The sequence below is a fragment of the Catharus ustulatus genome, chromosome 5 (genome assembly GCF_009819885.2).
Source record: "Catharus ustulatus isolate bCatUst1 chromosome 5, bCatUst1.pri.v2, whole genome shotgun sequence".
Lineage (NCBI taxonomy): Eukaryota > Metazoa > Chordata > Aves > Passeriformes > Turdidae > Catharus > Catharus ustulatus.
The window spans coordinates 26,949,090-27,237,447 of NC_046225.1; the positions used below are offsets into that span (position 1 = coordinate 26,949,090).

Here is a 288,358-nt window from a genome sequence, read left to right on the forward strand (position 1 = left end):
ATCTCCTGTATTGCCAAGTGCCAACACAGTGCAGCCAGGAGGAGTGGGGATGAAGAGGACCTGGCATCTACTTGGTGTATGTTTTGGAAGCCTTTATTTTGGACTACCTTGTGGAGATTCTCCTTATGGCATCTGGAAATTTCTGTTCATGTTTCTTCTTCAAAGAAATGTAGTTCACATGCTCTGAGGCCTCTTGGTGATGCTAAGCACCAAATTGTGGCTATCAACAAGAGCATTTGAAAGAACGGACTTCATCCAATGGAGTATTGGTGTGGTTGGACATGATGGGCCTTGATCCCTTACTTGAGGCAAAACTACAGCAATATCAACCTTGTCTGGCTTTTTCTGAGGGAAATTAAGGAAACCTGAAGCCAAAACTTTTTGTTTGGTTTAGGTGGTCTAGCAGACTTGTATTTATTTTAAGCTGCATTTTCACCACTTTGCGAAGCTAAAAGCTGCAGTTTCTCTCATCTGTGTTTTTAAGAGGAATTAACATCTTCACTCAAGGCAGAATGGGATATATCTGACTCTAAATCATACATGACACACAGGAATGTATTTTATATAAAAATATAATAAAATCTGTTAAATTTACCTTCTGTTTCATGTGCTCACTAATTTCCTACGTCACAGTAAACAACTGTAAGTTGGGGACTCCTATTTTCAAATGTTCCACTAATCCTATACCATGGATTCATGTGCTAGGTTTTATGTTCTCTTAATCATCTGGCTTTTTTGATTGTTAGAAGCTGTTAGATGAGCAAAATATCATCCAGACTAGGACAGAATTTACCTAACTGGCCAGCAGTTACTGGATTTATGTGCAGGTAAATAGGTCCTGTGTCATCCACTAGAGGGTGAATTGTATTGTACAAGACCTTATGCCCTTGGCAGCTGGTGGTGCTCTGCTTCAACCCACTAGAGAGGAGCTGGAGGATAAGGCACTGTGTTCCTGCTTCCTTGAAGATTCAGAGATGCTACACAGTTTGCTTGCAAAATCTGGGGAGGTTGCAGCAGCTTAAAGCTGAAGGCTTTAAGCACAGGCCTCTGCAGCACTGTGTGAGTTTCAGGTTTCTCCCATCGGAAAGCTCGGAATCCTTCTTTCCCCTCTAAGTATGTTAAATTCAGTAGACTATGGGTGGGAGAGCAAGGACTGAGCAGGTTTTGTCTGCTTATCTGCAAAAACAAAGCCAGACCTCTGTCCTGTGGAAGAGTAGATTGGAGAGGCATGTGGTCAGGTATTTTTTGGCATCATGGGTCAGTTTTCTGAGCTTGTCAACCTTCTTGCAAACAAGATAGCAGAGCAGCAGTAATTTTGAGAACTTGATAGGATAGAGAGGTTTGCAGTGGCATGCTTTGGTCTCCCATATTGACAATTCCTGATAATTCTTGTAGATTGAAGACACTGATCAGATTTCTTCTTGTCCCTTTCCTGTCCAAATTGTAACATATTCTGAGCTGGAAGGGTAAGCTTTTGATGAATGAAACATACTGGAATTCATTGATCCTGTTCTATAATATCTAACAGCCAGCAGGATGTACTTGGAATTTGAGGTTATTTAAGAGATAAAAAAGGAGTACAACAGCTTTATTACAGTACTACTGGACATGCCATGTTGGCTATAGATGGGAAGGTGGCTATTTTGAAAGAAGAGTAGATGTTTTGTCACATTTGACCGGGTCCAGTGCAAGCAAGGGAGTGTTAGATTTCTTAAAGGACATAATTTTAGCAAGTATTTTTTATGGCTTAGAAAACAGTTTTGTGCTGATTTTCTGACTGAGTCTGTGTTGTATATGTAACACTTGGAGCATTTATGAGCATTCGGTTACGTTGGTAGCTGTGCCATGACCTGAACATATACTCAGCTGGTGTGGTTGTATTTGGCTGTGTGGGTAGAATTTCTGTCAAAGGGCTTGAAGTGAAGAACTGAAGAGACAACAAAGCTGTCACTATGTCAGACCCAGAGGATGTTTGATCTATTGCTGCTGCAAAGAAAACCTTTCAAAACTCATCTGGTTAGAAGACTTTAGAAACAAATAGAGCAAATGGCAGTTACAGTAATTTCACGACTATAAGGTGCACCCTTTTGACTAAAATTTTCCCCCGAACCCGGAAGTGTGCCTTATTGTCCGGTGCGCCTCATGTGATGTACAAAGTTGCGACATTTGCCACCCCAGAAGTGCGAGCCTGCGACAGCCTCTAGCCGAGCAGAGCCTGCCCAGCAGCAGCATCGGGCCAGCGCCGGACCGGGGTGAGCCCGGCGACATCGGGGCGGCAGCCGTGTTGGGGGCGGAAAGCGCAGCGGCACAGCCCAGGCGGGGGGCAAAGCCACCAGCATTGGGGCAGTGGCGGCCCGGCACAGGCCCGCCGGCATCGGGGAGGTGGCTCTGCGGGGCAGGCCCGTCAGCATCACAGAGGCAACCCCGCGGGGCAGGCGCACCAGCATCGGGGTGGTGGCTGCACGCAGGGGAGGAAGAGCGGTGGCGCAGCCTGGACGGGGTTGCAAAACCGCTGACATTGGGGCAGCAGCGGCCCGGCGCAGGTCCACTGGCATCGGGGAGGTGGCCACGCGCGGAGCGGGGCAAGCCGCCGGAATCGGGGCAGCAGCGACACGGGGCGAGCCCGCCGGCATCGGGGTTCCTGGAGCGCCAGGGGACTCCTGGAACGCCCATGCAGCGCGGGGTTCCCGGAGCGCCAGAGGGGTGCGGGACACAAGGGGCGCTAGGGAACTCCCAGAGCAGGGGGCCCCGGGGACACTGCACGGAGTGGCAGCGGACATATCCCTGCCCTGGGGACGCTCTACGGAGCAGTGGCAGGCATATCCCGGCCCCGGGGATGCTGCATGCAGCGACAGCAGGCATAGCCCACCCCGAGGGACGCTGCGCGCAGCAGCGGGCATGACCTGGCCCAGGGGACACTCCACGGTGCAGCGGCGGGCATGCCCTGGCCCAGGGGACGCTGCACACAGCGGCGGTGGGCGTTGCCCAGCCCCGGGGATGCTGCACACAGCAGCGGCGGGGATAGCCCAGACCCGGGGACGCTGCACGAAGCGGCGGCAGGCATATTCCAGCCCCGGGGACGCACTGCGGAGTGGCGGCAGGCATAGCCTAGCCCCAGGGACACTGCACGGAGCAGCGGCGGACATAGCCCGACCCCGGGGAGGCGGCACGCAGCGGCAGTGGGAATACTCCGAGGATGCTGCACGCAGTGGCGGGCATAGCCCGGCCCCAGGGATGGTCCATGGTGCAGGGGCAGACATATCCCAGCACTGGGGACGCTGCACGCAGCAGCAGCGGGCATGCGCAGGCCCGGGGGACGCTGCAGGGGCAGCGGCAGACATAGCCCGGCCCTGGGGATGCTGCACACAGCAGTGGCAGGCATAGCCTGGCCCTGGGGACGCTCCACAGAGCAGTGGCGGGCGTATCCCAGCCCCGGGGATGCTGCACGCAGCAGCAGCAGACATAACCCGACCCCAGGGAGGCGGCACAGAGCGGCGGCAGGCATAGCCCGGCCCCGGGGACGCTGCATGGAGCAGCGGTGGACATAGCCTGGCCCCGGGGAAACTGCATGGAGCGGCGGCTGGCATGCTCTGGCCCCAGTGAGGTGGCACAGAGCGGTGGCAGGCATAGCCTGGCCCTGCCAGGTACAGGCGGGCCCGGGGGCCCATGGCTGCAGGGTTGAGGCAGGACCTCAGCCAGCAACCGCGCAGGAGGAGCTGGGGGCAGATCCTCACTTAAAAAAAAGCGCGCCTTATAGTCCACTGCGCCTTATATGAACTGCAAAGTTGTGAAATTTTGCCGACTTCCGGGGTGTGCGCCTTATAGTCCGGCGCACCTTATGGTCATGAAATTACTGTAATCTGGTTTAATTTTGTTCTGAATTGAACCCTTTCTTAAATCACACTTCTTTTGACAAATATTTTGTTTGCCATTCATTGTTTGTGGCTTTTTCTCAGGTGAAAAACAAATGGTTTCGATAAAGAAAGAGTAAAAGAGATTTTTACCACCCAAAAAAATGCAACTTTCTTTTATATAAGTGTGCATAGGTCTGAGAAATACATAGCATATCTCCCATTCAATTGATTACCTACTGAATTCCTTCATCCCTGCAGTAAACTGGAGCTGTGCTTGATGTGATGTTTGTCCCTTCTGTGCCTAGGCTTTCCACCTTCCAGTTGTGCCACTGGGCAGTTCCTTACTTGAGGAAGGACTTTGCCATCAGCCTGGCATCTTGAGCCTGTTTTAACCACAGATCGTTCTTTACAAATCAGTACAAATAAACAGCAATTGTCACACATCTCTGACCTTCACCAGGTTCTTGGGATCACCTGCAGCCTTTGGAGTTGTGACTTAAACAGTCTGGCACTGTTCTCCAGACCAGTAGATGATCTGCATACCAAAGGGAGCTTGTGATGACAACATTCCTTCCTCATGGACAGACCAGATGGAGGAACTGTGCTAGGATATAGTCTCCTATGCTAGAGTATAATGAAAATGTAAGAAAAAAACTCTTTGCTGTGGGAGTACAGTAATTTCATTATTATAAGCCGCACCATTTTGACTAAAATTTTGATCCCTACTTGGAAATGCGGCTTACACTCAGGAGTGGCTAATATGTGAAAAATTTTCTGAAATTTCCAAACCTGAAAGTGCAAGCTGAGGTGTCGAGCTGAGCACCTGCCAGTAAAACCTGGGATTGCGCAATTGTTACAAATTGGTTACTCTGTGGCGCGGCGGGTGGAGGTGGGCTCTGTGCTGGCAGCGCAGGGGGGAGAGGTGGGGGGCTTCATGCTGCCGGCCCCTCGGCCCGAGGGGAAGGCAGGAAGCTCCCTCCTGCTGGCCCCACGGCCCGGGGAAGAGGTGGGGAACTCCATGCTGCGGGAGGCATGGGCTCTGTGCCTCCCTCCCGCTACCGCCGTGGGTGCAAGTGGGCTCTGTGCCTCCCTCCCGCTGCTGCCGCAGGTGAAGACGGGCTCTGTGCCTCCCTTCTGCCAGCACCGCGGGGCAGCACCGGGCCGGGGCGAGCGATCCTGTGATCATTATTAATTCGTTACTTTGTTGCACGCGGGTCCTCTCTACAATCGAAAATGCGACTAATATTCCGGTGTGGCTTATACATGGACAAAGACCTAAATGTTGCCGGCACCCAGACATGGGGCTTATAATCAGGTGCAGCTTGTAATCTTGAAATTACCGTACCTGAACTTTGAACAAAGTTGTCAGGAGAAGTTATGGAGTCTCCATCCTTGGAGATACTCAAAACACAATTGGATATAATCCTTAGCACTCTCATCCAGCTATGCTTGTTTTGAGCAGAGATTCTGGGCTAGATGATCTCCAGAGTTCCCTTTCAGCTTCAGCTGCTCTGTGATTCTGTTCTCTCCAAGTGCTTTAGCAGCTTCAGGAAAAGACACATGGCCAAGGGTTTGGTACTGTCTCGGGTGACCTGACTGCACCCCTCAACAGTGTCTGTGACAGCCATGCACTCTGGTAAGCCAGCCTGAAGGAGCCTGATACCAGGTCCTTTTCATGCTTGATGCTTAGATGCCATAGCAGTGCTATTGTCCCAAACTTGCCTGGCATTGTTGCTTTTGAATAATCAATGGAAACAGCAGGGCATGGAAGGGAAAACTATCCATTCTGTGCCACCGAAGTAGAAAGCAAGTTACCCGAGAGAGAGCTCAGACAGAAGGTCTCACAGGAAGGCAGCGAACCAACTGGGGCCCTCATTTGGTACTCTGCATGTTTCTATCAGAATGGTACTCTGCATGTTTCTATCAGAATGACTGATCTCCTGAGCTGTGGCTAAAAATACAGGTAGAGTCAAAACAGCTGCAGGATGGAGGTCTTGGACATGATTTTCATTATGTCAAATTTGGTCTATGAAGCCTTGAAGCCTAATGAAGTGTATGATAAATCAGATGCAAGAATTCCATGTAGGATCTTGCATGCTGCTGCAGAGTAAACTGGAGCAGGTAATATCTGTGGTAGAAAGCATGTTAAACTCTGGCTTCTGCCAGGCAACTTAGCTGCTAACAAATAATGTGAGATCAAATCCAAGCTGCCTATTTTCTGGGGATGTAGAGATGTACAAAGAGCCTTGTTTTGCAAGTGCTGCCGTCTGCAGAGATCTGTTCAAATGCTCCTAGCAAGTCCCTCTAGCACTTCAGATGTGTGAAGCAATGCTGCTCTTTCTTTGTTCAATTGGAGCTGTGCCTGTAAAATATTTATTTGTATTTTAAAGTTCTCTGTTTCTTTATGGGCCTGGTCTAAGTCATGTGAAGATCTGTCTCTTTGGAGATGCCGTGTGCCTTAACAGGGAGAGGAGGGTTCATGCACTGTATGTAGAGAGCAGCTTGTTAGCTTGACAGAAGAAAATGCAGGCTGGCCTGTTTCACTGCACTAAGCAGCAGCTCTGTCTGAGCAGCTGCAGAGGACAGGCACATGTGTGCCACCTTTTTGCCTCAAACAAGGTGTCAGGCTATAATTTTTTTTTTTAATGACACTGGCACTGGGGGACTTCTGTTCTTGAAGGGTGTTGCTGGTATTCTGGGCTGGCCTCCCTGGCTGCAACTCAGACAGGTGTAGCAGTTTCTGTTACAAAGACCTGGAAAGAGGGACTGTCTGGAAACCAACCAGGGCAGGATCTAGCATACTTCAGAGCTTGAGGCCATTGCTGTAGCATCACAGAGTCTCCACACATTCAGTATCTCAAAGCTGCATGGGCATGTAATGCAATCTTGCCCCAAGTGACTTTTCAAGGCTCAAGATAAAGCCCCTGGCCTCTCTCCCAGCCTTCACATTGGCTCTGGAGAATAATTCTATTTTTAATGGATTTTTCTGCTTTTGTTTTTCTACTTATCAGTTATTAACTGCCATCAGTTATTAAAAGCCATGGCTGGTATTTCATGCAGTATAGGAAAGCATGGGATAATATACTGGTGACCTTTTTTGGTCGAAAGAATACCATATCCACAGCTGAAATAAAAAAGTATAATGAAATGCAGCTCACTTCTGCTGATTTTTGATGGCCAAATGCAAGATATTTTTGTGTTTTTCAGGAGGGGGAGGCCTGAAGCCATAACTCAGCTGTCCAGGTGCACTGGAAAAAGGAGTGGACTTGTCCAAGGGAAGGATTTCCTTGCAGAGTACCAGTTTGGTCTTGTTAGATGCTCACAGAGAATCACAGAGTAATTTAGATTGCGAGGGGTGTGCAGAGGTCATCTTGTCAAGCCCCCTGCTCAGAGCAACTCTAATTAATTCAAATTGTTTAACATTCAGGCAGTTTAAACAGAGTTTCTGTCAGTTCTGTTGACCATCACTGACAGGAACACTCACTTATCAATTTAAAAGCAATGATTGATTGCTGTCTTTGGTCTGAAATTCATGGCCTGGCTTGTATAACTGGTAGACAGCTATGCAAAGCATCTTTGCTTGTGAATTCCTAAGATGTTATTACTACAGGACTGGCCAGTAGTCTTCTCTAAAGGTGTTCTTTGTCTCTAGAGCCTGTGACCCTGTGTAAGTGTGCAAACACAAACCCAGGTATTCTGTTACTATCATTCTTAGGCAAGCAGTCTGTCTGACCGGCTGGGCTGACTTTGCAGGGTTAAACAGAGAGAATGGTCATTACACCTTTTTACACTTTCATTCACAAAATCTTGTGCACCCACATTCTTGGATTTCCACCCCACGCTTTGATAGCTAGTTTCCATACTGCTTCCCTAGTATTAACCAAAAAAGGTTACTAATTGCCCAGCTTGTCAAATGACACCGTAATACCAAGCAATTTACAAATTGATAACTTATTGTAAGGAAAATTATTTGTTAATTATTGGCTTTTCTTGGTCTGTCTGTACCATTGCTTGTGGGGCAGAGGAAGGTGTAAATTGCTTTGCATCATCTCAAAGATTGAAATGTATTTCCTTATTTCACACTGTTTTGCAGGATAGTTCATTTTAATGTTTAATTAATTTGCAAACGAAGGAAACAAACTTAAAGTTTTATTAGTCAGGTTGGAAAATATTATTGATTGTAAGGAAAAGAAATAATTTTTTAGGAATGTCTTTGTTATTCATACCCTGGAGTAACAATAGGAATAGTCTGTCCTTAGTGTGATCTGATAGTTACCAGAAGTCCATTCATCAATTTTTGTCCAGTTCCTTTTCTCTGGCACTTCTTCCGGAAAACATTTGGAATTCTAATTCTAATTTCATTCTTGTTTCAGGGCTCAAGATTTCAGGTAAATGATGTCTCAATATCTAGCTGTTTGCTAAAACCTGCTTCTTCTGTAATATGTTTTTTACCTGATCCAGGTGGTCAGAGTTTGCCAATGAACTTCTGCACAGATCAGGGAGAATTCTCCACATCTCACCGGGTAAGCACTTCAAGGGCCACTTTTTCTCAGCCTAAAAATGAAAACAAAAACAAAAGCAAAACCAACAAACCAACAAACAGAAAACCAGGGGGGAAAAAAAGAGGAAAAAAAGCCAACAAGGAATTCTAAGGTATTTTCTTGACTGCTGCATTGAATTGTTTTGTAATCAATCTCCATCACTCCATCAAGTGTTTCAGTTCCTGTGGGGATGTGTGTGTTTCTGGGCGGAGCAGGAAATCCTTTGTGCACAATCTTTTTCGAGTTTTACTAATTTTGAAAAAGAAAATAACAGGGTGGGTGTTGGGGAATGGAAGGTACAGCCCAGGGAGGATATTAGTACTTAACAGGTACCTGTGTATTCAGTCAGCAAAGCCTCTGGTAAGGCAGGCAACTGTGTCAATGCCCTTTCAACAGGGAGCTCAGAGAAGGCAAAAAAAGCCCAATTGATTTGATCAAAGCAAATGAAGAAATCAGTGTTACAGAAACAGCAAATGCTGTTCAGCAGTGATCAGCTTTTCCCACTGTCCTCAAAATGGTCTGCCCAGACACTCCTACAATTGCATTGAAATGCCTGTGAATGGAAAACTTTGGGGAATGATGGAAAACTACGTGGTATGTTTAGGTAAAATTTTCCTCTTGCCTTTTTTTTTTCCTCCCCTCCCTTTATGCTGAGGCTGTTTCTGGAAAATAGTGAATGTTCCAAATTGACAAAAATGACTGAAATCTTAAGACTTCATGGGAAAACCAAATGCTTCAAGCTTTTTGGCAAAATGCAAGTGCATCAAACAGCAGAAAACAAATTTGCTTTCTTGTAATTCTACTCTTTTGTTTTGTGATTTTCAATGTAAATGCATATTTTCTCACTGGTGAATTTCCATTTTTCTCCTTTTCAGCTGGCTCTGAAGAATCACATTTGTGCTGGGAGAAGGGAATTCCAAGGAGATTGGTGGCCCTTTTCACAGAGTAAGCATTTTCCACAGGCGGGGTTATGCCAACCATTAAATGACTAACATGTAATTAAGAGGCTAGATACTTATAGTTGTCTTGTCCCTGATGCCCAGGGAGTTCAGGATAGCTGTGGATGAGTGAGCACAAAGGTAGATCAGGCTTGACTGACCAAGCCATTTTTGTCCATATTTGTTTTTGTGCTGGCTCTCTCAGAAGACAAGTGACAGCGTTGTGAACAGTGTGGTGCCTCTCCGTTGTGAGTTTTACAGTGAGCATGTGGTAGAAGGTGCAGCCACTCAGGACAAAGCCTGCCATAGAGATAAAAGCTGGACAGAAAGGGAGTCCTGGAAAAGGGAAATCTCACGCACTTCCTGTTTCGCTGCAGTGAAGAACAAGTCTTCTTGCTTGGGCCGGTTAATCTGCTCACTCCATCTCTGCCTGGGGAGCTCTTTGATGCGGAGCTGATCGGAAGGTTACAGTCTCCTTATCAACTCCATGCTTACTTCTGTTTGTTTTTATTCTGAAGTTCGTTCCCTCATTTTGCAATAACCCACAGGGTGCTGGGTGTTGCGCCAGCCGTGCATCAATGAAGGATCTTCATTCAACAGCTTTCCCTTCCCGTCACACCAGTCAATGTGACTCCTGCATTTTCCAGAACCATTCTCTGCACAGTCCAGACTTTAGTCAAGCCTTCATTGGCGGGCAGAAAGGCTACCAAGCCTACCGGGACCTACCATGGGATCTTCAAAAGTAGGTGGCATGTTTTAACCTAGCAAGTTTAATTTGGAGGTGTAATGGTGGTAAAGGGTACTGTCTATGGGAAAGCTTTAGGGCTTCAAAGACATAGATCCAGAGAAGATATCTGTTTTTTCTCCTACCTTTGGTGCTCAATGCTCTATCTGCCTCTTTCATCCTTTTAGACTGGGGTACATCATTTATCTGTTTAAAATATGCAACCTGAAAAGGGATGATAAACAGAGGGAAAAGTGAACCAGAAATTGCAGGATGAAAGGGTGATTTTGGAGGTTGTGGTCTGGATGAAAAGAGTAACACGGATGAAGTAAGAAATGCAGAAGGAAATCCTTCTCGAGCATGACCAGGAGCACAATGATTTGCTGTTTGTTTAGAAAGATGATGTCAGGTTTACACTTACCTTTTCTTCCTTCTGATCATCTTATTCTGCCTGCAGCAGGCTTTTATTGCAGCAGCGCAGAAACCAAGAAGCTCTTTTGTGTCACAATCAAGTGCTAGTAATGTGATTTTTGAAAAACATGGCGTTTAGTCAGCTGTAACTGCAATATTATTTCCCCCAAATCCTGCAAAAAATCCTGGTTAAATTAGGGGTGTCACCACAGCTACATAAGGGGAGCACTATAGGTGTTCATCATTCTGGTTTTAACTCTTGTATTTTAACAAAAAAGCCATGATTTCTATGGAGAAATGAGTAGGTGGCTTGCATCAGAAAGTATTTAATGCAGACAGAGATGCTGGATATCCTTAATTTTGTTTTACCACAACAATATTTCAGACATCACTGGAAAATTCAGAGTAGTTTTACAAAAACAAGTCTTCCAACTACTATTGTCTCTTGGGTCAGAACAGAAATTGGGTTCTAGATGTACAGAAAACCTATTGGAATTTGTAATTTCTATTTAACTCACTGGATTCTGGATTCATGTGGAAATAGAGGAATGCTTGGTTTCCCATGAATTTGAGTTTGTTTTTTGTTGTTGTCTAAGCAGTTAATGAAGATTAAAAGCATGGCCTCAGGAACAAAATTCAAAATAAATTGAATTATTTACATCCTAATGATTTGGCTGGATGGTTGAATTTTTGGGTCTGATTGTTAAAGATTACAACATTAATCTTCTTTCTATGTTACTTTAGGCAAATGGTTGTGGATGATTGCAAGACACTACTTATTTTTTCTATCCTCAGTATTTTTAAAAACTGGGTTTTTAGAATAATTTCAGGGCATGCTGAAATAGAAACATTGCTTCTGGATGGACAAAACTTATTCTTCCTGCCCACTGAACTGTTGTTCTCATTTTGTGGAAACAGTATCATTTTAGTCAACAGTCCTGACTTTGCCAGGACAGGATGAAGTTCATCTTTGTGTTCTGTGCTGCTTAGTAGTACCCTGCTCAATACTGAAAGATTTTCTGCCCTGTTTAATTTCCATAACTAACTTAAAAGATATGCTACTCTAAGTATCAGGTAAAGAAGAAATCCCCATCACTTGTGATTACCAGTTTGTGTTTGTTACATAAACAGGGAAAACTAAAAGAGAGTTCTCTATCCAACAGAATTGAAAAGCCCTTTTTTTCCTAGTTGGATATAAATCTACTTGCCATGTCCTTGCAATATCAACAGTGGTGTAAATAATTTTGATGAGTGTGCTAGAGGGTAGTTAAATAACCTTTGAGTACAGTTTGGTTGCTTCCTTCTTAGGAAAGGATTTAATTGTTTAAATGGTTGTTTAAATTATTATAAAACCTAAAGTACATTAGGGGAAATGTGTTAGATAGTTAAATATTTACATGTTTAGGATGGGATGGAAACTGCCTAGTCTTAATCAAGGCCCCTGTGTTGCCTGTTAAATGTCCAGAGTTTCTCTGCTGGGCAGGGATGTGGATCTGAGTGTAGAGCTGTAAGCTTTGCTGTTTGAGCTCATCCCCTTCTGCCTTAGTCCCTTATAAAAGTGGAGTTTCATTATTTGCTTTATCCAATTCCAAGATGCCTTTTTTCAAAGCATTTCAAGCTAAGATGGAATGTGTTCCCTGTAAAATCCTTCAGGAAGCAAACCTGCTAAGGAAAACTGGCTGGAGTAGACAGCCTTGCTGGTCTTGTCCTGCTGTTGTGCTGTGTCCTGCACTCTGGGAAGCAGGTGCAGTGTCCTATCTGCAGATTCCTTGTGAAGATCTCGTGCCTTGGCAGGGTGAGGTACAGAGTAGCTGGTGTTGTATATGGCAGCCTAAAAGTGAATATGCAGGTGGAAATGCAGTGCCACTTGCACCAATTTGTCATGCAGTAGGTGGGCAAAATGAATGCAAATTACAGACTGCTGAGGTGTAGCAGGAAATAGATACCAGCCGTGGTGCAAGAACACTCATGTGCCACTGGCATTAGTGGGAGTTTACCTTGATTATTGCAGGAGGCAGATGTGGTTCCTGCATGGTGCTGAAGAGAAATCTATTCCGCTGTTTGTCCCAGAACAGATCCTGAATTCCTAGTGAAATACTTTTGCTTCTGGTACACACCACACCTGATTTGACTAAGATGGAATTGGAACCATTGATGTTTCCTTGTTGATTTCCCTCAGTTTCTGGCCATTTTAGACAGGAAAACTAGAATGAGACAAGACCTCCTCCCGAGCCTTAAAATCTTGCCATCTTCATGCCCTGAGTAAGCCCCAGAGTAACCCCAGCACCTTTTCTGGCGTCTGCTGTTCCTTTTGGAGGGTATTTCAGAAGTGTTTCCCTTTATTGTTTTTTTCCCCATGCAGTTTTATGATTGGGCTTTTTGGGTCAGCATAAGCTTTGCAAGTCAAGGCATTCTGCTTCCACCACATACTCCTTCCATGTTTATGTTTTTTATTACATACAGATCCTCCTTTTGAATGAAACCAAACTAACACAAAGCTTGGGAGCACTTAGTTTGACACACTTCTGATAGAAAACAATCTGAAAGCTTCATGTAGTCTGTGGACAGATTTGGTAATAACAGGGGGACAGATTTTATACAGAATTGAACAATTTTACGCAGAATTGAAATTATCCAATTTCTCTGCCACTGGAGAGTTTCCTGGGTTTCAGTATCCGCTCTTTAGGGAGTTTTTTCTAATTTCAGCAGCATTTTTCCCACAAAGAAATTTGTCCATCTCTGTTCAGTGAAAATACATTGCTAGATTACAGATCACTGTTTATCTACCCAGCCTAGTAACTGCTTATTATATATTGTGGTTTAACCTCAAACAGCAGCTAAGCGCCATGCAGCCACTCACACCCCACACATAGCACCCCTCATCTCAGTGAGATGGGTAAGATATTTAGGGAAAAAAAGGTAAAAACCAAGAGGCTAAGACAAGAGCAGTCTAATAATAATAATAATAATAATAATAATAATAATAATAATAATAGAGAAGCAGGGGAAAAAATCCCAAGAAGGACAACTGATGTGCATTACAATTGCTCACCCACTGACCAATGCCCAGCCCATGCTACAGCAGGGAATGGCCCCTTCCAGCCAACTTTCCCCCCCATTTACATACTGAACATGATGCTCTGTGGTATGGAATATCCCCGTGGCCAGTTCAGGTCATCTGTCCTGGCCATGCTCCATCTCAGCTCCTTTTGCATCTACTCACTGCCAGAGTATGGGAAACTGAGAAGTCATTGACTGGTAGTGAGCACTACTGAGCAACAGCTCAGTATCACTGTGTTACCCACATTATTCTCACACTAAGCCTAAACCACAGCTCTGTACCATCTACTAAGAAGAAAATTAGCTGTATCCCAGTCAAAACCAGGACATAAAGTATAAAGCTCAGAAATATGTATTGTTATCCAGAGAAGGTAGATGCTTTGGGTCAGATTATGAGTTGACAAACTGTCACAGATGCACACCAGCAGAAGAGCTGTATCACACTTGCAGAACTCCTTGGGAGTGATGTTAAGTATAGTTTTCATATACCAGTAAAGAGATTTATTACAGTAAGGAAATTGAAGCCATCACTGTCCTATTTGTCCTTCTATTACATTGTAATGTAATATTACAACTACTACTATAGTGATTTTTATATTTTTTTTTTCCTCAAATACTATATGTTTCCTAAAACAGTGGAGAAATTTTGTCAATCTAAGCATGCCTCTCTTATCGGAAGGACCAAAAGCAAAGGACATGTAATAGCCCACAAGACATCATCTCTAGGTGACTGTTTTGGGTTTGGCTTTTCATCAGTCTCTCCTGTCAGCACCTTTCTTGAGCAGCCACTGCCAGTGGGTACATACCAAAGCAGAGTCTGTGCTCTTTCCTGGTGCATGCTGACTTAGCTGGACACTGCCTCTCATACAAAGCTCACTGCAGGTAATGGCGGTCTTTCACTGGTGTCCAAGCATGCTTCCAGCCCTGGTAAGGAAAAACTCTGAGGTTTTTCCTCTGAAGCAGACAGTTTGACTCATAGATGGATGGCAGTTTTAATTCTGCTTCTTTGCAAGAAGTGAATCTAAATTTCAGTAGGTAAAATACACTAATGTCTTCTGTAAACTAAGAGTTTCAGGCTGCAATGAGGCAAGTGCATTTATGATTTATTTTATGCAATGTTTATAGTTTGTTTATTAAACAGCTTAAAAACGCAAGTTAGGATATTAGACAATATTTTTAATTTTCCTTAGAGACTAACCTTTTTCTTTTGATACTCGTTGGTTACTAAAAGTTGGACATAATTATCTAGGTCCTTCTTATGCCTTCTTAAATGCATAGTGGGAGGGACCCCTCTGGCTCTGTATTCATTGGTGTGAGCTCCTTGTTGAGGAAAAGGTTCCTGAAAGACTTCTTTTTGTATGATGTGAAGGAACAAAAACAGGACAAAGAAATAAAATCATTATGTCAGTGCAAACAATTCTATGTCAGTTTTTGTTGTTCCTCTTTGCCAGCAAATATTTCACTCCTCTTCCTCACTGGAAAAATCTTAATCTGGTCTTCTTCTGGCACTCTTCTATCAGGAGATGAAATCTAGTCCTTGTTTGCAGTGCATTTAAGGTTACTACACTGGCATGGTTCCCTGGGAAAGTGCAGAGTTTCTTGGGAAGAGGGAAGGGCCACTTAAGCTGCAAGCAGAAAGCCCTTGTCAGAAAGCCCTCTAAGGTTGGTGGGGAACTTTCATTTTCATTTCATTTGGTTGAGGCATAAAATTTCAACTTCTACTCTGGAGGACTTCAGTGACCTTCCCAGATGGAGTGTTTTTAATCTTAACATGCATTTCTAGGCTTCAGTCCCTGTTCCCTTGCTTTGAGCACATAGCTCCCAAGGAATAAGCAAAGACTGCTTGACTCTTGGTCTGGGAGAAATAAATTCACAGCACTGAACTTTTATCTACTCTCTCCAGAGTGTTCAAGCCCTGGCAGGTCATCTCCTGGATCTCAGTTGTTTCAGTTCTGGCATAGTTATTTCTCTTGTGTGTACTGAATCTCTGTAAGTACTGTTCAAGTTTACACAGTGGGATGTGTCAGATAAAATAATTAATTTTTGAGGAATGAACCTTAGAAGGTACAGTAAAGCAGTAATAAAGTTCAAAGTTAATGGGAATTTTAAAAAATCAGTTCCATAATCTTTGTGAGTTTGTCTCATAGATATCTTTGAAAACCTGGATTAGAAATCCTCTTAGTCTTCAGCATGTCTATTCAAGATTTTATCCAGATGGTACAGCCTAATCAAGGATATTTTGCTCAAAAACACCTTTTGTTCTGAAAACCAATTTTCATTTTTAAAAGAAATTAGGAGTGGAGGATAAAATTTTCCAGTTGATTCTTGTTTATATATATAAAAGGAAGCGTGAAAGTTTAAAATGTATCAAGAAAAAAGACATTCAGGTCCCAAACAGCACCTCCTTCCACCGTTAAGTGACTTTCTAAGATGAATTTGTCAAATAGCTTCTTGTTTGAGGAAATTCAGTTTAGAAGCTGATGCTGAGACCCCTCTGCATCTCTTTCAAATTATGTTCTCAAACAGGTTTCATGGGTTAGGTGAAAGACGTGTGTGAGTAGAATTACACATGTGAGTAACTGTTATGGACTCGGGCTTCTATTTCTTAATGATAAAATAGAACTTGAAATCGAAGAAATAAAGAATAAGAGTTACAAAAAAAATTTACACTTTATACAAGGGAATGCTGAAAAGATTTCAAATTTATAGTACTCTATTTAACTGTGTCCCAGCCATGTAACTTCTGATCTGAAACTGCTTTTTCGCTGATATGATAGGCAGTAATTTCTTCAGGCTTATATACTGTGGTGCAGAGGTGGCATTCAGCCTTTCAAATGAGCTTCTCCAACCCAGCATTTTGGTTTGAGGTTATGCCAGGATCTTTATAGCTGAAAGACCTTCTGAGTGTTTTGCTTCTGTGCAGCCTAATCAAGACAACTGCTTTTTTAATGACAGTATCTACAAGAAGACCAGGTTGCCTTAAGTTAAATGCATTTTTGTGTTTGTTTTATTGGCTTTTCTTGTAACTCAGTCTCATTTCCAAGCATAATAGACACATTTGCAAAGCATATAAGCCATGCAAAAGTCTATTGCCTGAAGTAAGGGGAAACCCAACAAACCATAAAACAACAAATGCTCATCGAACTCACCACTGACTTTATGATTTCACCTAAAAGCTGCAGCTTAGAAATATTCTTGTCAGTGAGGTGGAGCCCTCACTATTTATACTTCCATACTTCTCATTTCTCCAGTTAATGTTTTAAGGCAATTTTCATACAGAAATAATTTCAGAAATAGTTTTGGAGGTGCTCATCTCTGAACTGTTAACAGGACAATTTAATTTCAGTCTTTTTTGTTTGTTTGTTTGTTTGTTTGTTTGTTTGGCATTTTGGGGGTGGGATTTTTTGCTATGTAGTCACATGAGTTTTGTCACAAACTTGATGAGCGGTCAATGGCTGTTATACAGCATAGCAGGAGAGAAGGAAACAGTAAATAGGACATGCAGAACAAGTCAGAACAGGTCCAAGTGACAAATTATCACAACTATTTTCATTCAATCACATATCATGATATTTGGCCTGAGTCAGTTGTTTTCCAAGCCGAAGTAATAAGATTGTAATTGTAAGGCATCACAATGGAATTAGAATGAAATATCATGATCTGCTTTGGTATTCATGAGCTGTACACAGTTGCTTGCTGTCCCTTTACTGCACACAGCTGCAGAGGTCACTTGCAATTATTTCAACTTATTTGAATGTATTTAAACTTCACTCGTGAGATGTGTGTTCTGAAAGTGAGCTGTATGTATTTTGTATGTGGGAACTCACTGAGGCGCCTCACACCCTTGGGAGAGGATCCCCGCAGCTTGCTTTTCTGGAGTAGGCTGTACCTTAACCTGCAGGTGTGCATGTCTGCATGAGTGAGGTGTCTGAAATAGAATGAAGAACTCTTTACCAAAAATAGTGACTTCTTTTTCTGTGTTTTGTAATGACTGATAATTTAATAGAAAAATGGCTTTAAGATTCTTAAGGAGTCTTTGAGTTTATAGACAAAAACAGAACTTGCTGTAACCAACTTCTTTTCCTTGAGTTTTTTTTTAATAATATTGACCGTCCATTGACTTTCCATTACTTAATTTGGATTAGTACCCATGTATTTAAGAGCACAGTGGAGAGAAGAATCTGGTGAGGTTCCTACTCACATGTCCTTGCCCTTCCCTGTCATTCTACCACTTCTGCAAATACTGCTTAAAGCAATACTTGCCTTTTTGTTTAGATTCAGTCTGAATAAGACATGAAACACAGGCTGGCCCTCTGGTATCTCTTTCTCTTTTTTGTTCTTCTCTGTTTGGAAGGCTGAAATGGACTGAGCAGCTAAAATAATGTATAGATATGTACTATATTAAGCATGGGGTGCTTTTTACCAATTTTACTGCACAAAGTAGTTTTGGAAGCAAAGGTGCCAGTGTCTGATAACTGATTTGCTTAACCAACTGAAAACTGGATATATTGCTGTGTGAAACTTCACTTAGCTGAAAAAAAAGTTTTATTCTTGCAAATTTCTAGCCTGGAGTCACGCAACAATCTTAGTGGGACTCCTATTTGATTTGACCCTAAAAATACCTAAAACCCTCAAACCTGTCTGTCTTCTTTGGCTTCTAGCACATCCTAACACCTATTTCAGAACAGTCTTGTGTTATGGTTTCATTTTCAAGGGTGTTGGGTGAGAAGTCAATTAATATTACTGGGAAGAATCAACTAATGTCGAGGGAGAAAACTTTAGCCTAATATTTTGAGGGGAGAGATGGGGGCCTTAAATAGAAAAGGATATCTTAAAAATCTCCTTTTGTTCTTATTTTTCCCCAGAATTCATCAGTCAGCCATCAAAATAAGACATCTTGAGCCCTGGAAAATTGTTATAATCGTTATTGGAACAGCATTGGCAACAGCTATCACCATTGGTCTCCTAGTTTATTTTCTGGCATATGGTAAGTTTTGTATAATGTATCACTGTTCCTATGCTTAGTGAATTTCCTCTGTGCCTGTTGTGCCAGATGAATTTCCTCTGTGCCTGTTGTGCCAGATGATGCTGGGGGTTTTCACCAGTCTGTCTAAAGTTTATTTGGGGAAAAAACACTGGCTTCTCTAGAGCTCTCTTTCCTTCCTCATTTAGCATCTTTGCAGATCTCCTAGGAACATTTCCTGCTGTGCAGGATGATTTAGGGCTGTGGTTTCTGTTGGTTTTCATTTACTTTCACTCGTTTCACAGTGTCTGGTCTACCTTACATGAGTGGCAAAAAGAGCCTTCTGCATGTCTCTTTGGGGTGTTTCTCTGTTCCCTTTCCCTGATCACTAGCAGCTTCCTGCCAGGGCTTGGTGTCGAGTGGACAGGCCAGGAAGGAAGGTAACTAAGCAGCAAGGTGGAGCTTGTGATTCTGTGTGAGCCTCAAGTGCTGTTGGTTGACCAGAAATGTAACTGCTGGGAAAACTTGGATTAGATCACCTAACTGAATCAAGTGCTTGCTCCTAGATTTTGGAAGCTGTATTTGAATGGGTTGGATACAAGTGAAGGCTCATCCATTCCCTAGATTTCATGATACCAGTCAGTGCCAGGTGTTTCTCTAAAGTTCATTCATCTTGGTACTTTGAGTATTGCCTGTTCCTCTTCTTTCCCTTACAGATCAGAAGCTGTTCTATTACAGTGCCAATGTAAAAATCACCAACATCCGGTACAATAATGAATTTTCCAGACAGTCCTCAGGAAGGTTTAGAGACCTGAGCGAGAGGGTTGAGAGACTGGTAAGTTTGGACCATTGTGCCTTTCCATTAAGGACTGTATGATAATACAAGAGTCATTAATGTGAACAGCACACTTGAAGACCACAGGTCTGGTGTACCCTCAGTCCCTCCATGGAAGGACCTGGGAAATGGGTAGCAGGAGAGGCATGATTATACCTGGCAGACCAGGCGCTTGCCATTCAGCATCTTCTAGCCTGTCATTTCTGCAGTGGTGAAGTAGATATTTAAAATAATCGCGGCTTCTTCCTATATCACTGATCACAGAATCAAAGAATACTCTCATCAGAAAGGGTCTCGCAAGGACCATCAACTCCAGCTCTTAAGTGAAATGACCACATAGTGATTGAACCCACAACCTTGGTGTTTTTAGCTGCAGGCTCTAATCAGATGAGCTAATCTCATCATTTGTGTGCGTTCTCTTTTCATGCCCTGAGCCTGGCTCTGTGATTTATGTCGCATTGTCTCTAAGGAAAGCATTCTTTTACACCCTCTCCTTTACAGGGTGGGGACCTCTACCTGTTGGGCTGTTACTGTGTGTTGAGAAAACAACACACAAGCCCTTTTCCTGTGCCTTTGGTATGTTTTGTTGGGAAACCCTTCCACAAATAGCAGAGGTTGCTGAGTGGCTCTCAGTCATACAGTAGCTATTGAAATAAATAGACACATTGCAATTTCCTTTCTTGTTTTCTCTTTGAGACACTACCCCAGAGACGCTAATTACAGAGTTCATCTCTATACAACAGTAAGCATGTGATTGTGCTTGTATCTTTTTGTGTTTCATTCATCAGAATCCGATGCATATCTCTTACCTCATGTTTGTCAACCGTGCACAGATACCCAGTTAATAGGACAATGCTTTGCTCCCCACTTTAATTTAATTTAGGGCAATATTCACTTGTCCACAACAAAATATGAGCTGTGCTGGACATTGCTCTTGAGAAGTAGGCTGCTGTGTAGGGACTTGGCAGTGCTAGCATCTCTTCACTGCTCCACTGCTGAGGGCTTCAGTGATCTTAGTCAAGCTGTCCTCTTCTCTGTATATCTCTGTTCTCCTTCTGCCCTCTTTGTCTACTGGGACCCATACCAGATTTCCCAGGATGTGTTTCTGGCACATATCTGTATGTACAGAGTCTTACACAAGCCGCATTTCCTTACGTACTACCAATTTACAACTATTACCTAATAATTGCAGACTTTTCACCTTGTGATGTAGGACCTTGGAGGGGGAATGTTCTCCCTGACCTAAAAGACACTTGGTGTTGCTGAGGGGGAAGGAAGGCAAAGACTGAGAAGAGTCTGAGGAATAACACTTCACTTAGTAGAGCTGTATCCCTTCCTCCCACTCGATTCCTTCTTAATGTTTTTTTTTTTTTAAAACATGTGCCTCCTTTGGCAAGGAAACACTTATTTTAGCTAAGGAGTTTTTTCAGAAAGTGTCCAATGCAGTCAGATTTCCTCTGAACGTGGCTAGCAGTTTAGATACTTGAATAGAAGCCAATGCTTTAGAAACCCCATCTCCTCTTTGGGTGTTGAGCAGTTCTGACAGTAGTGACAGTAAATACCAGCACAGGTTGAACAGTGAGAACCATTGTATCAGTGCATGTTAACTGTACCTGATAAGCAACACCATAACAAACATACACGGAACTGTGTTGTCCTTCCTTCATTCCTGTAACTTTTCTTCAGACCTGTCCTTACTTCAGTCATTAAATTCTATGTTCCTCTCTCAAATTTTATGAATACTTTGCTTCTATAAAAGGGCCCTGTCATAAGTTTGACTTTTTGTGGTTTTAGGTCCGGATGTTCCATTTAATAAGGATGTATGAGATTGAGAATTGTCCGTAACTTTTTTGAAAGCAACTAAGTAATGAAACAGTGTGTTCCTTGTAAGTCTGATTTTATAACAGCAAAACTCACCTTGTGATGACAAAAATCAAAGCAATCTTTCCAGACACACATATCCTCTTGATATCTTGACAGATAGCTGTCTCAGAACATTTGCATTTTTATTCTCAGCATCTTCACAGCAACTCTATGATAAGAGGAGGAGACAGTTGAGTTCTTTATCACATTTTCTAATTTGTCTTGATTTACCAAAACCCTTTGCAGTCTTTTCCTGGCTGATGTCAGGCTTCGGATGTCCAAGCTTTCCCATTGTCATAGTAGTAACGATACCTTAAGCTCATGTTGTGAAACAATGAGTCAATGCAGATAAATGCAATGTCTTTCTCAACACTTGGTGCAAAGTGAACAGAAGTGAATCATCTCAGATAATCAGAAGCATTCAAATTACCTGAGTTAATGCAACTCCCTGCCAAGTGTTCCTTTTTCTGACTCCTTCCTGATGAAGCTCTCCTTCGTTTGTCTCCAGAAAGACCCAGAAAGGAACTTTTTTCAGAGCTGGTGTTTCACCAGGAAAAACGTTTTTGCTTCCATATGAAAGTCATATCTGACTTCCTTGGGACCTGCAGCAAATGCCTGATGTTTGCTTTGGTTTTCAGATTTGAATAGTAACACCCATTGTATGAACAACATTCCTGACTCTTATCTCATTGAAGGTGGGAGGGAATGCAGCCAGATCATGCCAGAGAGCTGATGAAGCTGGTGCACTAGTCAACATCTCAGGGCTGACTGGAAAGTCTGGAAAATGTCTTTTGGGGTGGAGCTGGGGGACCTGAGGAACTGATGATGAAAGATCTTTGCTCCTTGACTGGCTTCTTGTAAGTGTCTCTGAATGTTCCCTTTGTGCTCTCTTGAAAAATCAGACCTGACTGAATGCCACTAGGGAAAGAGAGATACCAGCTCACCGGAGCCTCCTTGTTTTTCTAGTTGGACCAGTCCCTCTTCCCTTGCCAAGCTAAAATGCTCTGTGCCAGACCATCCCCCTACTGGATAAAAACGGTACAGTCACAACCTTATGGCTTCCTCTCCACTATTTTATAGTGGGTTCACTTATTGTGTGGCTCACCTGCACAGCTTTTACCCACTGTTTTTCTCCAACTCCTTCACCAGACTTGGATTTCTTTTTCTTCTCCCACAAAATGTATTAATTATTTTGGATTTCCCAAGAATGCCTTGGAGATGCTAACTACCTTCTTACTAACAGCATGCTGGGAGAGACTTCCAAGGCCCAGCTTTAAGCTTTGCTTCTTCAGCCTCTCTGGCATGTCAAAGAGTGTAGGGAGCTGTGACAATCAGATAGACCTGGGTGACTGGGATGATCCCAGTTGCCTACTCTGGGCAGCTGCAGTATCTGCCCTGTGTGCAGGGAGAAGGGCGGAAGGGTGTTGTGTCTTGTGTAGAAAGTAATCTTTGACCCCAAGGGAAGGAGATTTGCAGTCAGGAGAGCTTGAAATTAATATCTCAGTCTCAGTGGAAGTTGTCTCAGCTGAAGACTGAAAAGTTTCTAGCTGTGAGAGAGAGGTGGATATCAAGCAGCCACAGCAGGTGTCCTCTTCAGTACATAGCTGGTTGCTCAATAGAAACAGACATCAGCCTTTACTCTGCCCACCAGGGGTTTGTAAAATGTACCTGTTGGCTCTTTATTGCCACTACAATAAATTTCTGATACTTCCTTCTAGAAGTGGTGGGCTTTCCCCTCTTCGAGAAGAGCCTATGCAATGCTTCTCGCTTCTCCTTTGTCAGGCACTTTATCTCCCTGTCTCCTTCTCTAGCCAGAGCTCTTCCCAGCCCTGCTGTGTGGCTGCTTCTCCCTGTGTGAGTCCATGTATCTCTGTGGAATCTTATGCTGACCACTGTACCCTTTCCCAGCTTGTGAGGCTTTGTCCTGTCATTCCCTACTCACTCCTGCTCCCATGCTCTGGTAAGCTAGGCTGTGAGCTGGGTGGATGGATGTTCCTTAAGTAAGAGGATAGCATGGCTCACTGCTTGGCTGGTTGGGTGGCTGGGGAAGAGCTGAGGTGTCTGTTTTCCCTCCTGGAGTGCCTTGAACCATGGAATGGACTGACATGGGTTTCCTCTTCTGTCTCATAATCCAGAAGACACCTAGATTACCCCCTTGTCCTTCCACCATCTGAAACCAACATAGATCTAATTGGTTGGATCTGGGCAGATGAATTGGGAATTATATTAAAACAATACCTGGACACTTCCCCGGTAAAACAACTGCCTATCCAAATATTTCTGTTGAATTAATGGAATTTCATCAAGTAATTTTCAGCTCAGAACTCAGCATCAGGACATCTCTTTTAGAAACAGACATCTTGCTTCAGCTACTTCAAGTGATGAGAGAATCTTCTATATCCTTAAGCACAAGTTTTAGAGGAAAGTTTTTAATTAATACAGCTCTTGAAGTTTGTCTTGCCTGATAGCGCTGAATTAGTGTGGGTTTAGTTTAATGTCTCTACCAGGAATTGTAGAGGCACTTGAGATTCCACAGAAAAATGTGGCACAACAGTTCTGATAATGGTGCCTTGTTCTCAGTAGGTTAAAGGGCTCACTGCTGAGTCCCTGTACTGGAACTGGTGAGGAAGGAGGCAGTTTTCTCCCTTGGCAGATGATGATTTTAGAGGTTATTTATACACATCTCTCACTATGAATTGGATGGAGAAGAAATAGAGGAGCAACCAGGTGTCTTGCACCTCCTTCCCTTCCCCCCAGCTCTGACACCTCATAACCCTATTTGGTGGAAAAGTTAGCCTTCAACAAGATATTTGTAACTGAAAGGCTTTCTGCTTTATACCCAGGGATAAGCTTGCATCATCCCATTATCAGGAGATATCTTGTATCCTTTCAGATGTGAACAGATTGTGCACTTCTGCAAGGCCAAAGGATCACCCAAAGTTCTGATTTAGGGTTTCCATCTCAGCTGAACTTCAAGGAAGCCTATCTGAAAACACTAAGAACATCAGTGAGTGAGCAGATGAGGCTGCTGTTTTACGGCACTTGGCCTTTTAGAGTCACACATAACTCAAGTCTTCCTGGGGAGCAGAAGTGTGTGTATTTGGGAGAGAGAGGGTGGTGAAATACAAATCCCTTCACAGCACATAGCTGCAAAGGCAGGTGAAACTGTGCATGAGGTGTGTTTGTCACACCTTCCATGTGGGTGTTTAGATAAAGCTCAAAAGTCTGTGGCTTGCTCCATCAGTGGGTCGGGAGGTTAATTCAGTAGGAGCAGATCCCCAAGGCAGCAGCTTTTTGAAACACTCCTAAAGAACATTTGTTCTGGGAGACCAGACTGTGAGGATCCTTTTAGAGATGATAAGTAAACATGCCCCAAGAAAAGGGAGTATGCTGAACTTCAAGGGAGTCTGACATAACTCTTATTTTTACAGCAAATGCAAAAAGTGCAGGTATCTACAAGTATCATGTAGCTTCATTTGCCGTGTGTGCAAAATCTGCACTTATTTCCCCCTTTTAGCCCTTAAAACAAAAGAAAATTTAATATAAATTAGCCAAATCAGAAATTATGGTATCTGCAGCAGTCAGATCTTTATATGGACTTTTCAGAGTCTTGCAGCACCCTGACCAAACTGAGTAAGAATGTTCTGGCTGTAATAAATTTCAAAAGAGATTTGGTTATGTTTACGGATAAAGATTTCAAGATATAAAAGTTTCTTTGTAAACTCAAGCATTCCTAGGCTTTATATGTGCTCCCTCAAGTACAGTAATTTCACGATTATAAGCCACACTCTTTTGACTAAAATTTTGGTCCCAACCTGGAAATGTGGCTTACACTTCGGAGCGGCCAATATATGAACAAAGTTCTGAAATTTCCCAACCTGGAAGTGTGAGCCACGGTGCCGAGCCAAGCTCGCGAATTAAGCACCTGCCAGTAAAAACCGCTGATCGTGTGATTGTTACAAATTGGTTACTCTGTTGTGGGGTGAGGTAAGTGGGCTGGGCTCTCTCACACCAGCACCGTGGGTGCGAGCGGGCTCCATCCCTGCCTCCTGCCACCGCCGTGGGTGCGAGCAGGCTCCGTCCCTCCCTCCTGCTGCCGCTGCGGGTGCAAGCGGGCTCCCGCCAGCACGGCGGGGCAGCGCCGGGCCAGGGCAAGTGAGCACAGCAGTGGCGGTGCAGGCGGTGGGCGGGGTGAGTGAGACTGGCGGCGGTGGCAACAGCAGCCAGCTGGCTGGCCCCGCTGAGCGGCGGCAGCGGCGGTGGCCAGCCCCAAGCGGCCTCGCCAAGCGGCGGTGCCGAGCTGGCCCACCTGGCCCCATCGGCAGCCCCGAGCTGGCCGAGTCTGCCCGGCCCCAAGCTGAGCCAGTAAACCCCATGATCCTGCAATTCCGTTACTAATTCGTTACTTTGTTGCACGCGGGTTCTCACTGCAAATGAAAGTGCGGTTTATAATCTGGTGCAGTTTATATATGGCCAACGAATGAAAAGTTGTTGACACCTGATGTGTGGGCTTGCAATCGGGTGCGGCTTATAATCGTGTATACTGTAATTATATAGTACCAATATGAGGTGGAAAGAGCAGAATTTATTGAAAAATTTCTTGTTTGTCATTAAAGTAATTTTATTTACAAATGCATCTGTAGTAAAAAAGTCTTTAAAGCTTTTTAAATTTAGTTTTTTAGAGACTTAAAATAATAGTCCTCCTCTTTTTTTCTTCTGAAAAAACAGTATTGTAGAATTGGGAAAAAATCTTTATCTAGGTAAAAAAAGTTATTTAAGGAATATTTTGAGAAGAAAAATACCAAAATAAATTTATGGGATTTGATAACTTCTGCTTTATAAGCTTAATTTTAAGGGAATAATTCTCACAAATAAGAATCATTGCCGTTGACTAGCATGGTACAATCAGGATGCCCTCTATGGGTGGCTGGGGCTGGAAACAAAGCAGAAAGGATTTTCCACGGTAATTCAGCCAAGAGGGAAACAGCATTATCAGTGACCAAGATGACAACAACATGGCAACATGTTTATTTAGGTCTGGAATTAGAGGTTGACAGCACACTTGACTGTCAGTATGTATACATACAGGTGTGGCCCTAAAGAGATAGGTGAAATGCTGTACTCTGAGAGAGGAAATAACCCACAGAAAACACCTGCATCTCACTTGTAATGCTGTTTTTAGAAGTTCCTATTGAAATTAAAAGAAGACCATTGGCATGGGTGTATATTGCATAGATTTAAAAAATGGCATGCTTTCTTGCTTTTTAATTTTGTTTCTAGTTTTTCCTGTTTCCATGGATCACATGGAAAGAGAAAAAACTAGCACAGGAAAAAGTAGCACAGGAAACGAAATATTGAAGAAGACATGAAACACTTTTAAATGCTGGTGTGAGTTGATGCAGTGTGGCACATGAAGCTGTGGCTTAGTGTTTTTCATCACCTCTAAGAGCTCAAACTTTAGAGCTCTACCTAAATTTCACAAATTTTCAGGATGAAATTACTTATTAGTTAGTTATCAAAAATGTGCCTAATATCCACCTTTTTTTCCCATGTAAATTCAGTGATCCTTCAACTTGTTTCATTCTTTGACTTACTAATGCAATACAATTTTCTCAAGTAATAGGCATGCAAGTTGATTTTTCTTTTTAATTTGTTTTCTTGGTTCATCAAAGCAGAAGTTGTAATATGCATGAACAAATCCAGAAAAGTTATGATACCTCACCCCAATAAACAGGTAATCCTAGTACTGATCCAGTGTGCATCATGACAAGCTCTAAAATGTGCACAATGAGAATGGATATGAACCTGAGGTGGAGAAAGGAATTAAAAATTATGTACAGCACAGCTATCAATAATGCGTGTGATTAAGGGTAGAACCTTATCTTAATTATAGACTCACAATCTAGAATTGCTGCATTGTTTGCAAGTAATTATATCAATGAAGTGGTTCAAGATGCAAACCAGTGATCAAAATCTGGTTGGTCGAGACAGTGTCAGCTTAGATCCTGGTGTTGTCCAGAGGGAGAATCCAAATTCAATACTGAAGTTGTGTTGTTGGTGAAATTTGGGCAATTGTAAGCTGAATACATAATTAACCATTGCCTTAGATTTCACAAAACTGTTATTTTCCTAAGAGTAATTTGCTCTTGTATTTCAGCTCCTTACCTCTAAGTATTGTTTAAAAAAAAACCCAGATTGTGCATAGTAATTTTCCTGGGAAAGTGTGTTATTTTGGGAAGAAGAAAAACCCCAACCACAAAGCCCTTCTCTGGATATTGAGATGTTTTTTCTCACCAAACCTGATTTTCTCTCCAGAAGTTGGAAAATCCCCAAGTGGACAAAATTTTAATAGCAGTGTGAAAGTTTTAGAAAGCTAATTATGGATAATTGAAAGCAGGGAGTAGGAATGAGAATAGTTAGATGACCTTAATTCCAGCTGTCACTAATACACATAACTATAATGAAACACTCATGTCATTACATACCTTTGAAATTGGTTGCACCAAGCATAAACACAGTACTTTAAATCCTGACATTATCCCATGTATTAGTCCTCTTAATTTCATTTATCCGAAAGACCAATCTTTTTAGGAACTACTGTACAAGGATAATTATTCCTCTTTTGCAGATATGGCCTCTGGGAGCCATCCAGCTGAGCTCCTTATTTCAGTGCAGTCAGGCAGTGCTTACTCATGCCTCAGCTTTAGCAGCCCTGTTAACTGAAACTCTGTGAGGAGTTTGTGATGCCATTTGCTGATGTTTGGGATCATGCAGCTCTTGCCCGCTGTGAGACCTGCTGTCTTTGCGCGTGTGGTTTCTGATGGGAAGGTTTCTAATCCTGTGGTTTGCTGGAGGCATAGGGACCATTGCACTTGCTCTCCTTCAGGTCCGTTTTCTTCACCTTGGGCAAGGACTATGGCTATAGGACTGTGGTAGTAATTGGAATGTCTGTTTCCAAGGAGAGTGTGATGTCCACATCCTGGTTTGGAACAGTGCCACATTCTTTTTTTTGCTGTCCCTGTCACTCTTTCTCCTTATATCCTCTCTCAAACCCTTAGTTGAAGTCATGGCAGTAAAAACGTCAGGTTCTCAAAGGGCCAGCTACTGGATTTGTATTATGGTCTGCTCTAAGGGCCTTAGCATGTTGAGCTGTAAACTGGGGAGAGTCACTGAATCAAGTGGTATGTTGCAATTAATATTTATGGTCAAAAAGTTTAAAAACCACTAATAATAGGCTTTACATCCTTAATAGCTACTGAGGTAAGAGGAAGAACATAGTATGAGGATAGCTGCCAGCAGGCAAAAAAGCAACAAGAGGGATTGTGCTCCCAAGCCTACTGAATGCTTTTGAACATCCCATGCAAGCAACTCAGTGTGTTCAGCAAATATTCCTGAAGATAGCTCTGTCAAACTAGATTTAAGATAACTTTTTGATAAACTTTGTGACCCAGTGTGTGGTTGCAGAGCAGTGTGTGGTGGGAGAAAGTGAGGGCTTGACACAGCCGGCCTTGCTGAGTCACTTCCAGACACAGCCACGCATCTGGGCAAGCCCAGCTCATGTCGGTTCCATACCATTCTGGAGCGATGGGATCCTTGTCATGACCTATTTCCAGAGTCTGGGTGTTTTTTGGGTCTCAGGGAGGAAGGACATATTGTGTGACTCTGAAATCACAAAGATTTTTACATAAAAGAATCACAAAGAGTTCAATAGGTTGCTCACATGCCTTAGAAGGTTGAGCATGGTGCCGCACAAGAAAAAGAATATGATTATGATGTCTGGCATTTTTTTTGAGACAGAATAGGAAAAGAAGTCTTGTTCATCAAAGTATAAAACAACTTCTGGCTACAAGGAATAAGGAAGAATTTCCTTTTTGACTGGGTTTGTACAGGTGGGAATGTTTTGCTCTCTTACTGCATCTTTGGTGCTAGCCACTATTAGTTACTGTATTGGATGGACCAGCACTCAGGAACAAAGTCCAGTTTGTCTAAAAAAGTTGTTCTACATAGAGAGAAGTGTAGTAAAATTATAGACAATATGAAATTAAGATGAGGAAATTAGAAATGTCATTAAGCCAATCTAGCCAGCAATCATTAGCTAAAAGAAAATCTTGTTTGGACAAATGCTAAAATAAAGACTGTCAGAAAAATGCTTCTCATTCGAAAGGAGCAGGGCTTGATACTTGGTTCAGAATGCTCACAAACCTTGCCCACAGCAACAACTGTCACAGTTGAGCTATTGCTAGACAAGGGTGAGGAAAAACAGTGAGATACACTCAAACAGTGGCAAATTTAAGGAATCTGGTCATGACTGTGTCACTTTTGAGGAGCTGTAATCAAAGCAAAATATTTAAAATTAGAGTAAATGCTTCTGCTAAGCAGATCCAGGTCCCACCTAGTCACTGGACAAAATCCTAGCTGCTTTTGCTCCCATAGTTGTTACTCAAGTTGAAAAGAACACTATGAGCAGGCTGGAGAGAAAATGTTTTCTGTTTGGTGTGTGAAAGACTTCACCAAAAAAAGAACTGTGAGAACACAAGGCAGTACATAAATCCATGAAAGTTTTTATCTGAAGGCATCTTCCTACACACTCTCATCTTAAATAAACTCTGTATGAATATAATGATTACTCTTAATAATTCAGATTACTAAAATCATAGTTGAAGGAAAGAAGATATTTGAGTCATATTTTCCAATTGAATTTATCAGCAGGTGAGCAGTAGGCCACATGCAGAGGTTTATCTAGCATTTCTTTCATGATAAAACACAGTAGATTGCAAAAGTAAAAAATGTTAGCTCACATTTGAAGGTGTTAAAGGTCCTGCAAGATTCACTGAAAACAAAACCACCCTTCAGTTATTTTTTTTTTGTCTGTGGGTGATGTAGTGCTACAGCAGCTCTTAAAGGTGGGAAAGTTAGTGACAGTGTAATGGGAAAAGTATCTGCTTTCTCATTCAGATAAGAAAATGTGAAAGAGAATAGAAGTAATACAAATTTGGTATAATTTTAAATTATATACTTCCTGTTCTCCCCATGAAAATAACTAACATGCCTTCTGGATTGAATATTCTGAAAACAGTGCCTGTTGCTGATACCTTAGTTGCATTTGGATTCCATAGATTCTTCTTGTTAAAAGCACTGAGTGTAGTTGTGTTTTGTGAGACACCACTGGAAGTCTGTCTCTGCTGCAGTACATAGTGTTCCTCATCAGACTATATGCAACATCTTGAAAGTGGTCCAGGCCAAGGAGAAAAGGAGAAAGCTAAACATGTTGGGAGTACAAAAAATACAGTCACACAAATTGCAATGATACACAAGAGAATGGGTGATAGAAGTAAGGATCCCTGTATCTGTTGCAGAAGTGCAGGTGGAAAGTGTAGCAAAACCACATCTGAGACAATAACGTAGTTTGAAAATACGACTGTCAAGAGAAGATTAAGAATTTGGGAACGTCAAATAGACGTAACCCTCTCTTGCAAGGGATTGCGAATTCCTGCCATCTTCACTCCCAAGCTGAAAGTCACTCTGCTTTCACTGTACTTGTTAGCAACGCAACAGCCTGAGGTGCATCTCAGCCCAGCTCAAGGCTCTCTTTTGATTGCCAAGCATTCTACAAAGAAGTCGCTGTCCCAAAGATCTCAAAAGTTCTCAAAGACTATGCAGCCAAAGATAGCACATGCCACTGCATGCCACAAAGCTGGCAGTGCTGCTTAGCCACATGCTTCTGCTTACGCAATCACTGGTGAAGCAGTTAACACTGTGACAGAAACAATAACCATCATTTTAAAAAGCAAAGCAAAAGACCATCTTTTTGTCTAAGGGCAACTGCTTCCAATAACCAGGGGAGGTTGTGGTAGAACAGGATGCAGAATTATAGAAAATAAAACGCTTTTTAATTAGGTGCATCATAAAATGCAGCTGGCAATCTGCATTCTATATATCTACAGTAGCTTGTTGCAGTTGAGATGTCTTTTTCCAAATGCCAAACTAATTGCAGATAACTGCCAGTAAGAGCCAGGAAAAATATTGCTAAATGCATTACCATTGAAAATGTTTCTTTTTCCCTTACTAACATATGCTTTAAATCACCTTAAAATAATCATTGTACAATATTCATCTTGAAACTATTCTACTTCAGTATCCCTGTGTAATGCCATAAAGCTTCATCTTGAGACAGCCAAGGCTGGAAAAGGGGGGTTTGTGTTCCTTGGGAGGAAATATGCACAGATTTCATGCTTACATGCTTGTTTCTGTATCTGATATATTTCAACATACTAGTAATTTGAGAACAATTATTTTTTCCTTTCATTTGGAAAACAGAACATCTTGAGACTTGGCTAAAATAGACTGCCTTTAAGGGCTAAATTCTGAAAAAAACCCCAGCTTACATGATGTTGTAAAGCATTTCCATACAGTTTTTCCTGTAATGCATTTGATGTTTACAGGATATGTTCAATTTACTTGGTCTTGTGGTGGGAGGAGTTGCTGCATAACTCACCAGTGACTCTGCTATTTCTCAATCCTTCAGTGATCCTGAGCCCTTCCTGGCAGAATTTCATGCCATGTTATATCACACTGGGCTGTCTCAGAATGATCATGCAATCTTGAGATGACATCTTGACAGGATGTGGTTAAGCAGGAACCAGTAAAGATGGTATTTGGAGATTGATTCCTTAGGAGTCCTAGATTTCCAGTTTCTGATGAGAATTGCTTGACAATTGTCCAAGCATGTGGAAAATCACAAGGGTGATAGGGGAACATGATAATCGAATCATAATTTGAAATTATTGGTGGTTTTGCTATTGACTAAGGGTAAATGCTGTGTCAGAAAGGACCCCTACAAAAAAGGCTGAGTGTACTGCAGAGCACAGCATACTGCATCTGTTCTGTGGGTAGTCCTTAAGAAGCTGTGATTTGGAAGACTGCAGCAGTATGTTCCAAGGATGTTTATGTATTTCTCATTATACCTGGGAGTGGACGAGACAGCACTGGAGTGGCACACTGATGTAGCTGTAGGACATTTAGAAAAATGAGCTTGCTTTTTAATGATGTATCTTAGGTCAAAGATGAAATGGTTAGAAAAGGTCTGTGACAAAAGTTATCTAGAGGCTGGGCTGCATTACGTTTCTTGACTCTGTAAACCGGGAGTTTGTAACTGAATGCTGTTTTCTGAATGCTCCTTCCAGCAGCATGTCTGCTTCCCTCCTTTTTGTTGTTATCTTATTTTTTTTTTTTCAACAGATCGACAAGACCTTTTACAATTCCATTTTAAGGAAAAAATACATCAGTTCACGCTTAATCAGAGTGAGGTATGTGAGATTATAATAAATGCACGCAACAGAGATAAAATTAAATGTACACCAAGCCCAGCTAGATCTAATTCAGAAAAGCGTATTGTGTGTAAAACCAGTGTATAATCCCTGACTGAGCATAATCTGGTACTGAACCCTGCTCTCCTTTGGATCTTAATGCAAAAGATACCCTTCAGTCAGTCCAAATTCCAACAAGTTTGCATTCAGATCTTGAGCAAGCTTTAGTTATTACAGCAGAAATAACTAAAGCTATCTAAAACCAAAAAGGATCTTCAGAACTATTTCTTACACTGTAATGCAGATGTCATTTCTGGCATTGCTGTTGCACGGGGCTTGTCAAGTAAAACCAGGCTGTGCTGGCTCAGAAAGCCCCACTTATCATTGTGGCTCTAAGAATGGGCATAAACTGCCCAGGGAACAGTAGCAGCACAACAGAAGTGTGATAACTGCTTCTTGCTATGCTTCCTGCCTTCAGGAATTTACCACTTGGGAGTTCTTGAAGTGGTTGTGATTTGTTTAGCACCCCTTGGTAGCTATTTTCCAAGGACTTATCTATTGTCTCCTATACTCTTGAAATCCATGCACCGCGGTCCTGTAGGAAGGACGTAGTTTGAAAACAACCTTCTTTGGATCACTCAATGCTCTTGTGCTGAAAGAGATGATAAAAAGTTGATAAGTTGATCACCACTCCCCCTCTCCATGCAATTACTGATGCTGGATCCTCCCATCATATTCCTTTTCTCTCTTGTATTCAATGAGCCACTTTTTTTTTTTTTTTTAATGCTAGACTGTTTCTTATCATCCTGTTCCATACATCTCTCAGGTCTGCTATTCCTGCTTTTTGGACATGAAGGGGTCAGACCCATAATTGAGATTATTGCTGATCAATGTAGAGCTTTTTTTCCTCTTCTACTCTCTATTCAGCTGCCAATAATACATAATGTTCAATTTGATTTTTTTTAACCATTGTTAAGTGCTGAAAATGATCTTTTTATAGAACTGTCTATTTTAGTACTATGATCTTGCTTCTGAGTGACAGTGCCCATCACTTTGCAAACAAACCTTGTATGTCTTCATAATCGTCTTCATAATCATAGACTAAAGCTGCAAGACTAAGAACTAAAGATCTAACCCTTGTGAATGTTTTTCTCCTTGTTCTTACATGGTTTTTGACATCTTGCCTCTTCCTCTACCTTAGTTTAATCCCCAGTTACACAAAAGTCATTATTGGAATGTAGTTTTAAGGATATTTTTTGATACTGACTGGAGTGTTGCAAGCATAGGCAGGGTGATTTAGGGAACTGAGAGGCAAATATGTAGGGATAAGTGATATTTTTCATTACTTCTTGTTCCCAAGGACAGACTGAAGTACTTGTGATCTTTGCTATGTTGGATGCGAGGTTTGTATGCACCACAGCTTGTTTGCTTTTTCAGATATACACTTTTTATGCCTCTTCAAGCACTCAGACTGCAAGTTCTTTTGAGCAGGGACATGGTTGCAAATTTGCTTGGAAAGGACTGTGCGTATCTTTTGGCTCAGTATAAGCAATGCATTAATAATAATGCCCTCTGCTCACTGAGAAAGACAATACTAATCTTGACTAGATGTCCTTGACTCTGGATCTCTGCTATATAAGTGAATCAAGGTGGGCAGTACTTACCTGAGGGTTTCGAGAGGTGTGGTGTGCTTGCAAGAGTTGATATGGTAATTCCAATGCGGCATAGCACAGGAAGAAGAGTGAGGGGAAAGGTGAGGGAACACCTCAGAAATGCAGAGCAACACCCACAGTTGGATCAGATAATATCTGGAAAATAAACGAAGTGGCAATCACATTGAAGTTGGAACAACTGGAAAAAACAGTCTGTTGAAAAGGTCACATATGACTTCTCAGTCTCAATTACGAGATCCATGAGGCAAGGAGTGTGTCTTTCTGCTCACCTATGAACCATTTGGCATACCGTGGTGTGTTTAAAACACATGGCCTTTTCTTTCCCTTCACTGGTGATATCAGCCATGTCTGTTTCAATTTGGTATCTGTTCCTTTCAAAGATTAAAGCCTGATTGCGTGAGTTCTGTATAAGCTGCCTGTCTTCTATTTTCCTTTATGTAATTACAATTTCCAAGACTGTGAGACATAACTAGGAGATCTTCTCTTTTCCTTTCCTATCTAAAGACAGATCAACCTGCTTTCAGCTCTCCCCCTTTATGAAGTAATTGTGATTTCATCTGTTGTGGCTTGTGTCTCATTGCTTCGTGGTTCAGGTGGGAGGAGGCACAAGAGAGAAGGTTCCTGGTGCAACCTCTTACTTTTCCTTTGTGATGACAAGGGACAAGCCATCTGCAAGTACAGAGGCAAGATTTATTATGCCAGATTATTCAGTTTGATGTTTTAGTCTATCATTCCATCTCTTGCGGTATCTGATGCCTTAAGGAAAAAGAAATACTACAAGGCTTTTCTCCCTTTTCTTTCCTCTGATCTCACATTAAAACTGTGGAATTGTGTGTCTCAATATGTGTGCTGCTTGCACTTTTCAATGAGGTGTTAAAAGCCCTTTTTGTGATCATCTCTTTAATAAATATGGGTATGCTGCCAAGTTTCATTTATTGTTGCACAACATGAGGTTATTTAGGAACATTCTCCAGGAGGTTGCTGTGGTGGAATTAGATTGTGTGGTCTCGTTCCATCTCCCAAAAAGGCCCAAGTACCTTTTTGATGGTATTGTAAATTTTTATTCTGTGTATGTACAGGGCTGTTGAAAGATCCATTACCATTGAAAGATCCAGATACCATTACCTCATGTTTCTGAAGTGCTGTTTATCCAGCTTTTCATTATAATCAAATTAGTTCATTCCTTCCTCTCTTCTGTCTCAAGCATGGAGTCAGTGACTGCTTTTCAGACTCTATTATAAAATTGGTCTGGCCATTTGTTCACAGAAAGCATCATGCTGCCTTCTAGCCTATGATGCATTTGACGATTCAGCATTCTTGGATTTTTTTTTGGAAATTCTTTCTCACAAATGTTTGGAAATGCATCTAGTCTTTTATGTTACGTTGCCATTGCTAGAGGAACTAAGATAAAAGCTAAGAAATGCAGAAATGGGCTGAAGGTAACGAGACTCTTTCATTGGTTTGTAGCCCAGATACTGATGGTGTGATGGCAGAGGCTTTGCTCACATTCTGGTTCTCCTCTACGGATTCTAGAGAAGCATTGCAGGAAAGAGTTGAAAAGATCTTACGGAGGGGCCTGAAAAAATACACAGGACCTCTGCGACTAAATGTCCGATCTTCAACCATCTCAAGTAAGTATATTACATTTATTTTTAAAGTAATTATTTCCATTTCCTGATTGATGAGACTTGGTTTTTCCCTTTTGGTTACAGCTTTTGATGTTACTATGTCTGAATGGGTCTTTTGTGCTCCTTAAGTTAGACCAAAATAAGTGGCAAATGCCCCAAAATCTTTCAAAAATATCTTAAATATGGATAAATGGGAGCAGTTACCTTGTGGTTTCCTATTACAGCCTCAGCCTTCCTCCAAACCACAGTTCCAACTTTATGTTACTGTTATGGAGCCTGAAAGTGCAGGAAGAGTACTTGGATGACAAAAGGAAAGAACCAATGCACTGAAAAAATAAATTTGGTGGAGGATCAAAATCCTTGTAAACTCCCCAGAGGAAGGGAAAGAAAGACAATGTTTTCATCTACATGATTTCTCAGCTAGGGATTCTATCCCCTTCTTCACAAAGCAGACATGAATCTGAAGGATATGAACATTAACTGCACTATCTTCTACACTTCAGTTCTGCTACAGAATTTTTGTGCAGGCTTAGAATCTTGTCTCTGTCTTGGCTTCAGTTATATATAGTCAGCAATTTTTCTGGGTGTCAGACTTTTCAAGGAATGGGTTGCTGATTGACAGGTAGGGGACAGACACTTGCTCCATTTGTTTTGCAGAACTGCTTACTCCTAAGTGCAAGGGTGACAGTACGGTAACAGGGTGGGTGCTTGCTGCTTGCTATTCCTCATTAGATTACTTGAACCAGCAGAAATCTGCAGAGGTTAGACAGCTGTATTTAGAGAACAGACAACCTGGGCCAGATTCCATGCCGGATGGATCCAGGCTCCCTCCCATACAGAAATGAGCAGAAGCAACTTCTTGTTCCTCCTCTTGGTGCTTGAACTGGGCACATATTTTGCATCATGGTAATGCAATGAAACTCAAATATGAGCTGTCACACCCTCACTGTTTCTGGATGGGCCAACTATCCTTTCCCTTTGGAATGGCTCAGGATGATAGGTGTCATCCTTCTGGGCAAATCATCACCATTTCCCTGCAGTGTTGTTTATCTGCCAATAGTTCCTGTTCAACAAAGTGCAGGTGTAAATTCTCCCAGATAAACACAGTGTGTGGGCATCAGAGAGATTCCAAATTTTGGTTTCTTGGTAGATTTCTTTAAAAGTTTAGTAAAAGACGACATGACACAATAAAGCAAAAGTTACAACGATCGGGTGCTTGGCATACCACCAAGAGCACACCTTAACTCAGAGAACAATTCGTTAAATGCATCAACTTGTTGCATATTCGTAGATCTTCATGCATAATTCAAAATCACCCCTCCCAAACGGTAAATCAACATTTTTCCCCTTTTTTTTTTCCCTTTGTGGCTCTTTCTTGTCGGTGAAGAACTCCTTGATACTGAGATCAATATATCTTTTTCTTGGGAGTTTTGGTGTTTGTCACCCCTGTCCTTTATCTAGATAGGGATAATCCAAGAAAGTGAAGCATTTCCTAATTATCTTTTTACTATTCTCTGAGATAACTATATGAACAAAAGCTTTTTACATCACCATGTTATAGTCCAAAAAAATATATTTATGACACTACTATTTGTAAGTTTTGCTAATAGCAGAACTAAAAGAAACTATATTCATTTAGCGAAGTTTTTCAACATTATACATATAGCATTCATTTTAATATTTGCGAAAAAGTCAATAATATAATATGTACAGTAATTTCACGATTATAAGCCGCACTGAGTATAAGCTGCACTTCTGGGTTTCAGAAACTTTTTGTTTTTTTGTCCATATATAAGCCGCACCTGATTATAAGCCACATGTTACAATACAGAGTGTGATAAAAGGTATCTGGTTCTATCACCATCTGTTGAGAGTGGGGACAGTGATCCTTATCTCAATGGCAGATATCTGCTAATGGGCCATCCATTGAAACCAGGCAGGGCATTGTTCTTTATCTTTTCACAACCCATCCTTCCTCCAGCCAGTCATTTTCTGCTAATGGCCCATTGATTCCCACTGTGGGACTGATAAAATTACTGCATCCCATTGGAAGTTGCTCCAGCCAGGGGGAAGAACCCAACATTTCTTACCAAGATAAAACAGAGGTTTTGGGACACTAAGGGAGCCCCTTTCTCCACTGGACTCCAGAGGAAAAACCGGATTTCTCCACATCACCACTGGACCTCCAGAGGGAAACTGCACCTTGTACAGGAACACTGCTCCAACTGAGCCACATCTGTCACTGCAGGAGGATGTAGCCACCATTTAATGGGACTGCTACCAACACCCTGCCTGATGGGGTGTCAGGTTGTACTCTGACTTTGTCAGGGTTTGGAGTTTGTTCCTTTGTAGTACTGTATTTCTATTTTGATTTCCCTAGAAAAGAACTGTTATTCCTCATTCCCATATCTTTGCCTGAAAGCCCCTTGATTTCAAAATTATAGTAATTTGGAGGGAGGGGGTTTACATTCTCCATTTCAAAGAGAAGCTCCTGTCTTTCTCAGCAGACACCTGTCATCCAAACTAAAACAGCAACTTTTTGTTCTTTGTCCATATATAAGCCGCACCTGATTATAAGCCGCACTTTGGGTTCGGACCAAAATTTTAGTCAAAATGGTGCGGCTTATAATTGTGAAAATTACTGTACTTATAACATTTACACAGTTGGGCCATGGGTTAGTGAATTTTGAATCTTTCCATTTAATTTGATGTTTTACATAAGAACAAAATTGGGAAAAGAGTACAAAAATTATTGCTAAAAAAGGACTGTGATCTTATCAAGTCAAGCTTTTCTTGGCTGTCCCAGCCTAACCATAAAACACTGACTACACAGGTCAGCTACCCATTACAGACTAGTATTGTGCAAGTGCTATGACTGACACAAAGGAACATAAATAATACCTTGGTGTTTCTATGACATAACAATAAAAGGCTGTCCAAAAAATTATTGGATCTTTCTTTGCTAAGAAGATTTCAGTGGTGATATGAAGCTTAGGCCAGCTCCTGAATGGTGTTGCCATTTCAGGTTGACTCAGGAGAAGAGTATAGAATGGAGAGCTCCTGTGCTTTTAGAGGAGATGCTGGTCTCAATTTATAAAATTTATTCCTCGCACCAGGGAGAAGTGACAATTTTCAACAGGTCCTAAAGGTTCCAGAGAAGAATCTAGATTTTGCATTTTCTGTTTTTCTCTCCTGAAATATCTTGTCCTCCATTAGTATTTAAATCAGGGAAATCTAAGAAGCCCTAGATTTTGTCTATGCTCTGCAGGCAGCTTTCTAAATCTTGCTTCATTGTACCTTTTTGCCAACTGGAATCCTTATTCAGCATAAGGCATTTTCAGAATGACATCTTCATAATGGCTTGTAAAAAATCATTAACCTGTTCTTTGTAACCACCTTATCAAAACATTCTAATTTAGGGGCCACGATATAGCTCAGTTTAGCTAGCATAGCTCACTAGTTGAACAAATCCAGGTCAGGCATTTATTTCTATCACATGCTAGGGGAAGTCTGATAAAGGGAACCTCCTCAAATCTTCCTCCCCCGAAATAATCACCTTGTTGTTCAACACCATGTCTCAACTTGTGCTTCACTCACAAGTATTTGCCTTGAGAATCAGCACCAACAGATTCCTCCAAGCTGGGTGCTACACTTGGGACCTTCAAGTTGCAGTTAAGGGCAGCACTACAACACTAAGGAGTCTGCTACACTGAGGGTAGACTTGCTTTGCCTCTGCATTCCTGAGGATTGGGAATAAAGAGAGGATAATGTCTAAACTCGAAGTATTTTCTTAGTTAATTTTTTTCCTAAAACAGAGAGAAGCTTGTTCATACATATGTGAGAAAATAGAAAATGTGCAAAACTTCAAGGAAAACAAGATAATACTGTCTCTGGTTTGTCTGCCACAAAACTGTAGATGTTCTTTACATAGGACTGCAAAAATACATTTTCGTCAGGGTACCTTCAAATGTATTATTACTGAAGTTCCTGCTTTCTTATTTATTTAGACTTCAGAGTTCCCTGATAAAGGATGGTTAATATCCAGACATTCCCTCTGCTTTTGATAGAAAATAAGAACTGACAGAATTCTTTGCACTTGTGTACAAACCCCACTAGAAGCCCAAATATTTTAAGTGAAGAATTAAGCAAACTAATTCCTACCTTCCCTGAAGAGCAGTGTAAGGGCAATCAAAGTGAGATATCAAAGTGTCAGATGGCTTGGAAACACCCATGTTAGGACTTGCTCTTCCACTGGCACTGAATAGAAGGTGTTGCAGTTTGCCTTCTGTGCAGTTTTGGCAACACAGAGTTCTCCTACAAGGCTGATTTATTTTCCTGAGGGTTTCTTGGTAAGAAGAAGAGTCACCTGACAGTCTGGATCTGTATTAAGTAGGTATGTTGTCAGGTAGGTTGGAAGTATCCCAAAATGTATTTTTGGGAATGTACTTCTGAAATCAGAAAGCAGTTTTCCAGATCACTGGCACTGTCAAAGTGAGTAGGAAGTATTCCCACCTGTTGCACAGCCAAAGGTTTTGACCACGAATAATGAGTCATGAATTGGTTTTGATCAACAAAACAACTGTTATTGTTTCTATTTATCTGGAATCTGGGACTTGCTAATGCTCCTAACAATTACAAAAGTACAGAACCTGGTAGACAGATTGTTACTTTCTTTATTGAGTCTTCTGTGGGAGTCATGCAGATGAGTGTCTGACAGGGTTGATGAGGAATGTTCCATGTCAAATAATGTATGGAGCTGTCTGGATATTTGCACTTTATCAGCCACAACAGCATCTCTGGGGAGTGGAACAGAACATACATCTGTACATTGGGAAACGGTGGAGACCTGATATTCCTTCACTTTGAGGTCACTAGTTTGGCACAGGGTGGTACATTTCAGTAAGAGTCTAGGGAGAATGATTGAAATGAGAGGGACTGAAATGTATTTTAAAGTTAGTATTCTGCAAGGATGTGCTTGTGATAGAGAAATTAAGTTGAAAGTCATCTTGACGTCAGATACATTAATTTAATGATTTTTCTCACTCAAACCTTGTTTTTTCCCTGCCTTGTCTACAAAGGTTGAGAGCAATCTGGGCTGCCTTTGCTGTAGTACAACATTGATTGCAGCCAGGACATGAGTGTAGGTCAGGAAGAAAAGTAATGCTAAAAATCATATCTGTTTGGATACCTGCTCCAAAACTGGTACATAGCAGATCCCTCCTTGGGCTGCAGGACAACTAGATGGAGTTGGAAGTACTCTGAAAGGTATGGACCTATGTCTGCCTCATGGACAGGATTAAGATATTGATAGGGACGGTGGAGGGAGTCATAAATGTGAGGACAGGTAAAGTGAACATCATCAGGAATGGAACAGCTGGGTGACAGGCACAATTAGAGGCACAATGCAGTTGTGTCTCTATCAGGTTACTCTACTTTGTTGAAGGAATGAGAATTGCATCACCTGTATCTAAGCCATGTCTTGCTACTTCTACAAGGGTGCATGAATCTGGGGAGGTAATTACTGTTGAGAGAGCAGTGAAAATATTGGAAGGTTAGTGGAGAGACATTTTAGGATGTATGAACTATGTAACTGCACAAGAACATGGCTTTCCTACTGAACCCAAAGCTCATGTTTTGCCATCTTTCAGGACATTCCTGCAGTTCCTTCTAGGTACAGTTTTTGGAACACAGCTGAATCTGCTGCTCACTTTCCCATTTCCCCTGTACTTCAGACCTTTGTGGTCTTTTCCGTAATTAAAGGGCATTAGAGTAGAGCTATTATCCCCACCTCTGTCTACACTGCAGGACATACAGTCTGTGACATTCCTCTCAACTGCCCAGTTTGGTGACCTAATGAAATTTGCCAGTGATCCTCTTTTCGTCTGCATGTGCAGTTGTTACCCTACATGACACAGGGTGAGGCCCCTGTTTCTGAGAATTTTGTAACTCTCTCTCCTTTCAATAAAGTTGTTATTAAAATGTGGCAAAGGACAGAGGGAAAAATGCTTTTTTCTGATCCCTGGTGCATTTCCCAAAGCTGTGCTTCAAATGCATTTCCAAGAATGTGTTATGAGTATTGAACGACATACTCTTTCTTATTTTTATTTACAATCCTTTCCTCCATTCATATCCCTTTTAAGATAATCTCTACCTTACCTTCTCTGTGTGAAAAAACATCTTAGACAAGCAAGATGAGGAAACTTGATATAGTAGAGGATGAAACACGCAGTTTGCTTTTGAGACTAGAAGTTATGTTTTTACATCTAGAAAATCTATAGGTGTAGAAACCTATAAAGAAAATCAAGTTTCTTTTACAAATCAACACCTGTGAAAAATATGTAAGTGGGTAAAACTGCATCAGATTGTTAAAGCATTTATCATCTTTAATTTTGCCATCTCTGGCTCTTTCTATGCTGAAAATATATAATATCCCCTAATAATTCATTTGCTTGTCTTGCTTGCAGTATGTCAACAGAATGTCTGATACACTTATGTCACAGAGTTCCGTCTGATCTTTTCCTTTTAATGTAAACACTGAACTCTGCGGATAAAATGAAATGAGGCAGCAGACACATGACTGATTCCTCTGATTCAGTGACATTGACATTATTTAGCGTTGTAGCAAAATGAGCACATTTTTCCACAGGAACCTCTGAATCCCTCACAGATAAGATGTCCCATTCAATCTGCAGTTAACTATGAGCATTTCCCTCCATGTTTGCTCAAACATATATGTTGAGGAGTAAAAATGTTCTCTACTGATAATTTATTAACTTTAAATAGTAAATGCAAGTTCATAAAAAATTAAGAATTTAAGTGTATTTTAGAGTTATTTTGGTTAATAAATATGTAAAATAACTGAATTAACAAAATCGCTTGTCCAGTTGGAGAGCAGAGCCCTCTTCTGAGAGATGGAACCCCCAAGCTGCTAATTTCAATAGATTGCTGTGATTTTAGTTTAAGTATTCATTTTATTATTAAACTTAAACAATCTTTAATTCATTAGCAAGCTCCATTTTACAGGTATCTAATGCAGGTTCAAGTCATACCTGTTTACAGTAGAAGCTTGAACACTGTTATCGTAAACATGGCACAAACAACTACTTTTGCAGCCATATGCTATTGGGGCAAGATATGACACTTTAATTGTTACTAAATTATGCCTTTTCTTGGTAGTGCAAACAACAAGGGCAACTAGTAAATGAGCAGGGCAGTGAAATTTTCTCTTGTGCCTTACAAGTGACTGCTTCAAGGCAGGGCTTGCAACACGTTGCTGGCACAATATGAACATCTGTGCTCTTGAACAGGTCAAAATGTGAAGCTGGTGACAAATGAAGGCAAGCCCCTAGCAAGGTAAACCAGTAAGCAGCCTGATTTTCCATGGTATCATGTAACCCAAAGTGCTCCCTGCTTTTGATGGGATCTGCTGTGGGCTCAGCTTATAAAATAGGGTCAGTTAATTCAGTTTTCCAAACACATGCATGTGTTCTGCATTTGGGACCCTACCCTGGTGAATACAGCACTGAATTTTCTAACAGACTTTCACTGGCCTTTTTCCTTCAGCAGAGGATGCGTAGGAGAGTATAGCAGTGGCATAGTAGTGATTTATTTTAAGATATGCTGGCATTCAAAGCTGTACAGATTGGCAGTGTGTGTATGTGGAAGGCTTGTTTCTGCAATTACAGAAGTTGATCCAACTGGAAGCAATGGGAAAATTTTGCCCATGTGAGGTTTGTACGTTTTTCTAGGTGCCTCATAAAAAGGCAAACAGAGATATAGACAGGTGCCTTACAGAGCACCTGTGGCTCACAGCAAAACTCGATGCAGTGGGAACATGCCAATTGAATTGCTTCCGGCACTGCACTTGAACAACCTGGTTGCTCCTTTTGTCTTCTCAATGAGCTTTGCAACATAATGTAAGTGATAATACAGTAAATTCACGAATACAAGCTGCACGGAGTATAAGCCGCATATCCGGTGTGTTGGCAACATTGATGTTTTTGTCAATAAATAAGCCGCACCCGGAATATTAGCCGCACTTTAGTTTGCCGCGAACTTTCACAAAGTCGTCATTTAGTAACACAATCGCGGGATCGCTGGGGCTTACTGGCTTACTGCCGACCTTGGAAACATTGTTTCCAAGTGAAAAAAGACACACCCTTTATTTACAAGCCGAAAAAGACAGGAACAATAGTGTGGTCATTTTGCGAGCATTCCCAATGGATCCGCATTGCCTTTAAACAGCCGCTCAGCCGCGCGGGCAGGCAGCTGAGCTCCAAGCGGAGCCACGTCTCCGTGCTGGCACAGGAGCGGCTGCTGTAGCTCTCACAGCCCCGCGGGGCCAGAGCGGCCGCTCTGGCCCTCGCGGCCCCGCGGGGCGAGCGGCTGCTGTAGCCCTCTCCCTGTGGGCTGAGCGGCTCCCCCAGCCCTCTCCCTGCGAGCCGATCGCCCGCTTCATCCCTCTCCCTGCGGGGCGAGAGGCTCCCCCAGCCCTCTCCCTGCGAGCCCAGCCAGCCCCGCAGCCGCACAAGGCTGAAAACACTTTAAAAAGTACAGAGAAATATCACACACTTTTATCGAACTGCCGAGGTAACTCACCCCGATAACAACCCCCGCCCCTCAGTAACGCCGCCATCCACAGGCAGGCAATAAGCTGTTCTCTGATTGGTTCATCGTCGGAACAACAGGAAACCATGGATTTCAAACTGTTTCGGCTCGGGACTGGACTGGTATGATACTAGGTAAGGGCAGATATCACATTTTTGTTCATAAATTAGCCGCACCCAAATATTAGCCGCACTTCTGGGTTTCCACCAAAATTTTTGTCTAATTACTGCGGCTCGTATTCGTGAAATTACTGTAATTGTCTGCAGGCTTTGTAATTATGAATTATGAGGTAAATGTCTCTCCACCCAGAGAAAAGCTAAAAAACATTTCAGTCAATATTGCACTTAAAGGCAAAAAGTCCTCTTTTATTGTGAATTACATTTGTTGATTTCTTACCAGTTTCCAGATATAAAGTATTGGTATGACTCAAGTGATAAAGTAGTTCTGAAGGCTGTATGAATTTCTAGGAAAACATTGGATGCTCATCACAGTTGAAAGAAACAAGAAGAGCCAGATTTTTCAAAGCAGTTCTGGCCAATAAAAATATACAGGGGAAGTGGCCAAATCCTTAGTAGAGTTTAGCAAACAGTAATGTTTACACCACCGCTGAATCCCTCTGCTGACCTAGCTTTTGCTTTGTGATATTATTCCATTTTGATGCAAGGGTTCCAGGAGACAACCAACCATATTATCGATGGAAATTCACAGAATACAGCTAGTGTTACTGAAATGCAATAGTATGTGGACATTCAGCATTTTCCTCCTTTTTGCATATGAATTGAGAAAGTACTGGTGAGCATTTTTATTTGAAAGAGGACCTTGGAAGTTTTGTCTTGCCCACCAGTGAAATGTAATTATTGTCATCATGTGAACAATTCCTGTTTACAGTGAATAAGACTTCAGTTTCTTCTGTAGTGAATAAGACTGTGTTGCTATATAAATGTCCAATTTAAACTCATTTCCCATCCTTATAAAATAAAGCAGTGGTTGCATGCACACATGCCAGTCCTAGCACTGCCTTTGGTCTATAACATTCCCCTAAGACAAGCTGTACATGTGCTGGAGCTCTGCTTGTTTCCTTTTTTCTATCATAATCTGTTTACTGTCACATTAAGAAATGAGTGAGAACATGTCTGGTACTGGTGAATTGCAAACAGACAATTAACCCTGCATACCTGAAGGAGTGTCAAGCCTGCAAGCAAAACGCATGTGATACAAACCCAACAGGTGACAAGTGTGAGCCAGAGCCCTTTGCATTCAAAAGAGACTCCTCCTGACTTGATGTGGGTTTGGCTCAAAACTAGGATTTTATTCTGTGTTGCAGTGAAGAGAAATGAAGGAAGTGGATAAGGATAAGGATCTACTGGGAAAGCCTATCCAGACACAAAATATGAAGTTGTTGACAGTATAGAATCACTATAAAATTAAAAACTCCATTGAAATTGTGATTTTTAAAAGAATCTGTATTATTTGTAAAATTGTTTTGAATGCTGGAAACTACAGTAAACATACAACATGCACGTTAAAGGAGGGAAAGTATTGTTAGAACCTGCTGTGCCATGCAATAAGTTGCTATGAACTATCTATTTTAGTATTAATAGTGTACCAATAAGATAGGAGAAAGGAGAGTGAGCCACCGCTATTGTGAGCTTCCATTGCTGCAGTGAAATGAGTAGCTTCTGATCTTGAAGAGGGCACAGACAGAGTACAAGATTTTCTCTAGACCTCTCTTGAGTGTAATATGTGGACTGTTGATTTTTTTTTTTTTTTGCAAAATAGGAGCTTCAAAAATTTCTCCCCAACAAAATTTTAGATATTGAGTAATATAAGACCTGTTTTGTCTGTATTCCCCTCCAGAAACAGTGGGGGCCAGCAGGATGGGCAGGATGAGTTCCTGGTCCTCAGACAATACTGACTGCAGAGGAGAGCAACAGTCAGCACTTCAACATAATCACATATGAGCTGCTCTGGTTTCTCTAGCAGCCCCCTCAGCCATGCCTCCTGTGTGCCCTGTACTCAAATAGCTGTCAGGGTATGACCATGAGGATGGGGAGCCTTATCTGTGCTGGCCTGGCCTTACCCTAACTGTTTGTTTGTTTGTTTCAGATGTGGAGCCAGTAAGAGCAGAAGCCATCTTCAATGACAGTAAGTGAGGCTTTTTATAAACATCAGAAATCTCACCTCCAACTTTTAAAATTAGCGTTAAGAGTCCCTGCACACTTTTCCGGGCCCTGAAGAGCCTTTTCTCACCCTTCTGTCTAATGAATGTGACCTGGTACTCTCAGAAATTGGGACTATGTCATTTTCTTTAGCATGTATTGAAAGGAGAGAGGTACCACAAGGAAATGTATAGAAGTTACATCAGCCTGTGATTATAATCAAAATGTTCTGCAATTTGGAATGGCTGACAGCATGAAATTGTTCCTCATGGAAATATATGGAAATGTGACTGGTCTTCTCAACTCATTGTTGTAGGGGTTAGATAGAGGTACCTTGTTTTAGAGATTTATTTTTTTTTAGTTTTCAGAGAAAGAAGTCAGTTTGCTTGGAGATAAAATAGTCATAAAAACTATCTTTGCTTACAAGTTATGTTTCTTGTAACTCTGGAAATGTTTAATGAATTCCTTAGCAATAAGCTGTCAAAAATGGAAGATTAAATTACATCACTTTCTGGGTCTGATGTAGGTGCTGGTGTTCTGAGGCACTGATGGAACTGAGTTTTTTCTCTGTGTTTTGAACATTGACTGCTCAGGTGATTGATAGGATTGTGCAGTTTTAGGACCAGTTTCTGAGGATTACAAAGAGCCTTCAGGAGGGAAAATTATTAGTTCAGACAGTCTTATGAACTATGGTATATTCTGAAGCTTGTCTTTTACACAAAACTTTTGGACAGGTAGATTTAGATTTCACTGATTTTCTTCATTGTGGTTTTAAATTTCAGAGGAGGGCACACTCTGCACTGAGTCCATAAACTTCTCAATGTGGTGTAACCTTCCTTCCTTCTAAATTTATGAACAGCTTTCAGTCTGCTGCAGTATTCCTGCCACTTTTGACCACGAAGTACTGTTAACATAATGTTGTGCAGATCCTAGCAGGAAAGGGAACAGATAACACTCTCTGTGACTCCAGTTTTTCACTTCTGAGGACTTCAAGCGCCCTGGGGCTGACAGCTCTTCAGTGATGAATTACCAGGTTCTGCTTCGGCCCCCTCCCAGGTCACTGTCTGGGAGACAAGCTGTGCAGCAATGGTTTGGATTGTGTGGTCACTATGCAAATATTTCTCATCTCTGTCTCTTTTTCAATGAATTGGGATAGTCCTGTGTGTCAGTTTCCTAATGTCTAGCTGAAATTGGGATCTGGATGAAAACTAGTGAGTCTTGGTCCAGGTAGGATGGATTTGATGCTGTTTGGATGGGAGAAGATGGCTGAAGTAGGTCTGTTCATTGAGGAAGTTTCTAAAGCTATGCAGGAGCTTCAGCTGTTCCTGAGTTTAATAGCTGAATATCCTGAATTTAATAACTGAAACTCTGGACATTTTAATTTCTCTCTGGGTTTGGGTAAAAATGCTTCTTTTGTGTCATGGATGGAGTTATCATACCATGCTGGAGGTATCCATGTCTTTTGTAATCTCTGGTTGGAGTAGTGTGATGCTCTTTGGTTGAAGTGCCTTTCCAGGTCCACTTGTAGACTGTAGTGATCAGTTGCCTGTCTCCAGGTGACATCTTGCTGATGTAATCTGCATGCATGCATGATAAAACCCCACAACTTGAATCATTTCCATTTTAGGTTTTGCCTAATTCATATTTTATCCTAATGAGAAATTACCTGGGACATTAAAGAAGTTGATAATGCCTTTGTCTTGGGTGTGTGGTGAAGGTTTTGATTCCTGAGTCAGGCTACTCAGCTAAGACTGAATGTTTGACTGTCATGGCTTTCCATGACAGTCAGTTGTGCATTCAGGCTTCTTACACATGGGTTGTGCATGAGGAGCTCTGATTTTGGGGGGTGGAGGGCTGGTAGAAAGTATATTTTCTTGTTGACACCAATACATTTTTACAGAACATAGGTAGTGTGTAATTTTATCTTTTCCACAGCCATTCGCAGGATTTACTAAACAGAATAGCTAATACTCTCTTTGTCCTTTCTAACAGTCTGTGGGTTACGGCAGAATAGATCAGTCAAGTCAATGGCAAAATCGTCATCACTGCGAATCGTTGGCGGATTGTCCTCTGCAGAGACCGGGGACTGGCCATGGCAGGCCAGTTTGCAGTACAATAACATCCATCGCTGTGGTGCAACACTCATCAGCAACACATGGCTGGTGTCTGCAGCTCACTGCTTCAGAGAGTAAGTTCCCATCTTAGAATCTGAAGCAGAATTTGCCCCTTCTGTATCAAGTTGTGTGGCTTTTCAGATTTGCACCACACGCCTGACTTTTTCCCAGAGAAACAATTTTGGAAGAGAAAAGTCAGGGTTAAGTAGGCCCATCAGCTGGATGTTTCAATGAGAAAAAGACTGGCCCTTGGAAGCAGAACTGTCAATTTTATAAGTGAAAATCAATAGTTATTTGGTGTACTGACCAAAGAAGTGCAGAAAAGGTAAGGTGAGTGAAATGGTGGAGTATTTGTTTCCTGTTATACTTTACATTTCTTAAATGTATACCTTTGTGTTACAATGGGGTTGCTGCCACTGCAGACTGCTACCAGCAGTTACCGTTCCATGTTCCTGCCCCTCTTTTCAACCATGCACTCCCAGCATTTTCTGTTTAAAGCATGGAAATTGTGAAGCCGCAAGGTATTTTAAGATGGAACAGCTGATTGAACAGATTATGAAATGTACAAAAAGAGTAGGGGAAATGAAGAGTTTACAGCAGAAGAGCTTTTGGATTTGATGACACCCTATACAATGATAGATCAGGGACAAAAAGCAGAGGAGGAGTACAAAACCATGGCTGAGGAGGGAATGCAGAAGTGCCCTCTTCTAGCAGCAGCCCACAGTTCTGCTATGGAAAGTAATGGATGCCATAAGCATCTAGTAGGGAGCCGGCTTGAAGGAGTTTTACAGTAAGGGTACTCTGCAAATTTAAAGTCCCAAACACACATTTATAGCAAAAGACTTACAGCACTCTTACCTTTTTCAGCATGACTCACCCTCAGAAGTGGACTGCTACTTTTGGAGCTCTTTTGAAGCCGCCAAGCTTGAAGCGATCAGTCAAGACAATTATTATCCATGAGAAGTACCTCTACCCAGAACATGACTATGACATTGCACTTGTGCAACTCTCCAAACGAGTTGAGTTCACGAGCAGCATACATCGTGTCTGTCTGCCAGAGCCATCTCAGACTTTTCCCTACAATATTTACGCTGTCATCACAGGCTGGGGAGCTCTCACCAATGATGGTGAGTCCCGAGTCTGCCAGGTGACCTGTATGGTCCATAAACAGTGGCTCTGAGTAAACCAATATCACTTCTGTAGCCACATGTGATATGACAGTAATCCTAATGTTTGCAATAGGTTTGTTTAGTTGTAGGCATCAGTTTCTTGTTCTAAAACTAGAATGATAGAAGATAAAGATAGAACTACAGTCCACTGGAGAAAAAAAAAAGAAGACAGTTCTGTTTTCCCAGCCTTTCCATTTAATATTGTAAATTCTTAAGACAGGTAGTCAGCCATGCACATGTTTATATAGCACCAAAAAAATCTATTTTGCCAGCACTAGAAGCAAGCTACAGATAACTCTGTGAGCTTTCAGGTAAATGTGCAGAATTACCCACGCTCCCACTCTTACCAGGCCACAATAAGAGTAGATTTAGCAATGGAATCAAGATGTCTTCATTTTGTATCATCTGCTCAAATTGCAAGGTAATTTGTGTTCCATGGAACATGGAATTTGTGTTATATGGAACATGTGTAAAATATATGGCTTTAAACTTAAGGCACTATGTACCATGTGATCATTACTTCAGTCTCAACGATACAGTTCCTAAGTGGATCTGTTATTCTGTGTACATTCTCCTTAAGGGCATGACCTAGGCAGATCAACAAGCAAAACCACCACAATAAACCAAGCCAAGCTGGTCCTCTATAAGAGGACATTAAACACTCTTCCTGTATATTAACTACTGCAAAGTAATTATGGTCATAAATGCCCAAATTGTATTTTCTCTCAGGTCCAGCCCCAAATGCTCTTCAGGAGGCAACAGTGAAACTTATTGACTCAGACACTTGCAACAGAGAAGAAGTGTATGATGGGGACATAACACCCAGGATGTTGTGTGCGGGATACTTGGAAGGGGGAGTAGATGCTTGTCAGGTAATTGTGGCTGAAAATTAGAAAAGAAAACTATTTTAATCCTTACTGCTGTATCTGATTGGCCAAATCTTAATGGATAGTGTATTAGTCCTTTAAAAAGGCTCCATTCAAACAGGAATTTAGTTGTAAAATGAAATAGGATTTAATACACATCATTTAGCACTAAGCGCTGTTATACTAATTATGAGCTAAAAATAAAATGTCTCCAGTAGCTAATACCAGACATCTGTGGAGATGAGAAGGAAGAAGGTTAAGAATGTTAAGGTCCTAGCAAAAATGCACTGTCACTCACTAAAATTTAATTCTGGACAGGATCATATCATAACAGATCTGTTACAATGTTATCTTTGGTAATGGGCTTGGCTAAGTGAAAGGGGAATTGTCTGAAACAAAAATAACTATAAGGAAGATAGGTGTAAAAGAATGGGAAGGAAACATGCATGTTGCAGGTTTGTTTGTAAATGTTGCAAGGAAATATTTATGTTCAAAGAAAAATACTTCCATAGTGATAGCTTTAAAAAACGTACAGTAATTTCACTAATACAAGCCGCACCATTTTGACTAAAATTTTGCTCCCACACCGGAAATGTGGCTAACACTCAGGAGCGGCTAATATGTGAATAATTTTCTGACATTTCCAACCCCAGGAGTGCAAACCGAGGTGCTGAGCTGAGCACCGGCCAGTAAAACCCGGGTTTACGCGATTGTTACACATTGGTTACTCTGTTGCACAGCGAGTGGAGCCGGGATGCCTGCTGGCAGCGCAGGAGTGGGAGGGAGACAGGGGAACCCCCTCCTTCCTTCCTCTCCCACAGCCCGGGGGAGGCAGGGGGCTCTCTCCTGCCATCCCCGCGGCTCGGGAGGGAGGCAGGGGGCTCTCTCCTGCCAGCCCTGTGGCTCGGGGGGAGGCGGAGGGCTCCCATCCCCTCCTGCTGCCGCCGCCATGGGTGCCAGCGGGCTCCCATCCCCTCCCGCCACCGCAGGAGCGGGGGGGCTCCATCCCCACCTCCCACCACCGCCGCAGGTGCTGGTGGGCTCCGTGCCCCGCAGCCACCGCGGGGCAGTGCCGGGCCGGGGCGAATGAGCCCAGCGGAGGCAGCGGCCGGCCCCGAGCGGCCCCGCCGAGCAGCAGCCCTGAGTGGGCCAAGCCCTCACAGCCCGAGCTGAGCCGGTAAACCCGCCATGTTGCAATTTTGTTACTATTTGGCAACTTTGTTGCATGCGGATCCTCGCTGCGAACAACAGAGTGGCTTATAATTGGGTGCGGCTTATTTATGGACAAAGAACAAAATGTTTGCCAACACCCGGCAATGCGGCTTATAGTCTGTGCAGCTTGTATTAGTGAAATTACTGTAATTTCTATCTACATTATTTTTAAAGATTGTACTCCTAAAGTGCTGGTTCAATACAGACTCTTCCCTTTATCCCAGTCCTACAGATTTTTGCCCAAAGACAAATTCCCTGCAGAATAAGCCTGGGAAGCTCCTTCCTCTGTTCCTGGCTCAGCACTGAAAAGACCTAAGCAGAAGGGTGCGACTGCTGTTTAGCTCAGTGAAGAATTTTGGTGAAAGTTGGGGAATTTGATCTGTTGTGTGAGGACTGCATCTCAGTCTGTAAGGTTTCTAGTTTAACTATTATGACCGTGTCATGCTATTAACAGCATCAGAATTGAGCCTTGGAAAATGGATAATACCTTAAGAAGATGTCATCTAACTAGAAGACTAAATTCTTGATGAAAGCTCCAAACAAAAAGGTGCTCTAAGCTCCTTTTTGAAACATTATTGCTGAAAGTGACTAAAATTATTTATTTTAAGAATAGAAATTGCTATTAAATCCTGTTAAAAAATGGTTCTTGCTGTCTTGGATTGCTGCCTATACCGGTGTTTCCACACTCTGTATGACGAAGAAGACAAGGCAAGTGGGAAGCAGTGTATCACAAAACAGAACAAAATATTTTTGTTAGATTTTTTTACCAAAACAGAGGTCAGGAGTTCCCCTGGCAAACAGGAACATGGCACAGACTTCTGAACTCAAGTTTCAGAAACACCCTGGATTCTGTACAAATGACTGCTGTTGAAATACTGCTGGTTAACTTTTCTTATAGAGAAGATTATAGAGAGAATAATATAGTATATTAACTATAGTTTAATAACTATAGAATATATAGTTTATGTTTATGGTGAGAATTGTATTTTCTCTTCTGATCAGTTAAATACTTTTCCCCTTCCTCTTTTTCTAGGGGGACTCTGGGGGACCACTGGTAACTCCAGACTCTAGACTGATGTGGTACCTCGTGGGAATAGTGAGCTGGGGAGATGAATGTGCCAAGCCAAATAAACCTGGAGTTTACACACGAGTGACCTATTTCCGTGACTGGATTACCACAAAAACAGGCATCTAATTCCAAAGTAAAAAATGGATTTAACTACATAGACTACATGTAACTCATATTTGTCTTTAATTCTGAAAGGCTCTTTTTTTAGTATATATATTCCTATGTAATTTTGGTTGAAGCGACCTTAGTCCACAGCAAACACTATCTTTGCTGTCAAAGAACCCTAACCCCTTCTGAATTCATGCTAAATGTATGAAATTGTCTGCATCATCTTTGAACTGTGAAACTTTCTCCCTTGCCAGAAATTATGAACTGATATCATTAAAATTACGTTTTAAAGCTCCCAATTTACCTGCTTTATAAATGCAAGCATTTTCCAGGGGGAAAAAAAAAAATTTCCTTCAGCCATAGGCAAGGCATGCAGCTGAATCTTCCTCCTCCAGTGAAGCAAATGCTGTCACAGCTGTGTTTCTAGCAAACTGGATCCTTGATGATTATTTCTGTTAGAGATTATCATCTGCACTGACTCCACCTGAGAACCTGGATGCTCACCTTGCTCTGTGGCCTTGGTAACTAAAAGTTGGATCAGCAGGACTGAGGTTTGGTTCTAGCTAAGGAAAAGTAGGATTTCTGTGCTTGCAGTAGGTTGGAAGGGAAAAGAGGAAAGCTTGATGTTGTTATTGCAAAGTACATTTTTAACAGGAATGTTTTTGTGGATTCTGTGAATTGCTATTTCGTGGATTGCTTGAATTTGCTATTGTGGAAATGCTTCAGCACAAAATTGTGCTGCTACCTCTGTACCCGTTGTCTACTAGATCTTCTCAGTTCAACACACAGTATACTTAAGATGCAGAAACACAAGCTCTACCCAAACTGTTTTTTTTTAAAGTGTGCCCCCATGAACAATCTCCCTAGAAAGAAATATGGCATTTGATTTTGTTCTAAAGGAAAAATAAATATTTGCCACAAATGAACTGGCAACTACCATTTTTGATCAAGAAACAGCATGCTTTTCCACAAGCCAGTGGAAACCATCTCACTGCAAAGAAAGTGATTACTGGTGTTTCACTGATGGATTCATCTCTGCCATGAATGAATATGATCCTGAATAGGAATATGTATGAGGATGAAGAGTAATTTCATATTAAAACACAGTCCCAATAAGAACTTCAGAGTAAATGCAATCCTTAGACATTTATTAAACACGTTTCCTACCTCTGTGCACAACCTCACATGGATTGCTGGTGGAAAGGGGCCCTTTAGTGGCAAGGCCTTCTATACAGGATCCAAAATGTCACTCTAGCACTGTCACCTGTAGTCTTTGAATGGCCACTGGACTGCGTAGGCTCTGAACGCAGGACTCACAGGAGTCTGTACGGGACATGAATGAAACTGCAAGTAAGTCCCACAGCTGCACCTACTACAGCTGAAAATTCTGCTGAAGCATCTTGCCTCCCCCAGTGCTCAGGATGGGATCTCTCGTCAGCCTTCCTACTGTGCAAGCTCTCCAATAATCAGCATCCCTGGGAATGAGATATTTGGCATTTCTTGAAAACTCACACCCTGAATTATAAGTCTACATATGAATGGAAAAACCTATGTTTAAGGCCTGGTGGTGTAGGAGGGGTTGTCTTATTATTTGGTACTTCCAGTCATTCTGTATATCTTTTGAATTTTGGTAAAAGACAAGTTGCCTTATCTCAGAAAGAAATCTACTGAAGATTTTAAATTAGCTTTAGTTTCAAAATACTGGTACCTTTATTCTGATTTTCCATGTCATTGTAAAAAGAAAAGGATCTTGAGACAGTTAGGAGGATAGTTAGATGCAGCAAGTCCATTTCTTTAATTTATTGATGAATTTTGCAATTTATGCACTTTTGAGTTGCTGCTATTTTTCAATTAAGAATTTACTCCAGGCCGGGTTCAGTTACAAAACAGGAACTTAATGGAACTTTGAATTACATAACCTGAACACACTGTTTTCTTCAAGTGCTCAAGTCCCCTTTTTTTAAAGGCATCCTTTGGGGAAAAAAAAAGAAGTTACATCTAGTTTTTTGTGCCTCTTATTGCTTTGAAGGTGAAAATCATGAGAAGTGTCCTTTACAATCAGCTGATACATTGTGATCGAAAATAAACAGTAGCTCACATTCATAAACAGCTAAGGCTTTGTTTTGCACTTAAATCTCTTTTTGCATAGCAAATGGAGGGGCAACAATAAGGAGATGAGGCCCAGATACAGCCCCTAGAAACTGGTTCCTACCTCACACAGCAAATGACATGTAAATGCAATACCTTTAAAATGAGAAAGGCAGTCTTTATTTCAGATTTTCTTGTGAGTGGCTAAATAGGCAAGAGGTGTGTGGGAGAATGTCTACCTTACTCAGGGAGTCCTGAGCCAGCCAGATGCACTTTTCATAAACGTTTTAACAAACTGTCTGGCCTGGGTTTGTCTTATATTCCATGTCAGTGTTTTATTTATGATGACTCTGTTTTCTGCCTTAGAGTAAAAAACTGAGGCTACTGTATGATTAAAGAAAAGGTTTTAAAAAGCCTTTTATTACTGCTGATGTTAAGATTTAGCAAGGATTTAAACAAAATAAAGGCAATACGTTTCATAACATTAAATGTATTTAAAAACAACCGACCTTTTTCTGTCCTTTTTCTTTGCATAATAATAATCAAGCTAAACTTTGAATATGGTACAAAATAGACTAATCTTCCTTATTTTATATAGAACCATTCTAAAACTACAGCTTTCTGTTCATTCCCTGTCCTAGGAATCGTTTTGTTATTAATAATGATTGAACTTTACAGGTGTTTCAGCGAAGACAAGGTAAGACATTTGCTTTTCTAAAATACTCAAAGGTGAATTTCAGTGAACAAATCCAGTGCTATGTAAATCTGAGCATGGATCTGAAGCTTCATTCAAGAATTCACCACCTTGCTTCTGCCCTTGGGAAAAAAACCTATGTGTGACATTGCATCCCTGCAAACTGGCTATGGGGAGCTCTATGCAGCTGGTACCAATTCTCCTGAGAGGTAAATTTAAAGCAAACCTCTGGTTATTCAAATTGAGTTGTCTGGGGCTTTCCCAGTGCTGATTTTCAGCTTGGAGCTGAAGTAGGAAAGAAAGAAGAGGTTGATTGCACAAGGCCTAATCATGTGAGGAGGTCTGGTTGAATGACATCAATCTGTCATCAGGATTCCTTATGTAAGTAGAGCTTCTAGAAAGTCCTGTTCTGTATCTGCTATTCCTGTTAAATTAGATTAGCTGAGAGCCAAAAGTCATTATTTAACCCAATGAATGTTTATCTGGTAACTTGTAGCCTGTGCTGCCGATTCACAGGCATGGAGAAGCTGGCTCTTGCTTTTGGAAATGCATTCATACACATCTCAGTGTGAAATCAGCTTAGGTAATTGGTGCTCTTGTTTGTCTGGATTTATCAACTTTATTAATACGGTTTCTAGGAAGGTGTCACTTACCTTTAAATAGTAAGATCCTTTGGCCCACCCTACTGGGAAACTGGAGTCCTTTTCAATATGCCATCAAAATGCTCCTGCCCTGCATGGGTTTCCAAAAAGAGGAGACAAAGCCTTGCCAGTCATCACCTTGCTCCTGCACGAGCTGGGCGCAAACCATAGCCTATGGCAGGATGTTTGGAAACCCACTGAAAGATGTTGATGCAGATTTATGGTAACTTCTTGAATAGCTTATGTGCTAAACTGAATTGTGTTTGCCTTAGTGTTTTCAAATAACACATTTTTAGGGAAAAAAAATCTACGAGAGTTCTGTCTGCTAATTTGCTTTTTAATTAAATCAATCAGGGAAACAAATATACATCCCCAAATCTCCACTATGAAGTCCTCACTAAGAATATGAAATTGCACCTTTAAACCAGGAAATTAAAGACTAAAAATACCCAAGTGGCTAGGATTTTCCCAACGGATGGAAAGGAGATTTACAGGTATTTCAGCTTCAGCTCCTTTTGAAAATACTGGCTCTAAAGACGTATTCAATACCTGGATACAAAATGAATCTACAGTGGTGCATGGAAATTGAAGTTGCAGAGATCTGAGACACAAATAGGCTCAAGTCTGGAGGTGGTGACGTTCTGCTGGCCACAGCCTCATCCCACTCATTGCTGCAGCAAGTCTGTAAACTGACAGGTCTGCTTCCTATCTCAAAAGCTACAGATGACTTTAACATGATGCAAATATGGAGCTGGGATTTCCTTTACAATTAATTTATTTAACCAAATTTACTAAGATTTTAATGTCATATATAGTTTTCAAGAAGAAGACTAGGGGGAATAGTCAAATTACTCTAGATGTTTTAAATTTTGCAGTCTTAGAAAGGCAGGGGAAAACCTGTATGTTTTTTGATTTGGTACCATCAGCCTAGAGAGTTCCTGAGTACACCTGTTAATTGATGCATTTGGGATCTTGTTTCTTTGGCTTCTGGGGTAAATAGAATCTGTCCATTTTTTTGTGGCATTTTATCTTTGAAGACCCATATTCATTGTTTCACCGAGGGTTAGTATTTGCCTGGTTACTGTGAAAGGGTTATGTGGGAATTAACTGGATGTTGCTGTTTCTCCACTAAGGCAAAAGGCTTGTCAGTATTTGCTATGACTATGCAAAATCTGTTTAATGTGAGATGATTGTATCAAAGTAGACTGGGTCTTGAAAAATGTAATGACCTGGACACAAAGACGGTAGGTAGCAGATTTTAAAAATTATTATTATTTTTCATAATACACATTTGATCACTAAGTGCTTGAAAATAAGAATGGTTAGGTTAACCTTGAAAAAATAAAAAAGGTCATTTTTTAAGGAAAGAAACCACAAATATGATTTAAAAATCACCGACAAGACTAAAAATTATTCAAATGACAAAACCAAAGCGGACTTTTTTTTGATATCTTTAAACTCTTGTCCATTCACCGCCCCCCCACCACCTCTTTTCACTGGAAGTCCTGTTAATTCCGTTCATTAGATACATGCACTGTTATTTGAAATACTTCGTCGAAATAATGAAAGTAATTCTTCTATGTTCTGATTTTTATGTATTATGTGAAAAAGCTACAAAGCAAATACCAGCTTTAGCATCAATTCCTTTACTGGTAAGAGCTGCAGTTGACATCCCGAACGGCTTCCTCCGATTATGCCGTCTCTTGAGCTCGGCCTTTCAGACTTCTAGTGGCCTCTAGTGGTTCTCCGAAATTTGCACACATGTTCTCCAATTATTTCTGCGTGTGTAAACAGCAGTGTAGCAGACAAGAATCTTCACCCTGATCCTGCCAAAATTTGAACGGGCACAGTGTTGTCCAGCTGCTCTTCATCTTTGTTACTAATGAAGTACAAAGGCTGTATGCGCTCTTGGACTGAGGTGTAAATCTTGAGGGTTGATAGAACTCTGTTAAGAGAAATGCCAAAATAATGCATCAGATGCTCACAAAAAGCACAAAACTTGCGTCTTCTTGTCCTTACAAGTTTCCCAAACCCCTGATCAAGATAGCTTGCTTTTTTTTTTTTTTTTTTTTTTGTCTGCAGTGGTAGTTGGTTTGTCTGGTTTTTTTTTGTTGTTGTTTTTGTTGGGTTTTTTTGTTTGTTTGTTTTGAAGTCATAAATATTTTAAAACACAAGGCGATTATTCTATATTCACTGTACGCAAGGACACTTTTGAGTGCTTGAATCCCTCCCGTTATAGACGAGATGTGCTAATGGAATCAAGAATGATGTAAACTCGTCTCACCTACTCCAGTGATCAGTGAAAAGGGAAGGCAGGGTTAAGGAGGAAGGGAGATTAAAATTGGTAATGGGAAGGTGGGCTGTGCTGGGATCTTATTTAAAAGTTTGGGAAATGGGAGAGAAAATACTGATAGGAGGAGGTGTTGGTTTAACGGGGGCGGTGCAGAGTTGGAGGCAGTGCTGTGGCTGCCATGGCTTGCTATCTCCTGCTTAATCGACCGCAAAACAGCACGGACTGCGACAGCTTAACCGACTCCAGCGGGGCATCGCCGCTCAGCCCCTTCCGCTGCCGAGTCGCGGCGGGCCCGCCTCCTCAGGGTGGCACCGGCCCGGTCCGGCCCCTCATGTCGGCGCAGGCGGGGAAGCGCCGCGGCACCGCCACCCCTTTCCTGTCTCTTCCCCCACCGCCGCCGGCTGCGCTCGGGCCTGGATCGCCGCGCCAAGGCCGCCGCGGGGTGAGGAGAGCGGGCGGAGGCAGGGCCGGAGCCGCGGAGGCGGGTGGGGCACGGCGAGCCCGGGGTGGCGCGGCGAGCCCGGGGTGGCGCGGCCGGGTGGGAGGGTGACGGTGCCCAGCGCCGCGGGAGCGCTCCGAGAGCGGCGAGTGGGGGCTGCAGCCGCCGGGCTCTGCCGGTGTCGGGGTGCTTCCGAGGCAGCCCGTGGGCTTTATCGGGGTTCCCCGCTGCAGATCCGAGGTGTCGGTGTTTCCGCATTAGCCCGGCTGGGCAGGAACTGGGTTTGAGCCTCCTCTCCCCTCTCTCCTCGCCTACTGAACAGGGAGCCTGCATCGACTGGGGTCAGCCGCTGGAAGCTCCGGGTAGGTGGGATGAGTCCAGGCCTCCGTGCTATCCCAGCGTGCTGAACAGCTATAGTTAACACTGCTTCAGCCTGTGCTGATTCGGAGGTAAGAACACTGAAAACAGCATATCACTACAGCTCCTGTGCCTTTGCTGCTCTTCAGAGCATCCTAGTCCTTTTTAGTAACATGTAGCTTCTCGTTTTGTCCCTGGGTTATGTCATGTGAACATGTAAGGCTTTAAAAAATGAAGGAAATTACTTAAACAGTTGAATACAAGGCTGATGTTAAAACTAATAGTGTTGGCTTTTAAAAGGAAACAAACAAGTGTATAAACGTTGAGCCTCTAGTAAGAACTAGGACATAATGTTAGAATAACTTTTTTACATGCATTTCTTTGATACAGATTCAGTATCAGTGGAACAAAAATGAGAAATTACTTGGATGCAGAAATACATTAACCGCGTTTGTCCTACAGTCGCATAACCATAGTGTCATTAAATCCTCCTTGAAGAAGGAGATATTTTTCTCTCCCTGATGGGTGCATTGGCAGCATCTCAGTGCTGTTACTATGACTGTAGGATGAGAATGGGGAATTAAAAAGTGTATTGAAAGAGCCACTGTCAAATGAGTCTGTGTGAAACAGGTGGCTGAGTTTCTCTTGCCAGTTGATCACACATCCTAGTTGTTTACAAAAACCATCTGTTTGGGAGGGCATAGAGATTGAGATGGCTGTCAGCAGCCACAGCAGTGGAAGCTGAGCATTTTTATCCAGGAGTGGGTCACCTTCCCCATCTTAGTACTGCAATCTTTTTATGTTGCATAGTCTCAGAGTGCCAGTGCTGTTTGTGGAGGAGCAGAATGGCTGTGGTCTGTTATGAGATGATGCTCACTAGCTTTGAGGGGGACTTCCAGTCTTCTGTCTCAGGCAGTGGCTGAAATGAGGGCCCTGATTTAAGCAGGGACTGCAGCCTGTGACCAAGATGTGGTGTCTTACATTCTGGCTTGTGATCTGGCTCTAGAAAAATGGTCATTGCTTGTCTTCAGCCCATGTGGAGTCAAGGGCATTTGAGATGTGCTGAAGTGGCTGGTGGTGTGGACTCATGGAGCTGCCTCATGCTGACTGCCTTGAGTGCTAGCAGAAGTGTTGGAATTGATGTCCACACTGTGGAAGAGCTTTGTGGATGAGATTTGTGGCCTGTGTCCAGTGTAACTCTGTCCCTTGCTATGCTATTTCAGCGCTTTCTAAAAACCAAAAGGACGAATTTTGGGTCAGAATGTTGCAGTCACCACATTGTGACAGACTGCAGGTGCCATACCTTGGAAATGTTAAAATGCTTGCCAAAGTCACCTGAAGAGTGAATAGGATTTAGAATTCGGGCAGGTTTAAAAGCTGTTTTAGGGTATATCTGTGCTCTTCAAAAACAAGTCCTTAATATGTCTGGGCTTTTAGTTTTCAGTCTTAGGAGAGGGAGAGGGTTTTCAGCTATGTGTAGTTTCCAAGACAGTTTGTAGAAAGCTGAAATAAGATACGTGACCCAGAACATCAGTTCCTATCGCTACTACAAATGTACACACGAGGTCTATTTTGGTCATCCTGTGTTTGGTGACAGTCACCTGCCAGGTTCAGGAAGCACCAATTCCCAGTGTGCATTAGTAAGAAACAAGGTGCCCAGAGGCAGCTTGTTCCTAATCCTGGTGCTTAGTTATCACCAACTTAACAATGAAAACATGCTTGTTAATAGCACAAATGCCTTAATAGCACAAATTATGTTTTTTCTTACAATCCTGTCAAACTGTCTAACTGCAATGTCTTAGTTAAATGTTGCAATAATTCAGATCTTTGGGTGTTGGTTTCTCCAGTTAGCTGAAACACATGTTTCTTAAGGGTTTTCAATTAACATAGAAATAATGCAGCATAAATGCTGATTTCTAGCCATTCAGCATTCTTCTATCTGATCAACCGAAGTTGATTAGCTTGGAACTCTTCATATAAAATGAAGTTGTTCTTTCAGTAAATCTAACTGTGGCAAATATAAGAAGTAAATCTTCAATTTCGTCAGTGGGGAAATTAATGTGTTTTTATTTTGAAAGAATTTGTTGAAGATTTGGGGTTCTTTTCTTCTGGCTGGTGTGTGTTTTCCTTACCCAGGTGCTGTGGTGTTCCACAGGCTTCTTAATGTTCCAAGTGATTCCTTTGTAATGTGACTTTTTTATATTTCAGTTCCTTTAATGAAGAACTGAGTGAGGGCAGAGAGGGGGTGCTGGCTGTGAAATTGCATCTGACATAACCAGCTCATTTCTTTTTGTAACCCTTCTAGTGTAAATAAAACACATTGAATCATGGCAGCAGACTCTATGGAAATTGATGATGCTTTATATAGGTAAGATTGTCTGATTTTTAAGTGTTGCTCCTGACTTTTCAGGAACACTTATAGTTACGTGCAGTAATTTTATAATTTCATTCATCCCTCAGCCTTTGCTTTGCTTCTCAGTCCTCATCATGAATATCTGTTACCCTCTAGACTTCAAGGTGTTGGATTTTGAGGGTTTTTAGTAGATTTAAAAAAAAAGAAGTTATTTCTTTTGGTTTAGTTTTGTTTGAATTTGTTAACTGGGAATGTCTTGAGATCATTTGGCATGGTAGTAGTTCATAAAGTCTCTACTGGGATAAATGTATCCCTGTAAAAGCATGGTGGGATGAAAAGCTTCTTTGTATATCAAAAAATAAATAATTAAAAAAATGTTTGTATGAAGAACAAATAAGGCTTCTTTTTAATTCGGTGCAATTCTTCTGGTGTTGTGTCACTTCTTGGCAGTAGCCTCGGGAAAGTTGTTCTTTTCCTTGGTGAGAAAGGTGATATTTAGAATGGTATAAGTTTAGTTGTACAGTTGGAAGTTAGGACTCCCAGATTTCAAGATCTGACTACAAAAGCTGTGTCACCCTCTGTTTTGAAGATTTCTGATAACAAAGAAATTCTTTTGCATGCTTGTGTTTTCAATTCTTTGCTTATCCTGAAGTTTTGCAATGATTTAAAATTATAACTTTATTTTCTCTAAAACCTGGCACTGACAAGGTCTGTACTAAATGCATTTTGCTTTATACATTGTGAGTGCAAATCTTATGTTTGCTTGATAGGCATTTGAATTTTTAGAAAGCTTTTTAATGACTGGGAATTCTTGACTTGCTTTAATATGCTCTTGATTTTGTTTGTATCTTGTTTTGATCTGAATTTGTCTTTGCTGTAGTCGCCAGAGGTATGTTCTTGGAGACACAGCAATGCAGAAGATGGCTCAGTCCCACGTGTTCCTGAGTGGTATAGGTGGCCTTGGTGTGGAGATTGGTAAGTTAGGTAACATTTATTTAAAAAGACACAAGTGTGTGTAAGCATACTGTTCCATAGTACTTTTAAACCTTAAATTGAAATATAATAAGCATGTCTGAACTATCAGAGTGAATTTATTTGTGCATGATGTATATTACTAACATTGCAGATGCAGGAAAGTTCCTGGACTTAAGTTCTCATTTTACTAGGACAACATTTCAAATTTTACTTTAAAATGTGCTTCCATGTGAGCCAGATTGCTTTACCCAAATCTTGTGTCCTGGGTGAAGGTTTAGGGTAGGTAATCCAAGTTATTCCTTTAGGCATCAGAATCAGTGAATGTTTTATAGGAATAGTTATAGCCCAAATTTTTCCCATATGTGAAATGGGAGGGTGTGTAGGAGAGCATAACTATTTGTTGAAAATGCATAACTGCCCTGATACAAGAGACTCCTCAACAATTTCCCTTAGTCCTCGTGAGCTCCTTATTGTTTTGGCTGGTTCATGCCTATTACTCCTTCGGTTGGCTCTAGTGGTTCTCTGCACCAGACGCCAGTCTAGAGTCATGGGACTTTGCAGTTCATTGTCATTACTATTGCTGTAATCACAATTGTGGGATGAACAGCTGATAAATGACAAATATAGAGAGTCTTTTTAGCGTTTCTTATGTTATTTAGCTTTTGGGGTGCTGTAGAATGCTTGAGCCAAATGTAAAAGAGTAAAAACCTTTAAGCTATGAAGTTCTTAACAATGAAATCCTTTTATTGTTCACCTGAATAACTATCCAGTTACAGATTTACAAGTAATCTGCAATAGTCCCTTTCTCTATTTTTGCTTTGTTTTTGTTTTTTCAGCCAAAAACATCATTCTGGCCGGGGTGAAGGTATGTATAATAATTCTGTTGTTGGGTATTCTTGGGTAAGTGTGAGAAAAAGGAAAACACTACTAGCTAATTAATCTAAAGTTTCTGAATCTATTTTTCAGTAGAAGGGTTGCAAAACATTTGAGAACCTAGGGGTGAAAACTTTCAATAATCTGGATGTTCTAGTGGTACAGTCACATTAATGTCCACTGTACTCTGAAGTAGCTCATAAAATATTTTATCCAGCTGCTGATTAGATATTGAATCCTTTTGTACAAAGTGACTTCTCCTAAATGTAGTGGTCCAAACTACTCAAAATATGTTATCTTATTTTGTCATTTATTAGACCACTTTTGTGTAGGCATTAGAATGGTTAGGCGTTTTACTTTGACAGCTGCTTTTATGCTGCTGAGATTAGTTTTACTAGCAAGCAGCCTTTTAAAACTCTTCTTTCCAATAGAAAAAAAAAATCAAATGAGTCCATTAATTTTCAGATCACAATTCCCCCTGTATGACAGTCTGGCAAAAATCATCCTTGATATTTAAATGCTGTCTGTTATCACTGCAGACTGGGAGGAAAATGCTGAATAAAGTGCATGTTGCAGATGTGTTTTGCTCTCTCAAACAGTAAAAGTTTTCTTGGGAAAGAGGTTGGAAGAGCTTGTTCTTATATGTGCTACAACTAAATCTTCTGCAGTGTTAGTCCTCCAATATTTTATGTGGGGCTTAATCCATATTTTTGGGTGCTGTGAGCTTGTATATTTCTTCCAAAAAATGCTTTTTGACAAATTTTCTTAGGCTCTTACAGTTCATGACACCAAGCACTGCACAAAATGGGATTTGGGGATCAACTTCTTCATCCATGAAGATGATGTTACCAGTCAAAGGAACAGGTTAGTGAAGTCTTTGGAGTGAGAGAGAACTGAGCTTGACAGTTTCATCAGCATCAAAGATAGCAGTTAGTTGTCCAAGAGCTGGTACTACAATCAAATACTTGTTAAATCCTTTCTCTGGAGTTGCTGGCTGCAGTACAGTGCCCGGGTAGATATTAGAGGAAGTCCAGACTGGGACTGAGGTTCTGAATCGCAAATGTCACTGCTTGTAATGCAAATTTAATAGTGGGGGTCAGCATGCATTTCTTCCTTGGGCTTTCTCAGCCACCTGTACAAGACTGGACAACAGCCATAACAGCAGACCATCCATGAGTCCTGTGGGGTATTGGACACAGCAGTTTTCCTCAGACCTGCTAGGAATTGAAGTGTGAAAAATGAGTTGTTGGTTTGCCAGGAGACGTAGTGAGAGTCTCTTAAAGGGCATGTATGAAATTCTGTCTTGAAAATACAATTTTGTAGATATGTAAAAAATTGAAAATACCTTTTCTTTCAGGGCTGAGGCCACGCTTCCTCGTATTGCAGAACTCAATCCATATGTCCATGTAGCAGCATCAACTGTGCCACTAGATGAAACCACAGATCTGTCTTTCCTAAAGCACTACCAGGTATGTCACTCCTAAAGCAGTTGAGCATACAACTTGGATATTTTATGTAAGTACAGTAATTTCACGAATATAAGGCACACCCTTCTGAGGAAAATTTTGGTCCGAACCTGGAGTGCGCCCTGTACTCTGGAGCGCCTTATGTATGCACAAAGTTCGGAAATTTGCCAACCTGGAAGTGCGAGCCCGCCCAGCCCTGGCGGGCAGCGCCGAGCTGAGCCCGGTGGCGGTGGGGGAGCAGCGGTGGCAGGCCGGGGCAAGCTGGCCCAGCCTGGCGGCGGGGGAGCAGCGGCGGCAGGCCGGGGCAAGCCTGCCCCGTGGCAGCAGGGCAGCGCTGAGCCCAGCCCGCCTGGCCCTAGCGGCATCGCCGAGCAGGACCACCTGACCCTGAGCCAGTAAATCCCGCGATTCCATTACTAATCCATTACTTTGTTGCGTGCTGATCCTTACTGCAAAAACAAAGTGCGCCTTATACGCTACTGTGCCTTATATATGGACAAAGTTTGGAAATTTGCCGGCACCTGGAAATTCGCCTTATACTCAGGTGCACCTTATACTCGTGAAATTATTGTAAATAGAATGAAGAACTTTGAAGTATGTTTTGAGATGATGTAAAGAAAATAATAGATCTTATATTTGGACTAATGAAGTGTTGTGTTTGTTTTTGTTCAAGACTGAAACAGTGGGTTTATGTTCCCACCATGTTCTTAGTACACTTACTATGGAATTTGCTTTGACAATAAATAGCTAAGTGAGGTTGCTGTACAAATTTTTTTCTTTGAAGGCGAAAACCGTGACCTTTCTTTGCAACTACATAGCACAGATGTTCAAAATACATTCTGTGTGCTGTATTCAGGCAGCAGAAGCTCAGGCTATATATTTAGATCATGTATGTATGTATGTATATAATGAAATGTAGCTCTGGTGGAGTGAGAGCACTTTCAGTTGTTCAGTCAGCTGTCTCCTGCCTGTGTGCATGGCTCAGCCCGAGTGGGGAACCTTTACTGTGTGGCTTACATACAAGCACACTAAGTTTCTGAATGTCCTAGATACAGCAGGCCTTGTGTAACTGAATGGGTTACAATGCATGTGCCTTGAAACCCAATATTGTCCAAGGCATTAAAGGAATGTGTGTAGAAGTTCTGTGTCTACAATCTATGACCACAAATACTGGAAGCCTATGCAGACTCCTTGGTGTGTGCTCATGAGTATTATTTGTATTTGTTTGCTAGCTTTAATCCTAAAATTCGAAATCTCCATTTTTGCTGAGATTATCCATAACTGTTTTGGTAAATATTCTAACTTGGTTTTGAGTTTCACAGCTGAGGTTAAAACACAAAATCAACCAACCAAACAAAAACCTGAGAATTTGTTGTTCCTGCTCTTACTCATTTTGTTTCCAGAACTTGTGAGGTGGTAACCAATATGCTTTAATGAGAAAACTTACTCAAGACTTTTTCTCTTAAGCGTGGAGGGTAGGAGTCAGGACACCTAAGTAACTTACTCCAGGTACTAAGTTTTCCCATGGCCTGAAGATACTGATTGCTTTCAGTGTCTTAGAAGTATTTCTGTTCTTGTTCACAGTGTGTCATATTGACTGAAGTAAGTCTGTTGCTGCAGAAGAAGATTAATGACTTCTGTCATTCTCAGCAGCCACCTGTTAAGGTAATAAAAAAAATGCAATGCATGAATAATCTCTACAGTGGGCATTCTGGCCCCTTCAGGGTGTTCTTTTCAAAAATGGAGAAAGTTGGTTATGAGGTATATAGTTCAATGCAGATGGCATGTTGACGGAGTAGCAGGAGTTTTGGGAATACAGTGCTGCTACTGGTATTATTTTGATATCATCACAGGTAATTGCAGCTTGGTCCTTAATTAAAAAGCAGCTGTGTTAAAGAAATAATTTTCAGTGTTAACTCAAAGTGGTTCTCAAAATAGGAAGAATGTGCTGAGACTGAAGGACATGCTGAGGCTGAATGTAAGAGAAGTAGAATTGGCAGCATTTCACTGTGTAGGGATGTTGTTACTCCTGTGTTGTGAATGGGCTCAGAAATGCTCCTGCAGGTTTAAGGTCTGTTTTCAGCGCTGTGCTATGTAGTCAGTGACCTGAGTACACAATGGGTTTCCTCTGTAGAATTAAACCTACTGGTGTTCAACAAGGTCCAGTGTGAGGCATCGTATCTTTGGGTTGTGCTGTTTTAGGGATACTCCTGATTTTTACTTTCTCTTGTAGTTCATCAGTGCAGATGTGTATGGAGTATGTTCACGTTTGTTTTGTGACTTTGGTGATGAATTTGAAGTGCTGGATTCAACAGGAGAGGAGCCAAAGGAGATCTTCATTTCAAATATAACACAAGTAAGGGACAAAAGTAATTGTGTTACTTTAACTGTTTTTAAAAGGACTCTTTGAAAAGGAGAGTGCCAGAGTGCTTCATTTGAGCAGTCTGCTCAAGCAATTTTTTATTGCTAAGCAATTTAAAATTGGCGCTATAGAACAAACAAAGTTACTTTGGTTACTTGGTTTTTACCCTTGCCTCCTGGTTGTTACTTGTGATGTAACACACAATACTGATTTTTTTAATTGGAGAGAGAGGGAAAGAAATGGGGGGATGTAGAAAGAAGAGGATGTAACTTTGGTGTGGGAATAGGGTAAGTCTTCTAAGGAAGCCTGAAAATAGGTGTGAAAAGAGCCCTTTTTATAAGAAACTGCAGCACTTAAAGGTGGGCTGCTGGAATAGTCAAGGAGATCAAGGGGGTATTTTGAAAATAAATTGAAATGTTTGTTTTAATCTACCAAAGCAGAGAAAATGAGAAGGAGATATTATTGCTAATACTTCCAGTGCAGAATGTTAGGATGTCCATTTAATCTTGTATTATTGTTTTATAAAGGGAAATTACTTTAGGTCCTTTTTTCAGTTCTAGAAGTCCAGACAGTAAGCTCATTCATCCAGCAGCAAGTTTTTTATCCTATCTCAGTCTAGATATAATAATAACCAGTGTAGGAGGGGTTGTACAGCAGGTTTGGTTTGGTCTGGATTAAAGTTTATGATATAATGATTTGGGTAACCTGTCCCTTAGTGTCTTTAAAAGGGAATGGATGACTTGATTGTTCTCATTGATTACTTAAGGATTACATTGCTAAGTTTCATGACTTGTGCTGATTACCTGCCAAGTCAAAGAATGAATATATATTTGTATATGCATCCTGTGTTTAATAATCTGATACTTAAATTTAGTTGTATCTTCTTCCACTCTGAAGTGTAAAACTGATGAGAATTAAAATTCAGTGCCATTGAGTGACTGTTCTTGTCCTGTAGACAGGGTCAAGGTGGCACTGTGTCCCTAAATCAGAGCAGAATTTTCTCCAGTCAACCCCTTTGCCATTGTTCATTGTCCACAGAGAATGTGGTCCACTGTAATTAAGTTCTATGCCACATAACTGAAATCTTTTTTATACTGGGGACTCAGGAAGGGATGAGAAGAGACTTTACAGGCCAGGCTTGCTTGCAAGTCCTCCAGCCTGAGGTGCAGCTCGAGGTCTTGATGAACTGTGTTCAGACTTCAGTGAGGTCTCTGTGTGCATGTCAGGTTGGCATCGCATCCTGTAACAGGATGAGGTGTTGTCTGAGATTCCTGCAGTGTAAGCTTGTCTGTGACCGGCTGAAGCTGTGTCTCTCCTGTATGCTGTCCAGCTTTTTAAGCTTCCAAACTTACAAGAATGATTTTGGATGTCCTTTCTAAGGATAACACAGAAAGAAAGCATGGAGTAATAAGGACCATACACAAAACTATTTCTAATGCCTCTGAAAATTTCTTTGCACATGGGGACTATTTTTATTTTGGAAAAATTGGATAAATCTGCTACTGTTTCAGAACATAACAATGGATTTGATTGCTGAGAACTAGCAAATGCAGTTTGCTAACATACCGAGAACTGGAAATGGTGAAAATGAGAAAGTTTGTGTTGAAGAAACACTGTTAAATTGAAAATTGTAGGACTGAAAAAGTTGTCATAGGTAATACTCTTACTGTGACAGAAATGAGATGTTAAAAGGATAAGATACTGTGGTTTCAGCAGAGTCAATGTGCCTGAAATACAACGTGACCCCTTTGCACGAGACACTTTCCTCCTTGCTGACTGCTATTTTTTATTTCAGTCAAATCCTGGTATTGTCACTTGCCTTGAAAATCATCCACACAGGCTTGAAACAGGACAGTTCTTAACCTTTCGGGAAGTTAATGGAATGTCATGCTTGAATGGATCCACACACCAAATAACAGGTAAACTGCTGCTTACTCATTTGCAAGGTACTTATCTTCTGGTCTGATTTAGCCATTGCAGTGTTAGTTATCATAGTCAGAGGAGTGCTGGGTTGTGCAGACTTCCAGTGAGCTTGCACAAAAAAAATTGCTTTTTGTTGCAAAGGTCTTCTTGGTGTTGTTTTGATGGCATTTCCACTTAGTAACATCTGCCTGAGCTCATCTTGCTGCTTAAGGAACCAATGGAATTGCTCAGCTCAATATGTGGAATCTAGTTGGCAGCCTCTGAGCTGACTATCATTTTTCTGCTGATGAAACTGGTTTGGTATTTGGAGGGTCCCAAAATGCCTGTTCTTCTGTTGTAGTTTTGGATGCCACTTGGTATGTCACTGTTGGCCTTGTAGCTTTTTTTGGGTGACAATTTAAGTCAGGGATGCATTGACAACATTCTAAGAAAGCTTTTGAGATTATTTTCATGATTCATATCTACTCTGCTTTATTCTACTTCGTGCATGTCTCAAGGCATTCTACTTAGTTCCTTTTGGATGCTGGGGAATTTTCTAGTTCCGAGATCTGAATGTCTGGAGCAGAAGAGAGGGCAAGTGCGTGAGGGTTGTTTGCTGGCTTTTAACTATTCTGTGGTCTGAGAGAGGAAACAGTACCCTTGAAACATGTGCTTGAATCTGTTTCCTCTGAACCCTTGCATTTTGCTAGAACTGATCCTACAGTCAGTGCCATCCTCCTGTTCATGGCTTAGCTTTTGGTTTTAGTTTGCTGCCATGAGGGGCAAGATGGGGCCAAATGCTCCAGCTGCCTTTTTTTGATTGCCTGTAGTTCTTGTCACAGGACTAAAATCCTACTCAGAGAGTTAATACTGGACACTGCTGTGCACAGCCTAAAGAAAATTAAACATGATTTCATTTTTGTTACAGAGCTGTGGTCATCAGAATTCTTGTTAAATCTGCTGCCACTTAAAAAAGCTCATTTCATAACAGATCATGTGAAACCAATACTTTGTCCCTCTGCTAGTTTCTGTTAATCCTGTTAGGAGGATCAGCTTTGCTTATGCTTTCAAAACAAGGTTGCCTGCTGCAAAATTGCAGCACAGAAAGCACTGGCAAATTGCCACTTCTTTGCATACAGAACTGTAGCATCCAATGATACTTTGAAGTATTTGTCACTGTTTATTCTCTTTTCAGTGGTGTCACCTTATTCCTTCAGCATTGGTGATACATCAGGGATGGAGCCTTACCTGCATGGAGGCATAGCTGTGCAAGTGAAGATGCCCAAGATGTGTTACTTTGTAAGTGTGTGCTTGACAGAGCTGGGTTCTCAGGCGTTAATGCTCTGAGCACTGGAAGCAGAGTTCAGCATGTACATGTTTCCTAGAATTATAGAATGTCCTTTTTTTTGGAAGGGGCTCACGAGGATCATGGACTCAAGCTTTTGGGACTTTGCACAGGGCAGCCCCAAAAAATCACACCCATTTAAAGATGAATCTTGCCACTAGGATGTGAAACATCTTTCTAACCATTTTTGATAGAACTTGCAGTTCTATTGTAATCAAAACATAATTATTTTTAGCATCTAATGTGTTGTGAATAATGAAGAGAGCAATGGCTAGTCAGAAATGATACTTATTTCTTAATCTCTATAGGAAGAGTTATTGTTTTGTCAGGTAGCAGTGGCTGTTGTGCTCTTAAGTAATGTGTTGTTTGTCATTGTGTTTTCCAGGAACAACTGGAGAAGCAGATAACAAATCCCATTATGCGTTGTTGCAGATTTTAGCAAGCCTGAGGTAATTAGCATGTGGGGATTTGGGCATAAGTCCTCTCATAGTAAAAATACATGGATTGTTATCTGTAGCTTTATGTTTAGAATAATATAACTTCTACTTTTTACTCTTAATGCTAGGCTTTGTTATTGATGTTTGGCAAAATTCAATGCATTTTAATGTCTAGCTAAAAGAAGATTCACATACTTTCCAATTTCATCTCTGTATTCTTTTCGGGACTCTTCATTTGGACTTAGTTGATGTGGATGCTGAATATGTGTGAAGGGCATTGCATTACTGAGCAATACGTAATAATGTTTTTAAAAACATTAATAAAGGGTATTTCAAATTTGCTTTTTAATGTTATTTTAAAACTTTTTTTGAGCATAGTACTTCAGAGACAGGAAATGAAATGGTAACAGAAGAGTTCAGATAGTTGTTTTTTGTACTTCATTTCTCACTAGTTTGTAACTGATCAACAGCTGTTGCTGTCTCAACAGGCACCTTTACAGATCCATGTTGCCATGCTTGCCTTGAACCACTTCCAGGAGAACTTTGGTCGCAGACCAAACATTGGGTAAAGCAACAGTTCTGTGTTTGCCAAGCCTTGAATCAGACAGATCTCTCCTTTTTGTGTACTGGCTGGCTGTGCAGCATGGTACCTTCCCTGTCTGGTACCTGACAGACCACGTACAAATGGAAAGATGAAAAATGTTACCTGATGTTTGTCTGGGTGTATAACAAGGCTTTCTCAATATAGCAATGACATTTTCTGGGCCCAGATAGGCAGAAGATACTTCTGGAGGAAGGCCTTCTCTATTCTAGTTTCTTCACATCAATCCCAATGTGGGGTTGATATGGAAAAGTTGTTTCAATGATCCTAAATTATCTTGTAGTTCATGGATTTTTTAAAAAAATGATCTGAATGATTTGGGTTTAATTTTCAGTATTCTTAATTCAACTGTAGTTCTTGATGTGTGTAATTTTGTGTTAAATGAGACAAAATTACTTAAAAAGTGTAAATCTTAAGACCGTACTTGCACATGGGCTTTTCCACTGAGACTCCTGTTCTTGAGCTAACTCTAATATTTAGAAGTACATCTTGAATGCTCAATGTTAAGGATAATGTGAGATTGCAAACTTCCTACTGTACCCATTGCTTTTTTCTTCCATTGGTTATGTTTCTAGAAGAACTCTGGAGTGTGTAACTGATCATTATTGTTTCTACCCTGGTGTCTAGATGCCTTCAAGATGCTGAGGAAATGCTGAAAATAGCCATGTCTATAAGTGAAACACTGGAAAACAAAGTGAGTAAGGAATTGTTGTCATTATGAGTAGCTTTTTAATGTGATCATTTACTTGCCTAAAGGTCATGCTTTAGTTGGTGGTCCGTGTTCTGACCTTTGAATCCATCTTTAGATGGATCAACTGGCTGTCTGAAAGCCATATGAGGAAACAGAATGGGATTTCAGCATGGGTTCAACTGAATGTTGACCTGACATGAAGGCTGATCCTGTGGCAATGTGAATCCAGTTTTTAGACAAATACATATGACAAATACAGGGTATATGGTGGATCTGTCTTGACTGAAAAGTTTTTTGCTAGTCAGAGTGAAATAATCTGTCTTTTACTGAAGAATAATAGTCAGTGAAACTATCAAACAGTGACTTGTTCACTGAGGGGGTAAACCTATTCCTGTGTCTTACTTTTCAGCCTCAGGTGAATGGAGATGTGGTGAAATGGCTGTCTAGGACTGCCCAGGGATTTCTACCTCCTTTGGCTGCAGCAGTGGGTGGTGTTGCTAGCCAGGAAGTCCTGAAAGCAGTAACAGGAAAATTTTCCCCATTGCAGCAGTGGGTAAGGCTGTCTTGATTTTTGATGGTTATTTTGACATCTTATGAATGGACATTTGTGTATAAATGCTGTGTGATCAGAGTAACCTGAACAATTTCTATAACATGGAACTAAAAAAAAAAAAAAAATTTAGAACTGTATTTAAAAAAGTAGTATTTTTAGGTGTACAATAAAAGTACAGCCAGTTTTAGTGAACATTTTTGTATTTGAGGTTCAGACAGCACCTTGTTTTTCCACACCAGCAAAAAGAGCATTGGCTTGTCACTGCATGGATGCAAAAGTGTGATATAGTGCAGATACCAGCTTAAGCTACTGTACATAAGAGCAGGGCTTTCAGACTCTCAGAATAAATGTCAGAGTACAATTGGATTAAAAAACATCACAATCTTCACAGTTACCTATGTAGGCTGTCTGAAGTCAAAAACTTGCAGTTCACATGTTTGAGTGAATGTTTTTCCCCCCCTGTGTCCAAGTACTTTTTCCTGTCCACTAAAATTGTGAAGTGAACTGTAAGGTATCAGATGCTGTGTAGTCTTCCACTGACAGTAAAAACGTAGTGCTTCTAAGTTTCTAGACTCTGTTGTTCACACAAAGTAGTTTTAAAATTAAAATAACATTAATGTTTTTCACAGATTTTTATTGGATTTTTTCTTTTTTTCATTTTTTTTTACAGCTATATATAGATGTGTTAGACATTGTAACACCTCTAGAGAAAGTGGGCTCTGAGGAGTTTCTCCCACGGTAAATATAACTACTACAGTCTGCTGGCTTATGTGCTATTCACATGTGAATGTCTAGCAGGCATAGATATCTTTTAAAACTCATTTAGTACTGTTTGCTGGAGGGACAGGTTTGGGGTTAAGAATGTGTGTCCTATTTCAGCATGGGATGAACAGGAATTATAGACTCTGACTTGCTTAGTTCATGTCAAAGTGCAGTTTGGCATCAGTGGTACTACCATGAAGTACCTGACTACCTTGAAGTCTCCTGTTTTTGTCTTCTGTGCCTGCATAGGGGAGATAGATACGATGCCTTGAGAGCTTGTATTGGAGATTCTCTCTGCCAGAAGCTCCATGATTTGAATGTTTTCTTGGTGAGTATGACACACTGTTACATGGTTTGCAAGTGCTTTGTTGCTTACAGCTAATGCCCACTGTCCTCAAAATACATGAGGGCAGCTCTGATATGTGCTACGGCAGAATAAAAGGTCCATGATTGCAGTGGTACTTGTCTTTGTGGTTTCCACTTACATTTCTGATTCTGCAAATATAATGTTCTTTAGGTTGGCTGTGGAGCAATAGGCTGTGAAATGCTGAAAAACTTTGCACTTCTTGGTGTTGGTACTGGGCAAGACAAAGGATTGGTAAGTCGCCTGTTAACCTTACTTCTCATTAGAAGTAACGTGACAGGGAAGAATTAAATAATTAGACCACTAAAATTGTTGAAAGCCTAAGTCTTATTTCCTGTTGATCTCTGCGCAGAGGATACAGTGACCTTGGCATAGAAGGGTGTGCAATTAGAAACAGAATACAATTGGAGCAGTCTTGCTGTATTTTGATTTTAAAACAAAATTTAGTCAGTATAAGGAGAGTTTTTGCCACAGTGGATGCCAATAACAGTGTTTTGTTTTGACAAGTGTCTATAGAAATTTCATCAAAACCATTGTTCAGTGTTACACTTAAATTGTAACTTCACCTGTTGATTTTACCCTTTGTGACTTAGGTTACAATTACAGATCCAGATTTGATAGAGAAATCCAATCTGAACAGACAGTTTCTTTTTCGACCTCATCACATACAGGTAGGCTTTCTTATGGAGTAAATTTTCTGGATTATTGTATTTCCCAGTCCTGTGTCCCCACAGAGAGCTGAACTTGTGAATGTCTGTCCTTCTGTCCAGAAAAAATACTTAAAGGCTATTAATGATATCTAGGATTTTTTTTAAGCAGTGCCTAGAACTCTAATGGCATCCAACTTACCACTAGTATCAGTTGAGTAGAATTGTCTTGTCTAATCTTAATTTGTACTGGTGCTTTTTTGACTAATGAAGTCTCTCGAACTTGACAGTTGGATGAGTACTGTATTGCTAAGAGCCTGCCATGGGTTATTATGTCAGAAATGCTCTACTATGCCATTGAAATTTGGGGAAAATAAAACAAGAAAAAATATATAGTGCTGGCAGAAGTGTTCTTAATAGAGCTCAATAGTGCTGCTGCTGATTGCCAAAGCTGATGTCTTCTGACTTAATTCAGTTTTCACTAAGCTGGTAAATAGTTTTGAAAAAGCCCAACATGTACATTCAGTAAATACATAACACAGGAGCTGTTAGCTCTTTAGAAACAGAGAGATCATCCCCATACTTGCAAACAGAGCACAAAATAAAGAAGGTGGCTTAGATCTTGACAGCAATGTGGAAAACGGTTTCCCCTGCTCAAAACCCAACAGTTGAATTTTCTGCTTCCTGTTTATGTGCAGCAAATCTGGGAACAGATTGCACTTTGGATGGACAGATAAATGGAAAGTGAACCCTGCAAGCTTTTAGAAGCCGCAGGCATGAATGCTGATCCCTAGATAGTTGTGGTATGGCTAGAATGTCGGGTAGAAAGAACTCAGTTTCACAAGCTAAACTGAAATAGATTTTGTGGGAAATACCTTGTAGTAATGTGATTATTCGCAGGTGCTTGATGTCTGTGTTGCACAGACAGAGTTACTGATGGGTTTATTGTCAGACAGTCAGGAGCTCCCTTCTTTTGATGAAATTTTTATGAGAAGCAGCATGTGACCTCAGTTTCAATTACAGTAATTTCACAACTATAAGGCGCACCCTTTTGACTAAAATTTTGGCCCGAACCCGGAAGTGCATCTTATAGTCCGGTGCGCCTTATATATGGACAAAGTTTGGAAATTTGCCAACCCGTAAGTGTGAGCCGCAAGCCGCAGTGGGAGCCGGCAGGGCTGTGGCTGCCAGAGGGAGGCGGGGTCGTGGGGCCGTGGCTGCTGGGTGCAGGCGGGCCCGGGGGCCCGCTGCGCCACTTCTGCCGGGTATAGGCGGGCTCGGGGGCCCGTGGCCACCGGGTGCAGGTGAGCCTGGGGGCCCGCGGCACCACGGCTGCCGGGTATAGGGGGGCCTGTGGCTGCCGGGTGCAGGAGAACCCGCGGCAACGCGGCTGCAGGGTACAGGCGAGCCCGGCGCGGGCCCGCGGTGCTGCTCCTACCGGGTACAGGTGGGCCTGTGGTGCTGCAGCTGCCGGGTGGAGGCAGGGCCTTGGTCAGTAACCGCGTGGGGGGAGCCGGCGGTGGATCCTCGCTGCAGAAAAAAGTGCGCTTTATAGTCCGATGCGCCTTATATATCGGCAATAGCTCGGAAATTTGCCGACGCCCGGAAGTGCGCCTTATAATCCGGTGCACCTTATAGTAGTGAAATTACTGTACTTGATAAACCATTTAAGCACTTTAAAACAAAAAATAAGACTAGATTAATAAGATATTTATCAGTGAGGGAGGCATATGATTAAAAATGTAATTTGTTTTATGTTTTGCATAGTAACATTGAACAGAAAAAATTCACTGATAAGTAAATGAAGTCCATATTTCTGTGTCCCTGATGTTCTCTATCTGCATATTGCTGCTCTCTGTATTTATGTTTTCAGAAACCTAAGAGCTACACTGCAGCAGAAGCAACTCTGAACATCAATCCTTACATAAAGATTGATTCGGATATTAATAAAGTTTGTCCAGCCACTGAGAACACTTACAGTGATGAATTCTACACCAAGCAAGATGTGATTGTGACTGCTTTGGACAATGTTGAAGCCAGGAGATACATTGATAGGTAGGGGGTGGAAGGGAAGCAAGGACAACTGTTAATTTCTGATGAGGATGAGAATACTCTGGCAGTTGTAAAGTTGAATTATTTAAGCATAAAATATGTATTTAAAGTTAAAAGTAGAGATATTGACATTTAGAAGTAATTTCTAATACTTGTAATCTACACATGCTGAGGTGTATGGTCTCTCCTGATCTAACCTGAATAATTCTTATTAATCCCTTTTTTCCTGAGTTTGGTGTAAGCTTTCCACTCTTTTGAAAATGCCTAGAGACAACTCTGGTTGCACTCCAGTAATGTTTGCAAGGCAGGAATGTAAAGATTGTTCTGTGCTCTGATAGACTGTGTCTTTCCATGTCAGTCGTTGTGTAGCAAACCTGCGTCCTCTTATAGACTCTGGAACTATGGGAACAAAAGGACACACAGAAGTTATTGTGCCCCATCTGACAGAGTCCTACAATAGTCATGTAAGTCTTTCAAGACCATCGCTCACCTTCTGTAGCTTGTCCCATGATGCTCTCTTATTCTTTGATCATTTTTATTGTCTTTCTAAAATAACTGGCCTATTTGAGCTGCTGAAGAACAGTACTGTTAGGAAATAATTACAGTAATTTCACTATTATAAGCTGCACCATTTTGACTAAAATTTTGGTGCGAACCCAAAGTGCGGCTTATAATCAGGTGCGGCTTATATACAGACAAAGAACAAAAAGTTGCTGTTTTAGTTTGGAGGACAGGTGTCTGCTGAGAAAGGCAGGAACCTCTCTTTGAAATGGAGAATGTAAACCCCCTCTCTCCAAATTACTGTAATTTTGAAATCAAGGGGCTTTCAAGCAAAGATAGGGGAATTAGGAATAACAGTTCTTTACTAGGGAAATTAAAATAGAAATACAGTACTACAAAGAAACAAATTCCAAGCCCTGACAATGTCAGAGTACAACCTGACACCCCATCAGGCAGGGTGTTGGTAGCAGTCCCATTAAGTGGTGGTTGTAGTCCTCTTGCAGTGACAGATGTGATTCAGTTGGAGCAGTGCTCCTGTAGAAGGTGCAGTTTCCCTCTGAAGGTCCAGTGGTGATGTGGAGAAATCCGGTTTTCCTCTGGAGTCCAGTGGAGAAAGGGGCTTCCTTAGTGTCCCAAAAACTCTGTTTTTATTTTGGTAAGAAATGTTGGGCTCTTTCCCCGTGGCTGGAGCAACTTCCAATGGGATGAAGTAATTTTATCAGTCACACAGTGGGACTCAATGGGCCATTAGCAGAAAATGACTCCCTGGAGGAAGGATGGGTTGTGAAAAGATAAAGAACAATGCCCCACCTGGTTTCAATGAATGGCCCATTAGCAGAATATCTGCTGTTGAGATAAGGATCACTGCCCCCACCCTCAACAGATGGCGATAGAATAGATACCTTTTCTCACACTCTGTATTGTAACGTGCGGCTTACGTATGGACAAAGAACGAAAAGTTTCTGGCACCCGGACGTGCAGCTTATACTCAGTGCAGCTTATAATCGTGAAATTACCGTACTTTGTTTCTGAAGAGAAACTCACAGGAAATAAAATATGAACAGTTCTTTACAAGCATATATAACAGTTCTGTTCGAATAGGAAAGGGGTAAATGAACCTTCAGGCTGTATTCCTGATAGACACTACCTGCTGTATCCCTCTGTTTTAAGTTCTTGTGGAGAAATTCGCTGGTTGAGAGTACCATGAAATAGTGCTGTGTGGACACAGAGAATTTTGAGCATCGTAGTTGTCTTGTTAGGGTCCATAAAAGAAGTCTTTCTGGCCTTGAGTGACAGGGCATGTTTCATGTTGAAAGTGTACGTGAATGCCAGCTGCACATCTTGGAAAAACTGGCTGGCAATTTCACCTGTTGTTTATGTTTTACAGTTCAGTTGTGCTTTCCAGTGTTGAGTTTAAAGAAGAATTGACAATTCTAGCCAATGTTCATAAAAAAGATTTCTAAGCATAAAAAAATGCTTCATATTTTATAACAGCAGCGTTTTTAGCTTATGTAGTGTACTAGTTCTTGGTGCTATTATTAGCAATTAACCTGGATAAGCATGCATTGACATGCAACACTCCTTAATTACAGCGGGATCCACCAGAGGAAGAAATACCTTTTTGCACCTTGAAGTCTTTCCCAGCTGCTATTGAGCATACGATACAGTGGGCAAGAGATAAGGTAATGGATTAACCTTTCTGGCATTCAGCACAACTCCATGTGTGTTTGGAAATGTGGGCATCTGATACACTTACTGCATAATGTCGCATTTGTTCTTTTTATTTTACAGTTTGAAAGTTCATTTTCTCACAAGCCTTCATTGTTTAACAAGTTCTGGCAAACCTATCCATCAGCAGAAGAAGTTTTACAGGTAAGGGAATGTTGCCAGGGTAAAATAGAGGGTTTAAACTGCTTTATGGATTTTGTTTCTATTTAAGGCCAATGAGATTAGTGTTAGTTTCTGACTTTTTTCAGAAAACCTGAAGACTTACTTGGCCGAGTCATTAGTTGATCATATGAACAGTATTTCTGATGTGTCTCATAATTAAAAGCTTCTCCAGCTCATGGGCTTTCTACACGATGTAGAAATACCAGAAAGACTGAGACACTGCTAGTGTGTGATTAGTGTGTGCCACACTGATATGTAACTAGCTGGGGAAAAATAAGACTGAGTTTGAAGTGAGTTCAAGTAGTAAAAAATTAGATTGAAATTATTTACTACTTTTTCTTGTGAGTCTGTAATAGCCTGTGGTCCGAAGGGCTGGTGGAAGTACATGGGGAAAAAGCCCCAGTGGAGAGGAGCGCATAAAGGATATTTCATAAAGTAAACTTGCTGTTTCTTCTTGCCTATGGATTAATAAAAGCATTTACTGTTTGACTGCATTTGAAGGAATCTTGTCTGTTTTAACATTTTCATGTTTCTTTATCTAGAGAATAAAATCAGGAGAGAGCTTGGAAGGCTGTTTTCATGTTATTAAAACTCTTAGTAGAAGACCCCGAAGTTGGACTCAATGTGTAGAACTAGCAAGAGTAAAATTTGAAAAGTATTTTGGCCATAAGGTAGGTAAGACCTATAAATGAGGTAGCAGTAGACTGATGAAAATTTTGGAAAACTTGGAGGTCCTAATAATAAATTGTCCAAGTCTTTGCACTCACGTCCATCTCTTCATAAATAACAAACTATATTTGAAACCTAAAAGTGCTGCATTCCTTTCTACTATAGCACTTCTAGGTCTGGTTTAGCTGCATTCCTTTCTATTATAGCACTCTAGGTCTGGTTTATTAACTCACACTTAGCATTCTGTTCAGTAGTCTCCATGCAGTTTTCTTGGCATTTTTCCAGTGTTTTCCAAAGTATCAGGATTATCAGATGTCTTTTATTAGGCAATGAGTTTTTGTTTCCCACACTAAACTCCCATTACTGAACTCACCTTTGTAACCCTGATTTTCTCAAAGATTCTTCTGAAATAAGAGCCAGTCATTCTGAGAGTCTGGTCCACAGTATCACTTAAAGTATTTTGTAATTTTGTAGGAAAGATGGGATTGGGATGTTGTGGATTAATAAACATTCCTGTGCATACAGAATCCCTGGTGGTAGTTGTCACATTGAGAACAAACTGTGAATGCATATGCAAAAATCCTGAAGTGGCAGTAAGGTGGGGGAGAATACTTTGCTTCTTGGATTAAATGCCTTGCTTGGTCTTTGTACAGATGAGGTGACATTGTCATCTCTATTCTGTGAATGAAATGGGCAAGCACTCTATCTAGTAATACTTGTCTTTAAACTGTCCATCTTGAGAAAGGTGTTTCATCATTTTCTTAGCTCTTTAAATTACAGTAATTTCACGATTATAAGCTGCATCATTTGGACTAAAATTTTGGGTGCAACCCGGAAGTGCAGCTTACACTCAGGAGCAACCACTATATGAACAAAGTTCGGAAATTTCCCAACCCGGAAATGCGAGCCCGCAGCAGCTATGAGCTGAGCTGGAGCCCCACCTGGCCCCAGGTGGTAGGGCAGCAGTGGCGCTCCCCAGCCCCAGGTGGTGGGGCAGCGACCAGGCGGTGGCACCTCCGCCTGCAGGGCCCCTCTAAGCGGCTCCACCAGGCTCGCAGCCCCCAACACCGGCGGGCCTGGGCTCCGTGCTCCTGCCCGCTGCCATGCAGCGCCCGGGGCAGGGCACCAGCCCGACCACCGAGCAGCGGGCCGGTGTGGCGCTCGGGGGGCTCCGCCGCTTGCCAGGAAACTTTCCTGCCTGCAACCCCCACCGCCTCCGACAGCCCAGGGCAGCAGGGCCCCGGTCTGCCTGGCCCCGCTGCCCTCTCCCCCCTGGGTCGTGCCCTCACCTCACCTGGGAGCAGAGCTGGCAGGTTTAATAAAAGTGAGTGATTTTTCTCTGTATTTTTTTTTTAGTTTTTATGCTGCGTTTAAAGGCTACCCCTATCTGTGAAAAATGTTTGCAAATTGAGTACCTGCCAATAAACCCTGCGATCGTGGGGTTACTAATTTGTTACTTTGTTGCACGCGGGTCCTTGCCGCTAACGAAAGTGCGGCTTATAATCCGGTGCGGCTTATATATGGCCAAAGAACGAAAAGTTGCCGACACCCAGAAGTGCGGCTTATAATCAGGTGCAGCTTATAATCGTGAAATTACTGTACTTCAGCTAGACAGTCTTGGTTTAGTGTGGTCATGTCAGTCTATATGACAAAGTACTAAAGCCTCTCTGACTTTTTCTCTAGGCTCTTCAGCTCCTTCATTCATTTCCTCTTGATACACGATTAAAAGATGGAAGTAAGTACAAAGACCCCTTTTTGCCTATTGAAAATTCCTGGCGTATGTCATGTTGTTGCTGCTCCTGGTTCTTTAGGATTACATCTGAAGTCTGTTTTCCTACCAGGTTTGTTTTGGCAGTCACCAAAGAGGCCTCCTTTCCCTGTGAAGTTTGAATTTAATGATCCTTTGTAAGTATGGTACTTTCCCAGATGCATTATATAGAATCCTATAAAACTCAAAGCAGGAAGTGCAAGGCAGTGGCTTTATAGCCCTGGAAGTTGGACTGGAATTGATAGGTGTTAGTGCACAGTCTTATCCTGTGGCAGATTCGGTGAGCTGTCAAATGCTTTCACTGCAGATAATTTAACTTTCACTGACATGGGATTGGAGGGTACTGTTTTTACATCTAAAGTGAAATGGCTTAGAACAGCCCATTTCATGTCTTAAATGGCTGCAGAATTACTGAGTTGTTGCTTTCACACCTCCCTGCCCCCTGTCTGCATCATAAAATGTAGGATGTGCCAAATGACCTACTGAAGGGGACTACTTTTCTTGTTCATCACAATTTGGGTCTGATGTAGATGGCTTGGGTATTACTCAAAATTTTAAAAATTTATGTCGTTGATGGATTAAAAAGCTCTTATCTGCTGTATATCTACAATGGTTTGAGTAACTGGATCACCCTTTTTAGTTTGAGTGGAAACTGATGTCATGGTAAATACTGAATTCTGACATTAAGCTTTTTATCATATTGATGTCATGTGAACAAGTTTAATTGTTTGCTTGACTACAGAGGTTAAGGAGAATACGGTTTTCATTAAATAACTCTCCACTCATCAAAATTTGCTTAATTCTGGGGACAACTTCTGAGTCACTCAAAATGTATTATTTTGTACTGTGTACACTGAAGGATGGAAATTCTGTTTCTCGGTATGCTTGTTCAAGATCTTGAACAGGATTGCAAAGCTTTGGGCAGCTGAATAGAAAAAACAACCAACCAAAAATAATGCTTTTTTCTTTAGGCACTATGGTTTCATCGTGAGCACAGCAAAACTCTTTGCAACAGTATACTGTGTTCCTTTCACAGAAAAGGTAATCCAGACTTTAACAGTGTTCCCTTAACTTAACTTGGTCTTCAGTTTTGGCCAGTTCTTTTCACGAGCTGATTAAAGTGATTCTTACAGTAATCTATGCTTCAGCAATGGCTGTTTGGCAGTTGGTTATATTTATTTTCTTTATTTAAATCCCTAACCTGGAGAAGAAATCAGTAGTGTATTGAATATTTTCAGTAAGCACTGAGCCTTAGGAATTATTATTTTCATGCAATATAACTACTGAACTGAAAGAAAAATCTCTTTAAGGCTTTGTAAAAAACTAAGTTTCTTAGCTATGCCATAGGTTTGTTTGGTTTTTTTTACTGCTTACAGCCTCTGCATTACTTATCCTTTGTTTTTTCTTGTTTGTTTTCTAATTGGACCTTCCTGTAAGTCAGGTTTCCACTTCTGTTCAGTTTTCAAGTAGGCACTTCATACTGCTCTGGTTTACTGTGGCAAATGAATTGTCATTTGGTGTTTTACTTGTGACATTTGGCTGAAACATCATTGAATATCTGTGAGACTTTTTGGGTCTAGTAGTCTTTGAAATCCTATTGTATTTACGATCTCTTTACAAGGTTTTTATTGGGTTGATGTGAATTTAAATTGTTTTTCTTCAAAACCATAACAGGACTTGTCAGAGGAAACCATTTTGGGGATTATTTCATCTGTGAAGGTACCAGAGTTTAGACCTTCAAACAAAGTAAGTCTGATATTTAATTTAAAGAAAAAATATTCCACAAACAGTATCTGACATCTCTAACTACTGCATTGGTACTATTGAGAAATAAACACAAATTACAGTAAATTCACGAATACAAGCCGCACTGAGTATAAGCCGCATCGCCAGGTGTTGGCAAACATTTCGGTTTTTGTCCATAAATAAGCCGCACCCGAGTATAAGCCGCTCTGTGTTCACAGCGAGGACCCGGGTGCAACAAAATTGCCAATTAGTAACAGAATCGCGGCGGGGCGGGGTTTACTGGCTTGGCTCGGGCCATGAGGGCTCGGGGCTGCCGACAGGGCTGGGTGGCCCAGCTTGGCGCTGCCGCTCGGCGGGGATGCTCGGGGCTGGCCGCCACCGCCGCTGGGCTTGGTCACCCCGGCCTGGCGCTGCCCCACGGAGGCAGGGGGGGCACAGAGCCCGCCGGCACCTGCGGCGGCCATGGGAGCCGGGGATGGAGCCTGCCTGCTCCTGCAGCGGTGGCACGTGGGGACGGGAGCCCCCCGAGCCGCGGGGCCAAGCAGAGAGAGTTGCCCGCCTTCCCCCGAGCTGCGGGGCCAGCAGAAAAGAGCTGCCCCTGCCTCCTCCGAGCCGCGGGGCCAAGCGGAGAGAGCTGTCCCTGCCTCCCCTGAGCTGTGGGGCCAAGCGGAGAGAGCTGTCCCTGCCTCCCCCGAGCCGCGGGGCCAGCAGGAGAGAGCTGCCCCGCCTTCCCCACCCCCTGTGCTGCCTGCACAGAGCAGCTCCACCTGCCGCACAACAGAGTATCAATTTGTAACAACCGCGTAAATGCAGGGTTTTACTGGCAGGAGCTCGACTTTGCGGTTTGCACTGACTTGGTTTGCACTCCCACGGTTGAAAATGTCAGAAAATTATTCACATATTGGCCGCACCTGAATATTAGCCGCTTTCACGGTATGAGAGCAAAATTTTGGTCAAAACAGTGCGGCTTGTTTTCATGAAATTACTGTACAATGTGTTTTGTGGAAATAAGAGTGTGTTAAGGTTAGAGGGAACCCCTGAAGACCACCTAGTTCAATCCTCTTGCTTAAGCAGGGGCAGCTAGAGCAGGTCATCAAGGACCTGCTCATCCTAACCACTGGGTTATGAATATCTCTGAGAATAGAGTCTCCACAACCTCTCCCTGCTAACTGTGCCAGTGTTCAACCCTCCTCACAGTTTTGTCTGGGATGTTTTTGTTTGTTTCTTTTTCTTTGAAGTATTTTTGTATGTTTCTTAGGGAATTTTATGTGCTTCAGTCTGTGCCCTCGTGCTGTCACTGGGCACAGTGAAAAGAGTTTAGCTGTGCTCTCTGTACTTCCCCCCCATGAGATACTTGCACGCATTGATAACATCCCACTGACCCTTGTATTTTCCACTATGAGCCACCACAGCTCTCTCAGCTTCTCCTCATATGAGAGATGCTCCTGTCCTTTAATGGTCTTAGAAGCTTGTGGCTCAACTTGGTCCAGTAAATCCATGCTTCTCGTGAGCTGGGGAGGAAAGCCTGCAAGGAAGACAGGAAATTTAGTACACTTGACACTTGTGCTGTATAAAGTTCATGTATTTTATTACTTAAGCACTGCACACACTTGCAGGTTGTACAGACTGATGAAACTGCAAGAAAACCAGATCATATTCCTGTCAGCAGTGAGGATGAAAGAAATGCTGTTTTTCAGCTGGAGAAGTCTATACTATCCAATGAAGTTCTGGAAAGTGAGTAGAGCAAACCAACTTTATAGTTTAGTAATCCTGCATTTGTATTTTCCACTAGTGACATTCAGGTTTTTTGATGAAGCAGTTGTGGAATTCTGCAAGAAGTAGAGCTGATACCTATGTATCAGCTGGCACCTCTGAAGTGCCATGCAGATACCTGTCCTGTTGCTTGACATTACCCTGTCAGACTGATAGGGTATTTCTGAGATTCCTGGAAGTTTTAGGGCTTCCTCGTACACTTGCTTGTACAGTAAATTCACGAATACAAGCTGCACTGAGTATAAGCCACATTGCCGGGTGTTGGCAAACATTTTGGTTTTTTGTCCATAAATTAGCCGCACCTGAGTATAAGCCGCTCTGTTGTTCGCAGCGAGGACCTGCGTGCAACAAAGTTGCCAATTAGTAACAGAACCGCAGCAGGGCGGAGTTTACTGGCTCGGCTTGGGCCATGAGGGCTCGGGGCTGCCAACAGGGCTGGGTGGCCCAGCTTGGCGCTGCCACTTGGCAGGACCGCTCGGGGCTGGCCGCCGCCACTGCTGGGCTCGGTCACCCCGGCCCGGTGCTGCCCCGCGGCGGCAGGGGGGGCACAGAGCCCGCCAGCACCTGTGGCGGCGATGGGAGCCGGGGATGGAGCCTGCCTGCTCCTGCGGCGGCGGCACGCGGGGATGGGAGCCCCCCGAGCTGCAGGGCCAAGCAGAGAGAGAGCCCCTGCTTCCCCCGAGCCACGGGGCCAGCAGGAGAGAGCTGCCCCTGCTTCCCCTGAGCCGCGGGGCCAGCAGGAGAGAGCTACCTCTGCTTCCCCTGAGCCACGGGGCCAGCAGGAGAGAGCCCCTGCCTCCTCCAAGCCGTGGGGCCAGCAGGAGAGAGCTGCCCCTGCCTCCTCCGAGCTGTGGGGCCAGCAGGAGAGAGCTGTCCCTGCTTCCCCCGAGCCGTGGGGCCAGCAGGAGAGAGCTGCCCCGCCTTCCCCACCCCCTGTGCTGCCTGCACGGAGCAGCTCCACCCGCCGCGCAACAGAGTATCAATTTGTAACAACCGCATAAATGCAGGGTTTTACTGGCAGGAGCTCGACTTTGCAGTTTGCACTGACTTGGTTTGCACTCCCAGGGTTGAAAATGTCAGAAAATTATTCACATATTGGCCGCACCTGAATATTAGCCGCATTTCCGGTATGGGAGCAAAATTTTGGTCAAAACGGTGCAGCTTGTATTCGTGAAATTACTGTAATCACAACACTGATGACAGCAAGCGGGCAGCAGGGAGGAATTGAACTCTTAAGGAGGGGTAGGGTGCTGTCTGGATCCCAGATGGACTGCAAGGGATTCTGGCATGAGAAGGCCGAGAGTCACTACTTAGAGCTCTCAATCTGAAATGATCCTAAATTGTAAAGACTGTTAAGAGTCGTTCTCAGCATCTCCTAGATTTAAAATGAGGATGCTCACATCCCATTTTTGTGCCTGGCCACATGAAGAGGTCACTGGGCAACAACTACATGCCAACTTTTTTAGCCCATGAATCTGGGAGAGAGATTATCTTATCCCTAACTCATCTCATGGTGTGTCAACCCAAAACTCTGACTCCAATACTACTGAGTCCATATTCTGAATTTTTTGCAGATAAACTAAGGTTTAAAATGGAATTCTCACAACATGGAGCTTTAGTGAGGTGGGATGTATGAGAAACATCTATAGGAATGTTCAAAATCTATTCTTGGTGGTGCAAAGAAAGTAAAATTACAGAGCTCTGTTGATGTTTATTTCATTATTCACTTTTAGCAAGTGGTATTTCCTTGCATTGGAAAACAAGAAAGGCACCAAGCTCCAGGATGTGAAAATTGTAATTTGTTAAGGTTCTAATTCCTTTAAATTATATTTATGACATCTTCAGTTTTCTAATAATCATTTTTGCTCTCTTTTATTTTCTTTATGAGCAGCTGACTTGCAAATGAAGCCCATCTCCTTTGAGAAAGATGATGATAGCAATGGGCACATAGATTTTGTAACAGCAGCATCAAACCTGCGAGCCAAGATGTACAACATTGAACCAGCAGATCGGTTCAAAACAAAGCGCATTGCAGGGAAGATTATTCCTGCCATTGCAACAGCAACTGCTGCAGTATCAGGGCTGGTGAGATTGATTTTTAAAATGTGTATTTCTTTCTGTTACTGTTTCTTGCCTAAAACTGCTGTTGTCTGGGTATTGACTACTGCTACCCTGACAGAGGCTCATTTAAAGAAATGGATTTATTTCTTATGTACCAATAGGAAAGGTTATGCTTGGTTCTAGATGTGGTTGTTGAGGAATGTAGTGCAGGTAGCTCGGTATGGAGCTGCAATGCCAGCTGAAGATTGAGCTATGGGTGGGAGCCTCAGGCAAGAGGTTGTGAACGAATGCTGACCCTTTGCACAACAACGGGCACGGGGACCTGTGGCCCAGCCCAGTGATTGGACGCTCAGAGACACAGCAGGAGCTGAGCACTGAGCTGGAAGACCCTGTACTGTTGAGCACACAGACTGTGAGGGTACAAAAGCCCAGGTAGTCCTTTGTTCATGGCCCCTACTCCAAGGCATCAGCTTGAGTTGTTATTCTGTTGCTACCATGATAAAATTGCTTAAAGAATCCAGAAGTCTGATAGTCTGCTAAGTGAAACTCAGGGGCTAGCAAGCAAAGAAACCTTGTCTGGCTGTGAGAGTGGGATGAGTAGTGAAGCAGTGGTTGAGAAGCTGCCCACTGTGAAGGGGATTCAGTCCCAGCAGTGAAAGTCTTTGGTGGTGTGAGTGTGGCTGCTGGAGTGGCTCCTGAGTGGTCGAAAAGGGAAGTTTGCTTAACATGGTGAGCCTTGGGTACTTTTATTTTTGATTTGCAGCACAAAAAGATTGGTTGGAATTCAGCATTTTGATTTGTTTTCAGCCATTAATACTGATTTCCATCAGAATGCCACTGCCAAGAGTGGAAAGGATCTGTTCTGTAGCAGTTCACATTCATGTATCTCAACAGAACCTCGTGCTTTGTGGAGATTGCATAAACCAAATTTTGGAAGAGTACAACATTAAGAACAGTTTTGAATATTTTAAGTATTTCCCTTGGCTGCAACAGAATTTATTTCTGTGGCATACTGGGTTGCATTTCTATGTTATTTACTCTGCTGATTGGACAAAGGCTGATCTCATTAACAACTTCCTTGGTAATTGCTGGCCTCTAAACTACACTAGAGTTGATAACACTAAAATGTAATAAGTAAATTCTAATTTACTGCAGGTTGCACTGGAACTCATCAAAGTTGTGGGTGGCTACCCAGCTGAAGCATACAAGAACTGTTTTCTGAACCTAGCCATTCCCATAATGGTCTTTACAGAAACTGCTGAAGTAAGAAGAACAGAAATCAGGTAGGAAGGACAATGGCAGAAGGGCAAGGACAATATTTGGAAAACCTACTAATTGATGCTTAGAACTTGCTGAGCCATTCCAACAAGTGTAAAGGTTGAATAGTTATTAAATCCAGATATCCACTTTAAGGTCTTATGCGCTCACATAGCAGAGCTATGATGGAAACACAGTTTGTGGCCATACTCCAGTTAAGCATTCTGGATATTCAAGGGTATTTTTTTGTTGTTTGAACTTGGAAGATGATGAATTGCTTCATCCTTGCTATCAAATTCTGCTATCCACTTACTGTATCCTGCTAGAGGTGTTAGTGATCCTTGTTATACTGCCACGGGTGTCCCGTAATGAGTTGCCCAAGAATTTCCTGTTTGGAAAATGCAGTCTATATTAATTTGTCCTAATTTTATAAGTAGTGGGTTTAAAGGCTTAGTTTGGTTTTCAGTGGAAGCTGTTACTTGTGAGACTTTAAAAATCTAGAGAAGGTAGATGTGTGGCATAGTTCTTAGGAAACATCCCAGATGTGCTTTTGCATCTTGTTCAATACAAGAGCTATTTTTCAGTAGGTCTGAAAACTCAGTAAACTTCGCTGTCAGATACCACATTTACTTAGAGGTCTTACTGTGTCTTATGCTTAGCAAGGTCAGAGGGCTGGAGAAATGGCAGCAGAGAGGGAAGAGATTTTTGCTCAAGATTAAACAGCACATAGCTAAGGAGACATGGCAGTTCATCAATACACTTTTAAAGGCAATGACTGAGTTCACATTCTAAAGTAACAACCTTTCACTTTTTAAAACAGAAATGGGATATCATTTACCATTTGGGACAGGTGGACAATTTATGGGAAAGAGGATTTTACTCTGTTGGACTTCATAAATGCTGTCAGAGTAAGTTATCTACTGTCTTGGGTTAATAGAAGATAAGAGGAAAGGAGTTTCTTATTTTGGATTGTTTAATTGTGTTTTGTTTTCTTTTTTGTTTCCATCAAGTTACTGTTCAAACCAGAATAATTTTAGTAATAACTAATTTCAGTGGGAATGTCTGTAAGTAAATGCATCCAAGCCTGTTTTCAAATTCCTTGTTAATTCAGTTGGCCCAAATGTATCTTAATAAAACTTTGTCATCATCCATGCATTAGCAGATTTTCTGGTTTGGATCCTATGGATTTGAGTAATCAGCTGTATTAGCAGCAGTAGTATCTGCTGGTTTGGGCAGCTGTTCTAGTCTTTTAACAAGTTTTAATTTGTGAATTCCAGGAGAAATATGGAATTGAACCAACGATGGTTGTCCAAGGAGTCAAAATGCTCTATGTTCCTGTGATGCCAGGCCATATTAAAAGATTAAAGTTGACGTAAGTATAAGTGGAAAATGGATTTTGGGATACATTCAAATTAATGTTCATTGCTTGTATCAAAAGGAGATGTAATACATGCATGACAGCAGTATTTTCTCTCAAAGTGGTTTCTAGCTATTAATACTTTGGGAAAAAAAAGATACTGGAAAGAAAAAAGATAATTTCTTGCTTTATGAAAAGAAAAAAAGAGACAGTGAATTACAGTAATTTCACGATTATAAGCCGCACTGACTATAAGCCGCATCTCCGGGTGTTGGCAATTTTTCATTCTTTGTGCATATATAAGCTGCACCTGATTATAAGCCGCACATTGCAATACAGAGTGTGATAAAAGGTATCTATTCTATCACCATCTGTTGAGGGTGGGGGCAGTGATCCTTATCTCCATGGGAGATGATATCTGCTAATGAGCCATCCATTGAAACCAGGCAGGGCATTGTTCTTTATCTTTTCACAACCCATCCTTCCTACAGTGAGTCATTTTCTGCTAATGGCCTATGGAGTCCCACTGTGTGACTGATAAAATTACTTCATCCCATTGGAAGTTGCTCTAGCCAGGGGAAAGAGCCCAACATTTCTTACCAAAATAAAAACAGAGGTTTTGGTACACTAAGGAAGCCCCTTTCTCCACTGGACTCCAGAGGAAAACCGGATTTCTCCACATCACCACTGGACCTCCGGAGGGAAACTGCACCTTCTACAGGACCACTGCTTCAACTGAATCACATCTGTTACTGCAAGAGGACTGCAACCATCATTTAATGGGACTGCTACCAACACCCTGCCTGATGGGGTGTCAGGTTGTACTCTGACTTTGTCAGGGTTTGGAGTTTGTTTCTTTGTAGTGCTGTATTTCTATTTTAATTTCCCTAGAAAAGAACTGTTATTCCTAATTTCTATATCTTTGCCTGAAAGCCCCTTGATTTCAAAATTACAGTAATTTGGAGAGAGGGGGTTTACATTCTCCATTTCAAAGAGAGGTTCCTGCCTTTCTCAGCAGACACCTGTCCTCCAACTAAAACAGCAACTTTTTGTTCTTTGTCCATATATAAGCCGCACCTGATTATAAGCTGGGTTCGGACCAAAATTTTAGTCAAAATGGTGCGGCTTATAATTGTGAAATTACTGTAACTTCTGTTATGAGCCAAGGAGACTTGCAAAATGCTGCCTTAACTGTTGAATACCAGAAGAAGAAAGCTAAAGAAGTGTGACAGTAATTTTTGGGGGGGAAAGAATGTATCATGGTTCAAGCAGAGCAAGAGTACTAGAACCTTTTGAAACTGGCTTAAAACTAATGCTGATATTTTGCAACTTGGCTCTGAAGGAATAATGTATTGCTTTCATAAGAATTTCTGGAAGTCTGTTCAATTATAGTAATTGCTTGAGATTCTACATCACTTTAGCCCTTTTAAAAATGATGACATTTACAAAGGCTTTGCAATGCTGCTTACAGACAGGAAATTAAGGTATTTCACCCTGGCAGTTTGGCAGGATGTAAAGGCAGGGTATTGGGTTTTGACTGAAGGTCTTTGCAAAATAACAACCAGATCTCACCCAGATTCAGTTCTGCCTTACCTCTGTGGATTGAACTACTTTAGCTCAAAAATCTGTTCCTTACAGCTGCTGTGAAGTATGTGCTAGTCAGTGCTCACAGACTTTGCTGAAGCAAGTAGATGCACTGATCAGTACTATTTCGAAGGCCTGCCAGTATGTATCAGGCAAAAAAGTATGAGCAAGCTACTTCAAACTCTCGGGGAGAAAAGAGGTGCTAAACTGTAGAGTGCCTGGCATGCTAAGATGAGAATTACAGCCCATCTCCAAAAATGTTGCTTATATTCATTCTCTTACAGCTGTATAAATAATTTTGAATAAGCAGGGTATGTAATGAAGTCAAAGTCATGGTATGAAACTGTCTTCTTGAGAATATCAGGATTTTTTTACTAGTTTCAGACTTCAATAGGCTGTGTCTGTCAGGAAAATGGAGTATGATTTGCTGAAGCTCAGGTGGAAGAACAGCTGGAGGAACAGCTTTTGAGGTGCCTTATTCTCTATTTTAATTTGGTCTCTAGTATGCTAGGCCAATACATATTACTGGCAGTGAAATTTCTCCTAGTCTGGCGCTGAATTCCCACTGCCAATCCTCCTAGTACTAGAAGGAAATTTATGAACTGTTCCTCATTTCTTTATAGGATGCAAAAGCTTGTGAAACCATCAGCTGATAAGAAGTATGTGGATTTGACAGTATCATTTGCTCCAGAGACTGATGGAGAGGAAGACTTGCCAGGACCACCAGTGAGATACTACTTTGTTCAGGAAGACAATTGATGGTAGAGACACAAAAGTCACTCATGGACCATTTGTTCTGAAAGGAGTGTGCTAATTTTCAGCTATTAAAGATGGTACTATATATTTCTTTGTGGTGAAGCCTTAATTAAATGGTGAAAATCAGTGGCTTTGCACTGAAGACAAACTGGATTTGTTTCTTCTGCTCCTGTATTCTTCAAGCCTGTTTGCTAAAAGGAGGATTGGTCACTCCATGAGATGGAATGTCCAGTAGAGTCCTTACAGTAAAGGCAAGATTTGTATTGAGGAAAGCAAGAAGAATGGTGAACCTAAGAAATGGTCCCCATGTGCAAATTAGGCAATTTGCATTTGCTTAGAGAAGAGTGCAAAAAATAGGAAAAGCACCATTTTATGGTACTCCTGGTGTTCTAAGAACATCTCAAATTTCATATGGTACTTCATTCTCAAGCAAGGATTTCATTCTTGCTATCTACATGTGAGATTTAATCTATCTGAAAGGCTTAAATGCTTAAACTCCAACTTTAAAGCAGAGGAACTGCTTTCTCGGGTGGCTGGTTAGCGGTGCTGTCATCAGTGCAGTTAACTTGTGTCAGTCTCAACATGGAAGGGGAGGGAGTGTAAATTGTCAAAACTCCCCTAAGTCCAGACATATAGAATTCTTGATTATCTGCACTAAGACTGTTCTTTGTGGAATATTGTAGAATGGAGAAAGTGCAAATCTGTTGGAGAGCCAAATTAGCACTTTCAACAATAAAACTTGGTCTTCAACAAAGAGAAGATGTGGTTGAGCCTTTCTGCCCTCACCAAATTAAAATCACTGTAGCACTTGATGATGTTAAAGGGAGGAAAAACAATTACCTCTGGATTTTTGTCACAGCAAAGTGTTACCTCAGCTGCTCCTTTTGGTACCATTTCCCTACAGCAAATTGTTGTGCTGTACACCTCTCCTCAGAACAAGTCTGAGCCGCACTGAACAGCGAGGATTTTACCCTCTGGTCAGTTACTGGGATATCTAATTATAAAATTTCTGCTTAATTGGAAATCATTATGGGCTAGTTTTGTGGTGAGGTAGAGGTGTGTTACAGAAACATCGTATTTTAACTTGTTTAAACACTGGGTACTTGAGCTAGTGGTTATGTGTTTTCTCCTCATCGTAGTAGAGCAAGGCAAGGTTAGAATAAAATCTTATAAATACATTCTCATGTGTTTCAGCTTTAGAGATGGTTATTGAATATTATGTCCTGCAGAAAAAAATGTCCGTGGCAAAAGCTCTTAACAACTTAGCTGTTTATCCTCAATCATAATTTATTAAGCTTTAGGGATGTCTTCACATTTAATTTAATGATGTCACTAATTAGTGCTAAGGATCACTTAAAGGTTTAGGTTAAGTTGAAAACACTGTCACCTCTCAGAGTTGGAGGCTGGGAAACAAATGAAACTTTGAGTAAGTATACACTTACATTAGTGTTGTGTTAACATCATGCTTATGCTTTTGAAGTAAGCAGCATTTAAAAATATTAAAGTCTCAGCACTGTTCTAGAACACCATATGACTGTCCTCAGGGTTTAAAATAAACTGTCAGATATAATTAATGCAATTTACGAATGCCAACATGTACACCTTTGAGAGCCATGTAAAAAGTCCAGGTCAAGGCTGGCAGGGATTGCAGCCAGAATTTACAGATACGGCTGTATCTTTATGCTGTTCTTACTATGTGTGTCTGTTGGATGAATGGATGGATGCTCTGTGGATGGGTTCTGCTCAGTTAAAAAATCAGTTATGGAAAACCTAAAAATGCACAATGGCTCTAGATATTTATTAGCATACCTTTAAGAAATTTGGATATAAATTAATCTAGGCAAAATCTCACAACTAGTAACTTCAAGAGGACTTTCTGCACAAGAACTTGGTATGTCAAGTGGCTCATTGAAACTGCTGATTGTGCTTTAAACCTTTTTGAATTGATGACAGAGAGTGAAGGTGTTTATATGGAAGATTGTGGAGTGCACTGATTCAGTGTGAATTTGTGTTGGATATAGCCTGTTTCTCAATTTGTTCCTGCTTTTTATCAGAAGTCTCTGCAGATGCTCAGCATCATCACACTAAAAAGGCTATGTCAAACCAGGCAAATGAATTTTCGGATGCTGATCTTACAAATTTCCAATGTTGTCACAGTGACACCAAGCTAGAGGCTTGTAGTGTTACCTGGAATCGGAGAACTGCTTTTTCTCTTATCCTTTTTTTTTTTTTTTTTGTTCATTGCAGTGAAAGCTTGTGTTTGTCTAGGAACGTTTGATGCACAATTCCCGTAGAGCAGCTAAAGCTTGCTGTCTTCCTGCAAAAATGAAGAACTGTCTTTCCACTAGAGCACTTTGAATAGCTTTCTTTCAAAATGTTTTTCTTTGAGAGAGCAGTTGATCTGCAGAAATGAAGTTTTATATCCGTAATGAAGATCCTTCTCACTCAAATGTTTTCTTGAAGAGTTTGCTCATATTTACACCAGCTTTTTCTGAATTTCTATCACTCTTAATGGATGAAGTTAATTAATTTGTGCATGGAAAGCATTAAGCAGCTAAATCAACTTTTCTCTGGTTAGTCAGTGTGTCTTTAATGTTAGGTGTAGTGAGGATTTTGTTTGTTCACAAGACTGCTTTGATGGACCAGGTGGATTTAAGCTTTTATGATCTATACCACAGGTAAGAAGTAGTTGCTTTATTGTTTTCCCACCCTCTTTCTATGAATGGTGACATATGTGATGGTTTGTTAAAAAGGTAAAGCTATTCAAGATAGGAAGAACAACTCTGGCACCAGTTGGGCTTTCACCGCTTCATGGCTTCTCACATTCTGAAATAATACGGGTTTGAGCTAGGCAGAGAGTTCATACATCTGTCAGACTTGTCATCAAATACAAGTAAAGATTTTAAATAAGTTCATGATCTTCATGTTCGTAATTTTTCCTTGTGTCTTTAAAACAGTGTGTGAATGTAGGGAAATAAAAAACCGAGAAGCGTCTCCCGCCCATCCCTTCAGCAAAATGCGGGGAGGAAGTGTGCGGGGGTATCCGTTACTTCTGCGCAGGCGCATCATCCGCGCGCGCTTGAATCAGCTGCCGTGGCTTGCTTGGCGCTGCCGTGGCTTGCTTGGCGCGCTGTGGCCGTCGACCAATGAGACGGGGCCGGGGAGGTGTGGTTGGGGCGCAGCCGCCCACCGGCCAGGTTCGCGCGCTCGGCGGGAAACGCGCGCGGGGTCAAAGGCGGCGGGAGGTGCGCGTGTCGGCTCCGGTCCGGAATGGCGGAGGCCTTGGTGAGAGAGCGGCTGGTCTGTGTGTCTGTGTCTGCCTGCCTGCCTGCCTGGTTTGTTTTGGGCGGCGGCCGGGCCCGTCCGTAGCGCAGAGGCGTGGCCCTCGGTGCGCTCCTGAGAGGAGGAATGGGGCCGATCTTTCATTTCCGCCAGAGGAAAGCGAGGGGCTGGGTTTGGGCTGCCGCACTCACTGCGGGCCCAGGCTGGTGGCAGAGATATTTCTGCTCTGAGAGCTGGTCTGTCGGGAGTCCCGTTCCCCTCAGCGCGCAAGTGTCTGTGACAGACCCCGTTCCCCTCAGTCTGCCTCTGGAGAGTCGACTTCCAAGGGCGAGTGAGCACATCAGGATACTTGTGCAGGCACGCTAGAAACGTACTTAAGTTTTAAAATTCTTCATGTGTAGCGCGACACGACCACAATAATAAATTAACTGTTAAAAGCTGTTTTAGGTCCGTGACAGGAATTTTTAATTTCTTTAATGCGGAAGTTCACTTGCCAGTGCATTGTGCTACACTCTTCTGCGAGGGGAAAGCAGTTTAAGTCCGAGTGCCAGATTGACTGTGCCGGATTTACTGCGGAGTGTGGTTCTGTATAGTTTCTGAAGTGGTGGCTTTTGATTAGTTGTTTTGCCGTGTCACCTTGCTTCTACCACTTTAAACTGATGTTAAAAATTTGAAATTAAATCAATCCATATGGAGTTTAGTTATTTTTGATACCAGAAGTAATATCCAAAGGGGAATCACAAAGTGCAAAGTACTGCCTGTATTGCAAACTTCAGAAAAACGTGCTGAATTCTCTTGTGTTAGAATTAGATAATCTCCACACTGCCTATACTCTTTAAATTTACACGAATCAGGAAGAGGTTATAGTTGTTTTTCAGCTAAACATTTACATTTTTTGAGATGTTTTCTTTTCACGTTTGTGAAGAACTACACTCTGCTTTGCTGTTGAATTTTTCTTGCCCTTTCTTCTCATTTTATCTTGTACAACCATTGCTAGTTCCCAGGTCAGTGGCTTTATTTGATTACGCCAAGAATGTGCTACTGCTTGAATTATTACTGCTCGAGTTGTGGTAAATGCCTGGAGTCCTGTTTGCTGTTTGAATGACTTTGGTTATACTTGGGTTGCAAGCGTATGGAGAGGCACTGTGGCATGCTAAGAAAAAACTACTGCAATAACTCCCACTCTCCCACTATTTCAAACTGTCTTGAGAATCCTTGAGATCTGCTTACTTGTTTTTCTTCATCATGCTTAGTAAAAATTGATTCTTATTTCTTCACAGAATCATTTAAAAAAAGACTACAGAGCAAGATTCTGCCACGGAGAAGGGTAACTTGCATCTAAACACCTATTCTTAGGCTCTGGAAAACTTACGCTGATTTTGATCTGAGAGATAAATGTCAAAACTATGTAATGTACCTTATTAAGCATGATCTTTCCCAAGTTTCTTGTATTTCTTAGTGGTAAGAGGAGCAAGGTTCCCCTTGTTCGGCCAGGGGAGCAAAGCTCCAAGGGTTTCCTTTGTATTCCTTTCCTGATGCAGCAGATTGTGGTGTAGCTGTACCTAAGGGTACCCCTAATTGGGCTGCCATGAGTGGAGAAGCAGTTAATCTGTGCAAACATGTTGTTTCAAGGAGTAGAGAAATGGAACCCACACAGAGTTCCAGCATATTTGGACCTTGCTGGTAAATATTAGGGATGAGTTTGAGCATTTGTGTGCTTTGATATTCTTTACATGTGTATTAGGAGTCTGTGAAGATTTTGTTACTGAAATCCAGTTTTCAATGTGAGTTTCATGAGCTTACCAAATCTACCAAATTAGCTGTTTTCAAAGATCATTATGGAATACTTAATGACTTTTCTAGTGTTATTTTGGTTTTGATCAACACTGTCTGGCTGGTAAGTCACTTACTTCTTCCCTTTTCATGTGTGCTGGTTTGAAGGAATGATCCAATGAGCTGAGCTGTTCACTTGACACCTCAAGCCAGTCCTTGCTGCTGAAATTTTTGTATAAGCACAGAAATAGTTTGTTTTATAGGGTGACTCCCTGTATGGAGGGATAGATGTGCAGCAGCACATTTCATTTCTAGGTCTGCTATGACAGCATCACTATGCAAGCAACATAACTCGAGGTCTGATTTATAAAACAATTATTTATTTCAAGTGAGACTCTAGTCAACTCATTTACGTCAGGGCTGTTGCAGTAGTTGCATGTTTTGTTTTATGTAGAGAGAATTCTTCATTCCTATTATAATCTGTGGCAGTGAGGCTTTTTTTCCCCTGGAGTTCTTACTTAGACAATTTTCTTTGTGGATATCTATGCATGAAAATATTAGGTAAAAATATATTAAAGTTGGAACTAGGGGAAATAATAACCTAAAATATTAAGAAATAAAACATTGCTATTTTAATATTTGGGATAAGAGCATTTGGCTTTTTTAATTGAAAATATTTTTTCTCTCTTGTTTCTAGAAATAAGATTGATCTACGGCAAGGTCAAGATTTAGTGAAACTCATACAAGATTGTTTTGAAAGTAAGCTCTTATTTGGTGTTTTGCTTGATTTGCTGATAAAAGAAAAAAGTGCAGTAATTTCACGACCATAAGGCGCACCTGAAAGCCTAAAATTTTGATCGAAACCCGGAAGTGTGCCTTATAATCTGGTGCGCCTTATATATGGACGAAGTTCGGAAATTTGCCGACAACCCGGAAGTGCAAGCCTAGCCTTGCGGGGCCTCGGGGCTCGAGCAATTCCGTTACTTTGTTGCGCGTGGATCCTCACTGCCAAAAAAAAGTGCGCCTTATAATCCAGTGCACCTTATGTATGGAAAAAGTTTGTAAATTTGCCAACACCTGTAAGTGCACCTTATAATCTGGTGCACCTTATAGTCGTGAAATTACTGTGCTTTCTTACTTGTGTTATATTTAGTGGTAAGTAGATAGAAATAAAAAATAGGGATGAAATGGATGAAAATAGTATTTCTCAGGGATTTTACAAACAACCCCTTACCAACTTTTTAAAACTGTGTCTCAACTGTTTTATAATCTTTCTCAAGCAGCTGATTGCTTTCTTGTTTGGATTTACATGACCTTAATAAGCCTTAGAACTTGTTAAAATAAATGAAACCTGGACAATTCCACGATTCCTATATTTACAGGTTATTTTTCTTTTAGGTTGCAGCAGTGATCTTAGAATAAACTCTCCAAATTGCTCAACCTTTATTTTGAAAAATGAGGAAAGGACGTCAGTGCAGAGCCAAAGGGTAAGTTATGTCAGTGTCATAGTGTAGCACTGGGTACAGGTTCATGTGGGTACAGATTCAATGCTGTAGCATTTAGTTCTGTATGAGCACTTGTAAAAGTATTTAGGTTGTAATTTAATGATCTGTAATAGTTGTTGAAAATGTGGGTTTTTTTCTTAGTTTGTTGTGCTTTAATAGTAAATATTCTGGAATTAGAATTATTTAATAGCTTTTTTTCTGGGTTTTTTATAACCCAAGCTAACTAATGAAAGCTTCTTCAGCTTTTTGTCCAGGGTAATTAAATTTCTCATGGTCTCAGGCTGAAGCAAACTGCCTTTTTACTAGTAGTGGGTATGGCTGTCTTGGACTCCATTGGAGTTGATTGTGGTCACTTTGACAGATGTGTGGACATAGTTCTTAGCTATCAGACAGGAAAATTTAAAGGTGATTCATGTAGAAAAACAGCTGGTTAATTTCTGATAGTTATCTGTACAATAACTTCAAGTATCTGTGACTTTGAAGACTGGAAACAAGTTGAAGGCCTTGCTAGTGTGCTGTCTGGGAGTATGATGCCAGTAATCTAGTTTTTATAATTAATTTTAATGTTTTGATTTTACTTTTTTAAGCAGGATATTCTATTAATGGTGGAGTTTAGAACAGGCAGCCTTACAATGGTGTTTTTTTACTTTAACCTGATGTTAGAATACAATATAATCTCAAAGCAATTCTTGCTAAACCTCAGCCTGTCTTAATAAAGATTAATAACTAAATAGTTTAAACTAATTAATTCTAATGACATTAATAAATAGTTTACCTCAAGATGAGCAGGATGTCTGTTTAAAGCTGCATATAGATTTTTACTGTACACACTGTTTTATCTGTTGTTTAAAATTTACAGTTAATTTTAGAAAGTTTTACACAATAGGAAATTGAAGTGTTTAGGTAACATAGAACTGTGATTCAAATGAGTATGAATTAAGGGAAGGAGATTATATCACGTATATAAATGTATATTCCTGTTAAATACTGTTGCTTTATCAAATATTTTACTTCATCTCATTATGTATTGCCAACTATGACAGCCCAAGCCAGAGTCAACCAGCTCTGTGGAAAGAGCCTGTAAGTCTGTAGATCCCTCACCTGCGTCACTGCTAAAACCTGTCAGCAGCAGAGGTTGGTCACACTATTACTGAATTAAGGTCTTTAGAGTAACTATTTCTTGTGATTTTGTAAGGTTTTAAGTAAAAGAATTAAACCTGTTCTGTGTGTGTGGCAGGACAGTCTTGTGAATCACACGTGAAGCCTACAACACACAATTACGTAGCTGCTTCTGAAAAAGCGGAGTCTCCAGAGTCTAAAAGTGAAAAAAGTACAATAAAATATGTCGAAGCACCGTGCCAGTGTCCTGCTGTGCTTTTGGGCTCTGAGGATAATCGTGGGTCTGCTCGATCACCTTTTCCTGTGGAGGAAGTGGAAAGTTCTCCTGTAGTTAAGTAAGTAGAACCATGTGGTGTCGTACTCCATGTGTGCCCCCCACTTCAGGGTAAATCAGGTTTGGATTGTGAACTCATAAAAAATAATTCCAGGCTTTTTAGAAAATTTCCATATCTGGGTTTAGAAAGGTTAGAATTATTTTTTATTTGTTACTGTGGTGGTAAGTGCAGTACCCACATGAAAGAAGCCTGCCAGAATAGATTTAAACTTTTTTCCAGGAAAGTGCACCAAAATATCAGCTTCTCAGATTGTCTAGACTTCTTCAGTGATTCCTACTGAAAGTGTTGATTTTAAAAGTTAAGAATTTGTTAAAGCAGAAATGAATCTCCTTGCTCTGAATATACAAGTATTTTATACAAAGTAAAACAGTTTCAGTGGTGATTATTATCTCTTCACTGAAAGATTTGAAGCTGAGCTGCTACATGGCCAGTGTCTTGGCCACAGTTCTGCTTTCCTAAAGGGTAGAATCTTTGGGGTAGATCATAAAGATGGACTGACACTTATCCCATTAATGGAATGAGATTGGAAAACCTGTGCACTACAGTCTAGGAAAACTGACTATTTCTGAAGTGCATTCTCCTAGGATTAGGAATTTGTCTTGTTGAACAACCTTTGATCAAGAATCACATGCTGACTCCATGTTGCCTGTGGACACTTGCTGGAAAGTAGTACTGCTGACCTGTGTTCCAGCAAGTTTCCAGAAGGAAGCTTATTCATAAGAAGTGAGATGCTGTCAACAGGAGCATCTGTTCATCCTCAAAATACTTTATTGTGCACTCAGGATGTATAGCAACATGTTTGAATGCCGTTTCTCATTCCTAGGTTATGTTTTGATAACTGGAGTACGCCAGCTGCAGCAGAGAGCTATGGAGAAGTTAAAAATTTGGAAGGACCTCAGCCTGGGAGAGATGAACAGGTTCTTCCTGTGCATGGAACAGAACGTGTTACTGCGTCATCTACCTGGACTGAGAAGACTTTCTCTTCAGCTGTCTTAGCAGCTGTAGCAACAAGACAGAGGTTTGTTTGAAGGCTTAATATGGAATGTATGAGGGATGAATTTTGTAATAATTTTTCCAAAGAATGTTCTGTACTGTGTCAAGGTCTTGGGAGTTACCACTCCCCCACTCCTTGAATGATGTGAATGGTTTTTTCCCTCCATTTTTTAGATATTCAACCTCGCTATCACCTCCATCACCTCGTCCTGTGAAACATCAGGATATAGAAATAGAAGACGAATGTGAATTTTTAATTGATGAATTAAGTGCATCTTCTACTTCTTGGATTTCGATACCTGCTAAGAACAAAAAATCAAAAAGTGATGGCTCTGCAACTCCCATTTCTAAACTTCAGCCCTCTGAAAAGGAGAAGTCGCAGAATAAGAAAGTCAAGAACAGAAAAGTACAGGCTAAAGCATTTACTAAACAGAAACTGGATCATCTGGATGTTGGAACTTTTGACTTCGAAGAAATGTCAGAGTCAGATCCAATCTCTAATAGTGAAGAAAATGTCCTTACGTCTCAAAGCCAAAAGAGTGCTCATACGGGTAAATTATGTAACAGCTCTTCAGACATTTTCTTCCAGGTCCCATTACTGGATTCTTTTCTGGTGGTTTATAAGGGAAGTTATAATGAAGGAGGTGATAGACATCAGTGGATTCCTTTTTGGTGTTTCAGTTGCACAGTTAGTTTTGGGTGAGACAGTGTATTTACTTTTTTCACCATACCTTTTGCCTTTCCTGTTAGGACGTGAAAAATTTAAAAAGGCAGTGTTGCCTTATTTTTATGAGGACTCATAGAAGGTAGGTACCCAACTAGCTTTTGTTCTGTACGTTGAACAGAAAGGGGATTGAGTTAGGAATTGTTTGTGAAGAATTTTGTAGCACAAAACACTGTAAACTGCAAATCAGACTGAATGTAACATTTCTGCCCCCCTTTTTTTTATTAGGAAATACTGGAAGAATACCAAAGTTTTTTGTAGACTGTAGTGAGAGCCTTCTTCTAGACAGCAGTGATAAAACTGGTTTTGTAATACCTTTTTTAAAAATTTCTTTTCCTTCCCCATTTTGATTCATTTGGTTTGTTTTTGTGCACTCAGATGTCAACATATATCTTCAGGCTTAATGAGAAAAGGTATTAATGTCCAAATATTTTGTGTATTGACAGAAAAGACTAAAAAGGGTGCACTTAGACTAGACTCTCCAAACCAGAAAAAGAACACATCCAGGAGACCACAAGCTGAAGAACTGATGTTGTCATGGTCTGGATTGGAAACAGAACCATCTGATGAAGAGCGGTGTAAAACAAGGGTGCTGCCAAGTGAGGATTTGCCTACGCCCTCATCTGGGCATCAGGAAGAGCAGACTGTGTCACTAAAAAAGTCTCTCAGGTCTTCCAGGAATCTGCAGTTGGCTTCTAAAGCTTCTCAGGATTTAGTTAAGAAGAAACAAACTGCCAAACAGAAACTTCCAGAAGTCAAAGTAGCTGAGAGAGGGACAGTAAGTCCAAGGAAGAAGTCTAAAAAATCTGTCCAGCAAAGTAGTAGCAGTAAAAAGGCTCAGTTACAAAGAGAGGGATGTTCTGACAGTGAACCTGGCGAAGAAGAGCTTGAAAGAGAGCCTATAGAATTGAATGAAGTGTGCACCACACCCTTGCATCAGAAATTAGAGACTCCCGTGATTCAGAAGTTGACTAAGTCCAAAAAGCCTAGAAGTGTATTACGCACACCAGAGTCACTTAGTGGTGCAAATAACAGAACTCCTCTAAAAGCACTCCAGCATCCCATGGAGAGTGTGAAGAATCCTGAAAATAAATGGTTGTCTGCCAAGTCTTCAGGGAAGATACCCAATAAGATTCCACATAGAACCAATAAAGCTCTTTCCTCAAGCTCTGAAGACACTGAGTTTCAAACAGATTCTGACAGCTCTTCTGTCCAGGACATGGCAAGGAAAAAACGCAAGTTACCAGATGTGAAAATAAAAAGTAACAAAAGAAAACATAACAGGCAGCATGCACCACTGTAAGCTTTTTGTGTGATTCCTTACAAATGTGTATAACTTTGTAGATAATTAAATACATCTTGTCAACTTCTAAGCAGTTGAAGTATGTGATAGTTTGAGGCTGGTTGAATAGTTAATAGAGAAACCAAGCAGTTTGATGAATATTATTTTCTCAAAGCTGGGTGCCATATTTAGTATCTCCTAAATGAGGAAACTTGTTCTAATTAGAGTGTTTTTGTGAGACTTGCATAGTAGATCCAGTTTAGCACAACCCACTACCCACAGAATAACTTTGTCACTGTCAAGTTTGTTCCTTTTTAAAAATAAATTTAGAAAATACGGCATGTAATTCTTCAGTTATATTTATTTTTGTCAATCTAAAGACTAAGTTCAAGTGGTCTAAAACCTGGTTTATAATCATTGGTCTTTGCATTGCTTTTTAATTTTTTTAATGTCTTTTTTCTAGTTCAGGATGTAAAATTATTGACCTACAGGTTCCTTTCATTAAGTTTACTTATCACCAAATGTAATAATAATTTTTTTTTATTTTCTAGGGATTCATTGCTAGCTGAGAATGTTGAGAGCTGCCAAAGGTAATTGCCTGAGTTGGTTGAAAAATGTTAGCTTAATCCTACTTCTGCCCCACTGAGCCCCCCCTGAGTGAGACTGGGCAGCTGGTACAGCTGCTGTGTTCTGTGCCCTACTGGTGGAACACCAAGAATAACAGGATTGTGATTCGTGCTTGAGGGCTTTAAATACTGTGCTAATACAGTTAATAAAGTGATACAATTTTTCTTCCTGTCATAATAAGCTTCTTGCCTCTGGGGATTTCTTTCCTTTGGGGCTTGCTTCCACATTAGTTTACTTTTAGTTAGTGTACTTTTTGAACAAAAAGACCAGTACTCCTAGAACTAATGACAGCTGCACTAATAAAATTGATGTCAAGTAGGGGTATAGCATTCTATCTGCAATCTCAACTTTGTGTATGTACATAGGCATGTATCTTCCCCTTTCATGAGGTGGTGACTTAATAACAAAACAAAACAGGAGCAGCAGTCTGCATTTATTAAATTCTTATGCAATTGTTCTGCTGAAAATGTTGGTGGCTTTAATTCTAAGGAAACCTACTGCAGACTGACTTGGACAAAATTGTAGTGTAGGTTTGCTAACCTTGGTAATTGAAAGGCATCTTTTGGAGTTAAGGTGGATAACAAATGAACTTCCCTGGCACAGTAAGCACAGCCTCAGATAGGGGAAGAAGGAAGGTCAAGAGTACTGATGCTAAGGCTGTAGGAGAAGTTCTGTTAAAAGTGGCTTGATTGCCAGAGAATCTCTTTTGGAGTTATATTTGTAAATTGTTGCTATTTTATGGGGGAGATTTCATGACAGACTACATATTATAAACTATTTTACTCTCCTTTTAGAGTATGCAAAACAACTCTTTGAAGCACTCCTATAATTATGGTATATGGAAAATTGTTTGTAGGGTAATGCTACAGAGGTGAGGAGAAGGTCTGTTCAGGAATGGAGAAAAAAGAAAAAGTTTACAAAACCTCTTTAGAGAGGAGGTGTAAACACTAATTGTCTGCATGATGACTGGGTAGAGGAGTAGTTCATTAACTTCTGACCTGTGATTTCTAAAGAGTGGTCATTTGATTCAGTTTCTAATTGGTATAGATTTGTTTAAAAGCAAAATAAAACCCAACCCACATGATCTGAAAAAAAACTTCAATCCACTATTCTTGGTAGTGCTGTAATGTTCCTTTGACACTTAATGTGTTCAAGCAGGTGTATTTTTTTTTTCCTTTGCAGTGGGCCTGTTCTAGAAGATTGTGATAAATTTACTACCAGCACTGATTCATCTGAGCAGGATGATACATCTTCAGGTAATGTTCAAGCTTAGTATTTCCTTGCATTTTATGTATAAATTTTTTATAAATGTACCTGACAGTTCAATAATTTATGTTGTATACAGCTTGTCCAGAACAAGAAATGTGGATTTTATTGGCTGTGGTTACATTTCTATCTGAGTGTGTGGTACAGCATGCCAGCTTTATGTTGCTAGCTTTGGGACAACACAGCCCTCCATGGGTTGGCATCATGCCTACCAGGATAAAGTTATTCTTTCCAAAATACTTTGAACAAAATTTTCAGGCTCAATTTGTACCAGTTTGATGTGTTGCTGTGTGATGGTCCAGTATGCAGTCACTTCAGGCAAACCTGAGCCAAATTACAGCATGATTTTGGCCTGTTCACCAAGAATACTTGGGTTTGGGGTTTGGTTTTTTTTTGGGGGGGGAGTGTTGTTTGTTTGTTTTGTTTGCTTTGTTATGTTAGGGAGTTTTTTTGTTAGTTGTTTGCTTTGGTTTTGTGTTTGGGGATTTCTGTGTGGGGAGGGTTATTATTACTTGTTTGGTTTCGAATTTCTCTTTGGTTTTAAATTTCGCTATACAAGTTCCACATGTTGTTGTAATGAACGTGAGCCATGGAGATATGAAGTCTTTTCATTAGAGTTTCAGAGCCAGACGTGAATGTTACCTAGTCCATGCAATACTTTCTTCAGATACCTAGTTTTGTGTGTTCTGGTAAAAAATTTGTTCTAAAATTAGATTTGAATGATATAAATCTGAATGACCTTGCAACTTCATCAATAAAATTATGTGTATAATTTGTAGTTTGTCAATGTTCATTTTATCAAGAGTGATAGGTCGTGGGAGTATTTTCTTGAATATATAGTTTTTCAAGTAATTTTAAAGTTTGCTCTGTTTAAATTGAATTACAGATACTGTTTATCTACACTGGATTTCATGTTTTTCATATATTTTTTATGTTTTTCATATATTTTTTATGTTTTTCATATATTTTTTGTTTTTCATATATTTTTTATGTTTTTCATATATTTTTTATGTTTTTCATATATTTCGTATGTTTTTCATATATTTCATATGTTTATAGCAAAAGGTGTTAGTGGAAGAATTATCCTCAGGACTTCTATTTGTGTTAATTTTGGTTGCTTCTAGTTGGCATATTGAATAAAAGTCAGGAATAATAAATACCTTTGGTGGGATTTTTGAATGTGTTTTCAGATGATCCTGAAGATTTGAATTGCAAATTAAGATGTCTATTGTCAGATGAAATAGCAAGGCATAAAATAGGTAAGAGTACTTTAAAATGTAGTGTAAACATATAAATGCAAATGCATTTTCAACTTGATGTAAACGTTTCTGAAGGAGAGACGGGCAAATGATTTCATCTGTTCATAAGTATTTACGGACAGGTTTTGTTATTTCTTCAAGTATAGCCCTTTTCTTAATTTTAAAGTTAATTTTTAAAACTTACAGTGTTTCTCTTTTTATTGCTCTTTTCAACAATTATGTTTTTAACTGCCACATTTCCATTTTTCATGATAGTGTTAAGGAAACTGGTCTGACCTCCAGGAGTCACTCTGGCAGTCACACTCCCTCCACCACCACAGACTTTTAAGTCCTGGGACTTAAACCCCTTTACAGTGGGTGGCTCCAGTGCCCTAACAGGTGCCCCATTTGATTCCCTACACAGCCAGACAAGGTTTCCTTGCTGGCTTTACCCTGTGTTTCCCATAGCAGGGTCTCAGACCTCTGGTTCCTTTAAGTAATGTTATGGTGTAGCAACTGAATAACAGCTTAAACTGGAACAAAGCACTCTCTGGGCTTTTGTACTCTCACATTCCATGTACTTGATGGTCTGGGGTACTGCTGATCCTTCCAGCTGAGTTCTTGGCTCCTGCTTTGTCCGTGAGTGTCTGGTCACTGGGCTGGGCCACAGGTCCCTGTGCCCGTTGTTCGAAGGGTCAGCACCCGTTCATGACCTTTTGCCTGAGGCTCCCATGCAGAGCTCAGTCTCTGGCTGGCACTGCAGCTGCACACCCAGCTACGTGCACTGAATATATTACTAAAAAACTGAGGCAGGACAAACTTACTGTTCAGTGAGAACAGTAAGAGTTTGAACTGGTTTTACGCAGTAAAACTGGGGGTGCAAATAACCTGCCTTCTGTGGTGCTCTGAGTCTGGATAGGAGGAAACAATGGGCAGTTGTAGTCCCATGCTTGTTTGTTTTATGTTGTGGGTGTTTTTTATTGGCTTCATTATTATTTTATGCACATTTTAGTTGTCTATCTTCAAAAACTTTCAGCAACTGTTTTGTATTTACCATTTTTAACGTTTAAATATTCTTGATTAATTTGCTTTGAGGTCTTAAGGGGCTTTTACCATTTCTTACAAACACTAAAATGTCATACTGTATTCATATATGTCAGCCTACACAACTTGAAAGTTGAGACTATGTGATTTAGTATATTTGAAGATAAATATCTGAGAAATCATGGAAATGTGTGGAGTTTCTTTTTGCAGAAGCGCTGCTCTTCTGGACTTTGGAAACAGGATTTCGGAATCTGGAAGAGAAGGATGCACTTCAGCAGTTTCTATTACCCTCCCCTTCCCATAACTAAGGCGGTGCCTTTTCATGGTTGCTAGTGAAATCCCGCAGGTTCAGGCAGGGTTCTTAGTCTTTGTTGAGGGCTTTGTTTTCACAGGTGTAGCGTGTTTGCTGTCCTTGAGTTCCTAATGTATGTGTATTGGTGGTTCACTAAGACAGATAGAATAAAATCTAATGTCAAGTCAGGGTGATGATTATTTAAGAAAAAGAAGGGTGAAATACTGATGTATGCAAAAGAAGGCATTTGGCAATACTTGAATCCTATTTTCTTGTCATGATAGCAGTGTGATAAAAGTATCAGCTGGGAAGTGCTGACCTGACCCTCTTGTGGTACAGAATAAGAGGAAAGAGTATTTAATATTTTCTGTCTCTGAATTTTTCTTTCATGCTTAATGTGAATGACTTCATTCTTTAAATCAGTAATGCCTTCCAACACACCTAATGTTCGTCGGACTAAAAGGATACGGCTGAGACCTCTGGAATATTGGAGAGGAGAGCGTGTAAATTATGCTGTGGATCCTTCAGGTATTAGTTCCAAAATAACTATTTGCTTCATTCAGATAGAGCAGAAAATAAAACTGTGAGTTGATCTTGTGCTGTGCAAGCTTTGAGATGCTTACTGTTGGATAAGTTTTTTAAAAAAATATTATTTGTGGTCTCCAATTACTTAGTCATCTCTCCATGTAGTTCTCTTCTGACAGTCGTGTGTCAGCTGAAAATAATATCAGCAGAGCATGTTAAATATTTTTGCCTTCGCTGTTGAGGGAAAAACAGAAGAGTTTCTCTGTACTAGTGTATTTTTTTATGTCAGAGATTTTTGTATCATACTGGAAAACAGACAATCTTCTGGATCATTCATTGGAGCATTTCTCCTTGTGTGAGGATTGTTTTTCAGAGCAGATACTGTAACATTTTATAGTTTCAGTGCTAAATACCCTAAGTGAGAAAATAAATCTTGTTCTCAGGAATTTTTTTTACTGACAGTTCAGCCCAGTTTGGTCCTTTCCTAATTAATTAGTTCACTCAAAAATAGTATTTATTTGTGTCCTTAAAAGTGATATTTTGTCTTAAAAATAATTTGCATGTCATGGCTTTCTGAAATGTTTTGACTGTAATTTGATGAAATAATTTTTAAAATGTCTCAAGTTACATTGCACTCCAAAGTACTTCATATTGAAAAACTTTTTTGTTTGTTCAGGGTTTCCAAAGCAATCTGCAAAGTTTCAACAACAAGAAAATGTATTCTCAATTGAAAGACTGGTTGGTTGTGCAAGTTTACATTCTTTTAAATTTACTATGAGTTAGTAGACTTCATTTAACTTCCTTTTGTTTCAGGAGAGCTTGTGATTAGTGGACTAGTGCATCCAGAAACACAATCTCCCAGGAAGAGTGAAAAGAGGAAGAAGGATCATTCCAAGCAGAGCAGAGATGAAACAAGTAGGAACACAGACTTTTTTCCTCTGAGTATGTATAAAAGTATCATTTATCAAATGCTCTACTGCTCTAAGATTTTCCTCCCATAAACACTCAGTTCTCTGTCTGGATGAAAATAATTTTATAACATAAGTTATTAATATGATCTGATGAGGAAAAGCCTGCTCCTACTGGATATATAGCAATGTTGTACGTTCTTGTTGTAAAATTAATCACTTTTCAGTATAAGAAAGGAAGAAATGCTGGACATACCCAGAAGTGTTGTTCCTTTAAAGCAGGGGCTGAAGAAACATAACTGTACTTATTTTGTGTTCAGATCATTATGCTAGTGTGCACAGTTAAGGTATAAAAACTTGTAGCCATTTTACTGATACCTGTAATAATGCATCTAAAAACTCAGCAGAGAGTGTTAATAGGCTTCATGCTGTTGTAGTTTCAGTACAAAACCACAATGTGGTAGGTGAAGAGAGAGCTTTAAGAACAGTGCATAAAATGGTTAAAAGTGGGCAATAAATCTATGTTTCAACAGAGACTCTCTGGGCAGTAAATAATAAATATGTAAGTAGTACTCAGAAAAGAGAATCAAAGTCCAAAAGCCAAAATATTTTTGATGTCCTCTCTGGAATTTGTTTTAATACTAAAGAGCCTTTCTTTATGGGGACTGTCTAGAGCTTTTGTTTGAAGCTGAAACATTTCTCTGTGAAGTTATAGAACTAGTAAAATAAGTGCTAACAAAGATAGAAAATGCCATATGGTTCTAGCACTAAACTTATCAGGACTGACATAATCATCAGAGAAATAAGAAAGAAAACAATCACTGTTGGTACCAATTTCTGATTTTACATGTATTTCATGTAAATTTTATTCCTTACCTCAAAAAGAAGGTGGAAGGACTAGAAAAGGTTTAGGGAAAGCTCATCAAACTGTAGTGAAGGCTTCTCAGCCCTGAAGAGAATGCTATGGAAGGCTCTAAGGAAGAGGTCTGAAAACACCTCTGATATCATGAGTGACATGGAAAAGGGAAATAGAAGTACAGTAATTTCACGAGTATATGGCGCTCCCTTTTGACTAAAATGTTGGTCTGAACCCAGAAGTGCGCCCTGTACCTTGGAGCGCCCTCTATATGGACAAAGTTCAGAAATTTGCCAAACTGGAAGTGCGAGCGTACCCGACCCTGGCGGGGCAGTGCCAAGCTGAGCCCGCCCGGCCCTGGCGGGGCAGCGATGCAGGGCCGGGGCGAGCCTGCCTGGCAGTGGCGGGGCAGCGCTGAGCCCAGCCTGCCCGGCCCCAGCGGCATTGCCAAGTGGGGCCGCCCAGCCCCAGGCCGAGCCACTAAACCCCGCGATTGCGCAATTCCGTTACTATTCCATTACTTTGTTGCACGCTGATTCTCGCTGCAAAAAAAAGTGCACATTATACACCGGTGCGCCTTATCTATGGACAAAGTTTGGAAATTTGCCGGCACCCAGAGGTGTGCCTTATACTCCGGTGCGCCTTATACTTGTGAAATTACTGTAAATGGTCTTGTTGGGGTTTTTTGCTTGTGGTTTTTTAAACACAAGAACTAGAAGATATGGAGGCAAGACAGTGAGAACTGGGTTATTCAGCAGAATAAGGTGGTCATTCTCACTTCTTGCCCAGAATATTGTGCATAAAAACATTTATGTAGTTTCAAGGGCAAGAACCAGATACATTAACAGGAGATGTAACAGGAGAGTTAATAGTTCTAAATAAAGAGCTCCAGGTTAGAGGTGGAAAGTATTCCATTTAAATATCAGCATACTATTATGGCATTTCGGGGAATGGAAGGAGTACCTGCTTTGGGCAACTGATGGGAGACAGGACCCTGGTCTAGATCAATATTTCTTCAAAGTACAGTTTATATTGTAATATAAATCATTTGCAGCCCATCAGAACCAGAACCAGTAGTGACTGTTCATAGTGTAGCTTAAAAGAACTATTGGTTGCTTCAAGTGCCTTTGAACTGTCTTCCAGAAGTGATTGATTTCCTCTGAGACAGACATTCATGCTCAGAGATGGTCTTTTGCTTACATCCTTGAATCTTAGTGATGCACATAAGGCCTGTCAGCCAAGTAAAATTTCTAGCACAAATTCTTAAATGTTATTGATACAATAAAAATTCTCTTCTTATAGCTATAGAGTTACACCTGTTGATGCTTCTTTTTACAGAGATAGTAATGTTGAAACAAAGCTGTTCAAACACTGTAACTATCTTCCTCCCCCTGACTGTATTGCCGGAGGACTATTTAAGCTGCCATGAGTGCCTACAGAGTGCTATAGCTTGCCTTTTGCATGCTTCTTCTATCTGTGTTTAAAGAAATTTCCTGTGCACTGTAGAGCTAAAATTGTCTGCTTAAGAGAATTCTGCAAGAGAGCTTAGGGGTATTTATTCTGCCATGAATATTCTAAAGCATTTCTTTTCTGTTTGAAAAACATAGTGTTGTTATCAATTCTTAGGATATTTCTTTCTCTGCAAAAATCCTTTCAATTAGAGCAATAGTTCTCAGAATTGCAACTTAGTGAGATTCCTGTAATGTTACTTCTGGAGAAAAGGAAAATTGGACACATGCTTGCTTATTTTTTGAATGCTTTCTCTTAAGTGTCCTGATGCCTATCAACAACAGGCTGAGCAAAAACACTTGTTCTTACACTTCATCATGTATTTTATATTCTCTCAGCATCTGTTGGTAGATGTTGTTATCTGTTGGAAGATCTGTTTTTCTCTCAAAACATAGAGTTTAATTTTGAGTAAATACTGTTGTTAATAGCATAGGATAAATAGTTGGCATTTCCCTAGGAAATTCCTTAGAATTTAGAGAGTGTTTGGCTACTACACACAGAAATTATTTAAATTAAAAAGACATTTTCAAAGAATTGTTGTGAATGGTTTCAGAGTATTCAGTCTATTTAGTCACTTAGTAAAGGAAATTTAAGCACTTAATGTGAGACATTAGGATTGTAGGAAAAGTTATGGTTAAATGATTAACCTTTTAAAATCTATATTGATTACTTTTCTGGTTCTGTTTTGGTTTCTTTGTGTCCTCAGATAGAAAAGAGATGCCTGCAAATTTGGACCACAACCTAGCTGATATGTCTAAGCCAGTCATTGTAGTGGACCCAGTAACAAATACGGAAGTGCCTCTAGGTGAGTTGGATGGATGTGAACAAGGGATTTCCTGAATTATTTAGACTTACAAGAAAAATTTCACGCCACATTGGGCATAAAAAGATGAGGTTTTGAAATATTCATTGCTCTTCTGGAGAAAGTTCTGGGGGAGACACAGGAAGTGTCCTGATTTTTCAGCTAAATATTAAGTCTAGATTTTGGAAGTGTTGCACTGAAATTACATGTGTTGTTGCCTTGAGCATGTAACAAGACTAATTATGTGGTAGCATTAATGTTAATCTCCTGGATACTTTTTGTAGATTGTATAAACCCTGCAGGCATTTGCACTTACCTCCTCAAAGATGAAACAATGGAAGTATACAAAGATTTGAATACATCTCTTTTTGCAACTGGTATATTGATTCTGAAACCGTATAAAGAAAAAGGGCGCCAGTTTGTCCACATGAGTACAGTGGTAAGTGTACTTTTTAAAATTTTTAATAAAATGGGCTTTGTAAACAGAGGATCTGTTGGGGCAGCTGGAAATAACATAAGAAGTTGAGAGGTCCCCCCCCACCTGCCAAAACAAAAGTAACATTAATGAAAGGTTTGCTGAAGGTACTTTGCATGTACCTTGCTTTGCTTTGTATTAAATCAGTATGTCCATGTGCTCCTACTTCTGGATCTTGCAGGCAAGATAGAAATATCAGAAAAATAAAGCTGGACCCCATCCCTTTTTGAGCTGTGCATCTTATTTTTGATCAATATGGGGAAAAAGGATTGCAACTCTGCTGGCTGATGTGGGTTTTTATCTTTGTTATGTGTAGTCAAATGTTTTCTTGGATATCTTTCTTAAATGTTGCTGACCTTAGTACCCTTTGGTTTCCATTAAGGTTTTCCGTATTATCCGTGGCAAAGTTATTGTAACGTTACATAAGACATCATATTGCATGAGGGCAGGGGACTCCTTCTATGTTCCAGCAGGTGAGTGCATGTGTCTGAAACCCATTTGTTGGAAGGTGCAGGAGACTAAACTAGCATGCTAGGAATCAAAACCAAACAGAATGGTTGAATAGAGAATAGGCCAGTACAGGTGGATGAAGAATGGAATGGGAAGAAACACTGGACATGCGTTGATGATCTAATGGTTGAATGCAGGGATACGCATACCACTTGTTTATGTGAGTTGGCCTCAAAGTTTTGATGACACTACCAAGTTCTAAGAGTAAGTTTCTCTTGGTGTTCTGGTTCTGTCACTAGCTGGAATGTTGAGGAAGCATCACAGACAGCCTAATGTTACTAGTAATTAATATAATTATTTCTATCACCATATACTTGCTGCTTTTTTCCTGCGTAAAATTATGAAAATCCATTTGGATCAGTTTACCATATTTTGTGCTTGTGTATAGAAGGTTCAAACTATCTTGTTGAATAAGTTGTAACTTCATATGTTTTTTTTGAGAATTTAAAGACCTGATTTTGTCCTTCTGATATAAAAGTGGCATGAATTCCATAAGGCTGTTAATCAGTGGGTTAAGACACTAGTCCGGAGATTGTGTAGTGGTGTTAAAGCATGCTGTTCATGAAGCTGTAGAGAGCTTTTGTACAGTTTTCTTGTGAAGAGTTTTCTTATCTTTAGAAAATGAGGAATTAGCCCATTTTTTCCCTATTAACTTTTCATCACAGTGTCCTGACTGGACAATCGTTGCTCAGTTAATGCTTGGTGCTTTGCAGCTGTTTTTTGGTGTTTCAATCTTAAAAGTCTAGTCGGTCTGCAGAGACAATTTTGTCATTTGCTTTTTGGGAAAGCAGATTGTATAAAATGCAAAAAGTTTTTTATGACCATAAGGATGTACGCTTCATTCTTTCCTGCTTCCTGATGGCAGGTCTCAGTATGACTGGATGGGCAGTGCAATGTTTGTACCAGGTGATCCCTTGTAATTCAACATGTGGCTGTAGATGAGTGTGAGGCTGTTGCTCATTCCCAGTGTTTGGACCTTATTAGATAATTCTATTTTGTGGTCATGTTAGTGTGCAAATCTCAAGTGAAGATCTGCTGATAAGTTTCCATGTGCAGTTTTTATTGATAGTTTCTGTAGGAATAAACTAAAGTAAATTCAGTCAGCTTAAAGTTTTATTGTGGGGTTTGAGAGCTGAGAGCTCATGTCTGTTACATTATTTTCAGTAAAAATCTAAGCAAAAACCGAAGTAAATGACACTAGCTGTATTCCTTATCTCTTTGAAATGCACTGATCTGCCTGTAAGAGTGGCATCCTAGATGAAGAGCTAATATTCCTTCTGTTAAATATATATAAAATAAAATTATACTTGACTGAAGACAGGAGAGGACTTAAAAAATTGCCAGCGGCTCCTAAGGAAAACTTACTCTGTTTTTCTTTGTAGGAAATGAATATAACATACATAATCTTCTGAATGAAGAAAGTGTTATTCTCTTCACACAAGTCAAAAGCAGACGAAGAACTGCGAAGAAGTTTGCTTAAACATCTGGCAAAGTTTTGTATGTTCTGAAGTTCTTTTTATTTACAAAAATGTTTGAGTGCGCCCACCCTAATGTTACAAATAAATACAGAGCAGCTGAAATCAACATAAGGAGAGTTGAGGGAAGAAAAACCAGAAGAATGTTGGTAGTTTGCTGTCAAACTGAAATGACATACTGAAGGACCTTGCTTTGCATCAGTTACTGTTCTTGTGCCATCTCATCATGGCGAGATATGAGTATGAAAATATATGGGTATATTTGTTGTTCCAAATTGTATCGATATACTTAATCTCCCTAAAGATGCTTAGCACTTGAAAAAAATGCTGGCATCTTCAGCTAACATCTGATAGGTAGTCTTAACGACTGCCTGGTACAACCTGCTTAGAATAATCACTGTTTAAATGTTTAAACCTGCTGTTTGCATTCCAGTAATTGTTGTGTAGGAGATGGGCTGCTGTAAGGCTGCTGTGCTGGAGTCCAGCTGCCTTCTCATATGTTAACAGCAGGCATCCCTTACTTGTCTGGCAGCTGGATGATAAGTACCTCCAATCTGAATAGGAATATAGGAGCTCTCAAGCAGGAGCTTATCAGTTGTGTCTTTTGTGTGGAAGTTATGGCCTGATTAGCTCTGAACATTGTTGATAACTTTGCTTTGTGTAACATTGATAGGTCATGGCCAAATGTATTACTTTAATATCTCCTTTTGATTTGCTTGCTGTGTTTCTGGATAATAATGAGGACCTTTGGGAAAACTGTAATTATACTCTGTACTCCAGAAGCCAAGTCTAGACAGCAGATGGTATACACAGCATTTGTCTCCCAAGCTCTTCAAGATTCCTTCTGGCTGAAGATAAGGATAAACTGCATTCTCATATGCTGCTTTCTCTCTCTGGTCATTGCTATCCTTGAAGAGAAGGAGAAAAGGAAAATTGAATTGGAATTGTGAACTACTAAGGATGTGAGGGTTGAACACTAACCTTGTAAACAGTCTTGGCCATGATCTTTATGGTATATCTAGATTATACATTAAAGTAGGAAAGAGGAATTGGCTTTCAGCTATCAACTAACTTCCTGTGTCTGTGAAAGGGTTTGGACACCAAGATTACCATGCCTTTGTGAAAGATCCTTTGGATTGGGGAATTTGAACTGATACTCAAATACTGTCATTCTCTTTCAAGCAGTGATTCCTATGGTTAGTGCATATATAGACTGACAGTGGAAATACTTCGTAGAAGTTGTGTGCTCTCTTTTCATTCATGGCTAAGTCACACGTAAACTCTGAGAAGGTGAAACAGGAACATGCCTATTGCCATTCAGTTCTGTCTTTCAGACTATGCAGAAAGTCCTGCTGGAACCATACCAGCTACCAGATAGGCCCATGTGTTGTCTCACTGCTTGAGGGAATCCCACCCACTAAAATGTTTAGTTTTTAAGTCTTTCAACTCCTCAGGCCTACAGAGATCTGGAACTTCGTCACTTGGAAAAAGCACAGGGCTAAGATTAAAACCAAAGACTCTGCTTCTAACCCAAGGAAGTCTCCCAGCAGGCCATGGATGTGATTGATGGTCTCTGATCCCAGCAGCAAATTGGTTCCAGTTGAAAATCAGAACAAGAAAACTTTTCAGTTGTGTCAATGGCCAGGGAGTTCTGAACAAAAATACCCTGCAAATTCTTTTCTGTGTTACCTGTCTGCAGATTAGGCACGAAAAGGATGGATACTTAAGGGATTAGTGCAGGAAATTTATGTGGATGGACTACAAGGCTCATGGTCCTAAAGGAGAGTGTGGGTGGATGCTGTGGCAGAGCTCTGCAGGCTGCTGCTTGCCAGGGATGCATGTGTTTTCATTTGGTGGGCTGGGATTAGTAGTGATGATATTACCCATGTCATATCAGGCACTGATGTGTCTTTTCCCACTGCAGCTTGGCAGCAAGGTTGTGAGGTGGTTTTCTTTTGAGTCAAGAAAACTAAGTCCTTCAGGATGCCTTCTTAAGCACAATTAATGTGTGCAGACCTTTTCCTGACACAGGCTGGAAAGTGCAGATGTTCAAGTGCAGGTTTCAGGTCAGCATGCCTGTTTGTATTTCCCTGATTCTGTGGCTGGGAGTGTCAAGAGAAGAGGGCAGATTTAATGAAGTATGTCCCTTTTTAGGCTGGCTGGTTTTGTTGCTCTGTGGCTGGTTGTTTTCTTGAGAGAAATGTCCTGTGTAGTTAGTTTGCAGAGAACATTTTGCAGCTGGGCTACATCTGAATATGTTTGTGATTTACTTTTTTTTTAAGAAGCAATATCAGGTTTGCCAAGGGATTTTCTCTGGAATATTGCTCTGGTTTAGCAACAGTTCTATTATTTGTCAGTAGATGGGGCTTCAAGCACAGCTCTTAGTAATTTGCTGGCCTCTGCGCTCATTAGGGTCTGGTTTTTGAAAGGCAGGAAGAGCAATATGTTACAGGTGAAGTTAAATTTAGTTGAATTCTCTTGCAAGGAGATGTAAATCAGTTCTGTTCACCATAGGACTTAATTACTGAACGTTGCTAAGTTCATTCGGTTACATGAATGTTGTACTTGTTGCAGCCACTTGCACAAAATTGTTCTTTAAAACAGTGCATGGCAGGACCTGGGTTGTTCGCTGTTAGTCTGGATTGCATTTCAAATTTTTTTCTTCAACTTGACACTTGTTAGAAATTTTCTGCTGTGTCATTAGCCTAAATACAGAGTGAGGAGGTGCAGGAGAATGTTCTGAATGCCAGGACTCCTATGGCAGCTGAGTTGTGCAGTGTGTCAGTCCATAAGCAGTTGTTAGTCAGAAGCAGTAGCTGATGTTTCACATCTGCCTGGTCTTGTTTTGGTTCCTGCCTCCTACATTTTTGTATACAGCAGGCCAAATAGGATATTGCAAAGAAATAAGCCTTTTCTGAAATGTGAGAAATTAGTGTTCTTCCTGCATATGTGTTATTGTTTTTGCCAGCCTATTTTTCACTCTGCTGGGTAATATCAGTTCCACTGGCTACTGTGGTTTAGCCAGGTGTTTGTGGAGCTAGGCTGAAGTTGGTTAACCAGTGTTACCTGTTGTGAAGTTGGGATCTCTCTCTTGAAAGAGACACGGCCTTTTCTGTTGTCTGTGAGATACACTTACTGTTCGTGGAAGATACATACTGATATCCTAGTGGATATCCCTGTTTCAATATTTTAATTAATTGCTTTTATCAACAGTAATTCAGAGAGCTGGAAACAAAAGCCAATTCACATATTTCATCTTCATGTTAATAGGTTCATGTGTTCTATAGCAGGTACAGTGGAAACATCAGGGGCTTGTTTTAGGAGGCTTAACTGAGAAGTCATGCCACGATAAAAAGTCAGAGTTTTGAAGGCTTTGCCTCCCTTCAGAAAATTACGGGTTAGGAAATTCTTTTGCAAATCTATCTTTTTGTAGTTTCATTTGGTTAGAAAGCTGTTCCTGTGTTACTAAACAAAGCTTTTTGAAACTTAAATTAGCAGAAGAATGATTGCAAAACAGTCAGATGTTGTGCACATCCATATTTGTACAACTTTGTAAACATAAAATAGGAGATTGTGAGCTGAGTAATTACAGACAAAATAAACAGGACCAATAAAACAAACTGTTGAGGCACAGATACAGCTTCTTTTATTTTTCAGGTGCACAACTAAATTGGTCATCTGCAGATAATTTTAAATTGACATTTGGGGAATGCAATAAACCTAAAGAGCTATTTCCTCATTTCATAATAGCTTAAAAGGCATTTTAGTGTGAAGGAATATTTCTTGTATTTCTACTGCTGTATAGACTCTGCATGATGTCTTTTGTAATCAGGATTTACTTTAAGTGGTGATTGATTGCAGGTGATACATTGAAGAGCATGGACCATGCCCATTTACTGGTATTGACAGCTGTTGTTACTGAATATCTTAGTTTTTCTAAGCTAGTACATTTCCTTGGCAGAATCCTGTCGTTTCACAGATGTTCACAAATAGTCAGAAGAGATCTCAAAGGCAAACATTTAGGGTTGCACGGATGAGCTTCAGTTAGGATTTGACAACCAAAGTGAGTCCTGTGGTCCAGTTCTAAGATGAAAACGTTGGTCATCAGTCAGAACATTAGGCTGCAGATTATTAGGAAATGAATATGTTTAAAGGTTTGCCTGCAGAGCTGCTCTGTGTTTTTAAGCCCACTCACAAAGTTGCTGTTCTGATCTGCTTCATTTGAGGTTCTCTGACCAAGTAAAGGTACAACATAAAAGTTTGTAAGTATACAGGTATTTTGCACTCCTTCTGCAGTTCTGTTTGGAGCATTAGAGCAGCAGTGTTTGAAACAATGAGCTAGAAGGGTCAAAGCTTTTACTTTGTCAGCTTGACTGTTGAGATACAAGTCTAAAAGTGTTCACAGAAAAAAATATTAATGTCCAGAATAAAATTTTTGATTTCTCTTTGCAGCTTGATAGGTATGGACTTTTAAATTTTAAAACTGAAGAATTTCAGTACTCTTGACAAATATTTAGGAAGTTTATTAAATGGGTATGATTACTGTTAACACCCATTTGTTCATTTAGCTTATTAAATGTTTCACTGTAATGTTTAAAGATGCCTTTTTCTGTATTTTCAGTAACAATATCTGAAATGAGAATTGATCAAGATCAGTGGTAAAAAGATGCATGGTAATGCTGTGAGAGTGTCTTCTGGAGCCAACATGTCATAAAGAGGGAGGGGAAAGGAGTGGTATGAGAGGTATAAACATAATGAAGAGCTCTATGTTAGTGCTCAAAGATGTTACAGGCTGACTGGCCTTGGTTATGTAAAGCATTTTCAGTGAAGCTCAATAACTTTGAAAAGATTGATATGGGAAAGGTTTTCTGGTGTTGGTGCCACAAGGACACGCTGTGTCTGCTGGTAACTCACACTCCTGGTTTGGAATTCTAGTAGTGAGTGATCTGATCACTTGCATTTAAGAGCATTATGTCATCCTATCTAAAACTACAGGGTTCAGCTAATGAGCATGATGCATAATCCACTGAGGAAGAGGCCTGAATTTAATGGATTTTACTTTTTCTTTGTGTTAGCAACACTTTCATGTTGTAGTACAGTGGTGGTAATTACAAGAATAGAAAGTTAATTACAAAAATGTTTTTACAACCACTGTCTGAACTTGAAATGTTATTGCTGACAAAGAGGGGACTCCCCTAGGATGCAGTAGCTTATATACACTGAAGAAACTGAGCACTTCTCCTATATTTCAGTTAGTGCCAAGTGAGCTCTGAGGCTAATTAATCAAAACGAATTCACAATTAAGCCAGAAAGCAAGACTAATTAAGTAGACAGTTAAGAAAAGTGCTGAAAAAGGGGGGCAACCTTAAGGGGTAAGTACAAGACTCCCAGTACTGGCCCATGAAGGACAATTAAGTGGTAATTGCAGAGGCCTTTTTGCATCCAGCAAATGCTGTCTGCCTTTTATTAGGGCTGATTTTCTTAGTAGAAGCAGTCATTTGCCTGATGAGCAACCAAGCTTTACTACACACTCTTAAGGTAAATCACAGGTTGCTACAGCTAAAAATTAGAACACAACTCCCAGACTTGAATAGTAATATTTCAGATAGTGAAAAAGCACTTTAAATGTTTGCTTTATTTCCCTCTTCATTTTGTGGCATACTGAGTCCATGTTAGCATCCTATTTAACCTTTCAAACAAATTACACTGAGTGAACGATCAGAATTTTGAATAGCTCCATTTTGTTCAATTGCCCCACTGAAGTTCACAGAATCATTACTGTGTCATGAAATTGCTTCTGCTGCTTATGTCCTTATATTGGGTTTGCATGGCCATGTTTTGATAGTGATGAGGAGTGGTTACTGGGATGCCTTCTGTGAGAAGCCAGTAGCGGCTTCCCTGTGTCTGACAGAGCCAATGCCAGACAGCTCCAGTGCCAACCTGCCACTGGCCAAGGCCCAGCCCACCAAAGGTGGTGGTAATGACTTCGTGGTAACATTTAAGAATGAAAAAAGGATACTGCTACAGTAATTATTGCCAGAGACAAGAATGAGGATATGTGAGAGAAACAGCCCTGCCCAAACCCAGACCAGTGCAGAAGGAGCAGGGACAAGGTCCTCTGGGCACTGGAGCTGAAGTTCCCCTGCAACTTGTGACAGTGATGGGTGAGTGATATCTCTCTGTCGTTTTTTCAACCCAGGAGCCTTCTCTTATATTTCCTCTCGCCTGTACAGCTGAACAAGCAGAGTGATAAAGCAACTTCAGTGGGCATTTGGCATCCAGCTAGGGCTAAGCACACAGCCCTGCACTCTTGCTGCATGATATATTTGTGGGTTTTGTTGGAGAAAAAAGGAGGAACCTACAACACTAGTATTGTTTTTACTGATTTCCTGCCCTATTTGGATGCATTTTCCTTACCAAAGGTTTCTTTTTTATCTTTTTACCACTTTCAAGGATTGAATAATTTTTTAGTTCAATTCCAAGTGTTTGAATTATTTCAGAGGTATTCTTGTGCCTAAAGGTTCCTTTGCTATCTCTCCTGCAAGTTTTGTACAGACCCTGGCATAGCTCCTGGTTTTCACCCTCAGAGAAGTGATGCAAAACTTTCTTTGGCCTCTGTTCTTTGGAAGACTTTTGTGTAGTTTTAATCCCAAGAAGGTTGGCTTAGGATGTCACTGGCAAGGTGTTTGTTATTGTCATCATCTGCCATTTTCCTGGCTGCAGAAGCAGAACTGAGACTGTTACAGGCCCACTTGGTTGCCCTTGAACCTCGTCCGTGACTTGAGGCTGGCTCCACAGTGCTGGAAGAATCCATCCTAGCACCATTCCCTGTGGCCAGACTTATCCTGGAGCACTGCAACATTTGCTCCTCTTAGAGCACTAATTCAGTGTGCTGGTGACTTCCTTGGCACAGTCTTGATGTGTGTCTGCTTTCACTTAGGCACCACGCCATATCCTGATTTTGTATTGGCAGGCTAGTTCAGGCATTCACCTGCTCTTACATCTTCATTCCTCTTGCCAGTGGGAATGCTGCCTGGCACCAGCTGGTTTTGACACAGATGCGTGCTCACTGCTGCATATGTGGGTGTAGATCTCTCATGTGCCCTCTCACGCCCTGTTACTGCTTGACTTTTCTGGTAAATTCCAGGAGAAAGTAATCTTCCTGGTTTTTAGTATTTCTGTGGTGTCTAAGGAGTATAGAATGAAAGAGCTGTGAAGGTTGGGTGGCCCCTCAGGATCAGCTTCATACATTTCTCTTGGAGATGGAGCTGAGACCTGGCCAAGTACATGTGACTCTTTTCTGTGTTGAACAATTCTGTCCACAATTTCAGATCCTGTCATCTCCGTTTTACCATTCTTAGTGCCATGGGTGGGAGTGTGTAATTGCAAAGCAAGTCAGAGTGTTGGTGTACACACTTGGCATCCTCATTTTTATTGCTGTGGTTACTGCAAAGAGGTCAAGAAGTACTGAAGAGATCAGGAAACAGAAGCTCATATGAGGGGAAGGAGCTTATCTGAATCCAGGACAGCTGGCTCTCTGGCTTGAACCAGAAGTGTTGGATCTAATGACTTGCAGAGTTCCCTTCTGACCTCTGACAGCTTAGGAAGTTGCAACCTGTGCTATGGAAGCTGCTTTTCTATGACTTTAATTCATGCTTTTGTTGGGAAGACCCTTATTTCTGTACCCCTCAAGTGGAGAGCAGTCTTTTCCATGTCACACAGCAGCCCACCAGTATTGCCACCAGAGTGTGGGGTGTGCCTGAGCCCCAACCACTGCCATCCCTTTCTCCACAGTAAAGGACAAAATATGCACATTAAGTGGAGTCACAAGTGTCAGCTTTAACCTCACTTTTCTAGTCTTGGCTCTGAGGAGTCCTCTAGGGCAGACACATACCTGGGTTTGATGAAAAGCCCACTGCTCAGTTTGGGTGAATTACCTAACGATTTTCTGCATGTATACCCCAAAACATTTTACTGTATTTGGATAGTGGCTTACTATTTTCACCTGCAAGTCTTAACAGCAATCTTTATTCTGTGCATGGACTTTAAATTAGTTGAAATGTGAAGTCTAGGCTATCAAGTGTCTGCTTTTCCCAAATAACTCTTCATCTGGAGTAGCAGTCCTCAGCTGTCACTTGAAGTGGGGAATTGCATCAGATATTATTTTCTCAGCACCTGATTACTGTCAGCAGCTTTTTGTGACCTTTGGAATTGTAGACCAGAGATTGTAAAAGGGAATTAAAATGCATGTGAGATTTTTATAAAAGTAACATGAAACTCACATGTATATTAACTACTGAGGTCTCTTGGTCCTTCACAAGATGTATCTCATGCTCAAAATAGCTTAAGAAAATATCCAGAGAGCAAGCGTCAGTGCCACAAGCAGGTGTGACTTTGACAGCTCCAGATTTTGCAGATGAACACATTTGTCAGAGACCACTATTAGTTAAATTAAATTAGGCTAATTTGCTCTTTTGAGTATAATTTAAATGATGCTAATGTTTTTATTGATATGTCACTGGAGTAAGTGAATGCTCTGATGTCCTTGCTGCTTTGAGTACAATTTGCAGTTGTTCCACTTTACTGTCTAGTAACTCCCCAATATTATAGCACAGATAGGCCTATTTTTAACTGTGTTAATTTGAAATAATTGATGAGGGTTTTATATAATTTAGAATAAAAGCAGGAAATGTGTTGTTGGATACCTCTTCCCCATAACTTTAACAGCAAATTGAAGATATCTAATGCAGAAGAGTTCTAAAGAATGCTGAACATTTTCATCTGACACCCCAGTTTTAGTGGTGTGTTGTTCCATTGATCTTAAAGATCTTTCTTCAGTGTGAATGGTAAATACATAGGTTGTGAATGATCTTTTCTTTTGTAACAATAAATATTAAGTAATGCAAATCAATTTTGGTTTCTTTGATTTGAAATAATTTTAGAATCAGTTTTTTAGCATTCCATGTGGTTTTGAAAATGCAGGTAATTGCATGAGTTAGACTTGTAAATATTGATGAATAAAAATGTGAGTTATTTTGAGTGGCTTCAAAGATGTCATGAACTGAAATGCTTCACAGTTTCTTTGGAGTTGTTGAAACATTCAAAGGGAGTTTAAAAATAAAATAGTTTTCAAATAATAGGGTCAGAATCATTAAGGTTGGAAAAGACCTTTAAGAAATTCCAGTTCAACCACTAACCCACCCCTTAAAGTCTATCACTAAACCATGTCCCTAGGTGCCACGTCTTTTAAATACTACCAGGGACAATGATACCACTTCTCTGGGCAGCCTGTTTCAGTGCCTGACTACCCTTTCAGTGAAGAAACTTTTCCTAATACCCAGTATAAACCTCCCCTAGTGTAACTTGAGGTCATTTGCTCTCATATTATTACTTGGGAGAAGACACCAACCCTTACCTGGCTACAACCTCCTTCCAGGTGGTTGTAGAGAGTGAGAAGGTCACCTCTGAGCACTTGGCCTTGTTGAACCTCAGATGCCAATGGAGGTGAGATTTGAAAAACAGCGTTCCTAGTTGATAGTGGCTTTGGTTGCAGTTTAAATCCCTAGTGTTCCTGCCAACTTATACAGAAACTTCTGATTGGAATTGTGCAGACTACATTCTGCAGCATGTGGTCATTCAGGACTCTTCATATTTAGTATGTGATGATTTATGCTCTCCTTCACATTTTCTACAAAATTTTCAAGGTATTTCCATTTAACTAGAGATGGTGCTCCCTGAGAACAAATCTTGCCTAGTCATCAGAGTGAATTAAAAGAACACATCCCATCCCTTCAAGGAAAATACAGTTCCATTAATTTTTCATTTGCCAGGAGCATCAGTTTTTAATGTTTTTCTCTTTCCCTTTATTAATTCCACAGCAATGAGCTCATTTTCTGAAAAATCTTTACAGTGGGTAGTAAAAGTAGGTCTCCCCAGCAATTATTTAATATCTAAATTGAATTCAAGTGTCCTATGCATAGTGCTGGGTCGCTGTTGTTGGGTTTCTTTTTGGTAGTGGTGGTTGGTTGTTTTTTCCTAAAGCATTTTTGCCTCATCTGAAGTCACTGTTTTCTATAAGGTGAGTGTTGAAGGGTTGTCCAGCACTTAAAACTTGGGATTCTGGATGAGTATTAAAAATAATTCTGGAACCGAAACAATTTTTGGAGGTGAAAGGGTGAGGAAAAATCCTCTTGAATAGCAGCATACTATGCTATGAATGATAGTGTATTGTATAAGCATTGCAGAGAAGGGAATGAGGGATTTTTCCACTCTTGGAAGATTCTGGAAGCTCTGTTCATAATGTTCATTCCTGTCAACCATGCCCCAGGAGCACTAGTGAGCATTTTACTGGCAAGATTTTGCCATTTTGCCTTGCTGTAGGGCAGCATTTCCATCTGCACTTCTTGTGGTTCTTGAAGCCCTGTCTCATTTCCATTGTAGCAGCAGAGAACCTGGCTCTAGAGCTCAGCTTCCTGTGGCCTCTTCTGTGCACCTGGGTAAGCCCACATACATGAACAGTGTGTCACTGAGATGTGCCAGGTTGGGAAGGGGAGGGTGGTGCTGTTGTTTCCAGAGAACCTTGACCTTGTGTGACCTGAGCATTGTTCTGCTCAGCAGCTGTATACGTCACTGTAGGATTCCTCCAGGGCAGGATCTGGATCCGGAGTCTTTTCTCACCCTGACTCAGGCAGGGCTCTTTTGCTCATGGTCAGGAATGAGGAATACAGTAATTTCACGACTACAAGGCACACCCTTTTTGACTAAAATTTTGGCCCGAACCCGGAAGTGCGCCTTATAGTCCAGTGCACCTTATGTGATGTACAAAGTTGCAACATTGCCCACCCCGGAAGTGCGAGCCCACGATAGTCCCCAGCCGAGCAGAGCCCACCAGGCGGCGGCATCGGGCCAGCGCCGGGCCAGGGTGAGCCCACTGGCATCGGGGCAGCGGCGGCCCGGTGCTTGCCTGCTGGCATCGGGGAGGTGGCCCCGCGCGGAGGGGGGAAAACCACCGGAATCGGGGCAGCGGCGGCACGGGGTGAGCCCGCTGGCATTGGGGTTCCCGGAGCGCCAGGGGACTCCTGAAGCACCTGTGCAGCGCGGGGTTCCCGGAGCACCAGAGGGGTGCAGGACACCCGGGGTGCTAGGGAACTCCCGGAGCAGCAGGGCCCCGGGGACGCTGCACGGAGCAGCAGCAGGCATGCCCCAGCCCTGGGGACGCTGCACGTGTGGTGGCAGGCGTAGCCTGGCCCCGGGGACGCTCCACGGAGCAGTGGCGGACATATCCCGGCCCCAGGGATGCTGCACACAGCGGCGGTGGGCATAGCCCGGCCCCAGGGATGCTGCACGCAGCGACAGCGGGCATAGCCCAGCCCCAGGGATGCTCTGCAGAGCAGTGGCGGGCATGCCCCGGCCCTGGGGACGCTGCACGGAGTGGCGGCGGACATAGCCCGGTCCCGGGGACGCTGCACAGAGCAACGGCGGGCATAGCCCGGTCCCGGGGATGCTGCATGGAGCGGCGACGGGCATGGCCCGGCCCTGGGGTGGCGGCACGGAGCAGCGGTGGGCATAGCCCGGCCACGCCGGGTACAGGCGAACCCGGGGGTCCATGGCTGCTGGGTTGAGGCAGGGCCTCGGCCAGCAACCACGCAGGGGGAGCTGGGGGCGGATCCTCACTGCAAAAAACCGGCGCCTGGGGCGGGTGGGAGTGCCAGGCCCCGCGCACGGGGAGGGCACTTGGGACTGCGTTTAAAGGCTACACCAATCTGTTAAAATGTTTCCAATTTGAGCACATGCCAGTAAACTCCACAATCACAGGATTCTGTTACTAATTAATTACTTTGTTGCGCACGTCACGGATCCTCGCTGCAAAAAAAAAAAGTGCACCTTATAGTCCGGTGTACCTTATGGTCGTGAAATTACTGTTTGTTTTTGTTAGAGGCTAGGAAGCAAAGAGTGGGTCTTAAAAATTACTCCAGTCATCCATCTTTCCCCACTGAACAGCAGGAAGAGGTAGGATATCCTGTGGCTCATACCAAACAAAGGTGCTGGTGTTTATACAGTAGCCCAGTTTTGGGAATGATATGTGCCACAAGCTACAGAGTCACTGCCTGCGGATTGCCAAACCAGTTCTGAGTTCATGTGTTCACTTGTGCTGTGACACATGGTGGGCATAAAGCACATACCTGTACTCAGGACTTGGGAGCAGCCATGGAAGCTTCACATTGTTCAGTGGTGGTGGAAGAGATTATTAGAAGTCACATTTATTACACGTCTTTGGCAGCTCAATGTTGGTTTTACCATTTGAGTCTCTTGTGTATTTTCAGTATCTTGAATTAAACAATTTCTCTCCCGTAGGAAGCCACTCGGTCACGCTGGTATGTGGTCTGCTAGTGCACATCTGTGGCTGCTTTCTCATGAGATTTGGCTGTTACTAAAAAAATGTTTTCATTCCTCTGCAGATAAGCAGATTTAACTTGTCTGTTAGGGATAGTGTGATTTTTATTTTTATTTTTGGTTCTTTTCTGTTTTCAGCTGAGTGTTATCCATACGCATGCTTAGCTGAAAGACTATGTATCAAACCAGTGCCAAATGTTTTGCAGCCTAAGGAATTAAGATAAAAGTGAGTGAGGTGCAAACAGCTCTCCTGACTGCCTCTCTTCACAGTGAGGAGAACTTTCCTGTGCCGCAATAGCCTTGCTTTTCTTCAGGTGCTGCCCCCAGCCTGGTAAAGCCCTGCCATGCACCAGTCCTGCTGCCATCGTGTCTGCTTTCTACTGTTCTGAGATCCCAGTCTGTGCAAGAGGCAGAGAGAAGCCCATTTCCAGCTCACGCTGATTTAATTTACAGTAATTTCATGATTACAAGCCACACGGACTATAAGCCGCATCTCCGGGTGTCGGCAACATTTTGTTCTTTGTCCATAAATAAACCGCACCTGATTATAAGCCGCTCTGTCATTCACAGCGAGGACCCACGTGCAACAAAGTTGCCAATTAGTAACAGAATCACGGGATGGTAGGGTTTACGGGCTCGACTCGGGCCGTGTGGGCTTGGCCTGCTCTGCGCTGCTGACGGGACTGGGTGGCCCAGCTTGGTGGGGCTTCTCAGGGCTGGCTGCCGCTGCCGCTGAGCTCGCTCGCTCGCTCTGGCCCGGTGCTGCCCCGCAGTGGCAGGCGGGGATGGACCCCTCCGACACCCGCGGCGGCAGTGGCAGGCGGGGGTGGGAGCCCCCCGCTTCCCCCCTGGGCCGCGGGGATGGCAGCACAGAGCCCCCTGCTTCCCCCCCAGGCCACGGGGATGGCAACACGGAACCCCCTGCCTCCCTCCCCCCTGCACTGCTGGCACGGAGCCCACCTGCACCCGCCGCACAACACAGTAACCAATTTGTAACAATCACGAAATGCCGGGTTTTACTGGCAGGTGCTCGGCTCGGCACCCTGGCTAGCACTTCTGGGGTTGGAAATTTCAGAAAATTTTTCACATATTAGCCAGTCCTGAGTGAAAACCGCTTTTCCGGGGTGGGAGCAAAATTTTAGTCAAAATGGTGCGGCTTATAATCATGAAATTACTGTAATCTTTTTTCTTTATCTTTTCTTTCCTCATGAAGGAATTAAATAGAACTGATCTGCAGAATTTACAAATGGGACTTCAACCAGCCCTGAGGATTCATGGTCTTGAAGTCCTGTGCTTGATTATTTTACATTTATGCCATTAAAATCAATCTGCTTTAGGTTACTCTGATAAATGTTGCAGAAAAAAAGGCACTTGGACCAGCACTGAGCTAAGAATACTTAAACAGAAGGTAGTCTGGTAGATTCCCTGCTGCTGGTTGCACTTCTCCCTCACAGGCACACAAGGCAGTGGGTATGAACACTTCTGAAGACACAAAAAAAAGTGGTGGTGTTTTGATATTGGTCTTTTCTCATCTCTCCTTGAAGCAAATGCAGCCAATTTGACCAAAACAAATGAGGCAGAAGATTGTATGTGACTTTCAAAAATGCTGGGGGTTTTTTTTCAGATTTTTTATGCAGCTCACATCGCCTTGCTGTGAATGAATGAATGCTATGTTGTTTTGGCATGGGGTTTGTTTGCACTTTTGGCAGCTCAGCCTCCAAAGAAACTTCTAATAGCAACCCCCTGTAACCTTGGCAAGCACAGAAACTAAACACTAAAATGAATGCAGGAGCAAGCAGACACAAAACCCAGTCAAAATACACTGAAAGTAAGTTTTGAAGTTTTTTCTCGTGTTTGAGAATGCCTGTCGCTCTTTTCATTTTTCATGTGTGCTCCCATGGGCTAAGCGTCTGCAGAGAATTGAAGACACATCCTAGCAGCAGGACCGTGCCTCTGCTGAAGGCCAGTGGAGCAGCCTGCTCCACGTGGAGGGTAGAGGTTCCATCTGCCTTCCACCATCTCCAGACTGTTGTGGCAGATGCTGTTTCCCAGGGAGCAAATCTTGCTGTGTTGCCCTGCGTCCAGAAGGCAGACATTGGAGGAGTAAGGAAATCAAGCCAAGCTTAGAGGTTATTGGAGGGATGCAGAGAGATTGTACTCAGCCAGAGGAGGATGGCACCTGCCAGCACCAGCACTCCTGCCCTGCTCAGGAGATATCTGCTCATTGCTGGTGTGCACAGTTCTGCTGGGGGTACTGTTTGCTTTTTCTGCTGGCCCTGATTTTGAGGTTTCTGCACTGCCTAATAAGATGTCTTGTTCCTGTTGTCCGGTACCTCTGCACTGAGCCTTCTGCCCTCCATTCACTCAACTTCCTGTGATCCTGCATAGTGCTTTTTTTGGTTATTGTTTGTATTTTTAATAAGTTGAGGAGAGGGGTCATCTTGTTTATATCCATGGAAATTTGAGCCATGGGTCATTAAATATATACCTAGGCAGGACTGCTGTTGCAGTCACTGGCTGCTGCACACAGGTACAGTAATTTCATGATTATAAGCCGCACTGAGTATAAACCGCACTTCCACGTGCCAGCAACTTTTCGTTCTTTGTCCATGTATAAGCTGCACCAGATTATAAACTGCACATTACAATACAGAGTGTGATAAAAGGTATCTATTCTATCACCATCTGTAGAGGGTGGGGGCAGTGATCCTTATCTCAACGGCAGATATTCAGCTAGTGGGCCATCCATTGAAACCAGGCAGGGCAGTGTTCTTTATCTTTTCACAACCCATCCTTCCTCCAGCCAGTCATTTTCTGCTAATGGCCCATTGAGTCCCACTGTGTGACTGATAAAATTACTTCATCCCATTGGAAGTTGCTCCAACCACGGGGAAGAGCCCAACATTTCTTACCAAGATAAAAACAGAGGCTTTGGAACACTAAGGGAGCCCCTTTCTCCACTGGACTCCAGAGGAAAACTGATTTCTCCACATCACCCTGGACCTGTGGAGGGAAACTGCACCCTCTACAGGAGCACTGCTTCAACTGAATCACATCTGTCACTGCAGGAGGATGCAGCCACCATTTAATGGAGCTGCTACCACACCCTGCCTGACGGGGTGTCAGGTTGTACTCTGTCAGGGTTTGGAGTTTGTTTCTTTGTAGTACCGTATTTCTATTTTAATTTCCCTAGAAAAGAACTGTTATTCCTAATTCCTATATTTTTGCCTGAAAGCCCCTTGATTTCAAAATTATAGTAATTTGTAGGGAGGGGGTTTACAATCTCCATTTCAAAGAGAAGTTCCTACCTTTCTCAGCAGACACCTGTCCACCAAACTAAAACAGCAACTTTTTGTTCTTTGTCCATATATAAGCCGCACTTTGGGTTCGGACCAAAATTTTAGTCAAAATGGTGCGGCTTATAATCGTGAAATTACTGTATATGTTTTCATTTTGAGAGCCTGTGTTTACAGAAAACAGCAGCTGAAATCCTGGTTTAGATTGTTCTTTACAGCCAAACTGCTATGGTCTGAAAGCTGCAAGAGTTAACTTTCAGTTGAGCACATACAGTGGGTATCAAGTTTCCAACCCAAATGTAACAAACTTCGTGCCTCTGCAGGTGAAATTTTATTTCTTTTATGGCAGACAACTTAGGAGCTAACTAGAATGGGAACATGTAGGAAAAAACTAATATTTAACTCAATCTCTTCCCTGAATGATAGCAAAGCCGAGACTCTGTATGAACCTGATGCAGAATAGTCATCCTTTTTCATCATATGCCTTGCATTCCTTCATCAGGTATGTATTCAAGCTCTGCATGGGCAGTGGTATATTTGTCTGTGCTCTGTAAATGAAGTTTTGTGATCACAAGACATAGCTTCTGTTATCCACTAGAGGCCAATGAAGCATAGGACAAGACTGCTGCCGGGCTTTCAGGGAAAACACCATCTTTTTATCCCTTCCAGACCTGTTGCTGAAGAGTAGTATCTCCATCTTGATGATTATTTCTTCTTATGGAAATGGTTCTCCCTCTAATGAAGTGGAATTCAGTTGCTGTCTTCCTCTCAGCATTTTGTTCCAAAAACCTTCAGAAAGTTAAAGAATTGGCATCTTGATTTGCTGATATGTGTTCCTTCCAGGTTTTCAATTCCTAGCTCTTAACTATGTAGCAGCCTCTATGGAATAAAGGGCACATAAAAAATGCTATGGAAACAGTGAGTAAAGCCAGTGCTTGGGACTTTTGAGAGTTTCAGGAAATGGTACATCTTGAACTATTACATTTTACTGGGGAGCTTCCTAAATTTTGTGCTTACAAGTGATTGAGCCAATGATATCCCATTCCACCTAAGGCACAGGGTCCTGTCCCTACTCTGACATCATTCTGCCCGAATGCCTTTGCCTCCTGAATCCTCAGGTCATATCTCAGTCTGAAATAATAACTCTGGTCTTTTACAGAATTTTTAAGAGGTCCAGAACAGCAAAAGTCCTCAAATATGAGGCTGGTGATGTGTTCTGGTTCAGAGGACAGGTGTCTGCTAAGAAAGGCAGGAGCTTCTCTTTGAAATGGAGAATGTAAACCGCCTCCTTCCAAATTATTATAATTTTGAAATCAAGCTGCTCTCAGGCAAAGATATGGGAATTAGGAATAACAGTTCTTTACTAGGGAAATTAAAATAGAAATACAGTACTACAAAGGAACAAACCCCAAACCCTGACAAAGTTCAGAGTACAACCTGACACCTTGTCAGTCAGGGTGTTGGTAGCGGTCCCATTAAATGGTGGCTGCAGTCCTCTTGCAGTGACAGATGTGATTCAGTTGAAGCAGTGGTCCTGTAGAAGGTGCAGTTTCCCTCCGCAGGTCCAACAGTGATGTGGAGGAGTCCCGTTTCCCTCTGGAGTCCAGTGGAAAAAGGGGCTTCCTTAGTATCACAAAACCTCTGTTTTATCTTGGTAAGAAATGTTGGGCTCTTCCCCGTGGCTGGAGCAACTTCCAATGGGATGAAGTAATTTTATCAGTCACACAGTGGGACTCAATGGATGGGTTGTGAAAAGATAAAGAACACTGCCCTGCCTGGTTTCAATGGATGGCCTATTAGCAGAATATCTCCCGTGGAGATAACAAGCTCTGCTCCCACCCTCAATAGATGGTGATAGAATTGATACCTTTTATCACACCTTGTATTGTAACCCAAGACATGGTGCCAGCCAGCTCTGTGTCACAGACAGAAGACGATATCTGGGATAATGTTTCTTTGCCTGGGAACTACCCCACGTTTTCTGTCTCAAGTAAGTGAAGAATAATGCTGCCTGATATGTTGGTTAAAGCCAGAAATATTTACAGTAAGACAAAGGCAATGCTTGGGGCATTAGCTGGGAAGATGGTTTAGGTTTTTGTTGCTGCCTGGCAGGGGTGGTCATGTGGGTGGCACATATTTGTGAGCCCCTCTGGATGCCACACTGCTGGGCATGGTAAGAGCACTGTGCTTTGGTTGCTTATCCTAAACCTGTCAAATTTCTCTGGGGGTTGTAGGAAACCTGACTTAAGCAGGAATTGGGCTTCTCCTTTGGAAGGATATACTGCTGTGAATATGCTGCTATGGTAGGAAGCAAAACTAAAGTGGGGTTGCCACTCAGAGGGTTGCCTGAACCAGCTCTAATCACGTGGTGGCATGACTTAATGTAGCCCTTTGAGCTAGGGCACACCCATGGTCCCCCGAGATTTATGAGCATCTGCAAGCCCCTTACCCAACCTATGAGCCAGAAGGGCTCTGCTGCAGCCCTTCTGTGGTTAGAGAGGGGAGGTCAAATGCTGCAGGCAAATGCTGCATGAGACAGGCTATAACCCATGAGGTGTCTCCTCCAACTTCCTTCATCTGCTGTCTGCAAAGGATTTCCTAATGTGGCAGGATGGGCTGTTTTGAAGTTTATACCACAGAATATGGTAGCTGGCTGTTCCATAATAAATGGTGTTTGCAGTATTGCACTGTTTGCTAGGCAAGGGCCTCTGGAAACTGCCTCCAAGTTGCCAGTGACTTCAGTGAATATTGAACACCTTACTGTCAACTGCAGAAAGCTGATTTATTACTATTATTTACTCCTCATTAGCACTGATGTAACACAGCAGGGAATCAAGAGCAGCAGCAACTTGCTGGCTGCTATCTGATGCTGCTGATGGCCATGTGTGTGTGCGCCGTGCTATGGTGTTACATTTGTGCAGGACCTGAGATCAGGGAGAGGTAGCAGCTCACAAAAATGGGGGGGAAAAAAGAAGAAAAGGGAATCTAGCTTAACTTTATTTATTCTCTGGTGCAAGTAGTGTTAGAAACACTTACGTGGTACATAACATAAATTGAAAAATAAGTAGGAAGTGAGACTGACACATCAGCTTTCACTCTACACGAGTCTACAGCTATTTGGAAAATGAGCAGTTTTGTGTATTGTTGTAACCCTGTACCCAGATGCTTTAAGAATGGTATGTCCCTGTAACCCTGTAACCCCTGTAAAACCTATGGACTGACCCTCTGAACGGGATTGGCAAGAAGCCAAGTTTCCCCTCCCCTTTTCCTGACCCTTGAAAAACCCTGACCCCCCTTATCTCTTTCTCTTTTTCTCCTGCTCTGTCCCTCATGGAAACCAAGAATTAAACTGAATAATTATCCCTGAGATTAAGAGCCTCTAATATCTCATTCTGTTCTACATGATAGCACCCCAGGCCAGCTCTGCAGAGTATTTGAGGAGTGGGACAAGGCCAGGGTGATGTATCAGTTGGTGCCCACGTGGTCTTTTTTAATTAAAATCCACATGAGAGGCTGTGACCCTTAAAGGGTTAAAGAAAACTGACAGGTAAACCAGCTACCCTGCAGGCAAGACTGCTTTTGTAGCGGTTTTAGCTTACAGGGAGGGGGTTGAGAACTCAAAGCCCGACATTGAGCGACCCCGGGAGCAGACTACACTGCAGAGCGTTCCAGGGCTCCAGGCATTTGCTAGAGACTCGTAAGTGTATAAAGTTCCCTCCGTGGGGGAGGGTTCGGGAGGTTTCTGTGGTAGCGAAGTGGCCGGGGGAGGCTCAACACAGCGTCTGCCCTGGGGGGGGTTGGAACTGTGTAGAGCCAGAGACGTGTGGTGGGGGTGGTGGTGTAAGCCTTGAAACTGTTCTGCCTTGTGAGAAGTTAAGCACGCCAGAATCTGTTTCAAACAAGGCGGGATGCGCTGCAGCCAGCGCAGTCTCCGTTGGGGGAGGGATCAGCAAAGCCGGCAACTGTATTTGCTCTCCTACCAACGCGTGGGAGATACAAACTATGACCGCATTTTACTGTGTTTGAACTGTGCACTGTGGGTAGATATTAGAGTAGATTGCTGTGGATAAAATTTAAAAATGGGCACATGGCAATCTAGTTTAAAACAGAGTGTGACTTCACAAATTAGAGAACTTTTAAAAATTGCACATGTGAATATTTCTAACAGAAAACTAGAACAGTTTGCTAAGTGGCTGTCTGTGGAAAAATCAGATCTTAATTTGGAAGATATGAATTCAGTTCTATTTTGGAATGAAATCGGAGACTTATTAACTTTAAAAGTGGAAAATGGAGATGAAAAAGCCTCTATATTCCTCCCAATATTTTTGCAAATTAGAAAACTTTTACTTCACACAGAAAACAATAGCCAGCCACAGCAAACTACCTCAGAGTATTTGTCCCTTTCTGTAAAATCCACTAACCAGGGACTGCAGGACTTTCAAAAACCTCCCCTGTATCTAGGGGATGAGAATTCTTCAAAAAGAGTCAGCAGAACTTCTATCTATTCCTCTTTATCTACTATCCTTTCTTCAGAGCAAAGTTCTGATCCCTCTAACCCTACGACTCTGACTACAGGCCACGTGTCTCCTACTACTGAGGCTGGAGGCAAAGTCCAGCATGGCTCTGGCCACATGGCATTCTTCAACCCTTCTTCTACCCATAATTCCCTTTTCCCTCTGGGACCACCCTTGAATCCATTCCCACCCCCATCCTGGCCCCTAGGTTTTCATGGTTACCCCCCACCCCGGTTCAGGTTTCACAATCCCTTCTCCCAAGGTATCAGGGCGGAACGGAGGGAGGAGGGGGCGGTAGCTCTGCAGGACCTGCCTGTAAGATAGGGCTGACCGCACCCCTTACCCCTCAGGACACTGTCTCTGCAGAGGGACAGAATCAACAGATAACAGAGTCCAAAGAAGAGGGAGGGGCAGTGCCCATCCCTAAAACTTTGAATCTGGAAACTCAGATCCCGTCTGTGGCTCCTGTCATTTATATGGGTAGGAGAAATGGCAGAAGAACGTATCAGCCACTAACATATCAAGATAAAAAGGAAATTTGTAAGGTTCAAAGAGAATTTGGCAGAAACAGTGAAATATTTAAAGGATTTTTAAAAGCAACACTTAGTTCAAATGAGATGGTACCCAATGATATTAAGGATTTATTCAGATGTTTATTAAGTCCATCAGAATTTGAATTATGGGAAAGCATTTGGAAAAGATCATTAAGAGTGCTTTTGCAGGAACTTCAACAAAGCCCAGATAGTGCAAAAGATGAGGATAATAATGATATTACACAGGAACACCTCACAGGTGAAGGGGAATATCAATGCCCTGGGAAACAGACACGCTTATTAACTAAGTTTGTTTTGGCTAAGAGCTGCCTAGTAGCAGAAAAAGCCTTCAATCAATTACCTACTGTTGAAGTTAAAGGTAGTTATGTTAATATTGAACAGTTTCCTTCAGAAAATTTCTTGCAGTTTCTGGATCGCCTCCGTGTGCAGGTGGAGAGACAAGTCTCTGACCCAATGGTGCAAGCTGAGTTAATAGAGGAGATGGCTCAGAGGAATGCTAATGAAGCCTGCTGCAGGGTCATTCTTAGTCTTCCCCTCGAGCCACCACCTAGCTTAGCACAGATGATAGAAGCCTGCACCAGAAAAGCAGAACTGTTCAGTGCACCAGAGAGGAATCCAGGACCAGCACAAGCAGAGTCTGCAGCAGCTGTAACACCAGGATCAAGGAAGCAACTGGTGCTACCACAACAGCTGCAGCATATCACCTGCTTCCAGTGCAAGAAGACAGGGCACTATGCAAGGGACTGCCCACACAACCAGAAACAGAAGAAGACCAACAAACAAAAAAAATAGATGTACAGCACGTACCCGTCATAAATATCATAACGCGCAAAGATATAAATACAGTAGGTTCCACACGGAAAAAAGCCTCTCTCTTGAAAACTAAGGGGGAGGACGGGACAAATGGTGTGGGGATTCAAGATAGCGTAAGTGTTAAATATTCAATTAGCAAGGGTTGGATGCCTTTTGGTCATCTCAACCTTAAGACTACAAAAGGTGTTTATTTTATGTCAACAGAGTGGACAGTGATTACCGTGGACCTGTCTAGCACTTCACTGGACCTGACGTTGTTGCATTCTGAACTGCGCTGTATTTAGTTATGGGGAACACAGCACACACACCCTTGGAGATGGAGTTACTTCCCATATCCAAGAAGGAAAATGTTTCAGGTTTCGTTCTCTTAGCACGCTGCTCTCAACCACCTTATTACCTGAACAAGGGACAAATTGTCGCCCAGGCCATTCCTGTTCCAAAGGAAATTGCAGCAGAAGGAAAATCACCTGAAGTCTATTGGGCAGAGGTGGTGGATGAGGAAGAACCCTCTCTGGTATGCAATCTGACCCATGGTTCAGACCATCTCCATGTGGAGGGGGAGCTGGACACAGGGGCAGATGTGACGATCATAACCAAAATGATGTGGCCATCACAATGGGAATTGCAACCCATGGCTGGCAAAATCCAAGGTATAGGAGGAATCAAATTGGCAAAAATATCAAAAAGCATCGTGCAAATTGAGGGGCCAGATGGAAAAATAACTAGTGTCCCTCCGTTTGTTACAGACTATAAGTGCCCCCTGTGGGGAAGAGATACCATGTCCCAGTGGGGGATGAAAATAGTACAGTAATTTCAGGATTATAAGCCACACCATTTTGACTAAAATTTTGGTCTGAACCCAAAGTGTGGCTTATAATCACGTGCAGCTTATATATGGACAAAGAACAAAAAGTTACTGTTTTAGTTTGGCGGACAGGTGTCTGCTGAGAAAGGTAGGAACTTCTCTTTGAAATGGAGAATGTAAACCCCCTCCCTCCAAATTATTATAATTTTGAAATCAAGGGGCTTTCAGGCAAAAATATAGGAATTAGGAATAACAGTTCTTTTCTAGGGAAATTAAAATAGAAATACGGTACTACAAAGAAACAAACTCCAAACCCTGACAAAGAGTACAACCTGACACCCCATCAGGCAGGGTGTTGGTAGCAGTCCCATTAAATGGTGGCTGCATCCTCCTGCAGTGACAGATGTGATTCAGTAGAAGCAGTGCTCCTGTAGGAGGTGCAGTTTCCCTCCACAGGTCCAGGGTGATGTGGAGAAATCAGTTTTCCTCTGGAGTCCAGTGGAGAAAGGGGCTCCCTTAGTGTTCCAAAGCCTCTGTTTTTATCTTGGTAAGAAATGTTGGGCTCTTCCCCGTGGTTGGAGCAACTTCCAATGGGATGAAGTAATTTTATCAGTCACACAGTGGGACTCAATGGGCCATTAGCAGAAAATGACTGGCTGGAGGAAGGATGGGTTGTGAAAAGATAAAGAACACTGCCCTGCCTGGTTTCAATGGATGGCCCATTAGCAGAATATCTGCCGTTGAGATAAGGATCACTGCCCCCACCCTCTACAGATGGTGATAGAATAGATACCTTTTATCACACTCTGTATTATAATGTGCGGCTTATAATCTGGTGCACCTTATGTATGGACAAAGAACAAAAAGTTACTGGCACCTGGAAGTGCGGTTTATACTCAGTGTGGCTTATAATCGTGAAATTACGGTAATCCCCAAAAGTCCCCAGGATTTTTGAAGGCAGCCACTGAGGAGCGCCCTGCCCACAAATTGACATGGTTAGATGATTCTCCAATATGAGTAAAGAAAAACTTAAGGCGCTGGAGGAGCTTGTACCAGAGCAATTGGCAAAAGGATACACAGAAGAAACTACAAGCCCTTGGAATTCCCCAGTGTTTGTAATTAAGAAACCTGGGAAAGATAAATGGAGGTTGTTACATGATTTCCAGGAAATAAACAAAATTATAACAGACATGGGATCACTTCAACCAGGGATGCCCTCTCCAACGATGCTTCCTCAAAATTGGAAATTGGCAGTTTTAGATATTAAAGACTTTCTTTCAAATCCCTTTACACCCAGAAGATACTCCACGGTTTGCCTTCTCTGTTCCTACTATCAACATTGAAGCCCCAATGAAGCACTACCACTGGAAGGTGCTCCCTCAAGGGATGAAGTGTAGTCCTTTCATATGCCGGTGGTACGTGGCCTCATTGCTGTCCCCAGTGCGTGCTCAGAGAAAGGAAGCTATCATCCTACATTATGTAGATGACTTGCTTGTGTGTGTGCCCCTGATGACTCTGTACTCCAACACACACTTGATCTAGTGGTTAAGGTTTTAACCTCTGCTGGATTTCAATTGCAGGAGGATAAAGTCCAAAGTATGCCACCTTGGAAGTACCTGGGCCTGGAAATCACTGCAAGGACCATTGTTCCTCAGAAATTGGACATTAATTGTAATCCAAAGACCTTAGCAGATCTCCATTCCTTGTGTTGGTCTTTGAATTGGGTTAGGCCCTGGCTAGGCCTAACTAATGAGGACCTAGAGCCCCTTTTCAATTTATTGAAGGGGGAGAGAGAGCTGATTTCTCCCAGGGAACTGACCCCAGAGGCAAAAGCTGCAATCAAAAAGGTACAGAAGGCTCTAGCAGAGAGGCAGGCTCATCGCTACAAGCCTGAACTGCCTTTCAAATTCATAATTCTGGGAAAACTACCACACTTACACGGTTTGATATTCCAGTGGATCAAGGGGCAGAGAGATTCGCTCTTAATCGTAGAGTGGGTTTTTCTCTCCCACCAAAGATCCAAAACCATCACAAAGCCACAAGAACTCATAGCTCAGCTGATTTGTAAGGCAAGGATGAGACTGTATGAGCTGGCAGGTTGTGACTTTATATGTATCCACCTTCCAGTCAAACTCTCTGAGGAGGGAAGGAACTCTCCTGAGAGGCTGACAAAGGAGATGTTCAAACATTTGCTCCAGAGCACTGCCAGTCTCCAGTTGTCTCTGGACAGCTACAGTGGACAAATATCAGTCCATGCCCCATCTCACAAGCTGTTCAATGAGGAGTTCCACCTCATTCCTCGTGAGAAGAGGAGTCAGAGACCACTCAAAGCTCTCACAGTGTTCACAGACGCTTCTGGGGCTTCCCACAAGTCGGTGATGACTTGGAGAAATCCTCAGACTCAGCATTGGGAAGCTGATGTTGAGTTTGTGGAGGGATTGCCTCAGGTAGCTGAACTGGCTGCAATGGTAAGAGCCTTTGAGAAGTTCTCAGAGCCAATCAACTTGGTAACAGACTCAGCTTATGTAGCGGGAGTAGTGTCCAGGACAGAGCAGGCAGTGCTCAAGGAGGTCGACAATGAGCAGCTTTTCAGGTTACTGTCAAAACTAACCTATCTAATTTCTCATAGAGAACATCCGTTCTATGTGATGCATGTGAGGTCACACACCAATTTGCCAGGTGAGATCGCAGAAGGGAATCATCAGGCAGACTCACTTGCCACCCCAGCTGAACAAGCACGCCTCCCAGACATCTTCCAACAGGCAAAGCTGAGCCACCAGCAATACCATCAGAATGTGCCAGGTCTGATCTGTCAGTTCAAGCTAACACGGAGTCAGGCTCAAGCCATTGTGACCACCTGTCCGAGCTGCCAGCTCCAGGCCATGCCATCGCTAGGTACAGGCGTTAGCCCCCGAGGCCTTGGCAGCTGTGAGGTGTGGCAGACAGACATCACATACATTCCCAGTTTCGGTCGCCTCAAATGCATTCATGTAAGCATTGACACATATTCAGGTGCGGTTTATGCCTCTGCCCATGCAGGAGAAAGAGCTGTGCATGCCAAACAACACTTAGTGCAAACCTTTTCAGTATTCGGGATCCCTAAGGAAATCAAAACAGATAATGGCCCAGCGTATGTGTCCAAGGAGTTCCTGGAATTTGTCTAGCAGCGGGGAGTGGAACACAAGACTGCCATCCCCCACTCCTCCACAGGCCAAGCTGTGATTGAGCATGCACACCAGATGCTCAAGCAGGTTCTGGCTAGACAGAGCAATTCAACTGTGTGGATGTCTCCACAGCAGAAGCTCTGTAAAGCCCTGTTCACTATCAATTTCTTGAACTGTTCATTTGAAAACATGAATCCACCTGTGGTTTGTCATTTTAACAGTGGTAAACAGTTCAAGTTGTCTCAGCATCCACCAGTTTTGATTAAGGATCCAGAAACATGGGAAACCATGTCCTTATGAGCTTGTTACCTAGGGACATGGTTATGTGTGCGTATCCACTCCCTCAGGCCCTCAATGGATTCCCCAGAAATGGGTGAAGCCTTTGCCCCCAAACAACCAGCTCCAACTGAAGGGGAAGAGAAGCAAGTTGCAGTTGCTTCAAAAAGAAGACACCGTCGGAGAGGAAAGAGAACCTACACAGAAGACAACCTTCCGGCAGATTCAGAGACTCTTAACATGTTTTAAAATGTTTGTTTTCTTTTTAGAGAATACCTTCCTTCCACTCAACCCGTGATGAACCCCATCCGAGTTATCATCCTGTTAACACTGAACAGTCAGGCAGCTGCATGGATCGTCCCTCAGCCACATCAAAACGTCTGGGTGACCCTGGCAAAGACACTCCAACAGGAAAACATATGCCTGTCCTCGGCAGCAGCAGAAAATCCTATGTCCACCTGCCTGATAGGAGTTCCCTTGGAGGCTAGAGAATATTCAGCCAGTTTTGCAATAGAGATGCAAAATGAACTTCCTGAGACACACACAATTTCAGTATACGAAACTCGTAGGCAGCAAACAGAAAATCCTATTGAGGAACTGCTGCCCAATTTGCCAAAAGCAGCTCAGGAACCTCAGGAATTAGAGCTGTTAGGTTCCTATCGGCACAATACTGCATTCATCTTGTAATTTATGCAAAACCTTCTGACACCAAAGAATTCCACAATGTAATACAATATAGAGAGGAATTCACGGCCAAAAAGTGGTGCAAGGTTTTGAGTCACCTTGCAGCAGACTCCCCGTCTCTAACAAGTCCCAAGAACCTCCCTAAGGAGTTGTTCTTGATTTGTGGAGATCGGGCATGGGCAGGGATTCCCTCTAAGCTTTTAGGACGACCATGCACCTTTGGGCGGTTGTCCCTGTTGGCACCCAACAAAACCTTAATTAAGGATTGGACTCATAAAAACACATCAGTGAATAAAATCCAAAAGAGAAGTGCAGACAATTTGGACAAAGATTGTGACTCTGAAATTTTCCATTGGGCCAAGTCAAAAAGAATTGCTGTATCCGTGTTTCTTCCACGGGTAGCAGCAGCCAAGGCTCTGGGTGAATTGGGCCACCTAGAGTGTTGGGTAGTCAAACAGGCAAATTTGACATCCACTGCCATCAACTCCCTCCTAGAAGACGAACAAATTACCAGGCAGGCCACACTCCAAAATCGTGCTGCCATACATTTTTTCCTGCTGCTACATGGACATGAGTGCCAGGAATTTGAAGGACTTTGCTGTATGAACCTGACCTCGAAAGCTCCTAACATCCATGCTGCCCTCCGAGACATGAACCACTTGATCGGACAAGTGAAGCAAGAATCTGAAGATTGGTTCAACAAACTGTTCAAGGGCTGGGGATTCACGGGGTGGTGGACTTCTATAGTTAAAACTATTTTGTTGTTCTTTGTTATTCTTTTCCTTGTAATACTGGCATTCAGAATCCTTCGACTCTTAGTTCTCAAGGCCGTTAGTGGTCTCACGCCTTCTGTCACAGTGGTAAATCTCATAGAGATGAAAACCCTGAAACAATCTAAGGCTCCTACTAACTCCAAATGGTGGGAAAGATCATAATTTGTATCCAGAATAACCTAATATCCTTCTTTCTTCTTTTAAACAAAAAAAGGGTGAGATGTTGTAACCCTGTACCCAGATGCTTTAAGAATGGTATGTCCCTGTAACCCCTGTAAAACCTATGGACTGACCCTCTGAACGGGATTGGCAAGAAGCCAAGTTTCCTCTCCCCTTTTCCTGACCCTTGAAAAACCCTGACCCCCCTTATCTCTTTTTCTCCTGCTCTGCCCCTCATGGAAGCCAAGAATTAAACTGAATAATTATGCCTGAGATTAAGAGCCTCTAATATCTCATCTGTTCTACATGATAGCACCCCAGGCCAGCTCTGCAGAGTATTTGAGGAGTGGGGCAAGACCAGGGTATTGTATCAGTGTATTACTGGTCACACATGCTGTTTCATTTCCCTTGTTTTCCTGCTGTGTGTCTTCTCTTTCTCTCATAGGTGGATGTCAAATAAAGTGTCACTGGGAATCAATGTTAAATGCTCAGTATCTGTTTTCGAATAGAATTACAGAATCAATAAGTTTGGAAAAGACCTCCAGAATCACTGATGATCATAAACCTAGCAAGCAGAGCACCTGTCCAAGCCATGACCACTAGGAGAATGCTGTGGGCTGCAGTGTCCAAGGTTTTACTTGAAGTCCAGGTAGACAACATCCACAGCTTTTCCCCTCATCCACAGGTCAGGTTGCCTCGTCACAAGAGGAGACCTCGTCAAGCAGGACCTGTCTCTCGCAACCCTGTGCTGGCTGGGCCGGATCTCCTGGCTGTCCTGTCTGTGCTGCGTGATGGCACTCAAGATGATGTCTGTGACCCAGCACTGAGGACAGGCTGACAAACCTGTAGTTTCTGGAATTCTCCTTCTTGTCCTTCTTTTAGCTCAGTGTCTTATTTGTTCATCTTCTGTCAGCTGGGGCCTCTCCAAGTAACCAGGACAGCCGGTAAGAGATGGGAACTGGCTTGGTGAGTCATTTTGTGCTCAGATGTACTTGAAAGTTTAAGTCCTTATGATACAAGGTGCTGTGCAAACAAAAACCCCAGAATCTCTATTCTATAGTGTTTATATTCTAACTGACAAGGGGAAAATAATTATAAGTGTAATTTTCCTGGTGTTTGTACACTCCTTAAAACAGTGAGGCCACCCTTATAAACCAAGTTAATATTAATAATTCCTTATTTTCTGAAGAATGGTGTTACAGGGTGACTGCCTTGCTGTAACTGAAGCATTGTAAAACAGGTATGTAGACAAAAATATGAGCCCCCTGTTTCTTGGTGGAGTTTCAAGACAAGCACATATCTCTGCTGAGGTTTACCACCTCAGAAATGTTCCAACGTGAAAAGGTGCTTGGGATGTTTTCCTAGCATTAACTCCAGGGTGCTATTTCCCTTGGCAAGCCCACAGTGCCTTCCTGCCCAGATGTTTCACTCTCATATAAAATGGGCAATTTGGAAACTTGCACTTTAGCAGCAGTGGAGGAAGAGACTGGGATAAGTACAAGTCTGACAGATGCTGAGCAGAGGCAGTGGCTCTTGCATCATCTGGATGCACAACTGGGAGATATTTTTAATGCTTCTTAATATGTAAAATTAAAGGAATGTTCAGCCCTGTTTTCTTGGTGCAGGTATTAATTCTAGAGGTTGGTTATGTCCAGGGAATAAATTCCTGCTCCTTACAGCACAGTCTGACTTTGGGTGGAGCTGGCAGCCCACCCAAAACTGTGCTCAGGCCATGGCACATGGAGGTGGCCAAGGCATAGATGCTGGCATTGATCCTTAGCTGCCATTCAACTCAAGCCAACAACTGCATCAGGGTGCACTTCAAGCTGCTCTGACTGGGGAAAGTATTATTAGATCAATGCATGAAGTATTTTATCCTAAGCATTTTATCCATCCCCAATGTTATAGATAATAACCGAATCAAGTTGAATTAAATAGCAAAACAGCAATTTTTATTTTTGCGACTGAAAATACAGTCCTGGGAAGCCACAAGCGAAAACACGACAGTGCCGAGCCCGGGGTCGGCACTGGGTGGACACACACGCTGATCTGACCTCTATTGCATCAGACTCCCCTGTGTTCACACACTGCCATCTCAGAGGGTCCAGCTTTATACAGTTTTTTTTCTGGCCTGAGGCGAGAGTTTCTTTTGTTTTTGCTGCAAATTCTCATATTTAAATTAAATCCTTTTCTGGAGCTGCCCTGGACAAAAGTCTTTCCTGCATGCTGATGAAGGCTGTGTCTGCTCCATATTGATGTGTAATGAAGTGCTGTCTTCTCCCTTATGGGAGCCATCGGAGGTGATTGGTACTTAGGCAGGTATTTTATCGATGATCTCTTCCCGTCCATTGTGGAGATCACCGGGCTAGGTCTGTTGATATGCTAATTACGGCCCCGCCTCGGGTGCTTGGTGTTTAAGAGGTTCCTTTTATTTTATTTTATTTCATACAACCTTTTATATAAACACGAATTATAACATGTATCACAATCCCTCCCCTTCTATATAACCAAATTAGTTTGTGTTCCCTTCTCAGCTTTTTTCAGACTCATCACTGCTATCCCATTCTTCTATTGACTCTTCTCGATAATCTATGTAAGGGCGTTTATTTTTCCTCATTTGCTCTTCAAATTTTGCAAGTGCCTTTACTGCACTAGTATTTACCTCCTGTTCTCCCAATTTCAGCAATTTGGATGCCTTGCCATTCGCTCTCCCAGATGCAATTTCTGGGTCCATGGGCATAGCAGCTATTTGCATGCCCTGCACTACTGAGTGTATTAATCTGATGAAACAAGGTATCAAGCATGGTAGGAAGATGACTCCAGCTACTGAGCACAGGATAAAGAACACAATCTTTTTCCACCATGCTCCCGAGAATAACTGTTCCTACTAAGATGCCTGGAGAATGAAATTCCACTTTTGGACAGGGACATGTGCCACCCTTTTTATTTTTGTAGCAAGATGTCTTATAGTTTCTTCATAATCAATTTTAATACAACATTTTGTTCTAAGGTTATTTGATTTATTTTGCTTGTAGGGTCTATGTTTTCCTTGTTTCTGGAGAAACAAAAAGTGTTATTGAATTGGGCACAAACCTGTTCATCATTTTTTTAAGTAGGTCAATGATGATTGGTTTACCATCCGAGATCAATCTATTCTCAAATTTAAGATTTTTGCTCACCCAGTATGTTTTGTCTTCCATGACACACATAGCTAATTGGGTATTGTCATAGCATAATTTATTCACTTGAAAATAAGCCACAGCTACCGACTTTTGTTTTCTCTTTACCCACCCTGAGCGATTGCATTGTCTACAAGTAAGAAGAGGTGTTTGATTGGCATTTCTCTTCTGGATATTGTGAGCAAATGTCTCTGACTGCCCTTTCCCATGTCTTGCCTTGAGATCATAGCATATCATTTTCTTTCCTCATTTACACTTCACATACTGAGTGCTGTTAAAGGTACAGTACTCTTTCTTTCCTTTATGGGTGCAGTTGGCCAGGACAGAGCGAGTTGGGGTGCTGATTAGTGGGCATCTCCCACACTCATTGTTACGGCTTTGTGCCGCAGGGCTTGCAGAGTTCCTTGGGTATATGTTAATTGGTGGGAACATGATTAGACTCAGACTCACCAGGATTCCCCACAGGCATACCTCTCTGCCTCTGCCTACGCCCACTAGTTTGCTGCTAGCGGCGAGGGAAACCATCTTCTTGGCAGCAGAGGTATTCTTCAGGGGACTAACGCAATGTCCGAGGTGCATGTTGCCTCTTAAAGACATCCCACCTTGATAATTTTATCATGTCCGTCTAACAAGGTACCTTATTTGTTCTCCGGCACTCTTAAAATTTCAGTTCTGCAATTTAGTTTCCCACTAATCCTGTATTGGTATAAGAGAAACCGCTCTACAGAATTTAGTTCAACGATATTCAATTCAGTGGCAAGTACTAGAATTCGGTCAGCCAGAGACAGCTCTTTTTTAAAACACTTAGTACAGAGCCCTCCAGGTTGGACCCCCCCTACACAATGTGTAACCCAAACCCCACAACAGATCTGGCACTTGAAATGAACAAAAGGAAAACACAAGCACCCGGAAGCTATACACCGTATTTGATTTAGGTTGTTCATTGGCTTGTTTGGCGCAATTTTATCTTGAGGTCTCCAGGGGAGGAAGCCACTTTCCACTTGGGTGTTTCTTTGATTGTCTTTATCTTTTCACTCTGGAGGCATGTGTCCTGCCTTTTTCTGCTGTCCGGACTGCTGTGTCTGTGGTTAAAAGGACAAAAAAAAAAGACCTTCCCAGAGAAAAGAGAGAGAAACTTCTTTCCAGGTTTTAAGGAGGATTTGTTTTGTTTTGTTTTGTTTTGTTTTTTTTTTTTTTTTCTTTGGCCGTATTTTGTGTATGGCGAACCCCAAAGGAGCATTTTGTGTGACAATTCTCTGTCTAGAATTCTGGGGATGCCATGGTGTATGATATTTCCACCGAATTCTTAGGGCTTCAGCCAGTTGTTTAGTAACCTTTGAGGTAAAAAGTGTTCCTTGGTCTGAGTCTATATAGTTGATTATACCATACCGGGGGATGATTTCTTCCAGAAGAAATTTAGATACTGTTTGGGCTGTAGCCCTCGAGCTTGGGTAAGCTTTTACCCAATGAGTTAATTTGTCTACTAGTACTAGCAAGAATTTATAGCTCCCATCCTTTGGTAATTCAGTGAAATCCACTTGGATTCTTTTAAATGGACGATAGGCATTAGGGCAACTACTCCAAATTACCTATCGTGTCCTGGCTTTGTTAACCTTTTGCATATCAGGCACCCCTGCACTTCCTGTTTAGCTAATTCATAAATCCCCTTACACCCGTAGAATCTCAGAAATTGTTCTGCCAGAGCCTGTGATCCCCAATGTGTTTGCAAATGTAGTCTCTTTAGAATTTTTTTGGTATAATCTTTAGATATTAATTCCCTTCTATCTGGTAATTTCCACTTACCTTCTTCTAATATACTTCCTATCTTTTTGTATTCTTCAATCTCTTTTTGGGAGGGACAAGGGGGATATCCCGAGTTCCGAATTCTGGGGTACTTACCGTTAGTAGTGCTGCACTTTTTGCTTTCTTATCTGTTAAATTGTTTCTTCAAATTTGAAATTGTATTCCTGTTTGATGTCCCTTCGCATGCACGACCGCGATTGCTCCTGGCTTTCGGACAGCCTCTAGGATTTGTTTTATTATTTCTCTATGGACTAGTCCCCGTCCCCGATTATTTATTAGTCTTCTTTCTTCTCAAATTTTCCCAAAAGTATGAACCACCCCAAAGGCATATTTTGAATCTGTAAATATTGTTCCTCTCTTTCCTTTTAATCCTTTTAATGCTCGTAAAACTGCATACAATTCACATGCTTGAACTGACTAACTCGCATTTAAGGGTCTTGATTTAATTACTTCTCTTGTTTTCCCATCTATGTTTGCATATCTCGATGAAACTTCTCTACTTTTACACAGACACTACATCCTCTCCCAGGCCCAAACATTGTATTTCTGACCTCTGCCCCCCCAGATCTTTTCCTGGACCATCTTACTTTACTGAAACATACATCTCTGCTTAACTTAAACAGGTTAAAGAAAAGGAAAAACCAAAACACAGACTTTTGAGAAGGGAAAATTCACACACCAACAGCTCCTGCAAAAACTTTAGCTCTACAACTTGCTTTGCACCTGCTACACATCACATCCAGACAGTTCTGGATTTAAGATGAAATTCCTTCAGGATGGTGGGAGGAAGTAGACACAGAGCAGAATTCTCTTTTCTACATCCTTTTCACACATATCAAAAACAACTGCAACTTCATTGGTTTAGGAATAGCTACACATGTGAAACACTCCTAAGAACATCTTAATTCAGCTTTTGTTAATGAACAAGGTTAATTTAACTAGACCATATTAGAAATCCAAATGTCCCACTAGCTCTGACAGTCCTGGGGAGTACAGGGACACTAGTGTCACTACCAGCATTGCACACACAGCACCTGGGAATGAGGTTTCATCCCCACACTTGGCCACAGTGAAGCAGCACCATTGGTTTTCACTTTAAATACCAGGACATTTCCGAGCACCATCTGTGAGGACGCCCCTCTCCTCAAAAGGGGCTGAGTTTTTCTGAGAGGAGCAAAATAAAACAGTAACGCCCTTTTCCAGCTGCTCTGCTCACAACCTTAAATCACATCAACGCTGTCCCTGAGCATCTTCTAGCAACAGCTAAAGCACCAGCACACATTCCTGGGAAGGGCCAGGTCTCTCTCTCTTTTCTTTCAGGCATTTCTCTTTACGCGTGCCAGGGAGCAGGATTGATTCACAGAGAACAGTACACATGAGAAGCGCGAACTCCACATCATCTCCCCAGATTGCCTCAACCGCTCTCCCAAGCACTCAAAATCCCAACTTGGAATAAAGGAATCTTTCTCTTCCCCCTTTCTTCCACCTCCTCACCACACTCTTCAATGTTCTGTTAAATACTTTTCCGGTAAATTACAAACACAATCAGAAACTCATGTTTTTCAAACTCATTTCATACATTCAGCAAACTTTCACGGCTTTTTCTGTATTACTCTCATTTTCTAGCAGAATTCACAAGAAAACAGAAGCTTAATTTTTTTACATACAATTTGCATTTCCCAGATATTTCTCTACCCTTGTTCTCTCTCTATCAGACACTGTATCTGAGGGCCCATCACTGTCCTGTTACAGTTTAAACACCGCTCCTCCCCCACCAGTGCTCCCAACGGCACGTCCCCGGCAGCAGCACGGGCAGCAGCACAGGGCCAGGGCATCCCGCAGCCCCACAGGGACCAGCGACCATGCTGCTCCTGCTCGGACGCTGAGTCCCCGGGGCCTTTCAGCCCCCCCCACCCCCCACAGGCCACGCTCCCAGACCCGCAACTCCGCGCTCGGTCTGGCTGCTTATTTTTTGCACTCATATCTTTGCACACTCTGCCGTAACACACAGACACCACTCGCCCCCCCGCCGCCATCAATACACGCTCCCAATCGCCTTTACTGCCCACCCGCACTCGCTTTGGAAGTGGAGGACACAGGGGACCCGCAGCTGCTCCCTCCGTTCTCTAAATCTTTATGCAATAATGGATTAAGTTTTCTTTAAACTTATTTTTCTTATCAGGACTCCCCTCCCAGTGTTCTATCATCCAACCCAGCGGGCTGTCCCGTGTTATTTCGGGCAACTTACCTTTTTCTTTTTTTTTTTCCTTCAGTTTTTCCGGAGATTTTCCCTGGGGTTTGCTCTTTTTCTGTCCCATTTCTTTTACAAATAAAAAAATCCCAAGCTACCTTAGCATACCTTCTTACTGTGTTTCATGTCGGGACTTTCTGAATCTGAGGAGTATTGAACTGCAGTTTAAACTTTATTTATTTCAATTTTTCCAATCTACTCACCTCACACAGAGAACCGTTCCGTGGAGTTTTTCGAAAGGAGACGAGTTCTCTTTTCCTGGGCTTGAACTAGCCCCTGGACCGAGAGGTTTACCAGTTTTCCAAATCCTAGGAAACGTACCTCCCTCCCGATCCCCCCGTGACCGACCCCCAAAATACCCTTAGTTTTAGGCTTGGCACACGAGAAAGAGTTTTTACACGTAACGTTCGCTTCCCCCTCAACCGACCACGTCCCTCGCGGGATGGTGGAACTGCGATTTCGGGGTCCACTATCGCTTCGTGATCAAAATCATGTCTCACCCACATGCTCAGTCACACCTCACTCAACCACGCAATACTTACGGCTCCTTTTCCTGCGTGGATTCTTCGTGCACGTCGAGTTTTATGAGTGAAAAGTTGCCGCGGTTATCCGAGAGCTCTGGGCCCTTTTCCCCCCTTTTTGTTTGTGGTTTCTGGTTTCAGTTTGGGTTCTTGACTGGTTCTGGGGAGTTCTCCACTCCTGCCAGGTCGCTGAACTCAGTGAGGCGCCTCCTGGATGGAAAGCGGGTCCCACCCAAACCCCAAATCAGGATCACGTCGGGGTCAGATTGTTGTAGATGATAACCAAATCAAGTCGAATTAAATAGCAAAACAGCAATTTTTATTTTTGCGACTGAAAATACAGTCCTGGGAAGCCACAAGCGAAAACACGACAGTGCCAAGCCCGGGGTCGGCACTGGGTGGACACACACGCTGATCTGACCTCTATCGCATCAGACTCCCCTGTGTTCACACACTGCCATCTCAGAGAGTCCAGCTTTATACAGTTTTTTTTCTGGCCTGAGGCGAGAGTTTCTTTTGTTTTTGCTGCAAATTCTCATATTTAAATTAAATCCTTTTCTGGAGCTGCCCTGGACAAAAGTCTTTCCTGCATGCTGATGAAGGTTGTGTCTGCTCCATATTGATGTGTAATGAAGTGCTGTCTTCTCCCTTATGGGAGCCATCGGAGGTGATTGGTACTTAGGCAGGTATTTTATCGATGATCTCTTCCTGTCCATTGTGGAGATCACCGGGCTAGGTCTGTTGATATGCTAATTACGGCCCAGCCGTTGTCTATAGCCTCGGGTGCTTGGTGTTTAAGAGGTTCCTTTTATTTTATTTTATTTCGTACAACCTTTTATATAAACACGAATTATAACATGTATCACACCAACATTATAAGTCATCAGGATGCTTGTGAATGAGCAGGAATGTTTGATCTGGGCCTTTAATTTTGTTAATTGTTTCTTTTTATAATAATTTACATTTGGGTGATTCTATGAGAAACTATAGCTGAATTTAGTAACACTAATATTAAAAAACCAATATCAGGTTTGCATATTTCTATCTGATTAGTAGCTTTTCTTTTGATTAAATTATGCATTTTTAATGCAAGCCCTTCATTTGTCTGCAATAACATGGCACTGTAACCCTCTGTGTAAAGCAAGCACAATTCAATGTTCTTTTTGCTCCTTCTGGTCCTGGATGCAGATTTCCTTGTTTCTCAGTAATCTTTTCTCTGTATCCATCATAGTGCTTGCTATTGCTTGCCTAGAATAAAAGGCCATTGTAAATCCTGATTACTCTTGAAAGTTGCTCACACATTTATTTCCTAGACTTGATATATTCATCCTCTTGCGTGTTGGAAATAGTTTTAATCAAAAATGAGAATTTGTCTGGGAGAAACAGTTCATGAGTCTTTTTCTTTGTGTGTTTTTGTTTTTCCCCATATAAAATGGTTTTGATAAATATGCAACCACCCCTCCCTGAATTTAAACTGTTTTTCATTTTAGTTTGGAGAGCTGACATAGAATAGTTATTCTTTTTCAAAATCTTTACCTTTTCTTTTTAATTTTTTTCTCCAGGGGATACAGACAAGAATTCACTCTTCACCTCACCTCTTCAGTGATTCTCCAAAGTCAACCCCACCAAAGTGTGGTTAAAATGATAACAAGAGAGCTCAGGATTGTGTCGCTGTCAATAGCAAAAGGAGTGTTGGGTTCAGTGACACCAGGACATCATGCTGCTGGGGTTATTTGTTACCGTGCGCGGTTCCTGAAACAGTGATAGTCACAGTAACAAGGCAACTTTCTTATATGAGCAAGACAGAGCATGAAAGAGCACTTATTGAAGGAAATAATGGATTTAAATAGTGTACATTGTGGAAAACAACTTACAGACATTTCATTGAACAGAGGAGAAGACACCCCTAGAAACCCAGTCCGTGAGGCTAGTCGCGTACACCACAGGTGTTATATCTTTGGTTTGGGTTTGTGTCCTTGAAGAGCCTGAGAGCCAAGCTCATCCAGCCTGGGAAAGAATCCTGGCTGCTTTCTTGGTTCCTAGGCTGACAGTTATTAAGTACATCTCATTCCTGATGCCTTCAAGATTTATTTGATATATTTTTTTTGTACATTTTTTGTGTGAGGTCGATTGCAAGTTTTGCTTTTTCCATGTAAAGAAACAAAGATGGCACCTTCACCCAGTTCACCTCTTTGTGGCTATTTCATCAAAACCATATATTGATCTGGAGAGCTATGAAAACAGGACACCTAGGGCCTCAGAACCAACCCGAGTTTCTTTTCTCATAATTTTTAAGCTATCTTAAAATTACTTTCTTTTATTTTGCTACCTGCTAGGAGGCAGCAGTTCTGTTTTCTACCACCCTCATCTATTTTTTTACTATCCTGTGTCTGCACAGGAATAAGCCAGTATGATGAGCATCAGCTACCATTGTTGTTTTAAAAAACTGATAAGAGAATACTATTCTCACAATGCAGTCTGACAAAGTACTGGACCATGAACTTACACCCACAGAGAGGAAGAAAAAAAAAAAATATTCCACCAGAAGATTCACAGCCGGATTTAGTGTTATAATAATTTGATATCCTTTTTACCATGGATCCGTGATTTGTTTACTTTTCCAAGCAGGACTGTTTCCCCACCTCTTTTCCCTTATTCTCTCATATTCATGTTTATCAGTTACACACAGAAATAAAACTGTTTTATGGTGAATACCCTCATTAATGTGCTTTAAACACTGTTGACTTTAAAACAATGCACTCCAAAGCTCCAAAGGCATTTTTGAGATTAAAAGTATCATTCCCCTTTTAGCACAAACAATGTGAAGGCACCAGGTAGAAGGCAGAGATAGGAGAAAACCATTTCCAAAGCTGAAAGGCATTTAGAGATTTAGCTATACCCTATCTGGCTTAAAATAAAGTTACAGCCCTGTCCTTTCCTGTGGCTTGTGTCTCTGACAGCAAGCGTCATTAAAGCTGTAGAGAGAGGCATCGCTACTTGTTCTGAATTGCTGAAACTCGACAACCAAGCAAATAATGCCAGCTAATGCATCCCCTCTGGGGCCCAATCCTTTAGTGGATTTTTTTTTTTACCTCCATTTGGGCAGGGAACACTGTCAAGGTGAAGCTGTGCATCAGGAAAAGATGTCTCTGAGTACTGGATATACATCTTGTCAAAATTTAGACCTTGCCCTTGCTCTGAGGATTCAGGTAGTGAAGGTACTAAATGCTATTTAAGCTTTCAGATATTTTAAACCAACTTCCCAACATGTACCAGCATGAACTACCTCATTCACCTGCAATGAGTCTTAAACCTAATTCTGCACATGCATATACCTGAACTACCTTTGCTTTCACGTTCAGTTTTCCTCTTACTAAAAAAATAAAAACGCAAATTATTCACTTCAATGTCAGACCACAGTCGGGGACTTCCCTACTCAGCCTAGCTTTACTGCATAGAAGTTTCCCTTCCTTTTATGTTTGTTGAGGAACTTGGCTCATGGTCCTTTCTACAATCCAGAGCACTAGGCTCCCAAAAACTCACCTCTGCTTCTCTACAGTTGGAATTCAGGTGCTCACCAAAGCCATTCTATCTCTCCTCAGCTGGACAGCAGAGAAGAAATGTATCAAAAGCCTGATAAGTTGAGACAAGAACAGTGAGGTGTTCACTCAACAATTACCATCACAAGCAAAACAAATGTTGCTTGGAGAAAAAGTTAATATTACCAATCAGATCAGAGTAGGTAATGAAAATGAAAACTAAATCTTGAAAAACCTTCCCCCATCTTCTATTCTTCCTGGCCTTTACTCCCAAGTTTTCTACCTCCAACCATGCAGAGGGATGGGGCTGTGGTCAGGTCATCCCATTCTCTCTGCTGCTCCTTCCTCTTCATGGGGAGGAATCTTCCCATTCTTCCTCTGCTACAGAATGGGGTCCTTCCTACAGGAGACAATCTTTCATGACCTTTCGGCAGCATGAATCTTTCCCATGGGCTGGAGTTCTTCACAAACTGCTCCAGTTTAGGTCCCGTTGATGGGGTGCAATCCTTCAGACACAGACTGCTCCAGTGTGGGTTCCCTGTAGGGTGGCAAGTCCTGCCAGAAAACCTACTCCAATATGTGCTCCTCTCTCCACAGGGCCACAGGTCCTGCCAGGAGCCTGCTCCAGTGTGAGCTTCCCACAGAGTCAGACTCCTTTGTGCATCCACCCTGTCTAGGCATGGACTCCTTCATGGGATCGCTTCTCACTCATGAGCCTCCTATGGGCTTCATGGATGCAGCTGCCTCGCCATGGGCTGCACCATGGGCTGCAAGGTAATCTCAACTCTGGTGCCTGGGACACTTCCTGCCCCTCTTTCTGCACTGACCTGGGTATCTGCAGTGTTCTTCTTCTTCTTATATATTATTGCTCCACTCTCTGGTTGCAGCTGCTCTTGAGGTAATTTTTGCCCTTTCTTAAATCTGTCATCCCTGAGGTGCTACTGTCACCACTGATGGGTTCAACCTTGGCCAGCAGTGGGTCTGTGTTGGAGCTGGCAGGGACAGACTCTATCAGACATGGGGGAAGCTTCAGGCAGCTTCAAACAAAAGCCACCTCTTAGCACACCCTTCTACTGTATGTATGCTGCTCAACCTGGCCCTGTACAGTGCTTCTGATTTTATCCCTGAGCCCATGTAGGTGGACTACAGAATCATTCCTGCAAATCAAAGCTGTCCATTCCCATGGTTGTTCTATGCTCCTGGCCCATTGCATCCTCAGAGCAATAACGAAGCTATCAGTTGCAACCAGCCTTTGCAGATTACCCATATACATTTTGTTCCTCTAAAGCCTCTATTAAGGATGCCATTCCATGATACATATTTAAGTCAGTATCCCGGCACCATGGTTGCCTGCATGAAAGAAGCCAAGAAATTATTTCTGTGAAATTGCCTACAGTTCTTGAGCACAGGAGGTAGCAAGTGATTAATAGCTTCTTAGACAGCCCTGGCAGATGTGTTAGGTTGCTTCGCAACTGTGCACCTTGTGGGAGAGCAGCACATGCAAACTTCCCACTCCAAGTGTCCCCTCCTGTAATTACTCCATAGCATCATTTCTGTGCTAGCAGCAACATATGGACCAAGCACTATTTTGCAGGACTAACCACAAGGGAGGAAAACTGCAATTATGTGTCTGATGATTCTCCAGAGTAGGTACAAGTTGTTTTATGGAAGGCAAGAGAGTCTGAGAGAGTTGGGATTATGATGAGTCTGGCCATGGAATATGTAACAGTGGATAAAATTACCTTTCAGCTTGTGTAGTGCTACTGTCTTACATGACACTGCTTCCAGTCTTGTCTATGATGGGAATTCAAAAAGAGCAGCTGCAAAATAAAACATCCATTTGGCATTTAACTCACCAAGTTGTTCACTGCATGGTACATGTTGAGTGAGCAGATAAAGAAGGGTGCAAGGCCACATTACTTTGATACCAACAAAACAGCCTCCTCTTCCTGAAACTTGTAGAGAGCTCCAGGGAGTTCCCAGTCAGAGCTGAGTGCCTAGACTTTTTACTGATTTAGGTTTAAGTGGAAAACTACTGTAACTGTCTTTTAAATCCTACCCTAGAAAGAGAGAAATATTTTTTTAAGACAGTCTAGCCTCTCTAACCCTTTATTAAAATAATTTTGTTGCCAAAGACCTGTTTACCAATTATCTACTTAATTTATATGTTTATATATTGTATATATTATTATATAATATATACAATATATATAATATATAATATATAAAATTATTTATGTAATATATATAAATTATAAAAATGTAAATTATTATATAGTTTATTGTATATAAGCTGATTTATTCAAGGAGACAACTGAAAAAGATTAAACACTTTTTTGCTGGTCATAGCCACATTGAAACAGTAGAACTCATGCCAGAGCCCCATAGGAGAGGTCGCAGTCCCTGTGCTACCATCAATAACCCCAAAACTCCCAATTTGCCAGGGAGACACTGTAATGGCTGTGCACTGGACAAGTCATGTCAGCTGCTTCCAAGGCTCCAAGAAAATCGTACAAAAAAAACCCAAACGAGACAGTTCCTCACTTCCTCCCTTCCTTCCGTTCCTTCCCTTCCTTCCCTTCCTTCCCTTCCTTTCTTCATCTCTTCCCCACTTTCTTCCTCCCTGCAAATTTGATGTTTACTAGGAATGAAATTGTCACCACTTGAAAGCAAGGGACAAGAGTTTATACTTAACAAATAATATTAACTGCTTATATTTGATTTTATCTTACAGAGATGGTGGAAATAAAGCTGTTATGATCTCTGTGACAGTCACTACTGCTAATGCCTATCATAAAAGACAGTAAGGAGGCACATATGTCGATTTATCATGCATTGCTGCTACCGTATATCTACTTTCTAATAAAAATCTGTGGAATTATTGCTTACACTGAGCTTCATGTACCCAAATTTGTATAGCTAACTTCTGCAAGATTTCAAATCTTTATTTATCGGAGGCTTTTATCTAGCCGTAAGAAAAGCACTCACAATGGGCACAAGCCTACTCTCAAGACTCAAACCCATTAGTGTACAGATTTATGCCACCCAAATTCCCCAGGGGAAAACAAGCTCTTTATCTCAGCTCTCGATTAAAGCCTGCCTCCCACACATGTTTGCTGGCACTGAGGATACTGGTAACCAAGGATTTTTGTATGAGCCCTGATAAGTCATCCAGCATCATCTCTTCAGGGAGACCACATGTACCAGCTAAGATCAAGCCTTCCTTCTGAAGCCTCTAAGGGTTGTTTCACAGCTGTGGTTTTTTCCTCCTGGAAAATTTCTTTATTGCCTGCTTCTTAATCTTATCACAGAAGGCTTTTTTTTCCCCAGATTTTAGAAATTAAATTGTTTGTTTTAGATTTTGCTACCTGCACACAGCATGTTCTGAGAACAGCAATGTGTTATTTTGAGCCAAACTATCTTAAATATGGTCTTTGGGAAAAGATGTCTCCCTATCTTTTCTCTACAGTTCTTGCAAATTATGATGGATTTTGCCAGATTTAAGAACCAAAAAAATATACCAAGTGCCAAACTTTGTCTCCACAAGGTTGTAAGATGAAAAATTTGATGCATTGGAGAAAAACACCTGTTTAAGGATGGAGGTGAATGCAGTGAGGAGCCAATTCCTGTTTCCAGCAGCAGTTTGGAGCTGTGTCCATCCTACCTTGCCTCTCTGAGCCCTTAGATTCATGCTGAGAGTATATACTCCCCTATGTCCATGTTCAAGTGGTGTACTGTCACAGCTTTGACCTGGATCATGGGGGAGGATCAGCACATAGTGCTGAGCTAAAATTACTTGTTTTTGGACAAACATTCCAAACCAGAGCTGATTCTGAAAATTTCTCTGCACTTGTATTTATCCAGATTTGGGACACCATATCCTCTCCATGTTTTTGCAAAATCCCAGCAAGCAATCATACAATGTATAATCCCATGGGCATAGCACTCAAAGGAATTTGCAAAGGACAACATTCTCAGTACATGACATTACTTAATGGACAGGTTTGTGTAGCATCCAGCAATAGTTCTCTTCAAAAGCTAACTGCTGGTCTGTTTCTTACTCTGAAGCAAAATTGCATCCTCTTAAACCTCTTCTCTTTTTTTGGTGGACCTGTTAGTGAAGTGGGAGGTAGCCCACTTCATAGCTTCAAAAAAATGTAAGAAAAAAATTGTTTGGTTGGGAACTCTTAAAAAACCCCAGAAACTTCCCTATTTCCCATCCTGCTTTAAGACTGAAGATTTCAAACAGATTTTCTTCTCAACAATGAAGCCTTGTTCCTCTTTCTCCCCACTAAGTATTTCTTCATTTTCAAGGTTCTTCCAACTTCCTTTTAAAAAATATGATCTCCAGTACTAACAAGAAGTCAGCTGAGCTATCAATGAGAAGGCTTCATGCTTCAGGCAAATTTGGTTTCAACCAGTTAAATATTTATATGGGAAGAAAGCAAAACTCTCCTCATGTATGTATCACCTGTGCTGGAGCGAGGGTTGTGTTATAAGAGTGTTGCTTGGGCTGATGCTCTATTTCCAAGTGTGTCCTGGAAGCAGTTTTGCATGAAAGATTTTTTTCAAGTAGTACATGGAAACATGGTGAAATCTGGAAATAAAAAACAAATTCCCCAAGAAAATAAAAAGAAATTTAATTCTGGGAGCAATTGCTTTCTGCAATATAAAAAACCTGTCTTCAAATGTGGAGTGAGAGGTTTCATTTTGAGACAAACAAATTATTTTGATTAACCTAAAGTGTATCATACGGTACTGTTCACATTTTATACACCATGGGTCCTTAATAACATGAAATCATTTGGATGATTATTCTACAAATGGAATAGATGTTGTAAATATGTGACTTCCCTTGCATGAGAAGCATGAAAATAAGGAAATTAATTCTGAGGAGCTTTATGCAATTTTCACCATAATTTTTCTCCTTGAACAAAACAATTCTTCACTATATAACCCTAAGCATCAAAATATTCAAGCAAGTAAGTAGTTCTGATAAAGTTGGGGCATTTGGACACTTAGCTGTGGTTGAGGATGGGGATGAGAGACCACAGGTGTTCACCAAGGCCTTTGTCAAAGCCTGTGTAAGTACAATGAGCCAGGGACCATGAGTTTGTGGTCTGCACCATTTCTCTGTGCTACAGAATGCCTGGCCTAGAGCAGGATCAGTAGCTTGTACACTTTTGCATTGATACTTCGTAAGTTGATGTCCCAAGGGTTTGTTTGTAAGACCATTCTGCTTTCATATTTTGTGCTGCCACTGATTTTGCTGGAATGTTGGCTTAGGAAGATCAAAGTACTTTTTTCTGATCTTCTGTGTTGCTTTCCCTATGCAGCCAACAGCTAAGAAGCTGTAGCTATGTCAGCATAAAGCCCAGCAGCATAGTGGTGTTTTTGCAGTTGCCCCTGGTGGCTGTGGATTCCTTAGAGATGCTGTGAAGGCAAAAAACTGAGATGAAGGTGAGTTGGAGAAAAATGTCTTCAAGAAACATCACTAGAAGCACTCCATGGGAAGCAGTGTTGGTTTCCTGGGGTGCTGGTGAGAGATGGATGGAGAAAGGTACAGTAATTTCATGATTATAAGCTGCACCTGATTATAAGCCCCACTTCGGTTGTCAGCAGCTTTTCATTCTTTGGCCATATAAAAGCTGCACCAGATTATAAGCCGTACTTTTGCTTGCAGCGAGGACCCACATGCAACAAAGTAACAAATTAGTAATGGAATCATGGGATCGCGGGGTTTACTGGTTTGGCTCGGGCCTGGGTGGACTCGGCCTGCTCGGGGCTGCCGATGGGACCAGGTGGCCCAGCTCTGTTCTGCGGCTCAGCGGGGCTGCTCGGGGCTGGCCTCCACCGCCACCGTTGCTGTCACTCAGTGGGGTTGGCCGGCCAGCCGCCACTGCTGCCGCTGCCGGGCTCGCTCGCCCCCACCCACCACCTGCACCGCCGCCGCCGGACTCCCTCGCCCTGGCCCAGCACTGCTCCATGGTGCCGGTGGGAGCCCACTTTCACCCGTGGTGGCAGCGGCAGGGAGGGATGGAGCCCGCTTACACCCGCACTGGTGGTGGGAGGGACCCCAGCCCACCTTCCCCCGCTGCACAATAGTGTAGCCAATTTGTAATCGCACAATTGCACAATCGCGGGTTTTACTGGCAGGTGCTCAATTCGTGAGCTCAGCTGGGCCCACGGCTTGCACTTCCGGGTTGGGAAATTTCAGGACTTTGTTCATATATTGGCCATTCCGGAGTGTAAGCCGCACTTCCTGGTTGGGACCAAAATTTTAGTCAAAAGGATGCAGCTTATAATTGTGAAATTACTGTAATTTTATTTGTCCATCCTTGGACATTGCAAGGCAGAACTGCATCTGAATTGCAGATGGGTAGTGCTTTCAGCATTGGAGCTGAGGAAGGCTGTTTCCATTGGGTCTAATGGGAAACACAGAAAAACCTTCCGATACCTTGCTGGAGACGGTGTTTACAGTGATTTCACGACTATAAGGTGCACCCTTTTGACTAAAATTTTCCCCCAAACCCAGAAGTGCGCTTTATGGTCCAGTGCGCCTTATCTGATGAACAAAGTTCAGAAATTTGCCTACCCGGAAGTGAGAGCTGCGAGCCACGGGGGGAGCCGGCAGGGCCACGGCTGCCAGGTGGAGGTGGGGCGGAGCAGCAGTGGGCACCCCCCGGCCCCATGCAGGCAGGACGGTCCCTCCAGAGGCACACCCTGGCCTTGTGCAGGCGGGACGACCCTTCCACAGGCACACCCCGGCCCCGTGGCGGGGGCATGGAGGGGTGGCGGGCATGCCCCGGCCCTGGAGAGGCAGCACGGAGCAGCGGCGGGTATGCCCAGGCCCCGCCGGGTACAGGCAGGCCCGGGGGCCAATGGTTGCCAGGTTGAGGCAAGGCCTCAGCCAGCAACCGTGCAGGGGGAGCTGGGGGCGGAACCTCGGTGCAAAAAAACAGTGCGCCCTCTAGTCCAGTGCGCCTTATATGATCTACAAAGTTGCGAATTTTGCCGACTCTCCAGGGGTGCGCCTTATAGTCCGGTGCACCTTATGGTCATGAAATTACTGTAATTTAAAGGAAAAAGTGTTTCTGGTCAGAATGACTGCATCCCTCCATTTGGGTCAGCCAAAGTCAGGGTATCAGATGCTGATTAAGAAGACGTGCAGATGTAAAAGCCATCTGCGGTCACAAATACATGACCCAGTGGTTAAGTAATGGAGCAACATGCAAACACAGCTGGGTGTTCCTTAAATGTGTATCCAGAAAATGTTTGATTCCATTTTTGAATTACTTTGTCAGTGCTAAGTGGACCTATTGCATTGCCAGCAATTAAAGCACTTTTCCCCAAGGTTGCTCAGGTGCTGCTTGGCCCCAACACATCAAGCGACGCAGGTTCACATAACAGGTGGGCTGACCTGTTGCAGAGGATGAGCATAACAGAAAGATTTTCTTATCACACTGAAAAATGAGCCTTTTTGGACCATTTTACAAAAGTGTCTCTGCACTTCTGCAGGAAGCTTTATATGGAGTGTGGAAAGAAACACAGATTCATAGAATGCTTTAATTTGAAAGGGACCATTACAGTCCAACTTCCCTGCAATGAGCAGGGACATTTTCAACTAGATCAGATTACTCAAAACCCCATCCAGCCTGACCCAGGCATGGGGCACTTATGACCTGACTGGGCAACCTGTTCCAGTGTTTAACTGTCCTCATAGTAAAATATTTCTTCCTGGTATCTATTCTGAATCTACTCTCTTTCAGTTTAAAGCAATTCCCTCTTGTCCTATCACAACAGGCCCTGCCAAAAACTTGCCACCCCAGGCTGGCTCACTGCTCAACTTCAGTTACAGACAGACTTTCTCCAGCCAGTTCATAGCTTCTGCAGCACTCACTGCAATCATTTTTATTCTGTTCTTTTTAAGGCATGTCCTTTTCTCTAGGAGAAAATAGTGAAATGTTTTCCCAGACTTACATGTAATGAACATGGTATTTCATACATGCCTTGGAGAGCTGAAAAAAGGGCTGGTTTGGGTAACCTGTGTGTAAGCAGTTTTTAATAAGGCATATTCATGTGCTGAAGTGAGTCATTCTGGTCCATTGAATAAATATGTATTAAAGTAATTTTCAGAATACTTTTCTGCAGCCAATGAGCTGGAAAGCATCAGTCCAACCATGGATTATTTTTCAATGCATACATTTATTTATGGAATAGAAGGAGGAACACAAAAGTCTCCTGTTTACCTGCCTGGTCAAATGCATTTTTAGTTTCTTCAAGCACTGACATAATGTTTGGAAGGAGAGTCAGAAATGCTTTTTCCTGATGTTGGGATTGCCCAGTGAAGTAGTCCAGATTCACCACATAAAGATGAGAACTGTGACCACATCTCTCTCAGCAACATCTCCCATTGGTATTGGCATGAATTCCCAGGATACAGGAGGCCTTGGAGCAAGCCCAGGGGAAATGGATTTGGGTGAGGTTGTTATTAGGATTGTATGTGAGCAGAAGTCCAGTGGCTTGGCCTTGATTTTTCTAGTATGCAGAGCAGGACTGGAGCACCCGGAAACTTTATGGCACTTTAGCATAGTATGATATTTTTTCAGCATCATGGTTAGTCTTTGATCATTTAAATTCCAAATAGATAATGCTTTAGGAACCTAAATTTGTTTTTTGATGAGGATAAAACATGGGCAGTACCCCTATTTTGGAAGGTATGCAGCAGGGAAGTTAGAGTCAGAGCAGAAGTGTGATTACAGTAATTTCATGACTATAAGGCGCACCCTTTTGACTAAAATTTTCCCTTGAACCCAGAAGTGCACCTTATAGTCCAGTGCACCTTATCTGATGTACATAGTTGCGAAATTTGCCAAACCGGAAGTGTGAGCTGTGAGTTGTGGGGGCAGCCGGCAGTGCCACGGCAGCCGGGTGGAGGCGGGCTCAGGGGCCCGCGGCACCACCCCTGCTGGGAGAAGGCAGGCCAGGGGGCCCATGGCTACCGGGTGAAGGCGGGCCTGGGGGCCCGCGGCACCCCCCCTCTCAGGTCCCGGCAGTTCCGGGGGCCCTGGGGACGCCGGGTGAAGGCAGGTCCGGTTGCTCGTGGCACCGCCCCTGCCGGGTGGAGGCGGGCCTGGGGGCCCATGGCTGCTGGGTTGAGGTGGGGCCTCAGCCAGCAACCGCATGGGGGGAGCTGGGGGCGGAGCCTCGCTGCAAATAAAAAGTGCGCCTTATAGTCTGGTGCGCCTTATCTGATCTACAAAGTTGTGAATTTTGCCGACTCCCGGGGGGTGCACCTTATAGTCCGGTGCGCCTTATGGTCGTGAAATTACTGTAACCTCGGATTCGTTCACATGTTTTCAGATCGATTTTTATTTTGCAAGAGTAAATCATAAAACATCTGGGACAGTTTGATATACACATGCAGGCAGCAATTAGTCTTAGCCTAAGGGCAAGAGGGCAGAGAGGGAGTTTTTGCCAAGGTCTGAACATTTGTGGATTACTTTAAGTTTATTGTACATGTGTGGACCTGGAAATGAAGGCAGAACAGCAGAAATGCCCACTTTCCACTGCAAGCACCTAAACAACAGAAGCAATTAGTCATTTGCCTCCTCTGAAGAAAAAGAGCATTTAAAAATTGTATCCCAGCAGGAATATGCAAGTGTGCCATATTCCAACATTAACCTATCTTCATCCAGTGTACCTAATAAATATGACTTGTGTTGTAAGTTAAGATTTACAAATTAGGTGGTTCATATTTTTAAACAAAACCTCAAGTGCTAAATAAAGGAAATGTCATGACTCTTTAACAATGGCGGAAAAAAGTCTAATTCAAAGAGTTCTAGTTCAGACATCATGGGAGAAGAATAAAACAGGTCTTCCCCTTCAGGAGCTGGACATCAGTATTTTAACCATTATTTTTGTGCTTACAAGGAGAAATCTGAGTCTGGTGTCACCTTATGGACCTTCTGCCTCCTCAGATGACCGGAAGGGTTGGGAGCCATAGGTTGCTTTGCATCTGTTGTCTCCTTGAGTGCTGGTGGGTTTGTTACAAGAGCAGCCAGCAGCTCCAAGAGAGTTCGGACTGTGGTGCTGCAGTAGCAGAGCAAAGAGAGATGCACTGTCCTGAATAATTTCTGCCCTGGGGATGGTTATATCCAGCTTTGTTTGTGTGTGTGTGTGTGTGTGTTTATGTGTGTGTGTGTTTATGTGTGTGTGTACGTATATGAAAAAATATAAACAGTATACCCACCAACACATTTGGGTGATGAAAGATGGTGTTAATGGTGATAATAATTATGCATCATTTTCTTTTGTCTGTATTTTTACTCACTATTGCAGTTAAATGGACATCAAACTGTTCTTGTCTGTGCCTTCCTTCATACAAACAGCTGGGGGGAACCCTTAGTTTTAGTTATTGCTGAAAAGAAAATATTAGTGAATTAGGTTAAGGGGGAAAAGACCAAAACAATCAGATGTTAATAGAAACAGTGCTTAAAAGTTAGTAGAATTCTCTGCGTTGTGTATTTGAATATTTTTAATTGTTTGGTCTGTATTAACCTCCTTCTGACCAGTGTGTGAGATTCCCTGAAGTGTGTAAGATGCAGAACTGGGAAATAGTTGGCCCTTGTGCCAATATGGGGGAGTGCCCAGCTTCTGTTTTTACCGTGATTAAGTCCTCAAAGAAGGTACTGCTGAATGACAGTCTTTTAAAAGACGTAAACTTAACAGGGTAAGTAAGGTCTCTTGGGAAGGATGAATCAGGAAAACCTTATAAATATGATTGTCTAGCATATTTGAGAATATGGAAACCATAGGGGAGATTGATATGAAAGCCATCATTGAGATACCAAACCTTAGTTGTTAAATAACTAGAAGACAATAGAATGGCCGGCCGAAAGTAGCCCCTCCTTGATTGAACAATTCCTTCTGCTGGCGAACAGGTCCAAAGGTCAGAGAAGATCCTGCTAGCTTGGCAGAAGGGGTCCAAAGAGTAGTGTTTAGGGTTTAAAGTGTAACACAGTGTGGTAACGTAATGATTCTCATAGACTGTATGTAGATGCTATAGGATTTGTATCTTGTATTAGATTGGTTAGTGGAAATTACAATATTCAGCACAGAAGAAGATTCATTGTATTGTAACGAGAACCTCACTCTCTTACTCTCTTACTCTCTGTACTCTTAGCTCTCTTAGCTCTCTTAGCACTCTCTCTTTTACCACCCTCCTACCTCTTTCTTTTACCCCGCACTCTCTTACTGTCCTGCTTTGAGCTGCAGCTAGCAGCTCCGAGCAGGGCCTTTTCACCCACACCCTTTTGTAATAAACCATAAGTTCCAAGACCTGGCTTTAGAGATCTCTCCGTCTGTCCCAACCGTACAGCCCGCTGCCTACAGCCTCCTACAGTCTCCTACAAAAGTCTGTATCAAACCCCTATGAAGACGTTTCTGGAATTACACTTTGCATTTCCCATGATTGCACTTCACAATGAAAGATGTAGGAGCTTCCCAGAAGCTCTGCCCATTCTGTTTGATAAAGAAAAAACCAAAAAGTGATTTGACCAAAGAATGAATATAGCCCTGTTTTCTTTAGATAAAGAGCTCTTCAGTTGAGCACACAAAGGTGCGTTGAGATCTGAAGGCTGAAAGCTGAGGGCTACAAAACAAAAGGCAGATTTTAACAATGAGGGAACTAACTCTGGAAGAAGCTCACTGAAATGTGGTATGTGTCCTTTTTCCTTAAGTCTTCATAGCAAAGCTCTATGGTCTCTGAAATGTGTGGTAGGACTCAGAGTAAAAGTTTCCAGCCCAGTTGCAGGCATAGCTGGGTAAAAAGTTACAGTACAGTAATTCCACAATTATAAACCACACTGACTATTAGCCGCATCTCTGGATGTCAGCAACTTTTTGTTCTTTGTCCATACATAAGCTGCACCTGATTATAGGCCGCACGTTACAATACAGAGTGTGATAAAAGGTATCTATTCTATCACCATCTGTTGAGGGTGGGGGCAGTGATCCTTATCTCAACGGCAGATATGCTGCTAATGGGCCATCCATTGAAACCAGGTGGGGCATTGTTCTTTATCTTTTCACAACCCATCCTTCCTCCAGCGAGTCATTTTCTGCTAATGGCCCATTGAGCCCCACTGTGTGACTGATACAATTACTTCATCCCATTGGAAGTTGCTCCAGCCACGGGGAAAGAGCCCAACATTTCTCACCAAGATAAAAACAGAGGTTTTGGAACACTAAGGGAGCCCCTTTCTCCACTGGACTCCAGAGGAAAACCGGATTTCTCCACATCACCACTGGACCTGTGGAGGGAAACTGCACCTTCTACAGGAGCACTGCTCCAACTGAATCACATCTGTCACTGCAGGAGGATGCAGCCACCATTTAATGGGACTGCTACCAACACCCTGCCTGCTACCAAAACCCCTGTCAGGGTTTGGAGTTTGTTTCTTTGTAGTACTGTATTTTTATTTTAATTTCCCTAGAAAATAACTGTTATTCCTAATTCCCATATCTTTGCCTGAGAGCCCCTTGATTTCAAAATTATAATAATTTGGAGGGAGGGGGTTTACATTCTCCATTTCAAAGAGAGGTTCCTGCCTTTCTCAGCAGACACCTGTCCTCCAAACTAAAACAGCAACTTTTTGTTCTTTGTCCATATATAAGCCGCACCTGATTATAAGCCAAACTTTGGGTTCGGACCAAAATTTTAGTCAAAATGGTGCAGCTTATAATCGTGAAATTTCTGTAATTTCACAATTACAAGCCGCACTGATTATAAGCCGCGCTTCCGGGGTGTTGGCAACGTTTCGTTTTTCCTCCATATACAAGCCACGCTGGATTGTAAGCCGCACTTTCATTCGCAGTGAGGATCCGTGTGCAACTTTCACCAAGTTGCCAATCAGTAACAGAGTTGCAGGAACGTGGGGTTTACTGGCTCGGCTCGGGGCCGTGCAGGCTCGGCCCGGCCCTCCCGCCACCGCCGCGGAGCTGCCCCGGCCTGGCTCAGCTCCCCCTTCCCCCACTGGGGAACGGTCCCGGCCCGGACCAGCTTGGCTCCCCCTCCTCCGCCGGAGAACAGCCCCGGCCCGGCACGGCTCCCCCTCCCCTGCTGCGGAGCCGCCCTGGCCTGGCATGGCTCCCCCTCCCCCGCTGTGGAGCTGCCCCGGCTCGGCACGGCTCCCCCTCCCTTGTCGGGGAATGGCCCCAGCCTGGCACGGCTCCCCCTCCCCCGCTGCGGAGCTGCCCCCAGTACAGCATGGCTCCTGCCTCCCCCGCCGCAGAGCTGCCCCGGCCTGGCACGGCTCCCCCCTCCCCCCCGGCCCCGACCCCGGCCCCAGCCCCATTCCCCCGCAGCTGCCGGGGGCGGCCCTGGCCCTGCTCGGGGCCGTGCAGGCTCAGCTCGGCTTGGGCTGCTGTGTGCTCGCATTTCCAGTTGGCAAATTTCTGCACTTTTTTCATATATTAGCCGCTCCGGAATACAAGCTGCACTTCCAGGTACAGAGAAAAACTTTAGTCAAAATGGTGCGGCTTATAATCGTGAAATTACTGTTCCCTGTTCATTGTTTGTAGTTTTTCAGACCCTTAATAATCTTCCTGTCCGAGCTTTAGTTTGGTGTGTGTGTGAGGAAAAAATATAAAATCTCCTTTCATTCTTACACTGAGAAATAGTTTCAGAAGATCTTTGCAATCAATTATTTTTTTAGTAGTTCCTGATGTTTCTCTTTGAGATTTGAACTGTGCTGAGCTGAGTGAGGTCCAAGAAAGCTGAACTTTGCTGAACTTGACAAGACCAACTCTCTGTGGAGTCACTTCCTTTTGCACTTCTTAATTTGATAGCAGATACCCTGTTAAACAGCGGATAGATAGTAGGAAAATTCTTATTCACTTGCCTAAATCAACACTGCATTTTTTTTCATCATGCTTATCAGACATATTTCACATCCAAAGTGAACTTCATTTTTGATAGTGATGGTGCTGAACAACTCATTTTCATGGCACTTAGGCTTGCTTAGTCATCAGGAATAGTCTTTTAATTGTTTTCCATCTCTCAAAAATGATAATTTAATGATGATTAACTTAAATAAATCAGAGCTGGAGGCACATAGGGCTTATGCTCCACTGGCTGCAGGAGGATCACCTTATCCCCTTCCTCTTTTTGCTCTCCTTTCAGTGCTTTCAGGTCTTTTTTCCACATTTTTCTCCCCGACTCCTCACTGTTTTTTTCCCTCCCTTGAATGCATTTTTCCCCTGAGGCACTGTGAAAGGGCTGTGCAGTGCCCAGGTGTGGGGCTGCTGCAGAGCCTGTGAGAACTTGTAGGGAACTCCACATTGCAGGCTGGCACCTGCCATCAACACAGAGCCACAGGCATGGAGGGCAGTGCAAAAATGTTGCTTCTCCATGCAGTGTTGGCTACAAATGTCCTCCAGCTGAGCTGCTCCTTCAGGCCTTGTTTCAGGTCACATTGCCCTGGGGCCCAGGTGCAGCTGTTGTGTGGAGACCCAGGGCCGGCTCACCTGAGGCAGCAGCCTGGCTTTACAGGAGGGAAGAAATTGCAGATCTTTCTTAACAAATCTGGTCTTAAGACTGTGAATGATAGTTGATTCTTAATTTTTTTTTTTTTTAGGATGAATCATTGCTTGGCTTATTTTTAAGTAAACTCTTCTTCATATGGTCAAGCTGGTGACTTTAGAAAAAGCCAGAGGTAAATGTGTGCAGCACCCAATGCCCAAGGACAGCCTAGAGATTGGTCAAGACATGCAGTTCTGGGGAGAGCTCCCCCATCCCTTTGGTGCTTTTCCCTAGTTTTATGACTGCAATTCAGACATCTCCTACAAACAGTAGCACTAAAAGGTGTGTGCAGTTGGGTTTTATTTCATTTTTGTTTCTCTGAAGTCTGGTCTCCATCTTTTAGCAGCCTGGCATTTCTGTATCTTAATCTTCTCAGTTTTCAAGTAAGAAGCAAAAGAAATGTACAAATACCAGAAAAAAGCACATTATGGCAGCAGGATTTTCTCCTGTGATAGCAATAGCATCATCACATCTTTTTTCCTGCTGTTGAAAGGCTCTAGTTCACCTCTGGAGACTCTCCCGCAGGATTAACTTATTGTTTTCCTTTCTCTGTGCTTTTGTTTTGCCCATGTTCCTGTAAGAGCTAGAAGTTCTTTTTTAGTCAAAGATGAGTGATTGTACCCTACAAAATTGTTTGCTAGGTTAGAGGCATTCAATAATGCACAGAAGAATTAAAACAGAGATGCTGCTGTGAGTGCCAAAGGGAAGGGAAGCTGCCTTGAGGGCACATTCAATTGGCTATGGGAGCTGGGGCATGCTTGGAGACTTCAGAATACCCATCCAAAAAAGCCCCAACTTAATTATCTTGCCCTATCTCCCCTTTTCCACCAAGCAAGCAGCAACCACTGGAATAAATATTCAACACAAATGAAGTGGATGACTTTGTAATTTTTCTGTTCCATCTTGTGAGGGGCCCAGGAGTTGAGTCTTGCCATAACCAGAGGATTTCAGCTGACCAAAAGCAAGTACAGAGGAAATTGGGCAATTGAAACCACATTGACCTTTGCAAGGTTATGTTTACCCCATCTTTTGCTGCCTGGTGGTATGGTGTGGGTATGGGGAGCAGCCATATGTGGTCCATCCCACCCTTGTGTGCCTAGTGTTTCTCATGGTCAATGCATACCTGTTTAAAAAGGAAAAAATATAAAATACAAAAATATATAAAATATATAAAATAGGTGTATCTGGATTTTATATCTACCATACAACTTGATTTCCCACAGGAATTCTTCATCTCTGGTCTGTCTATGCACTGTGACCCTACAGTAGACTAAGTTTCTTCCCTGTCTGTAGCTTTCAGTTTGATGAGGCTACATGAAAGAAGCCTCCATTTAAAATCATGGCTTATAGTTTTGTGGTCTTTGAGATTTTCTGCATTGAGAATCTGTAGAAGTTAACTCAATTTTCAGACAAAATTCTTATTGAAATCGGTGGAGAAAACCAGGGCTTTTATTTAGGTGCCTGAGTACCAAGTCAGCCTTAAACACTCAGCTAGCTCTGCCAGTGTTGTCTCTTGTAGTGCACTGAGATGCACTCACTACTAATTGTATAATAAATTAGGGCAAATTGCAAGGTGCTGTGGTGCTCTGGAGCAGCCTTTGCAAACCTACAGCCTCTGCTCACCAAGCAGCCCTTGCCCCATGTCAGCTCATTGTCCTGCTGCTCCTGGATGCATAGGTTAAAATTAGGTATAACCAGATAGAGAATAGTGTGTTCTGGTGGATTGATGAACCAGAGATCTCCAGGGCTTAAAAGCATTAATCCTCTAAATTTCAATAGCAGTGAAGCTTTTTAATTGCTGAGATGATCTTCCAAACATTTCCTAAGGGAAAAGCTGGTCTTCCTCTGTTGTGAGGTTGGCTGTCTTCCTGGGAATAGGTGGAGCTCATAGGAACTACAAGTAAGGACTGGACTGGCTCTTGGGCAAAACTGACCAGTATGTTGCAGGGACACATCTTTCTCTTACCATGGTGGATAAACCTCTAGCAAAGGATGAAACTCATGCAAATGAGAGGCAGCTGTGGCTCCTCAAGCCCTAAGGGTTTCAGGGCAATGTGTGCTGGCTGTTTCCCATACCAGGAGCAGTTGCTGCAATTGGGATGATGGTGTGTTACAGCACACTTGAAGTTAGGTTTCATTTAAAAATAATTTAGTAAGGCTGTTCTGTTTTTACTTACAGTAATTTCACGAATACAAGCCGCAGCAATTTGACAAAAATTTTGGTGGAAACCTGGAAGTGCGGCTAATACTCGGGGGCGGCTAATATGTGAATAATTTTCTGACATTTACAACCCCAGACGTGCCAGCCAGGGCGCCGAGCCAAGCACCCGCCAGTAAAAGCCGGCATTTCACGATTGTTACAAATTGTTACTCTGTAGCCCTGGCTCCCTGCAGGCAGCACGGGGGTCGGGGAGAGAGGCAACAGAGCTCTCCCCTCCTCTGCCGCAGCCCGGGGGAGAGACGGGGGGGCCCCGCGCCACCATTGCCGTGGCTCGGGGAGGGGGGGGGCCCACACCGCCATTGCCGTGGCTCGGGGAGGAGGCGGGGGGGCCCACGCCGCCATTGCCGCAGCTCGGGGGGGGGGGGGGCTCTACCCCCGCCCTCTGCCGCCGCGGCGTGAGCGGGGCGCGCTGTCTGTGCCCGGCCGGCGCCACAGCGGGAGTGGGGCCGGGGAGAGCGAACCCAGAGGCGGCGGCCAGCCCCGAGCGGCACCACTGAGCTGGGCCACCTGGCCCCGTCAGCAGCCCCTAGCGGGCCGAGCCTGCACAGCCTTAGTTGAGCCAGTAAACCCTGCCATGCCGCGGTTCTGTTACTATTTGGCAACTTTGTTGCACGCGGGTCCTCGCTGCGAACGACAGAGCGGCTTATATTCAGGTGCGGCTTATTTATGGACAAAGAACGAAATATTTGCCAACACCCAGAGATGCGGCTTATACTCAGTGCGGCTTGTATTCATGAATTTACTGTATTTGTTTTTGAAGGGTAGACCTTCCCTGCTGAGTTGTCAATTGCCAGGCATCTAGGAGTGTTTCCATCCTTTAATGGTGATCAGAGAAAAAAAGAAGAGGGATTGCAGGAGTGGTTCTGTGTCAGTCCTTGGGGATACAGTCCTTGGTGTGAAATGCACACAGACCTTTTATACGATAAATCACAGCAGGGACAGGTATGTCTGTCACAGGTTCCTACTCTACAAGATGCTGAACAAATGGGAACAAAAACCTGGCTATTAGCCTAGCTAGGTCAGTGGGAGAGTTCATATGTAACCTGAAATCTACTTAGCTCCTTGCATTGGTACCAAACACAGAATGGTGCTCCCACCCTATGAAGATATTCTGAGTTTCAGAGGACTTCCCAAATAGAGCCAAATTCTGACTCAAAGCTGCAAAAGTCAGAAGAAAATTTTTATGTAACTTTTGAATCAGATTTAAACTAAATTTAAATACTTTTTTCACAAATTTGAAATTTTATATTGTACATTATACATCTAATTTTTTAAAGAGACCTTTTTAATTATAAGGTTTCTAAACAGATGAACTGAAAAACAGAGATAACAATTTTTAGAAGACTAAAATACCCTGTTCCCTTCTTTGTGATTTTTTATTTGGTTTTTTTTTTGTTTTTGGTTTTTTTGGGGGTTTTTTTGGGTTTTTTTTTTGCAATCAGGAGTTCATCACAAATGACCCTTTTATAAAAATGACTTTAATTTTGACAAAGTGTTTGCTTTCTGGTGAAAAAGTGTTTTGGTAGAAAATCTCCAGATGTAGTGTCTGTAGTAAAGACTCTTAGGGTCTATAACTTAAATATTGTTAGGGTTTTGAAGTTAACTAAAGAATCCAGATTTTTTGGGGGTTCAAAATGAAGAAAGTCCAAAGCTGTAAAACCTGTTTTCACTTTATCTGCACACGGCTCTGCCCTGTTTGTTTGTTCCTTCTGAGAATAAGTATTTGTGTGTGTGTTTTGTTTAGTGTTTTTATATAAGGTCAACTGGTGAACAAGCACAATGGAGATAAACTATTTCTCCATGAGTTTCAGGCTGAAGCCCAGCCTGATTTATTAACATTTTTTCCTATTTGTAACAAATGTTTTTCTATTTCCCCTATCGGTTGGTGACACCGCTTCTCTGGTAAATGAACTGACATGTGAAGGTAATGATGACAAGGGGCTGATAATGAATGGTGAGTGGAAAGGGGGAGTTCGGTGCAACAGTATGCCCTACTGAGGTTGATCCAAGGACACCTATCAATCAAAATGGTGATGACAGTCAAGGAAATTTAATTGGAGTTTCATTGAACCCTTAATGATGGGACAAAGAAAAATAAGGAGGCTAAAAAAGGCTTCTGGGCTTTTCTTCCCCTTCATTCTGCCAGTTCTCAGATGGCGAAGGGGACTGTGGGATTGCGAAAGGTGCCTCTTGTTCATTGCATGTGTGAGAGGTAGTCATCATGCTTTAAAAGGGAACAAAGCTGAGCCGGTGTGTATAAATATATATATGTATATATAGGTATATTTCATTGCTTCAGTTTTGAAAGGGGGTTGCCAAAGATGTTTTCTTTAACTCGTGGCAGGCCTACCTTCCTCTTGATCGTAATTGGGGGTATATAAAGAAAAGCAAACAAGGTTACCCTTGCATAAAAAAGGGAGAAAACCATATACCGGTGTGGGCAGTTGTAGGAGTCAGTCCGAAGATTGCCTGATCTACCTCACAATCATCGTCAGAGACTGAGACCCTGAGACCTCCACCACTTACTCCGGGCAGGAGCTGCTGGGCCTGGCTAGGGTGGATGCTTGCCAAGGACTGTGTTCGGGTGTGTGCTGTACTGTCATGGTACAATGGACTCGGGCAGGTACGGGGCTAGAACAGCCATACTTTCTGCACCTGATTCTTGAAGCCATGGTCCTCTGAACACAATAGTCCATAAATCTCCCCATCTTTTGGCCAGTGGCCCCTCGCCTTAAGATGGACTATAAAATTATCACTCTCAGAAGAGACCTTTGAGACTTCTTTCTCCCCACGGATGGAAGACATCACCGGATGACCCGAGGATGTCCCATCTGTTGGTAGCTATTCTCCTCTATTCTCTCTCTTTCTCTCTCTCTCTCTGTTTTTCTCTCTGTCCCTCTGTCCCTCTGTCTCTCTGTCTCTCTGTCTCTCTGTCTCTGTCTCTCTGTCTCTCTGTCTCTCTGTCTCTCTGTCTCTGTCCTTCTGTCTCTCTCTCTGTTTCCCTCTCCCTCTGTACTTCGTCATCTTTTTATCACTCTCCTTCTCACCATTACCCCAAAACTGAATTGTTGCCCCTCAATAAATTGCTTTGCTGCTTGTTGCTGAACAAAACCTTAGTCTCTTGCTGTTGTCCTTTGCACCCCGCAATTGAATGAACCATCACGACCCCCACTCAGGTTGTGCGGACCGTGACATTAATTGGCATAGTTGGACAGGTTTTCTGACAGATAGAAGACCTGCTGGTTGTGTGTAGTCTGTAACTGGAGAAAGACGTCTTGCTCCAGCCACACCTAACTGGTCACCTAGAAAGGGGTGAACTTGTCTAGAAAGCAAGGGGGGCATTTCAGATTTCCCACAGATTGCACACACCTAAGTGATCAAAGCATCCCTACACTCATTTGAGGGCTCTGTCTTCAGAAATTCACAAAAGACCTCTTGGTGCAAACGGCATGACTGTGTCATTCTCCCTCTCTATTCTTGTTTGAAAGTAATATTAACCCTCTTGCTAAATGTTAGTGGGGAGGGTACTACGCAGGATGTGTATGAATGTTTGTGTTGTCCTTTGACCTTCCTTGATGCACTAACCATTCCACTCAGGGTGAGGGTTTGGTAGTGCCAGTCTTTTGTGATTTTGACCTTCCATGAAGTTAGGAAGGGTGCTGTGCAGGCTATTTGACTCAGGGTGAGCGTTTAGCTGTGTTTGTATTGTCTTTGAGCCTTCCTTGAAGTCAGGAAGGGTGCTGCACTAACTATTCCACTCAGGGTGAGGGTTTAAATGGTGCAAGTTTTTCCTCTTGTTATATGTGTTGTATCGACTTTGCTTGAAGAAAGGGTGCATTGCTTGTATGTGTGTGTAATTTCTGCTTCTTTTCTTTTTCTCCGGGAAATAAGGGGCTTAACACAGTTAAGGCTGTGCGTGTGACTTAAGTTACTAGTTACTCTATAGTAGTTCTATTTCCCTAACTCATAAAATGAGTGAAAACCATAGTACAGAAGATAAAGCTGCATTTTATGCTTTGCTAGCTAAATACAATTCCAAACCTTCTAAAAGGGGGGAAGAATGGGCATACAATAACTGGTTCAATTTAGAAAATGTGATTGATAGAATACAATCTTTGCAACATCAAACAAAATTCAAACCGGGCCAAAATAAGACCATTCTCTGCTCAGTTTTAGGAGCCTGCCTTACGGCAGCTATAGAAACTCAATCTAGGCAAAGAATTGAAGAAAAAACAATTATTGACTCTCTACAAAATTTAGTGGAAATTTTGTAAAAACAATTAGATGAAGAAAGGAATAAGAATCAAGTTTTAAGGGATTAAATTAATTTTTTAAAAGCCTCCCTAAGACGAGAACATCCCCAAACATTAAAACACACTAACTCACCAATAGAAACAGAGGAGAAGGAAATTAATCAAATAAATCCTCAAAAAGAACTAACTCTGATGAGAAATTGTGGGGAACATTGCTGCCCTAGCTTGAAACCCGTAATTAAACCAGAATTCAACTGTATCAATGATGAGGATTTTGACCCACAAGTAACCACTAAAGAAATCCTGTTCACTGCTATTGACTTGTTAGAACAAGTAACTAGTGGGTACTGGGGACATGAGGTTTTCTTAACAACGGGAGACAAACATAGCTCATGGTCCCTAACTCAGCACGCAGCTTATTGGGCATGGGGGCTCAACCCCTTGGAAAGGGGAGACCCTGTAGCTTTAATTGATACCCCCAACCAACTCATAGAAAACTTCCATAAAGCTGTCTGCTTGCAAATTATGCTTGAAATAAAATTCACTGCTGGCTATAAATCACCTGTGTAATTACCTGTAAATGTAAAACAATGCCCTCTTCCCTCTGGTGCCAAAGAAGGGATCAAACCAGTTATACAGGATTTGCAAGACCAAGAAACAATAATTAATACTAATTCTTCTTTTGATTGTCCTATATGGCCAGTCCAGAAACCCAAACCTGACAACGTGGCTCTTTATCAATTTATTAATGGTTTTCCTGTGGGAGGAGGCGAAATAGAAGTAGTGGGGGATACTGAACAAAAAATAATCTCCCATTTGGAAAGCTTTAATTTGCAAATTACCCCAGAAAAAACTCAAAAATCTTCTCAGAAACTGAAGGCATTGAAGACAACCACCATTGGGACCCTCCCTACTGACGGGGTGGCCCAGAGCTCCTCAGTAAGGAAGTGGTATGACCAGATAGAGCATTACTGTAACACCTTCTCAGGGACAGAAGGAGCTGTAAAAAATCTGACAATTCAAGAAACTGAGAGCTTGGCTGGCAGCCAAAACAAACCTGCCTCGGTAATCACAGTAGCCTCTCCCTTCTCCCCCGAACAAACAGCAAATTCTTGGTTTAAGAAAAGAATTATAAGAGACAGGGTGTTAATAGTAGTTTGGAGCGTGCTGATAGCTGTTTGGGGTGTTTTCCAACCTAAGGTACAGATTGCCTGTCTTATTTGCATCTACACTGACTCTTGTGCTGCGTTTAAAGGAGGTACAGAGTGGCCTCTGGCCACCAGAATTCCAGTCCACGTTACATGCTGAATAGTTTAATCATTTTAACCTCCTGCCTCTTTGTGGTGGATTCTGTTGCATTTACTTTTCACAGAAGAACGCTGCAGGACATCAAGATTAATAGCTGAATTAATTGCTGAATCCCTCATTGAACCTGTATACAGCTATGGCACAAGACCTCTTCGACCTCCTCAGCTGTGTTCTATACTCTGAAATCTAAAATCAGAATTGTTGATTTAACTTAATTGTTGTACAATTTTTCCCGTAAAATCATATGTGGTAAAAATAATACAAAATACTGGGGACAACTTGATGTTACTGTTGTAACACCTAACACTCAACCACTGGTTATACTGAACCTGAAAATTTTTTGAAATTGGACCATATGTAATTAAAATTGTTTAATTTGCCATAGCTTTTCAAACAAGACAAATTGTCAATAATTCTTTTAAGAAATTAATAATAAGAGACATAACCAGTGTTGTGGAAACAGGACTGGGAATTTTGAATAGCATTGATTCAGAAATGTTGATAGATAAATTGGCTATAACATTTCTTTAGCTCTTAGTTGTATCCAGGCTCAATTATGGATGCAATCAGTTGTTGCCTCTATTATAAGAGGAGGTGAGGAAAGCCCTTTTCCTACTGAAATTTGGAGAATAATCTGGGATAGTGCCACTAACTCTGAAAGAGAATTCCAATCCTGGTGGAACGTGCTAAATTTTACCTACGATCCCAGCACAAACACAGCCACAGCCTTTGTACTGACTTTACGCAGTGCTTCAGTGCATTCAATATTCCCTATTGCATTAGGGCTGAATCACGATGGAGCTGTTCTCTATCCTTTGAGCATAGAGAATGGGCCTGTCAAATTAGTGGGAAGTGGCAAACTGTTAATTTGGAAACTTGCATTGTCCAGGAACAACGAGAGTTTATCAGTGAAAGTAATGCAATCAGAGCTCAAGATATTTACTTAGACACAGAAGAATGAAAATCATCCAAATGAAATTCCTTGAAACAGTACTGGTATATATATATTTAGGCAATATGTGTGCACACTTAAAAACTGCTTGCAATAATTTTTTGGGTTTTTTTGTTTTTTGTTTTTAGTAGTGAGTACAGAAAATTATTCAAATTTTTGTGTCTATAACTTTACTAAAATTGCAGGATGTGAATTTTGCTTTTGTAGAACCTGTTATTGATTAAAATTGTTTATTTTTTGTTTGTCCTGTATTTTGAATATTGATTGAAATTGATTATTTTCTCTGTAATCAGAAATGGTTTCTATGTAATGAAAAACTATTGAATAAGTGAAAATTGATTATTGGTTTGTTTTCTTTTCCTCTTTTTCTTTCCTTTATCTTTTTCCTACTCTTCTATCCTGTCCATTTTCCTATCTCTGTTTTTCTGGGATGTGCTACCAACTCGGACAAGTCCTGAAGACATTGGAACAACACCACAATGAAGTGCTCCTGACAATGATCGTGAGTCACGGGGTGGTGTAAGAGTCGGTCCAGAGATTGCCTGATCTGCCTCACAATCATTGTCAGAGACTGAGACCCTAAGACCTCCACCACTTACTCCGGGCAGGAGCTGCTGGACCTGGCTAGGATGGATGCTTGCCAAGGACTGTGTTCGGGTGTGTGCTGTACTGTCATGGTACAATGGACTCGGGCAGGTACGGGGCTAGAACAGCCATACTTTCTGCACCTGATTCTTGAAGCCATGGTCCTCTGAACACAATAGTCCACAAATCTCCCCATCTTTTGGCCAGTGGCCCCTCGCCTTAAGATGGACTATAAAATTATCACTCTCAGAAGAGACCTTTGAGACTTCTTTCTCCCCACGGATGGAAGACATCGCCGGATGACCCGAGGATGTCCCATCTGTTGGTAGCTATTCCCCTCTATTCTCTCTTTCTCTCTCTCTCTGTTTTTCTCTCTGTCCCTCTGTCCCTCTGTCCCTCTGTCTCTCTGTCTCTCTGTCTCTGTCCCTCTTTCTCTTTCTCTTTTTCTCTTTCTCTTTCTCTTTCTCTTTCTCTTTCTCTTTCTCTTTCTCTTTCTCTTTCTCTTTCTCTTTCTCTTTCTCTTTCTCTTTCTCTTTCTCTTTCTCTGTCTCTCTCTGTTTCCCTCTCCCTCCCTACTTCGTCATCTTTTTATCACTCTCCTTCTCACCATTACCCCAAAACTGAATTGTTACCCCTCAATAAATTGCTTTGCTGCTTGTTGCTGAACAAAACCTTAGTCTCTTGCTGTTGTCCTTTGCACCCCGCGGTCAAATGAACCATCACAACCCCCGCTCAGGTTGTGCGGACCGTGACAGCAGTGTTCCCCACAAGAAACTTTATTCCAATTCCCTTTCTTCTAATCTTGTTTTATCACCAACAAACATGATGAGTTATGTTTGGGAACATGCAATCTGTTGGAACTTGGGAGCTGAGTTACCTGGCTTGTAAACAACAGAGTAGATACAAGGCTACTATTCCTTCTGAGCTGCCTTTCAAAACTAGCATGGGTATGTAGTGCATATGGATAGCTCCTCTTGTTTGGCTTTTGAATACATTTCCATGAAAAATACATTATTATTATTTTGGTGGAATGCCCAATATGTGGAATGGATTCTCTGGAGATGCAGAGAATCTGTTAATTTTTTTTTTTTCACCCAGCAATTCTCTCCCTTTTAATATGCCATGTAAGAGATGGCTCTTTGGGTTGGAAGGACTCTGCTGGGAAAATACTTCATACACTTGAGATATTATTAATTTTTTTTGTTGTCTGAAAAACCCATTCCATCCCCTATTTTGATTCAGCTTGCTTAGTTCAGTGTTGAATATGGGTAAAATGACAGTGACTGGTGTGTTTTATCAGAGAATGGTGAATTTTACCTACATCTTTAAGTCCTCTTTAGTCTGATCAGTTCCCACAAAACGAGGCTAAGCCATGTACCTGTATCTGTCTCAGTGACAGTCCCAAAGTACAGCAACAACTACTATAGACACATCTAAATATTTCTGTTTCTAAAGAACTAAAGACCATTCTATTTGGATATCTCAAGAGCAAAATACCTACATATTGTTGTCACAAGCCAAGTCATGGGGTAGATGTAGCCATTAATGCGATGGTCAGAATTTGTTTTGGCCAAATTTATAAAGATGTGGGCAAAATGAAAGCATAAAGGGAGAACCTTCTTGATTTTTGCCTCCCTTCCTGCAGTGAACTGAGAAAAGCTGATAGGAACTGATCAGGATAGAGTGTACAATAACGCACATCATAAGATGGGATTCACTAATCCTCATCTTGCTTCTTATTTCTGAAACTGGTGATGTGCATCGATAATAAAAGTGAATGGCAAGCTACAGTGCCACTGTTGCCCGACAGAGAGACACGAAACAACTAGGTTGTTTAGTGCGGTGCTTTATTGAGGGCCCTGGGGTCTGAGGACTAGTGTCCAAAGTCAGAGCCCACCATACCCCTTTTTCGACAGGTTTTTATATCCTTTACAAAGTGATTTACATACAATAGTACAATAGCATATATTCTTCAAGACAATACAGTTACGTAAATCTCATAGATATTATTTCTATAAAGTCATAAATTCTACACGCTTGTCTACTCAAAACTATAGGTTACCCCCCTTTAATCCCCCTTGCTTGTCATCCCACCACCAGAACCCTTTATCATTGATTATACATTAACCTTTATCATTTATTTATTTTACTGTGTTCTACATGCCCTGCTAGATCCTTTAATTATTTATTTTGCTGTGTTCTGCATGCCCTACTAGATCCTTTAATTATCAGTTTGTGGTTCTTAGTACATTCCCAGGGCCTGCTTGTGAACTGCTGCTTTCTAAGCCTTAGCATAACTACTGCTATTGCTATATCTACATTAGCTCTTTTCTTGTTATTTTCGGTATCAACTCCCCCCTTTTGAGCATTCTTCAGATTTTCTGCAAGGATGCTCAATTCTTCAAGTAATGGTTTCTAAGTAGGATGGTGAGTCTTCTCTTTGACTTGGTAGGATTACTTCTTTCCGGGTTAGTGCTCTCATGACACGTCGAGTATGAGTTCCTTCTCTAGCAATCATTCCTAAAAGACATCTATACATAATCATGCAGACTACAATAATCAATACAATCATTATTACATATTGTACAATTGATGATATCCAACCAGAGACCTGGATTCCTAGGGAGCTAAATAGTGCTCCTACCCAATTATGTTGAGCTTCTTCCTGGACTTCATGCACTTTTATTTCAATTTGTTCCAATTGACTTATATCCTTTTCTACTTCTTCTGTGACATTTGGGATATGTACACAGCAATGATCAACCTTTCCTTGGAGGTATCCACAGACTCCGTGCTCTTTTAATAAGAGCAAATCTAATGCCATTCTATTTTGGACTGTCATTCTTGTTGTTGCTTGCAACTGTAAGTTTAGATCCCTAAATCCTTTCTTTGTAACTGCGGCTAACCTCTCAGTTTGTCCCAATAATTTATACAGCATCTCCCGGTTTCTATATGTAGAAATTTGTGCAAACAGGGATTCCAGTACCCATCCAAATTTAACTCCTGATGAGGGTTCATGCCACTCATCTTCATCTCCCAATCCTAGTTCTTCTGCCACCTCATTTGTTTCTCTCTTTGTTCGTGGCTGTATCTCTCTTTGTGTTAATTTAGACTGTTTCCAGAGAGGGCAGAGCGTAGGGACCCCTAACGTAATCTGCGTGACTGGGCCGTTAATGGGCATATGGGTAGTCCATTGTCCGTGCCCCATTACCCACACCGAATGCCCTGGACTCCTGACGGTAGTCGCCTGACAATCTTTCCAAGCCCCCTTTATTTCTCCTGTTATTGTATGATTATATCTTTGACATTCACAGCCCCATTTTAGTAGTATCCGGACTGGCACTAAACCAATTTGGGATTCAGGGGTATCACATGTGATGATTTTGCTACAATTCCAGCTAGGTGTAGGGGTCATTCGATCCCGTCTTACTGCTTCGGTCCCTAGCATTCTTAAATGTTTTTGTTCCCTTTGGCCTGACCATTCGATACACCAATGTACTGGTCCTATGTAGCTATAAGATTCTAACAAGCTGGGACCCCAAATCGTTTTCCACTGTTCCCATTCTTCCTTCCCTTCTTGACATACTATCTCATAAGAATATTCAGTGACTGGTTTTTGTCTTTTTTCTTTATGTCATAAGAACACCATCCTACATCCTTGAACCGCCCAATTTTTGAAAAAACTGCATTTGGTAATTTTGGCATTCACTCCTTTGTCCTGGTGATGACCATTGCCCTCGAACTGTATAGGTTTCCTCTACCATCTTAGTATGGTTCTGCATTACTTTATTACATCTTTTTGTCCCATTTATGGTTTCTGGAGGCATTTCCCCAACGGGAATAATGCCCCATGGTATTGGATCTCCCGCTGCTTTAGGTAAAGGTAAACAGGCAGTGATGGACGTAATATTTTGTACTTGCCCAAAATCTCTAACTAATCCCACTATTAAGTTTTCTTGTCCCAATTCTTGTTGTGTTTTTCCAACTTCTGTCACCTGTCGTACTCTCCTATTCTTTTTAGAATATCTACATTTATTTCTCCGTAGTCAAAGCTTTCTCTAATCCACACAACACATGAGAATTGTCCTACCTGGTCAGCTTGCATATGAGATATCATCAATGTGGTGCTACCTCTTTGCTGTTTCATATCCCAAAGTGTCACGATCCCTTCTGTAAATACTTCGTCTGTGGTGATTTGTCTCCAAGCTGTATTTACTTCTTTTAATCCAGCTCTCTGGTTGCTAGAAAACAGACAGGTTAAATTTACTCCCGCACCTTCCGGCACTATTACATCTGGCTCCGGAACTATGATTTTAACAAACGCTTCTCCCACCTGCATTATACAGACTAATGTTAAAAGAACTAAGGCCTTGCCCTGAACACCATTTTTGTTGCTGACAGAGGCTGTACTTCCCATCTTGGCTGGACCTTCTTGATTCGAGTGTAGTGAATCCAATTCTCGATCCCTTGGACTTTCACTGCCGTGTAGGTAGTCATGATCACCTGGTGAGGACCGTCCCATACTTCTTTCAAGGGTTCCGTATTCCAGTTCTTCACATATACTTGATCTCCTGGCTGGATGTCATGGACAGGATTTTCCAAGGGCAGAGGCCGGTTCCACTGCAATGCTCCTCGCAGTGCTGTAAGGACTTTATTTAGAGACAAAACATAACTTAGCAATACTTGATCTCCTACTAAGTGAGGGTCCCCTTTGTAGGTTGCAGCATGATATGGCTTGCCATACAAAATTTCGTATGGACTTACTCCTATCCTTTCTCTGGGTTTAATCCTGATTCTTAGCAAGGCTAGAGGTAGTGCCTGAGGCCACTGTATCTTCGCTTCCTGACAAATTTTCTTAATCTGCCCTTTTAATGTCTGATTCATCCGTTCTACCTGGCCGCTGGATTGTGGTCTCCAGGGCATATGGAGATCCCAAGCTATCTCTAATACTCTGGCTACCTCTTGGACTACTCTAGCTACAAAGTGAGGTCCCCTATCTGAGGACATTCCTAATGGGATCCCAAATCTAGGGATAATCTCCCATAGTAAAGTTTTAATTACTTCCTTTGCCTGGTTAGTCCTGCATGGGAAAGCTTCTGGCTATCCTGAAAAGGTACACACATACACCAGTAAATAACGGTACCCTTGTGCTTTTGGTAGCTCTGAGAAATCTATTTGCCAATAGTCTCCCGGTTGCGGCCCAACTCGTAGCTTTCCTAATTGTATTTGCCTTCGTGTCACTGGATTGTTTTTAATACAGACTGGACATGTGGCATTAATCCGTTTTGCCATTGTTAACATCTGGTTGGAAATCACCTCATGTTTTAAGAATTGTACTAATGCGTCTGCCCCCCAATGGCACTTGTTATGTTCGATTTCTAAAATTGTTTTCATTACCTTTGTTGGCAACACAACTTGACCTACAGCTGTGACATACCATCCTTTTTCATTCTTCTGGGCCTGGAGAAATTGAGCAAGTTTCTCATCTTCAGGTGTATAGCATGGTTTCTGCTCAAGAAAGGAAGTGGCAGGGTTAAATCGTGCTGGTAATAAAGCTAATTGTGTCCATACCTCTCGGGCAACCTGTTTGGCAACTCTGTCAGCCAACTGGTTTCCTTGGAACGCTTTTCCTTCTTCATTTTGATGTCCTCTTACATGCATCACTGCTACTGCCTGAGGTTTATGCACTGCTTCCAATAGTGCTAATATTTGTTCTTTGTGCTTAATTTCTGATCCTTGAGAATTTAACAGTCCTCTTTCTTTCCACAGAGCTCCATGTACATGTATTACTCCAAAGGCATATTTTGAATCAGTCCAAATATTTACTCTTTTCCCTTGGCTCAATTCTAAGGCTCTTACCAGAGCTTGTATCTCGGCCTTCTGGGCTGAAGTTCCTGGGGTTAAGGCTCGAGCTTCTATTATTTGTGTCAAAGTCACTACTGCGTATCCCGCATACCTGGTTCCGTTTTCCACAAAGCTGGATCCATCTGTAAACAGTTCCCATTCCGGATTTTCCAAAGGCTCGTCTTTCAGGTCTTTCCGGCTGGCATACACCTGTTCAATGATTTCCACGCAATCATGCGTCAATTCGCCTCCTTCTTCCTGGCTGCTGCTCCTAAGAAATTCTGCTGGGTTAAGATGATTAGTTGTTTTTAATTCAATATCGTCCTGTTCTCGGAGAAGTGCCTGGTATTGTAACATGCGGCTTGACGAGAGCCAATGCCCCCCTTTTTGTTCCAAAACTGCAATGACCATGTGGGGAACAAATACTTCCATCCTTTTTCCCAGAGTCAATTTTCTGGCTTCCCGAATCAGGAGCACTGTTGCTGCCACAGCTCTAAGACAACCCGGCCATCCGGCACTTACAGTGTCTAGCTGTTTTGAGAAGTACCCTACCGGGCGTTTCCATGAGCCCAGTTTTTGGGTGAGAACCCCTATTGCCAGTCTCTGTCTCTCATTCACATATAGTTGAAAAGGTTTTGTAAGATCTGGCAATCCTAGTGCTGGGGCTTCCTTTAAGGCTTGTTTCAAGCTCTGGAATGCCTTTTCTTGCGTTTGTCCCCACTGAAACACAGGACTTTTGGCTGCCTCATACAGGGGTTTTGCTTTTAGTCCAAATTCCGGGATCCACAAGCGGCACCACCCCACCATGCCCAAAAAGGATCTTAACTCTTGTGGATTTCGTGGTGTGGGTATGGTGCAAATTGCTTGTATTCGATTAACTCCCAACTTTCGCACCCCTTGTGAAATTTCGCAGCCTAGGTAAACTACCTGAGTCCTTACCAGCTGAGCTTTTTCTTTCGATACTCGGTATCCAGCTTGTCCCAGCATATTAAGTAATCCAATAGTGAGTCTGAGGCAAACATCCTTTTCTGTGGAAGCTATAAAGATGTCATCAACATATTGTAGGAGAGCAAATGAGAAAGGTGGTTCTTTTACCTGAGTCGTCTTCCATTCTTCTAACTCTCGAGCCAATTGATTTCCAAAAATAGTTGGTGAGTTTTTGAATCCCTGTGGTAGACGCGTCCAGGTGAGCTGCTTCTTGCGTCCTGTGTCTGGGCTCTCCCACTCAAAGGCAAAGTATTTCCTACTTTCAAGTGCCAAAGGGATACAGAAAAATGCATCTTTCAAATCAATCACTGTGAACCACTTAAACTTTTCCGACACAGCTGTCAACAATGTATACGGATTAGCTACAACTGGGTGTATATCTTTAGTGATGTTATTAATTGCTCTTAAATCTTGAACTAATCTATACTTACCATTTGGCTTTCTGACTGGGAATATCGGAGTATTGAATTCTGACTCACATTCCTGTAAAATTCCCAAGCTAAGAAATTGTTCAATCATGGGTGCTATTCCTATTCGTGCTTCCAATTTCAAAGGGTATTGTCTTACCCTTACTGGGGAGGCTCCTTCCTTTAGTTCTATTACGGCTGGTTGTGCCGCCTTTGATTTTCCAGGTACTCCTGTTTCCCATACCCATGGTACTACAGCTTGCTCTATTTCTTGTGGTATTTCTGCTGCCTCAACTTCTTTTATTACAAACAACTTAGCAATATTCTCCTCGGGAAATTCCAATCTTACTCTACCCTTTTCAAATATTATCCTTGCCTGTAACATTGACAATAGATCCCTCCCAAATAGCGATTCTGGGCTATTTGGCATATATAAAAATTGATGGTCAAATTCTTTCCCCCCAAATTTTATATCTAATGGACGCAAAAATGTTCGTTCCTCAACTTGTCCCGTAACCCCCACTACTTGGATAGTAGAATCACTCAAAGGTCCTAGCTTAGTGTTAACAGCTGAGTGTGATGCCCCCGTATCTACTCTAAATTCTAACTGTTCCCCATCTACTTCCATTACTACTTTCAGGTCCTCATCTAGTCAACTTGAATTCTGATAATTCCCCATCATAAAGACTTGGGCAACACCTTGTGGATTTCCCGGGAAAACACCTGTATTATTCATCATTCCCTGATTTCCATCCCCACTAGCTATAATTCCTCCCCCAAAATCCATTCCTTGGTTGAGAGGACACTCATTTTTCCAGTGCCCTCTGTTTTTACATATAGCACATTGATCTATCCCTAGCTGCATTCTTCCTCTTCCCATATTCAATTGACCCATAAGTCCTCCCGTACCCATCAGCTTCCCCCCCTTTGCCATCCCTCTTCCTTTTTCTTTCTTTCTACCTCCCACCGCCCTCTCCGAGTTCTTTCACTTAAGGGGGTTCGTGGTATATCTGCGGTTTCTACTTTTGCTTCCCGATCCTCCCTTTCTACCTCTGGCATACTTTCTCCAGAGTCACGTTCCTCCATTGGAGGGGCACTAGGGGCTACCAACAAAGAAACATCCTCCTCAGGTTCCGAAAACCTAACCGAGCATTCCTTCTCTTTCTGCCATCCCTTACATCCTTCACAATTCACCTTTAATGTTTTCAAAACCATGATCCCGCACTCCTTTTGCCACTCTGGTTTGTCTTTCAAATAATAGAAGAGGTCTAAATACGGTATTTCATCCCATTTTTCATTACTTTGTAGGAAATGCATCAAAGGTGTAATAATGTCAGGATTCAGTGTACCATTTCTAGGCCATTGCATACCATCGGGTTCATATAAAGGCCACACATTATTACAAAAATCAATCAATTTCCTTTTACTTAGTTCTTGACCAAAATTCCCCGCATTCCAATGTTGTAGTAAGCAGCCCAAGGCGAATCATCCGGGATTTCTATCCCGGAACTTGCTAGAGTTTTAAACGTTTTCAAAGGCATCATTCCTAAACAGAATAGACAGGAAAAGAAAGAAAATCTATACAGATAGAAGGATAGACCAACCAACCAACCAACTTGTCACCCTCCGACGCCGCGGGGGAACAAGTGCCGGACCAGCGCAGCTTTCGCCGCGTCTTACAGCCGGCGCCTAGGCTTTACCCAATTACCCAAGACGTCTTTAGCCCAACCCAGCGGAGCCGATGCTTCGTCTTACGGGCAGGCACCCAATACCACAAAAAATAAAGCACCTTCGGGCTTACCTCCTGCAGTTGTCCGACAGGCGCGGGGTCGGGCACGAACCGATGACTCCCCGAGAATCACTCGGTGCCGGCGTGGAGTGGATCAGGACGCGAACCGCCCCAGCAGCCCTCGGAGTCCTGCCGCGGTCGCCAGAAAACTGTTGCCCGACAGAGAGACACGAAACAACTAGGTTGTTTAGTGCGGTGCTTTATTGAGGGCCCTGGGGTCTGAGGACTAGTGTCCAAAGTCAGAGCCCACCATACCCCTTTTTCGACAGGTTTTTATATCCTTTACAAAGTGATTTACATACAATAGTACAATAGCATATATTCTTCAAGACAATACAGTTACGTAAATCTCATAGATATTATTTCTATAAAGTCATAAATTCTACACGCTTGTCTACTCAAAACTATAGGTTACCCCCCTTTAATCCCCCTTGCTTGTCATCCCACCACCAGAACCCTTTATCATTGATTATACATTAACCTTTATCATTTATTTATTTTACTGTGTTCTACATGCCCTGCTAGATCCTTTAATTATTTATTTTGCTGTGTTCTGCATGCCCTACTAGATCCTTTAATTATCAGTTTGTGGTTCTTAGTACATTCCCAGGGCCTGCTTGTGAACTGCTGCTTTCTAAGCCTTAGCATAACTACTGCTATTGCTATATCTACATTAGCTCTTTTCTTGTTATTTTCGGTATCACCACCCTGACCCCTGGGATAACAGTTGTCATTAATAATAATGCAGTCAGACAACAAGGTTTTAGCACTGCATTAATACAGACAGAATGAGAAAAGGGCGATAAAGCCAAAGGGATAAACCAAACCCCTTGGTTTTATCTGGGTATCCTTTCATGCTGATCTTTCCCTTCATGCTGATCTTTCCCTTCACGCTCTTTGATTCCAATTATTCCCCTCTCTTTACAAGTAGGAATATTTGTTTAATTATGCTATGGGTTGGGAGGAGCAAGGAAGAACAGATTTGGATCTACCTGCCCTTTTTGGCTTTACTATAGTAGAGCTAAAATAGTTGTATTTGCCCCACAGAAATTCATACTTGTCATGTCAGAGCCTGCATTTGGAGACCTTGCATACACAACTGGACCTGCTGATTGGCTCCCTGTAGTTTTAGTCAGAAGCTTAAGGGCCCATGCTGGAAAATTCAGTCATGACTCCTTTCCTGCCAGGTGAAAGTGTGACTCACAGCACCTTTGAGCTCAGACTAAATTTTTCAGGAAAGAGCACTTCTCTGTTATGCTGCCGTCTGCATACCTGTATAACTGAATTCGCCTGGGTTTACCACTGTGCAGAACTTTCCAGATGAAAAGCGAGAGCATCTGCATTTGCCAACCTCCCTGTCTCTGCCCTAAAGCCCACATACACCTATGAGATGTAATGCTAGAAGAGTCTACGTTAGAGCCTGTATATCATTCCTGCACAAAAAAAAGTTGAAGTTATTTCAAAAAGCCTTCAACTTTGCCCAGGCTCTGCTGTTTGTAAAGATAGGTGAAGTTTTGCCACCAATTTTTCTGACTGGTAGGCTTAGAATCCAAAGAAAGCCCTGTACCAGTGTCCTCTACTGCTCCTCTCTGTACCACAGGTCAGCAAAATGCTTTGAACCCCTCATAATACGGGGCTAGAAATTGAAATTTTGTGTCAAATAATGATGTCTATATAGAACAAATAATTGCCATCAGAACTGGACTGGTGATTTCTTTGTCCTGCCTGAGAAGGGGTTTCACAGTAGTGTCCCTCATGAGCACAGCCCACGTGAAGAGGCCTCCCTTCGTCTTTGTCTTTGCTGGTACTCCCTGTGCACAACCTGTGGGACCACACAAGCTGCTGTCATTAAGCTGCCCAAAGAGCCTCACCATCCATGCATAATCCAACCAGCCTCTGGATAATGTATTCACATTTTTGCATAGTTAAAGAATGGTCCTTCTCCATAATTTCACAAATGCAGAGCAGTTTCTCTTCCATTTGACTTACAGCCTGTCTGTGCCCCTCTTGAAAGTGTTTCCCTTCACTGCATTTCCAGTTTGTCAGTGCTTCCTACCGCCAGTGTACATTCTCCTAAATTTAACAGCTGCCCTTGAAATGAGATTAGGCTTTTATATGCTTCTGGAACCAGACAGATTTGTTAGAGGAGGTTTAGGGTGTTACAGGGTGTTTAGAGCCACACAGGGTGCACTGTCTAGGGGAGCCTGTTAGCAAGAAACTGGTGTTAATCTGTGTATACACTTCATCTGCTTTTACCACTCTGATTAGATCTCAGAAACCCAGGTTGGCACTAATCTTAAAATTGTTTCCTTTTCAAAGGGCATTTTCCCTGACTCCTTCAGCATACCTGTATCTTTGCCTTTCGGGGCAGCACCATATGTTGAATCAGTATTTTGATTATGGTTGATCTTCTGGCTATAAACTTAATGTGACCACTGGCACTGCAGCTGTCATTGTGTGCTATTTCCCCACCATCCCATCCCCCTGCCCCATCCCCCCCCGCCTTTCGTATTTGTACTGCAGGAAAAACGTCCAGAAAGGAGTGATTTGGGAAATCAGCTGGATGGGAAAGGTAGCCCCAAAAACATTTATTTCAGAAATAGCTTTGCCTTAGAGTCCCATGTCCCAAAAGTCCTGCAAACTCAGGAGGAACAAGAATCCTCCTCTCTTCTTTGCCATTTCACCCAATCTGTAGCTAATTTGATCTCTATCTGAGACCACCAGGGAGAGTACATCTATTAAACAATAAAATAGACTGATTGTGATGTATTTTCAACCGCTTTGGGGGAATTTTACAAAATTAAGTATCAGAATTGTTTTTCATATTGGCAACTATTGATCTCTGGCTGTGCCAGTTTCTCTCATTAACACTTTTATTACCTTGTCAATCACAGCACTACCTGCACTAACCATGGGCTAAAATGATTTACTGTTATTAACAAAACTGTCTGATGCCTCAAAGCAATAAAAACAGCTGAAACCACTGGGGGAAGGGGAAATCTGCAGAGATTTTGGTACCATTTTAGTCTGGAGACCGTGATTCAGAGGGGAAAAAAAATTCATAAAATAGGAGCCAGTTTGTCAGCTGATTCAAATGATCAAAACCTGCAAGAAGCATCAGAGCCATGGGGCTGTCTGCAAGCAAAGGCCCAGACAGAAATTTAGGGTAATATCTAAAACTAAAACTAAAAACTGTAAGCCAGAAGCCTGGTACGTGAAGCTGCAAATACTGAATGAAGCAATGTCGGCCCAAGCAGACATGTGGTTGGTTCAGGGCTTGTGACTGGTTTCCACAACCTGAGAGTGTTGTTTTGGGGATTTGGTAACTTTTTAAGCTAGTTTCTTTGAGTGTCCCTTTACATGTGTCCCTATAGACTGGAAAAAGATGTTTTAGGCTTTTGAGAAGCACACAAAAGCCTCTCTGTGAGTGGGACAGATGTTGACAGGGATTGGGTGTGCACTTGCCATGAAGCTGGGGGCATCTGATATGCACATGATAACATAGTGGCAGCAAATGAGATAAGGAGCTTGCTGCTGGCATCTTTCAGTAATAAGAATAATAATTAAAGAATCAGTTTCCTCTTAAAAGTATTCCAAAGTTGTTAGTTTGAAGGACTTGGTCCTTCAAAACAGAGTTCAGTTGCTTCAGGACAGGGTGTCCCAGCACTCTGAAAACTGACCCTAAACTGCAGTGGGACATGGTTATTTAGCTTCTGAAGAGGCAAGCCTCTCATGAAAATGTCTTGGTTTGAATGACAGATGTCTGTTAAGGAAGGTAGTGGCCTCTTTTGGAATGGAAAATGTAAACCCTTTTTCTCCAAATTATTATAATTTTGAAATTAAGGGGCTCTCAGGCAAATAAGATATGAGAATAGGAATAACATTTCTTTACTACTGTGTATAATAAAGCAAACAAACAACAACAACTACAGCATCAACAACAAACAGAACGAGGAACTCAGTGATAGCCTTTTCAGCTGCGGACACTTTCCCTTTTGGTGCAGTTCCCATTGCAGCCAGCAGGGAGCACTGGTGGCTCTGGGGCAGGTGCAATGATTCCCCCATGGCTGCAGGGGGCACTGTGGCGGGAGCTTGGGGAGCACGCAGTAATGGCGGCTGTGTCTGAGATGGGAATGGATGGAAAAGAGAGGCTTTGCTTCATGAACCCTGGGGCAGCGTTGATCCCGGTGCTCCAGCAGGACTCTGAGGAGCACCAAACTGGAATGGCAGGAATGAGCAAAAATCATTGGTGGTGGACGAGATGTATCAGAAGCTCTGTGGCAGTAGCTGGAATTGTGGGATGTCCCAGCTGGGTTATTGTGATGGCAGCAAATTCCTTTCCTTCAAGCTGCAGGTCTGACTGTCCTGCTCCAAAGCCCAGGGAGAGAAACTCACAGCTGCTACCACCCCTTTGCCTGCCCAAATCCCTTGGTATCTCTCCCTTCAGAGAGAAAACTCCCAGAGGAAAAAAATGTGTAGCCAGATGCTATACTTCTCTCCTGACCTTGGCCCCTTCTTTTGTTTTTCTTAAACACCCATAAGTACCCAATAGTTAGTTTGCTAGCAATTTATGGGAAAAAATTCTGTAAGTAAAAAGGAAATATACCCAGCTCCCAACAAATAACCTCTGAAGTGAGGTACTTAGTAACAGTTTCTGACAAGAAAGGGTACAGTAATTTCACGACCATAAGGTGCACCGGACTATAAGGCGCATCCCCCGGGAGTCGGCAAAATTCGCAACTTTGTAGATCATATAAGGTGCACCAGACTATAAGGAGCACTTTTTATTTGCGGCGAGGCTCCGGCCCCAGCTCCCCCCATGCGGTTGCTGGCTGAGGCCCCGCCTCAACCTGGCAGACATGGGCCCCTGGGCTCGCCTGTACCTGGCAGGGGCTGGGCTATGCCTGCCACTGCTTGGCCCCACCTCCCTGGGGCCGGACTATGCCTGCCATCGCTCCGTTCAGCCTCCCCGGGGCCAGGCTATGCCTGCCGCCGCTCCGTGCAGTGTCCCTGGGGCCGGGTCATGCCTACCGCTGCTCGGCCCTGCCTCCCTGGGCCCCCGGGTCCGCCTGTATCTGGCAGGAGGGGCGCCATGGGTCCCCGGCCCCGCCTCCACCCGGCAGCCATGGGGCACTGGGCCCCTGGCCCCGCCTCCACCTGGCTGCCACAGAACCTCATCCCCGCCTTCACCTGGCTGCCACGGCCCTGCTGGCTCCCCCTACGGCTTGCAGCTCACACTTCCGTGTTGGCGAATTTCTGAACTTTGTACATTATATAAGGCGCACCAGACTATAAGGCGCACTTCTGGGTTTGGGACAAAATTTTAGTCAAAAGGGTGCGCCTTATAGTCGTGAAATTACTGTATATTGTTTTTACTACCTAGGTCTTCTCTCAGGCTTAAGCACCTTTAAAGCTACTGTGTTTAAAAATCTGTTCTTGTAGTCTGTGGTGCTACAACATTTGTAAATAGAAGACTTTATCCTTATTCTCAATTTATAGATGACAAAATAGAAGCCTCAAGTTCTGGTGTGATTTGCAGAGCTGTCCTTCAAGTTCAGTGTGAGAGAACATGCTCTTCCACACCAATCGGGAGAGATGCATGCCATGGGAATGCAAAGATGGTAGTAATGGATGGTGTCATCCTGAATATTTAGCATCCTTCAATACCTGAGCACTAAGCTTGCTTGCTTTCTTAAGGGAACAGCAGCATTCGTCTTAGGAGTGCAAACTACTGGTGTGCTTGCTGTGAGCTCAAGGCAGCCATCTCACAGCCCTGCTGTGTCTATGGATGGAGGAGCAGAGCCCCGGCCTGTTCCTCAGGCTATGGGACAGGTTACACTGTCTTCTGGACCACAGCATGTACATAAAACCCTCTCCTCTGCTTCACTCCTCCAGACCAGGCCGTGCGACTAAGTCAGACCTGAATCATAGCATCACTCCTGAACTCTGCAATGTAGCAACAAGCATCTCATTTCTCCCTTCCCCTTGCTATTGCTCCTGAATGGACAAAGCTCTAAGGTCTTTCTTTTTAATTTTTTTTTTTTCGAAGAAGAGGGCTTCCTTTTGACTGTCTTTGAAACATAGTGAGATTTTCTCATTACTACTTGGGAAATATAGTCCAGATTTTTTGTCTCTTTCCTACCCTCCAAGGTCACCTACACACTTCAGCTATGTTCGACTGCTCACTGGAGTGAGAAAGCAATTGACAAAAGGCACAAGATGGGTGAAGACAGCCATTAAAATCCTGTTCTAGTTCTAAATATAGCAATCTTGCCATGCCAGTCTCCTGTAATTTGCATGTTGAATTAGCATTCATTAATACCTTATTAGGGACACTGGAAACCTAATGACAAAAACAAATGCAACATGTGCAAAGAAGAATAATAGAAGGAACAAACTGAATAGAAGAGCTTCTCCCCCATCCCCATCATGTTTTTTTTTCCCCTTGTGAGTATTCAGATGAAGTCTCAGCTGCATTCTGTCAGCCAGGCTGTTAGTTTCTGGCCATTTCAGTGTCATCAGAGCCAGGAGGCTGGAGGTGCTTCCATTACACAGATGATGCCAAGGGCTAAAGACCCAAAGGACATCTGCAGGACCACAATGTCTGTTGCACTCTGGCATGCCTTGCACTGATTTATATGCAAGATCAATTTTACTGGAGACTCCCCAAACCGTACACCAGCTTCCTCAGGACTTACGAAGTGTTTAGATCAGAGATCCTGAGCTGCAGGTTTTGAAAAAAATCATCCCAATAGATTAAGAATAAGAGAGAAAATTTACTGGGCTTTTCTGGGATCCATGCAGGTTTCAGTTTAGTTCAGGATTTCCTCTTTCTTAGCTCACCTCTATCTAATTTTCTCAGAGCTCACTGCAATGAACCTAGCCACCACAGTTCATGTGAACTCTTCCCGAATGACCAAGCACTTCAGTGTGCATGTTCCTGTCACTGCTGGTAAAGTAATGTGGTACCAATTAGATTACCTCCCTCTGGAAGTACATTGCAACTGCAAAATTGACATTGTATCATTAGCACCTTTTTCTTCCATCGTCCTAGGGGATGGAAACACCAGACAATGCAAGTAGTGTAGTGCCATCAGCCCTTCATTTCTCTAGTAGAGAAATGTGTTTGAAGCATGCTGTCCATGTTTTCTGCAAACTGCAGTAGGGGATTGCTGCTGGCAGCTATTGACAGCCTTGAAGTCAAAGACCATCTGATAAAGAATGACTCTCAAAAATGAGAAACTCAAAAGTTGAAGCTGGAAAGTTTAAGGGAGAGACATGGTAGAAAAACTGTGTGCATTAAAGGGAAAAGGATGGTGTTGTATAGGCCACAAGTAGGCTTTGCTGTAACAGCGAGATCAGGCTGCAGAGCAGGTGAGGGAAGGGATGGGAATCCCTCTTCCTCTGTAACCAGCAGTGAGCGGCATGTAGGCTGCAACTTGGATAGGATAGGTTGCAATTAGAAATCCAACACATAAAAGGAAAATCAAATATTTGTAAATCAGGGAACACAAGTCAGCTCTAGTCAACTGTTTCCTCATCAGATTTAGCTGTAATGTATTGGATTACAGTAAAATCATGAATACAAACTGCACTGAGTAAAAGCTGCATCTATGGGTGTTGGCAAACATTTCGGTTTTTGTCCATAAATAAGCTGCACCTGAATATAAGCCGCTCTGTCGTTCGCAGCGAGGACCCGCGTGCAACAAAGTTGCCAATTAGTAACAGAACCGTGGCAGGGCGGGGTTTACTGGCTGAGTTAAGGCTGTGCAGGCTCGGCCCGCTCGGGGCTGCTGACAGGGTCAGGTGGCCCAGCCTGGTGCTGCCGCTCAGCGGGGCTGCTCGGGGCCGGCCGCCGCTGCCACTGGCCTCGATCACCCCGGCCCGGCGCTGCCCTGCGGTGACAAGCAGGGACGGAGCCCCCCCTGCTCCCACGGCAGCGGCGGCGGGCGGGGACAGAGTTTCCCCGCTCCTGCTCCTGCCGTGGCGGGCGGGGACGGTGTTTCCCCGCTCCTGCTCCTGCCGTGGCGGGCGGGGACGGAGTTTCCCCACTCCTGCTCCTGCCGTGGCGGGTGGGGACAGAGTTTCCCCGCTCCTGCTGCAGCGGGCAGGGGCAGGAGCCCCCCGCTTACCCCACGGGCTGCGGGGATGGCAGCACGTAGCCCCTGCCTTCCCCCCAGGCCACGGGGATGGCAGCACGTAACCCCTGCCTTCCCCCCAGACCGCGGGGATGGCAGCACGGGGCCCCCCGGGTTGTGGCAGAGGAAGGAAGGAGAGACCTCTCCCGCCTCTCTCCCTGTCCCCCGTGCTGCCTGCAGGGAGCCAGCTCCACCCGTGGAGCAACAAAGTAACAGTTTGTAACAATCGCGAAATGCCAGCTTTTACTGGCAAGGTGCTTGACTTGGCACCTCGGTTTCCACTTCTGGGGGTAGAAATGTCAGAAAATTATTCACATATTAGCCGCTCCTGTATATTGGCCGCATTTCCGGTTTGAGAGCAAAATCTAAGTCAAAATGGTGCGGCTTGTATTCGTGAAATCACTGTACATTATTTACAACCCCACACAGTAATGCAAACCATGCAGAGCATGGAAATGCTCTTCAGTTCCCCTTTATAACCATGTTACAAGAAATAATTTGGGTCTGTATTTATGTGAACTGTTGAGCTCCAGGGTGCTGGTGTTGTACAGTGTAAATGAGTTACTCTAAACCTGTTTTGCAACCTTGTGCAGAGAAGCAGAAGTTATGTGCTCCACATCGCTCTCTGACACAGTGCATGGAACCTCACGTGATAAATGAACTCTCCTTGTGCTTCCCGCCATTGAATGTGAACCCTGGCTGTCATTCCAGCAAGTTCTCTATGTGTTTTTCCTCAGAGAAGAGATGGCAAAAAAAAGAGAAGGTGTTTAGTAGAGTGTGCAAGGGTTTGTGACCCCTATGTTGTGGTTCTTGGGTGCTTATAGTGGTTGGCAGTATCTCTTGATCTTGCCTAGTGCCTCCACAGTCTATATAGGGGTTCTCATCTTTTCTGCACCTTGCCATTTCAGAGTGCCCTAGATTGTCTCTGTGTCAGGGGATACTTTGGGTTCTCTTTCCTCTGAACAATCTTGTAGTAAGTTTCTCTCTCTGAAAAGGCTCACTCCTCTGCAGAAACCCAAGTACAGGAAATCTGTTTGCTTAAGATTGTGACCCTCATGTAGAAGGACAACTGTACAGTGGAGGTTGCTGCTGAGCCTTTGCCATTTTCCAGATAGAAGGGTACATTATTTCAGTCAATCAATAATCTAGCCATAAATTTTAATCTTTCCTGCCTGGAATTTTAAAACAACATGACTCAAGAAACCTCAAAAAGCTCTCCTGTCGCTCACAGCCCTACTTTTCCCCTCCTGCTGACAAACTCCAAAATGCTTCAACAGACTGGCAGTTGGCATCTGTCTCTCTGTTCTTGTTTAGAGGACAGTATTGCCAGGAAAAAAAGGCAAGAGTTTTTCCCAAAATGGAAAGTGATAATCCCCTCCCTCCCAGTTTACTAGAATTTGGATATTAAGGGGCTCTCAGGCAAAAAAGTATGGGTTTAGGAATAACAGTTCTTTACTGATATATCTACAAGAAAATCAAGAACAACATCAACTATGAAAATCAGCGACAAAACAGAACAAAACTCAGTGTCAGTCTTTTTTCCTAGTCACAGATGCCCTCCTCCTCCGCACAGTCCCGGTAGAGCAGGGCAGCCTTCTCTCGGTCGCAGTAGCTGCAGGAGCAGGCAGGCGAGGAAGCAGGGCGGTCCCAGGTGGGAGAAGGGTGAAGGAAAAAACTCCGCTCACTGTTTGTGTCCTGGTTCTCAGCACTGTTCTCAGAAGCAGAAAGCTGTAGCAGTGCCGGAGTGCAGGGCCCGGTTGCACCGCAGAGAGAAAGAACCTCTCTCCTCCACATTCGGGTCGGCGAGAGCGAGTGTTCCCTTGGAAGGACAAAGCAACTCACCGCTAACCATCCCCATCCCTCTCTTTTTTTCTTGAGTAATTAGAAGCCAAGGGAGTTGCCCGGCCAGGTTTCTTTAACGTGGTAATGGGAAAAATTTCTTCGCCGAGGGAAAGAGTAAAAACTCCCCCAACCCCCAACACTCTCACAGCTCTTTTTTACATAGGCAAAGTGATCAATCCTTTAAGCAAGGGTTCACTAATCATATTCATTTGTTCAGGCACTGCCCTGCTGCATGTTATGAAAGACTTGCCTTGCCAAATCCATAATTCAAAACTCCTAAGAGCTGAAGTCTGAAGGGGACAGAGAAACATGCAGGAAAGAGGGGGCAGTGATTTTTGTTGCTCATAAGTGTCATCACATAATGTCAGGGCAAGATGGATGGACATCATGCACTATTCTGGTTCATTGAATATGCAGAGACGTGACATGTTGGGCATTTGATCCTGGTCCAAAGCGTTATCGATGTGCTACATTGTCACACAAATGTCGAAGTGTCCTCAACAAGCAGGGTTGTGCTTTTCTAGTGTGCAAAGCACTTGCTGAGGAAGTAAAAAGTCCAAACCAATGCACAACATTTCTGCTCCACTCATGGAATCTCTGTTGAGGTCAGCATTCCTCCAAATTCCTTTTTTGACCAAAAAATTAAGACAACTTGTCCCTCTCATTTTGGAGTACTGTGACTCTGCCACCATGCCTACATTGAGTCTCAGTGCTGTAAGAGCTGGTTGAGGTACTCCCCTAGCTAAACTAGCTGCTTTTCCTGATTGCAATGAAGAGGTGCCCTGCATAAACAGGAGACTTGATCGTACAGCACTAGATGCTGATCTTTGCCTTACTCAAAAGGGCAAAGATCTGGGCTGGTTTTTGTTGTCACCTGACCTTGGATGTTGTCTAGCATTTATTCTTTGAGGCTGTCACTTCCTGTGTGATAAGATAATCATAACAGAGCAGAGCTGATGAGTGGTGTTTTGATGTAAGCAATGGGCAAACAGACAGATCAATAAGTGCTGAGCAAGGCACGCTTCACCTCATATTGACTTACTGCAAAAATAATGGGGCAAGAAAATGAAAACATGTTGTGTTCTGAGTTATGGTCAGTGGTTATATATAATATAAAACAATATATTCACTCAGATGGGACTCGCTGTTGAAAAAATTACAAATGGGCAGGCACAAAATGTACTGTCTCTTGATGTACGTGGCAACACACCGAGATTAATTACACACATTGGAAGGAAACGAAAGCAACAATAAATTTCTATTATTATAATCACAGAAAGAACATGGGAAAGATTTATGGCACAAAGAGCAAAATTTCTGTGTCCTCTTAGTCTGACTGTCTAATGTGTGAGAGATTTATGAGGTCAGTGAGTAATGTTATAGATAATAACCGAATCAAGCCAAAATAAATAGCAAAACAGCAATTTTTATTTTTGCAACCAAAAATACAGTCCTAGGAAGACACAAACGAAAACACGACAGCGCTGAGCCCGGGGTTGGCACTGGGTGGACACACACGCTGATCTGACCTCTATCGCATCAGACCCCCCTGTGTTCACACCCTGCTATTTCGGGCAGTCCAACTTTATACAGTTTTTTCTGGCCTGAGGCGAGAGTTTCCTTTGTTTCTGCTGCAAATTCTCATATTTAAATTAAATTCTTTTTTCTGGTGCTACCCTTGACAAAGTCCTTCCTGCATGCTGATGAAGGCTGTGTCTGCTCCATATTGATGTGTAATGAAGTGCTGTCTTCTCGCTTATGGGAGGTGATTGGTACTTTGGCAGGCATTTTATTGATGATCTCTTCCCATCTGTTGTGATCACCTGGCTAGGTCTGTTGATATGCTAATTACGGCCCGGTCGTTGTCTATGGCCCCGGGTGCTTGGTGTTTAAGAGGCTCTTTTTATTTTATTTTATTTCATACAATCCTTTTATATAAACACAAATTATATATCACAGTAATGATCAGAAGTATTTATAAAATTTAGCATTTGTGAGAATTTACTTTTGCTCTCATTGAGGTTGTCTATGAGCAGTGGAAAGATGACTCTGGGCTGACTGGCTGTTGGTGGAAGTCGTGCTATAGGTTGATTCTAAACATTTTGATGTCAACAGCTCTGTTTTCCAGAAGACATATGGCAGCCAAGGTAGAGAAAGGTACAAGAATACTCTGAATAAAAACTGGTGTGTTTAGAGACTTTGTGTAAGGTGTAAGTAGCAGTGCAATGAGGCAGGGAGGCACCCTCTAGCTTTTGCTCATTAATTCCGATGGGCACACCCATGAGGGATACATTTATCTGCTGGTTCTTGATTTGTCCAAGTGCAGACAGGCATTCTGTATCTCCTACTCCGTGCCCTCACTTGGAGAAATGATGGACAGGTGGATAAACGAGGCTACTGCCAGGAGAAAGGCAGAGGTGCCTGTGATAATAGTGAGGTTGCAGGAAGACAAGGGCTATGGTAGAAAGCAGAATAACACACTGCTGGGCATTTATTTGCCACCAGGCCCGCCTTCACCCGGCAGCCACGGGCCCCCGGGACTGCCTGGACCTGGGAAGGGGGGTGCCGCGGGCCCCCTTGCCTGCCTTCACCCGGCAGCCATGGGCCCCCTGACCCCCCTCCACCCAGCAGGGGCAGTGCCGTGGACCCCTGGGCCCGCCTCCAGCCAACTGCCGTGGCACTTCTGGCTTCCCCCACAGCTCACAGCTCACACGTCTGGTTTGGCAAATTTCGCAACTTTGTACATCATATAAGGCGCACCGGACTATAAGGCGCACTTCCGGGTTCGAGGGAAAATTTTAGTCAAAAGGGTGCGCCTTATAGTCGTGAAATTACTGTACTGTTTAATTGTATTACTGACCCAAGTAGTTTTACAAAGCTTGGATAGAGTGTAGAGGGTTGCTCTTATCGATCAGCTCCTTCAAGAAAGGCTCTTCTCACAACTCTTCAACTTCACAGTCCCTTTCTGAGCATGCTGGAGTATTTTTAATAGGTTTAATGTAAGAATCCACACATAGAAATAAAAAACGAGTCCAAGGTAATACTCTCAAACCCACTCCCCTGCAAAATAAGTATGTAATCTGAATGCCTTTGCAGTGGGTTTTGGCAGCACAGATATTCACAGAACTAAATAGCATTTGGGTCACAATATTGAATCCGACTGTTCTGTCCTTCAAGACTTGCCGGGGTTGCTGCCCTCTCAATTTCTTTTTTCTTTTGAAGCAGGGAAAATTTGAAGTTTTGTCTTTGGTATGATCTTAGGTCAGGGATGTAATAAGACACCTAATCACAGACTGGAGAGGGGAAGTACTTTAAAGCAAGCTGCAGCATTTCAAATAGTTAGGTAGTGTGCCCAAGTTTGCCCAAATTTGTCAGGAGATTGTAAGATTTTGAAAGAGTTTTTTTATTTTTGCTGGTATCATCATTCAAATGATTATTTCAAAATACTTTTCGAAATATTTTTGTCATCAAAGTAGTTCTGTGACCTAAAGGAATTACCAAAATAGTTTTGTGCAGGCGAAAACCTGACACCACAGACACGATTTGCAAGAAAATCCCAGGTCATTAAAAAAAAAAATCTTTATTTCAGATATTTAAATGCTAAAGAAAAATCCTGTTTCTGAAAAAAGAGATGCTGGATAAAGACTTGAATATACTCTTATTCAAAAAGATCTACCAGACAACACTGAACTTACCCAGATAAAAGAGGTGACTTCTTTATTTCAAGTAACCCTGGTAGAAAGGAGAGCAGAATTTGGCATAGTGAATAGATTCTTAGTATAAAAATGAGTATATTCAGGCAATTTATCATGACGCCTGATTTCACAAAATTATGCGCAGCTCCCAGCAGTGAGTTGTGCTGTTGAAAGGAAGGCCTGTTATTTAGTTGTGAAACTTCATTTGAGGCTCTGGTTACTGACAGTTTTTGTCTGAAAAAGTATTATGCTCCAGGGACCTCTGATTGCCTTTCTTTTTTTTTTTTTTTTTTTCATTTTTCCTGTTACTGTTTAGGGAATTTTGGAAGGAGCTTTTCTTTAGAGACTCCAGAAATGGTGTGAGTGTTTGCACTCACAGGGCCCATGGGTATGTAGATTTTAGGATCTGTCTTTGTGGCTGTGAGGGTGTTGTGCTTTATTTCTCCTGCAGATTCGCTTCCTGGATCAGAGCAGGGCAGCATCAGCTGGCAGAGCTCTGGTGCTTGCATCCCTTCCCTACACGTTAAAAAAACTGTGTGCAACAAAGGGGTTTCTTGCTGAGAGCAAGTTGTGTTTTCTACCAATGGCTGTGGTCTGGTCTTCCGCTGCATCCCACCTTTGCCTAGGGACCAAACTCTGTCTCCTGCTCTTTCATCTCCACACCTTTCATCTTGTGCCTCATTTTTGAATGGTGACAAAAGTATATGGCAAGAAAAGGTTGAGAGGATCAAAGATACCATGCTGACTAATGCAAGGTGAAAAAGGGTACAGGAGGGAGCCATGACCTAAAGAGGGACAGAGGCAGGGTTTTATCACTGAATGGATTTTGTCACTGAGTCACCACTTTCCTTTTCATGCGGTTCAAAGATGTAAGGCCATTGACTGATGGCTTTGTTACATGTCAAATGCTTTCCCGGTGCTAAATAAGCTGAAAATAAGAGAAAAAATATGAAAGAAAAGTGAATGGGAGTAAGAGAGCTTCCTGGGCTTTGCTAGTTTTAAAATACGTGTTCACAGAGGTGTGTTCAGCCTTCTCAGTAGTTTAATAGGTTGTCAATTCTAAATACTAATCACTGATTGTTTTTTGTCATACATAGAGGAAGCTCTCAGTAGCTCCTCTCAGAAAAAAATAATTTCCGTGGGTGTCCTCTTCCCTCCTCACCAAATGTCATATGTGCAAAACCAGCATAGTCTTTTAGCGCCTGCCAGGAGCAGGATACTCCTGACATTACCTTCCTAGTGTTCTAATAAAAACTTAATCAATTTAGTGAATAGGTCTGAGGGGTGGCCATGATTTACCTTCCTTGGCTGCTTACAACCCTGTTGCCAATCCTGTTTATATGACTATCAAGATCCATCTTAAAACTCTTGACAGCTCACTTCTAGCATTGTGGAAGCCTTAGTCATTGAACTTTGCCAGTACCATTTGCAAACATCCTGGTACATGCTGTAGCATGAGTGGGCTCTCTCACAAGTCAGCCTAAAAATACCAGAAGAAAATGGCTTTGTCCTCATTGTATCAAATCCAGGCCTGATTAGAACAGGAATGTTTAAAGGAATTTTGTGTCATGGACTATACCCAAAAATTTGCAAGCCACACAACCATATCTGGAATTCAGCAACAAGATAACAGTCTTCATAAAAAGACTGATAATTGTAACTACTGGTACAGTGACGCATCACTCTAATAAAAGCCTCAGATATGACGCAGCTAAATCATGAGTCCCAGCTGTAGTATTTTAGCTGGAAGATAGCAAAGGATATGTGAAAATTGCTAGGACAGCACCTTCCTCATTTCAGATGAAAGCTGTCTGAGATAAGGAATCTCAATTCCTACTCCAGGATGAAAAATAAGGAAGGATTTTTTCTCCTGAAGAAACACCTTTCCCAAGTTTCTTTGATAGTCTGATGGTAAGTCCATGAGGTCAAAGGTCTTCTGCTGAATTACTGACCTGAGGGGCTTTAGGACTAGCTGACTTAATGGTAGCATTAAACAAATCAGACCATTTCTGCATCAAAATAGCACTCTTCCAAAAAATATACAGCACTTGCAGGCCAAAACAGTTTCATATCAGGGAGCTTTGGAAGGTGTCTGGCACAATTTGGAAGAAAGTTGTGCATGCTGAGATACACCCCTGGTGCTTGCAGGGCTCCCCTGCACCAAGAGGAGTGCAAGCAAATTAATTTTGAGTGACCAGAAATGCAGTGAGGACCATAAAAACTGCAAAGGGCAAGAGAGAAATGTCTGACACTGTTCTAGAGCCCTGTTTTGGGCTTCAAGCATGAAGTCTCAGCGTGAGGTTTTCCTTGAAGTCTTCCAGCTCTTTGAGGGCTATAATGTGCTCCCAGCCTCCTGCGGAGAACCACTGCAGTTCTCTTTGCATGCAAATTGTAAATGCATTGTGCATGAGGCCTCTAATTAATACTCTATTGCAGATAACGATTTTACATTATAGCTATTAACCTTGACATATTTCAAACTAAATGCTGGTATGTTGGGGAGAATTTTGTGTACACTGCATTGTGAAAGAATGAATTATGTTTTTGCATATTTTATACTCTGATTTTCTTTAGTCACACTGAGACTAATGTTGGGGAAAAGAGATGTGCAATAATGTATTGGCTACTCCAGTGATTAGGGCATTAACCAGCTATTTTGGAGCTTTGAGTTCAGTTTCTTGTTCTGTACTTGCCTTCTGCAGGTCTTTTTACCTTACACATGCAATGGAGATATGATCTGTCATAGGGATGGATTTGTAGTCCTGAGAGAAGGTAGCCTTCTGTTTCTGTGCCCAACATCCTTTTAATCCAGATTTTATAAGAAAAACTCCTTGATTTTCCATTCACCTAGGTTTCCATCTGCATATCCAGATTCCTGAATCAAGATTATGAACCATATATCATGAAAGTTTGGATGGTAATGAGTTTTTTAAGTGAAGCTTTTTAAAGATTTCTGTTTGAGATTTAATTAATTTGTCTATTGATTAAATACTATTATTAAATAGTACTATTAATCAAATAACTAATTAATAGTAATTATTATTAATAATAATTAATAAAATAATTAATTAAAACCTGAATTGATGACAAGGAGTAACAATGCTGAAAGTCTGGTCTGGGGAGTTCGTCTGAGGACCACAATTCTGAAGAGAACATTTGGTTCAGACTTAGGACAAAGATTTGGAGGCTAAACACCACTGCTAGCTTTGAACACTGGTGCTAATGGTGGACTAAGCTACTTCCACCTGCAGTTCTCTGCCCTTTTGTCTTCCTGGGGTTAGGAGAGAGCATCTCCCATCACCTCTTCTGACAAAAAAAATTCTACTTCTCTTCAAAGTGCTTTACAAACCAGTTTCCTCTTCCAGGGCGAGTACAATGCCCACAGAAGGGCTACAATCTGCATTTATTGTGAGGAGAAGAATGTCTAAGGATTTTTCATCTAAGGATGAATCCTTTTCAGCTCACCCATCTTCCTATACTTGGTCCTTGGGTGCTGTTTAAATGCAGAATGACCCAAAGTGCCAAATTCTGAGGAAACCTGGACCTCATTTACCCTGCAGTTTCCATGATGTGTAGTGGAAAAAGGATGCTTATAAGGCCACTTTCCTTCAGAAGAATTTTGTTTCTGATCCAACCGGCAATAATATAACTCTGCGTAAACTATTTTATGAAACTGTATAGTCAACAGATCAATTTTATTATACTTGACCACTGCAGAAAAACTGTAAACTCCTGCTGTTAGCTAAAGTCTTGGAAATATGTTTACAACTTTATTCTTTTCCTTTGGTGGCATCAGTGTGTTTACTTTTTTATTTAATAAAAAATGTGTTGTGCTCTCTCCCATACTGTTTTATTGTCCAGAACTTTTCCACATGGCCAGCTCTAGCACAACATATTGTGCTAATCAGAAAACAATCCTAAATAATGACAAGTCTGATTTTCCTGGGCTGGTACAAATTCAATTCTCCTTTGTCTTTTGAATATTAGGTTTTAGTGGGTTTAAAAGTATTTTATGTAGTATGCTTGCAAATATCAGTTTCCAGTGAAGCCCTCAAAGTGATTGAGAAAGCAAGATTTTGTTTCTAAATGAGCTAACTCCTTTTAACATTACAGTAATTTCACGACTATAAGGTGCACCCTTTTGACTAAAATTTTGTCCTGAACCCGGAAGTGCGCCTTATAGTCCGGTGCGCCTTATCTGATGGACAAAATTCAGAAATTTGTCTACCCGGAAGTGAGAGCAGCGAGTCGTGGTGGGAGCTGGCAGTGCCATGGCAACTGGGTGGAGGCGGGCCTGGGGGCCCGAGGCACCACCCCTGCCAGGTAGAGGTGGGCCTGGGGGCCTGCGGCGCCGCCCCTCCCGGGTCCAGGCACACCTGGGGGCCCATGGCTGCCGGGTGAAGGCAAGCCAGGGGGCCCATGGCACTGCTCCTCCAGGGTCCAGGCGGTCCTGGGGGCCCATGGCTGCCAGGTGAAGGCAGGCCAGGGGGCCTGCGTCGCCACCACTCCCGGGTCCAGGCGGGCCCGGTGGCTTGCAGCACCGCCCCTGACGGGTACAGGCAGGCCCAGGGGCCAATGGCTGCCGGGTTGACATGGGGCCTTGGCCAGCAACCGTGTGGGGGAAGTTGGGGGCGGAGCCTCACTGCAAAAAAAAAAGTGCACTTTATAGTCCGGTGTGCCTTATGTGATCTACAAAGTTGAGAATTTTGCCAGCTTCTGGGAGTGCGCCTTATAGTCAAGTGCACCTTATCGTCGTGAAATTACTGTACATAGAAAATTTTGCTTTCATTTGCAGCCGTGGCTGCCAGTGTGTCAGAGCGGCTTCCTTAGGTGCCCCATGCTGCATCCTGGACAGAGGTGGGGCTGGGAGCTGCCCCAAGCACAATCCTCCTGCTATTTAATTGGTTTATCCAGGGAATTGGGCTGAGATGATAGATGCCCAGGGACTCATATGCTGCTTGTGCGGAACAAGCTGTTACCTTTTGACAAGCTGGCACAGCCTCTCTAGTAGGATATTAGAAGGGAATGTTGGATCAGTAAATTTAGAGGGCCCATTAAAAATAATCAAATGTGGGAACATGTTTTCATGTGATCTAAGCTTCCTCTAACCCAGTATTCCATCTGTAAGAAGCACCAGGGCCAGATGTTTCAAAGTAAGATGTGAAACTCCCACAGCAATAGTTGTGGGATTATTTGCCTTAAACGAAGGTCTCCTGACCTTGCAGAGTTACAGATCAATCCTGGAGCAGGTGCTGTACTATGAATACCTGGCAGACAGGGGAAGCTCACAATGCACTTATTATATGCTGAATTATAAAGATATACAGCTTCCTGACCACTGTCAGCTGTCCCATCTTTTGAGGCATATTAAACTGTCATTTTCCTTTTCAAAAGAACTGACTATAGACTCACAGGATAAGCAGAGTAGGAAAGGATCTCTTGTGTGGGCTTCAGAGATGGATTGCATTTGGGAATCTCAAAATTAGCAACATGGAAAACAAATTACAGATTTTTATTACTGAAGTGGGAAACAGTGATAAGTGTTCCAATGAACCTTGCATTTGTAAAGTCACTTTTTGGAGTGAGCCACACCTCAGCTCTTTCTGAGATATCTTGGTAACTCTATTATTTCATGTTTTGTCTTGGCTCCTATACAATTTTCACATTCCGGGTCAAGCTTTTGATATTGACAACTCCTTGTGTTTCAGGGTGGCTGCAACGGCAGGACATAGGGCCCATATCCATAGAACTTTAAAAATATCTCTACATGGCATATGCTGTTTGTCCCTGAACACCAAATAGGTTAATTGTTAAAGAAACATTAATAACATTAACTGCCTCTGCCTTGGCAATCTCACTCGGGCAAATGGAGTAATAATACTATCAGAAATTAATGTCATTGCTATGTAAGTAACTCCAAACTAGATAATTTAAGAATAGTTTGGATGATTACTAATTAGATCCACCGACACAGGGGAATTTGAATTATTCATGACTGGCTGAAAGCAACGGGTAATTAATTTGTTAATTTCTCTGCAACTGATGTGGAAGTTGCTTATTTTACACACACACACACACACACACGCATGCATACACACACAGAGATGATCTGCTAAAAATGTTTCAAAATTGATTTTTTCTCTGTGAAGAAATGTCAGAGCTGCAAGCTCAGGATAAAAAGGTCTTGAAAAGTTAGTTGGACAAGACACACACGGGACCCACCCAGCACATCCTCTTACCCTGCAGCACAGCTGTCAGGCACTCCCCAGAGCCCCCTTCTCATCTGGGTGAACGCTCTGAGGATCTACCTCCTGTGAGGACCCTGTATGTGCAAATGCACATGCCATTCAAATCTGACACTCTCAAATCCGCCTCCTTTGCAGCTCTGCACACGCATACTGCTGGACATAGAATTTGCTATGGTGAGGTGGTTAATTCAAGTTGAGGACATGTAGGAGACAGAGAAAGGTGCTCTCCAGTTGTGCTCTATCTATCCTTAATGGCAGGCAAAAAACTTCAAAATAGTGTGCAAAAGCTTTCTGATGGCTGTCTGATGGCTACTTCTGTCCTGGAACTGAGCTCAGAGCTCTAGACAAATGAATTTAGGACTCCTACTTTTTGCCTTGTTCCTTCCCTGAAATGGCTCTGATTAGTTTAAATAATAGAAAGAAAAAAATAAAAAAAATTACTTGAACAGGAGGATAAATAAACCCCACACATGGAATTATGCAACTCGTTCAATATGAGGCTCAGCAGATCCTATTCTCTTTATGAATTTATGAGCTTTATTATCTTGATTTTTCATTAAAATACAGTAAGTTGGTCTAATCCATAAAATGGATAAAGTGCAGGACAATAGTTCATGTAACATTGAACCATTTTTGTTACTTACAGAAGACGATGGCTATGGCTGTCATTTGCGAAGTCATACCCAGTTCAGAAGTGCTACATGACCATGAACAGTTAAAGCAAAGAACAGTGCCTCATCCTTCCTGCCTGGCTCTCCAGCTCACTTCTTGCTCATATTTTTATCGGGTTCCAGCACAGCAGCACTAGCTCGCGTCAGTGTCTTACATTTGTCTAATATGAAAGCTACTGTATAAGGGATTAATATGCAAAAGAAGACATAAAGCAAACCATGTGGCAATGAGTATATTTTAAGCATGAGAGGCTTGCATCTTGTTTTCTTTGTTTTGTGAAATACTAAGTCCAGGCCTTTCTTACACCTTAAACAAGCCAACACTTGGACACAAGGTATCTATGTTTCTCTGCATGTGTGTGTGTATGCCACATATATCCATTACTGGATAGAAGTGACAAAAATCCCAAGAGCCCAAGTGTGTTTTCACACTAATTCCCATATATTTCAACTTTCTAGAATTTTCCCTCCCAAAGATGCTTTAAGAAGCCACCTCCTCATCTTGTTCTTCTTCAATAAGGACAGTGCTATAGGACCACAGACAGCATGAAAACAAAAAATATCACTCTGTGACTTTTGCTTAATGTGTATTTCTATTTCCTCCTTCCAGCAAGCAGGGGAAACTTAATTGACTGTTTCTTACTGCTGTCCCTTTCTCCTTGACCCCAGACATTGCTTTCTGGCATCTCCAGCATCCCTCCATAAAAACACCTGATGTGACAAGTGGGTACTTTATGAAGAGTGTTATGCCATCAATCATAATTAACCCCTGTGTCCCTGTCACAGGCTGGTGCATGCCCCATCACATCTGGTTTCCTCTTTGAAAATACTTGGGTTTATTTAGGTTTTACTGAAAACAACCAAGAAACTGATCTTTAGGCAATAGGAGCTAGTAAAAGATGAATTATTTGTGCCTCAGAAGGATGCCTTAGTTGTGGAAACCATCAAACACATTCGTAGGGCTTCATTAGTCCTGTTTGCCCCCTCCCCATGCTCAGCATTATTTGCTTTTTGGGTTGGTTAACAGCCCAGCATCTACTCTCTGAGCCCTTTGCAAAACACTTCAGGGGGTGCAAAACACCTGAGTCCCACAACAGCAGGATTTTACAGCTGTTCATAAAAGCAGGATCATTCCCATTGCTTCTTGAATTGAATGCCATGTCGTGAACCTTTCAGACCTTACATCTGTTTATGCACAAATAAATATTAGCCCAGTAAGTGTAGAACACATTGATGCTCTGCACAAGAGCTATTGTGAGTTTTGTATCACTGGGCTGTAAAGCACTGGAGATTTTTGTTGCTGATTATTGTTTCTTAAGGCAGACATTGGCTTGCAGATCCAAATGGGATTGAGATTGTCTTTTGTGCTGTCTGCTCTGGGTTATTTTGGCTCCTTTGCTCCTGCTTACCCAGCAGCACAGCAACTTCTCCTTTTGTGCCCTTAAGCATTAAATCAGCCCCTCTACATTCTAATCTTCAGTTTGCTTTTTTTTGTACAGTATAGTCCCCTACTGTATCCCATTGTTACTATGGTAATAGAGTGGCTTGACAGCAAACACTGATGCTATAAGGGATAGTAAAAGTGTATTATGGGACACTTAACTTCACTCAAGAGATATTACATAATGTATTGGTATTATGGAGAAGATCATCTGGAGTGCCACCACACAGCATGTATAGGACAACCAGGGGATCAGGCCCAGCCAGCCTGTATTTAGGAAAGACAGGTTCTGCTGGACCAACTTGATCTGCTTCTATGGCAAAGTTATTGATTTGATGGATGAGGGAAAAGCTGTGAATGTTGTCTGCCTAGACTTCGGTAAAGTTTTGACACTGTTTCCCCCAGCATTCTTCTGGATAAACTGTCTGGTCACAGCTTGGACAGGTGCATAGTTCACTGGGGGGAAAAAAAATGGCTGGGTGGCTGGGCCTAGAGGGTGTTGGTGAATGGATTTACATCCAGCTGGCAGATAATCACTGGTGGGGTTCCACAGGGCTCATAATTGGGGTCAGCCCTGCTTAAAATCTTCATCAGTGATTGGGACAAGGGAATTGAATGCACTCTCAGTCAATTCATAGACAACCCCAGGTTGGTTGGGAGTGTTGATCTGTTGGACTGTAGGAAGACCCTGCAGAGGGATCTGGACAGGCTGGATCCATGGGCCAAGACCAATTGCATAAGGTTCAGCAAGGCAAAGTGCTGCATCCTACACTTGGATCACAACAACCCCAGGCATTGCTACAGGCTAAGGAAATAATGGCTGGAAAGCTGCCTGGAGGAAAAGGACTTGGAGGTGGTGTTTGACTGCCATCTGAACATGAGCCAGCAGTGTGCCTATGTGGCAATGCATCCATGGCCAAATGTTTCCTGGCTTGGATCAAAAATAGTGTAGCCAGCAGGATCAGAGCAGTGATTGTCCTCCGTATGTGGCACTGGTGAGGCCACACCTCAAATCCTATGTTTAGTTCTGGGCTACTCACAGCCATTGTCCAAAGACATTGAGATGCTGCAGTGTGCCCAGAGAGAAGCAGCAGAACTGGTAAAGTGTTTCAGGCACAACTCCTATGAGGACTGGTTGAGGGAGCTGGGGTTGTTTAGCCTGGAGAAAAGGAGTGATCTTGTTGCTCTCTACAACCACCTGAAAAGAGAATGTAACCAGATGGGGGTCAATATCTTCTCGCAGATGAAAACTGACAAGATGAGAGGAAATTACCTCCAGTTGCACCTACGTACATTTAAATTGGATATTAGGAAAAATTTGTTCAAGGAAAGGGTGGTCAGGCATTGGAATCGGCTGCCCAGGGAAGCAGTAGAATCACCATCTCTGGAGGTATTTAAAAGACATGTAGATGTGGCACTTGGGGCAGTGGTTTAGTCATGACCATGGCAGTGATGAGTTAATGGCTGGGCTCAATATTAGCTGTTTTTTACCCCTAGTGATTCTATGATTGTAGTAAAGTCTCTTTTTCTTCTTTTCTTGCCCTTCAGATGGATGAGGAGGCAAGCAGGGTGCAGTTTTGGGTATTAAGTATTACTCTGTGAATGATTACAGTGAAATTCATAGAAATGGTGGTGTAAGGGACTGCTCAGAAGGAGTTACTGATATTGGACTCTGAAGTTGAAGCATTTAGAACATAACCGATCCTAGCACAGTTAAGGAATTGCACTGCACTTGGGGATTTAAATCCTATTAAATATAGACTCCAAGCAACCTTGAAAACACCATGTGGAAGGCAAGGTTGCATCGGGCCCTAAACACTTTTGCTTGCTGTCAGGCAAGAAGCGGGAGCTGTAGCATTATTCTCTTCTCCATATATTAGCCTTCCTACACATAACTATAGGTAGGTTTGTAATGGAATGATGTTTTATGATATTTTCTAATCTAATGTCTCCCTTTGAACTATCAAGACAATTGCATTCTGCTTATGTGCCTTACTGGCTCAAGTGTATTGGAGTTGTTAATGCAGTTTTAAAAATTCTTGCCTACTTCAAATGTGTGCGCTTCTCTCTGTCCTTCCAAATAGTGCTTTGTCTGTATTGAGAGTTAAACTGGTTACTCTCTTTGACTTGACATGGTAATAACTCTAAAAATGTCCAGTTAACAGAGCTAAACACCTCATTTGAGGAAAAATAAAGCAGCATTTTTCCCTGAGCTGTAAAATATGTTGAGTGATTTAATTTCCTTTGTATGGAACATTAGGGCTTGGCACAATCCTCACTCACTCCAAAAGAGCATGAAAGTTGTCTCCCAGGTGTTTGCTCAGTTGCTTCACTGGCAACCCATTGAACAGTCTGCACTGCCTGGTTTGCTTCTAGCAGTAACATGTGTGGTTTTCCTTCTTAATAAAGAGAAAAGAAAACAGGACTCTTCTGGGATTCAGTTGCAGACTGTAAAATTGAAATTAACAGTCAAGACACAGCTATCGCTACCTACAAAGGGCCACCTGCACCACTGATATTTCACTTTCAGGCATGTTCCTCAGTCTGTCAGGGCCAAAACATGAGATACATTATGTGGAGAAGTCTCAAAATTATGGATGGATAAACGAAATTTGAGTGGTGATAGTGAAGTGCTAAAATATAAAATTTTAAAAATTTAAATGGCTCTCCTAATGGCTATGTCTGGGAGTCTTTATTTCTGATACGGATAGCTTTCAGTGGAGAAGTGTGGGAGAGAGAGGGATATTATTTGGGAAGAGTCTTAGTAATTTCAACACTATTGTGGCTGAAGTCCCATAAAATAATTTTTTTCTTTTCAGGAGCTAAAGGAGAAGGATGTAGGAGGAATATTTCAGGGCTCAGATATTTCGGTTACCTTTGCTGTGTGATTTCTAAAGACAGAGCAGTTAAGAGTCTTTCAGGATCCAGCTTTTTGAGGTTTGCTACATAGAATACCCTAATGAAGTTTGGTTCTCATTTGACTCCATTTTACCTCTATAAATACAGATATAGAATACAATATATTAGAATATAGATAAAATGTATATCTGCATATACCCTTCTGTTAAGGATTTACAGTCTTTTGAGTCTTGTATTGAATCTTTATCTGCTGGATCTCTTGTAGTCTTAAATGAGTACCTATTTATGCTTTCTAGTCTTTTTCATCTAATTTCTGCAAAATCAGTTCAAGTTTCGTGGATTTTACTGCATCCTTTTATTTCAATTGAAGACGAGAGTTGCAAATAAATACAAGAATAAACACATCTAACTCCTCACAACTGTGTATAAACATTATCTGTCATAGTTCTCCTAATCTACCTCTTTCAGTTTATTCTTCATGCTCCAAATACTACTAAATCTTTGCTTCAAACAACTTTTATTCTTCCTGAATGTAATTTCCTTGGTCATTTTGTTTATGCCATGAGCTTCCTTTTCATATCACCAAGATGAAACTGAAAGTGTAGCTCCTTGTGTATCTCCAAGTTTTTTACATTGATTATATATGGATCACTTGAAATTGTCTGGTGTGGAGAGACTTAAAACAACAACGTTTTAACCACTGCTCAGCCTTAGCACTAAATACCTGTTATATGTCTGTGAGCAGGTCAGCAATAGAACATTGTGCCAGGGGCCTTAATAAACTGCATTTGTTGCTCAGTTACTGCATGAGTTGGTGTATGTTGAATATGTTGCACATTTCCTTAGCAAAACTGTGGCAGAGCACCAGGAAGGAAAGCTTCCAACTTGTGTTGATTGTAGCAATTGATGATAATAATAAAAAGTTATTATTATTAGATTCTAATTATCATAGATGGAATAATTTCCCACCTGTAATAATGGAAGATGCTTAGACACCTGGAAAAATGTGCTGGAAGACAAGTGGAAGAGCTCTTCAAATTGCTTGTTCACATTTTGCTGCCTGAAGCAAGGAGAGCTGAAAGTTGCCAGCTTGGACGGGTATTTTGAGATTATTTTCCACTCAGTCATTGCTCAAATGTCTATGGAAAAATACATCCCTTTAAAATACACAGTGGTTTAAATGTCAGTAATAACCAGCAACCCCCCCTCGCCATGTTTTTTAACCTTTGCAACAGCAATTGCAACTTACAAGGAATTTCTATGTTGATACAATTATTACAAATGTTCTGAATGCATCATTTTCAGCACGAATTAAAGTAAGAGGAGTATATATTGAAACTTTAAAGTTTGCATGAGGCTTAACTCTGTACCAGGTCTCCTACTTTCAACATCCCCTGATAATTCTCTTTAGACAACAGTCTATCCTGTTGACTCATTATGGACACTATGTCTTCACTGCCTACCTACTTGCCTTGTATACCTAGCTCAGAACAGAAAAATAAGGATTAATTGCTGGGCTTATTACAGCTTCTTAGCACTGTGATTGTCCCATATGCAAATGAAGAAGGCAACATTGAACTAGAACTGATTAATTTTCCCTGTAACATGAGTTAAAATTTTTGGGCTAGCCTGGGCTATTAGGGTTAGTAGTAATAGGTGTAGGAGGGACTGATTTGCTCTAAGGTATTGATACACTTCCTTGTTCCACTTGTATTTGAGCCTTCCACCCTGCCAAATTGACAGGAACCTGTTTTACGGAGGTGGGAAAACATTAATCCACAAAACATTGAGGGTCTTGTAGTTCCTTCTTGAAGTCACCTGGGAATTAGTTCAAATCAAGTTGAAAGTGATTTTTCCCACAAATGTGTGGCAACCTGGGGAACCATAAAATCTGTTTCCATTAAATGGGTCTATGAGCTTGCATAAATATCCCTGCTAGCTCCTCAGTTGAGATCCAAAGAGCTGGAATGTTACACAGTTATGCAGAGAATGAGTTCTGCTGAAGGAAATACACACCAATATACACTGTTTTCACATTAAGCAGAAAAATTTGGAGGTTCTTGTCTCAAAGTGTGGCGATGAGAAAGCACAGAAAAACCCAACAACTGCAAACTCAAAAACTTTAGGTTTTCAAAAATATTTCTCCTTATTTTTAAACTTTCAGGTGTCATTAATTTAATATTTTCAAATATTGCTTTGCTCTAAGGAGAACTGGCACCTTAAAAGCAAACTGACTCTTTGCTAAGAGTTAGTAATTTTCAAAAATTGCATAACTCTGTGAGTAAAATGTTTAAGGCTTGTACCATGGCCCTGCAAAATCCGCTTCCCATTGTATCCCTCAAGGACTGCAAAACTCTGCTGGACTTAGTGTGCTGAAGACCTGCCATCCATGGTGTTAGCGCCCGGAACGTGGTCTTTTTTTAATTAAAATCCACGTGAGAGGCTGTGCCCTTAGAGGGTTAAAAAGCCGACGGGAAGCCCAACTACCCTGCGGGCAAAACTTGCTTTCTAGCAGGTCTAGCTTAAGGGGACGAAACCGGTAAACCATCCAGCAATAGGGTGGTCGGTTTCAGAAACAGTTACAAAGTACAGTTCTTCAGCTCCTTGGTACTTCACAGAGAGTGGTAAGTATAAATTTTCCTCCGTGGGGAGGGGGATTTTGAGGTGCTTTTTCTGTTACATCAAGGTGCCGGGAGCTGGGCTGCACAGCATCCTCCCTGGGGGTTTTGGAGCTGTGAACAGCCGGAGACGCTGGTGGGGGTAGCAAGGCCGCCTTGAAACAGTTTCTGCCGTGTGTACAGTATCACGCCAGACAGCTGATTTCAAAGAGAGGCACGGTTTTTGCTGCAGCCTGTGATTCTCTGTGGGGGGAGGTGCCAGTTTTGCCAGCAGCTAGCAGCCTTCTCTTACTGTGTTTTAACTGTGCTTTGTAGTGAGATATTAGAGTACAGTAATTTCACAAATACAAGCCGCACCAATTTGACTAAGATTTTGCTCCTAAACCGGAAATGCGGCTAATAATCAGGAGCGGCTAATACAACCTCAGAAGTGCCTGCCAGAGTGCTGAGCCGAGCAGCTGCAAAGTCGGCATTTTGCGATTGTTACAAATCGCTACTCTGTTGCACCGCGGGTGGAGCCTGACTCCCTGTAGGCAGCACGGGGGGCGGGGAGAGAGGCGGGAGAGCTCTCTTTCCTCCTCTGCCACAGCCCAGGGGAGAGACGGGGGGGGGCCCGGCGCCGCCATTGCCGCGGCCCGGGGAGGAGAGGGGGGACCCGGGTCGCCCCTACCGCGGCCCGGGGAGGGGGGGGGGAAGCCCGCGCCGCCATTGCTGCGGCTCGGGGAGGGGGGGGGAAGCCGGCGCCGCCATTGCTGCGGCTCGGGGAGGGGGGGGGAAGCCCGCGCCACCATTGCTGCGGCCCGGGGAGGGGGGGGGAAGCCGGCGCCGCCATTGCTGCGGCTCGGGGAGCCGACGGGAGCCCCGCGCTGCCATTGCTGCGGCCCAAGGAGGGGGGGGGAAGCGCGCGCCGCCATTGCTGCGGCTCGGGGAGCCGACAGGAGCTCCGCGGAAGCCATTGCTGTGGCCCGGGGAGCCGACGGGAGCCCCGCGCAGCCATTGCTGCGGCCCGGGGAGGGAGGGGGAAGCCCGCGCCACCATTGCCGTGGCCCGGGGAGGGGGGGGAAGTGCGCGCCGCCATTGCTGCGGCTCGGGGAGCCGACGGGAGCCCCGCGCAGCCATTGCCGCGGCTCGGGGAGCCGACGGGGTGCTTTGTCCCCGCCCGCCGCCGCCGCGGCAGGAGCGGGGAAACTCCGTCCCTGCCCGCCGCCGGCGCCACGGGCGCGGGAAAGCTCCGTCCCCGCCCGCCGCCGCTGCCGTAGGAACGGGGGAAGCTCCGTCCCTGCCTGCCACCGCAGGGCAACGCCGACCCGGGGTGACCGAGCCCAGTGGCTGCGGCGGCCAACCCCGAGCGGCAGCACCGGGCTGGGCCACCTGGCCCCGTCAGCGGCCCCTAGCGGGCCGAGCCTGCACAGCCTTAGCTCAGCCAGTAAACCCCGCCCTCCCACGGTTCTGTTACTAATTGCACGCGGGTCCTCGCTGCGAACGACAAAGTGGCTTATATTCGGGTGCGGCTTATCTATGGACAAAAACCGAAATGTTTGCCAACACCCAGAGATGCGGCTTATACTCAGTGCAGCTTGTATTCGTGAATTTACTGTAACTTGCTGTGGAAATATGGGCTCCCAGCATTCTAATTTGAAAAAGAGCGTGGCTTCACAAATTAGAGAACTTTTAAAGATTGCAAATGTGAATATTACTAACAGAAAACTAGAACGCTTTGCTAAGTGGCTGTCTGTAGAAAGATCTGATCTTAATTTGGAAGATATGAATTCGGTTTTATTTTGGAATGAAATTGGAGATTTATTAATTTTAAAAGTCGAAAATGGAGATAAAAAAGCCTTAATGTTCATCCCAATATTTTTGCAAATTAGAAAACTGTTACTTCAAACAGGAAATAACAGGCAGCCACAGCAAACTGCTTCAGAGGCAACCAGTTCTTGTATCTGTCCCTCTGCATGTGTTATCCCCTCTTCACCTAAGAAATCTGACTCCTCTGTCTCTCTAACTCAGGCTATCAGCCACGTGTCTCCTGCTGAAAGCAGACCCCAAAATGGCTCCAGCCACATGGCATTAAACTCTTCTTCTTCCCATAATACTCCTTCTCCCTTGCTAACACCCTCAGACCCCTCTCCAAACTCATCCTCGCCTCTGGGTATTCAGGACTGTTCTCCCTCTACCCGAGCTTTGCCATCCCCTCCCCCAAGCTATCAGGCTAGCACAGAGGGGGGTGGGGGTGGGTGTGGAAGAACTGGTTTTACAAGTTCTACACAACCTCCCTCTGAGATAAGGGCCTCGGCTCCGCCCATTCCTCAGGACACTGTCTCTGTAGAGGCACATAACCAACAGATAACACAGCCCAGAACAGAGGGAGGAATAGAGCCCATCCCTAAAACCCTGGGTCTGGAAACCCAGATACCGTCTGTGGCTCCTGTCATTTATATGGGTAGGAGAAATGGCAGGAGAATACATCAGCCACTGACATACCAAGATAAAAAGGAAATTTGTAAGGTTCAAAGAGAATTTGGTAGACACAGTGAAATGTTTAAAGGATTTTTAAGAGCAACATTTAGTTCTAATGAGATGATACCCAATGATATTAAGGATTTATTCAGATGTTTGTTATCCCCTTCTGAATTTGATTTATGGGAAAGTATTTGGAAAAGATCTTTAAGAGTACTTTTGCAGGAACTACAACAAAGCCCAGAAAGTGCAAAAGATGAGGATAATAATGATATTACACAGGAACTTCTCTTAGGTGAGGGAGAATTTGATAACCCTGATAAACAGGCACGTTTATTAACTAAATTTGTTTTGGATAAGATCTCTCTAGCAGCAGAAAAAGCTTTCCATCAATTACCTACTGCTGAAGTTACAGGTAGTTATGTTAATATTAAACAGTTTCCTTCAGAAAGTTTCTTGCAGTTTCTGGATCGCCTCCGTGCACAGGTGGAGAGACAAGTCTTGGACCCAAAGGTGCAGGCAGAGATATTAACGGAGATGGCTCAGAAAAACGCTAATGAATCATGTCGCAGGGTCATACTTAGTCTTCCCCTCGACCCACCACCTAGCTTAGCACAGATGATAGAAGCCTGCACCAGAAAAGCAGAACTGTTCAGTGCACCAGAGAGAAATCCAGGACCAGCACAATCAAGGTCTGCAGCAGCTATGACACCAGGACCAAGGAAGCAACCGGTACCACCACAACAGCTGCAGCACATCACCTGCTTCCAGTGCAAGAAAACAGGACACTATGCAAGGGACTGCCCACACAGCCAGAAACAGAAGAAGACCAACAAACAAAAAAACTAGGTGTACAGCGCGTACCCACCATAAATATCATTACGCGCGAAGATATAAATACTGCGGGTTCCACACGGGAAAAAACCTCTCTCTTTAAAAACAAGGGGGAGGATGGGACAAATGGTGTGGGGGTTAATGATAGCATTAATGTTAAACATTCAATTAGCAAGGGTTGGACGCCTTTTGGTCGTCTCAATCTTAAGACCACTAAAGGTGTTTGTTTTATGTCAACAGAGTGGACAGCAATTACAGTGGATCTGTCTAGCACTTCACTGGACCTGACATTGTTGCATTTGGAACTGCGCTGTGAGTATTTAGTTATGGGAGACACAGCACACACACCCTTGGAGATGGAATTACTTCCATTATCCAAGAAGGAAAATGTCTCAGGTTTCGTTCTCTTAGCACGCTGCTCACAACCACCTTATTACCTGAACGAGGGGCAAATCCTCGCCCAGGCCATTCCTGTTCCAAAGGAAATCACAGCAGAAGGAAAATCACCTGAAGTCTATTGGGCAGAGGTGGTGGGTGAGGAAAAACCCTCTGTGGCACGCAATCTGACCCATGGTTCAGACCATCTCCATGTGGAGGGGGTGCTGGACACAGGGGCAGATGTGACGATCATACCCGAAAGGATGTGGCCGTCACAATGGGAATTGCAACCCGTGGCAGGCAAAATCCAAGGTATAGGGGGAATCAAATTGGCTAAAATATCAAAAAGCATCATGCAAATTGAGGGGCCGGATGGAAAAATAGCTAGTGTCCGTCCGTTTGTTACAGACTATAAGTGCCCCCTGTGGGGAAGAGATACCATGTCCCAGTGGGGAATGAAAATGGTAATCCCCAAAAGTCCTCAGGATTTTTTAAAGGTGGCCACTGAGGAGCGCCCTGCCCACAAATTGACATGGTTAGATGATTCTCCAATCTGGACAGCTCAGTGGTCGATGAGTAAAGAAAAACTCAAGGCGCTGGAGGAACTTGTAGCAGAGTAATTGGCAGAAGGACACATAGAAGAAACTACAAGTCCTTGGAATTCCCCGGTATTTGTAATTAAGAAACCAGGGAAGGACAAATGGAGATTGTTACATGATCTCCAGGAAATAAACAAAATTATAGCAGACAAGGGATCACTTCAACCAGGGATGCCCTCTCCAACGATGCTCCCTCAAAATTGGAAATTGGCAGTTTTAGATATTAAGGACTGTTTCTTTCAAATCCCTTTACACCCAGCAGATGCTCCACGGTTTGCCTTCTCTGTTCCTACCATCAACAGAGAAGCCCCAATGAAGCGCTACCAGTGGAAAGTGCTCCCTCAAGGGATGAAGTGTAGTCCTTTCATATGCCAGTGGTATGTGGCCTCATTGCTGTCCCCAGTGCGTGCTCAGAGAAAGGAAGCTATCATCCTACATTATGTAGATGATTTGCTTGTGTGTGCCCCCGATGACTCTATACTCCAACACACGCTTGACCTAGTGGTTAAGGTTTTAACCTCTGCTGGATTTCAATTGCAGGAGGATAAAGTCCAAAGTATGCCACCTTGGAAGTACCTGGGCCTGGAAATCACTGCAAGGACCATTGTTCCTCAGAAATTGGACATTAATTGTAACCCAAAGACCTTAGCAGATCTCCATTCCTTGTGTGGGTCTTTGAATTGGGTTAGGCCCTGGCTAGGCCTCACTAATGAGGACCTAGAGCCCCTTTTCAATTTATTGAAGGGGGAGAGAGAGCTGGTTTCTCCCAGGGAACTGACCCCAGAGGCAAAAGCTGCAATCGAAAAGGTACAGAAAGCTCTAGCAGAGAGACAGGCTCATCGCTACAAGCCTGAATTGCCTTTCAAATTCATAATTCTGGGAAAACTACCGCACTTACACGGTTTGATATTCCAGTGGATCAAGGGGCAGAGAGATTCGCTCTTAATCATAGAGTGGGTCTTCCTCTCCCACCAAAGATCCAAAACCATCACAAAGCCACAAGAACTCATAGCTCAGCTGATTTGTAAGGCAAGGATGAGACTGTATGAGCTGGCAGGTTGTGACTTCACATGTATTCACCTTCCAGTCAAACTCTCTGAGGAGGGAAGGAACTCTCCTGAGAGGCTGACAAAGGAGATGTTCGAGCACTTGCTCCAGAGCAATGCCAGTCTCCAGTTGTCTCTGGACAGCTACAGTGGACAAATATCAGTCCATGCCCCATCTCACAAGCTGTTCAATGAGGAATTCCACCTCATTCCTCGTGAGAAGAGGAGTCGGAGACCACTCAAAGCTCTCACAGTGTTCACAGACGCTTCTGGGGCTTCCCACAAGTCGGTGATGACTTGGAGAAATCCTCAGACTCAGCATTGGGAAGCTGATGTTGAGTTTGTGGAGGGATTGCCTCAGGTAGCTGAACTGGCTGCAGTGGTAAGAGCTTTTGAGAAGTTCTCAGAGCCAATCAACTTGGTAACAGACTCAGCTTATGTAGCGGGAGTAGTGTCCAGGGCGGAGCAGGCAGTGCTCAAAGAGATTGACAATGAGCAGCTTTTCAGGTTGCTGTCAAAACTAATCTATCTGATTTCTCATAGAGAACATCTGTTCTATGTGATGCGTGTGAGGTCACACACCGATTTGCCAGGTGAGATCGCAGAAGGGAATCGTCAGGCAGATTCCCTTGCCACCCCAGCTGAACAAGCACGCCCCCCAGACATCTTCCAACAGGCAAAGCTGAGCCACCAGCAATACCATCAGAATGTGCCAGGTCTGATCCGTCAGTTCAAGCTAACACGGAGTCAGGCTCGAGCCATTGTGGCCACCTGTCCCAGCTGCCAGCTCCAGGCCATGCCATCGCTAGGTGCAGGGGTTAACCCCCGAGGCCTTGGCAGCTGTGAGGTGTGGCAGACAGACATCACACACATTCCCACTTTTGGTCACCTCAAATATGTTCATGTAAGCATTGACACATATTCAGGTGCGGTTTATGCCTCTGCCCATGCAGGAGAAAGAGCTGTGCATGCCAAACAACACCTAGTGCAAGCTTTTTCAGTATTGGGGATCCCTAAGGAAATCAAAACAGATAATGGCCCAGCGTATGTGTCCAAGGAGTTCCTGGAATTTGTCCAGCAGTGAGGAGTGGAACATAAGACAGGCATCCCCCACTCCCCCACAGGCCAAGCTGTGATTGAGCGTGCACACCAGACGCTCAAGCATGTTCTGGCTAGATAGAGTAATTCAACTGTGTGGATGTCTCCACAGCAGAAGCTGTGCAAAGCCCTGTTCACTATCAATTTCTTGAACTGTTCATTTGAAAACATGAATCCTCCTGTGGTTCGTCATTTTAACAGTGGTAAACAGTTCAAGCTGTCTGAGCATCCACCAGTTTTGATTAGGGATCCAGAAACATGGGAAACCAAAGGTCCCTATGAGCTTGTTACCTGGGGACGTGGTTATGCGTGCGTATCCACTCCCTCAGGCCCTCAATGGATTCCCCAGAAATGGGTGAAGCCTTATGTCCCCAAACAGCCAACTCCAGCTGAAGAGGAAGAGAAGCAAGTCGCAGTTGCTTCGAAAAGAAGATGCTGCCGGAGAGGAGAGAGAACTGACACAGAAGACAACCTTCCAGCAGACTCAGAGACTTTTAACACGTTTTAAAATGTTTGTTTTCCTTTTAACAACCTAATACCCTTCTCTCTTCTTTTAAACAAAAAAAGGGTGAGATGTTGTAACCCACTACCCTACTGTTTTAAGAATGGTATGTCCCTTTAACCCTGTAACCCCTGCAAGACCAATGGACTGACCCCTGTGATGGGATTGACCTGAAGCCAAGGCTGACCCCTCCCCTTTCCTGACCCTTAAAAACCTGAGCCCTCCACTGGAACTCTCTCTTTATCCCCATCTCCCGCTCTGACCACATGGAAGCCTAAGAATAAAGCAGAATACCAACCCTGGGAGAAAGAGCCTCTAATATCTTTCTGTTCTACATGAAACAGCATCCCAGGCCAGCTCTGCAAGGTAATTGGGGAGCAGGCGAGGCACAGGGTGCTGTTTCAGTACTGGTAATGCTAAATTACCAGTGTGTGATGCTAAATTAACTCTGCCAAGGATTGATATGACTTTTATCCCATTTTTAAAATACATATAAACGTGTCTGTGCTGTAGAGCTGCTTCCTTTGGCAGATTTATGTGCATATTTGGGAATAATGGTGTCATATGGTGATTATAAAACTATATAAAGCATCCTTTATTGTTCATTTACCATTGTTCTATATTAACTCACCATTATCTCCTGATGCATTGCAATTGCAAATCCTGGGCCCCTCCACACAGGAGTCTGACAATCTGATCTCATTTGGTCGCTGTTTTGGGGAGGAATGTACTCTCACTTGTTTTCATGCAGAGGCAATGGCCTGTCTTCTTTCTATCAGCTTGCAGAGTTTCCCACAAACACTGGAAATGAGTGGTGGGAGGTTTTTCTATGGACTGTAGGCAACTTATTTATAACCCATGTTGCAAATATGCTGATGTGCCCCCAGGCAGTCAGGAGGGCAGTGGGATTCCTTGGTACAAGCAACCTGGTCATCTCAAAACCTGCTCAGGGACTTGAACAGATACCACAGCCCAAGAAAATGCCCTTCCTGCAAGAAATCAGTAATGGTGTTGCTTCTAAACCTAAGGGCTTCAACAGCAAACCGTTGCCTAATCTTCAGCACCTCTTAGTATGTTGCATACCAATAGAGAGGCATTTAAAAAAAATCTGTCATAACATTAGCAGGAGCTGAGCTCTTTTGGAAACCTGGTCTAACTAGTGTGAATTAAACAGCCAAAAAAATCCAGCCCCGAGCACCTCAAAACCTTTTTTTTTTTTCACATGATGCAATTCCCAGAGATGGGCTTGAAAATAACTTCCATTGCCTTCAGAAGGTTTGGGATAATGCCATTAGCACCCCAGTTGCTTTTTCTCCTGTCAGTGAACACGTATATGTGGGAATTGCCTGCTGATTTTTTGAACATCAAACGTGCATCAATTAAATATCATAGCGTACTGGCATTGCTCCTTCACTGCTTGTAAATTTTGCTTGCGTATAAGACATCTGGCTCTGTGAATGCAGCATCAGTTTGATTTTTTTTTAGTTGCTTCTTTCTCTTGAGTAAAACAGCTCCCATCTTCAATGCCTTCCCCTGAAAGCAAGAGTACACATCTATGTCTCGTAGCCATGCATGCAATGGCAATCTGATTGCATTTTGTGTGGCTGGTCAATGATAACATTTCATCAAATTGGTGCATAGATTAAACCCCTTCAGCCATGACAATTAAATACGAAAAAATGTGTATGCTATTTACAAGGATAATATTTAATCAGAAATAGACAAGAACATGAGTCATCAGCTCAGAAGCAAACTCAGTCCTTATATAAATTCAATTGTACTTGTTCCAGCTATATGCAGCAAAAAAATAGCATTTTTCACAGATATGGCAATTTCAACTGAGCCCAGTTGAATTTGACCTAAAGCAGAACCTTCAGGGCATTTTAGAGACCTCACATCACTGTTTATTGATGGTGGCTGTGGAAAATAACTTAGCAGTGGCAAATGCCAAGTCACTGTGGGAGCACTGAGGGTGTTGAGCAACGAGAGGCTTGAGAATAAGGCACACAAATGTTGCGTCTCACTATGAATTCAGATTGCAGGTATGCATGGCTGCCAGTAGCTGTCATGCTCTGGTCCTGGCATCCTGACTACAGTGACTCTGCCCACCCCATGGAGCAGAGACTATAAGGGACAGATGTTTTATGTGAAGGCACAGGTTTTTTATACATCCTGTTCCCATTAAGGACGACATAGAGAGCACCAGGCACTCAGCTTCATTTTTGACAGTCAATTAGTGTTAATCAAGCCCAAGACATAGAGATAAATTATTAAGAATGGTCAGAAATGAAAAGCAGAGGGAGGTCTGCTCAGACAGCAGCAGTCTGGAGGGATTCCAGTTGTTTTCAAGTTTACTATAACCTCTTTGGCAGAGAAAACAAGCTGGATGCTTCAGGTTGGCAGATTTAGTTGCACAAAATGACACTCCAGCCTGGCTGGAGACAAAAACAGGAAGAAGTTTCTCATTGCAGCTTTGCTCCTGTATTCAGGGTATCTAAGAATGCAAGTCAGTATGCGTATCCACAAGCAGCAGTGAGCTTCCTGCCTGCTGGAGATTTTCCCCAAAATCACGACTTGTCAATCAATTCCTTTTAAATCCATTCAATCTGTTCATCTGGTTCCAAACTTTAAGCTCCTCATAGTCCCAAGCACAGAAGTCGGAGCAGGATGCAATCTTTGTGGCGGCAACCTTAGGACTTTTCCAAAATTAGTATTACAGTAAATTCACGAATACAAGCCGCACTGAGTATAAGCCGCATCTCTGGGTGTTGGCAAATATTTCAGTTTTTGTCCATAGATAAGCCGCACCCGAATATAAGCCGCTTTGTCGTTCGCAGCGAGGACCCACGTGCAATTAGTAACAGAACCGCGGGAGGGCGGGGTTTACTGGCTGAGCTAAGACTGTGCAGGCTCGGCCCGCTAGGGGCCGCTGACGGGGCCAGGTGGCCCAGCCCGGTGCTGCCGCTCGGGGCCGGCCGCCGCTGCCACTGGGCTCGGTCACCCCAGGTCGGCGCTGCCCCGTGGTGGCAGGCAGGGACGGAGCTTGCCCCTCTCTTACTGCAGCAGCGGCGGGCGGGGACGGAGCTTTCCCGCTCTGTGGCGCCGGCAGCAGGCGCGGACAAAGCACCCCGCCTCCTCCCCGGGCCACGGCAATGGCAGCGCGCACTTCCACCCGCCTCCCCGGGCCACAGCAATGGCTGCGCAGGGCTCCCGTCGGCTCCCGGAGCCGCGGCAATGGCGGTGCCCCCCCCCCGTCGGCTCCCCGGGCCGCGGCAATGGCTGCACGGGGCTCCCGTCGGCTCCCGGAGCCGCGGCAATGGCAGCGCCCCCCCCCCGTCGGCTCCCCGGGCCACAGCAATGGCTTCCGCGGGGCTCCCGTCGGCTCCCAGAGTCGTGGCAATGGCGGCGCAGCCCCCGCCTCTCCTCCCCGGGCCGCGGCAATGGCGTCACCCCCCCCGCTCCTCCCCTCCTCCCCTGGGCTGCGGCAGAGGAGGGAAGAAGAGAGTTCTCCCGCCTCTTTCCCCGCCCCCCGTGCTGCCTGCAGGGAGCCAGGGCAACACGGTAACACTGTAACAATTGCGAAATGCCGGCTTTTACTGACCGGTGCTTGGCCCGGCACTCTGGCTGGCACGTCTGGGGTTGTAAATGTCAGAAAATTATTCACATATTAGCCGCACCCGACTATTAGCCGCACTTCTGGGTTTCCACCAAAATTTTTGTCAAATTGCTGCAGCTTGTATTCGTGAAATTACTGTACATTAACCTGACAGGGTCTTTTGCCCTCATAAACCCATGTTAAGTGAGGTTAATTATTTCAGCCTTTTATTCCTTACCAATACATTTCCTCTCACCTGCCCAAACTAATTTTGACTGACAGTCCTGTACATACTATTCCCTTTAACAATTTTTATACCTGATTCCTGTATTTTTTTTTATTCTGGCCCCATGAGATCTGGATGTGTTCCAAGCTGAAAAATCAATGCTGATTTTTCTGAGTGCCCCTCAGCCACCTCTTTCTAAAAATCTTGGCTATGAAGTAGACTACTGCTCCTAATAAGTCTGACTTGAGTAAATAACTGATTCAGCCTAGATGGGCATGAGTAACATTAGTTTTACCTTCCTAGACATTTGCCTCAATGAATGGCTCAAAGAAGTTTCAGTGTGGATCAGCTAATGACACTAAAATCAACCACTCTGCTAAAAAGACAGGAAAATGAATTTGCGTCCTCAAGGAGACTTTGTGCATCTGTGTACAGCTCAGTAAAGAGGATATGTGCACATTTACTTAGAGGAAATGCTCAATCACTGTGCTGTACAAGTAAAACCATGAGTGACAACATGCAAACAAGTGATACATGTGAGGGTATTGAGTACAGCAGCGCTTTTCCTGGCATGGCGACCATGTCTCTTATTTACCAATCCCTTTCAGCCTTCTACTGAGCAGAGATGCATTTTCAAAAAGTGCAAGAGATAACATCCAGGACAATTTAATATGGTGTTAAATCAAATATGGGGGAGTGTGGGGAGAAAAAATTATAAATATTCTTTTAGAGAGAAAACAAAAAATTCAACATGCAGCTGGTGGAGAAGAACATCAGTTGATTCTCTCTCTGAGGCCCAGTGTGGGAATGAAATTTGGGTAGATGTGCCTGAAATCCCACTCCATGCACAGTTTGGGAACTCATGGTAACAGAACTGCAGCTACAGAGACCAGCACTTACTGTGTGTGCATCAAAATAGAAATGGTCCTTATTTGGCTTCAGCTATTTGCATGCCAGCTAGACTTGTCTCATGACCTTGAAACCCGAAGAAAATGTGTTTCTATTGTCATCAATCATTCTTCTGCACATGCAGGTTCTACTGGGTGCTAGGACAGCAGCAGGATGTCAATATTCTCCATTCTGTAAGAATGACTTGCCTTGCTTAGCAATCTGGCATGCTAAGTGTGTGAGGGAGAAATAACAGGTAGATTGGCAGCTCAAAGATGCCCACAGTAGGTGATATAAAATAGGAAAGTACTTTAGCAGTGCTGGCTCTATAAAGCCCCTTTGTAACTGGCTGCACAGCAGTGAGCTGCCAGTGCTCTTCTTGTGGAGACAAGAGACTCATTAAGTAGGGATCTATGTCTCTCCCAAAAGTTCAGCCTCCCTGGTTGTAGAAAAAGCTGGTTTTTTTTAAAGTGATGAGATGTGCTCAGTGTCATCTTGCTCCATCCTCACCATTGAAGTCTCCTTGGACCACCAGGCACACACACTGAAAGTAGGCTGGAAGGAGTTGACACAAGGGGGAAAGCAAATGACAGTAATTTCACAAGTATAAGCCGCACCCTTTTGACTAAAATTTTGGTCCGAACCCGGAAGTGCGGCTTATAATCTGAAGAGGTCAATATATGGATGAAGTTCAGAAATTTGCCAACCCGGAAATGCGAGTCCGCAGCAGCCCTGAGCTGAGCTGGAGCCCGGCCCCGGTGGTTGGGCAGTGGGGTTGCTCCCCAGCGGCAGCGGGGCAGTGGTGCTGATCCCCAGCGGCAGCGGGGCAGTGCTGAGCCGAGCTGTCCCGGCAGCAGGGCAGCACCAAGTGGCAACCAGCTGGCTCCGGTGGTGACGGGGCAACGCCGAGCCAAGCCTGCACGGCTCTGGTGGCAGTGCAGCGCCAAGCTGAGCCCGCATGGCCCCAAACTGAGCCAGTAAACCCCATGATCAAGCGATTCTGTTATTAATTCGTTACTTTGTTACGCGCGGATTCTCGCTGCAAAAATAGTGCAGTTTATAATCCGGTGCGGCTCATATATGGACAAAGAACGAAAAGTTGCCGACGCCCGGAAGTGCGGCTTATAATCCGGTGCACCTTATACTTGTGAAATTACTGTACATTCTTTTTTTGTTGTCCAAGAAGGCCATTTAGATGTGGCTTTTCTTGATGTCTTTATTTGATGACTGGCACATTCAGTCTGACATTATCCAGAAGTCAGTGGAGTCTCTGTTTAAAGCTGGGGAAAAACTATGGCAAATCAGATCCCTTCTACAGAAGAAGTGTTACGACTTCAGTCATAGCCTAGCTACACCTGTCTGCAGGTACTCAAAATATTACAGGTGTAGCTGTTGCAAAAGAATGTCTCTGACATCAGGCTTTGATTGAGGGTGAATATTACATTTTTTTTCCCACAGTAATAGTAGCATATTTCAGAGAATGGAAGTGCTCTCTCTAGAAAAAGACAAAAAGAGACACAAAGGAAAATAGCAGACAGAGTAATGTATGTTCCTATCTGAGGGCAAATAGGTCTCATTTAAGACATTGAGGGGGACTTGAGAGATTTATGTTCAAGCTTCTCTGAAAGCAACTTCTTGCATGTCTGGGAGCAGGTCCTTTAACTTCCCTGTGTTGCAGTGACCTGTTTGTAAACCGCAGACATTTTTTGCTTAATTTGGTCTTGATGATGCCAGTGGGTTTTTTTCATGTGACCTTGTAAGGAATTGCTGATATCCTCAGGCTCTGGGGTCTTCAGGGAGGACTGGAAATGAATAATTGACTTATGTACATCCTATATGTGTTTGTACAGCATCTTGTAAAGTGTGATCCTGATGCTACCATGTGGGCTCTTTAGGTAGTGCCAAAACAAGTATAATGGTTAGTAAAACAGGATAACCTCTCCTGTTACCCTCTGCCTCAGTTCTAGTGTTGCTGGAAAATTGAAGTATGAATTGGTAAGTAACATGTCTCTCTGTATATGTAGTTCTGTGCTAAGTAACATCCTAGCACTTTCCTAGGAAGTTAGGAAGCAGGAAGCTGTTAGCAGGACAACTATTATAAGACACAGAAATATTGGTGTTGGAAGTAGCCAAGCATTTCCTAATAGGCTTCGCTAAATTTCTAGGCAGGGGAGTGAAAATGTGTGTCTGCTTTGACGTAGGCATATTACCTATGCAATAACTGCTAGAATAGTATTTTATCCCCACCTAAAGGTAAAAACTTTGCTTTTGCTGTTGGAGAAGGCCTGGTTGAAAACTGTGTAGGAGCTTTTCTTTTTCCTCTTGCTCTTCCCGTGTGTGTGTGTGTGTGAGAGAGAATTGCTATGGTGAACAAAGGGTAGGAAGAACTCTGATTTTTGCTCACATATGTATATATTTATATGAAACATATATATATGCACCCAGTCACGCATATTTATGCACACAAAGTTGCTTTGGAAAAAGGGATATGTGACTTGTCACCCAGTAAAGCAACAGGCTTCTAGACCTGCAGGCTATTTTTTTGTGAATGGCTCAGCTGGTGACATTGGCTATTTTTCCAATATAGGCAAAGCAATCTTGGGAGGACTGGATGAATCAGAAAAAGACTTCCAGATTATTAGCATTTTAATAACAAAATGAGGATGGTCCCCCTCCCCTTGCACTGTTCATGTGGAAGTGCAGTAGGAACACGTATAAGGAACTGGATGCTGTAATACTAAACCTATCCTCCTTAGCCACTGCAAACTGAAAAATGAGCAGGGACTGTTTTCTATTTAATAAACTCCATTTCTTTGTTTCGATGTTTTGTTAAAATAGATACAGTGAAAAAAGTTTGAGCTTAAGGATTTTATTCGGGACAGAAAAGTTTCAGCTTTGTGTTAATTTTGCCACAGTGAAATTTCTTTTAGGTCTGAAGCCTATGGACTGCAGTACATTCCTGTCTTTGTAGTGAGCTTGTGGGAATGTACTTCATATCAGGGTTGGAGAAGTTTATGTGCTTATTGTTTTCCACTGGGGACTCACAGTAAGATGAAAGAAAAAGGAAGCATTTCAAAGGAATTTTAAAACTTTGTTTTGGAATACAGGTGACTTCAGAATATACTGGCATGAGTTTTTTAGACTGGTGTGTTTCAATGTACTGCTTCAAAATGATTTCTTATTTCGATCTGTGTCTCCCAAACAATGTCATTTGGCTCTATAAACTCAGAACTGATATAACTTCATTTTCATAGAATAAACTGTCTCCAGATAGACCAGATAAATATGGTTTAAGTAAGAAATTCCTGCACATCTGTCTCTCCATTAGTTGGGTTATTCCATTTTTTTTTTTTTTGGATACACATCTAATTTTTTTTCTCACATGATGTTTAGACATTTAAAAAAATATTGGAGCACCTGGACCCTTTTGGCCAAAATAGTCAAAAGTGGTGACATTTGCATCAGAATAGGGCAGAGGCTTGCTAAAACCCCAACATTTTCCAGCACTTTCAGACACAGGTAGCACAAACGGAGAGTCTGGCTGGCAAATGTCTTCACCCATACTGTCATAGTATATCTTACTCTTCAATAAAACAGGGTGATGTTTTCTTTCTCAGTGGTCATTAAACATTATTGCTATAATCTTTGTTCTATGATTTTGTGGTTTTATTATTTTATGAAGGTCAGCATTAATTTAGCAATTTTCTTGCCTTTGTTCCAGTAAAAACCTTACAATATCCGTTTGTTCCTTACAGTTTATTGTTCCAAGCCTGGTGTCTGCTGATCAATGCTTAATTGAAATCCTGCAAAGTATGATTTCCCACTTGTCTGTGTGAGTTTAGTATTTACAGCAGTTTTGACTAATTTCTTAATTTACTCTGTCCATAATTACAGCTGTGCATAAGTGTAGTCAAGCTAAAAACAAAAGAGCTCTGCTGATATCCTGCTTGTTTTTACTTTTAAAGTGAAGGGCAAACAGATTATGAGGATGTTTTACTTTTGCAAGCGTTTCAAATTGCAGCAATTTCAGAATTACAAGCTACACCTGATTATAAGCCGCACCTCCGGGTGTTGGCAACATTTAAGTATTCGTCCATATATAAACTGCACGGGATTATAAGCCGAACTGTCGTTCGCAACGAGGACCCGCATGCAACAAAGTAATGAGTTAGTAATGGAATCACGGGATCCCGGGGTTTACTGGCTCGGCTCAGGGCTGAGCAGGCTCAGCCCGCTCGGGGCTGCCGAAGGGGCTGGGTGACCCAGCTTGGCGCTGTGGCTCAGCGGGGCCGCTCGGGGCCAGCCGCCGCTGCTGCCGGGCTCACTCGCCCTGGCCTGGTGCTGCCCCGCGGTGCCAGTGGGAGCCCGCTCGCACCCATGGCAGCGGCAGGAGGGAGGGACGGAGCCTGCTTGCACCCTCGGCGGTGGTGGGAGGGAGGGACGGAGGCCACTCGCCCTTGCAGCGGTGGCAGAAGGGAGGCACAGAGCCCCCCGCCTCCCCCCCGTGCTGCCTGCAGGAGCCTGCCTCCACCCACCGCGCAACAGAGCAACCAATTTGTAACAATCGCGCAATCCTGGGTTTTACTGGCAGGTGCTCAGCCCGGCATCGCAGCTCACACTTCCGGGTTGGGAAATTTCAGAACTTTGTTCATATATTGGCCACTCCTGAGTGTAAGCCTCATTTCCGGTTTGGAACCAAAATTTTAGTCAAAATGGTGCGACTTATAATCATGAAATTACTGTGTATTTTCTCAAATTTTATTTTTTTAGCTGAGTTTAGCTCTGAGCTCAGTCATAGCCTAAGTATCCTTGAGCAAATCAGTGATGCTGAGGTCTCCACCTGGTGAGGAAAGAATCCTTTTTTAAGGGCTGGCAGTGAGATAAATGACAATGATGAGTGCTGCATATTGAAGACTGTGGTGACAGAGTCCAGCAGAAGTGCTCAAGTGCCGAGGAATCTGTCTCTTTCTTTGGCATGCCAGGTTCACCGTGCTTTGCCACCCTAGGTCTTAGCAGGGCTTTCAGAATTATCTTTGACCTTTTAGGTGGCTTGCTTCCATCTAATGAGCATAGCAGATTCTTTAACAAACATCAGAACCGGGTGCCAACTCAGCTAATTTCATTGCGTTTTATGCATTAATCAAAACCCTCATAGTAATCTGACCTTGACTAAGACATAATGATATTGAGTGCTGGTCCGCATTTCCCTTTCAGTGCTATGGTAGGGCGTTGCCGCGTTGAAAGTCTGCTGGGCCAGAGTCCAACCTGATATCTGACCCTTTATGTAACATATATTCCCTGTGAGTCTTTGCCCTCTACTTTATTCACAAAGGCACAGTGGCTCTTTCTTCGCCTACAGAAATCAGACCCTGATAGTTTGTCTTCCACCCCATCTTTTAGGTCACCATGTTGTGAAACTTGAAAAAAAGTCCCATGGAAAACAAAGTTCTCTTGGAAACAGTAAGGGTGCTTTTATTTAAAGGGAGGGTTGCTCCCTCATTTGTGACATTAATAATGGAAAATATTGCCTACAGGCTTCTAGCAAGGGAGCTAGATAACTTTCATAAAATATGTACTCCAGAAAGGACTTTAGAAGATGATGACAGACAATAATTAATGTAACAATTACCAAGGTATTGATTCATGATGTCTTAAAATTTTTTCTTGCAATTGAACCAACTAAGAAGTTATCTTGACAAAAGTAATGTTTCCATCAAGCATCCAGTCTCTGCTCAGTCTATCAATCAACTGGGCTTGGACCTCAACTATCTCCCACCTGGCAAAAAGTGCAAAAGTGTTTTCCTTTGGCTTTCCCTTGGCTTTCCCACACCCAAGGAGGGCTTCAATGGCTTTATTAGAGTAGCAGCCAACATGGAACAGAGGTGAAAAGCTCCGCACCTCTTTACATGGCCCCATCAAGGGCAGAGACCACCAGAGGTCTAAGGATGCCTTATAGATTGCTGTGCATTATCCACATAATGAAATCCATCATAAAAATTGGATGGGGTGAAGTCACATACCCATGTACATACCCACACACCAGTCTAGTAAATATTTTTCTAATCAATCCTGTTGCTTATTCTCAGATGATCTTGCTTCAAATTAATAGTTCCTCTTAATAGTTCAGAGGAATTAGATCGTAAAAGCAGCTGGTTTTGTTCTCTTGATTAGGAAAGAAGATGGACTTTAGTCTATCTGCAGCTGTCGGTACTGTGAATATCTAAAGTTCATTGCAATTCCGTCCATATCAGTCTACCAGTGTCATATATTTCCCACTCATGGAGGTCGACAGAGGATTTAGGGCTCCCAACTTTCCTGTAATCTTTTTTTTGGTGTGTGTGTAATTTCTAACCATGAAGACAAAGACAGGGATAAGTTTACTTGCCTAAAACTGCACAGTGACTTAAATCTGAACTGTACCCACCTTTCCATTAGGTGGTTGGGCTCAGAAAAAAACCATAACTCAGTGGACATGAAGGAAACTTTGACCTTGGGGAAAACTTTGGTCTTGGATAGCGGTGTTTAGAGTCCTGAAAGCTCCCCATCAGAGCTAGGGACTTCAGCTTTAATCCCAGGTTTGTGCCTGATCTGATGAATTACCTTGTGTAAACAATTTCTATAACCTGTTTGTATTTCCCATTCCTCAATATGTTTTTCTTATCTGACTAGAGAGGAACAGCTTCCTTTAACATTATGGGGGCTTTAGTGTTGGTTGAAGCTGCTAGGTACTGAAATGTAAGTATTGATTATAGATAGAGAATATATTAAAAAGCTATTGAAGCAGCAGATGGGACAGTGTGTAGGACAAACAGGTCAGCTTTGGAATGCGTCTATAGTGAAGAAAAAAATTTTTAAAGCCTTTGAAAAAAGATATGTCAAAATGCCCATTTTCCTTTTAAGCAAAACAGAAGTTTTCTGTATTAATTTCTTTTGCTTTTTATTTCTGTTTCTGGGGGAAAAATTATAAAAAAGAATTTCTGATTGTTAATACTTTTTTACATTAAAAATTTCAGCTGCATTTGCAACTTTAACACTTTTTTCTAATTGTGTATTATATTGGGCAGATTATTTCGTTCAAAGCAAAGTGAACCCTGCTGGTTTTGCCCAATCCCCTTTAATGTGAAAGCAGTCCCAGCTCACAGATACCTCCTTCAGACAGCCCTGTCATATGTTACATGTCATATGTCTTATATCACATGGCATATTCATGCTGTTGCAGACTGTCCTACTGTAGCCATCCCACCAGCTCATCTGTCATGCCTGACTTCTGTCAAACACTCCCTGAATGCCCCTCTCCCTGTTTCCCCTATCTGTCCTTCTCTATGCCCTATATTATCCCAGATGTTTAAGGTTTACAGCAATCTTGTTGAGAACACAATAGAGTCATGTTGCCTGTGCATGTGTACAGGCAAAGTCCCTATAATTTGCCTCTGGCCTTTGTTCTTACACACATTTTATTCTCATCCTGCCACCAGATGCCTTTCCTCCTGTCTCACCCCAAAGGGGCGCTAAGAGCTCTGAAGCTACAGCTGCAAAGAAGAATAAGGGCAGGAGTAATTCCACAGTCTGCAATGGAATAACTGGCTTGACAGACTGAGTCTGTCAACTACTGATCTTTGAGAACTCACTGCCACAGAAATCATCAGCACTTCTGCAATTAGTCTCTGATTAGGGTGAGAAAAGATTGGCAGACTGACTTCTTCTGCACAGATAAGCTATATTTTTTTGTTAGTGCCACAAACTCCTTTCACGCAAGAATAATTTCCTTCTGCCTTTGAAGGTGTGCATGTTTTTCAGTCAGTTTGTTCTTCTCAGTTCCTGGTTGGCACTATGCAGTTGAGCAGTATTCCCAGGGGACAGACTTTAAGAAGGTTTGTGAGAGGAGAAATAGAGATTTCTGAAAACTGACAGGATTCTGGCACACACAAAATTAAAATATTTCCCTTCTATGGTAGTGCTTTTGTCAATTCAAGACCTCATTAGCATTTCTCTAAATTACTGTGTTATGGTATAACACTTTTGAGCATAGGCACATACTTATTGGTGTGACTAGAGTGGCTTCTGTGTGCCACTGACTGGTTCATCAGTGGGTCCATCTCTCCATATCCATACACAGATACTGTTCTACTGCCATTGCTGCTTCACAAAGGAGCGTTTGCCCTATTGTTTTACACTTTACTGCTTGAATTCCATCTCAAAAGCAATTTTAATCCTGAACCTCCTCAAGGAAGATGTGAGCTTTCTTCATTGTAATGAGAGGAAAAGACTTCAACCTGTTTGTCATGGGATTCGATTTTAAAAATACCTCCTTTCACAATTTGGATTTTTTGTTTTTTTCCTCTGACAATTCTTTATATTTTTCTGGCTTAAATGAAAAAAATCCAAAAAACTGTTCACAAGCCTGAGATATTCTTAACATGTCTGGAGCTAGGCTGGGAAAAGAAACTGCAGGACTAGAAAGAAAGTGCAGTTGGTGACTATTCTTAGGATAATAGGGCAAAATAACCTGGATATCAGACAGCCAAGGAGCAGAAAATGAACCACGGTTCCTTCTATGAGAAGAAAAGCTGGGAGACTAGTCAATCTGAGAGAGTCACGCAAGCCATGCAAGAGACCAGATGTTTGTTGTACACTGTCCTTTGCAGGTAGTTTGTGCCTTTCTCCTGGGGACTTGTTAGCTCACCTCTATCTTGAGCTTCCTCTACTGTTGGCCATCTTGTTGCCATGTCAGGCACAAAACAGTTTCATTGTGTGTGCTCTTCAGCAAAAGGTAGTTTCTGTTCTGATGCAATTGCCATCTTTAATTGACAAAAGCTTAGAGGAGAAAAAGGCAGAGGGATGCCCTGTTCTGTCAACCAGCAGGTCAGCATTGCAACCCGGCACACAGCTCAGGCCATAGCTCCCCCCAGCACCACCTTCACAGGCCAACAGGGTCATCGATAAAACCAATTTGGAAAATTAGGCTGTTAAATATAAATGTGATTTGGCTTTAACAGCAGTGGAAAGCTGGGAAACAGGTCATGTCCAAGAGGGCACTGTACAACTATGTTTGAAAATAGTTTCTCTGGAACCGAAATGATGGGAGATTGCCAATATTGAAAAAAAACCCCATCATATTTACCAAAAATATTGCAGCAAAATCCTGTATAAGCATATACAAAGCTTGCTGGCTTGTCTTTTCATGCAGACTGTGTTCTATGCAAATAAAATTGAAAAAAAATAAAGCAAATCACCTCAGACAGAATGAGCAACTAATGCACATTAAATATAAACATCCATATGAGTTCTTTTTCAAAAGTTAGCAAAGGTCATTGAATCCTTTGAAGATTAATTCTCTCTTTAAAAAATACCAATTCCCCCAGATGCAATCAAATTGTTTCTTCCAATGACTAGAGATACAATCGCAATCAAATTGTTTCTTCCAATGACCACAGATACACTCTCAGAGTCAAATGCTGTATTGTACATCTGTCAGAGCCGTAAATCACTGTCCCAGTATCCTGCTTTCGAAGAATGGATGCAACCTTGTGGTGTGTTCCTGTTTGTTGTCTGCACTCACTGCTTGTGTTTAATAGTGTTGGCTTCTTCCCTGTTATCTTTGCTAAGAATATCTTTGAGTGAATTGCACGGATTACCAGTGGGAGCCTCAACTCAATTTCTGAGTTGAATGTAGCTTTTTCAAGACTTGGTGGAAACTAAAGTACACTTTATGTTACTCCTTTAACAGTGTAAATCCTGCTCCTTTTTCTCTGCTGTTTCATTTGTCTGCAGGTGGAGTCCAGGTGACAGGTACCACTACAAATGTCCCTCTGTTCACCTGTCTCCCTTTCCTGACTAGCCAAACTGACCTGTGCTATTTTATGTAACTTGGAGGAATTGCGATTGCAAGGAGAGAGCATATCTGAGGGTTAAAAGCTCTTTAAATCATGTGTTTTTCTCTTTCTGCTGACTTCCCTTCCCTTTGAGTGCACTGATTTTGCAAGCTTTTCTGCATAGCCCATAGTGCTGATTGCATTTGAGATTCCTCTGTGATCATATGAGTGCAGGACCCAGTGTTTTAAGAAAGACAACAAATATAGTGTGAGTCACATGACAGCTAGGGAATGGTGGTGTCTTAAATCATTCCCAGTGAAATCGATACCAATTTCCATATGGACAGAGATAAGCCACTGCTAAGAGCTTTGTAGGATGTGCAAGATACTGGACTATTCATCTTATTCCATCCAGCATTGGCTTTCATGGAGTAAGAAAATTCTGTCCTAGTTTGGCCTTGATAATGCTAAACTTCTACAGTTATTCTTTCCCTGGTTCAATGACAAGAAATTATTCCTGTGGAGCAAAATCAAAGGCTCTAAGAATGGAAAGGTCTATATGTCAAAAACTCCCACTATCCACTCAAAGCAGTTGAAGCTATTATGTCCTTCAGCAGGTGTTCTCCAAGGTAGAGTCACTTCTCTGTTACATGCTGCATCTCTTATTTTATTCTGAATATATCCAGCTTCAGCTACCTCAGCCTCAGTTTTGGGCACTGTAGAAAGGCTTGGCCTATATATTAATCTCTCAAGTTCAGCCTACTAAGATGAAAAGATCTAAACACGTCAGTCACTTTGAAATATTAGGACAATCTATACAGTCAGAAATATAATAAGAAAAAGAGGGAGTGTTTTCTTACTTTTTTTCCCTTGCTGTATTTTATTTCTACTTGATTGTGACTTTTAAAAATAATTCCCTCACCCCTGTAAATTTTATTCATTCAATGTCCTTAACAGAGTTTTCTAGTTTTTTCTCACTCTTAGATAGCACGCTGATGATGTAACCTACATATTTGACACAACATCAATGAAGAAATAATGAATTGAGATCTTCTTTTTTCCTAAAAAACACATTTTTTTAGGATGGACAATTGGAACATGTTGGCTCTGATTGCTATGTCAGGTGATAGAAGGTGCTTTGTCATCTCTAACTTTTACTTTCAGTAACATTCTCTTCTGCCTTATGGGATGATTTTTCTTCTGTTGGTAAATTCCCATCTGCACTCAAAATTACTTTTCAGTGCTGTATCAATGGATGGATGTAGTCAGCCTCTGTCCCTTTAGTCTTCATCTGTCTCAGCCACCACATTCTTTCATATCACAAATTACAGTAGGGGTCTATTTACAAAAACCCTTCTGTTGTCATTTTTTTGCATGTCAATTTATCAATATTTTTTGCTTCTAGAGTGATGTTATATTTGCAGAAAGAGAAAATGCCATTTAAAGCCCATTTTAAAGTACAGTAATTTCACAATTATAAGCCACACCTGACTGTAAGCTGCACGTCTGGGTGTCGGCAACGTTTAGGTCTTCATCCATATATAAACCGCACTCGATTATAAGTTGCACTTTCGTTTGCAGCAAGGACGCATGTGCAACAAAGTAACTAATTAGACTAATTAGTAACAGAATCATGCGATCGTGGGGTTTACTGGCTCAGCTCGGGGCCGGGTGGGCTCAGTCCACTCGGGACTGCCAACAGGGCTGGGTGGCCCAGCTTGGCACTGCGACTTGGCGGGCTGGGTGGCACAGCCGCCACTGCCGCCGCCGCTTGGCACAGAGGCAACCAGTGCTGCCAGGGCTGCTTGGCACAGATGCGGCCAGCGCTGCTACTGCTGCCACTGCTTGGCAGAGCTGCCCAGTGCTGCCATGACCACTGGGCTCGCTCGCCCCGGCCCGCCACCTGAGCCGCTGCCGCCAGGCTTGCCCTGGCCTGGCGTTGCCCTGTGGTGCCAGCGGGAGTCCGCTGCCCCTGCCATGTAACAGAGTAACCAATTTGTAACAATTGCATGATCACGGATTTTACTGGTGGGTGCTCAATTCACGAGCTTGGCTCAGCCTGTGGCTCGCACTTCCAAGTTGGTAAATTTCCGAACTTTGTTCATATACTGGCCACTCCAAAATATAAGTTGTACTTCTGGGTTGGGGCCAAAATTTTAGTCAAAAGGGTGCGGCTTATATTTGTGGAATTACTGTACTTCAAGAAATAAAATGTTAGTAAAAAAGTTTTGATGCAAAATCAGTTGGATTTCCCTGCAAGTCAGAAGTCCATATTTTAAATTTTATTAATTAAAATTATATAGCATTTTTGGGTCTTTTTTTTCAGCTATGAAAGCAATCCTAACAACCTTCTTGGGTACTTTTTATCCTCCAGTCCAAATCCATATAGCTGCTTCCGGTAAAGTATAGCTTTTCATGATGCTGAGCTTCTGTGAGAAGACTGAATCTGTGATTACATTTGTCTTTTCATTCCTCTCCAGGAATGAAGAATCCATAGGAGTATATTCAGCAGAAAACAGTCCTTGTGCACTCAAATAATAGTGCAAGGCTGCAAGACCTGGACGAATTCTGGCACAGGTCTTCGGATTGCTCATGATTATATGGCTGAACATCATGGAGACTGAGCGATCCATGCTTGATGGTGGGGCTGTTCCTGTCTTGCTAAATTTTGCTTATGTAACTTCTTCCAAAATAGCTTTCACCCTAAAGGCACTGCATAGGCAGTCTAAAGTTCAAGAGGGTAATATGACAAAAGAAAAATATACAACCTATATTCTCATTGGTAAAGCACAGTAGTTTCACTTTCAGTCTAAAGCACATGCCACAAACAAATGCCACTTCTGTGTATCACAGGCAGATTTCATTTTAGCTCAGTTTTATCTCTTTTGGAAAAGTTTACTTTAACATTTTAAATGTCATGTTTTAATGGCATTACTGTAGACAGCACTTCTAGTTGCAGAATTTTTAAGGCCGTGTGTATATACTGCTTATCTCTGTGTCACAAGTCCAGATCCTAGATCCACAGGCTAATTTCAATCACTTTCAGGACTAATTCCCTAAACTGTTTTCAAGTACTTTGTCTTTTCTGAAGTATTCTCTATGAACTCTGCTCCTCTATCACCATCCATTTCCATCCTACTCCTGTTTGCAACAGTTTAACTCATGCTACCATTCCTATTCACCAAACTTCTTAACATACAAAACTTTGAAATTATTTTTTTCTAATCATTTGATGGTAAACTATAGAAAGAGTATAGAAAACTATAGAAAGAGTTCCTTCTGGTAGCCAACTATCTGGGTACTAACTATCTGGTATCTATCTCGTTACTAACTCTCTAGTAAATACTCAGTGCTGTGATATTAAGAAACTGTTCTTTAGGATGTTTAATTATCCTTCAAAAGGCCCCAAAGTGCTACTAATGGATCCTCTGGCTTATGACACATTGTCAGCTCCTTTTGTTATTAATTCTCATTCCAGCAACACCAAAACATAGCACAGGTCCTGCAAACAGAGGAATTTTTTGCAATGTGATCTCAGCCTACTTCTGCTTCAAAACACAACATTTTTGTAGTTCACTGATCTTGAGACATTCTAAATAGGTCTCTTTTGGGGCTTGCTTTGCAGTGTGGTGAAACTGCAGGTGCTTTCCTTTTTTTTGTGTCATGGGAAATCAGGTAAATATTTGAAACCTGTGGCTGTTTTAGATAACTTGACTATTCATCCCAGTCCTTACATACGTTACTACCCTGCCTTCCTCTGCAGGGAGGAAAAAAAATCCCTGACAGTGACAGGCTACAGATGAAGACTTCTGTCCTTGGAGTAGCTGAGTCCCTTGGACAGGCATATCCTTTGGCATCATAGAAAAATAGAGTGAAAAGTCTGAATTAAATGGCAGCAGAGCAGTGTCAAAAGATCAGTCAGGACAAAAGCAGTCACAAACAACAGGTAACTTTTCTCTACAACTTTGGCAAAAATGGCTAGTTGTCTCAAAGCTTTTTTAATTTCATTTTTACATCTGTATGGATTTTAATTGCTGTAGCTTGAAATGCATCTAGTCTGATTCCTGCTGACATGATGTGTCTGGTGAAAAATGGGAATGATAACTTTCCATGGAACAGCTAGTGCTTCAGACCAACTGCTCTGTTAAATATCTTGGCTGTCAGATGTATTTCAGACTCGCACTGCTGCATTTCATAAGCCATGGAATACAATTTGTAAGAGCAATTGTCTCCTCAAATTGGTCATTACCAAAGTTAATGACCTGTTTATTAGAACATCAACCTTGGCTTTGCCTGCTGTTAATTAACAAATCTGTCATTAACTGTTGGTAGCCATGACTTTGTGCATGTGTGTGTTTATGGGGAAGAGGATAGAGAGCCTTCGTTAGGCATATTTAACAACATGGTGTTCCTGCATATTGGTAAGATCCCATTCCTCTATGATACTCAGAGAGTGCACCATTCACATGTTGCCTGTGAATTTGTCTAATCCCTCTAGGAACCTGCTTCGTTTACTGTTTTAATCAAATTCTGCATTGGTTCTGCAGGTGCTCCCTGGTTCTCATATATGATACATTCTTAACAAATGACAGCTTTACACTGACTTTACCCCTGCCATAGCTGTGATTTGTGATCACTCTGCATTTTGAAATGCACCCAGGAGGTCAAAAGGTTAGCCTCAGAGCAAAGAAAGTGTTTATTATCAAAACTTTCCCTGCAATAAAATTGTTTGTTATGGAAGACCTACCCATAACTAACTAGCTATTTGTTATTTTCAAGAAGAATGAAATATATAATTGTGAGGTCTGGCATAACATCTGTCTCCTTAGAGAGGGCTTTGAAAACCATGATTCAGGTGGGAATTACAGGTTTTATCCAACTTTGTTGAGATAAATACATTTTGCCACTCCTCTTAGCCTCTAGTGTTAATTACACTGTCATAAAATGCCCTGGATTAATGAGGTTTCAAAACACACACATCCATTTTGTCCCCTTCCTTGGTTCTGCTCTGAGCTGTTCCTCCCCTCTACAGGTGAGTCTATTTGTATGACTGTGCAGGTGGAGACCCCAGCTGAGAGTGACTTACCACAAGGTCCTTTGAGTTATACCCAGTGTGAACAAAGTTGAGAAGAAAACCATCACAGAGGTTTGCAGACCAGGGGCAACCTTCTGTGAGGTGATTGCGTTGGTGGTCATGATGGTTTTCTCAACAAGAAGATCTTCCTATTCCAGTTTTTTTATCCATTCATTTCTTTACTTGCCTTGGCATCCATCACACATGACACTGACCCAGCTCATCTCACTGACCTACCATGAAAGTAGCTGTATTTTCCATGCTTAGTTTTGCTAAGTAGCACTGACTTGAGGAAGGTCTAGCAAACATCCTGTCTGGGTGGAGACAACAGAGCAAGCATGGGTGAGCACATGGCATGGGAAGGACAGAGGTGCAGGGACCTGGTGATGGTGAAGCATCCACGCGGCTTGAGCCATATAGAGACCACAGCTCTCTATAACAACGAACTCTCAGACAAAATAACTAACTCAGAAAAAAAAGCTCTTTGTGCAGATACCCCATTTTCAATCTTGTGGGAATCTGTTCAGCAGGACTACTTACGGATCTGAGCTGGTTTTGGTATGTGCTAAGGCAGTTTGGTATCCAAATTTCTCTTGGATCACCTGAAAATTAAGTCCCCTGAGTACAATTAAAAATTTACACGTTAGAGCTGTATTGGCTGAAGGTATAGATAACCTTTTCAAAGTCACAAAGGCAGGAGCTAGACCTTCCCCAGTGCTGCTCTGAGCGGGGTGTCCTGCCACCCTGACACAAGATAAAGGAAGATGACATGACACTGAGGTTACCATACAGGTTGTTGATGTTTTCAGGCTCTGTAAGGATTGTCAGCACCCAAAGTATAATGTATTCTACAGAGAATAGCTGAGCAGTCCTTTTCCTTCATTGGTCATTTTACTTGATGCACTCAATTAGCCAGCAGTTAAACTTTAAACTTCTTTTTTTTTTTTTTTTCCCTAGGGATTTTGCTGTTTTAAATTAATCTGTCTATATTTCATCAGTGAACAAAGGAGAGAGAAGAGGAATGGACTGATGAGACAGAGTGTTTCATACATCATGGACAGATACAAAGCAAAATAAAATGTAACTTTTAAGAATCACTCAGATGAAACCTCAATCCCTGAGTTCACTCAGCTGGCAAAAGACAAATCCTCTGCTTTCCATCAACTCTTAGTTCATACCTGAAAAACAAAATAAATAGGGTATTTCGGAATAGGTGCTTCAAATCTATTTTTGCTTTTAAAATGTACCACTGAAAACAACACATTCTAAATAAAATAAGAAGAAAACAAATGTTACCCTATTCACCAAGTTTTCAAGGAAGGAATGTAACAAAAGACTCAAGTCTTGAAAGGTGTCTTGGTTTAAACAAAGACAGCAAATAGGTGCCATGCAGCTGGTTGCTCACTCTCCCACCAGAAGGACTGGGGAGAGAATCAGAAGAGTAAAACTCAGGAAACTTGTGGGTTGAGATTATGATAGTTTAATAGGCAAAGCAAAAGATGCACACACGAACACACAAGCAAAGCAGAAGAAGGAATTATTTCACAGCTTCCCATGGGATGGCAGGTGTTCAGCCATCTCCAGGAGAGCAGGACTCCATCACACAATACCAGTGACTTGGGAAGATCATAATTCCAAATGCCCTTCACTTCCTTCTTCCTCCCTCCTAATCTACTGAGCATGATGCCATGTGGTCTGCAATATCCCTTGGGACACTTGGGGTCAGCTGTCCCGACTGTGTCTCCTCACAGTTTCCCATGCATCCCAAGACTTCTTGCCAGCCTCTTGAGAGTATAAGAAATGAGAAGACCTTGACATTGTGCAAACACCACTCAGCAATAACAAAACCATTTCCATATTATCTATGTTATTTTCAGCACAAATTCAAATCACAGCCGCTACTAGTCACTGTGAAGAAAATTAACTCTACCCCTGTCAAAACCAACAGGGACACCAAGTCCAGTTTTAGGGGGAAAACATTTAAATCTGTTTTTTTTGTGACTTTGTTTGGCAGGTGTTTTAACAAGTTTGAACTCAGAGGTTCTTTGTAGGCTCTAGACTGCTCTACTGCCTAATCAGAGCCCTGGACCCTTTGGAAGTTTAGTGTGATGCCTTGTACATATACCTAAATTACCGAAGCCACCAAAACAACCTGAAACTTTGACTGGACACTGGAGTCTTCATATAAATGGCAAATAAGTAAATGATTCTCCCATTTGTGGCAAAAATACTACCCTTCAAATTCAGTGTTTGATGTGCTAATTATAATCAGGCGCTTACTGAATGCATTTAGAGCAGAAACAGGGACAGAATGGAAGTGGAAACTTCATGTTTTCAGCAAATAATTTCTTTAAAACAGCAGTCTCCTTATCAGCTAAAGATGTACATCTAGCATTGTCAACAAGTCCTGTGTCTTTTTCCTTGATTGATCATGGAGTTTAAAGAAGTGGTTATTTTCCTGATAAATGAGATATTATATATATGTTCATCTATTACAGAACTCCTGTAGATAATTAATCACTGCCATCAAGTCATTACCACTTTTAAGGGTATGTGTGAATACTCTAAGTTAATAGAACAAAATGTCCAGGTGGAAGGTTAATAGTACTTTTGAAATCAAAGTGACATTGTAGAATAAGTCAACCACTGCATTTGTGGATTTGGTGCTTGCCCCACAGGACCTTTCATGAGACACCATTCCCAGTAGTGACAGGCCAAGGTCACACCTAGTGGGAAGCAGAGCAGTTGTGCTGAAATCTGGGAAACCATCCCTTCTAGAGATGCAAAGGTCTGTGGGTACTGCCAGCTGAGAAAGAACCCTGCCTTATCATTGGGAAGTATGACACAAGGCTAAATGCAGAACACAAAATTTGTCAAACACACACAGCATCCCACAGGCAAACTGCCTCTGGACCTCAGCAGTCAACAGTAGGTGTGATCATTTTATGCCTCCGTTCATTCTTCCTAGCAGTGAGTAAAAGTGGATCTGCTCAACATTGATGATAAATGTTCACTTTCGGAGAGGTGCTTGTCACTCTACCAGTTTGTCCAGTGTCTGTTTTGTTTACTTTCAAAGGCTTGTCTTTAAAATAAGCAGCATAAGATCAACTCTCTCTTGCTGAACTATTGGGAAAGATTTTAAGGAAATTTTTTATTTCTGCCAGGATTGGCCACGTCAGATACCATGCAATCTCTCACCTGCATGTGCACAGATCCTTGAGAGGTCACAGACCTCACACCTTGCTAACTGATGCTATTCTTCTTGATATATTACCTCCTACTGAATTTCTCTCTTTCAAAGCCTTTGGGGAAAAGTGCAGATAAATGGTGAAAGATTTCTTTCCTTTACCCATTCAGTTCACTCATCAGTACAAATACTTGTGGAGTGTCTTGAGTCAGGTTGGGCTATGGTCATGCAGAAAATAATCTTGGAGGGACCAGTAGAAATGACCAAATATGCTTCCTAAAGGATTTTTTTCATAATCAACTTTGAGACTCTTGCAAAATCTGTTCAAGATGTGTTAATAATGACTGCAATAGAAAAAGAAGTTTCAACATGAAACAGTCAGGAGAGCATTCATTCGAGAAGAATAATTTTTTGAAAAGAAAGTCTTGTTTTGCATGCTTCTCTAGATTTCTGAATAGGATTAGCACCGTTTGTGGATAGAAAGGCTTTCTGGAGGGTAATATTTTGTATTTACTTTTATTTACTTTGAGTAATGTATTTCTGAGTTGTAACAAATTTGAAAACCATCTTGTTCTGAAATTCTGCCTGTTCTAGTTTTTGATTTAAAATTGTCACAGCAGAAGGAATAAAAGCTTGGGGGAATAAAAAGCAAGGGCTACTCCCAGTCTTTTCAACAGAGACTGTTGAAATAGATGAGTTTAAGCATATGCAAAGTAAGTGGTTGAAGAGGGCAGAGGGTTATGGAAACAAGAAGTTGGTGACATTGGGACAAATGGGATATTTGAGACAAGTTCTCCTTTGAATTACAAGAGGAGTTTTGCTAATGGTTTTCTCTGTCAATTGTAGTAATCCTTCCACTAGTGAAACAGGTAAGAGCTCTGGCAGGGACTTCATGTTGGGGATACTTCTCAGGAGAGCTCAGAACAGGCAATTCAGACCTTGATCAAGTGAAGGATCTTAGCTCATCTTTAATTTGACATTAATGAGTAATCACATCTTCAAAGAACAGTTTGCTCAAGTTTGCCCTTCAAGATGGTTTTAAAGTGCCAAATGTCCTTTCTTTAACCTTGCTGAAAATTCAGACACGTGTTTTCAAAGGGACCCCATTCACAGAGCAGAGAGAGCACTTGGAAATCACAAGAGAACAAAGATTTTGGCTTCACTGCAGCTGAAGCCAGAGAAGCAATGCATAGAGCTACAAGGAAGAAGAAACAATGCAGGCAGCTCTGATGGCCAGTGATGTACCAATAGCCCCAAAAACTTGGATTTGTTTGAAAGCTGTTGAGGGATATGAACCCATATACTTAAAAGAAGTTGGTTGCCTTTTGAACAAAAAACCCCAACAAGCCACTCCTGTCAAAGGAAGGAATAAAAGCAACTTGATGTATTCTGACTGAAATTAAAAAGCAGACTCATAAAAGCCAATGAGCAAACTGTGCAAGTCAAGAAATATGATGTGCCCTGTATTCTTTTAATAGCTTATTACTTGCAAGATTACATTATATTGATACTGGTGCTTGAAAAGTCTTCTACTGTTTAACAGCACTCTGCAATAAAATGCTGTAATCTGTTAATGCACCATACTGTCACTATAACCCAGAGTTTGTAGGACAATACTTCTTTTCAGTATGTCTGTCATTTTCCTTAAAGAAAGAGAAAAAAGTGTGACTTTTCTCCACCCTCTTTTTTCTTATTACATGCCCCCAGTCCTGATTGCTGTTCTCTGAGAGGTTCCTTCTGCATGGTTTTTCCTTGCACCGCCCGTCCAGGGTGAGCAAACGCGGCGGCAGTGGTGCAGACAGGAGGAGGGGGCTCGTGAGCCTGGCGACGGCAGGACCACCCAGCCAGGGCAAGCAAACGGGTGGTGGCGGTGCAGACGGGAGTGGGGGGCCAGTGAGCCCAGCGGCAGTGTGGCGGCAGCGGTAGCACCACCCGGCCAGGGCGAGCAAACGCGGCGGTGGCGGTGCAGGTGGCAGGGGGGGCGAGCGAGCCCGGTGGTGGTGGTGGCAGCACCACTCGGCCGGCCCCGAGTGGCCCCGCCGAGCCATAGCGCCGAGCTGGGCCACCCGGCCCCGTCGGCAACCAAGAGTGGGCTGAGCCTGCCTGGCCCCGCCCTGATCCAGTAAACCCCGCTATACCGCGATCCTGTTACTAATTGGCAAATTTGTGAAAGTTGCACACAGATCCTCGCTACGAACGAAAGTGCGGCTAATATTTGAGGTGTGGCTTATTTATTGACAAAGACATAAACATTGTCGACGCACCGTGAAATTCGTGAAATTACTGTATATTTGGCTATATATATATAGATATATATATTTATATGTAGTAGGTTACCATGAAGGACTGCCTTTATGAACCTACTGCTGAATGCATATGCTCTCTAGTAATTCATTTAACATGTTTGTTTCTGTAGTTCACTCTTGATAGGGCAGGTAGGGAGGTGAAACACACAGCAGGTGCTGTGAGTTTGAAACTCCAGTGTCAGTTCCATTACTGTGGGGAGAGAATTAGCATTGAGCCTGAGGTCTCTGACTCTGACTCTCCAAGGGGAAATAGCTTTTAAAAGACTACTGGGACAACATTCCTCAGGGAAATCCAGTTATTTCACAGAAGTTATGTTTGTGAACTGTGCACTTCTAAAAATTCATGTGCCTGATGCCCGGATGCCAATAAAACATTCTGCACAAAGCACAAATGCACTTTAGCACATGCTTCGCAGGAATGCCTGTCCTTCTTGGACTGCCTGCAGGCATTCCTGGTCAAACCAGGTGGGTTTCTGTTGCTTATTAATCCTATGTGAAAATGAGCAAGCTAACTAGCTGTTTAAGGAGCCATTTGTTTATTCAGCTTGAAGTTACCTTTAATTTCCAAGTGTCTCGGTTGTAGGTTTAAGGGCAACCCTCCATTCAGGTTCTATTCACAGTAAAATACATTACAGGATGCAACAAAGAGAAAAAGGCAGTTTTTGGAGTTGTGACAGGAGGTGGGTGTTAGTGGAAGCTCAATGCCCAGCAGGGAATGGCTCAGGTCTCTCCTGCTTCCATGCAACATCTCCATAATCCACAAAACTAGGCGAAGTTTGTAGACCACACTCTATTGGCTTTGTACTGGGCCAAGCAATCTGTTTTGTAAACACACTCATCTGTTCCCTCCCATAGGATAAAATGACAGCACCGGAAGTGTGTGAAGAAGGACCAGGGATTCAGTTCAGCTGATCACAAAGGTGGTGTCAATTCAAAGGTGCAGGATCCTGGGGAAGGCAGCAAGTGCCAGTTACTTCTCAAGTCTTCTCCAGATTTTCCCCTCAGCTACGGAGAGAGGAAAAGTTTTCACATTGAATTAGTGGAATTTTGTCAGGTTTTCACAACCTAACATTATTTAAATGTAATTTTTTAGTCTATGAATTTGAATTATCCATGGATTCGATTCATTACCAAGAAATGCCTAGTAACCAGTTTCTAAATTATGTTACTGCTGGCTTGAATAACTATAAATAAGACTGTGCCAAATGTCAATTGATTATTCAGAAGTAATCAATAGAGAGAGAGAGAAAAGACAGCTTTTGCTGACTAACAGCAAACTATTTTTATTCCGCAGTCCTGGAATTTAGAATAAGGTGGTAAGCCAGGCTGCACGCCAGACCCCCAGCAAACAGATGTAAAAGGAAAAGGATTCTGGTCTCCTTACAAGTATACCCAGCTACAGTGGGGTCACAAGCATAAATGTCCCCGAGAAATGCTTGCAACTGGTGAATCTCCAGATTTAGTCACAGACTTTTTTGGGGTTTTTTTGGTATTTTGTTTGTTTGTTTGTGGGTGTTTTTTTGTTTTGTTGTTGTTGGGGTTTTTTTGGGGGTTTTTTTGTTTGGTTTTTTTTTGGGGGGGAAGGGGAGTGTTTTTTGGTTTTGAGGGTTTTTTTTTGTTTTTGTTTTCCCGAAACAGGAGGGCTCCTTCTGAATCCTCTCTCTGCAGCACTGTTGTTGTGATGCCAGTGTGGCATGTTGGCAGCTGCCAGGTACTCACCTGGACAATCACTCCCCTCCCCAAAAGGATGGGGGTGAAGCGGGTAGGGAAATAAAGTGAAAAAAAGGCTCATGAGTCAAGATAAAGAGAGAAAGACCACTTACAGCTAGCATCACTGACAAAACATTCTTGACCTGGGAAAGCTTATGTGTTTTCCCAGAGGTGACATCATCTTGGCTGAAGAGCTCAAGAAAAAAAGGCAATAAAAAGCACCTCAGCATAGCTAAAAGTGAAGTTTTGCTGCCAGAATTTGTTCTTCTTTGCAAAAGACTTTCCCCTTGCTCACAGAGAGGAGGCCATCGCCTCAAAACCTCTCTATCCTTTTGTCACCCATCTCAGCATGAAAATCTAAATCCAAAGGGGAAAACAAATATGTATGTATTTTGTGTGATTGGAAGGAAGAGTGCATTAGTTGTGCCCTTTTATATTTGCATACAGTTGCAAAAGGATCATTTACCACAGGTCACAGTCATATGTCTAGGTGAAGAGTTGCGTTTGCCAGTGTTTGGCAAGACTGAGCTTTTATACTCAGGGACTGAAGTCTTGGAGCAGATTTTTTTCTGCTCCTGAGGAGTACATGGGTTTGCCCCTAGCACAGGCCTCCAAGAGTGAAGGTATTTAAACAACTAAATCAAAATTCACCAGAGAAACTAATTGGAGCCCTCAAAGAGGCTTGAAGGAATAGACAAAACTGGGGCAGATGAAGTTCTCTTGTGGAAAGAGCTGTCCTGTGCTCAAGAGGTCTCACCGGTCATGCAGCATTGATGGAAAAGAGCTACAACCTTGTCCCAGAGACATATCCAGTCCCTATGTCTACATACAACCAAACGTCCAGACTTATTTTTAATGAGCAACTTAAAATACAGCAATAAAGTTCACCCCTTGTGTAATTTCATGAATTTCATTACAATCAGAGAGGGAAAGCCTGTTATTGCTATGACAAATCTGCAGTCTTATCAGTTCTCATTCTCACATTCGTGGTGCTTGCTGATTGCTGAAAGACTGGTGGAGTTCTACAACTGCAGGGCTCCCTGCAGATAAATAAAGTGCTCAAAATAAGCAAATAAACGGGAGACATGTTTCTATATACTGTAGCTGCAAAGGGAAGCTTTGAAAGTATAAACATACAAAGCAAATTTTAGAGAATCCTTGAGAATTTTTAAACAGAGATGATATTCAGCCAGGGTAGAGTTTTTTATTTGTTTTTTATTTGTTTTTTATTTTTCTTTTTATTTGTTAGGTTTGGTAGTTTGTTGTTTTGGGGTTTTATTTAAGTAAAAAAGCTCCCCCAATGAGAAAATGCTAGAGGTTTTTAGCTATTCAACTGGGAAACATGAAAATCATGGTCTGAAGAAGCCTTAGTAGGTCTGAGATTTTTGACACGTCTCATATCATAACATAGTCAGTGAAAAAATTACAGTAATTTCGCGAGTATAAGGTGCACCAGAGCATAAGGCGCACTTCTGGGTGTCAGAAAATTTCAAAATTTTGTCCATATATAAGGCGCACTGGTGTATAATGCACACTTTTTTTTTTTGCAGTGAGGATCCACGTGCAACAAAGTAACGAATTAGTGACAGAATTGTGTGATCGCGGGATTTACTGGCTTGGCTTGGGGCTGGGTGGCCCTGCTCAGTGACGCCGCCAGGGCCGGGCAGGCTGGGCTCGGTGCTACCCTGCTGCTGCTGGGGCGGGGCTTGACTCAGCTCAATGCTGCCCCGCTGGTGGGGGGGCTTGCCCTGGCCCGGTGCTGCTACCACCGCTGGGCTCGGCCCAGCCCAACCCAGCGCTGTTGCCCCATCGCCACTGGGCTTGACCCGACGCTGCTGCCCCGCTGCCGCCGGGTGGACTCAGCTCGGCGCTGCCGCTGGGGCCAGGTGGGCTCAGCTCAGGGCTTCTGCGGGCTTACACTTCCGGGTTGGCAAATTTCTGAACTTTGTCCATATATAAGGTGCTCTGGGGTATAAGGCGCACTTCCGGGTTCGGTCCAAAATTTTAGTAAAAAGGGTGCGCCTTATACTCGTGAAATTACTGTAAGCTTTGGGATTTTAAACTTAGATCTGGTTTGAAAGTTTAGGCCTTGGTGAGCTTTGGGTTCCAAGATGGTTTGATCTTGGTAAGGGCTATAAAATCACCTCCACTGGTGTCAAAGGTCTTGGGGTAATGAGGTGTAGTGAGCTCTGTCTGTGAAGTGCAGACCTTGATCACACAAGCAGAGGCTAGGAGCTTGGGAAAAGGCTGCAAAGACCTATGGAAAAAGAATATTGGATTGGTGCTTTGGCTGTAAAAGAATAACCTGGATGTTCCACTTTGAAGTGAAACAAGTATGTGCTTCTTGTGGGTTGCTCGCTGCATTAGGAAAGGAATTCTTTGTTATTGTAGGTTGCAGGAAAAACTGTGTTTTGTGGTGTTTGATGTGAAATGGGGCAGCAACAGCTGCCACAGCAGCCTGTCTTGCTCTTGCTTCAATTTTTGGTTGGGCATTTCGGAAGGCTCTGCAAATAAGTATGGAGCTATGCTGCAGTGCTGTGGGAACTACCAATGACATGAGATATGGGGGATTGCTTAGTTGGGGTGGCTGTGAAGAGATTGCAGAGATTTGGGGAGTTATTTTCTCCTGTACCCACAGTTTCTGTGCAGTGCAGGTGTGGAACTGTACACCTCCCTATGCCTTGAGTTCTGCCTTTGTCCAGAAGGGCTGTGTAGATAGACCCCTCCTCCTTTTTGGCAATCTGTAGGTTGCTGTAGCTTTTGGCTTTACTCCAAAGTAAGCACAAAAAAATGCTCCAGCACCCCGAGCAAACGTGCAACATATGGCATAGCTGGAGTGAAACCTCATCAGAAGAACATTGCTTTCTTTGTACCAGTCCAGTGTGGGCCACTCTGACAAAATATGCTGCTGTCTTTTACGGCCAAGTCCTCAAACCTCTTGTGAAGAATGTGCCTGGCAAAAAAAGTTAAGGAATGCTTTTGAACATGGTGAGGGTTCTTTTGCTTTGTGCCACTGGTGGTGTTTCAAGCACAGATTGAAGAAATGGAAATAGCTCATTGTAGTATTTAAATTAAAATACAGACTGAGATGTTTAGTAGGGAAAACTTTTGCAGATGGTGATGGGGAGAATGGTAGCCAAACCATTTCAGAGAGCTGCAGGTTTCCTTCAGGCTACCAGCACATGCAAACATCAGTATTTCACCTGCTAAAATATATTTCCTTTATTTTTTCTTTTCTATGAAATTTTAATGGAATGGGAAAGAATGATGTTCCTGTATCCATGTGAACAACTCCCTCTTATCTGGGCTACCTCTACAGCCAAAGTGCCTATGGAACAGGTGATTAGGATATGCTTTCAAATTGACTGCCAACTAGTCTTTTGTGCTAGACATCCAAGCACCACTGAAGTGACAAAATGTTCCAGACATGTTGTAATTATGTGCATATGTGCCACAAAGCCGGCTAATATCAGAGCAGTTCAATCTGTGAAATATGTTGGCATATGAATGCTTAGCATCTTTCTGAGACACTCATTTCTATAATGCTGTGTGTTGTACCAAAAGTTTTCATGCACTGGAAAGTTTTTTTAAAAAAACAAGAATTAATTGCTCAGCTTGAAATACACTGGAATAACTCAAGAGAACGAGAACTAGGCTTTTAAAAGTGATGTAAATCAATGGGAACCTTAACTTGGGATTTTCTGCAAACAAGAAACAATCAATGTGCTTGGAATGGTTGTTTTCAAAAAGCACTTTACTTCAAATTCTTGGAACAGCATCCATGGAAAAACTAGTGGTTTTTAAAATTTTCTTTTCTTTTTCTTTATACCATACTTTCACTGAAGGTCTGTGGTGTTGGTGTTTCCAGAAGGATTACCTGCTGATTATATTATTTTGTGAATTGTGGAGGGTGGGTTTAAAGCAGCAAATGCTGATTTACCAAAATATGAGTATTGGTCTAATACCGATACTCAACTCTGACGGACAAAAGACTCTCTAACAATTTAAAGTTAGGAAGTGAATGTTTATTCAGTGCTGGGCAGCAGCGTGGGGTAGCCCTCTAATATGCACTGCGAAATTACAGGTGATCACAGAGTCTATTTATTGACAAAAGGTTCAAACAAATACATATTCATAACACCAGCTCCTTCCATCCCCCGCTTCCTATGGTAATTAGCTTGAATGGCTATTAAGCATGCATGGTTGGCTTCTTGAATTAAGTCTGGGGTCGTTTTTGTGGGGAGGGGTCTTGAAAGGAGGAAGTAAGGCAAGTCTTCCTCCCCCTGAACTCTCAACCTTTTCTATTAATGACAATACAAATGACTTTTGGGGCAACTCCAATTTTGCAAAGAATGAGTTTCTGGTTGCAATTGTTTGTGTTCTTTGGACCTAACTACTAGTTTCATCCTTTCCCATTGCAAGCACAGCTAAGCAAACATAAATTGACAGGCAATCAATTATTTAAGTTTCAGGTAGCTATCTCAAGCCCAGTTTCTTCTAACTTTTAACTAAAATCCTAATTTCTTTAAGATTAGTGTTTCAATGCTTATTAAATTAACTGTGGCTTTCAGGAGAAAAACTGCAGTGGATTGTTTTGTACTTGCCAGTCCTACAGTGAAAGGCATGGCTTCATTTCAAAAGAGTTGCTGGCTGGGAATATGGTCCTGGAGGCTTCTGCAACCAGAGTGCAAGGACTCCCTGGTCCCAGGTGCCCTACCAGCAGCAATGCAAGCGTGTACTTCTGCAGTAGAGTCTAGACAGAGCATCAGGTGGCTTAAGGCAAAACTTCCCCAAATGGCTGCTGAATATTAACTGGCCTTTGTGATGCCAGGTAGTTCTGTTCCCCAGGCTGACACTGGCTGTTGCTGCTTAGAAGTAGGTTGGGTTGGATGGCCTGAGCATGTTTGCCCCAAAATGGTGCAGGGTTGGCACCTCTCTTGCATGTGTCATGTAAGGAATGTTAGGGAATACAGTGACTTCATTGAGCAGCTTGTAGAAGGAAGTACTTTGAAATGTGTCTGGATACAATTTGTTTGGCAACTTGAATCTCTGCTTGCATCTTGATGGCTGCTTAAAGAAATCTGCAGTGATTGAGATCCCCAAAGACACCCAGTTCTGTGGCAAATCTCACAGGTTGCCTACAAATAGTTTTTCTTTGCCTGCTGCTCTTTCTAATCACAGGATGATAGTTTTTATCCTGAGTTGTACTTTTATTCTTTGAGGCATTTTGGTGTTGCAATGGGGTGCATTGAGTGTAAGTAAGGCTGGTAAAACCCCAGTTTCTGTGCTTATGAACAGAGGCGGTAAATGCTTTTTCAATGAACTGAAGCTCTTCAATTCCAGGATTCTTTTCCCTGCTTTCCTTGGTTTGTAAGTGCAGGGAGCACTGGCAGTATAAGCACACATTCTCTGCTTTGAGCAGCATAGCAAATCCTATATGGACGAGATAAAATTAAATCTGTGCTGTCTTGGCTGGACAATAAGAACAGCACATGCAGCTCATCATCCCTTCTGTGCTGCCTGATGAAATTTGTATGCAGTCATTACTGGTACCAGGGAGCTGGACTGCTCAGCATTGCTGCTATTTGTAAATGGCTTCATTTAGATGTCACCAATGAACTAATTTATGGAAGCTGTAATTAGCGATGATGGGACTGCAGGTGGAAAATAGTAAGTGGTGACATTACTTAGTGACTTCATGAGGGATTTTGAATGTCCAGCAGTTGGCTGCTGCATGTAAGGGAAGAATGACAACAAACGAGGGAAAACAAAACAGCAGCAACCTAAAATAAAAAAAGAAAAAGGCAAGCAACAACAAAACATACACACAAATGGAATACATTTGGGAAGACGGATGGAAAATTAAAATCACTTGAGTAACAAATACAGTAGTTTCACGAATACAAGCCGCACGGATTATAAGCCACACCCCCGGTGCCTCGACAATGTTGCTGTCTTTGTCAATAGATAAGCCGCACCCCGAATATTAGCCGCACTTTCGTTCGTCGCGAGAATCCGTGCGCAGCTTTCACAAACTGGCCAATTAGTAACAGGATCGCGGCATAGCGGGCTTTACTGGCTCGGGGCGGGGCCAGGCAGGCTCAGCCCGCTCATGGTTGCCGACGGGGCCGGCTGGGTGGTGCTGCAGCCGCCGCCGGGCTCACTGGCCCCCCTCTCCCGTCAGCACCGCCTCGCCGCTGCGTTCACGTAGTCGCCCTGCCGGCGGGCCAGGCACTGCCGCCGCTGGCAGGCATGCCGACCGCGTCGCCGCTGCGTTCACGTAGTCGCCCTGCCGGCGGGCCAGGCACTGCCGCCGCTGGCAGGCATGCCGGCCGCCTCGCTGCTGCGTTGTTTACGTAGTCGCCCTGCCGGCGGGCCAGGCACTGCCGCCGCTGGCAGGCATGCCGGCCGCCTCGCCGCTGTGTTGTTTACGTAGTCGCCCTGCCGGCGGGCCAGGCACTGCCGCCGCTGGCAGGCATGCCGGCCGCCTCGCCGCTGCGTTGTTTACGTAGTTGCCCTGCCGGCGGGCCAGGCACTGCCGCCGCTGGCAGGCATGCCGGCCGCGTCGCCGCTGCGTTGTTTACGTAGTCGCCCTGCCGGCGGGCCAGGCACTGCCGCCGCTGGCAGGCATGCCGGCCGCCTCGCCGCTGCGTTGTTTACGTAGTCGCCCTGCCGGCGGGCCAGGCACTGCCGCCGCTGGCAGGCATGCCGGCCGCGTCGCCGCTGCGTTGTTTACGTAGTCGCCCTGCCGGCGGGCCAGGCACTGCCGCCGCTGGCAGGCATGCCGGCCGCGTCGCCGCTGCGTTGTTTACGTAGTCGCCCTGCCGGCGGGCCAGGCACTGCCGCCGCTGGCAGGCATGCCGGCCGCCTCGCCGCTGCGTTGTTTACGTAGTCGCCCTGCCGGCGGGCCAGGCACTGCCGCCGCTGGCAGGCATGCCGGCCGCGTCGCCGCTGCGTTGTTTACGTAGTCGCCCTGCCGGCGGGCCAGGCACTGCCGCCGCTGGCAGGCATGCCGGCCGCCTCGCCGCTGCGTTGTTTACGTAGTCGCCCTGCCGGCGGGCCAGGCACTGCCGCCGCTGGCAGGCATGCCGGCCGCCTCGCCGCTGCGTTGTTTACGTAGTCGCCCTGCCGGTGGGCCAGGCACTGCCGCCGCTGGCAGGCATGCCGGCCGCCTCGCCGCTGCGTTGTTTACGTAGTCGCCCTGCCGGCGGGCCAGGCACTGCCGCCGCTGGCAGGCATGCCGGCCGCGTCGCCGCTGCGTTGTTTACGTAGTCGCCCTGCCGGCGGGCCAGGCACTGCCGCCGCTGGCAGGCATGCCGGCCGCGTCGCCGCTGCGTTGTTTACGTAGTCGCCCTGCCGGCGGGCCAGGCACTTCCGCCGCTGGCAGGCATGCCGGCCGCGTCGCCGCTGCGTTGTTTACGTAGTCGCCCTGCCGGCGGGCCAGGCACTGCCGCCGCTGGCAGGCATGCCGGCCGCCTCGCCGCTGCGTTGTTTACGTAGTCGCCCTGCCGGCGGGCCAGGCACTGCCGCCGCTGGCAGGCATGCCGGCCGCCTCGCCGCTGCGTTGTTTACGTAGTCGCCCTGCCGGCGGGCCAGGCACTGCCGCCGCTGGCAGGCATGCCGGCCGCCTCGCCGCTGCGTTGTTTACGTAGTCGCCCTGCCGGCGGGCCAGGCACTGCCGCCGCTGGCAGGCATGCCGGCCTCGTCGCCGCTGCGTTGTTTACGTAGTCGCCCTGCCGGCGGGCCAGGCACTGCCGCTGCTGCCAGGCTCGCCGGCCGCCCCCTCCCATCTGCACCGCCGCCGCGTTTCCTCGCCCTGGCTGGCACTGCATGCCCACGCACCGCCGGGCTCCCCTACGCTGCTGGCCCCGATTCTGCTGGGCTTCCCCCGCTGCCAGGCAGCCCCACCCACCGGCCTTCCTGCTTCTGCCATGCTCCCCTGCACTGCTAGCCCCAGTTCTCCCCGGCTCCCGCGCCCTGCTGGCCCGGGCTCTGCCGCCCCCCTGCCCCGCCCTGCTGGCTCAGGCTCTGCCGCCCGCCCCCCACACTGCTGGCCCCGCCTCTGCCAGGCTTTCCCACCTCAGCCGGGGCCGGCCGGGCTCCAGCTTGGCTTGGGGCTGCCGCGGGCTCTCACTTCCGTGTTGGCAGCTTTTAGAATTTTGTTAATGTATTAGCCGCCCCGGAATATTGGCCGCACTTCCGGGTTTCCACCAAAATTTTGGTCAAATTGCTGCGGCTTGTATTCGTGAAATTACTGTAACCTGATTTTAAGTGATTACTTTCCGAGCAGTGGCACACAATGCAGCCATATACATCCTGTCACAAATGTAATGAGTCAAATAACTTCCTAGTGGTACTATGTTTGTTATTTCCTTGAGGATGCTGGTTAATCTCCAGGAAAGCGGGCTCTGTGGGAAGCTGTGTGCCCTAATATGAAGCATTGCCATGTAAATGGCCTGTCCTGAGCACCCATAATAAAAAAAGTTATGTGTATGAAGCAGGGGACACAGATTATCCTGTCTTTAAAAGCAGGACTTAAAATGATTGTTTGCTCCACCAGCAGATGCCTACCTTCTCATACCTGCAACTTTGAGTGCTATATTTCCTTACTGTATGATGCTCCCTGGGAGTGTACAGGAAAATGTTCAACTATGGTAAAAAATGAGGAGGAGAAAGTTCACTGCTACACTATCTGATCCTCACTGGAGGGTGTATTCAAAGGGACATAATTACAGTAATTTCATGACTATAAGGTACACCTTAAAGCCTAAAATTTTGATCAAAACCCGGAAGTGCACCTTATAATCTGATGCGCCTTATATATGGACAAAGTTCGGAAATTTGCCAACCTGGAAATGCAAGCCACTAGCTGAGCAGAAAGCAGTGAGCCGAGTGGGGTTACATGGCTCAGAGCGGCTCACATGGCCCCACGCGACTTGGTGCGGCTTGACGGGGCTCAGTGTGGCCCCATGTGACTCAACACGGCTTGCATGATTCCGTTTCTTATTGGTTACTTTGTTGAGTGCGGCTTCTCGCTGCAAAAAAAAAGTGCACCTTATAATCCGGTGCGCCTTATATATGGAAAACATTTGGAACTTTGCCAGCACCCCTAAGTGCACTTCATAATCCAGTGCGCCTTATAGTCGTGAAAGTACTGTACTTGTATGTAGGTGCCAGATTAGATCCCTGCAGAAGCATCATATTGTGGTTGTTGTATCATTCCTGTTAGAAGCTGTTGGCTCTAGTCCTTGCTTGTGCTGCAGCACAACGAGGAGAAAAGAAACACCCCAAAAAAGAAAAAAAAATAGAGTAGAATTGCATCCACTGTCTGCCAGTGGGGAGTCTTTTCAGCTTTCTAAAGTTGTGTAAAATGATTTTCTTCATTGTGAGTTGAGGTTCCTGTGACCCCCATAGAAATAGCTGTAAGAAATAGCTCTGAGTAGTGAGATAAGCAAATTGTGAGGGCATGAGAGGGAAACAGCCCAAAGGCACCATCCTGGACTGCTGGTGTGACTTACCCCCCTATGGCTGCTGCAAGAGAAATGTGGTGAGTACCAATTCTGTGCACACAGGAGCAGTGGGAAGAGGCAGTCCATAAAAAGTGATTCTGCAGCTGCTGTGATTTTTTTCTGTGTTCTCTGGTGCTAGTGGCCTCTAATGAACTCTTGCAATATCCACAATGTGGGGATGCATGAGAGACTGAACAAATGAACACTAATAACATGCTCTTGGCACTTGGTGAAATAAAAGGAGTGCTTGAAGCAGAGTAAAACAAGTACCTTGAGGCCATTTGAGGCATAGGTGGTTTTTCACATGGAGGCCACCCATTATGAAATATCTATTGCAAGCAACTGTTAGTCACTTTGATAAGCTGTTTTCTCTGTGTGAAAGGAGGTACAGTAGTTTCACGAACACAAGTCGCACAGATTATAAGCCGCACTTCCAGTGCCTCGACAATGTTGCTGTCTTTGTCAATAGATAAGCCGCACCCCGAATATTAGCCGCACTTTCGTTCGTCGCGAGAATCCGTGCGCAGCTTTCACAAATTGGCCAATTAGTAACAGGATCGCGGCATAGCGGGCTTTACTGGCTCAGGGCGGGGCCAGGAAGGCTCGGCCCGCTCATGGTTGCCGACGGGGCCGGGTGGCCCAGCTCAGCGCCACGGCTCGGCGGGGCTGGCCGAGTGGTGCTGCTGCCGCCGCCGGGCTCGCTGGCCCCCCTCTCCCGTCAGCACCGCCCCGCTGCCGCATTCCCTAGCCCTGCCGGCGGGCTGCCGCCGCCGCCGCCCGGCTCGCCGGCCGCGCCGCGCCGCGTTCCCTAGCCCTGCCGGCAGGGCTGCCGCCCGGCTCGCCAGCCGCGCCGCGTTCCCTAGCCCTGCCCGCCGCCGCCCGGCTCGCCGGCCGCGCCGCGCCGCGTTCCCTAGCCCTGCCCGCCGCCGCCCGGCTCGCCGGCCGCGCCGCGCCGCGTTCCCTAGCCCTGCCGGCAGGGCTGCCGCCTGGCTCGCCGGCCGCACCGCGTTCCCTAGCCCTGCCCGCCGCCGCCTGGCTCGCCGGCCGTGCCACGCCGCGTTCCCTAGCCCTGCCCGCCGCCGCCCGGCTCGCCGGCCGCGCCGCGCCGCGTTCCCTAGCCCTGCCGGCGGGCTGCCGCCGTCGCCGCCCGGCTCGCCGGCCGCGCCGCGCCGCGTTCCCTAGCCCTGCCCGCCACCGCCCGGCTCACCGACCGCGCCGCGCCACGTTCCCTAGCCCTGCCCGCCGCCGCCTGGCTCGCCGGCCGCGCCGCGCCGCGTTCCCTAGCCCTGCCCGCCGCCGCCCGGCTCGCCGGCCGCGCCGCGTTCCCTAGCCCTGCCCGCCGCCGCCTGGCTCGCCGGCCGCGCCGCGCCACGTTCCCTAGCCCTGCCCGCCACCGCCCGGCTCGCCGGCCGCGCAGCGTTCCCTAGCCCTGCCCGCCGCCGCCCGGCTCGCCAGCCACACCGCGTTCCCTAGCCCTGCCCGCCACCGCCCGACTCACCGGCCGCGCCGCGCCGCGTTCCCTAGCCCTGCCCGCCGCCACCCGGCTCGCCGGCCACGCCGCGCCGCGTTCCCTAGCCCTGCCCGCCGCCGCCCGGCTCGCCGGCCGCGCCGCGTTCCCTAGCCCTGCCCGCCGCCGCCCGGCTCGCCGGCCGCACCGCGTTCCCTAGCCCTGCCGGCGGGCTGCCGCCGTCGCCGCCCAGCTCGCCGGCTGCGCCGCGCTGCGTTCCCTAGCCCTGCCGGCAGGCTGCCGCCGCCGCCGCCAGGCTCGCCGGCTGTGCCGCGCCGCGTTCCCTAGCCCTGCCGGCGGGCTGCCGCCGCTGCCGCTGGGCTCGCCGGCTGCCCCCTCCCGTCTGCACCGCCACCGCGTTTCCTCGCCCTGGCCGGCACTGCAGGCCCCCGCACCGCCGGGCTCCCCCATGCTGCTGGCCCCGATTCTGCTGGGCTTCCCCCGCTGCCAGGCAGCCCCACCCGCCGACCTTCCTGCTTCTGCCATGCTCCCCTGCACTGCTAGCCCCAGTTCTCCCGGGCTCCCCCGCCCTACTGACCCGGCTTTACCGCCCCCCTGCCCCGCCCTGCTGGCTCAGGCTCTGCCGCCCGCCCCCCACACTGCTGGCCCCGCCTCTGCCAGGCTTTCCCACCTCTGCCGGGGCCGGCCGGGCTCCAGCTTGGCTTGGGGCTGCCGCGGGCTCTCACTTCCGTGTTGGCAGCTTTTAGAATTTTGTTAATGTATTAGCCGCCCCGGAATATTGGCCGCACTTCTGGGTTTCCACCAAAATTTTGGTCAAATTGCTGCGGCTTGTATTCGTGAAATTACTGTAATTGCAACACAAGTCTGATGGGAAACTCACATGGGTCAGGCCAGATGGAGGGAGAGAACCAACCACAACAAGTGTTCTTTTATCTGGGTGAGTGGGACTATGTTAAATGGAAAAGGTTTTTTTCTAGAGGTGTTTTCTCCTCTTTGGGCTTGTGCTGCTTGGCATTGTTAGTGACTTTTGCATTGCCAGCTGGAGCTAATAGTACTCCAGTGCTTTACCCCACTAACAGGGTGGTATATCTGTGGCTGCATAACATTGTTCTTCTAGCATCAAGAAGATGAAAAAGGCAAATGTGCACCCTGAGGTACTTTCATTGTGACGCCAAAGCTGGAGAAGCACATCTGTAGCCTCGCAAGTGCTGAGCTTGGCTGGAGGAAGGTGATTTCTAAGTTGGCACTGCAGTCTCAAGCATGGCAATTTCTCCCTTTCTTGCATGCTAAATCAACTTCTTTTTTTTTTTTTTTTCTTTTTTTTTTTTTTGTTCCCATAGTGTTCCATTCCCTGGACTTGTGATTAATACTGACATTGTTTTTCTGTTCAATTAAAGAACTAACTTTTAAGTAAAAATGGCAGGAAGAAAAAAAATGAAATAACTGTATCAGTCTTTTCTTGTTAATTAGGGGAAATTTCTGAGTCACAGGCAATGTTTAAAATCTTCTGAATATAGGAAACTCTGTTTCAGCATGTATTTTGCCCTAATTGCAGATTGAAAATACAAGTAAATTCACGAATACAAGCCGCACTGAGTATAAGCCGCATCTCTGGGTGTTGGCAAGCATTTCGTTTTTTGTCCATAAATAAGCCGCACCCGAATATAAGCCGCTCTGTCGTTCGCAGCGAGGACCTGCGTGCAACAAAGTTGCCAAATAGTAACAGAACAGCGGGAGGGTGGGGTTTACTGGCTGAGCTAAGGCTGTGCAGGCTCGGCCCGCTAGGGGCTGCCAACGGGGCCAGGTGGCCAAGTCCGGCGGGGCCGCTCGGCGCGATCGCTCGGCGGGGCCGCTCGGCGTGATCGCTTGGCGCCGCCGCTCGGCGCGACCGCTTGGCGCGATCGCTCGGCGGGGCCGCTCGGGGCTGCCACTGGGCTCGGTCACCCCAGCCCGGCGCTGCCCCACGGTGGCAGGCAGGGACGGAGCTTCCCCCGCTTCTACGGCAGCAGTGGCGGGCAGGGACGGAGCTTTCCCACGCCCATGGCGGCGGCGGGGGGCGGGGACAGAGCCTGCCTCCTCCCCGAGCCGCGACAATGGTGGCGCAGGGCCCCCCATCTCTCCCCCGGGCTGCGGCAGAGGACTGAAGGAGGGAGCTCTCCCGCCCCTCTCCCCGCCCCCCGTGCAGCCTGCAGGGAGCTAGGCTCCACCCACGGCGCAACAGAGTAACACTTTGTAACAGCTGTGAAATGCCGACTTTGCAGGTGCTTGGCTCGACACTCTGCGTGGCACTTCTGAGGTTGTAAATGTCAGAAAATTATTCACATATTAGCCGCTCCTGAATATTAGCCGCATTTCCGGTTTGGGAGCCAAATCTTAGTCAAAATGGTGCAGCTTGTATTCGTGAAATTACTGTAATTGAATACTTTTCAAATAAAGATTGAAATGAAACTTTCTGATTCTTTAAATCAAATTTCATACTTTGTTTTCCTACACAAGTATGAAATGTCACAGTTTTGATGAGCTAAAAATTAAATCACCATTCGTCTAAAATGCTACTCTACCACAAAAACCAAACCCAGAAAACACATTTTGCTTCATATTTTCCTGAACAAAAGTATTTTTACTTGTGTTTTGTAGAAATTATTAGAAAACTGTAACTCTTAATAAGTTATTCTGTTAGTACCTTTGATTCAAGACTGAGCATTGGGCTTTTAACACAGTGAAATTACCCAAAATGGGGAAATCAGACATAACAAGGAGTTGATACTAATAGCAAGTTACTATTTATATGTAGCCTAGGCAGTCTGAGAACTGCAAATTCTTCAAAATTAAGCTGGACATGGGGTAGCCACAAAATGGAACAAAGCAGGACGTGCTGACCAAAGGAGCAATGCGGATATCTCAAAAACACTTCTTGTCAGAGGAAAGGGAGCAGAACTGGTGCTTGCAACCTCACATTGCCAAGCCTGTGTCCTGTCAGAGAGTGAGACAGAGCCCAGCACAGGCACAATCGGCTTAGTATTCCCCTTGGGTTGTTATAAGCAAAATCAATATGTACTAATGAGTGCAGCAATGAATTTCGCCATGATTCATATGGTAACATTCTGCACTTACCCAGTTGTTCGTTTGACAGAGAGCAATAGAGTTTACCCTTTTAAAGTTGTAAATTACTATAAAAATGCTGAGCCTCATGATAAAATACATTAATGGATGATTTTAAACTTAGGAAATATTGCAATGCTTTCACTAAGCCTACTATTAATATAAATAAATAGTATTCATTGCTTGGTTTCCTAGCTGCAACTAGGTGAAGCTGGGTGAAGAAACATGGCATGCATGTTTATCATGCCACTTGTGGTTTTGTAATGTTTATCTAAAACTGATTCGCAAAGAAGCTATCTGAGAAGCTTATTTTTCCCATATTTGTCCAAAGAAAAATCTTCCCTTAACAGATTGCTAGCAAGTAAAATCTTATTTTTTTAAGTACTGTTTAGCGTAGGAGATGCTTTTCTATTTAGACACTTCTTCTTGCCTTCATTTTTTACTTTTTTTCCTTGCTGGCAAATAAGCCCTTGGAAGTTGGATTAAATTTTTCATCCCCAAATGAAATATTGCAGACTTTTTGCTCATATTATATTCCAATCTTCAACACTCAATGCTTTCTTCTGAATATAAATAGAGTGCTGAAATTACAGGAGTGTTCCACAATGCAGAAATACAGATTTACTTTTGTCTACATGTCTGCTACCATATCTTTTTTCTCTCTTAAAATTTGGAGCTTGTAGGGCAGTGGAAAAATCAGGGATTTTGAATTATACACTTATTAAATCAGCCTACATGAGAAATCCTAAGTGTCAATTTTGGATAGCCCTCAACTATTTTGCAGTCACCTTCACAAACTCCACTGAACTGTGCACTCTGTCGGCCCTTGAAAGCAACTTTCAAGCCACAGGTCTCAAAAATGCTTTCAGAAAGGATCTAGATGAAGAAAGGAGAAACAAAATATAATGCTTTTCATTATGTAAGTTAAACGTCTATCTGATTGCACTTGTATATCCAGGTAGAATTCTTCTCCATCATCCTCAGGGAGAGCGAGATTCATCTGACGGAACCCCTGCAACAGGCTCAGTTTCTGCATTGGTTTAGGAAGTTTTTCTAAAACTCATCCACTGCATTCCTAACACAACTCAGAGTTGTCTGTTTGTGAATAATCTGAAAAATCCAGGCTTCCCATTCCCGAGGGCAAATGACATCTACTCCCCAAGTCTGCTTCTCCACAATGATTTCTCATTGATCTGGAAATAAAGCAAGCTGCCAGAAGCCACAGTCTGTGTGTGTGTTATAGTTGAAAATAAATCAAACCTGCCATAGTATTGGCAAAGGTCAAGCCTGCCCTGCTGACTTAAATTCTGTGCAGTATGGTTGCACAGCATTTGGTCAAATAAAGCAATAACAAGTGCACATTTGTTCTTTGGCAGCTGCACCTCTGTGCAGGGAAGGGAGGAAGTCTGGACTTGCTGCTGATTTTCCAAAGTCAGCTGTTGCTAGAATTTGGATCCACAAAGCCAGACCTGTGATATCCAAATGTAGTGGGTTTACTGTAGTAGAGGGATCCTTTCTGCATTTCTTCACAATTCCTGGTAAAAGGAAATATCAGTCTGCAACTGCACTGCCAGTGTCCCACACCAATTTGAATATCTCCATCCTGGAGAAGAGCAGTCATCAGGTTGCAGCAGAGCAGAGCCAGCAGCATCACATGTAAGGGGCTACTCAATGCACACACTGCAGACAGCTGAAGGCTGACACCTTTGTTACAATACATTGCTCTGAGAGTTTTCAAGTTAAGCTCACTGGTATATACAGAAGACAAAACAAGCAGACACAAAAATGTCTATTTTGTCTTATAGTGTCCTGGCTCTGAAATAATTAATAACTTGGGTAATATACCATGCTCCAGTACCTCAGAGGAATGGCAGTTCATCAGTATCACACATCTTGTCCCCCTTCTCCTCCTTATTTTGGTTGCTCTACACATGGTACAGCTTGAGGGATGCTGCTATCCCTGACCTATTTACAGTACTACCTAGTGGCATTCTAGGAAGGCTGTAGGGTTTTCCCCAGAAAGTTCATTGCTGTGTTAGACAGAGGTAGCAGGTAGCAGATTTGCATTCTCCAGGATGATCTCCATATTTTCCATGTGCCCACTTTTCTTTTGTAAAAGTAACAATTATTGCAATAGAAAGAGCTATGTATCTGTGCAGAGGGAAAACATGAAGGGAAAGAGTGCAGTGGCCCTGTACCATACACTTAATGACAAATCCCTCCAGCGCTGCAGCTTCTGAGACTGGTAACTTACAGGCAGAAATGGTGCAATGGATGTGACTGTATAAACGTGAGATTTATACAAATCCAGGCTCTGCTCTGAGCCTTTCCCCTTGTCTGGGGTTGCGTTGCAGTGACGTGCTTTCTTCTTTGGATTGGTCAGGGGTGCCAGGGCAGAAAGGTGTTGGGGGTGCCTGTCCTTGCTACAGCTTCCCTGCTATGCCTTTCTGGGGACATGAGCTCAGCCTCAAAGAAAAGAGGCAAATAAGTAGCATGACTGTAGGTGCCTTCTGCTTAGAGAGCAAGGACCGCTTCTTCCCAAAATATGTTCCCTGTTTCCATCACTGTACTCCTGTGCCTTTATTGGAAAATGCCATAAGGTGCTATTAATGATAGGTGAACCTTCTTTGTAGTAGGGCTGGAGGTCATTTCTCCTTTGGGGGAATGGAGGCATCCTCTGTGCTGTGATTTACACTGTAAAACAAATGCTGACATCTCAGCACTGCCCTTGAGCTGAGTTTTGCTGTTCCACTTGCAAATGGATCACATGCAGCAAGATCTTGACTTTCTACAGCTCTGTAGGAAAACTGTCCATTTTCCATGCGAGCTGAGGCTCAGGCGTGTGCAGGGAGTCAAATATTGCCCAGTGTGGTGGCAGAAAAGCATCCCTTGTCAGAGCACAGCTGCTGTCTGGGTCAGATTGGTGCAGTCAGGGTGCTTGGGTGGGGCATGAAGCTCCTCACCTTCTGCTGGTCTGTAGCCGAGGGATTTCCTAAGTCACAGGTAGCATTGCTGTCTTTCCTAACTTGAGCAGGGTTTTTCTATTAATTAATTTCTCAAATTCCCAGGAAGGTTTTGGCATTTAGAGTATGCCATGGCTCAGCTGTACAGCTCTACCATACATCTTGTGAAAAAGTATCTCTTTTGGTCTGCCTTTGAGCTTAATTTTTTTTTTAAATTTCATTTGATAATCTGGAGTTTTTTGCATCAAAAAATTATCAGCGGTGATTCCCTACACTCTGCTATGTTGTTTGTGACTTTATAGGCTTTACCATATTATATTTTCCATGCTGGAGTCCTATTCTTTTTACATCCCTCTCTACATAAAAACAATTTCATTCCCTTAAGGATTTTTATTTCCCTTCTTTATACCTTCTCCAGATCTGCTGTAATTTTTTGGCAAGTGTGGTGGGTTCTACTTGCAGTGTTCAAGGCACCATTGTAATGGTATGGTAATACCAGGATGTCCCCTGTTTCATTCTCTGGCACTGTCAAACTGGGAGGACTGTGGGATTAAATAAAATGGTGCTGCAGGATGTTAATGAGCTGACCCCAATCCCAGGCTGTTACTTTCAGTGTCCTCTGCTGGAAGGTATGTTTTCTTGTATCAGAGTCCTGCTACTTTGGCATACCCAACCATGGGGCAGAAGTACCTGGGAGTTCAGCAGATTTCTTGGCATCATGTTTTGGAATCAGCAAAAAACATTCCTCTACTTTTCACATGTGAAATTAGGACAAGCAGTGATTTCCTGCTATACCAGGGGACTGACTAGAGAAAAGAACTGCTCTAAGTGCATAGAACAGAAACATGACTTGTCCTGCTACTTTTTCTGTCCCTGCTATCAGGACCTGAGTGGTATTTCCCCGGGACACAGTGAGCAGCTTGCATCTTTGCTCCTGCCTCCTACTTCCCAAATTCACCATCCTGCAGTTGCAGCAATTCAAAGGCAAATTGCCATCTTCCACCCTGCTTCTTCAGCTAAAAATGTCCTTTGCTGGTGCAGTGTCAGCCTTGCTATATTTCATGTTGAAAAGCTACATTGGGAAGGGACAGGATCAGACAGTACATTATACTTCTATTTTGTCAACTGTCTCAAGGCTGTCTACAAAAATTAGTGTAATATAACTTGTCTGTATAGCATTACATCCCACAAAACAATAATTTGCATTTGAGTTAGGACATAAAGCTGCTATCAATGCCTATGTTAATTTTCCATGGTTTATTAAGAAAATCATAACAATGCATACTATTTATGCAGGATGTATTCAGAGATTTATCTCCCTAGTTGCATGTTGAATTAGAACAGTAACATTAGAGACATACAGTAGAAATGCTAATACAGTAATTTCACGACCATAAGGCGCACCGGACTATAAGGCGCACCCCCCGGGAGCCGGCACATTTTGCAACTTTGTAGATCAGATAAGGCGCACCGGTCTATAAGGCGCACCGGGTTTTTTTTTGCAGCGAGGCTCCGCCCCCAACTCCTCCCGCGCGCTTGCTGGCCGAGGCCCCGCCTCAACCCAGCAGCCATTGGCTCCCGGGCCTGCCTGTACCCGGCAGGGCCGGGCTATGCCCACCGCCGCTCCGTGCAGCATCCCCAGGGCCCCGCTGTTCCGGGAGTTCCCTGGCACTCCGGGTGACCCAATGCCGGCAGGCTTGCCCCGTGCCGCCGCTGCCCCAATTCCAGCTGCTTGCCCCCTCCCCGCGTGGCAGCCGCTCCGATTCTGGCGGCTTTCCCCCTCTCTGCATGGCGGCCGCCGTGCTTCCGGCGGTTTTCGCCCCCCCCGTGCGGCGGCCGCGGTGCTTCCGGCGGCTTTCGCCCCGCCCGCGCGGCGACCGCCGTGATTCCGGGGGCTTTCGCCCCCCCCGCGCGGCGGCCGCCGTGCTTCCGGGGGCTTTCGCCCACCCCGCGCGGCGGCCGCCGTGATTCCGGGGGCTTTTGCCCCGCCCGCGCGGCGACCGCCGTGATTCCGGCGGCTTTCGCCCCCCCCGCGCGGCGGCCGCCGTGCTTCTGGGGGTTTTCGTCCCCCCCGCGCGGCGGCCGCCGTGATTCCGGGGGCTTTCGCCCCGCCCGCGCAGCAGCCGATCCGATCCCTGCGGCTTTCGCCCCCCCCGCGCAGCAGCTGATCTGATCCCTGCGGCTTTCGCCCCCCCCCGCGCAGCAGCCGATCCGATCCCTGCGGCTTTCGCCCCCCCCACGCAGCAGCCGATCCGATTCCTGCGGCTTTAACACCCCCCGCAAGGGAGCCGTCCCAATGTCGGCGGGCCGGCCCCGCGCGGGGGTGGCCCCGAAGCCGGCGGGACGGCCCTGCGCGGGGGAGGCCCCGATGCCGGTGGGGAGGCCCCGAAGCCGGCGGGTCCGCCCCGCGCGGGGGTGGCCCCGAAGCCGGCGGGTCCGCCCCGCGCAGGGGCGGCCCCGATGCCGGCGGGACGGCCCTGCGCGGGGGAGGCCCCGATGCCGGCGGGACGGCCCCGATGCCGGCGGGTCCGCCCCGCGCGGGGGCGGCCCTGAAGCCGGCGGGTACGCCCCGCGCGGGGGCAGCCCCGATGCCGGCGGGTCCGCCCCGCGCAGGGGCGGCCCCGATGCCGGCGGGGAGGCCCCGATACCGGCGGGTCCGCCCCGCGCGGGGGCGGCCCCGAAGCCGGCGGGTCCGCCCCGCACGGGGGCGGCCCCGATGCCGGCGGGACGGCCCCGCGCGGGGGAGGCCCCGATGCCGGCGGGTCCGCCCCGCGCGGGGGCGGCCCCGAAGCCGGCGGGGAGGCCCCGATGCCGGCGGGTCTGCCCCGCGCGGGGGCGGCCCCGATGCCGGCGGGGAGGCCCCGATGCCGGCGGGTCCGCCCCGCGCGGGGGCGGCCCCGAAGCCGGCGGGCTCTCACTTCCGGGGTGGCAAATGTCGCAACTTTGTAGATCAGATAAGGCGCACCGGACTATAAGGCGCACTTCCGGTTTTGGGGGGAGATTTTAGTCAAAAGGGTGCGCCTTATAGTCGTGAAATTACTGTACATTTATCTATCTTAGAGCCAGGATTATATCACAAAAGGAATTAGTTTTGTGATCTCTTCATAGATCCATTTTCAGGGCTATCCTTCACCAGCTCATTGACAATCACAGTCAGCTGGACAGATTTGTGTTTGTGTCACTTGTTATTCTCTTTGCTATAAACAATGGGGCACTGGGAATTTGAATGCTTAACAGGGTCTGGGAAAATAGCTTGTTTTACTGCTTTAATCATTACTTTTGGGAGTTACTCAGCTAATAGTCCATGTTTTTTCCACATCTGTTGCAATAATCATGATAGCAGCATCATAGAGCATTGCAAGGGTCACATTCTCCTGCTATGGCTGTCATTCACTGAATACATATGATAGAACAAAAACTTTATGTTTTGAACAGAGGTTGGAGTAATTGACCTCTCATATTTAAATAGTTACGTTATCTGTGATCTCAATAAAGAAATTGAACTTTTTAAAATGAATGATGTTGTGAAATGATGTAGAGAGGAACTTATGCTGTGTGCTTTTTGGACTAGTTGTAAAACAGGCTGCAATGTAAGCAATTAAAGCTGTCTCTTGTCTGTTTTGTTGCTAGAAAATCAGGAGATGGTTCCCACTGTGTTAGTCTTGATGCAGTGTTACAGTTTTGATATAGGGAGTAACATATTGACAAAGTACAGTAATTTCATGAATACAAGCCGCAGCAATTTGACAAAAATTTTGGTGGAAACCCGGAAGTGCGGCTAATAGTCGGGGGCAGCTAATATATGAATAATTTTCTGACATTTACAACCCCAGATGTACCAGCCAGGGTGCCGAGCCAAGCACCTGCCAGTAAAAGCCGGCATTGCGCGATTGTTACAGTGTTACTGTGTTGCCCTGGCTCCCTGCAGGCAGCACGGGGGGCGGGGAGAGAGGCGGGAGAGCTCTCTTTCCTCCTCTGCCACAGCCCAGGGGAGAGACGGGGGGGGCCGCGCCGCCATTGCCGCGACTCGGGGAACCGACGGGGGCCCTGCACCGCCATTGCCGCAGCCCGGGGAGGGGGGAGGAAGTGCGCGCCGCCATTGCCGCGTCTCGGGGAGCCGATGGGAGCCCTGCGCAACCATTGCCGCGGCTCAGGGAGGAGGCGGGGTGCTTTGTCCGCGCCTGCCGCCGCTGCCGTAGGAGCGGGGGAAGCTCCGTCCCTGCCTGCCACCGCGGGGCAGCGCCGACGCGGGGTGACCGAGCCCAGTGGCAGCGGCGGCTGGCCCCAAGCGGCAGCACCGGGCTGGGCCACCTGGCCCCGTCAGCAGCCCCTAGCGGGCCGAGCCTGCACAGCCTTAGCTCAACCAGTAAACCCCACCCTGCCGCCATTCTGTTACTATTCGGCAACTTTGTTGCATGCGGGTCCTCGCTGCGAACGACAGAGTGGCTTATATTCGGGTGCGGCTTATTTATGGACAAAAACCGAAATATTTGCCAACACCCAGAGATGCGGCTTATACTCAGTGCGGCTTGTATTCGTGAATTTACTGTACTTTGAAGTGTGCTTCAGAAGCACTTCTGGGCTGAGATTTCAATTTTCACAACATAAGCTAGAACTGCAAGTGAAATTTGGTTATTTGATGAAAAACGGTAAGAGAAATCACCACGTGTTTTCCCCCTCCAGACAACATACAGCGTTCTCCAGAAATTAGTCAGAGATCAGGGAAATCTCTACAGCAGCTATTTGGTTACCATATGGGTAAAAAATTGTGTTTATTCTCCTTCCAAGACAAACTCAAATTGCTCATTTCCATCACTGAAGTGCCAGTCCTCAGAAAATTGACTTTTCTTTAGTACCACCTGAATTCTGTGGAAGTGGCCTTCCCCTTTGTTCTGGGGAGACATGAGCACATGGGCTGAACTGAGAGCCAGAAAAACCTCCCAGGCTTTTCTGCATATGTATTTACAGCCTTTCCTGTAATTTTCTGGATGCATTACCTGTCCTGAATCTAAAAGATGTTGAGGCAATGACTGTCCTTTGTGATGTTTACCCAATGCTGATAGCAGTGGTGCCAACTGCTATCCACTGAGTTCCCCGTAGCAAAAATAATATGAATTTAAATGAGATTACTTATTTCTCTGTGGTGTTCTCCTCTTTACACTGTAAAATGCTGCTAGTGTGAAAGGATCTGATAGAAGCAGATTAATTATTTCACTTTGAAGCTCTGTGGCATTTTTTTGATTCTGTAATTTCAATGCAGTTTTGAATGTTTAAATTACAAGAGAAATGAATTATTTGGTAAGACATTACTAGCATTTTTTTTCTCTATGTGTTTTCCAAACAAATCCAATTAAATCAGACTAATCGTATGGAATATTTCACAATCTCCTCTTCAAAATAGAAACATCTACTAAGAAAATATTCTTGATCATGTATATACTGTCCTAAGTCACTTAATATTTCAGGCATGTTTCAACCACAAAAACTTTCTTTTTCAATGAAATTCTATAGGAGTGTGAAAAGTTAGTAAGTAATTAGCAAATATTTTTGTGTGTACTGGAAAGATTAGTACATGCCTTAGACGTAAAGACAGTTGGAGCTCATATTTTCTTTTAGGAAAGAAAATTACTTCAAAGTATTAATCCTCATTTGACATTCTTGAGATGCAAATGTACACGTTAGACAACTCATTTGTGGGTGGGCTGGCCCTGACTGGCTGCTAGGTGCCCAGCAAACCTGATCTATCTCTCCTCTTGTCAGGTAGACAGGGAACAGAAATCATGTTGAAAGGCTCCTAAGTTGACATAAGGTTGAGGAAGAGATCGCTCAGCAATTATCTTCATGGGCAAAACAGGCTTGGTGTGGGGAAAATTGATTACAGTAATTTCACGAATACAAGCCGCACGGAGTATAAGCCACATCTCCGTGCTGGTACAACCACCCCGCTCAGCCCCGTGGGTGAGCGGCTGAGCTCCAAGCGGAGCCGCATCTCCCCCCGCTCATCTGCGTGAGCCCAGGGCCCCACCCCCACGTGAGCTCAGCCCCCCCCGCCCCCCGTGTGAACTCAGCGCCACCCACCCCTGTGTGAGCTCAGCGAGTGCTGCCCCACCCCCCCTTGTGAGCTCAGCGAGCACTGCCCTGCCCACCTTGTGAGCTCAATGCTGCCGAACTCAGCACTCCCCCCACCCCACGTGTGAGCTCTGCGCCACCGAGCTCAGCCCCCCCCACCCCACGTGAGCCCAGCTAGCTGCGCAGCCGCACAAGGACAGCCAGCTGCGCAGCCGCACAAGACTTAAAACACTTAAAAAATACAGAAAAATATCACACACTTTTATTAAACTTTTAAACAGCTTCATTTTTCATTCATCAGCCGTTCATCAGCGGCTTCATCTTCCATGAAACCTTCGAACTCTTCGTCCTCCGTATCGGAAACCAGCAGTTGGGCAATGGTGGGATCCAGCGAACCTGAACCAGTATTGCCCGTACCTTCACCATCAGAGTTATCACTTTCGGTACTCATGATGGCATTGCTGGTCAGTCCTGGAATGATGTCAGCTTTGGCGAACCCTTGGATGATAGTTGTGGCAGTTACTTCACCCCAGGCATCCAGTATCCACTGGCAGACTGTAGCGTAACTTGCTCTGCGCAGCTTCCCAGTGTTGGTGTAGGAATGCTCGCCTTCCACCATCCACTTTTCTCACAGAAATCACACTTTAGCCTTGAAGGAATGAATAATACCTATGTCCAGAGGCTGCAGTTCTTTGGTCAAACCACCCGGTATTACAGCAAGCTCCAACTTCATCTTTCTCACGATTTCTTTCATGCTTTCCGTCATGTGGGCACGCATGGAATCAAAAAATTAGCAGTCCCGGCAACTGATTAAAGAACCTATGCGGTGTGCCGCCATAAACTTCCATTAGCCAAGTCTGCATTAAGTCTTCATCCATCCAGCCTTTTGAATTAATGGCAACCTTTATTCCATTTGGAAATTTGTCTTTAGGGAGGGTTTTTCTTTTAAAAATTACGATGGGGCGTAATTTCTGCCCAGCTGACAAAACGCCGAGGACGTCCGTAAATAGCGTCTTTTCATTCCCTGTGGTTCTTATGGGTACCGTCGGTGTTCTGGTGTGCTCCACGGTCCTCGTCAACGGCATATCGAATGTGAGGGGGACGTCGTCCATGTTGATTATACAATGTCGCTGTGTATTTTTTTCAGAGATCTTGTTTTTGCAGTAACTCCGGAAGCTGACTACCTTTTCCTTGTAGTCCGCTGGCAACTGCTGACACACCGTGGTCCTTGTACGAATGGAGAGCTGCCGTCGCTTCATGAAATGGAAGCACCAAGACGCTCCTGCTTTAAATTCTTCGATATGCAATTGATTTGCAATTGCTTTGGCTTATATCCGAATGGCGACAGTTGATAAGCTTCGACCAGCTGCCCTTCGCTCAGAAATCCAGTGGTAAAGTCTGTCTTCCAGCTCTGGCCATCTTGCTTTACGACCACGGAAACTTATCTTTGTCTTTCTTGTGAGATGAAGTTCGTCCTCCTGCTGTCTCCATCTGCGTACCATGCATTCATTAATGCTGAATTCTCTAGCTGCAGGTCTATTCCCATGTTCTTTTGCATAGTTAATCGCTTTCACTTTAAACTCCACGTCGTACGCTAGTCTCTTCTCCGCAGCCATGCCGAGGGAAGAACTCGTCGAGGGGAGAACGCGCCGAGAGAAGAACTCGCCGAGAAGAGAACGCACTGAGAAGAGAACACGCCGTGTGAACTCACCCTGATAAAATACCCCCTGCCCCTCAGTAAAGCCGTCATCCACAGGCAGGCAATAAGCTGTTCTCTGATTGGTTCATTGTCGGAACAACGGGAAACCATGGATTTCAAACTGTTTCGGCTCAGGACAGGACCGGTATGGTACCAGGTAAGGGCAGATATCACATTTTTGTTAATAAATTAGCCGCCTCGGAGTATTAGCGGCACTTCCGGGTTTCCACCAAAATTTTGGTCAAAACTCTGCGGCTTGTATTTGTGAAATTACTGTAAATTGATTGCCAATCAAATCAAAGTTGGATGCAGAGAAATAAAAATTAAACTTTAAAACACCTTTCCCCCACCTGTCCCTTCTTCCTGGCCTCAATTTCACTCCTGGTTTTTCTCTACCTTCTCCCTGCACAGACACAAGGGAACAGGAATGAGGACTGTGGTCAGTTCATCATATGTTGTGATTCTAAAACAACCTTTTTTAAAAAGTCAACAAATATTCTAACAACTCACAGATTTCTGGAATTTTTCAGTCATTCAGGGATTTCAGTCTCATTTCCACAGTAACGCAGTTTAGAGATTACAAAATAATACTGCATAAAGCAAGTTGTTTTTGCTTGTGCTGCTCTTCTGGGTCTTGATGAAACCAGTCCCTGCACCACTGGCTGTGTCTGCTTCGCAAATACACAGCCTTCTGCCTGGTAATGCTGTTGGGTGAGTTCGGGTACTTGGTTTGGTCAGTCAAGTGAGACACATGTGCTGCTTACACAGGGGCAAACTGGAACCGAAGGACATAAATGTAGTTGCTAAGGGTGTTTTGTACAGTTTTGAGCTCCATTTATCTGAGCTCTCTGGCCTTGCAGAGCGCATAGATGCTTTCAGCAAGGCTTGGGGTTTATCTGTGTTGCAATTTCTTCTATGCTGCTATGGAGGAATGGCAGTAGATAGGTACCAGCAGCACCTGAAGATAGGGAGAAAAGGATATGAAGACTTCAGAGTGGTTTCCCCAGGAAGTGGACCTCAATGAGGAAGGGTACACATCATTGCAGTAAATTTAGCAGTGCTGTGAAGTGTTATTAATCTTAGTGTTTGACATTGTAGGAGACTTCAAACTGAGAGCTGGTTTCCTCTGGTCCTGTGATTTTCAGTTTTGCTCTCTGCCTGAAGCTGATCCTTTGGAAAAGTTACAGATTAAAACTATTCAACCCTTTCTCTAATCATGGCTAAGGAAAAAATGAAATCTATTTTCCTCCCCTTTCTTGGACCCAAATTCATTATAGAAAATTTCATTTAAAAAGGGCAAATGCAGAGAGAAACTCTGTCCTCTACCTGTCTGTCATTTAGTCTCTCCTTGGCAAGATGAGACAGCCTTAAGGTGAGAGTAGAAGTTTCTCATAGTCATTAACAGGTTTTCTTTTCATATTATGCAGGACCAGTCTCTGTGCAACCGTTTTGGGCTCAGGGCTTGCATGAAAGAAGCTGAAAAGCATCTAGCAATGTGAAAGGGCCCTTCTGGATTAAATATCCTTAGTACAGCAAGAAGCAGTGGCAGAGGTGTGTATCTGAAGTGGGGCAGCTTGGTGTAAGCCACGTTCTTCTCCCCATCAGTATCCCGATCCCCATATCAGTATTTTGTGACCCTATCATACACTACTCACGCTCGTGTCCAAACTTCTGTTTTGTTTCTGAGCATGCAGCCAATCTTTACGTGCCTTCTCCAGCCACACTAAGCAGTGAAGCTGCTGTTGGCCGTACATGCAAAGCCACCTGAAACAAGCCTAGTACATTGTGATTGCTACAGCTCTTGGGCTTCCTCATAGGTTTATTCATGGCTTTGGGGGTTTGTCTTTGTAGTCACATAACTTGCAAGGGAGATGCCTGCAGCTGACCTGTGAGCTTGATTGTGCAGGAGGTGGTGAGGCTGCATCCTGCCATCATCACAGCCCAGGACAGCACAAGCATGGTGCCCAGGCTACACCTTTGTATAGTCAAATGAGATGACGTCTGTAAGCCAAGCAGCACACGTGGATGATCCTTGAGGGGTTTTCCCATGGTGATTTCTCTCTTTGTCTTGAAAAAAACATGGTTTCATTCACTTATGTCTCAAAGTGTTCAAGCATGAGGAGAACATTCTTTTGGAAGACTTGTCAACCATGTATCTCCATAAATTACTGCTCTATTCATCACTTACCTCTTCTGGCTAAATATCTCAGATTTTTCAAAAGGAACATGCTTGACTAGAATTGGTTTGCAATTTAAATGGTCTTACTTTAACTTAAATATCATCAGACTGAGGTGGATTTATTTAGTGTGCATGAAATAGTGATCAAGCCAACATATCAAGTAACTTGTCCCAGACACCCCAGAGAGATGGTGCTTCTGGCTGAGGGTTTATCTCGCCTGTGTTGGTTCAAATTAGTGTTTTATTTCTTTTGTGTCAGAGAAATTTCTTGATCAAAAATGCTGATTTATCTTTGTTTTTATTTTTCCTCATGCTTCAGAAGACTTCTGATCCAAAGTAAAGAGGATTTTTTAGTTTAACTGGGGAGACCCAGGAAAAATTATGGATTGATTTATCCCTGCATTGGATAGTACTGGTAGAATAAGCTTGAGTTTTCAATGTTAATTCATTTTTGGATGCCTGAATCAGCACACTAAGAGAGGCCTGATCCTTATCATAAATACCGCTAAATTTGGGCCTTCTGAATTGGCATTCATATTTGAGGATGCTATATTATTCATTTCTTTATTAATTAGAATTCTGCTTCTGAAATTGGGTGTCAACCAGACAATTTTTGTTACTTTGAGTAGATGAAAGATGCCAAAAATAATGGTTATAGACTGTGGACCCTGTTAATACTGGTGAATCGTAATGGTGACTGGTGAATAGGTTAAATCGTAACACAGTTTAGGGAGAAATCTTTTGGATTTTTGTCTATCCAGTAGATTGATCTCCTTTAAAGTTTATATTTTTATTTACACCTCTTCAGGCAATCAAGGCTGAAGTGCAATGTCACATAGTCTAAGGAAGCAAGCATGAAATTTAGCTTTTGAGGTAGGGCAAGGAAGCAAGCAAATTGATTGACTCTGCTGGTTCTCTGTGTGATCTTCTGAATGGGATGTCATTGTCTGTTTGAACCTTTGGATTGTGTGAGAGCATAAAGGCCTCAGGCTCAGAGTTTATTCAGGATGGGTTTCTGATATGGGCATAAACAACCTGCTGATCACACAAATCAAATATGTGTATTTCTGAAGAGATTTAGAATGAGTTCAAATAATGTTGGGCTCTTGTTTGACATGTGCACAAGATGTGTGATTGAATTTCAAGACCAGGTTGGTAAAGCTTAGATCTACAGTGGTGTACCTGTAACAGCAATTAGAAAACTGTGTGTCTGGCAGATGCAAGATAAATGGATAATTTATCATACGTAACGGACCCTTGAGCATAATGTTATTTTTTTAAGGTTTCATCAGTGCCTGACGCTCATCAGCAGGAAAACCTCATTGTTAAAATGAGGGCACTGTTTCAGGCTACTGGTTCTGACCTTTTGAGTTGGCATGAATAGAAGCCAGGTTAATGAAATGTGTTACTCCGGTAGCAAGTTAGGGGAAAAAAAGCAATTTGTCTGCTACTCGGAAAGACAATAAGTGCCCCAGAGATTTATGCAGAACTTTGGTGTAGCTCCATAGTCATGTGAGCTATCTGTACGTAAGATACTGGGGAAAAGAAGTCACTGCTTGGATCTAGTGAAGCACACAGCTCCTGATGTCTCAAGGTGACAGATAACGATAGTCATGCTTCTTGACATGATCCATTTTGCATTCTTGCCCTTATTGGTTGCCAGGTTCAAACCCACAGTCCTGAAGTACAATCAGAAAAACGGCATTTGACATGGAGGAGCAGCAAAATGGCCCAGCACCAAGCACTTACATGTGTGTTAGGCTGACCACTAAGCACCCGGTCACTGAGGAGCACCCAGAAAAGTTGGCTGCTCATGAAAACCCTGAAGCTGGCATTGAACTGATAAGACAACATGTTGGCTCTGTTTGGGTTTTCTGGGACGTTTTCACTGTAACAACACAAACTCTTGCAAGCAGTATTTTTTAAGCTCAAAATATTAATGTAAGGTGGGTACAAAATTGGCTAGGGATATCAATGTCAGTGCTTAACAAAGGAAACTATTTCTTGCTAAGAATGATTGTTGTTTGTTGGGTTACTTGCTCTGTGGTAGCGCTGAGGTGTTGGCTCTGCAGCTGTGCATGCAGCTGGATGTTGCTCTAAATGGCAGTGGGAGGTGCCTCCCTCAGAGCTCCCAGACTGTTTCTGTTAGGCAGCAGGGGCACTCTGCAGCCTGCATGTCTGAGCATTGTGCCAATTGTGTGCAAACCATGGCCAGTGAGCCATTTATCGCCACTGTGCAAGCCGAATTCTTTGCTGTTGTTGCAAGTACAGCCTGTTACTATGGGATTTGGCGGAGGTTATTTTGCTGCTACACCTCTTTGCTCTTCCCGTTGCTTGTAGGGATAAAATCCCTTTGGAGGAACTAATACTCCCAGTTGGGAGCAGGACAGCTGGGATGCAACACTGTCTTCAGGGTGATGTAGTGCATAACAGGAACTCCCAGTGCTTGGGTGGTTTCTGGATGGGATCTTGAATTGAAGAGATCTTCCTTGTCAGGCTCTCCAACCCAGAAACTGAAACTGGCTTTGTAGCTAATAGAGCTACTGTTATATGAGGCGGAAGGAAAATTATGGGGTAATGTCATACTTCTTTCCTTGTGCCTCCCCATGTCCCTCCTAAACACAGGGAGCAGAAATGCTGTGCCAAGGCTAATTTTTAAAGCAAATCCAGTTGTTTTCTTTCTAGCCTCACTTTCCCTGGAGTAATGTAAAATACATTTATTTGGCTCAATTCAGTCTAAAATAAGCCTCCGGTTCCAATAGTGTTGCACTGGGGCACCACTCCTGGCCTCCAGATGCTGTCCAATAAAGCAAAGCTCTTTCATAGCTCCTTTCTTGTCTCTGTTGGCTCCAGAGGAAGGTTTTGGCTCCACTACAGCATCTTGAATGACACTGGGTGCCCAGATACTGGCACAGAATCTGTCTCTCTCCAGACTCAGCTGCTTGGAAGGATTGTGGAATGAATGAAAGCTTGTAGATGAAATTTCATAGTGGGTGACTTCTTTTCAGGGCCATTAGTGAGACTGAAAAATCAGGATTTATAATATAAAGCAATCTTCCACCTGAACTCAGCACAGCTAGTCTAGTTCAACAATATGTTATTTAAAGCCTGTTTTATAAAAGAATTTTGTATTGCAGCGTGTATCATTCATAACATATTAAAGCCCATTTCATAATATATTTTAATCTCTGATGAATAGCTGGGACAGTCTTGTAGGTTCTGTAATATCACTATGGCAACATCCTTTAAAAAAACAAAAAGTAGGACAATTGAGAGATACCAAGGACTGGTCAAGGAAAAAATAATGACACTTGTCAATTTGCATTTTTTCCTATAATATTTTTCTTCTCAGAAATGGTATCTATTCTGATATTTTGCACGTGTTTTCTGTGGAAATTGGGGTAGACAGGGACCTGGCTTCAGCAGATGCAGAGAGCTTCAACTAGATAGGAGGAAGGACATCCTTTTTCATCATGGTGAGAGAACAGAAAGAAGAGTTGTCTCATGGGAACTAATATGTTAACCAGTTTATGACAAATAAACTGTTGTTCTTGGTTTAGATATATGGTTGGCTGGCTGCCAGCTACATACAGATTCTGTTCCTTACCTTTGTTATTGATTGGATCCTGTGTCCTCAACCCCATCTATATACCTCTGTGCTTTCCAGGTTTCAAGGTCTTTGGAGGCTGCCCTTCTACCATGCAGTTTCTGTGTTTGTTATTTTTACATTAAAAGTTCTTTGTTTTTTGGCAACTCCATCGTTCCTGTCTCTCTATACATTGTGCCACAGATATCCTGGCTGGCCCAGTCCTGTTATGGCTGCCTGCAGCGACCATAGTTTTCAAGAAATCACTTGCAACATTACTGAATGATGCATCTCCTTTAACCTTTGAGGGCTCAACTCTGAAAAGATTTGTTTTCCATCTCAGTGCTAAATGACTTAGCCTATTTATGAAGATGAGCAGAGCTCAGCTGCTATTGGTGGACTGGAAATATATCTTCCATCGGATTTCCCAAGTTCCTCAAAAATCAAAATAATACTTTATGAGTCCAACCTAACATGTTTGATTTAGAAAAATAGGACTTGTCTTCCATACTGAATGGTTATCTGCTTTTAAAAATCAGGTTGCTTGCTTTGAAGGCTTACATTTCGACTAAACCTCTAAATAGCAATTATTCTTTTCCTGAACAGTACTCACCAAAGCATATTCATAATTCATTAGCAAAGAAAGAAGAAATCTCAATTTTCCTGCCTTTCCAAGCAGCAGTGGTGCATCTCTAATAATGTCACTGAAATGTCTCAAGTGACAGGGATCAAAATGCCTGGAAATCTGTGGACCACTATTTGCTTATCAGGTGACACAGAACTCATTCATGGAAGACTGATTTTTGTCATTTACCCTAAATCAGGCAATCTCTTCCCAAAGGGCAGACTTTTGTACATCCCAGATCTAAAGGGCTGAACACCAGCAGTGCACCAAGTAGCCTTTTGAGATGCTTCTATTGCTGGATGTTACTCTTTCAAGCATGGGAAAGATACTTTTTGAGGATGAAAGTTTATGGTTACAGTGATTTATTTTCTTAGTGGCTCTTCTGTCAAATGCTCAAGGCGTGAGTTCCCTGTCCTCAGGGAACACAGTAGTGGGAACTGAACTCTGTAGGAGGTCCTGTGCCCTTTGTGCTTCCTACTTGGTTTACTTAAATACCTCAGGCCTCCGTTATTTCAATCAATTTAACAAATAATTCTACTCTCTCCATTCTTTGTGATTCTCAGCACAACTGGTTTCATTCTGCCTCCAAACTCTTCCAGGGCTATCACTTGCCATCACAGGTTTTAATACTCCCTTGCCCTTCTCCATCTTTTACAGAACAAGATCTGTTTGACTGCTCCTTTTCCTTTGTAAGCTGAAGTTTCTCTAGTGCTTTTCTGCACCTAGCTATGTTATGACTGGTGGCAGGTCATGCAAACCAAAGGCACTATTTAATAGCCCTAGTTATGTCAGCTGATATGAGGCTGAAGGTAAGAATATACCTAAAATGTCTGGGGACATCTGGGTATTCATTTTTCACCTGTTTATCCCAAAGCAGAACACAGATGTTGACCTTTACCTTACTAATCCACCTGCTTACTCAGGCTTTTGCTTGAGAGGTGACAGCAAGTGAATTTCTGCCTATAGAGCAAATTCCAGGATGTATCCATTACGCTGCCATTGACATTTGCCAGCTGATTCTTATGTTTTCAAAGCAATTTTGTTCATGTGCCCAGGGAAATTAGCAGTGAGCTGTTACCGCAGTTTAAAAAACATTTCTGTAATAAAATTTCTTTTAACTTTTCCTATTGAAGTCATTGCTTTCATAAAGCTACTGATTAAAGAAGAGCTGGAATCCTCATGAGAAATGCGAATAGTGAACTTGAGTTTTTATTCTGACTTTTTTTCTGCTTCTGCAGTTACAGAAAGCCTTTTGCCATGGGCATCTCATCCGTGGCATGAATCACAGTCTACAGATAATGCTAGGGTTTAATTTTTCCAGTTTCACTGCTCTTGTAACATAACTTGTAAATGTACAGCTCAAATCCTGTAACTGAATATCTAAACAATGAGGAGACAGTAATTTTCCAGTGAAGGAGAAACTTCTATAATGATGGGAATGGTGGCATAAAGGTCCAACATTACACCAGGTCTGGTGCTCACACTGCAACACTTGTCTGTTATCTAGAAGAAAATAAAATTTATATAAATCATGAGAGTATATGAAAATGAACACATTGAGTCTCTTAGCAAACAAGACTATAAGGCAGGAATCTTTCTCATTTGGATAACACTGTTAGGGCTGATGGGTTTCTTGGGGTTTCCTCTCTTCTAACACATACTGCATTTGAGAATGAAAACCAGCTGTGAGCAGTATCACATGAATGTATTTTCCTGTTCTTTATGGAAGATGAGTGCTTTCTTATCCGAGAATCACTGGGCCCATTCATAACTGAAACCTTTAAAGTTTATGAACTGTGAAATTGGGTGGCTAACAGACAGGTGAATCATTAGGCTGGATGCATTGAGAGACCTCCTTGTTCCTGTTTCTTGTATCTCCCTGTAAAAAAACACATTTACTTCAGCACAAAAGAAAACCTCAAAAACTCCTTATGACACTGAGGTCCTACCTAATTGCGGGAGAATGGGATTTTTGCCAGGACACAGTGAATGCCTACTGTATCTGTCCACTTATTTTCTCAGGGTGACATACCTTGTGCTGCACTGGGTTATCCACAGGCATGTAGGAATTTTTACTGGTTTTCTTTTGTCTGTTTGTTTTTGTTTTTGTTTTTTTTTTGTTGTTGTTGTTTTTATTTTTGGGAGTTGGTTTTTTTGGGGATTTTTTTTTTGTTTGGTTGGTGGTTTTTTTTGCTTTCTGGGTTTTTTTGTGTGTTTTTGTTTTTAGTTTTAGTGGGTTTTTGTTGCTTTTGTTTGGGAGTTTTGTTTTTTTGTGGGGGGAGGGGTTCACGTTGTTGGGGTTTTTTTTGTAATATATAGGAGAAAACCTTTGTAGCCTCCGTCTGCTGGAGATCTTTTTATTTCTTTTGTTATACCAGTCTGTCCTGTGCAAAGAGGTCTAAACAAGTAGAGAGCCAAGAGCAGATTTGTACTCCTGCCATAGGAATATTCTGATAAAAAATCCTCCCAGTTGTTTGGTAATGCTTCAGCAGTCCCTGTGAGTAAGAAATGCCTGACACAGTCCCAGGAACAAAACAACTCACACCAACCCAATCAATAGCACTTCATTTGCTTACTGGAATGAAATTTCCACAAGTGATTTTGGAGGGAAGAGGGGACTTTACATTGCAGTTTTGCACATGTCCCAGCTTTTAGATTTTACATAGGATGTACTTCAGGAGCATTGAAATAGTCCTCACCTTTATTAGAGCTCCCCTCCAACTTAGTTTCACCAGTTATTTATTGTCACATATGGAATAGGATTTGTAGCCAGGTTGTATGTCTTAGTTAATTTAAAGGAATATCTGCTTAATATAATGCATTATATAAATGGCATTTGCTTTGTATACCAAGCTGCATGAAGTAATCTATTGGCTACTGACCCAAGTTCCTGCATGCCTATGAGGTCATCCACAAAAAACATAACATCTGACATCATGCATGTCCCCTCCAGGCAGCACAGAGAATAAATACTGTAACTTTCATAGAAGCAGGCGAGTCCAAAAGAGCAGATGGGAATCTACACATTCCCAAAGTACAAACTTAAGTATTAACAGATTATTCCAAGAAGTGGTTATAAACCCCAGAGCTGATTCATAAAGTTCTCAGGCTGCAATCTCTAGAGTCTGAGGATAGGCTGTCTGTGATAGGCTTGTTTCCATGTCTTTATAGTAGGACAGTTTGCATAACAAATAGTTTGCATCAGAAATATTTCAGTAGTTGTGTTGTAACCCCCTATCCAAGATGTATTGAGATGGTATATCCCTCGACTCTTGACCCCTGTAATACCTACGGACTCACCCTATCCCCTCTGCTTCACGCTATTGGCAGGATGCCAATTCCTCCTCCCCTTCCTGACCCTAGAAAAGACCTCAGTCCTTGGAAAACTTCCTCTTTTGCCCCCTGGACACCATGAAGAAGTAAAGCAAACAAGAACCTTCTTCAGCCCTCTTCCTGGGTTCCTTCTCATCAGCCTTGTTTAGGATGCAGCATAAGATATTTGAAAGCTCACTAGGCAAGCTGATAGAGAGCCTTCTTGGCTGCCAAAGCATTTAAGACCACCTTAGAAGGGCTGTTGGAGGGATTTTACATAGCACAGAACATATGGGGAGGATGGCCTATATTTATTTTGGTTGCTAACAGGCTGCTTCTACTGCATTCTTATGTGTTCATATTGAGCTTTATGTTTCTCAGTAATCTCTCTAATCTTCTGGCCAGATGTTTGATGGTGTGTTGGGAGGCCAGAGGTGTTAAAACTTCAGAGGTCTACACAGACTCCACTTGCTTAAAAATGCAATGTGTTAACAGATTTCTGGGGCCTTTCTTCTGGTCGCCATCTGCGCTCTTTCCAGCTCTTTGAGTCTGCTAATGCTGCTGTTTGCTCCCATCTTTGTTTTTCCTCCCTTGACTCCTTTCTTTCTGTATCTTCCAAAGGATGTGTTTCTCACAGACTCCACTATCTTTTCTTCTTCTGCAGAGGGGGATCTGAAGTTACACAGCTGCAGCTGGCAGTTTTGTTATTTTTGGCAGAGTACTGCCTGCCCTATGTTTGGGTGGCAGAAGTTTTGTTGGAGCCTTGCTAGGCAGCTGGGGATGGTAAGCATTGCTGCTGTGCCCTGTGTTGTGCCTGCCTGTAGTTTAGGCCCTTTTCCCTAAAGACCTGCTTCTTGTGCTGGCCTAACTCAGAGCAATTCCCTCAGCTCTTTGCAAAAATTCCACTCTTTTGGAGTAGAAGCTGGACATGTGTCTTTAATACAGAGCAGGAGCAAAGAGGAGGGAGTCAGCCTTACTAAGGGCAATTAATTTTGCCGCTGACAGTGAGTCCATGTGCTCCCTATTCTTTCTCTTCTTTGAAGGTGACTTTTACAAATGGATGGAGATTGTCAAAACCTCAGGTAGCTTCAGGTACTATGCCATCTTTAATATGGAAGTGAAATGAGTTTCCACCATCTGTCATTGCTGGGAAAATGACAACATTACCATTGCCTCTGTCTTCACAGAATTAAAACATGACATCACAGGCTGTCTACATCTTCTCTCTGGTTTTTGTGCAAGGATTTTTCCCTCCTTTTTCAGTTTGTTCCTGTTTGGAAGATAATGAGGGCTATTGTCTTCCATGTGCTTTTTATCAGGGAAGAGTGCTCTTCAGCAGACTCATTAAAACAATGGATGGCCTCAGATGATTAATTATCTCTGAAACTTTCTCGCTGTTCAGCAGCAGGGAAGCTTCCTTACGTGGGGTATGGATAAAAAGTAGTCTTACAATGATATCTTCTACGATACCCTTTAAGATGTCTGACAGAAAAATAGTATGTTGGTACCACGAAACACAAATTAAATTATTTGTGTCATTTAAGCGTGTGGCATGATCAGTGTGACAATTGGGAGTGGATGGATTTTGGATTAGGATGACAACAATCATTCATCTGGTAGGTGGGAGTTGCAGTGGAATTTGGGAGGCAAGTTGTGAAGGTGGATGAGAGAATTAGAAAGACATCTCTTCTGGAGACCATCAAGATTGAGAGGAAAAGAACTTGGGTTCACCAAGCCCTCTAAACTGTCAAAAAATGCATGTTCTGGTTAATCCATCTCTTTTGATGACAGATTGCATATGGAGAACTGATTGAAATGTGCTTTCTTTGTCCAGATTCTTGTTCCTTAAAAGCTATCTTTGAACAGTATTTATAATGGCAGAGAGTTCTGCTTTTTCAAACATTTAAAAAGCACAAGTCTATGAAATACATCTGTTTTGCTTGAGGGAGTTCACCTTGCTTTATATAATCTGGGTGAGAATTCTAGATAAATTTCATGGTCCTGACAGCATCTGGCCATTTGGGAGCTCAGGTCTCATTTAGACACAGATATTAGTGCTGCAATTTGTCTGGTTCTTTAGACTTCTCTGGGGTTAGTGCTGCTGTTGAGCAGTTGCAAAAACTCAGCTGTTTTGTTACCTTACTAAATGATTACTCATTCAGTCAGGAACTATACAGTGGCTGGCACCCATGTATGTTGTGTGATATCCAGTATAATTAAAATCAGGACTTGTCTTCAAATAGCCATTAGTAATAGAGAATCATATTCAGGTGGCACAGCAGGATGTGTCTGAACCAGGTGCTTTGGGAAATCCTATGCAGAGTTTCATGAGATTTTTTGGCCTTTTAGTTTACTTGACTATTTTGTTGGAGATGAGGTTCTCTGAACTTGTTTAGGGTGAGTCTGTGAGATATGAGATGAAGTCCATTTTGCTATGAAAACTAAAGGAATAAAAGAACAAACCACTGTAGCTCACACTCTTGAAAATCCATTTTTTTTAATGTGTACAGGTAGGTGAGCCCCAATCTCTACCTGGCATCTGTATGTGCTGTTTTAATTCAAGTAACAACAGGTGTCTGATTATAGGTTGCATTGTAGGTATCTGGAATTACTCGCCCGGGTAATCTTAGAGATCAAAGCTGTAAGGAAGTGTATGTATGACCAGGGACCTAACATTTGATGGGTGCTCATGAACTGTAAGGAGCATCTGGTCTGAGTGTGCAGCAATTGCTTTTCTATATTGAATATTTAAGTGGGTTATCACACCGCGGAATAGATTTCTTTCTTCCTTTCATCTGCATGGTATTTTTTTCTTCATGTTGTGATTTCATAAAGATTGAATAGTCACAATGAAAGAACAGTAGGCAAATGCATACAGAAACAATTTCGCTTTCTATGTTGTCAGACACTGTTATAAGAAATAAAGTTTTGCAGGTATTTACTTAAAATCATAACCAAAGAGCTCTGGTGTGGCAAGTGTGAGCAGCTGCATAAGGTCCTCTGTCAGAAATGTCATTCATCTGTCCTCTCAGATAAAAATGGCCTGCTTCACATACTGATGTGACCAGCATGAAAAATTCAGATTTTTTCAGAAATTAACCAACATAAATGTATTCTTAAGAACAATAGTTCCTGGGCCTCATGGTTGCAAGGAATGCTTTTAGGATGTGGCCCAAGAATAAAGGATGTCTCTCAAAGCAAGTCCCCTCCTCTGACCCTTGGAGATCAGAGTTGGGGATTATACCTTAAAGTTAATTTAAAAAATCTTAAAACTTTTAAAAACCACCCCTGGAGGTGTCAGGGCTAGGAAGGAGGAAGTGCAGGATCCAGTGCCGGGAAGAAATATTCAAATTTCACTTGACACTTTACACTTCTTCTGTTGATGGCCAGGAGGCATGTGCAGGTCCATGGTGTCAATATTCACCTTCTGTGCCCTGCCACCTTTATTGGAGGTCAGTTAAACCCCATAGGTTCAAACTCATCTTCTGGATGATCCACGTCCATCGGCCCCTTGCCATCTTTCACATGACAACTGACACATTTAGGCTTTGTGGCACACCACCTGATATTTGAGACCACCTGGTGCACTGTTCCTGCCTGTCCTTCTCTGCACCAAGCTTGCTCCAGGTCTTTTTGGCACCCCAGGAGTAAGAGATTTTTGTGATTTGCAGGCCAGCTTGAAATAAACTTGCAGGAGAGTGAGACAGAAAGCTTTTCTCTGGGTCAGTGGGTGACATGTTCCTGCGTTTTGTGCAGCAAATTATTTAAATGTTTAGTAAATAAGAATATACTGTAGATGAAACCTCCTTCTACCCTGATGTTCCTCCCTTGCTCCTCCACCCCTGAAAAACTGACTGAAGGCAGGAAGGGATCAAGGTAGTTTCTGGAAGAATTGGTGAGAAATACCCAGCTGTTCTTCCAGAAGACAGGGTGTATGTGGAACTGACTAAAGCAAGGAGAATGAAGCACTTAGCTTGACAACTGCATTTCATTCCCCTTCTGCATAGTCCCAAGTGCAAAGATAAGAAACTGCTGACAGTTCTTGCCAGGAAGGGCTGGATTGAGTTTTTACTGGCACCTTAGCATTTTTGATCAATGGCTTCACAAATGGGAGGAAATTGATACTCTGTCAATTTAGCCTTCTTCTTTCTTTTTCTTTATGCTTTAATTTTTTTTTTTAATTTTTTTTTGTCTTAATAAGAAAAAAAGTTGTATAAATGATCAGGGATTAAAGCAACCTTCTCAGTCCCACATTGTGAATTTGTCACTTCAAAACCAGTTTCTTTTAAGGAACACAAACGCTGGATTAAAGCTTTACCCTAGACTTATAATTAAAGGGCTAAATCCCATATATAGCATTACAGCTGTAATGCAACTAGAAGAGAATTACTCTTGAATCCCTTGCATAGAGATTTCAATTATGAATTTGGGCACTGATAGCCATCCATCTTGTCATGAATCCTCTTGCAGGGCAGACACCAAACCATAAAGCATTGTGTTACAACTCTTCATTGTCAAGGTTTTATGCAGACACCACTTTGCACAGAGGATCTGTGGATTCACATTTTTCCACTGTCAGACAAATGTTTATGGGGATGCACCTGCAATAGACCCAAAAGACATCCCCATCTGCCACAGAGCCATTATTCCTGTCTGTAGTTCAGATTCAGCATATGCATTTAGAGGAGAAATCATACCAGGGCTCATGACAACCTCTGGAGTGGGGTCAAATTACTCTTCATTTCCCAGAACAGGCCAGCAAGGAAACCTAATTGCCAAGGGGGTCTGACTGGTGACTAGTGCCTCTGAGTCAAGGAAAACCTGCTTCCCTTCCATTTGTTTGTTTAAAGACCTTGGGAGTTCATTGGCTGTGATTTGTGAGGACAGGTCTCCTGTCGTTTGCACATACAAGTACCAGAGGCACATCTACCTCCAGATTATAATATTCATATTAAAACAATAGAAACTTTAGGTATGTACTGTGCATGCCTGTGTATTGATAAAAGTCCATCAGCAACCACTCTTGTATCATACAGGGTCCAGTTTTAGGGCAAAAATAGGAATGGGCCCCAAGAACTGGGATCCACTGCTATGTTTACTACCTAAAGTAGCAAGGCACCTTTGTATAAAAGAAAAAAAAAATAGAACAGCAAAACAGAAAAAAACCTAGCAAAAATGGCAAACCCTTGGTAAATGCACTCCACCACTGTATCACTTTCCCTTCGAGAAAAGTTATTTTTACCTATTCCCTTCTGAGTGGACTCAGGCCCCAACTCTTCCTTACCTTTGTCCTACTGCACTAATTACAGTTATTCTGCATCTGCCTTCCTGGGCTAATTAGTTAAAACCAGGCAACGTCCCCTCTAAGGGCAATAGGCAGGCTTTGACTAACCTTGGCTTTTATTTACTAGACATGGAAATAGCTAGTTGCACAAAACACAGGAGCATGTAATTCACTGATCCAAAGCGATTTAAAAAAAATTCAAATGTGTGTTTTGTCAATACTGCACATTATTGCAGTGTGTGAGTATGAGTGTTCTTAAATGTATTTTTCTGGTTTAAGTCTGGTTTTGTTAACTGCATTGTTCAGAATTTTATGGTTTTGGTGTGTCTGTAGGTATTGGATTTTCAAGGCAGCTTTACTTCAATGATTATACTTGACCATATTTTCAAGGAATTTAAATTATCTATTTTACAGCAAGTAAAATTACTCTGTTGGAAAAGCTGATTTGGATGCAATAGAAATGGTCATTTGAGAAAATTTCAGCAGTTTTCTTTTTTTACGTGTTGCTTAATGCAATCAGGCACCCAGAAATTACTGGAAGAACTTTAGTCCCTCTGAAGCCAGAGTTTATCTACATGAAATCTGCTCTGCATCAACTTGAACTGATTCAGATGAGACTCTGCCTTCCTAAAAGAGGCAGGGCTCCAGTCCAAAAAGGCTGGGACAGAATGGCTAACAGAGTGGCACTCTGCACCAGTATATCTGAAATACATCTGGTATTGGTGGCATGGGGATGCAGTTATCTGGGGCTACTACTGCCTTCTTCTTTTTGTGATTTTAATAT

The 288,358-nt window shown here is 43.2% G+C and overlaps 4 protein-coding genes across 6 annotated transcripts; 3 read left to right on the plus strand and 1 right to left on the minus strand.

Annotated features, from left to right (window-relative positions):
• The first annotated feature begins 9,911 nt into the window (after positions 1-9,911).
• Positions 9,912-53,118, plus strand: LOC116996778 (transmembrane protease serine 11E-like). Its single transcript, XM_033060750.1, has 10 exons — positions 9,912-10,075; positions 18,394-18,515; positions 19,208-19,326; positions 32,428-32,495; positions 35,636-35,799; positions 46,510-46,548; positions 48,555-48,750; positions 49,544-49,803; positions 50,575-50,717; positions 52,957-53,118. Exons 1-10 carry the CDS (start codon positions 9,912-9,914, stop codon positions 53,116-53,118), a joined length of 1,437 nt encoding a protein of 478 aa, XP_032916641.1.
• A 6,040-nt stretch (positions 53,119-59,158) lies between these two features.
• Positions 59,159-92,510, plus strand: UBA6 (ubiquitin like modifier activating enzyme 6). The gene is given in 35 exon segments (XM_033060306.2): positions 59,159-59,258; positions 59,489-59,704; positions 61,918-61,980; positions 62,846-62,940; positions 63,777-63,805; positions 64,583-64,677; positions 65,171-65,282; positions 66,864-66,944; positions 67,513-67,635; positions 69,437-69,560; positions 70,739-70,842; positions 71,274-71,300; positions 71,302-71,337; positions 71,814-71,890; positions 72,554-72,620; positions 73,027-73,170; positions 73,841-73,908; positions 74,182-74,260; positions 74,450-74,530; positions 74,890-74,967; positions 76,817-76,998; positions 77,354-77,459; positions 79,089-79,178; positions 79,288-79,368; positions 79,929-80,057; positions 81,739-81,790; positions 81,897-81,960; positions 82,795-82,864; positions 83,498-83,569; positions 85,186-85,303; positions 87,234-87,427; positions 88,559-88,686; positions 89,481-89,568; positions 89,938-90,032; positions 92,225-92,510. Coding segments are annotated over 33 exon segments (3,066 nt in total). The 5' UTR covers positions 59,159-59,258; positions 59,489-59,704; positions 61,918-61,939; the 3' UTR covers positions 92,361-92,510.
• Positions 92,511-95,441: 2,931 nt separating this feature from the next.
• CENPC (centromere protein C) lies at positions 95,442-119,647 on the plus strand. 3 transcript variants are annotated; one of them, XM_033060126.2, is made up of 18 exons: positions 95,442-95,554; positions 96,920-96,966; positions 98,110-98,171; positions 98,811-98,899; positions 99,961-100,051; positions 100,155-100,371; positions 101,195-101,389; positions 101,539-101,915; positions 102,535-103,387; positions 103,922-103,960; positions 105,180-105,253; positions 106,454-106,522; positions 108,261-108,365; positions 109,176-109,304; positions 112,342-112,440; positions 112,722-112,876; positions 113,295-113,385; positions 114,805-119,647. In XM_033060126.2, exons 1-18 carry the CDS (start codon positions 95,504-95,506, stop codon positions 114,900-114,902), a joined length of 2,841 nt encoding a protein of 946 aa, XP_032916017.1. In that variant the 5' UTR covers positions 95,442-95,503; the 3' UTR covers positions 114,903-119,647. The 3 variants fall into 3 exon arrangements, with proteins under 3 accessions (XP_032916017.1, XP_032916018.1, XP_032916019.1); XM_033060127.2 differs by having other exon boundaries at positions 109,176-109,277; XM_033060128.2 differs by having other exon boundaries at positions 95,474-95,642.
• Positions 119,648-179,789: 60,142 nt separating this feature from the next.
• Positions 179,790-186,947, minus strand: LOC116997072. Its single transcript, XM_033061308.1, has 2 exons — positions 186,564-186,947; positions 179,790-182,173 (listed from the first exon to the last, which is right to left on the minus strand). Exon 2 carries the CDS (start codon positions 180,970-180,972, stop codon positions 179,926-179,928), a length of 1,047 nt encoding a protein of 348 aa, XP_032917199.1. The 5' UTR covers positions 180,973-182,173; positions 186,564-186,947; the 3' UTR covers positions 179,790-179,925.
• Positions 186,948-288,358: the final 101,411 nt, after the last annotated feature.

Bases quoted from the DNA above. Each gene is read 5' to 3' on its own strand.
- LOC116996778 (XM_033060750.1), top strand. From the start codon at position 9,912: ATGAAGGATCTTCATTCAACAGCTTTCCCTTCCCGTCACACCAGTCAA. The intron at 18,516-19,207 runs GTAAGTTTTGTA...TTTCCCTTACAG, and splicing joins AGTTTATTTTCTGGCATATG to ATCAGAAGCTGTTCTATTAC. The intron at 48,751-49,543 runs GTAAGTTCCCAT...TACCTTTTTCAG, and splicing joins GCAGCTCACTGCTTCAGAGA to CATGACTCACCCTCAGAAGT.
- CENPC (XM_033060126.2), top strand. From the start codon at position 95,504: ATGAGACGGGGCCGGGGAGGTGTGGTTGGGGCGCAGCCGCCCACCGGC. The intron at 98,172-98,810 runs GTAAGCTCTTAT...TTTTTCTTTTAG, and splicing joins CATACAAGATTGTTTTGAAA to GTTGCAGCAGTGATCTTAGA. The intron at 100,052-100,154 runs GTTGGTCACACT...TGTGTGTGGCAG, and splicing joins AAAACCTGTCAGCAGCAGAG to GACAGTCTTGTGAATCACAC.
- LOC116997072 (XM_033061308.1), bottom strand. From the start codon at position 180,972: ATGCTAGGGACCGAAGCAGTAAGACGGGATCGAATGACCCCTACACCT.